Source organism: Penicillium psychrosexuale (genome assembly GCF_028828465.1).
Source record: "Penicillium psychrosexuale strain IBT 29551 chromosome Unknown utg000004l, whole genome shotgun sequence".
NCBI classification, from domain to species: domain Eukaryota; kingdom Fungi; phylum Ascomycota; class Eurotiomycetes; order Eurotiales; family Aspergillaceae; genus Penicillium; species Penicillium psychrosexuale.
In genome coordinates this window covers 407,309-666,480 of record NW_026643189.1, presented here as the reverse complement: position 1 = coordinate 666,480, position 259,172 = coordinate 407,309, and the positions used below count along the sequence as shown (strand labels likewise).

Sequence of the window (259,172 nt, the reverse complement as noted above, 5' to 3'; positions counted from 1 at the left end):
AAATATTCCTAGGAAAGCTAGGTATATTACTAGTTCTTTATAGATAATTCTAGATTATAGAGGTAATATTTATTAAGTAGATTAAGCTAATATCTCTAGTACTCTTTATATAAGTACTTATATTCTATCTTTAAGTAATTCTTCCTATAGAACTTCCTTATTAATATTATAGAATAGTTTAGTATCTTCTATATTTATAAAGTTTATTTTAGAGTTTTATTAATACTCTTTCCTTAGGCTAGTATACTCTATAATTATCTTAAGATAAAGATTTTAGAAATTTTTCGATAGTACTTCTATTACTACTCTTATATTTTTAAAGAGTAGTTCTCTAATTATAAACTATATTTTCTTTACTAAAGGGCTATCGATAATCTCTTTTCCTATTTTAATTTTATTAGTTCTATTATATATCCTAGGAATTCTTATTTCCTAAAAAACGATATCTCTATAAGTTAAAACTTTCTTTATTTTAGGATTATAGATATAGTAATAGTACTTATTATCTCTTTTATATCCTATAAGGTATCTAATCTATATTTTAGGATCTATCTTTATTCCTTATATTTAAGTTTCTTTTAGTTTATAGATATATACCTTAGAATACTATATTTAGAAAAATAATAGGTTTATTATCTCTTAGTCTCCTTATAGGTTTATTACTTTTCTTTAAGTAAGTATTAGGGCTTTATCTCCTAAGTAAGCTAATTAGTTAATAATATATACTACTATAATTACTACTTTAGTCTATAGTTCTATTAGAGTAATTCCTATATTAATATATATTATTCTTACTATCTATATAATATAGTAACTACTATATTTAGAAACTCTATTCTATTTATAGGTATATAGTATTAAGGTACTAATAGTTATTAATATAGTTTTTACCTAAGTAGTAAAATAAAAAAATTCCTTTCTATTATTATATCTCTATTCTATTAAGTAGTAACTAGTATATCGTTTAAACTATTTAGTCTATATCTTAAGGGTTAATAATATATTACTTTTCTTAGATATATAGAGTATAACTCGAAATCTAGATATATTATCTATAATAATTATTATATATTCTTTATCGATTTTATTATCTTTACTAATTCCTTTTAGTTTAATAGGGTATAGGTTAATATAAAGTAGTTACCTAACCTTTATTACTCTTACTTATTAGTCTTAGGAAATGATTTTCTTAGACTTCCCTTTTCTATATAATTTATAATTAAAATATTTAGTACTAATATTATATCCTAGCTTATCCTTATTAACTTATCCCTTATAGCTTCCTATATATCTAAGTCTCTAATATATAAGTTTAGCTAAGATTAGGATATATATTAGACCTTCTCCTTCTTTATAATAGATAGGATAAGGCTTATCTACTAGTTTAATAATAGGAATATTCTTTATAATAAATATATACCCTATTACTTATTAATTACTATCTTTAATTACTATATTATTAGGATTCTATCTTATCCCTTAATCTTAATATATTTTTAATAGACTAAGGAGATTAAACTTATTCCCTAGTTTATATATATAGTAGATATATAGTTTATATCTTATTTTATTTAGTTTCTAGATTAGTAATATAATATTACTATAACCTTCTATAACTATTTATTATCTAGTATTTAAATCCTAGCCGATTACTATTCCTAGTTTATATATTTTAAATATAATAAAAAGTTCTCTATTTAAGTAGATATACTAAGAAGATCCTAAATTAAATATCTAATTAATACTATTCTAAAGTAATTATATTAGTTCGTTTATTATTACTATTCTATTAAAGCCTTCTCTATCTTATACTATTACTATTCTTCTAAAATCATAGTTTCCTTTATTAGTAGTTACTAATATAGTAATAATATTAAAGTTTACCTATTATATCTAATTAGTAGGCTTCCTACTAATCTATTAACTCTTATTTTTATAAAATTAGCTTAATATCTTCTAATACTATAGGCTAGGCTTTAGCTTCTAGTTTTATAGTTATTTATTTACTACTAGATAGAAATAATCTTTTATATTATAACCCTATCCTTTATAGTAGGAATAGTTTCTATTAGTAATATATTATATCTTATAGTTTCTCTATTCTTCGATATACTTTCTTATATATTTTCTATATAATAGTATATTAGTTAGCTTAGTCTTTTTACTTAAGACTTAGCGGTTATTCTACTATCCCTTTAGTACTTTTATAGCCGATAGGCCTAATACTAATATACTTCTATTAATATTAAACTCTTTAACCTTATCCTATATCTCTAAATAGTATAGGAAGAATTGAAATCTATACTTGGTTTTCTAACTACCAAGGCTTAGGTTTCAATGACATTATTAGGTAGGCTATATCCTCAGCCGGAAAAGCATCTTTCTAGCCTATTCCCTAATACCAACCCTACCCTGATTAATTATTATTATACGTTTCTAATATTATTAGAACTATACCTAAGAGAAGCGAGATTATCCCCTTTTATATATAAAAGTCTATAATATATATAGCTTATAGACTTTAAGAGTAACTATTATTCTAATTATATACTTTATACTTTTAGATACCTTCCTTTAAATTATCTGGTTATATATAATATTCTAACTTATACTTATAATACTTTAATAGGTTATAAGCCTAGTATAGTTTAATTAGCTAGATTCTATATATTAATTTAGTTTATTATAATTAATTAATCCTACTACTTATCCCCTAAGTAACCAGAGAGATCTTATCTTAAATACCCTTTCTTTTTATCCTTACTTTAGATTTATAAAATAGTGAATATATAAAGTAGTTCTATACTACCTAGCTACTAGGTAGATATACCTCCCCTGCCCTAGGCTTAGGAGGATAATAAAGAATTAGATAGTAAAGTAACCACTAGATTTAAGGATACCGATTAAAGCTATAGCTATAGCTAAGATTAGTATAATCCTATAGTATAATTAAATATTAATCTAGAGTTAACCTAGATTAATAATAACCCTACTAATATATTTCTTTAATATATTATAGATTACCTAGATTATATTAAATATAGGACTACTGCCTATACTACTAGTAGAATCTCCTAGTCTATTAAGAGAGACCTAACTATTCTACTAAGAGTAGTATAAAGTATACCTCTTTTAGGGATATATACCCTAGTATCTTTAGCCTATAAAGCCCTAGGAAGAACCCTAGATCTAGTATAGACTATAGTACCTAACTAAGTACTAATATATTGAATAAAAGAGAGGCTGTTTTATATGGTATAAGCAGTAGGATACTGGACTAAAGGGTAAAATAAGTATAATTGTAAAAAGGAGGGTTCTCCTCTAAGATCTATCTTGGTATATATTTATATAATCGGTATACGTAGCTGCTAACTACTAATATACCACTAGATATAAGGAATATACAGAAGTATATTATTTCTAGTCGATATACCCCCCTAGAAGCTATATTATAGCTCCTAAATTTATCTTATCTATTATTAAACTATCTATCTATCTACTAGATCCTAGATATCTACTAATCCTAAGGACTAAACAAACTTTTTATAGGACTATATTAGTAGTAACTTAGTAAGCCTATCTACCTATATATTAGTAGTAGCTACCTACTAGATTAAGATATAGCTAGTATTAACCTCTTAGTATAGCTAATAGTTATAGATATCGATATAGTAAAGCTTAGTTTATAATTATAGTTATTTATAGGTAAGTAAATCAACTATCTATTAGTTATTATAATTAATAATAAGATTAGTCTAATAGTTAAGATTAACTATATAGAATAGCTATTCCTACTATATTACTAACTTTCTAGCCTTAGAGATAGTAAGAAGCTTAGCCTTAGTTATTAATATTATAACTATATATTACTTATTAGCCTTCTAATCTATTACTATACTAAATAGTTTATAAAGGAAGCCTTCTAAGCTTTTCTAGTTAGAATAGTCGCTAAATAATATATTACTAGAGAAGTAAAGTACTAGTTATTTATATAATAAGTAGTATTTAAGAGCTATATATTATATATTATATAGATATTAGATTAAGCGATTAACTACCTTATAATACTTAGGTCCTAGGTTAATTAGGAATTTAGTAAGATAATTTACTACCTTTACTATATTAGGATAAGTTATAACTATTAGATAAAAGGCTAAGCTAAGCTTTTATTAATACTTATAGATCTACTCTTTTATTATAATCCCTAAGAACTTAGTTATTTTATTTATAGGAAGTAGGGTTTTATACTTATAACTACTAGTAAGTCTATACTTAATTACTATTAATAAGATATAAGAATCCTAGTATAACTATAGTTTATAATTTATAGTATCTTAGAGAATATAGATTCTAAGAAACTAGCTTACTTTCCCTATCTTATAAAGCTTCTAGTATTATTTTAGTTCTTCTTTAAGTTAAAGTACTTCCTAGAGCTAAGATTAGTAATAAATAATAATAATATTATTAATATAGAAGAAGATAATTATTCTATTATAGGTAAAGAGATAAGGATCTTCTAAAATAAAGATAAATCCTAGCTTTTTAAGTACCTAGGTTACTTCCCTTTACTATAGTCTAAGTAACTTTCTAAGTCTATAGAGTACTTTATAAAGCCTCTATAATATACTACTACTTCAAAATCCTTCTAGTATTTAGGTATAGACTATATTATTAAGATTACTATTTAGGAATATATTTATAGTATCTATCTAGATTATACTAAGATTAAATACTATAATAAGTATAAAGACTACTTATACTATATAGGCTACTAATATAGCTATACACTTTTTATTAGAATTAATATTCTATAAGTTACTATAAATATAGATCCTTACTTTTAATTTTATAAGAAAGCTATTACTATTATATTTATATATAAAGACCTAGATTAAAACTTAATAGTAGTACCTAAATTACCTAGTCTCTAGGTTAAGGTTTAACTTTAAAGGTTCTATATTACTTAATTAATTAGACTTCTAGTCTTACTATAATAAGGAAGCCTTTATAAAATAGGTAGTTAAGTATATCCTTCTATATCTATAATTTAGGAGGGAGGTTATCTTAGTAGTATTATAGTTCTAAGTATCCTAAGGATAGTATAGTTATAAATATAGTAAGTACTACTATATAGTTATCTTTAGTATTATATATAAGATAACTTACTATATTATAATCTTTATATAGTTTCTACTTATATTTTCTATAAATAATATTTAATAGGATAATATCTCTATAAATAGTTCTTCTATACTATTATTATAGGAAGCTTCCTAGTATTTATAGAAGGGAAGATAATTATTATTAGGAGACTACTTACTATATAGCTACTTATTATATAACTATATACTAGTCTCAGCTATAGTAGACTAGTCTATATATTAGTTTTTTAATTATAAGTCTATATTAATATTTATATTCTCTTAGTACCTAAATTTAGACTTAGAATAGTTAGTTAAGAGTAACCGGTAAATATAGTACTACTATTAATAGTATAACTAGTAGATATAGTACTACTATTAAGGGTATAACTACTACTAGGGGTAGTATTCCCTATAATATTATTAATTCCTCTTAGATAGGATATAGTAATCCTAATAGTATTATTAAAGGGGAGACTTACTTACTTAGTAGGAGTAGAAGATTAGCTAGGCTTTATAGAAGTAGAGGAAGAGAGGATATACTTAGTATTAGTAATAGTATTATATACTTACTTTATAGGTCTCCCTAGGGATTTAGATTTCTATAGTTATTAGAGTTACCTATTTTTTAGATAAAAACTAGGCTACCTATTTTTTAGGTAAAAATATACTAGTCTTCTATTAGTTAGATAGACCCTATTTCTTATAATAAAGAAATTTCCTCTACTATTACTTCTTCTTCTTCTTTATTTTATATTTTATTCTAGATTATTAGTATTATACTAACCTAGTAAATTACTTACTCTAGTTCTATATCTAGTTTATCTTTATTAAGTACTTTAGTAAAGTCTATAATCTAGATTCTTAGTAGTTCTATAGGGTAGTTTATAAAGTTAAGATTCTTATTAAAGGTAGTATCCTGAATATACTTATAGCTATTTATATATAGGAACTAGACCTTCTAGATATTACTTATATAAAATCCTATAATATACCTAATCTCTACTTAGTTATATATTTTATCTAATAAAGGAATTCCTTAGATCCTAATATAGGTATAGTACCTATAAACCTTTAGATTTAATAGGTTAATTAGAATAAAGGTACCTATTCCTTATTAGTAGAATTCTTACTAAGGTATAATCTACTTTCCTAAGTTTAACTTCGTTAGTAATCTATTAATAATATAGATAGTAGCTTATACTATTTCTAGCTAAAGGTTCTTTAGAAGCTTTGATTCTTAAAGAAGTAACTATACTCTAGTAATAATTACCTCCTTAGATTACTTAGTAAAACTATTTTATTCTAGTATACTAACTATAGTCTATTAAGTAATAATCCTATTTTCTTTTATAAAGTCTATTATCTTTTAATTAATTAATCCTTTATTATTAGAATAGAAAATATAAATTAATAAATTAAACTATATTTATATTTATAAGATAAACTTAATAATTACCTATTAGTAACTACTCTTCTTCTTATATATTAAGGCCTAGTAGTATTAGATACTATTAATATAGAAGTAAGAGATCTACTTATTACTATTATATACTTTAGGGAGTATAATAAGATTGAAATATATCTAACTAAGTAGTCTAAAATTTATACCTTAAATATAATAAGAGACTTACTTAGGCATTCTACTAAGCTAATATATCTTATATAACTCTAGGTTATTTATAGTACTCTTAGTATTTATATATAAGGGTTTTATAATCTAAATACCCTTAACTATTTTAGTAAGCTATTCTATATACTTACTAAATATATAGCTAAGTTACTAATACTATCTCTCTACTATTACTTTTAAGACTAATAGCTATACTAAATATTAAGTTATATTAAAAGAGGTTATTATAAATACTACTAGAAATATAAAGTTAGTATATAGGAATATAAAGAAGTTCCTAATCTCTTCTATTTTTATAAAGGTCTAGCCTATATCTTTATATATAATAGTTAGATTATTAAAATCTACTTTATACCCCCTCTATTTAATTAGTATTACTAAGATAAGATTATAGTAGAAGCTAAGAAAGTACTTAATATTATTTAATATTAGATTAATAGGTTAGCTATAATAGCCGATAGTTTTAATCTAGACTTTACTAGTACTATAGACTTTAGTAAATATATTACTAACCTTTAGCTCTCCTATCTTTTTATAGAATTTAATAAAGAGGCCTTAGTTATTTATAATATATCGGCTAATTACTAAATTAATTAGCTAATAATCCTATAGGGTAGATTATAAGTTTATTAGGAAAGTAGTATCTTTAATAGCTATTAAGTAGTCTTTATTATTTAGATCTACTTCTATAAAGTATACTTAATCTATATCTTCCTCTTCTACTAGTTTAGCTAGAAGTTAGTTTATATAGTCCTTTACTTTTCTAGATAACTTATCGACCTTTCCTTATATATTCTTTTAAATATTAGGATTAGGTTTCTAACTAGGTAGGTATACTACCTTAACTAGGTATTGCAGTAGGGAAAGTCGGAATGCCTGGTTTAGCGGCCTTGTCCCTTAGGCAGAGAAAACGAAGGCCTGGTTATTAAGTAGAGTCTTAGGGAGCAGATAGTCTAGAAAGAGCATTACCCTAGAAATGAAAAAGGAGTTGCGAGATATTTATATACTAGGAGATTGTATGCTATGGTATAGTCTACGTGATCCCTATACTTACTAGCTGACCGTCCTAGATAGTTAGTATTATTATATTGTCCTTATCTTGCCTATATAGCCAGGCTGCCTATTGTGCATTTCCCTCTTTATAATGGCGTTCCTAGGAAGGCACTTTGATCATAAGACTAAGAGCGACAGCGAGAATAAGTAGGAATCGCATTTAACCCCTAAAAATATAACTATAAGAGATTTTCTACTACCGGAGTATACCTACTTTCTATAGGTAATAATATCTGATTGGTATACCGGCGAGGCTATATACCTAAGAGAGATACTATAGATAAGTAATAGCGAGCTAAATAAGCTAGCGGAATACAGTACTCTAGGTATCCGATAGCTATAGTATTTAATAGTATAGACAATTTTACTATTAATAATAATTAAGTATACAATTTTAAATAAAGAAGAGCGATTTAATAAAGAAAAGAGAGAAATAATAAAAGAAAGGGATTATACTAGTATTAGTTTACTAATACCGGTCCCTAAAGAAGAATAATACCCTATATAAATATATACCGATTACCTAGAAGTGAATTCAGTATACTATAGCTAATTATAATACCCTACTATTCCTAAGATAAGAAGGAGACCTATCTCCCTAGGTTTATTATTATTATCTATAATAAGCTTCTACCTTAATTTATTAGATATAGCTTTATTAAGAAGATCTAATTAGTCAGAGGTAATATCTATTATTTCTATAGAAAAGCTAACCCTATATAAAAAGACTAGGATATCTAAAAGACCACTAGATAAAGAAAGTAGGAATTATAATAAGGAGTTCTAGTAGTTTCGCGAGTTTAGGGATCCTATACTAGAAATACTGATCTCTAAGATTATAGAGGAAGAAATAAGGGAGAGAAGGGGAGAATAGGCCTAGTATACTATAGTATAAATACCGATAAATATACTAACAGCTACCCTAACCACTATTCCTTATATAATTTAGGGACCGCTATTCTTAGTACTCCCTATACTAGGTTCCCTAGGTATACCTTTCTTTAATAAAGTTAATATATCGGAATTCCTAAGGAAGCTTTAGGATACTTACTACTACTATAGTATTAAGAATAAAGGTAATATTCTTAATATCCTCCTATAGTACTATATAAAGGTACTAAGGTCCTAGGTTAAAAAGTAGATAATATAGAAAAGGAAAGACTAGGATAGCTTTATAGAGGATTTTCTTAAGTACTACTATAATAACAATAGGGAGTAGTAACGGTATATAAAGGAATACCTTAATCAGCTTATTTATATAAAACGCGCTATAATAGATAATATCTAAGTATACCTAAATAAATTTAATAAGATCTCTGATTATCTCTATAATAAAGGAGAGTTAGGAGATATAGAAAGGGTAGATCTTTTTATCTAGGGACTACCTATAGACCTCTAGACTAAGGTTATCTACTAGTATATATAAAGGGAACTACTAAGGTCATAGTAGATTAACTATATAAAGGCTCTTAAGAAAGTTAGAGGGATTATATAAGAATAGATAGAACTAAGATAGTACTTCTATAAATAGGATAACGTTACCTTAGACCTAGTACTAAATAGAGAACTAATATCTAAGAGTACCTACCCTATAAAAATTATATAGCCTAGCGAAAACTAGGACTATTAGTAAGATACCTAAGACTAGAGACTAGAAGAAATATAGGTATAAATAGAAGCCCTTAGCCTAAGAGTATAGGCTAGCTAGGATAGTAGGAATAATCCCTACTATAAGCCGAATAGGGCTAGGCCTATAAATAGATTAAGAGTTAATAGAGTATATAAGTACTTTACTTATAGAGGACCATATATATCCTACCCTATAGAATATAACGTTCTTAGGGGAATAATAGAGAGAGGAATAATCTACTATAACTAGGTAGATAGAATAATACTAGGTACCTTTAAGAACCCCGGCCTAATAGTACAGTTTATTCCTAGTATCCTAAATTAGTAAAGTATTAAGGCGTAATATAACTATTAGTAGGAGAGATAATAAAGATATAGTACCGGTATAGGAGGGTAGGTAAAGGTTAGCTAGATTTAGACTAGGGCTATAGAGGCTATAGGTACCTTAGTAGTAGACCTAAATAGAATCCCTAGCTATCCTATATACTATTCTATAATATCTTAATCTATAGGTATAGCCCTACTAGGATTACGACCTATATAAGAAAAGCTAGAGAATAATAATCTAGACCTTAATATACTAACTAGGGTAGTAAATACTATAGAAGGGAGGGCTATAAAAAGATAAAGAGATTAAGATATTACCTAGACTAGAAACCTATAAATAGGATAGTATTAACCCTAAGTTAAGGAGGTTATAGATAAGGAAGTAATATAGGATACTATACCAGAGGATACCTAGACCTAATAGCTACCTAAAGAGGTTAACGTTTCCTAGATTACCTAGAGACTATAAGGACTAATAGCGCCCGAGATTATATAGAAGAGGTCTTAGCTATCTAATATTATTATAAGAAAAGTATAGGATACAGAGATTATACTTACTATTAGTAAGCTCGCTAGCGCTATACCTAAGATCTAAGTAGGAATAGGGAAAGGGGTAAGTATAGATTTTATTAACTAGTAACTAACTAAGGTCCTATCCTATATATAAGTGAATATTAATATTATAAACCTTTCCTAGGTAATAGAAGAAGAGATTAATAATATAGTCTAGGATATTACCTAGTACTATACTATAATAGGAAGTCCGCTTAGGGAATAGGATTTTATTAGAAAAGTTAATTTCTAGAATACTAAGCTAGCTATTAAAAGGTAGAGACCTACTACTCCTAGAGAATACTCCTATAGCTTATTAATTATTAAGGTTATAATTAGAAAAATAGTCGTTACTACCTATATTAATATAGGATCGGCAGTCAATATAATCGATTAAGTCTACGCCTAGAAGATTTTAGTAGAAATAAGGCTAAACCTAAGATTAATATTATTACCTATTAATAATAGGGAGTTTACGGTTACAGTATATATAGAGGATCTACTAGTTACTATTAGTAATATAGTAACCAAAAGCTATACTATAGTTACTAATAGGAGTATAAATCAGCTTCTTCTTAGGAGACTCTAGGTAAAAGACACGCTATTATAGACCTTAGAATATAAAGGAGGTTAGGTTATTTACTAGATTTTCAATAGAGATAGAATAAAGAGTACTACTTTCTAGGCCTATTATCTAAGAGATAGGGGTTCGCTATATAAGGACTAGCTCTAGCCTAAGGATTTCCTAATAACTGTATCTTTAAAAGGTAGGATAGGCTTATAACTACCATAGCAGGTCCTATATCTATTATAATAATAGTAGCGAAGCTCAGCAGAGAAACAAAAAAGAACGAAAAGTAAAAAATAATTTAAAATAAAGAAAATTAATAAAAAATAGGTCTAGTTTATTTAGATAGCGTTTAAAGGGAGGGGGTTTAGATAACTATAGAAAAGATTCTACTAGGCTATAATAACTTACCGCTTTAGCGGCCTAAGAAAGTATACCGGTACATAGGGCAGTTATATAATAAGGTTAAGTATAGAATAACGTTTAGAATAAATAGTATATTCCCTTATAAGATAGGGTAGTACTATAGAATCTTTAGACCTAGATATAGAAAGTTCTAGTAGATATAGGTTAATACCTTATATAAGAGGAAGGTAGATAAAGTATAGCTAGTAAACTCCTCTAAATCTAATGGCTCGATTCCTATTAGCTATCTAAATTAGTAGGAAGTATATATATAGAAGTACTATATAAGATTTCGTACTATAGATATTCTATCTAAGTTCGATAATCTTCTGAAACCATAAATATCTATAATTATAAGAGGGGTATATTTAATACCTAAGAAAGAAGAGTCACTTTTAGTAGGGAAGGACCTACTACTAAAAGAGAAGGAGCTTCTATAAGAATTACTATTTAAAAGAGAAGGAATACTAGTATAGGAGTAGGAATATATTAGGTATATTAGAGATAAGGTAATACCGCTGTAATATATTAAAACGGTTCTATATAAGGTATAGTAATACCCTAGATTTAGAATACTAAGGGTATTAATACTAATTATCACTAAGATACTATAAGATCGCTTAAGGAAGGGAATCCTTAAACCTTATAATAGACCTTATTAAAACCTATAGTTCCTAGTTAGGAAGAAGTAGGTAGGGAAATATAGGCTAATTAATACTATAATACTAATTAATAAGGTAATAAAGAGGGATATAAACCTTCCTCTAGATATCGATAAATTTATAGAAGATTTTGTAGGAATATCTATATTATCCCTTATAGATCTCTTCTTAGGCTATAATTAGATCACACTATACCCTAAAGATAGAGACCTTACTATAATCCAGATACCTATAGGACTTCTAAGATAGACTACAATCCTATAGGGAGTAGTAAACTCAGTTCCCTAGTTTTAGTATATGATTTCGTGGATCCTATATAAGATCTTCGGTATAATTATATAGTCTTTCCTCGATAATATTACTATCTCTAGGGTATAAATAAAATATAATAGTGAATTTACTAGGCTAGGAATCAGGCGATATATATTAGAATACTTATAGAATTTAGATAGGATACTATACCTATTAGAACTTATAGGAGTGGTTATTTCTACCAAAAAATCACAGTTTACTATATTAAGGATTAAAGTAGTAGGGTAGGTTTATAATTTTAATAGATAGCGGCCTAATAAGGCTAAAGTTACTAAGCTAGCGGATTAGCTAGTATCCCTAAATAAGGATAAGCTATAATTATTTATAGGCCTTACTATCTACTTCTAAATTCTAGTTAAAGGATTCTAGCTTATTATAGCACTACTATACCATAATCTCTAAAAGGACATAGTATTCCTATAGCTAGATATCTATTAGTATACCTTTAATAAGATTAAGCGAATTTTATATACCTTTCCCTCTATAATACCTATTAACTATACCTTCTAGCTCCTACTTATTATAGTTACTATAGATACTTTAGGGAAAGGATAGGGAGTAGTTCTATTATAGATTAAGGATAGCGTTTATTATCTAGTATAGTATAAGTTAGGTATCTAGATAGAGATATAAGCTATATATAACTTAGGTAAATTAGAATACCGCGCTATACTAATAGCCCTAAAGAAGTTTCGCCACTAGCTATATAGAGTATACTTTATTCTAGAGACTAATATAAATACCCTAGTTACTTAGCTAAATCGTCCTATAGCAGACCTACCAGGAGTACTTATAACTAGGTAGATAGTATAGATCTAACTATTTAATTTTAATATTAAGCACATTCTAGGGATAAAGAATAGGGCTATAGATATATTATCTAGATAACCTATAATAACGAAAGAGATCGAAGAATAAGAAAGGGAGTAAGATATAGATAACTTTATAGATACTAAAATATCTTATATATATATAGCTTGCTTCCTAGTAGGGGTAGCTATATATAATAGTAATACTATAGATATACCCCTAGAGGATAGATATTTATCTAAATCTTAGGATATTACCAGATACCTAACTACACTATAGTATCCTAACGAAATATCGAAATCTCAGTTCTACTATTTTAAGAAGAAGTACCTATAGTTTATAGTATAAGAAAGACATTTATTCTAATAGTATAAAGGTAAGACTAAGATTTTGCAATATATTCTAGATAGAAAGGAGAAGTAGTACCGGGTACTCGATAGCATATATATAGAACTAGGTTATAAAGGATAGGAAGTAATATATAGTCTCTTAAAATACTAATACTACTAGCTAAGAATATATAAAGATACTATAGTATTTATCTATATATATTAGGAGTATTAAGTAAGAGACCTAGTTAGAATATATAAGCCTACTATTACCACTAAGTACCTATAGCTATTTAATAAGTAGTATATAGATATAATATATATACTAGATAAAGATAGAGTAAAGTATATAGTCTAGGCGAGGGAAGTAATTAGTAGGTAGATTAAGGCCTATATTCTAAATCGAGCTAATATTACTACTATTAAGTCTTTTATCTAAGAGGAAGTGATCTATAGATATAGCTACCCTAGGGAGATTATTCTTAATACTAGCCCTAAGAATCGTTAGGATATTAAGTAGTTTACTAAGAATCATAGGATAGTAAGAGTAAAGATATTAGTATATTATCCTAGATCTAATAGTACAGTAGAAAGGGTAATATAAATACTAAAGGATATACTTTCTAAGTTAACAAATGGCTATATAAGGAATAACGAAACCGGCTAGGTATAATAGAGATAGTATCCTTATTTCTATACTACTCTTATAGTAGACTGTATTATAGTTAATACTACTACTAGGATTAGCCTATACTTCTTTATTTTTAGAATAGATACCGTTATTCTAGTTAAACTTAAAGTTCTAATATAGAGTACACTACCTTAGTAGGAAGTTTAAGACTAATCGGATCTTATTATAATATAGGTTAGGTAGCTAGAGAGAAGAGAGAAAGATATAGAAGAAGCTATTTAGTATATAAATTATCTAAAAGAATAGAATACTACTTACTTTAATAATATATATTAGGTTAGATAAAGACTACTAATAGTAGATAATTTTATTTTACTATATAATACTCTTAAAGTAGGCGATATAATATTAACCTAGAAGCTTTAGTTTCGATAGCTAGGTCTATATTAGGTCTATAAAGTTAAAGGAAATAGATCTTATTCCTTAAAAGAATTAGATAGGATTATTATTAGGTATCTTACTAATATAAGTAGGTCTTTTAATAGGGACTGACTTAAACGTTTCTTTATTTATAATAATAATACGTCTATTAAGTAACTTCTAAGAAGATATACTATAGGGAGGCCGCAGAGAAATATAGACAGTATATAAGATAGAATGATATTTAAAAGGTACTATTTATTAATAATAAAACGCTGATTAAAAGAAGAAGGGGGAGAGAAGTTTTAGTTAATATTATTCCTTTAATATATTATACCGCTCCTTTATATATATTACATTTAGTTCTATTCTTAGGGTTTGTTTTTCTATAGAAAAATAAGCCTACTACTTTTATCTGATATTTTTCTTTATTTAATATTCCTTTTTACTATACTACTATCGACCATAGGATAGTCGATTTCTTTAAGGGGGAATAAGAGTACTTTTTTACCTTCTACTATCTATACTCTTTATTATTAATACTTTATTTTTATTTCTATTTTATAATATATTCTATTTCCTTAGGGGATTAAAGAGAATTAGAAGCATTATCTTAGGAGCTATACCTTTAATATTCTAGAGCCTATAGATAAGATATAGAGCGGAGTAATAATAGTTATACTATAGGGCCTCTCCTTTAAGGGTAAAACCATTACCTTAATAGAAGAAGTGGTTACTAAATTATAATATTAAGATAGGGGGGAAGTATACTAACTATTAGCTTAGTTACTAGGAATTTTATTAGAAAACCACAATTATATAGAACAGCTCCTCTATAAACTATTATAATTTATTAATAAAGAAAGGCTGTAGGAAGGATAGGAGAATTTTAACGAATTTTAGGACTAGTAGAGAAAGGCTATTAATATCCAAGAATATAAGTAGGCCTACTAGGCCTATATCGATAGGGTATAACAGAGGGCTATTACCTAATAGGGTAATCGAAACGTATAAGCTCTATTCGGATACCTTATAATAAAAACTATAGCTAAAGAAGTTAGTAAGTTTATTATAGTAAGGATTAGCTACTAAGATCTAAGGCTTACTATTAATAATAAGATTATATAGCGCTAGAGCTATTAGGAAAGGGATATCTACTCCTACCTAGTTATTACTTAGGGAGATCTTAGATAGGCATTTATTAGGAAGATAGTAACCCCTTTAAAATATAAGGAACTATAGGATCTAAATATATAGGTTAATAATAATAGGTTTTACTATAAGGCTAGAGCTAGAAGAGATCTTCTAGATATAGATAATAAAGTACCTAATAAATCAGAGAGTAAACTTAGTAAGCTTGATAGTTAACAGTTTTCTAATTATAAATATAAAGATAAAGATAAGGATACTAGGGATAATAAGGTTACCGAAAACGAAGATAGCGATATAGAGGACCCTTTACTTCTTTATTAGAATAATACTACTATCGCTATAACTAGAACCTAGATAAGAAGAGCCAGACTATATACCTACTATAAATAAGAGAACCCGAAGATAACTATTAATAGTATCCTAAATAAACTATAGGGAAAGTTAGAAAGAGAAGTATTAGTGGTACTAAGACTTATTAGTAGATATATATATAATGATTTTAGCCTAGATACTATTTATTAGAACTATACTATAAAGCTTATAGAAATACTATATATATATAGTAATACAAAAAGCTATAGGGGTCTTATAAGGCAACTTAGCTATACCTATAGTTACCTTAAAGATTAGGATAACCTCTAAAGGGACTATATAGAATAGTTCTATAAAGTAAAAGTAGATAAGACCCTAACTATCTACTAAAATAATATAGTACCTAATATTCCCCTTATTATATCTTTTAATAATATATCCTAGCTATTATTCGTAAGTCTTTATAAAAGGATTATACCTAGATATTAATTCGACCCCTATATCCTCTACTAGAATATAGTTAGAGATAGTAGTATAATACTACTACAGCTTTTCGGTTAGCTAAGAGAGAATTTTAATAGTATATACCCTAGCGGGATCCTACTACTAATTTATAACAAATTTAATATATATAAGCACTATTATACTACCTACTATGGTAGACCTTACCTTAGGTAGTTATAGAATATATAGTATAGCTTAATATAGTAAGTAGTTAGATAAGACCCTACCTACTATACCTATTACATATTTTTCTAACTAGATTATATATAGAAGCTAGTCTCGTTTCCCTACTATATTAAGAGTATAATACCTAGGGAAAGGATATACTTCTAATATATTAATATAAATATAAAGGACTAGATCGAAATAGAAAGAGCTAGGTCTATCCTCTAAAGATCAGTTTTACTAGATAATAAAGACCGCAGAAACTATACTATGATTTTACCTAGTATATAGCGCTATCTTACTACTTAGTAGACTAATCTTTAGCAGTAGGCTACTATAGACCCTATTAGCAAAAAGGTTACTAATAGATTTATTTATTAGATTAACCCCTTAATATAGATAGTAGTAGATATTAGGAAGTACTAGATAGATTAGGTTAATCAAGTCTACTAAGTAGGGGATATATAACTATCCTTACCTACTCTTCTATATAGATTAACGGGACTAGTAACCATATAGAGATAGACCGTTTTACCATAGTTTATATAAATCTAGGATGATTATTCGATATTAGATACTCCTAAATCTAGTTCCTAGGAAGACTTATCTATTACCTATAGGGAGCTAATAAATACTAAGAGGATACCCTCTAATCTTACTAGCTAGCAGTATGGCTATATTCCCTTCCCTTTCCTAGCTATTATTTACTTCTATACTCAGTCTACCATCTTATAAAGATTGATAGCGTAAGCTAAGTAGAGCACTCTAGTAGTGATCTTAGAACTTGATATACTATTTAGAGAAAACGAAGTAGCTGCTACAGTATATATCTAGGACTAGAGAGCAAGGGTACAGTAGGAATAAAATTCTTTCTTTCAGAGATATCGTCTAGGTCTTCTGCCCAAAGCAGGCAGCTATAACAATAATATAGATACTGAGTTTAAGATTGTTAATAAAGTAATATATTAACTAGGGGACAGTTAATTTCTTAGGGGGGTAGTATATAGTAGGGAAAGTCGGAATGCCTGGTTTAGCGGCCTTATCCTTTAGGCAGAGAAAACGAAGGCCTAGTTATTAAGTAGAGTCTTAGGGAGTAGATAGTCTAGAAAGAGTATTACCCTAGAAATAAAAAAGGAGTTACAAGATGTTTATATGCTAGGAGATTGTATGCTATAGTATGGTCTACGTGATCCCTATGCTTATTAGCTGACCATCCTGGATGGTTGGTATTATTATATCGTCCTCATCTTGCCTACATGGCTAGGCTGCCTATCGTGCATTTCCCTCTTTAGTATAGATATATACTAAAGTAGTGGTTTTCTCTATATATATAAGCTAGGAGAGCTATTAATATCTTCTTTCCCTTTATAGTTATAGTAGTTATTATAGTTATAGTTACTAGTTTTTTAGCTTCTCCCTAACTACTAAGAGTTATAAAAGCAGCCTATAGTACCTTTAGCTTTAATAACTTCTTCTAATTAAAGAACGACTATTCTAAATAGTATATATTCACTATACTAGTAAATATATATTTTCTATTTTATTTAAAGACCTTCTAATACTAATAGTAATAGAATTAAGGCTTAATAGAATCAAGTACTATTAAGAAATTATAGATTATATTTTAGTTATTAGTTATAAAGCTTATTTTTATAGTTATATATTCTATATAGAGATTCTCTAATTTTATTAACTAACTATTAATTACTATATCTTTAATTAGTATTATCACTATAACTATCTACTATCTCCTAATAATCTAGACCTACTTTATATCTATATAAAAGAAATATAATTATAAGGTAGTTAGTAGCTTACTAGTTTCCTATACTTTAACTATTAGATTCTAGATCTTAATAGTAAGTATATTCCTTATTCTCTTAGAGACCTTATTAAGTACTAGTTTAATTATCTTATACTTAGATAGATTATTATTATAGTCTTTCTAATTATTATTATAGTTAAGTTAGCTATTTATTATTAATCGACTTATTATATTATAATTATACTTTTTATTATTTTTATTTAGTTAAATTAGCTTTATAGGTAAGATAGGCCGCTTTTCTTTACTAATATTTAGGTTAATATAATCCTAAATATCGAGATTTTCAGTAATTATCTCTACCTATATAAACTAGGTTTACTATTAGGTTAAGTTCCTTAGAATAATATATACTCTAGGTATACTTAAGACCTATTCGGTAATCCTACTAGGATTATTATAAAGGAATAATATCTTATTTTCTATAGCTTTCTTATATAAGTTAGTAGAGGATAGATAGGAAGTACTAGGTAAGTAAAAGTACTTCTATACTTAGGGGTACGGTAGCTTATAGAGTAGACTATAGTAGTATTTAATTGCGATTGATATACTAGTAAACTGGGCTTATAACTATTGAATAAAAGAGAGGCTGTTTTATATGGTATAAGTAGTAGGATACTGGACCAAAGGGTAAAATAAGTATAATTATAAAAAGGAGGGTTCTCCTCTAAGATCTATCTTGGTATATGTTTATATAATCGGTATATGTGGCTGCTGACTACTAATATACCACCAGATGTAAGGAATGTACGGAAGTGTGTTATTTCTGGTCGATATAATATTCTATAATCTTCTAAATAAGCCTCCCTCTAACTAACTAAGAGGGTAAAGAGAGTAGAGTATATTAAATTTTATATACTAATAAACTATTCTATAAAGCGCTAAGTAAGTAATAGCGAGTATACTTAAATACCTTTCTTTCTATAATTAAATATTAAAAAGTAGATAAAAGAAGACCTTTAATAAACTAGCTATACTACTTATAGGTAAGTCTAATTTTAAGAACTAGGTAGTAAATATTACCTAGATATTAGACTAGAATCTCTTCCTCTAGATTATTAATAGCTCTATAGGCTCCCTACTAGCTAATTATAAATAATAGTATAACCTTAAAGTACTAAAAGTTAATATATAATTACTCCTAATATAGAATATAAGCCCTAAAATTAATAAGATAATACCCTAGTCTAAAGAACTAGAACTAGAGAAGATATAGACTTTATTAATAGAGTAATATAAAACTAATAAGCTATATATAGCTTAGGAAGCGGTATATACTATTAAGAAGATATCCTATACTAAGACTTAGTCTATAAGTACCCTAATTACTAATTTTAAAACTAATTAAGATAAGAAAATATTACTATAGAAAGATCCTAAGCTTACTATAGAGTATATAGCTAAGATTAAAAAGTATCTTAAGCTACTAAGTTATATTAAGGGTCCTAAATAGTACCCTTAGCTAGTAAGCTATAAAGCCTTATTAGTAAAAATAACTAATCCTATAAACTACTACTACTTTAATAATCTATATAGCTAGTTAGAGAGAGTAGAAGCTCTCTAACTAGCTAATCGATAGTTAATATTAATATATATAATTAGTTAGTTACTAGTACTAGCCCTAAGGGAATACTCTATAAGTAGGGAATATAGTAGAAAAGGTAAAACTAGCTAGTATAATATAAGTAATAAATTATATAGTTATTATAAATTAACTAATTACCTAGAAGTAGACTACTATAAGAAGGAAAGAGATAAACTAAAGAAAGCTTTATTATCTAATACTAGAGTAATAGAGGTATTTTCTACCTAGGTTTTATATATAGTTCTAGCTAATAGCCTAACTATATAGCTAGTAAGTAAGCGCTTAAAGAAGTATATTAGTATTAAGTATAGTAAGACTACTAAGATAGCTACTAAGCCGGCTGCCTATAAGGCCGCTAAGTAGGCTACCTAATACTAAGTATCTAACCTAGTAGTTAATATACTAATCTAAGCGTTCTATATATAGTCTTAACTACTAGATATAAAGATATAGATATATAATATAGGTTTAGATAACTATATAATATACTTAGATTAGCATTTTATTCCTAGTACTATAATAGAGTAAACCTTTACTATTAAGATAGCCTTATAAATAGAGTAGATTAATAGGCTAAAAGGTAGTATTAAACTATAAGTTAATAATAGAACTAAATAGGGTTAAAATCTAATCCTTAAGAATACTATATATCTTCCTAGTCTTAGTATTAATTTAATCTCTTAGTATAAGCTTACTAATAAAGGTATCTTAGTAATATATAATAAGAATAATTTACTACTAATAAAGCTAGATAGGATAATACTTACTAAAGGATATAGGGTAAGAATAGTATGGTTATTAAAGGTAAGAAAGATCTATATATACCCTAGGGGGAAGCTAGATATATATATAGCTAGTACCTACTATTATATATAAGATTATATACTAATAGTAAAGGTAAAGTAGGTATTTACTATATAATTAGTAGTAAAGTAAGATATTAGTAAGTAAATAGCTAGGTCTATAAAAATAACTACTTCCCCTAGCCCTTAGCTTCTTCTTCCTTCTATACCTCTTAATCCTAAACCTTATATTACTATTCTCCTACTAATCTTAGATTATACTTAGTTATTAATTCTAATACTAAATTTATTAATTTAACCTAATCTACTATTAATTAGACTAAAAGTAAGATTTACTATCAAAATTCTATTTAAAAAGATACTAGATTTAGATATAAATTCTACTATTTAATCTTCCTATAGAAAGGCTAGTATAGAATATACTAGAAGATTAATAGTAGTATTTATAAAATCTACTACTAAGACCTCCCTCTATATAGCCCCTATATAGTATACCTCTGAAACCCTTCCTTCCTCTAAGATCCTTCCTACTATAAATAATAAAGAAGCTAAGTTCTAACTTAGTAAGAAGATTAATATTAATATATAGTATTATCGGTTATACTATATAGGTATAGGGATAGTTATATAAATAGTAAGGGTAGTAGATAGTATAGATATAATAGGCCTTATAGTCCTAAAATAAGCCTATATAAACTATATAATTATAAAGGTAATAATAAAGCTATACTAGGATCTAATACTAAACCACTCTAATAAGGTAGGTAATCTAGTATATATAGATCTAGGTAGTAGTAGTAAACTACCCTATAGTAGGAATAGGGATAAATACTAGATACTAGATATCGATAATTAGAGTAAATAGGGTAATATATAGTTCCTATAATATAAAAGCTAAGTAGAATAATACCTTAGCTATATAGTTAACTAATACTAATAGGAATAGGAAGCTACTATATCTATAATTAGTACCCTACTACTAAGGAATAGGATAAATCTTACTATATTCTAATTAGACTATAGGGGTAAATTTCGAAGCTACTATCTTACCTACTAGGCCTAGGAAGCTAAGATTAAACTCTACTATTCTACTCTATATACCTATAAGTAGAATAGTAAGATTGAATAAATCATATACCTTCTCTAGGAATATACTTAAGTAATCCTTAATAATACTAAGCTTCCTACCTTACTATAGCTAGATATTATATAGATAATTATAATAGTAAGGAACCTTACTATCTATAATAGGTATAAATATATTAGTTTCCTAGTAATATTACTATATAAAATCTATTTTAGTAGGAAACTAGACCTCTTATTTCTCTAGATCCTAGGTTATAAAGTATATACTATAAGAATACTAGAAGAAATTAGATCTATCCCTATAAGTAAGTATTTATAACCTTATATAGTACTTAGTAGATTAATTAGGTATACTAGCTACTATAGTAGCTAATATAAGATCTAGCGCCTAGATAGAATAATTATTATTTACTAAGATATTATTTTTAATAAAAGGAACCCTTAGGATCTATATAATAATCTAGATCTACTAACCCCTATAACTAAACTACTAGTAATATAGGTATAGCCCTTCCTCTACTATATATTAGGTAAGGAAGCTTCTATTATAGATAAATTATCTAACTAATTATTCTTAGAAGGATCTATAAGTAAGTCTTCTAATAATAAAGATTATACTCCTAAAGATATAGGCTATAATCTAGATCCTATACCGGTACCTAATATTACTCTCTACTAGATTAGAACGATTATATCCTATTTAAGTATTTATGATATAAGAATAAGAGTCTAATAACTAATATACTATATAAATATACTATATATATTAGTACTAAGCTAATTTACTATTATACCGGTACCCCTAGGTATAGTACCTCTTCTACTACTTCTATTTATAGAATCGATTGATCCCTATTAGCTACTCGATTTAAAGAGCCTAAGTTAGGTAAAGGCCTTACTACTCTAGCTATTAGATATCGGCAAAGCCCAGCATAGGCCGAAGATTTCGGCCCACGGCCCAACCCCTATAGGCTATGGGCCCAGGGGAGCTAGGCCCAGCCCAGCCCATAGCCCAGTGGGCTAAGCCTATAAGCCTACTGGTAGCCCATTTGGGCCCATTTTTACATAAATAATAGGTCTTGGCATATATAAGGGGGATTATATAAGATTATTAAATTACAGTTTTTTATCGCTTGTTTTAGTCTGGTCATTCTAATAAAAAACATACTAATTCGTCCATAAATATTAATAAAGCTATTCCTAGATTACCTAACCAATTCATCTGGTCTTCCCGCAACACACCGATTTGTCCACAAACGTCAAAAATGAAGCTATTCCCAGATTACCTAACCAATTCGTCTGATCTGCGTATAAATGCAAATTCATCTGATCTTCCCGCAATACACCGATTTGTCCACAAACGTCAAAAATGAAGCTATTCCCAGATTACCTAACCAATTCGTCTGATCTGCGTATAAATGCAAATTCATCTGGTCTTCCCGCAACATGCCAATTTGTCCATAAATGTCAAAAATGAAGCTATTCCGAGATTACCTGACTAATTTATCTGATCTATATATAAATGCTAATATATCTAATTGATTTGTTTGCTCAATTGGTCTGATCAATTTGTTTGCTTAATTTGTTTGCTTAATTGGTCTGATCAATTGGTTTCATCTGAAATTCAACTATGGGTTTGTGCGGCATTTCGGTAAGCTGCAGAGTTTTCACCCCAACAATCTACAGGCTTTGGTCCCAACTCCTTTGTATAATTACACCACAACTAGCAATAAATTACGGTCGCATTTAATTAATTAGATACTCTCTACTATCTAGCATTTAAATACTGTTTTTAGAATTAAATTATCTCAATTATTGGTGGTGGTTGAATTGATCAGACGAATTTGCATTTGTATACAGATGGGATGAATTTGCATTTGTACATAGATGGGATGAATTTGCATTTGTACACAGATGGGACAAATTTGCATTTGTATATAGATGGGATGAATTTGCATTTATACACAGATGGGACGAATTTGCATTTGTACACAGATGGGACGAATTTGCATTTATACACAGATGGGACGAATTTGCATTTATATACAGATGGGACGAATTGGTAAGGTAATCTGGGAATAGCTTCATTTTTGACATTTGTAGACAAATCGGCATGTTGCGGGAAGATCAGATGAATTTGCATTTATACGCAGATCAGACGAATTGGTTAGGTAATCTGGGAATAGCTTCATTTTTGACGTTTGTGGACAAATCGGCATGTTGCGGGAAGACCAGATGAATTTGCATTTGTATACAGATGGGATGAATTGGTAAGGTAATCTGGGAATAGCTTCATTTTTGACGTTTGTGGATAAATCGGTGTGTTGCGGGAAGACCAGATGAATTGGTTAGGTAATCTGGGAATAGCTTCATTTTTGACGTTTGTGGATAAATCGGTGTGTTGCGGGAAGACCAGATGAATTGGTTAGGTAATCTAGGAATAGCTTCATTTTTGACATTTGTGGACAAATCGGCATGTTGCGGGAAGATCAGATGAATTTGCATTTATACGCAGATCAGACGAATTGGTTAGGTAATCTGGGAATAGCTTCATTTTTGACGTTTGTGGACAAATCGGCATGTTGCGGGAAGACCAGATGAATTTGCATTTGTACGTAGATGAGACGAATTGTCGAATGTTTGTAGATAGATCATTGGTATGGTAGAAATATATATATCAGAACATTGCAGAGATATATAATTGAATATACATTGGTATGCTAGGCATATGCTTGGCATATGTATGAATTATAATTGGACGAGAGCGCTGTAATGAGAATACAGGCCTAAAATTGCATTAATTATATAGGCAGATCACTGTATTATATAAGGCCCATATGGGCCCCCCATCGTGGGCTATGGGCCCAGGGTATCAGCCCATAATTTAGCGTGGGCCGAAGAAGTGAGCCCAAAGCCCAGCCCATTGGTAGGCTGGGCTAGGCTGGGCTATAGGCTGGGTAGGCTTTGCCGATGTCTACTAGCTATAGTAGTATAGAGCTATAAAAGCTAAGATAGATTAGCTTACTATAATAGGTATCTAGGAGTTAGTCCTAGCTTTATATATAATATATACCCTAACTAATAAATAGGTTTTTAAACTAAAGATTGATACTAATAGTAATCCTCTAAAGTTTAAAGCTTACTAGGTAGTATATAGCTTCTAGTAAGTTAAGAATCTTAACTATAATAAGATATTTACTAGTACTAGTAGCTATATTATACTCTATATCCTCCTTAGTATTATTGTAATTCGGTATTTATATACTACCTATATCGATATTAACCTAGTATATCTTAATATACTACTTATAGAGACTATTTATATAGAACTACTACCCGGTTTTAAAGATAAGATAAAGGGATAAGTATACTAGCTTAAGTATAGCCTATATAGTTTAAAATAGTCTACTAATAACTGGTTTAATATACTAGGTAATTTCTTACTTACCCTTAGATTTAAATAATCCCCTTCTAATCTATACCTTTATATCTTTTATAATTAGGGGATAAATGTTATCTATATCTTTATATATATCGATAATATACTAATCGCTATATCCCTATAAGATCTTATTAATTAAATAAAACGAGCTATTTCTATAAAATAGTCGATTATAGATTTTAGCCTACTTTACTACTATCTTTTAATAAAAGTAGTATACTACTAAGAAGCTAGTACCCTCTCTATTTCCTAGAAAACCTATATTAATAGGTTTTCGAAACTATTTATAGGTAAAAACGGTAGATATAAACTAATTATACTACTACTAAATTTAATAATCCTATAGAGACCTACTTTATAAGCTTTTATAAAGACTATTAAGTCCTACTAATTAACTATTAGTTCTAAGAACTATACTAATACTATAACTTAACTAGATATTACCTACTATTATTCTATCTTTATATAATTCCTTATAAACCCTAATCCTAGCTATAAAGCTCTTATAGCTAGGCTTATTATATATACTAGCGCTACCTTATAATATAAACTTATATATAGTACTATAGGGTAGGGAGGAATATATAATAGGATAGGACTTTAGGGATATATAGATACTTTATATAGGAGTAAAGATAGAAGTAAGAGCTATATAGGCTATATCTTCTTCTTTACTAGTATACTAGTTATATAGAAATTAACCTAGTAAACTAGTACTATAAAGTCTACTACTAAGGCTAAATATATAGTAATCTTATTTATAGCTATAGAAGCTCTATAGCTAAAGTACTTACTTAATAATCTAGGTATTAATTCTTCCTCTAGAGAAGCTCTCTCTACTTCCTCTATATCCTTAGTTCCTATACTATTATATAGTAATAGCTAATCTACTATCTTAATAGCTACTATACTAAAGGAAAATAGTAGGTCTAAATATATTAAGATATACTAGTATTAGGTAAGAGAATAGATAGTATATAGTAAGATCTATATCCCCTATATTAAAGGTATTAATAATATTACTAATAGCCTTACTAAACTACTAGTAGGACCATAATTTCGATAGTTTATTGAATAACTAGGTTTATACCCTCTATAAGATAGGGGTATAATACCTTCTACTTCTACTTCTACTTATTAGTAAGAAAGTAAATATCTTAGAATCTATATATATAACTTATATTTTCTAACCCTTATAATCCTATTATATTTATATATTTATATTTTTATATCTAGTTAATACTTCCTTTCGTTTATATATATCTAGATCCTAATATTCGACTTATTTAAAATAACCCTAATCTAATAGACTATAGGACCGCCGCTAATATAAAAATCAATAAGCATTAGACTACCTTTCTTTTCTTCTACTTTAATAATCCTCCTTCCCTTTAGTATTACTATACTTATACCGCGCGCTATGATATACTTAAATACCTAATAACTTTCATTAAGGGGGTATATTGAAATCTATACTTAGTTTTCTAACCGCTAAGGCTTAGGTTTCAATAATATTATTAGGTAGGCTGTGTCACAATTGGTACTAGAAGAACTCGTACCTTCCCGTTTGGGATTGTACCGTTGGTCGTTCCTTCTCGTTTGCAAAAGCAATCGTACCTTCCTTCTGGGATAAGCGAGGATAGGGTTATGCCCCCAAAGGGGTATAAAGACCTGTTTGTTGTTTTACATTTTGTTTTCTTTTCTTTTCCTCTTTATACTTGATATTTCGTTAGCAATGTACTTCTTCTGCTAAAGAGAACCTGGCATATAATATAATATCAAGTATCACCCCAAACCCAAACTTTCGAAGCCATACGACTGTATAGACAATCATTACGATTAGTCCTAGTCCAGTTTCACCCTACCTATCCTGAAACTAACCAGCATAGACAATCATTACAATTAGTCCCAGTCTGGTTTCACCCTACCCATCCTGAAACTAACTAGAATAGGACCAGCCATAGTTCTACCATAATAGATTACTGCGATTAGTAAGGGAAAATAACCTATAGTACTAGATTGCCTTATAGAAGAAGCTATAAACCTTAAAACCCCGACTCCTACTAGAATATAGGACCTAATTAAAAGTATTAAATATAATAGCCCTAAGGAGGGTCCTTTAACTCCTTCTATCTAAGAGATTATATATATAACTCCTAGTAAAGAATAATTTATTAAGCTAGTAAATTGGTTCCGAATAGTTAAAGATAATAACTAGATAATATAAGATAAAATCTAAATCTTGATTATAGAGAATAGAAAGTCTAAGGAAGCTATTAAACGAATTATAGAGGAATATAATCGATTCTATATAGAAAGGGATTGTCTTATAATAGAATATAACTAAGCTATAGAAGAATGCGATAAGGCTACTACTTATAGAGATATTACTATATATAAGTATAATAACCTTACCTATTACCTTATTCTTACTTAGAGTAAAACAAACTAGGTCTAAAGTAATATACTAATTATAAGAATTACTAGCTAGAAATCTATAAAGATACCTAATATACTAATACTAAAGGATAGAAAGGAAGTCTATTTCGAAATATAGGAAACAGTTATTAGATAGAAACTTAAAGTAAATACTAACTACTACCTACTACTAGTTTACTAGAAGCTATATATATAAAGCTAATATAAAGGTAAAGTATAGCTATATATTACCTTATAAATAAGTATAACCTTAAATAACCTATATATCGATATAGAAGATATTATTATCTACCTCTATACTATCTTTATAAACCTAAATTATTATATAGAAGTATATATAGCCTACTATAAACTTAAGATAAAACCTAAGGAAGATTTTACTAACTTTTTAGCTAAATTTATATAACTTATAGAGGAAGCTATAGTTATTAAAGAAAACTATAAGTATAACCTATATTTAAAACTTCTATATCTATTATAGAGCTAAGTTATATAGGCTATTAATTAGGAAATAGTTCCTTTTAATACCTTTACCTAGAGTTATTAGAGTATATCTTATAAGATTAATCTCTAATAGGAAGTAAAGGGTACTATATATACTTATATAATAACTATATTTAGAAGTAGAGCTAAGACTACTACTAACTAGTCTAGTTTTACCCTATATATAAAATAAGAAGGGACTATATTATCGTTTAGCCTATTAGCTATAGAGTAAGAGACTCTTATAAAGGAGGATTAATACTTCTATTATAAGGAAAAGAGGTATATAATATTTAAATACCTAAAGAAAAAGGTAAATATAGCTATAAATACTATTGCTATAACTAACTAGACCTATAGCTAATTATATATAACTAAACTTAAAGAATTAGAGGATAATATAAACCTAGGAAAAGTAATAGCTTAGGAGAAATCTTAATCCTAGGTAGGAAATAAGTATTATTATATATACTAGATCTATATAAGCTTTTAGGAGGTCTATAAGATAGTTTAGTATTTAATATAAAATTAACTTATAATAGATATTCCTTTATAATCTTAGTACTAGTAGATACTAGAGTAGATAGCTTAATATTTATTAATATAGAACTAGTTATACTACTTAGTAAGAAATTTAGATTATATACCTATAAGCTAGACTATAAGTATCTAATTAGAGGATTCGATAGTAAATTATCCTAACTAATTATATATACTATTATCCTTATACTAAGTATAAATAACTAGATCTAATAGTAGATTCCTATACTAATAGTAGATCTAGGTAGATATAATATAATTATTAGATATATATAGTTCGCTAAAAATAATATCCTCCTTAACTACTAATAGTATTATATAATCTAGTTAGATAAGAATACCCTTTTTAATAAGGTAGCTAACTAGTTAACTATACTAGTACCTATAATAATCCTTAAATAGCCTATATAAATTAAGCTAGATTACTAGAAGGATATAGAATAATATAATTATCTCTTTAAGAAATAAGCCTTAAGTAATCTATAATAGGACCTAAAGACTTAGAAGCTATACCCTATTATAAGGGAATATTAATATAGATACTAGTAAGTTAAAGAGTATTATAAGATAGTATAAAACCTAAATAATAAAATCAAACTAGTACCTCTCTAAATAGAGGTACTAGAGGAAGAAATAAAGGAAGTTCTCTTACTAATAGATATTAGTATTATTAGTTAGGTAGGATTTAATTATTTATAAATATAAATAGTTATTAATAAAAATATCGAAGTCTTCTAGACCTTACTCTATAAAATCGATCAGATTATTAATATTAAATCTATAATTATAAAGGATATAGAACTTAATAAGATTAAACGAACTCTTTTAAGAGAGTATTATAATCTTATAGAAGTATTCTTTAAGAAGAAGTCTAATAAACTATTACTATATTACTTAGGAGTAGACTATAAAATCATCCTTAAAGTAGAGGTATAGCTAAGATACTACCTACTCTATAAATTATTATTAGATAAACTAAAGGCTATAAAATAGTATATCCTTAATAACCTTAAAAAAGGATTTATTATACCTAATTTAGCCTTATATACCTTACCGATCTTAATAGCTAAGAAGCTAGGTAGTAGTCTATATTTCTATATAGACTTTTAAAGATTAAATATAATTATAAGGAAAGATTATTATCTATTACCCCTTATTAATAAAGTATTCTAATAAATAAGTAAAGTAAAGTTCTTTATAAAGCTTAATATCTATTAAGGTTTCTACTATATTAGATTAATACTAGCTATAGAAGATCTTATAATATTCTATACCTAATATAGATTATTTAAGTATAAAGTAACTCTATTTAGTCTTATAAATAGTCTAGTAATATTCTAGCGATTTATAAATATAGTACTTAGAGACTATATAGATAACTATATAGTTATATTTATAGATAATATTATAATCTATAGTAAGATACTCGAAGAATATAAGAAGTATATTAAGGAAGTCCTCGAATAGTTATAAAAGGTAGGATTATAGGTTATACTATCTAAGTATAAATTCTCTATATAGAAAACTAAGTTCTTAGGATTTATTATAAGTACTAAGGGTATTATAGTAGATCTAGAGAAGATTATAATTATTAAGAACTAGAAGATACTATTAATAATTAAGGGAATATAGTCCTTCTTAGGATTCTATAATTTCTATTAATAATTTATTAAGGATTATAGTTTCCTTTTAAAACTATTATACTATCTTATATAGTATAATATAGTATATAAATAGTTACTAGACTATAAGTAAGTATTTATATAACTAAAGTATAAGTTAATAACTATACCTATCCTATAGTATTATAATCTAGACCTCTAGACCTATATAGAAATAAATACCTTAAATAGAATTATTAGTACTATCCTCTTATAATAGTATAAGGTTAACGATTTTTAGTATCCTATTACCTTCTTCTTAAAGACTATATAACCTATAGAGCTTAATTATAAAATCAGGGATAAGGAATTCCTTATAATTATTTATATACTCTAGGAATAGTACCTAGAACTTAAAGGACTCTCTTATATAGAATATTTCGAGATCTTTATAGATTATTAATCTCTTAAATACTTTATAATAATATAATAGATAAATTAATAATAAGTATAGTAGAGTGAGTTCCTTTTATAGTTCTACTTTATAATTAAATACTATCCTAGGAAATAGAATATTATTATAGATATCCTTTTAAGAAAGGAAAGTCCCTATATAGATATTAGTCGATACCTTATATTATTCCTTAAGGAATATTTTAAAGAAGAAATAGAACTAATACTAGAAATTAAGGTATCTCTCTTATAGATAGAACCTATATAAGATATTAAGATTTCCTCTCTACTAGTTAAGATTATATAGGACCTAGATATAATTAAATAAGTCTAGTTAGTAAACTACTAGAACCTAGAGCTAAAAGTATTCTAATAGATTATAAGAGATTAAATAAATCCCTATTAGATAGTAAGAGATAAATTACTACTATTTAAAGATTATCTAGAAGTACCTAATAAAGGGAATCTTTAAGTATAATTACTTAATAAGATATACTAATAATTACTAACTATATACCCTAGTATTAAGAAACTTAAGAAGCTTATTATAACTAGATACTATTAGCTAGGATAGGTTATAGATATAAAGCGATATATAGATAACTATTTAGTATATAAATATATAAAGACCTAGAGAGATTATATACCTAGTCTCCTATACCTACTACCGATTCCTAAATAACTATAATAATACCTATTAATAGATTTCCGTTCCTTCCTAAAGGATAGATATAGCTATAATATAGTATTTATTATTATTAATTAACTAAGTAAAAGACTAATATTAATTCCCTATTATAAAGATACTAATATAAAGTAGATAGTATATCTATTTATAGATAATATTATATAGATTATAGGAATCCCTAAAACTATTATATTAGACTAAGGAGGATAGTTTATCTCTAAGTTCTAGATAGAGTTCTATAGAATCCTAGGGATTAAGTAAAAACTATCTACTATATACTACCTATAGATAGATAGTTAGAGTAAAATTATAAATTAGTTTATAGTATAGTAATTAAGACTATATATTAAATATAATTAGGATAATTAGTTAGAATACCTACTAATAGTAGATTTTATAGTATTAATTCTTCTATAGGATATAATAAAGAGGTCCCCTTTCTTTATTAAATAGGGTTATAAACTAGTAATATCTTTCGACTAGAATTATATAGGACTAATATATAATAAATAAGAAGTAGCTAATTAACTCTTAAAGTTATAATAAATCTAGGAAGATATATATAAATAAATTACGAAGTTATAGGAACTATAAATATAATAGGCTAACTATTATTATTATAAAGAGGACTTCGATATTAGTAACCTAGTCTTTATTACTATAAAGGATTAGTTATAAGACTATCTAAGTTAAAAACTCTCCTATATAACTAGTAGACCCTATAAGATTATCGAAAAGGTTAGGAATATATATAAGTTAGAACTACTATAGTTAATTAATATCTACCTAATATTTAACCTAAGTAAGCTATAGAAAGTAGTAAGTATAGAACTACTTATAGGATAATATATAGATCTACTACCTCTAATATAGGTAGGATAGACTAATAAGTAGGAAGTTAAAAAGATCCTAGATATAAGAAAGTATTATAGGAAGCTATAGTACTATATATAGTAGTTAGGATATAACCTAGATCCTATATAGTACCTAGCCGGTAACTTTAAGAATACTCTAGAAATAATTAAGGAATTCTATAATACCTATCTAGTAAAGCCTAGACTACCGATATATCTATAAGAATAGATTAAGGCCGCGTAGGATAATCGAATATTAGATAACCACATAGATAACGAAAAGCCAGTATTTAGGGACTAAATATATTCTCGCCTAGGGGTTATATCACAATTAGTACTAGAAGAACTCGTACCTTCCTATTTAGGATTATACTATTGGTTATTCCTTCTCATTTATAAAAGCAATTGTACCTTCCTTCTAGGATAAGTAAGGATAGGGTTATACCCCCGAAGGGATATAAAGACCTGTTTATTATTTTACGTTTTGTTTTCTTTTCTTTTCCTCTTCATACTTGATATTTCGTTAGCAATGCACTTCTTCTGCTAAAGAGAACCTGGCACGTAACAGGCTGTATCCTTAGCTAGAAAAGCATCTTTCTGGCCCATTCCCTAATACTAACCCTACCCTGATTGATTATTATTATACATTTCCAATATTATTAGAACCATACCTAAGAGAAGCGAGATTATCCCCTTTTATATATAAAAGTCTACAATATATATAGCTTATAGACTTTGAGAGTAACTATTATTCCAATTGTATACTTTACACTTTTAGATACCTTCCTTCAAATTATCTGGTTATATGCAGTATTCCAACTTATACTTATAATACTTTAATAGGAAGAAATCTTAGATTATTATTTCTACTATAGGGTCTTTAATTAATTTAAGTTTATTATTTTTAATTTTAATTAAGCTTCGAAGTTCTATAATCTCTTATAGTTAGTTTACTATAATAACAATTACTTAGTATAGTAGTATAGTAGCTTTTAGATTATTAGCTATCTTAAACTATTATTTTAGTATATCGATAAACTCTATTATTATTAAGAAATCTATTCTCTTTATTCTAATAAATTAAATAATTATAATACTTAGGGCTCTATATCCTTCTCTTTATATATATAGCTTATACTTATATATAAAGTTATTAGCCTATTTTATTCTTTTTCCGCTTAATATAATATATTTAGTGATATCTAGGTTAATATATAGTTATAGCTAGGTACTAACTTATATATTTAGTTTTATCTAAGTTTCGGTATTAGCGGTATCTTAGTCTAGTCTCTTAATATTTTTATTAATTAACTAGTATAAACTATAACTTTCGAGAATCTTAGTTACTATTCTAAGCTAATTATTAAAATCTTCTTTTTCCTTTAGGAGTAGTTCTATCTTATATAAGATAAAGCTACTAATAGCTAGGAGACCTTTACTCTAGTCTCTAGTTAAGTATAAGGTATTTTCTACCTTATCCTAATCCTTATTTTTCGGTATACTAATCCCTATAAGAGGTTGGTTAGCTATTTATACTAGTCCTATACTATTTCCTAGGTCTACTATTTTAGGCAACCTCTTATAGAGTTAGGATTATTATATTATTAAATATTAATCTTTTTCTCAATCGGGTAGTAGTATTATTAGATCGATCTATTTTTGTAGGGCCGGCGAATTTTTGATTTATCGCGTTATATATCCTATAGCGGTTCGTCCTACTAATTATATTATTTTATCTAGTCGCGACTCTCTCTACGCGAGTCAGACTTGGTTTAAATTAACGAATGAAGATACCTCTTTACTATAATGATTTTAGCTTGAAAAGCAGGGGTCTCATAACCTGATGTGACTATAGTATAGTGATACGATTGAAGAGGGAGAGAGTTGTCAATTCCTAAAGGGCAGAATGCCCAACTATCTAGTTATAGGGGTTGGTGCCTGCCGTACCGGGCTGATGGTCAGGTGACCACCATGTCCAACAATTAGGAAGTACAATTTGACCTTAAACATTCTGTTTTATTATACCTCCACCGGCGGGTCTAAACACTTTCAAGAAACGATCAGATTTTAGCAGAGAACATCAACATAATCATAGGTTTTAGGACATCCTGGCGTTCTCTTTTTCGAGTATAGTGATTATTTGGAGCCGTGAGACCGATGATACCAATGAACGTCCGATTTGAGACCCTCGTTTATGCACGTCTGCTTCATCTTAATCAGTTCGTTAGTATAGACTCTCGGGCCTCGTCGATATCTCAATACCTAGATCCACATGGGCCTTTTGGGAGAGTTGCATGGGCCATCAAAGTCTATGGGGATATCTATGTCTACGTAGTCACAATCTATCATGTACATACTAACCCTCAACGATCCCCATCTAACATAAAAGGCTCCATGTTACCTTCAATATGAGACATTCTCTCATACAGTCCCATTTTAACAACCAGAACAACCTAAACCTTTTTACACAAGATGCAAGTGGCATCTTCTTCTTCCGCTGTCCCAGCCATTCCTTCCGTATACGAGACCGTGCAAGGCTACAAGGTCCCCGTCTTCTTTTCGTGCTACCCCGCCGGAATCAGCATTGCCGCTCGCAAAGTCGAAGATGCCCTTAGAAAAATCGACGAGGAAGCATCCGAGGAAGGTACACGGGAAAGACGTCGAGCAGTAATCCGACACACCAACCCCTACGGTAACCCCTTTACTATTTGCCACTGCTCGGCCTTTCCAGATAGATTAGTTCTGTTGTCTACGCTGGTCGAAGTAATGTGGATCCATGATGGTGAGACCCTAATGTGCTCGGCATATATGTAGTAGTGTGCTCACGACGGAACTATCTACAGACGGGACAGAGGAGATGGATCATATCTCAGTAAGACCACTAGAAGTTTGTAAATGGATAACCCATTAACAGTTTACAGGCATGCCGAGAACACGACGAGCTGGCAAAAGTTCTTCAAATCGACATTGACCCATCGATCTTCGAGGCTGGAAATGTGCGCCAAAAGGCGCTGGCGGTCGTGCTCCGAAAGGCAATCGACATCGACCCTAAGCAAGCCCCCGATATGATCGAGATGCTCAGAAAATACCTGGCAACATTCGACAACATCGGTGGCGACTTCACGCGAATGGAGGAGTATATGCCCTACCGGATCTCCAACTGCGGCTACTGGTAAGATCTGTACCCTTCTAAGAAAATACATGGTAAATGTCTGTTTTATCATCAAGGATGTCCTCTTACTTCATCCGCTGGGGAATGGATATGACCCTCAGTGAGGAGGACTACGCCAGCATCGAGCAATTCGACATTGCAATGGGGAATGTCCTCGGTCTGACTAATGACTACTTCAGTTGGAATATCGAGAAAGACCAGGAGACAGATCGGGTGAGAAATGGAGTGGTGGTTCTGATGAAGGAATATCATACCACGGCGGATGCGGCAAAGATGATGCTTCTTGGTGTTATTGTCGAACAGGAGTCCCTGGCTGCAAAGCTCAAGGAGGAAAGATTGAAGAAGCCGGCTTCAAAGGAGATCTTGCAATATTTCGAGGCTATTGAACTTTATGTTGGTGGAAGCTGCTATTGGCATTCGACTGCGCCTCGGTATCAGGTCTTTGAATGAAGGTAGATAAAGACACTGGTGCAACTCTGAGGTACATTTTATAGAGGAATAGATTTGTCTAGTAAAGGTCACGGACTTTCATCGACTATCATCTACGTCGAATATAGATGCATTAAAACCAATCGATGGCTAAAAAATGAATCAGATTAATATACAATAAATGAAGAAGACACGCTGCATCGAAATAGACAACAAAAATCCTCCTCGTAGTAATTTCATAGATTTCAAATCCATATTCCCTCAAGAGGATTCGGGATAAAGAATTCGCAACCCAGATGAGCTGCTTCACCATGAGCCTGGAGCTCCCTCAGAATCTGTTCTCCGGGGTGAGGCCCATCGGTAAGATTCTCCTTGACATGAATTATGTAAATCTTCAATCCTTCCAGAGGAGGATCAGTATCAGCCCAAGTCCCAGAGTCCGGACTTCGCAGAACATCCCCAAGGTCCACTTTAGGTATCTGAGGAATTTCCACCGACTCTCTCGGAAGCGGACGAGACTCAACAAGTGACTCGGGCGTCCTGCCCTTATCGGCAAAGGAGCTTAGAGTCCGTTTCGAGCGCGGGCTCACTTGCTCGCTGCCGGTCTCGACCGGGTCTGCGGGTTCGCGCTTGCGCTTTTTATCACCCCTGTTGGAATCCCGCACTTCCATGACCCTTCTGGCTAGCGCGGTGAGCTCGGAGACTAGATGTCGTGGACACATGTGGCCGTACAGATATGAGTCGTCGGTGCTGTCATTGTAGGAGCATTCGATGAAGATCGCTCGTAGCTTGCCCGTGGCGATTTTCGGGGCGGCAGCTTCCCGTACTCGTTTGTTGTGCGTTCCCAGGGAAACTGCATCCGGCTCGACGTCGCCGAAGACGATGATCTCGGAGCCGGTGTAATGATCGCGCAGGAAGAAGGCAGAGCTTTCGACTGTTTCCATCACTGGCTCTTTGGATTTGGATGGGAGCAGATGTGGGGAGCGAGCGGGAGAATAGAAACTGGCAACGGTTAGGAAATTTTCGTGTACAAATTGCGAATTTCAGCTTACCTGCCATCGGTATGGTCCACTGAAATCGCCCTTGAGGGAAACATCAAGTGGTGATCAGAAAAGACGGTACTCCCGACGCGATGAGGCCCCCCGTTTTCTGGATGGTATCGCTGCTTGCACCGGCCGTGGCTCACGCTCAAGCATTTTGTCAATAGGCCATTACAAGCCCTGACATAGCCTCTACTATCGCCACGACCGAAACGAGGGTTTCCACCTTCCACCAAGCGCTGATATGTGAGTAGACCAGCGCCGCCATCCTCGTCAGACAAGTTAGGCCAGATGACATCGTTGAACATGTGGTTCTTGATAGCGGATAGCACGGATGGCAAAGCGGCCACAGGCTTTGGGCCATTACCCGCCTCCAGAATCGGGGTGTTAATCGCCAGTCCTGAGATATGATCTAGATGAGGGTGTGTGATGAGAACAGCACCGATGATTTCGCGAAATACATGCGCTGCATTTGCCTGTGCTGTTCTGCAGGGTAGCTCAAGCCCCTGAAAGGGCCCACTTGTCATCACCCCCCGATCATCCTTGCATTCGGGGAGAAACCGTTCCATCAATCGAATAATTCCTGCAAGAAGGGTACCCGCATCCACGGCTACCACTGAGTTAGGAGACCATTTCGTTGACGTTGACCGGACAAGAATGCCTGTGACGCAGTCTTCGCGAGGTCCACCTGTCGGGCCCTGAGGGGGTCAGCATCCAGAAAAGAAGCAGTTGCAGGGCTCCGTCTGCTAGAACCCGCCATCAGGCAAGCTGCGAAAAGAACATTCCATCGCCAAGATATCTACGAAAGCTCGACATCCGGCCCTGCACGTGACGGGTTCTGCAACGGAAGCGAAACAAATCAACGGGTCCTGACTTACCAAGACAATGACGTGGAATGCTGGGTTCTCAGCCATTGTTCCACTTGTCCCGCCCGTCATGGACATGTGAGACACGCGATAAGCTAGACTTGTCACAGCCCAAGAGCAAGTGAAGCTGCCCGAGCGCGTCTAATCCCCAATAGTAGACGGGTCCCGACAACAAAATGTTTCACAAAGGCTCAAATGAGTTGGTCGATGGTCGAATCAAGGATATGAGAGGCGGCTAATAAAGACTGAAAAAAAAAAAATGAAGAAGAGATTACGTCGCGATGCGATATCAGCGCCCACGGGTTGGGATTCGGACTGCTCAAATATGTATGTTCAAACTGACAGCGCTCTGCATATCATGTGTCATGCACAGAGCGGTCTATCTCCAGGAAGCAGAGTTGGTCCTAGTAGGGAGAGAGAGTGACAGGCGCGAAGCGACAGAAATCCGGAGGCTGGCTGAGTGCAGATAAGAGAACTCCGATTTCGCGGGGGTGGAGATTTCCCCTTGTACCACAATGGTATCACAATGTGGTGCGCAAGACACTAATGCACGTAAACTGCAGTGCCGATTGGAGGATATTTTAGAAAGCAAAGAGACGTTCGATCGACGATCGGAGACACCGGGAGTGGACCTGGTGGATTCTAGTGGGGTATGATCTCAACGGAGCCACGGATTCGGAATGAAGATCTGGGGTTTAGTGAGATATCAGATCAAGGGGAGACGTCTGAGGGCAGCATCAGAGGGAGTTGATTTTGGGCGATGATGTTCACACTACGATTCATACATTACACAACAGATTCAGATGGCTCGAGATATACATTGTTAGTGATCAGCGTATGACCTGTCAATAGATCTGCTGAATTTCAAGTAGATGTACAGAATTAACATAAAGAGGGTATGCGGTCAAGGACAAGGATAGCAAAACGACTGTGCCCTTATACATGAATTCATTGAATGACTCCCCAAAGGTAAGGGACGATATGGACACAGTCCATTCCAATCCAGACAGAAAGCATTTCACAAAAACCAAGGATCTGCCTTCGCCGACTGCTATAACGCCTTCCGTGAGCCCGCTAAATAAAACAACAAAGAAATGATCAGACAAAGCCCATCATGCGCCACAAGATATGTTCAAAAGCAAAGGGGGAATAGATGTTGCATCAGGACCGATCGTTGGCCTCTGAATTTTGTTCATTCAAGTCTCTCTCCACCACAGTCTGGTAGCTTGGTAGAAGTTGACCATCATTTGATGGACAGTTGGGGTCGTCAGAAGACCCAAAATTAGGGGGACATTCACGAGAGACATCACTGCCCCGGCGACTGCCGTCGGGACTAGAATATTCTGGGGGCGGGGCCTCTGGCTCTTGATTCTCGGGAGCTGCCGCACCTTGGCCCTCTGTCTCGGCCAAAGCAAACCGGCTGGAGCCCTCGCCAGCATCTTCATGGGAAGAAATGTGGGTCAGCTGGGCGAGGGAAATGTCAGTCGGTGATCGAGAAGGACCTGGGCTAGGCGCCAGGGGAATCCTAACACTTGAGCCTGAGGTCGCGTAGTTTGCATTCTGGTAAACGCGTTGGGAGATCTGAGCCGCACTCTCACGGCCGGACTCAAGTAGAATGCTGCCTTGTTCACTGCCATAGGGTGGGGGCGGTGCGAGGCTACCAGTCATGGGAGCCAAGCCCCATTTTTTGACATTGCCTTCGATGAATACAAATCCCATTTGGCCAAAGTTCACATGGATAGTGCAAGGCCCGTTGGCACCGATGGTGGGGAAGAGGTTTTGGGAGCGATAGTTGTGAGCCACATCTTCCAATTTCTTGCCGTTGCGTGTGAAGAAGACGGTGCCGGATCGAGGTCGGTAGCCTACACCAACAACATCGCCCTGAAGGAGTGGAGGCCCGTATGGAGTGGGGGTAAATGGTTGATTGAGTCGACGATGTCCCGTAGATTGGTAGGCAACAGAGGTTTTATGGAAGCCTAGCGGTTGTTAGCGGGAATTCCTCGGCAGAAACACTTCTGCAACACATACCAGGCATTCGGAATAGGGGATATGGTTTCGTAGTCACACCGATGCCGATCATAGTCGATTCAGGCTTGTCGTATATCTTTGCCTCCCAGTAGTAAACATCATTCTGCTTAGGGATTGGCAGGTTGGTCTGTACACTGCACTCCGAGTCGAAAAACTCAATTTCTGTTCGTCCTTCCACAAAGCAGTTTGCAATTTCCAGCTCTGGTTGGAATTCCCAGGCGGATACACCCTTTTCTTGGATTGCGAGGAACTGCGATAGGGAGATGTCGGTTTGCAAGGACTCGGGAGGGTTTCCTTGGACAAAGGCTGCAGACGATTAGCAAAATGATCAAGCGACTCGCACGAAAATTCATCTCCAGTCTTACCTTTTGCTCGCAAATACTCCGATCGCGCCAAGTCATCCATTGACTCTAGAGCCACCTCTTCCTCGCGCAAGAAGGCCTGCTCGTCATCGTATTCACCGGGCCTGCCAATGCGATCGAGCATAATCCGCCCCCGGCGGGTATATTTGAAAAAGAAAAAGATCGCTAGAACAACAAATGCGACGGCAGCTGAGCCAAATGCAGACAAGATCCCAATCAAGATGCCTTTGCCGGTTGACCCGCTCGAGTTGCCACTTGCCAGCATAGGCTCGGGACGAAACTCCATCGACAAAGAGGACAGCACATTTTGTAGATTCGCTTGGATTTGTTGCCGCGAGAGTGACAGATCGCTTTGAATGGGTGTCGGTGATGGTAGTGTCGAGGAGACAAAGCCAATCGGTGACGTCGTCGGGTTGCCTATTACCGTGCTCAGGGTTGATGGCAGGCCTGCGAGCGCATCGGGGCTCGAAGCCTCAAGACCCTGCATCGTTCATGTGTCAAGTGACAGCACAAAGAAGAAGAAAAAAAAATCACGAGAAGTCGGGAAGTAGTGAGTGAAGTGTGCAAAGAGGAGGCGAGAGAGAGAGAGAGAGAGATAAGTGGGCGGGATGAAATGGGCGGGTTCCAAGTTATCTAAGACGTTTTCGGCCGTGGACTAGAGCCATGCACTAACAATGCAAGGCAATGTATGTTGAGAGTTGGTTCCTGGACTGAAGATCCGGGATTCTAGAATGTTGAAAGAATCTATGTCTTTGTGTCTTTGTCTTAGAGAAACTAACTTTTCATTTAGAAATAGCTGTGATATTAGTACTCCGTATGTTGTAGTGTCACCGATATGTCTATCTATCCCTAGGATAAGCCCTTCTCTCCTCTTCCCCTCTCCTAGCTCCTTACTGGAATCCCTCTCTCCCCTCTCTCTTTATACCATTCCTTAGATTCGAAGATGCGTGCAAATAGAGGTGCCCAGGGGTCTACGGCTCAGGACGTCATGATCAGTTCCCTCGACTCCTATAATATCCGCGTAGTGACACCTACCTCCTGCGATAAATACCCAGGTCAGTACACTTCTCCCTAGAGCGAACATTGCAAGGTCGGAATGCCTTCATTTGCCTTCATTTGCCCTCCTTTACTTTCTCACATACCTGTTTGCTACTCCACCGAACCCCCGATCGGTGATCGTGAGACTCGAGCTGACTTGACCGCCCAGCCAAGCACCATGCACGTAACGTCGCCCGGAAGCTTGGAGCTTCGAGTGGCTTGATCTTTCTCTCCGGACAGCCCACAATTAATCTGCGCGACTCCGATCAATCGCGCCCATTCCGACAACGACGATACTTCTACTACCTGAGCGGAGTCGACGAGCCCGACTGCTTCCTGACGTACGATATCGAACAAGACCTGTTAACTCTTTATGTCCCGGATTTCGACCTCCGCCATGCTATTTGGATGGGACCGACCCTCTCACGGGAGGATGCGCAAGACCGATATGACGTGGACCATGTACGGTATCAGAGCTCGCTCAAATATGAGCTGCAGGCGTGGCTGGACAAGCGGAAGCAGGGCAGCGAGCTGTACCTAATCCATGACTCAGAAAAGCCCGAGCATCTACCAAAAGACCTGCCTCTGAATGTGGAACAGCTCGGGCCTGCTATGGACGCAGCCCGAGGCGTCAAGGACGAGTATGAAATCCGGATGATCCGCCAGGCCAACAAAGTCTCGGGACTTGCCCATCGGCGAATCCTGGAGAATATCCAGACTATGTCCAACGAGTCGCAGATTGAAGGGTCGTTCTTGAATACCTGTATCTCGCACGGCGCCCGGAACCAGGCATACCAGATTATCGCAGCATCGGGGCCCAACGCGGCTGTCCTGCACTACGACCGAAATAACGAACCTCTCAGCAAGAAACCCCTTGTCTGTCTCGACGCCGGCGCAGAGTGGAACTGCTATGCAAGTGATGTGACGCGGACCTTCCCGCTTACCGGCGAGTGGCCCAGCGACTACGTGCGGGATATCTATAAGCTGGTCGAGCGGATGCAAGAGGAGTGCATCCAGCTGATTCGAAAAGGGACGCGCTATCTATCTCTCCACGATCTTGCTCATGACATCGCGATCGAGGGTCTCCTGGCTCTGGGCGTGTTGAAGAACGGCACGAATCTCGAGATCCGCCAATCCGGCGCATCCAAAGTATTCTTCCCGCACGGTTTGGGTCATCATGTCGGCCTTGAAGTCCACGACGTGTCGGAGCGGTCGATCATGGCTCTTCACCAGGGGTTCGATCAGCTTCAGTATCGCCCGATCTTGGACTCTACCTGTCTTTCGCCGTGCACTCTTTCCGCCCCGCTGCTGGAAGAGGGAATGGTTGTGACCGTTGAGCCAGGGCTCTATTTCTCTTCTCTGGCTTTAGCCAACGCGCGCCACCAGCCGTCTGCCCGGTACATTGATTTCGACGTTGCGGAAAAATACGTTCATATTGGTGGAGTGCGCATTGAGGATGATATTCTCGTGACTGCGACTGGGTACGAGAACCTCACCACTGCGCCAAAGGGCGAGGAAATGCTTGCCATCATTAGAGGATCTGCATAGTGTAGTATTAAGTACGTTAAATAGCGGAGATATCCATTCGTATTAGGTTCAACAGGCTACAATCTATCCCGTTTCCGTTGGGCACTACATAGAATGTGAGCCCTATGTGGGAGTTACAAGACCTGGTCGGGCACAACTAAAGAAAATATCACACCGCCAGTTTTGTAGACTTGGCAGCAAGCTAACGGATGTCCAAAGTGTCACTATACAAGACCATAAACAAAGCCAGCTGAGACGGGCCGCATCGCAACCCGGGATTGCATCGGGACTCGGCAATCCTAGGGGTAGGATAGATAGTACAACATAGGATATGGCACGTAAAGCGTTACACGAGATCGGGAGATCGGCAGATCACATCCATGGATGAATTCAAAGTGGATAATAACATCTACGATAGACTGAACGAACCAGCGGAGTGCAATAGTGGCAATATTTCTCCCTTGATTGGAGGAGGACTATGGAGTTAATGTGCATACTCCGTACGTCAATCTTTTATTCACTCTATTTCTATTTCTGGGCAATTTATTATTATTACATTTCACAATGTTGGGTGGAGAAGGGTAACTATGTTCTATATGAGGCAAATATGCAAATATGCAAATATGCAGTTGAATGTCGACTAGCGCGTTTAGAACTAAATATCCATCATTTCTTTAGAGTTCGGAGACCGTAGCGGTACTTTGTACAATTCCATGCACTTCTCCGGGTATCGCTGCTCGCATCAACGCTAACGTCATTGCCTCTCCATAGTATAGCCGGATTTCCCGAGTTTATCGGGTTTCATATCCCGGCCATTTCTCGCACCCGAGAGCGGCTGTGACTCTTATTCCCTCATATCTTATGTATGTTGTACAATATTATCCTCTGTTATGCGGCGGTATTGACTCATTTATAATTGGTTTAAATAGTATAATTAAAGGCTGCAAGTGGAGGAAATACGACATGCAGCACAGAAAAGACGTAATAATGATATGTATTATTATAGCCGAAAGCTATAGTTAGACCGGTCCACACTCATTTACCAGAGGAACGTGCCCGTTGAGTAGAATTAGAAATCAGAAGTCAGGTGGGCTATTAGAAATGGATATGGATATCCTCTTTGATTGATATATTGTATGAATACAAATCGAGTCTGTGTATTTTAAGCAAAAGCAAAAGACGAGCCACTCCGAACTGGTCTATGAAAGCAAACGCTCATAAAAAAAGACTCCGTAATTCCATAACTGCAACCAAGGCCGCAAAACAAAAAGTGAATGAGTTTTGTCGCCTGCATCTTTGTACATCTCATCAGCATCAGAAAGGCCGTTCCCGGACGCATTTTATGGCACAGTAACTGGAGGTCTATCTCGAACTTGACCCGGAGAAACCTGCATGGGAGGGAGAAGAAGTGTTGTCATCGGGTCCGACGTGTGAAGGGCCACCGCTCGAGGATGGGTCAGACAGTGCAGGTGGTGGTTGACATGCAGGTGATTTTGTTCAGTGGCTCCAGGTCATCGGTTTCGATTCGCGCTTCATATTCATTGAGGCTTGGCCAGTTGTGGCAGTTTGTCGGCCTGGTGCAGCAGCTTGTGTTGTTCCAGTACGCGTCGGTGCTCATATTTCAAGAGCTTGAACTGGTCGTCTAGTTCATGGTGCCATGGGTATAGGACGAAGACTTGGAATGCCAGCGCTGACGAGGCGACTCCGAAATTGATGAGAGAGATTCCGCGCGTGACCCACATGGTGGAGGATAGTGCGACTACTTGATCAGTAACTAGCTTGCGAATGTGTGAATAAGAGACTCACTGTAAAGAAAGAAATGTAGTTATTAGACGTTGGGTAGAGCGCCGAGGATGAGTGATGAGATGTAGAGCAGATGAAGAGCAGAGACGGGTCTTGAAGGGATATAAGTAGGAACAAAAGGGGGCAAAGTCGAATTTTCTCGTTCCTTAAATTTGACTTGCAGCCTTTTCGGTATAAACACAATTCGATTTCGGCAGGAACCCCGATCAGTGGACCTGCGAATCAACGCCCAATCCGGTTAGAGTGGAGAAAAAGTGGAGCCGTATCGTGGCGGCAAAAGGTTTCCCCGACCCAAATTCTTATCTGTCGGAGATGGATCGTATCAGTCGGATCCGAAGAGATAAGAAAGAGCAGTTCAATTAAACTTACTACTCACTGTGTTTGTGTCTCTTGGAACCTCCTAAGAAGAAATTGATCATCGAGAGTAAGTGATTCCTAAGTGTCTTGGACTAAGAATACTACTAATAATTGCTTCAGCCTTCATCACCCTCTCCCAGCCTCTATACACTGTCCAAGCCGACCACTACATCCAAAATGGACAACCAACCGAGTGTAACGCAGCAGCTGTTTGGCTGGGTCAGGAAAAACAAATACTCGCTAGCTGGCGCCACCTTCGTCGCCAGCATGGTCGGTTCCTTTGTGATGGTCGGTCGCAACCCGCATCTGACGAGCAAACAAAAGATCGTGCAGGCTCGTGTGTATGCGCAGGGGCTAACGCTAGCTGTCATTGTTTCCTTGGCTGCCCTTGACATGTCAGACCGACGAAAGCCAGCACCGCGGAAGGAAGCGGTCAAGCTGGCTGATGCATAGAACTGAGATCGGGATTTCCAGCCATCATAGACGGGGATATAGACGGTCAGATATAGAGATGTCGATATGTATTTGTATATTACAGCCTACAACATAGAGGTCTAACAAACCAGACAAAATCAACTCTTAGATGCGATGTCTAATTGTTCGGTACTCAATTAGACTCTCAAATTATGCATACGTTGAATTCGTGCATCTTCAAGTCATTGAAAGCGGTTCGCTTTTGATACGCATTGCTTGATTACAGCCAAGACGAAGACATATGCCTAGTAGCATTGTCGTTATATTAATTCCTCGGACCGAGGTCCTTCTATGACTCAGACGAACAGCGGTATCATCATGGCTTCGGCCGAGGTTGCTAACTATAGAAGGACATGGAAATCCTGTCTTGTGTGACGGGAGAATTGTATTCATAAGAAAGGAGCTTATAATACTTTGGAAAGAAGGATGTTTTGGGATGCGAGAAGCGCAAAGAAACATGTGAGAAGTCAGCTCTATTTAAAGATTTGCACGTGTCAAGGATGCCTATGTTGTACAAAGATATTTCATCAAACGAAGTCATAGAAGACTAAAGAGCAACAAAACATAGTTAGTCCGAAATCTAAACAACATGAAACCCTTTGTTCTATTATTATAATTCAATAATATATCCGAGATATCCATCAGCCCCTCTCTTCCATTGCTACCCGCTTAGCCGGACGATCTCCCTTTCTACTGCTTATTCACAGTAGTACCTGATTGAAGGGGGAATACCTCTTCTAATAGTCGACAGTAAGTAGCTTAGACTCAAAGACCGGGACAATGATGTCTTCGTACTCATCTCCGGGTATCTAGGGCCTAACTATACAGTATATATAAACTAAGACCACTAACATCCCAAAGCCACATACTCTGTTATTCATTCCATCTCATTATCCACTTTCTGCATATTCCCAACAATCATCTGCTCCTGTTTACCGCCCCAAGTATACGAAGCAGCCCTGACTTTCGCTTTTTCAGTCCATTGATCACGAGGGATGAAGAATCTGTGTAATCAGAAAGGGTGATCACTACAAACTTCGACCGGACCTCTCACAGTTTGCCATTTTGTTGACTTGCAAGGTATACCTGATGTGGAAGTTGCAAAACATCCTCCTGTTTGAGTGGTTCAGTAACACCCAAATCAAGAATAAACCATCTTTTAAGAGGATCCGGTGAGTTGAAGTCAGCTGGGATGTGGATGTGGTCGTAGCCCGCCGGGTGAAGTGTAGGATTGAATGCTCGATTCAAGATATTTTCACAGAAATCTTCCCCGATTTTGATATGGCGCCGTTGGGGGCAACCATCTATATCGGTAACGCAAGCATAAATGACTATCCTGGTGGGATGGAAACCCATATCGACAGTGAAGAATAAGGCGAGAAAGCCGTTTTGTTTGGATGTTGGAGAGAGTGGTCAAGGACCTTAGCTGTTGTTCCACTTCAGAGTAAAGCTAGATAGAAGCTGACTAGTTAATGATGAGAGGTTAGAATCTAGATGTCTCGTGGCTAGTGGGTTGCTGTGGCTGGTCGAGTGTGGCTTCCAGAAGAGTGCTCATGCAACTAGATCCATGCCGCCTTATGACCCTGCAGTCAAAACTACACCATAAATGGGATACGAATAAGAGCAGCGATTCAATCGAAGGTAAAACAAAGCTGAAACAGGAGTATACCGCCATCATCGATGTAACCGAACCGTGAATAAGCGGCGCCGATGATTGGATTTATGTCATCGGCGCCGATGTCGGAGTTGGTGGGGTTAGATCTTGAAATTCACACCCACCTTTATATTCTGAAGCTCCCTACCTGTAATCGAGTCAATCATTTCTCTTGATACTATTGCATAATGACTTCTTACAATATTGTTGTTTTCGGTGGTGACCACTGTGGTCCTGAGGTATGTCATTGAAACATTGAACGCTCGTGGGGAATCGAATACAGGACTGACATAGAATAGGTGACCGCTGAGGGTGTCAAGGTAACATTGCAAGCTGGAATTGGGAAAGCGCGGAATAGATGTACTAATTGAATTCCAGATCCTCCGCGTCATTGAGAAGTCCCGTGGTCTTACTTTCAACCTGCAGGAGCACCTGCTCGGTGGTGTGAGTATACACCACCTACGCGACAAAAACCAATGACTAACAATTACAGGCCTCCATCGATGCCACCGGCTCACCCTTGACCGACGAGGCCTTGAACGCAGCTAAGAACGCTGATGCCGTTCTCCTCGGTGCCATTGGCGGTCCCGTACGTCTCCATTCCCCCCTCCCACCCCGCACAACCAAGAACAAGCCTACTCACGCACTGCATACAGAAATGGGGCACCGGCGCCGTGCGCCCAGAACAGGGTATCCTCAGACTGCGCAAGGAGATGGGCACATTCGGCAACCTGCGGCCCTGCAACTTCGCCGCGCCCTCGCTAGTCGACAGCTCCCCGCTCAAGGCCGACGTCTGCCGCGGAGTCGACTTCAACATCATCCGTGAGCTGACGGGTGGCATCTACTTCGGCGAGCGCACGGAGGACGACGGGTCCGGATACGCCATGGACACCGAGCCCTACTCGCGCCACGAGATCGAGCGCATCATCCGTCTCGCCGCCACCCTCGCTCTGCAGCACAACCCGCCCCTGCCTGTCTGGAGCTTGGACAAGGCTAACGTCCTCGCTACCAGTCGGCTGTGGCGAAAGGTCGTCACTGAGATCATGGAGAAGGAGTACCCCCAGCTCACTATTGGTCACCATCTCATTGACTCGGCTGCTATGCTGATGATCAAGGACCCCCGTAAGCTAAACGGTATTGTTGTTACCAGCAACTTGTTCGGTGATATCATTAGCGATGAGGCTAGTGTTATCCCCGGTTCGCTGGGTCTGCTTCCCAGTGCTAGTTTGAGCGGTATTCCCGATGGCAAGAGCCGTGTTAACGGTATCTACGAGCCTATTCACGGTACGTTCTGTCCTCTTTGTTGCTTTCTGCCATGGGTTCTGGTGGCTAATTGGTTCTACAGGCTCTGCCCCTGATATTGCCGGCAAGGGTATCGTTAACCCTATCGCTACTATCCTGTCCGTGGCCATGATGATGCAGTACTCCTTCAACATGATCGACGTGGCTCGCGTGATTGAGCAGGCTGTGAGCAACGTCATCGAGGCTGGTGTCCGCACCGGCGACATCGGCGGCACAGCCAAGACTACCGAGGTCGGTGATGCCGTCGCCGCCGAGCTGGAGAAGCTGCTCAAGTAGATACAAAGCAGCCTCTTCGATGTTTCTATATGAGATATGACTAGCGTAGAAAACTAAAAAATTCAATACCCGGTTTAAAATGCAACATGTATTTCAAGGGCGAAAATATGCCTAATGATGTTCATTCGCCGGCCCAAACCCATGCAATCCCTGCAAAATAATTGGTATCATGAAGACAATGAAACTCCGATAATAAAACCTCCGTTGGCATTTTACAAACCAAACAATGCCGGTACTTTTGTTCCTTTAAAAAAGCCCTTATCGAATCACTGGCTCACCCATCCAATCCGGCTCGTCTAGACCGGTAGTAGTGAATCCAGTATCAGCATCTTCACTTGCAGTACGTCCCCGAAGATCATGAGCTCCACGTAGGGACGGACGACGGCGCCGAGCATCAGCAGAAGCCGACGGCGCAGCAGCCATCTTCCGACGACTATCATCACAAGCAAACACCTGAAATCCACGAACATGAGTATCCTTTCCGTTCTGATGGTTCTCCATAATGCGCATCTGGATAACCATAGCCTTGAGCACATTCCCCGAATAGGGATCCTCCCCATCGTCCTGGCTATCGGGCTCATCAATCTCATAAAACGGATCACACTCATCATCATGCTCATGACCAGGATCATCACAGTTCCGGTACACGATTGTGCGCCGACGCATACTAGCCGTAGATCGGCGTTTCGACTTCCCAGGGTCGTTGCGCACCCACCCACCGTTTCGACCGCCGACGCCCTCCAGTGGCACATTGACCCAGCCACATGGACCGTCACCTTCCCAGGTTGCGAACTCGACGAGGTCGTTCCCGCCCATTCCCGCTGCGAAAATCATCTTGGTGGGCGTGTAGCTTTCGTCGAGCTCGAAATCCAGGTATACGCGGATGCGCACGACTGCTACCAGTTTGAAGAAGTGGAGGGTTAATGTGTGCGGTTGTGGTCCGTCGGATTGCCAGTATTGGGCCGAGGAAGGGTTGCGGAGGGCCGCGACGCCGCAGCCCGGCTTGGAGGTGGAGACGGTCCAGGAAGCGAGCGATGAGATCTCACGCAGGTTGGGTGGTAAGGGGGAGGGTGATTTTTCTGTAGCGCGAGAATATTAGCTTGCAATGAATCGTAGCTGGGAGGGAAGTATGGGAGCGGGAATCAGTACCTCGATCGTGCATCTCTTGGTCGGGGTCCTCTTCGTCGAATTGGTCCTCGGCTTCGTCCTCCAGTTCCTCGTCCTCAATATCGGAGTCATCAAATTGCCCTTCAATGGCCTGATCGAAGGAATCGTCGAAGTCGAGGGGCCCGTCGTTCCCAAGCTCTTGCATGCTGTGCCCGCGCGGGTCGAAATCATCGTCAAAGTCGTCGTCATCCATCATTTGTGGTGGGAGTTGCTCTACCCGCGCTCTTGGTCTTCCAAATATTGTAAAAGAGTTTATTGGTGCCGCTGGATGTCCCGCCACGGCGACTGGGTCGGGGGTGAGATCATTTAGACCAGTGGAGGGGGGTTGGTGTCGATGGGTTGGGTTTGTGGGAGTGTGACGCGTGGGCGGGGTCTGGAATTGGGCCCGGAGGTTTCCTGGGGCATTGTCTTGGTTGGGTCTTGTGTCGCGCGGATTTGGTTGTCGGCGCAAGTGAGGCATGGTTGTTCCATAAGTTTGGAGTTGATGTTTACGCGCAGATCGAGGGGAGCTCCATTTCCTTTTGCGGTTAGCGCCATTTGGAAGCTACGAGAGTAAACAACAGACTATTTGATTCATTCAAATATGAATCCCACTAAAAGAGGAAAGCATGCAGGATGCTTTTCTATGCCATCGTTAACCACTGGAATTATAACGTTTATTGTGTTAATGAATGCCTTTATTTCAAGTTTGCAGTTTGACCTGTGCTATCATGTCCATGCATTTTGCACTATATAACCACATACATGTATGCAGACTATCTAGATCACTCCCCCTTGGTTGATACCCTGGGATATCTAATGCCTTAACACTCAATCTCAAGGTATGTGCCTTTAGTTATATATTATTGTATGTTAGACGCGCTAGTAGGTTGAATTCAAACCCAAGACTATAAGCTCCCTAAAAGCTCGCCTAAGCCTCGAATATAGTATTCATATTCCCATGAATAGCATAAGACATTATAGAACAAGCTGTGAGCTGTTTCATTTGCTAGCAACGCGGCAACATGTTTATCTTTCTTCTAATCAAGGTTTGCAAGATCCTCTTCTATCAATTGATAGAGTTCTCGAGTGATTCGCTATCTATCTACGGAGTATTTAAAGACTGGAAAGCCTCCTAGTCTGCAAGGATGAGATACGTCCTCGTGGAAAGCCTGTCTAATCTCATCGCAAGGCCTCCAATAATGGCATCTCGGCTCCAGCACCATTCTACGGGGCTTTGTTCTTTCACTTCAGCAAACTTGGGTTCGAACCCAAAACATATATTATCACGATACTCCGGACCACGGAATTGCCGTATCCATTTATTTTCAACCCCAGGAGAAAGTGGACCAGCGACTTCCGCAAGAACTTTGTATACGCAGCGCCAGTCCGGCCCAAAGTTAAAGTGATCCGCGTTATCAGGGACAGCCCACCGGGATTCCGCTTCAAATGGGTCTATGTCGATCCATATATTCATCAGTTTGTGCTCAGGCCGATCGCCTGCTTCGGGGATAGTATGTGCGCAGTGAAACAGGGGATGTGTGGTATGGAACATATTATCTGCGCGCTATCAAAGGGCATCAACACGGTAAGGCCGAAGAACTTAGAATAGTGCCGATTTCCTCGGCCGTAGGCGTATGAGACGGATCGGCATGATTTTCCCAATCTCTCCATAGGAATAAAGTTCAGGTCGAGAAACCCGACTAGTTTGTTCGCTACTGATCGAGTGTTTCGGTCGAGAGTAATTCCATTTACGTCAAGTGCAGGACCAGTCATGTCCTCCATGCTGAATATCGGCCGAGAAGCCTGTAGACAAGGGGTGACGGGTTAGTGTTAACGGGGCAATGCTCATGTGGCTGATGTTATTGGGAGGCTGTGCTTTTACAGTGGCGATACCGAAGTAAATAGATCAGTGCCAGTAGTGATTTTCGACTATGCCAACAGTGTTTACTCCGTATCTGTACCTTTTATATGGTCTAGTAAAAGGTACTCTTTCATATGGGTAGCAGACCCTCATATCGCGAGGTCTGTAAAATTCGTAAAAATATGTAAAGACTGATTTAGTCTCAATACAATAATAGACCGCATACTCCGTAGTCCGGATGTCCTTGACAGCCAACTAGAGATTGACACGGATTATAAACCGAATAATGATTCAACGGTAGTATCCTAGTGCGACAACATGGTATCCATTATAGCTCGCGTCACATGTGCCAAGTTCCAATCCAACACGTTCATGACATCGGTGTGTAGCATTTCGTAGTAAACCGGGATATCTAGCAGCAGCACTCGCAGCACTCGAAACAGGCGAGACCAGCGCAGCTGTTGTGAGAATGTCAGTCTCATTTCTTATTCTGGTTGAGTACGGCTCTCTAATAAGCTTGGAAGACTTACATTCCACAGCAGACATCACCACCTTCACCGCCACCGCGGAGTTCCATCTTCATGGACTCGGGGTTCTAAGGGTTAATTAGTTGTGATCGCAGAGAATAATAACCGGAATGCATACAGGTTGCTGGGAGACGACGTTGGTAGGAGACATGGCCTGGGTGTTGGAGGGCTGTTCCATGGCCATAGAGGCCGCATTCCAGGTAGGCTCCTGCTCCTGGGTGGGTTTGGACTCGTTGGAAGACTTGAACCAGCCGAACATTTTGGATGATTTTGAGAAAAGGGGGAATATGGAGAGATTCAGGAGGGGAAGTGGAAGATAAAGGGGAAAGGTAAATAAGCCGGGGTCAGCCGTGTTTCTATTGAAATTAAAGTCCTCCGCGCTAAGAATAAACTGAAAACTCTTTTTCCAGGACAGGCAACCGGATTATGGGCCGGTGGGGTAGTCGGGCTGAGGTCGGCAGAAGAGGATTACCGGCTTATGCGCTGGCTTAGAGGCTATGCTTAGCATAGCTGAAATGGGAGAGGTGACTTGTTCATGTGTTGTTTTCTAATGTAAAATGCCGGTAAGAAACATAAAAACTATATAGGAAACACTGGAAGTCCGTGTGAAATCGGACCTCGAGGATGGAGATACACCAAGCTTTTGGTCAAGCTTTGCGACAGCTTGGCGCATTTCTTTTCAGCCCTATTGTTCTATGACGTCTTCGCGTTGGTATGGGGTATCTTTAATATCGAATTATAAACATGTTAATGACCTCATTTTTATAATTATAAGTCTACATGTCTACTAAAGCGAAATTACCAAATTCAAAAATGCAGCGGCGCAAGCACAACCCTAATAACCGAAACCAAACGAACAAGGAGACACGCTCTTTCGAAATCACATCAACTATCCATGCAAATATTCCGGTGCATCTTATTTTTCCATACGCAGTATACAAATCAATAGGATATCAAGCGGACAGATTCTTCTCATAAAGATCAGCCAGGCCAAATGATGGGTCCCCGAGCAGGATATTCAGCTCAGCCTAGTCCAAATAGCGTACACGCGGACAGTATTTGATCGGCCTGGGAACAGCCAGTAAAGATCATAGTCCCAAGGCTGGATAACGTTGCACTCCTCATCCGCTCCATGGATAAAGCGTTCCATCGTGTAGCCTCATTGCAGACAACGAACAGGGTGATGCCCAGTTTGCAGCGGACCATGGTGTTCACTTCTTGCGAGATTATCTGGGGGCTACCGTCACCTGTGAAACACATCCTTCGTCAGCGCTAAGCACCCTTGGACGGTGTCCCGTCTTCGCGTACGGTGAGGGCTGTTCTCACCGCCGCCGACAATAATGTGTGAAAGGTAAAAGTTCCAACACCTTCGGATATTATGTCATCTTCTTCAAGTTAGGAGGAAATTAACTAACTATCGCTGTCAAATCCAGTCATGGTTTAATGGTTGAGAAACTACTCCGTACGTACTCGGGTTGTAATAATAAATGTGGAATGTATTGATCTCCATAATAAATCTCTGAGTGAACGCATTAAACATAAGTTGGTCTTATGGTCTAGCGGTTATGACTGTGGATTTTGACATCTTGTTTGGAATCTTCCACCGACCCCGGTTCGAACCCGGGTAAGACCTTTCATTCTTTTTTCTTTTGTTTTTTGAAATATAAAAACGATTCATTACAGCGTCTATTTTCGCACTTGTCCTTTTCAAATTCAGTAACTTTGCTTCTTAACTATACAGAATAGACATTGTGAAACCTACAGCCACAATCCTTATAGAGTTGTTACTTTTTTCACTTGGGCGAACATTCCCCGCCTATCCTCCTGCACTCGCTCATATATTTCATACCTAAATTAGCTGTATGCATCTGTGGGTGCAGGGTTTTGTGTGTGCTTTCCGCAAACCCATGATCGCTTGTTTACTCTTCTACGGAATTGGAAAGAGCGAGCGACGGGTTGACAGAACAGGAAGGAACGACCATCCCACATTAATATTTTCTTTCCTCTGTTTCGTGGATATATTTCCTATTAAGTGGTCACCTGACAACCAATTGGTCTTATGGTCTAGTGGTTATGACTGTGGATTTTGATATCGAATTTCAAACTTTCCATCGACCCCGGTTCGAGCCCGGGTAAGACCTCTTCTATCTTTTCTTTTTTTTTTTTTTTTGATTTGATGCCTGAGGTGGAGGGCAAAATAAGGCGGGAATCTGATCCCCTATAGTGAAAGAGAACTGTAAATAATTCAACTCAGCGAAATTATCAACAGTTACATCATTTTCGGCGATTTGTGTAAAGCTTGGCATCTAGCGGGAAATGGGCAACAAAATTTCCTATGGAAGCATTGTTTTCCACTGTATGTTGTACGGAGTACTAATTTTTTGCCAAGGACGTTGACCTAGAATTCTTTAACATTGGTGGTGATCCAAGGAGACTGATGGCATATATTGTCCTATTCCTAGAAAAGGCCCCTCGAGAAGGAAGTGGTCGCGAGAAGAAAGAGAGTTACACGTGTAGTGTGGACTGCGGGGCTAAGTATGTATAGGGTTACATCTATATTTTAGTCTAAAATGCATTATCCAAAAGATGACTATTGGTCCCTTCAGCTATCGTCGCCCTACTCTATCTTTGACTCGTCAGGTGCAGAAAATGACCAGTATGATGGCGCGGCCACGAGTGTCTCTTGGGGTTTTGATTTAGGCCACCCAAGATTTCACGACACTCAAAATCCGGTTTGTTGGAGGCCGAGGTTCATAGAATACTTGGTTGGAGATGTTGATCCCCCACTGACGCCAAAGCGCGGTGTTAGTGTTACCTCACTTATGATTGGGGATTTACATAACTAAATATGTACTGGATATAGTGCCTAATAAATTGGAGCAGCCTAGGATAAACTCCATGACACAATGGAGTGCATCTAACCCACGAGACATTAAAGATCCCCGCACTATAGAATGCTCGGCCCTAGATCGTCTCGGCCAACACTGCACCGAAGACACCACATTGGATACTTTATAAAGAGGGGTTGTCCTTCGCTCTCGCAACCCCCAACCACTACACAAATATACAAATATACAAGATGTCTATGACCATTGAAGACTGCACCCAAAACCGGGAGGGCTTCCCTCGTCCATTTCCGGATACGCCTACCAATGTTTTGGAGCAGTTTAAAATGAACGGAAAGGTGGTGGTTGTCACGGGAGCTGCCGATGGACTTGGCCATGCGATAGCGCAGGCTATGGCCGAAGCTGGCGCCCATGTTGCCCTGTGGTATAATTCGTAGGTTTTCCTTTATCCAATGTATGTAATCGGTTAACCATATCAACAGAAATGACGTCGCTATCGAGAAAGCCCAGGTCCTAGAAAAGGAACATGGTATAAAGGCATCCGCCTACAAGGTCGATGGTAGGCGGGCAGTTGGAGCTTTATGTCCATAGAAGGTGATAAGTGCTAAGCTTTACCTGCAGTTTCGGAGTCCAATCAAGTATCCGAGACGATTACCAAGGTCGTGGCAGATTTGGGCAAGATTGATGTGTTCGTTGCCAATGCAGGTAAGTTTCCCGCGGGTTGATGTATCGCAGATAGCTGATTGGAAAAGGCATGGCGATCTCCAAGCCTATCTTGGAACAGACTCTAGATGAGTACCGAAAGCAGATGTCCGTGAATGGTATGAAATCGTTCATTCAGCGAGATAAGATTGTGGTATTAACCAGGATTAGTTGATGGCATTGTGTATTGTGCTAAATATGCTGGCGAGGTATTCGCGCGGCAAGGTCGTGGCAATCTCATCATTACCTCGAGTATGAGCGCACACATTGTCAACGTGCCTACTGATCAGCCTGTGTATAATGCGACCAAGGCGTACGTCACTCACTTTGGAAAATCACTTGCCCGCGAGTGGCGGGATTTTGCGCGGGTCAATATCGTCTCGCCAGGCTTCTTCGATACAAAGATGGGCGCCGGTCCGTTCGCCCTCAAGGAGGCATACCGTATGTCGTCACTAGGAAGGCAAGGCCACGTGAAAGAAATCAAGGCATTGTATCTGTACCTCGCCAGTGATGCATCTACCTTTATGACCGGAAGTGATGTGCTTATTGACGGGGGATATATCTTGCCATGAGATGTTTAAATCAAACGGATTTGCAACGACAGGATCAACTACAAGTTGGTGGCAACATGCAATTTAGATGACGGTACTACGTACTCCGTACTGTTCCAACAATAAAGAATTGGCAATGAACTATTCAACGTCGGGCACACTCCTTGTGCCCGAAGGCGTTTTGCCCCGCTGTGTATTTTCAGGTACCGTTTCGATACCTTTTGTTTGATCGCAAGAGCATACCGAGCGCAGCTATAGCAAGGTCAATCTAAATCGAACCTTATCTCATCCCGGGTCAGAGGAACGTGCTCCAGTTCAAGCTGATTCCCTAACTTGGAAACCAGGCCCGGAATTCTGTCGGGCCCCCGGGGGATGGGACCGTTTATCCGAGCCAACAGCCGGTCATGTCCGGGAGAACAGTGGAGTAGAAATGAGTCAACGACTCGCAATGAGGCGCCGGGGTGCAGGAGCAACGGCCGATCGTACCGGATTGGCGACAGGATCGTACTTTTTCCAATGCCGTTTCACAACTGGGGCTATCAGACCCGAGAAATGTCTTGGCGTGGTCATTGGAATAGGCGTCAAAACACAGGAGAGAACCGGCTAGTCGATGCCAGGGACGCAGGGTGTCGTCAGCTACACAGCAATGTCATATAAAATGATATAAGCCACCTTTTTGAACACGGCAGACGAAGCGGACAAGTCGGAGAAAACCTGCTTTTGGCTTATTGGCATCATGTGATTGGCTGGGTAGCGGCCCGGTTGGAGATCTCCTTGATACGCACAGAGAAAGCAAGTATAGAGAGAATATAAAGGGGTCGAAAGGAAAAGAATTAGCTGTAGCTGCGGCGTGTATAGGAAGATAATAGGGAAAAAGACCGAATACAGCAGAATACAGCAGAATACAGCAGGCTGTCTCCAGAACATACTAGAATATACTAGAAGTGACAAAACCGTATTGAAATCGGTTTCCCCACGTTCTATCACGGCCCGAAGTGACTTCACATTGCGATATCACCTGCGATTTTCTGCCCCTCCTTTCTTCCTCTGCCAGACCACCCGTTTTCTCTTTTGTATTTTCTCTTGTCATCTTTGTTTTTGCTTGTGTTTCTTTCATAGCGCTGCCATCCGGTGCAGCCAAGTCCAAAACGGCATAATTACAGCAATTACACCGGCCATTGGTGTCGGCTCGAATTCGTTCCCGATAGCCCATCTTCATCTCGCCATGACTGATGAACGGGATTTTTCCTCTGAGGATGTCGCGCCTAGAGCCGACACTCTTTCTCCCAGAGACCCTACGACCCCTGCGTTCCCCCGGCAGACCTCGAGCCCCGTTGTCCTCCCCTCCCGCGAATCTTTCGGAGCTGGCCTAAATTCCTCATCCACACACCTGGGGCAGGTCAATGCTGCGCGACGGGGTGTTGGGACACAACCTAAATCGTCGATGAGTTCACAAGGAACCGGTGGATTAAATCAAGATATTATGGCAAAAATGAAGGCATTTTCGTTATCCCGCCAAGGTGCTCCACAGCCACATACTGCTGCCTCAACGGGGCAGATCCCCATGGCTCAAGGAGGCGGTGCAGGCGGCGCATTTTCTGGCGGCATGTCCCCGATCGCTACTCGTCCAAATCCTCAAAATTGGTCCTCTTCCTCTGCCGCCTCCGCTCCTGGCTCTATGTCGCCTCGGCCCGGAGGGCTTGCGGCGAAGCGCATGAAGCCGGGTCTCAAGCTATCGGATGTCACCGGTCCATCTACTACTCCAGGTACAGATCAAAAGCAGGGGGAACAAAATGCCGAGTCTGCCTTTAGCAAATACTCCGAGTTCATCGATACGAAAGAGGGCACTCTCAATTTCAAAAACAAAGCTATTCTACACGGAGGTGGTGTCGAATTTTCGTCAGGCCACAGCTTTAAGATCTCATTGGATGAAGTAGATCGCTTGGAAGAGCTGGGCAAGGGTAATTACGGAACGGTCTACAAGGTTCGACACTCTCGCCCGCATCTACGAAAGCCAGGTCAGGGGTTGGGTGGCATTGTTAGCCGTCCTCCAGGCCACGACGAACCGACTCCAGATTCTGGATCAACTCAACTCTCCGGAGTGGTCATGGCCATGAAGGAGATTCGCTTGGAATTGGACGAAGCCAAGTTTGCACAAATCATTATGGAGTTGGACATTCTACACCGCTGTGTATCTCCATTCATCATCGATTTCTACGGAGCCTTTTTCCAGGAAGGTGCTGTCTATATGTGTGTTGAGTACATGGACGGCGGCTCGATCGACAAGCTTTACGAAGGCGGTGTTCCCGAGAACATTCTGCGGAAGATGGCTCTGTCGACCATCATGGGGTTGAAATCACTGAAAGAGGACCACAATATCATTCACCGCGATGTGAAGCCAACCAACGTCCTTGTCAACAGCAAGGGCCAAATCAAGATCTGCGACTTTGGTGTCAGCGGAAATCTAGTCTCTAGTATTGCGAAGACCAATATCGGCTGTCAGAGTTATATGGCACCTGAACGAATCTCGGGAGGCGGAATGCAACAGTCGGGAGCGCCGAGCGCCGGTACATACAGCGTGCAAAGCGATGTCTGGAGTTTAGGCTTGTCCGTCATCGAATGCGCTATGGGCCGATACCCATATCCACCGGAAACATTCAACAACATCTTCAGCCAGTTACACGTGAGTACCCCGAAACAGTTTTCCAAGTTCAATATTCTAACCTTGTCTTTTAGGCTATCGTCCACGGAGATCCCCCAACACTACCCGAGGGCTTCTCTGAACAAGCACACGCATTCGTCAAGGCCTGTCTCGACAAGAACCCCAAAAATCGACCAACTTACAACATGTTACTCCGACACCCTTGGCTGGCCTCTCTCATGGAGCCACCAACCGACGCCCCACCACCTGAGTCCGGCTCCGGTGATGTCTCTTCATCGGCCATGACAGAGGACGAAGAAGTGGCTGAGTGGGTGAAGAAGCAAATGAAACTCAAGGAAGATGGCCTGCTAAAAATTTCCGAGAAACCAGCACTTCATGCTGTCGCGCTGGATCAGGTCGGCACGGGCCCTTCCGTGGGTGTTCCTCTCGCTCCGTCGCAAGATGACTGAGCTTTCTGCTATTTCGAATATTGAATCCTCCTTTTCTCCGGGGGCACTTTCACGGCGCAGGCGCTGTTTACCACACTTGCATCTCTATTGATTTCACCAGGCCAATACGCCAATGCTCTGGCGTTTGGGATCCATTGGAGCGTGGGCAGACCCTCGGCATGGTCATTACCCGCGTGTGCTTTGAGACTATTTGGGGAAATCATATACCTGGATCTACGAGCATTTTCTGAACTGCAGTAGAGATAATTTGCTGCGCCCGCCCTTCATATGACCAGGCGCGAAGAAACACAATTTCATACATGTTACCTGTTCCGAATTTCCTTCTGTATCTACTGCCTTGTAAACATTCTGGATTTATGGTTTTCGTAGATGCAGCCACTGTAGTGTATCAGTCCTTCAATTGAAATTTCATTTTGATGATTCGCTAGTAATCAGTTCATAAGTACATATCGCTAAAAGCCGTGTTGAAAACAGATCATATATATACATCCCCCCGAGGTTCTTATTGCTGTTGAAATTGAACAGGAACTCTCTCAATCAGAATCCCCTCAAGCCTCTCCCCAAACCTCATCCGCAATCTCCCTCACCAGACTCAACTTCTTCTTCTGATCCTCAAGAAGAAGAGGATACCCACTCTCATGAGTACTGAACCCACACTGAGGACTGATGCAAACCCGCTTGAGCGCCTCCTCCCTAGTCTCCCCAGACCCTTCCGCAACAAAATCAGCAGCGGAGTAAACCCGCTCCTTCATAGCCTCCTTGTCCTCCAAATCGCGCAACTTGGTACTGATAATTCCGACGACAACATTCTTGTTCTTCGGCAAGAACTTCAGCGGCTCAAAGCCACCAGCCCGCTCCGTATCATACTCCAAGTAGAAAGTATCAACATCCAAGTCCTCAAACAACTTCTTCGCAATGATGTCATACGACCCCTCGGAGAAGTGCCGCCCACCAATAAAATTGCCGCGACAAAGATGAATCCCCGTATGCATATCAGCCGGCAGCCCAACAAGCGAATCATTGTACAGCTTAATATAAGCATCCAACAGATCCTCCACCGACCCCTCATTATCCGCATCCGCCGCCCACCCCTCCCGGAACGCAGTGGAGCAGAAATACGCCATCCCAGGATCATCGAACTGCACATTCCGCAGACCGGCCGCGTACAGCGACGCCAGCTCGGCGCGATACACCTTCGCGACGTCGGCGAAGTACTCGGCGTCGTTGGCGTAGGCGTCGGCCGCGTACGCGCGCCCTTGCTTGTAGCGCATGTGGAACCACGCCGGCGTGATCATCGTCAGCTTGATGTTGGGCCATTCGCTCTGTGGGAGCGACGCCTGCACGAGACGCAGCTCGTGGAGGTTGGACTGCGAGGCCGAGACACTGTGCGAGAGCTTGCTGCCTGCGATTACGGAGTCGCCCGGCATTACTTTGCGGTCTTTTTCGATCAGGCTGACTACGTCTGGGTGGTAGAGTCTGAACATTGAGGATTCGGCGTCTTGGAGTCGGATTGTTCCTGGTTTTTTTGTTAGTGTTTTTCTTTGCTTGCTTGGGGGAATATCGATAGATAGATAGATATATAGGATAGTTAGGTATAGCTCGGCTATTATTATACTACTTACCCTCGAACTCATCCCACATCAACCCCCAGAATCGGGTGCGGTTGTACTCGCCAGACGTCACGGCCTTGAACCCGAGCTCTTGCTGCATCTTGACGACATCGCGGACGGCTTCTTGCTCGATGGCGGGGAGTCCGGCGGCTTCGGCGGAGACTCCGGTGTTGGCGATCTTCTCGCGCGCCTCAAGTAGGTTAGCTGGGCGCAGGAGTGAGCCCATCTGCTCGGCCCGGAAGGGTGGGGCGCTTTTAAGCTCGTTCGCCATGTTTTTTGTAGGAAAAGCTATGCTTGCAAATCCAGGAGAGTTGTTTGGTATAGGATTATTCCAGGGAAATTTTAGTTTTAGTTTTCAGGGGACATCCCCATCTCTTCTCCATGTGGGGGATCTTTTTCTGCGGGGCTGCTACAATGTGGTGCTGAAATGTGGTGCTAATGGGGCTTTTCAGTAGGGAAAGGCAAGCGTCAGATAGCCGCTCTACTAGAAGCCCCACAGAATAAGAAAGATCCCCCACATGGGGAGGATAGGGATATCCCCCGAAAACAAAAACTAAAATTTCCCTAAGATAATTCTATACCAAACAGCTCTTCCCGGGTAGCTTAACGACCAGAAGGTCGCAGTTCCCCGAGGGAGATAGCTCTGAAGGCCATGATGTAAAGGATATATGCCGGGCGTACATTCTCCCGCTCGGCCAAAAGACCATTATCTCTCGCTCTGACATACCCAGGACCAATATATATAGTAGCGCACAAGCTATTCGTGACAGCAGTCTTTATATACCGTAGCGCTCTTCCCGAATAAGAGCAAAACTATAACTGATTCCTAGTCTTCGGCAAAGCCCGAGTCGGGCCCAGCCCGTGGCCCGACCCGTACGGGCTTCGGGTTGGGTCGGGCCTAGAGCCTCAAGACTTTGGGTTCGTGCCCTTAGCTACTCCCACTTCTGTATCCGTGGTCCTATCGACAATCTGTGGCTAGACTACTCACAAGTCACTAGTACGCTGAACCAAATGCTGGTCTCAGAACCTGGTGGTCCTGCAAACGTCCGCCTCCAGTGGGGAGTAATCCATGATGATATTCGGACAGAGAGCTGTATCTCATGGGGGGTTTCTGTGAAAGCCACTCAGCCCGTCATGCCGTTTGACCCTCTCGTTCGTATGACTGCTCAGCAAGAGCAATATGTGTAGCATTAATCTGCTGAGGATGCAAAGAGGGCTTTCTCGAACTTTGCGAAGCTGACTGACAAGACGTTGAACCATATCTGTTGCTAATTTATAATCGAACGCCAGCTATTCCCTACAGAAGTTAAGGAAGAGGCTTTCTGGCTAGCTCTTTAAGCCCCGACTGGGATATCGAAGAAGTGATCTCGCGGATATCTTGAGACACAAATTCTTCGACTTCGTCGTTCAACCGCCCCCAAAGATAGAACTTATTGCCAGACAGGATAATTGTGTGCCACCCGTAATCATCCTCCATAACCGGCTGTCCTGGTTGGAGACCATAGTCTCGAGCAATTATTTGGCCTTCGGAGTCGGCGCCTATCCACTCTTCCTGATAAAGAGGATTTGATGGGTTCGAGGTCCAGCCAGGGGGATCTGTAAACTGGCAATACTTAGCGACATGACCAAAAACAGGGAGTTGGCCTATACTTACTGGTGGCAGAGCGGAGGTTTTCGTGGGTGACTTGACAGGCGAGACCGCCATAGAAGGTGGAGTAGAGATTTTGGAGAGAGGCGTTATCGCAACAGTGGACAGAGTTTCAGGAGCCGGTTTGTCAGGATTGTCAGTTGGTGAAGGGATTAAGGGCAGGTCTGATGTAATTATTAGTAGTTTCTGCCAATCCGGACCGCGACCACATGCATGAATGCAAAAATAACAACCGCTGCATAGAGTCGATGCTGACCATTGGAATGGTAGATATTCGATTTCCTTCACCATGTGGTCGATAATGGACATCTATATGATATTCAAGATTGCCAATTGCCACCATCAAACGATCAAGCGGCGCTTGAACCCCGAATGGGACCCTCGCAATCAATCGAGGTCTTCTAAATTCCTGCTAGACCCCCTTTGGCACGATGCAGTCCCCTATTGGGGTCTCTTCGACATGCTCGGCCCTTTTGTCTCCATTGTTGGAGTTGCGCCGAACTTAGATACTCATAAAATACATGTTAATAGGAGACTATAGTGAAAACTTTGATACGATTAGCAATGTGGCTTAGTCGAAGGCTCTTTCCACTATTTCAAGACATCACCTTTATCAAGTGCATCATTCCACCTGAAAACTTCTACTCGCGCACGATCCACCTCCTCCTCGCATCATCCTAGCTCAATCATGGTTCTTCCTCTTTTCCTTCGCCGTTATATCTCTAAGCTACTTGAGTCTCGAGATCTGATGCTAGTCATTTCAGGTCATCAGCAGGCTCTTGAGTCTCCCTTTTACTTCTCTCTCACTTTTCTTTTACTTATTTTTTACTTCTCTTTCACAGTTACCTGGTCTCCCACTTTTCAAATCTTATAATAGTTTGCCTCGCTTCGCTCAGCAAAAATTACATTTTTTCTTGAGGCCTCTTTGAAAGGTTTCCGTTCCTCCCGCGGCATTACTAGACCGTGGAATGAGGTGATCTGGGAAGGGCGATTTTCCCTGATCAAAGATGCTGCCATGATGGAGAGCGGCAACACAATGAAGAACTGTCCTGAGCAAAGAGAGAATAATACACGCATTCGTTTCGGAACTTGTGCCGAGACATACCCATTCGTTCATCTATTCCAGTAAGTCACGTTTGGGATACACAAAGATCCCACTGTGATGATCTTCCGACTGCTACATACCGACTGCGCGCCTGCCAAACCTGGAACCTTAACCTCGTACCTGCAGACTGAGTCGTTCCTAAACTGAAAGCGAAGTTAAGGTTTGCATGGTTTATAGCGGGGTCGCCAGGAAGTGCATAAAACCTAGTCACGGCCGTAGATTGTTTTCTCTTTTCCTTTTTCCTTCCTTATACTCAGAATCCTCAATTAGCTATACAAACTGGCACGCAACACCCACTCCATAGACCCCGAAAATCCTTTTCATAAACCTAAACCGCCTATCGCACTCGGTACTATGAGTATAGGTGGTATGTCAAGTACCCATACTAATAGATAGGAGCTAGTTTGATTGCTAACGGGCTGTGGTCTATAGATAGAGATGGAAATGGTGGATACGACGGGAATTAGGGCCGTCCACGGATCCCCGATATTTCGGTCGGAGATAACGGCAGTCAGGATACGCCAGACGTATAAGCATATCATATTATGAGTTTCCCATGGACGACTCCTGCTGGTATAAATATCGCTAAGGGCGCGATAGTCCAGGTCTCTATCAACTAATACCGAAACGGGAGCCATATACACGGAAGATGGTCGAACGGACCTACACGTAAAGACGGGCAAAAGTACCGTCAACCTCAAAGCTGCGATGGCACATGTTGTCAGAGACGAGGCAGAAGACGAGTGCGACAAATGCAAGAAGTCGTACGGTCCGTTCACAAAGTGTGTGGTTGAGTTACGTGGCTCATGCGCCAATTGCCACTGGATGGGAGGCGGAGCCAAATGCAGTATTAGTACTATGATGGACGACCTTCGATCGGATTCGGGATATGGAAACTGACACTCGTTAGGGTCTATAACGATACTCTACGATGCGAAAATCGGATCTAATTACTAGATAGGCACAGTGGAAATTGCGCTTCAACGTCAAGGAATTCTTTGCAAATTACGAGGATAGCTTGTCCGGCAGTGTTTGGCAAAACCACTCTGTGCTAATTGTCGAGAGCTGACTGAGATGTGACAATATATATAGTAGCGCATAAGCTATCCGTGACAGCAATCTTTATATACCGTAGCGCTCTTCCGGAATAAGGGATAAAACTATAACTGATTCCTAGGTAGTCTTCGGCCAAGCCCGGGCCCAAGATCTCGGCCCGTGGCCCGACCCGCAACCCGAAGGGCCTCACGAACGGGCCCAAGACCCAACACCCGAAAGGGAGAACCGAGTATTATCAATTTTTATTTTCTTTTTATGTCCAGAAATTTCAGATCGGCAGGTTTGGTGACTCAGAGCCGAAGCTTATCATCGTGGTTGCCTATCATATTTTAGCCCCCAATCCTTTAGGTTCCTTTCGGTATGCCGTCATGATGCAAATTCCATTCACTGATGCTGTAGCTCTCTGGCTTTATAAATTCATATTTCTTTGTAATATCAAGGTGGTTTTCGACACCATTACATATTCAGTCTTGACTGTGGCAGTACTAGTAGAAAAGAAAAGAGTAATAGGAAAAGAAAGAACAATTGATAATAGCCCCATAACTAAGCATTAGATAAAGTGGGTGCCCTGCCCTAAAAAGATTCACCCACCTCCACTTAGATTTTCTAGCTCATACATAGCGTGGTATATAATTCAGTATCTTTACAGATTCAAAATGATTTATACCCAAGCAATGGCGCTCTCCACCCTCAATTTGATATATAGTAGGGCCCCCGAGCATCACTAACTGCATAGCATCTACCTGGCATAATATAAATTGACAAATGCAATGGTAGAATAGAAGAGAAGAATTAGAGGAACTCGACATATTACAAAATACAAGCTTAATACTAGGGACTAAGATTAATGGGAATATGGGCAGATCTCTGCGTCACTAGCAAAGAGTGTGGGTAAATCTTTCTAGGGTAGACTGTTGTAGCGGGAATCCTTGACTCCTTCCTGCCACCTCACAGCAACCATCTCGATCGAGATTAGCTGGACGGCTATAAGTTCAGGAAGTGATTCCCTCCGCTCTTCTTTTCTTTCCCACCTCTCAGCTTCTCTCCTTTCCTCTTTCCCACCGTTCAGCTTCTCTACTTTCGCGGAAACAAGGCAAAGAAAAACACCGAACCCAAACGACATCATGAGCGACTCCAATGTCTGTGACAAGTGTGGTGCGAGGCGCCGTGACGAAAGCAAAGATTTTCAATTCTTTGTCGCCAAATCAGTCATCGGGTTCATCACTATGACTGCATGCTTCGTGCTGCTGAGAATGTTCTTCCCGGGTGCCCTTGCGCAGCCTATGAGTAATCCGTCTGGTATTGTGTTACTCGCCATGGGTAGTCATACCGATCGGCTGAGCGGCGTTGATTTCACACTCTACACAGTCGATGCCTCGATGAACGAACAGGACGCTATACAGAGCTATTACAGTGCCTTCGTCAATGAAAACCCACCTGTCCGAAAGGAGCTGGTACGACTGTAACTACCCTGGTGGTGGCATCGGACTTGCTTGCTGCGGCACGGCGCATGGGATTGGCAACTTTGTCTCTTCAGTCGGCTCCGGCTCAGCTTCAGGATACATCGTTGCTCTACTCAAGGAAATCAATTCTGCCAGCAGGCTCGATGAGAAGCCGCGTTCTGCGTGCATCACGCGGGACAGCAGCAACCTATGTGTGTCGTGGGCGACCTATGCGACGAGCAAGATGACCAGCGCTGAAGAGACAAAATATCAACCTTCACTACGGAGTGCGGGTTAAAAGGCTACTTTTGATAGCCAATCCTCACTTTCGACAGATTTCTCTCTGCCTAGTTCCTCTTGTCCAAGTCAACACATGTCTAGTTTTAACCACAATGAAAATCGTCTCGACGACGATTTATCTGGAGCGCTTTGAAAAGAATGCGAAAATTCCACACCTCTCTACTTTTACAGATTTATCCCGTTGCTCGGCGAATACCAGAACACGGCGCCATCAAATGTGATGTGGCTAGGTTAAGGAACCAATAAATTTATTGGACTAGCAAACTGGAAACAAGAAAGCATTTCATTTCAAGACCCAATTGGCATTATACAAAATTCCTGCAATGAATAAACACATACCAATATGATGAGATGAATTGAAAAACTGAAGCACCACAGGCCAGCTCAATTCCAAGATGAAATTAGCCAACACAAGCTGTAGAATCAAAGATACTTGCCAATAAAAGAAAAAATCATTATCACAATCCCCTCATCTTACTTACTTTTTTTCCCCTAATCCTAGACTACCGAACAACTTGTCAAGTCCCAATCCACCAAGAAGGCCATTCAACAAACCACCCAGCCCGAGACCACCGAGCAGTTTTCCGACCAACCCCAGAACACCGCTCAGCAGCAAACCCACAGCGGCAATGATTTGGAAAAGTGGCTCGGAAAGGAGGGCCCAGAGCGGATTCAGCTTTTTCTTGGCGTGAGGCATGTCAGCTATGCGTTTGCGGCCGTTATCGATCGTCTTGGTGACTGTCTCGGCCAGCTCCTTGAGTAGGTCGGCGAGCTGGTACTCTTCCGGGGTAGCATCACGTGAGGCGGCGCGCGCCTTAGCGGTGGCCGCGATGCGGCCATCGGGGTCGAGGGCGCGGATAGAGCCATTACATTCTTGGAGGATACGGCCGCCTTCTTCCAGAAGAGGTTTAACGGCTTGGACGAGCTTCTCTTCGTCGAGCTCTTCCTTGGGTGTACGCTCGGCCTTTTCGGTTTGCTGTAGAATTGTTACTACTAAGAAAGAAATATAAGGGGGAACATGAACTCGCCTCAGTGATCTGTTGGCAAATAGGCTTAACTCGGTCGAGGGTCTGACTGAGGATATAGATCATCTTCTCAGCTATCTGGCGGTCTTGCTCGGCCTTAGCCTGAGCCTCTGCCTCTTCCGAGGTGAGATCCTCTTCTTCAGGCTTAGGTTCCGGAATATTCTCCAGTAAGGTACACTCGCCAATGTTGTTGCCATCGTTGTCAACGATATAGCCGTTATCGTTAACGGTTTTACCAACCAGCGTTGCCAGATTACCGGAAGTCAGTTTACCAATAAGGTTACCATCCGTATCACGTACCTCACCCTCCTTAGTGATCTTGCGGCCAGACATAGGGTTGATATCGCGCTGCTTCTCTTCCGGTTCCCAGCGTTCGGCCTTACCGATAGTATTTCCATTCTTATCAATAATATCGCCGTCCTCATCGACCTTACGGCCGAAAAGATACTTTGCATCGCCTTCGATAAGGCGGCCGATAATTCGGCCTTTGTCCACAACCATACCGTCCTTACCGACCTCAGCTTTATCGAAGCCGTAGAACTGCCCCTCCTTCTCTTCCTGCTCATCATCGGGTATCAGCCCTGCCCGGCCAACCACCTTACCGTTATCATTCCAGATTTGACCCTGGCCGTCGACCTTATAGCTAGCGAGACGTTCGCCTTCAATGACCCGCCCAAAGACAGCACCCGTAGCTGGGTCCACGATATTCCCCTGCTTATTCACTACTTTGTCCTCAAGAATAGACAGGTCCTCTTCAGCGGGGGGTTCTTCCTCAGGTGGCTCATAAGGCTCGCCACGGCCCCTGACATTGCCATATTTATCTGTAATCTCCCCATCTTCGTCGACCATTTGGCCACGCAATTTTTTGGCAACCCCCTCGGTAAGTCGGCCTACAATAGAGCCGTTCTCGTCCTCGATAAACCCGTCCTCAGTAACAACCAGGCTCTCGAAGCCGGCGAACGGGCCATCGGGAATATCTTCGCGCTCGTCGTCAGGAATAAGCTCGGCGCGACCGACAATATTTTTGCCTTCATAAATCTCGCCGTTCTCGAATATCCTTTTTCCCGCCAGCTCCTTAGGGTAGCCCTCAATAATACGACCGATCGGAAAGCCCTCCGGCCCGATCACATACCCGGCCTTATTGCAGCTCAGCCCTTCCATACTGGAAAGGTCAATAGGCTCTACCTGAGGCGATTCAGGTTCCTCCCACCGTTCTGCACGCGCGATGACGTTGCCATACTGGTCGAGTATTTCACCGTCCTCGTCCACTGCTCTGTTGACCAGCTTCTTCGCGTCGCCTTCAATGACTCGCCCGACCCTCGTCTGGTTCTCGTCTTCGACCCACCCGTCCTGGCCGACGACCAGGCCATCTAGGCCCGCAAATAGCCCTCCCTCTTCATCATCGTAGACGGGTATTGGCTGGGCCTTGCCGATCATATTGCCGCGGTTGTCCCAAAACTGGCCCAAGGCGTCAAGTTCGGCGCCAAGCTTCGAGAGCTTCTTAGGGTCACCTTCAATTATTTCGCCAACAGGCTTGCCGGTAGCTTCATCCATGATGTAGCCGCGCTTGTTGCACTTCAGACCCTCAAGAGACTCGATCGACGGTATTCTTTTGTTATTCTCCTCGGTGTCGTCGTGAGCGGTCTCTTCGGCGCTCTTCTGTTGCTGTTGCTGCTGCTCCTCCACGGGGAACAACTCCACTCGGCCTATGGCGTCGCCTTCATCATCGACGATCTCGCCCTCGCCATTGACGGTATATCCGACGAGATCCTCCGGATCTCCCTCGACAATCTTGCCCACCGCCAGGCCGGAAGAATTCTCAATCACGCCACCCTCGGAGACAGGCAGCCCATCGAGTTCGCCCAGGGTGGTTACCACGTCCTTGGCCTGGTCCAGCTTCGAGTTTTCCTCCCCAGAAAACTCCGTAGATTGATCAACCGTCTCATCCAATATATCAACACGGCCGATCAAATCGCCATCCTCGTTGAGAATGTCGCCATTGTCCCCGACAGTCTGGCCAACCAAGTCTTCCGAGTCTCCCTCCACCACTTTTCCCATTGGGTTGCCGTTCTGATCGCAGATTTGGCCACCCTTGGCGACCTGGAGACCCTTAAGCGTAGAAGAATCAGCCGACACGGTGCTCGAGTCAGTGTTCTCACCCTCTCGCGCTATATCCTTCACTTGACCCGATTGGCTCCGAACCTTCTCGGGCCGTTCGGACACGGCGCGCCCGAGTGGGGCCGCGGCGCCAGAAGCTTGAGAACCATCATCCTTGGGTGGGGAGATAGGACGGCGCTGCTCGGGTGCACCAGGAGACTCCTTTGTAGACTTTGAGAAAGGGGTTGCAGGCACGGCTGTTTCTTCCCTGTCATCCGAGATGGGCTCGGATTGTTTGGTTTGGAGCTTGCGCGGACCCGTTTTTTTCTTAGAATCGAGGCTCATTTTGACCCGACGTGAGGGAGGATCTGAAGACCGTTTGATTTTCGGTTGTACTCAGTATTTACTTTCCACAAAAATAGGCAGATGAGAATTGAGCTTTAGGAATATTTGATAGTAAAGAATTCCAAGTGATTGGCGTTGATCCTTTATGGTGAGGTTTTGCTGTGATAAACTAGTTTTTGCAATCGAAAGGCCCATTGTCTTGCATCATAGTGACACCAAACAGTTGTCACCAAACAGTTTTCACCTAAGCTGTCCATGTCATATAACAAGCGTTAACCGTCTGATGTAGCCAAAATCCACTTTATCACGGCCTGGTTTGGATCCAACACGCCGAACCAAGCAGGCTATCCGGCGCATTGAAGTCGAGACTTTGTATAACCAAGGCTCTATATTTCTTTTTGAATTGAACGTCTTGGAAGTAGTACAATGACGAAGTTGGTGAATATTCTAGCCAAACTCAAGAAAACTTAGCGGCATGTCATTGAACTGCAGAGCCCCAGTGACGTCGGCGGCAACGACAACTCATCTGACACTACCATCACTCCCCGGTGCAGCCATTCGTTGGGAGTTCGCTCTTCCTTGACCTAAATCCTCAAGTGAAATTTGGATGGGCAGCAAAATCTTAATGTAGCGTGACCGGGTCGTTTCGATTACAGAATCTATGGTCATGGTCGCCAACTTTCCGTAGCCTTCGGCCTACAGAATGGCTCCCTGGTGATGGGCAGACATATTTCAATACTGTGCTGCTTCCGGAGCAAAGAATATCTCAATATTCTGGTCTCTTTTTCCACCTCTTACCCCCGACCAGTCAGCAGCACCGAGGGATATCCAATCCCCTGGCTTCTACTTTAGAGCAATACATTACGATTTATTTGACGACTGGTTAAAGGTGCGCTTGTTGACGCTGAATATTGAAGATTGGCGTGTTGGCCACGAACCGCTTTCATCGGTTCGATGAGCTCTGATTATTTCCGGTTATTACTTGTTCCAAGACTGCTCATTGGCAGTCTAAAGACTATCTATACCATCGCCGTCTACTTATTCACGGGCCTAACCAAATGCGTTTTATTGGATACTGACTGCTTGGTCACATTCTAAAATACAAACTGCAATCAACCAGGGATCGATATATTACACCTTCCAGCGCCAAAACCACGGCTCAATTCACATTGCCTAACAAAAGATACTGGCACATAAAAGGCGATGATCAGGAAGAAAGCTGCGCTGCCTGCTTACTGTTTGGCTGACGTAGTTGGGCCGACAGATTGGATCAAGGTTTCTGCCCCAAAGCCAAGTATGATAGAGCCCATTGAATGACAATGAGACAAAGGCTTTATGGCCGTAAGGCCTACCACACAGTTGTCACAATACATAATGCTCGATGCTGTGAGAGCCTTGTGCTTATATGTTCTCCTCGCAACACTCATGTGAATTTCAAGGCAAATTAGAGCGAGGAACGAATTTGACAAGATATGATGCAAAAGTCCACAGCCGTCTCAGCTGTAGCCCGGAGCCTAGTTACTAGTGCCAGTCAGTAAAAATGTCACAAAACATTGAATTGTCAAAATGATTCTCTGGGTTCCCAAATGCGGGTAGAAGAGAAGAGAAGGGCTCACTGACAGTAAACCTATAGTCAAATCACCTTTAATCTTCGCCTTTAGTTGAATCTCAATATCCAAATTGATATCCAAACGAAGACGCAACTGCTCGTCACGCCCGCCGTCATCTTTTTCCTCTCTTTGCTCTTCCTTCTGTACACCACCCAAGGCTCCGCTGACTGCCTTACCTGTGTTGTCAGTCACGCCGGTCATGGCCTTATCAGCCGTGTTTTGCACCAACTCGCCCGCTTGGTCCACACCACCCAGGCCCGAAAGTGCGTTGCTGCCACTGCGCTTCTGCAGTTCTTGCTGTGGCTGGCGGTGACGCCGGGTGCGTTGGCGCTGCTGACGCTGAGCCTGGGGTTGGCCATCTATGTCGCTGCGGTGGATTGACTCGACATCAGATTCCGGACGGTATGAGCGAGTGGGATGGGATCCTCGTCTGCGGCTACGTGTCTGTTCAAGTTCGGGTTCAAGCTCGGGCTCGGCCCTTTCTTCTTGCTGTTCCTCTTGTCTATTTGGTTCTTGTTCTGGCTCTTGATACGAGTCGGAGTCTTGCTTGGACGTGGACGGCTTCGTTTCCTGCTTGGTGGGAGCTTTTTCGCCTAGCTTGCGCGGCGCACGCTTAGGCTTGTTAGGAGAGGTCTTGGATTCCGAGCTAAGGGTTTGAGGTTGGGTTTGTTCCTGGTCAGTCATTGTGGAGGGAAGGGAGGAAGAAGAAAATAAAAAAGAGGTTGAACTATGAGCTGGTCGGATGGATACGATTTGCGTTAATAGTACAAACGTTAGTGGGAGTAGGTTTAGACGAAGTATGATGCACATTTGTAAAATATGTGCTACTCATTTGCATTGACATTACTCCAACCGTTCTATATTATCGAACAGACCACGGGCGAGATGGGACAATTGGGCTGTCCGACGTCAGGGGTGGTGGCGCCGTATTTATCGGGAGAGGAGTTGGTACCAGACAGGTTTAGCCAAGAAAAGCATTGAGAAATCAGCTGCCGACATTACGACCGGAAAGCAAAAAAAAAAAGCCTGCGAAGGTGTATAGCGGCCAGTGGCCGAATGCCTAATGTTGCAGAGTTGATGCCTTAAATGCCTGATTTATGCCCGATTCTAGACCGCCTTTGATACCGCCTATACTGTGTTTTGTAAACGGAAGGCACTATTGTCATAGGGGCTAATCCCGATAAGGCAGTGTACCTCTTGGCACTCTATTTTCAGTACGCATAGCATTCATTATAGTCTCGCTACCTCTTATAGCAGTCGTATCGCCCCCTCCCGTAGTAGTTGAATCGGTAGAAAGGGCACGGAAGCGACCGCGAGCTTATTCTTGGGATACTTCGCTACGCTAGAGCTAGAGCTAGCGGGGGAAGATAGAGGATAAGGTTAGAGGAAGAGTAATAATACTCGAATTGGAGGGAGATAGAGGTTTGTATAGTAAGAACAACTTTCAGATCAGGAAATAAATAAATAAACAAATATATACGGTCGGAATATCTTCAAACCACCAAGACTTAGGCGAACAGAGATTTACATGGTAGGAATAGCTTTATTTTAGATGCTCTCTGTCATTGTAATTCAGGTATTTGCCAGTATAAAATCAGGCAAAATCAGGCATTCGACCACTGGCCGCTATACACCTTCGCAGCTCCTCTTGTAACGAACCAAAGTACATGGCCATCCCATACAGCATGCCATCATTGCCACTTTTCACTCAGTCTTTTCACGTCTTTGACCATTCGGAACCTTCTCATTACTCTGCCTGCCTTCAACCAATTTTCTTAAGCTCAGGTAGCCTTTTCTCCCGATATTCCTAACTTCTTTGCAAACTCCGAAACAGATTTTACCCATTCCGAATCCCAAAAGATGGGGTCGCTTCCTCAACTTTTCTTGGCACGGGATGGGAATCAAAGCGAGATCCCTATGCCAATCTCGGGAAAATGACCACTAGCGGAATTTCAGATCTCGTCCCAATGGTCTGCCTAGTAGTGCTAGTGCCAGAGCCAGAAAAGCCTGCTAGCCGATTATCGAGCAGCCGATTTTGATATTGATGATAAAATATGCGCCAAATCAGGAAGCCAACAAAGTAGTCAGACATGTCAACTCAAATAGTTGGGAGAAATGAGGATACATGGGTTTACAAGGCCCTAGTTAATACTAGCCTGATTAACGGGAGACGCAAATCCAGAAGTGATTATATCAATTTTAGAATCCAAAAAACCAAATCCACAAAGTTGTAAGCCGTCCACTAATAGCATCAAAAATCACAGTCTCCTTCACTAGGCGTTGTTGAGACCAAGTGGGTTGTCCTCAGCCTGCTTCTGTCCCCCAACACCCTGGACGGTGCCCTGCACAGCCTGTCCAGCGTCCTCGGTTGTATGACCGATGCCACCTGTCGCACCGGAGGCAGTATGCCCGAGGCCTTCAGTGGCTCCGCCGGCGGTCTTTCCCAGGTCGTCGACCGTGCTGCCCAGGGTGTCGGTCACGCCGCCAACTGTCTTGCCGACGGTATCAGTCACACCGCTGAGGGGGCCTTCTAACCAACCATAGAGTCAGCGAATACTGATATTAGCTATATGGTGTTAAATTTGGACATACTGCTCTCGTCAGACATATCGGCGATTGGTAGGTTTCGTATAGATTCAAGAAATATGAGTTTGAAATGTACAGGTTGGAAGGCTATTGAGACTAGGCTCTCCGCCTTTATATATCGGTTCCATCCACAACAAGTAGATAAAAACCGGGTTTATGACACATGGTATGATTGAGTGCAACCCCAAGCAGCCTGAAAATTACCAAGGCATATAGTGCCCACACCAATAACAAGCTAACAAGTGGTTATAGGGAGTCCCATTTGTCGTTTAGTACATGATAGCCATTCGATGTAGACCGGTTATTGAACCGTGTTTTACCCGGGGTCTCTACCAGCCATCGACCTCATTGCTGGTGGCGCTGAACAAACGATTATTGAAACTCTCTGGTTGCCCTTGTAATTGTTTCTTCGTCTTGCACGCCGATCAGATCAAAAACAGGAAAATCTTCGCCACAAAAGATTTCCGGTTTGTGATATTCATAAATAGATAGGGATATTGATAAATAATCAAGTATGGCTCTATGAAAAGACGAAAGCAGCATTGGACGAAGGGATTGCTTGTGACGACGTCAAATTTTCGTTGTGCAGGAATTGGCAATGGAGCTAGGATGGTTGTTCATGCCCTGTTGTCAATAAAACAAGATCAACTCCCATTCGATTTTGAGCAGACATATTTGACGGGTAAGAGGGGAGGGAGGAGGTGAGGTGCTTTAAGAGCAGGAAACTTACAAGAGAGCCAGGGTTATGTCACCGTGAATACTGGCCTTCAGTTCTATCTCAATATCCAGGTCCAATTCCAGCTTCAGCTTCAAACCCTTCTCATCTAGAATCGATTTCTCCCCCTCATGGGAAATCTCCATGCCACCGCCAGGTTTCTCTTTTGAGACTTGGTTGACAAAGGGCTGCATGGCTTGGTCATCGTCATCAGAATAGTCGTCATCGTACTCATCGTACTCTCCTGGGCTGTTTTCATCCTCATCCATGTATTCGTCGTCTTTCTGTTGTTGAAGAGGACGCCTCCGTTGCTGCAGCACTTGCATATTCTTAGTCTGGGGCGCTTCATCCTCATATTCATCATTGGTGTAGCTGTCGGAGCTGTAGTAGTCTTCATCATCAGCGTAGTCGTCCTGTACGGGGAGCTTCTTTTGCTGCTCTTTGGGCTTTTCACTGGTGGCCATAATGGATGCGATGGTTTTGCATTCGATTATAGAGGGAGGAAACGTGTATATGCGAAAGCAGATAGGAAATCAAATCTTGTACCTGAAAAAGAAAATCAAGATGTGATATGCAATAATCGCACGTAGGGAAGACAGGAGGACATATCATCGATATCAAGTCTATGCGGTGTGCAATGACGTTGCCGGCTGTCTCCTACTTTGCTCCACGTCCAAATTACTCTAATGAGGACTTTGGATGTGCCAGCTGCGCTGTTTATCATTACATTCGTGGCATTGCGTGTTGAGTATCCCTGGATCTACTGAACCCAGGCAATTGTCAGTTAGAATACCCCTTTCGTTTGGTCAACCGGGACAGGACTAAATTGTACTGTGTGATAGGTCAACTCCATGCAATTCCTCCGTGCGTTTCCGCCTATACCTTTTTGGTCGGGCTGGTCGCTTTGTATGTTTGGTACTGACTCAACCGAAGAAACACGGCAATACCGCCCTCTACGTCGGGGACGGCCAAAAATGTCCATCTCGCCTGGCTATGACGGCGTCCGACGGCGTCCTGCTTGGACCATGCGATAGAAAAAGCCTAAAGCTGCGGATGACATTGCTAATCGGTTTGTTATTGGTTCCCGCAGACGTCATATTATGGCTCTTGATAATGACATGCTGCCAATTAGCTAACTTTAGTTGACATGTTAAATTATGTAGAGTTGGTCATTGTTTCTATTCCATGATTTCAACTCAAATTTGTGATTCAATGAGCGTCGGTATTGCAGCCAAACGCTAGTCGAACCTCTGATTTCGATCACCCTGCTCGAAATAACTCCCATAAACCTTCCTAACTACATGCTCATATTCTTCTTTCGGTATATCAGCCGGATTGTCCCAAGTTTCCCCTTCTTATCCCAGGCCCGGCCTGTCTCCTACAAATTATATTTTCACCATGTATTCCCATCCACCTTATACAATGTCGTCGATTGATGATCGTATTCGGGAGGATCTCCTGAACAAGGAACGCGATCTCTGCGGTGCCCTTACTCCCGCTGACCTAGCGCCGGCTGCCCAGAATATATGCAACCCCAAAATCAACATGATATTCCCGTAAATGCCTATCCTTACCTTAGAGGATGAGTCTACCTTCAAGGACGTCTTGATAATTTATCAGCCAAGGATCGTACGGAATATCTCTCTATATTCATCATGAACTTTATTAAAGTATTACAAGTATGAAGTATAAGACTGCATATAGCCAGAATATAAGAAGGGAACTGTTTAAAGTATATGTATTTCAATGGAGCCCGGCAGTAAGGTTTCCGCAGGTCTCAAGCTTGATTTTCCTTGTATGGGCGCGTGTGACGTGCCAGGTCTTGCAGATGAAGAGAGCATTGAATCAATGTATGATCTATACAACTCTATGTCTCATACTGCCAAACAAGAAAATAATAAATAAAAAAGGATCACAGGTAAACCCCCCATATATATTCTGCATTCGCGCGCAGTGCAGATTGAACACCGACCGCCACAAACAGCACGTGATGTCCTAAAAGCGTAGTATCAAAAGCGTCCCTTGTAGCGACAGCCAAAAAGCCTGCATCCTATCTCCATAACGAAGGACAGGTAAAAGGAAAAAAAAATAGGTAGCTTCTCTTTGATTGAGCGTGTCATCCTTAGTGCAGGGGCCATGCTAATCTTCTCTGTATATTTTCATTTGACCATATGCCCCGAAGGGCGAAAAGATGTCCTTAAAGTTCAATATAACCCGCGTTTGGTGGCAGAATTGTACCGCTTACCGGTTTGGTAAGGCACGTGGGCGGTCATATACATTGTTATACATGCCTTTGCTGTCGGCAGGTTGTTTGGACGTTGTTTGTTGTTTGCTGTTTGCTGTTCATTGCTATGCCGAGAGAAGACCAGAGGAATACCAGCACCAAGATGACGATCGAGCGTATTGTCGGCATGACATCGATCCGGGAACTCTGTGCGAAACAAGTCTTCGAATTTCTTGATGACGTGTTTGATCTCGGCATCTTGTATTGGAAAGACACTAGTCTCTCTCGGCATAGTAATTGAGCAGTGATTCACTTCAGATGAAAGAGAGTGCCCAGGGAATCAGATGAAAAGGATATCATCTTGTAGCGGGGCAGTTTTGTGTGGGATTACTCAGCACTGCGCTATGCCTGTAGGTGCGGGGTCATCCAATGTCGAACTTAGGGCTTGGGAAGTATAGAAGTCACAATATCTAACACGGTCCCTGTTCAGGTCAAGTCCTTGAGGATTGGAGAGATCAAGATGATCACAACACTACGACTGAACTTCTAGTTACCAAGAATTAAGATATACTTCACTGCTTTACAGCCTAGCCCAAGAACAAGATTAATCATATAATTGCTTCGCTTCGCTCCGCAATAAATATCGGAATCTTCTAGTATTATTCACATATATATCTTCTTTTTCTCTTCTTGAAAAGCATTACCGCATAGTCACAAGCTCCTCGGCGCTAGTAGGGTGGATAGCAACACAGCTATCGAAGTCCTGCTTAGTAGCACCCATCTTGATAGCAACACCGAAGCCCTGCAGCATCTCACCGACGCCAAGACCAAGGATGTGCAGACCGACAACCTTTTCCTGGGGACCGGCGCAGATGATCTTCATCTCGGTGGGGTTCTTGGCCTTCTCCTCTGGGGACAAGCCGACATCGTAGAACATGGCAGTGAACTTGGTGTGGTAAACCTTGATCTTGTCGTCGCCGTAGCGAATGCGGGCCTCGGGCTCGGTGAGACCGACGCAGCCGACCTCGGGGTGCGAGAAAACGACCGTAGGAATGTTCTCGTAGGAGATCTTGGAGTGCTTCAGCTCGACAGGGCCGAAGAGACGGCTGCCGAGTTGGCGACCGGCAGCAATGGCAACTACAGAACACAGTCAGTGTATTTATTCAGACGAAAAGTGGGGATAACGACTTACCAGGGGTCAACTCAGCTTGACCGGTCACGTCACCGAGAGCGTAGATACCCTCAACGGAAGTGTTCTGGTACTCGTCAACCAAGACATGATTGCCAAGATTCAGCTTAACACCAGGGATATCCAAGTTCAGGTCTTCGATCTCGGGGGCACGGCCCACAGCCCAGAGGAGCTCGTTGACCTCGATCTCAGAGCCATCGTGGCTAATGAGCTTGAGCAGGCGATCCTTGCCCTTGCCATCGCGAATGAGTTGCACCTCCTTGAAACCACCGTGGCTGCGGTGAAGCTTGACGCCGGCGGCCTCGTAGCGATCAGTCATAGTCTTCTGGATCATAGGGTCAAACTTGCGCAAGAAGGTCTCGCCGCGGATGAACATGTGGGTCTCAACATCAACAGCGTTCAGGACACCAGCAAGCTCAACGGCGATGTAGCCAGCACCGACAACGGCGATCTTAGGGGGAAGCTCTTCCAACTCGAAGAATCCGTCGCTTGTGATACCGTGCTCGGCGCCGGGCACGGCGGGGACGCTAGGCCGGCCACCGGTAGCCAACAAGATGTGGGGTGCGGTGTAACGGGCAGTACCGGAGCCGTCGGCCAGCTTGACCTCGATAGTGTGAGGCTCGACGAAACCAGCTCGGCCTTGGACCAGGTCGATTCCTTCGCGACCCCAGTTGCCCTCGTAGGCGCCGTTCAACCGTTTGATGACGGCATCGCGGGTGTTCTTAAAGTGGGTGTAGTTCATAGAAACATTATCGGGGATGTCGTAGCCATAGTTCTTTGCGATGTGCAACGTCTCATTGATGGTCGCAAAGTTCCATGTCATCTTCTTAGGGACACATCTGAATGTAGTCAGAAAAAACCGTCAATCGAGTATATAACGGCATTACACCTTGTACTCACCCCACGTTGACACAGGTACCGCCAGACCGTCCGCTTTCCACGATGAGGGTCTTCTTGCCATACCAACCAGCTGCGCGGCGGGCGCTTCCACTGCCACCACTACCACCGCCGAGGACGATGTAGTCATACTGATGTGTTTCGACGGGAGCCATATTGGATGGTTGTTGGTTCTTAGGGGCGGATGACGAAGAAAAGTGTCGAGAGATTGTAGAGAGACGAGAGTTCGTAGCAATTGGGTTCGCAGGAGTGAAGCGAGGAGAGTTGATGGTCGCCAGAGTTCGATTGGTCAAACGACCAGAACGGATTTGCCCGACAGAAGATCGGGTCAGAGATGAAGAGGCTCGAAAGCTAATTCGGGAGGATTGGATGGAGCGGGAGAGCATGGAGAGAGGGAAGGAGGGGAAGAGGGAACAATTATATACAGGCTTAGGTGAGAGGGGTCGGAAAAGACGTGGTGACGATATCGGGGTTCGTTAATGCGCATTGGTTCTTCCGTCACCGCGGTCGATTTCTCAGCATTGATTACGTGATCAGATCTAGATCCGGGACCTTGGGATATAAAGTTGATACTCTTGGGATCTACACTTTGTTTACACGGTTAATATGTAATATTATTGAATTTGTGGATTGTAGGTATGGGTATAGGAAATTCAGCAAAGAGCGACAGGGAGTGACCAGCACTCCACAATTAAAGTCGATGCAGCACACAAGGAAATAATATCGATCAGACAATTTATAACTCAGAGCCAGGGTTGAAGCACTGGAGTAAGTCAAGACTTGATTGAAACCAATAAAGGCCAATGAATGTTGAAAGATTTTTCAGATAGAAAAGGGCCCCAGCCCTATCAATCCGAAGAGAGTAACAGTAACAGGGAAGAGGGTATCAAAACGCGATGAATGTAAAAAAAAGCCATCGAGCCCATGCTTATATCTAGACTCCATGTCACAACATGCTAGAGTGACATGGCCAGTCTCTGGGGCGAGGGATAGACGGTAGTTGGGGCGTGGCAGGTGGAAGGGTGTTTTCGAATATTTGCGTGGACAGAGATCGAGAAGGTATCTTCTGATAACTTGCAGATCACGCAATCCACAAAATGTCATGACATGCTACCCTGCTGGTCACATTTTGCATGCGACAGAGGGGCAGTCTTCAGTGTTGCAGGCAGTGTGAGGATCGGAGGAGTTTGCCTCGTATGTTGTATTGCGAGACGAGGAAACAAAGTAAGAGTGTTTCGGTAGGAGGAGAGGCATCCCTGACTCAAAATCCAGGACCACGGGGATCCTTTCATCTTCGTCTGGGCGCTGTTGAAGCAGAACGCTATCGCAAGAGGACGGCTAGTGGGTATAGGCGATAACGGCAAAAGAGATGAGGCAGAAGCAGAGAGGTATGTAGACAGAGCGTTCCATATCGGCTGGAGTTGAGGGGTTGCGCTTCATGGTTTTCAGTATATAATAGCACAGTGATGTGGTAGTGAATTTGGAGATCTGAAAAGGAGGGGGTCCGGGAGTATGAAGAGTCCGGGGAGGGGGTGGTGTTAGTTATCTTCTTATCTGCTTATGTAACCGCGTTGGGCCCTCAACAAAACGTCACCTGACTCAACATTGGATGACATTTGGCCGGTCAACAAATAGAAAGGGGGTGTCCTGATGCCCACAGTCCACTATTGATCTGCTGGACACGCAACCATATTTGATGATGAAGCCCCGTGGGCTGTTACTACTTAGTTGGCTGACAAGTGAGAACAGCCAAGTATTCCACGTGGTACTAAGCCTCGGCAGGTCCTCGATTATAAAGTGGACTGGAAAGTTCCAAGTCTGCCCTTTCCAAGGTTGTGCGATAATGCATCTGAATCGTCTATATATAGACGGTTTTCGGTCTCCTGAGCATTATATAAAACAACCTCCTCTCGTTTTAGTGTGTCCTCATACTCCGTACACCCCTTGACGGTACCCATTTGCCAAGGGTCGGTCGCATGAGCTCATAAAGGGCACCTAGCCAACCTCAACAGCAACGATCTACATTACTACTTTGCCCCTAGCCATACTTTCACACTTACCAAAGAGCAGCCCCTGTCCAGCGTAATCCATAACACTCCGAAACCTCCACATTCACGGAGAATGAAGAATGCAAGGGGATACTAAACCACACCTCTTATCCACCAATGAAAGCAGCCATGAGCGGCCTTCATACCTGGCCAAACAAAACACAAACCAAGAGCGCGCCTTGCCGGCCAATGGAGCAAGGCATCTGGCCGCTCGAGTTCTCCTTCGTAGTCCTGATTAATTAGACAGAATTTTGCCCTAGAATAGTCCGGGTATACATGAGCCGATCTTCCCAAACACGTTCTCATCACCTCAATATCACGCCCACGATCTTCTACCAGCTACCATATCATCACCGCCATAATGCGTGTTTCAGCCCTCGCCTTCGCTGCCATTCTGTCCCTGGTCTCGGCCAAACAGATCAATATGCACTGTAACTTCGCCGAGGACCACACCGGCATGGTTCAGCAGCCCTACTGCTGCCGTGATTTGGTACCTGCACGGGGAAACTCGAAGGCAAATGAGGCATTGGACTGTATGTATAACAATCTCGGGATATTTAGTCACTGGGTTTGTCTAACGGTCTACTTTTCTAGGTGATCAACTGGACCAACCTCAACTGTGTGAAGATCAGTCTCGGCCGGCTTGCTGTTATACTATTGTGAGTTTTGTTCCAGTCAAGTTGGCTTTCGGATTTTGCTAATCTGGTTTCTTCTACTTTTCTCAGGGCCCGAAGAAGATCTGTACCGGCCATGTTATCTTCCAGGATGCAGAGGATGTTTAGAGTGAGAAGGGTACGAAGGCACTGCTGAATACAATCGCGTTATGACTTGGCATTTGACGTTTTGACGTCAATAATTTCTAGTGAATAGACATCGAGCATATATCACAATTCGCTTCTGGTGCTTGGATGAAATGACGGTGTACAATAATGTGGCAGTCTGGTATGATGTTTGAGAAGACTTTGCCTAAAAGACTGGACCTAGGAGACAACAGCATAGGTAAAACGGTCAAGCCGCATAATTAATTGCATGAATCAAGTAATGCTAGAAGAACAGGCGCCAAACTCCACATCCCCCACGCCTAAGGTGCTATACATAGTCAACCTTTCATATATGCAGCCACATCAATCGGAAACTACCCCAAGCATCTCCTCGGTGTTCCTGCGAAACAGACGCTCCGCTAACCCCGGCTTGGTCGCACATAACTGCAAGCAACATTCGGTGAATGGACCGATATCGACACGAGAAAATCGAGTGTGTGGCCAATCAGTGGCATAGATGACCCGATTAGGTGCAACAGATAAGAACTCGCGTGCCATAGCATGAAGGTCACGCATTTGATGGTCTTTGCTGAGTCGATACGGTGCAGACACCTTAACATACGTGTTCCCAGCGCGAAGCAGAGAGATCAAGGACGAGAACCCTTGAAGGTTATAGGGATTGAAAGCCGGACCATCATCGTCCCTGGACGCGAGCTCGGGGCTGCCAAAATGGTCGATGCAGATGCGCACGCCTAGTCGTGGAATGATCGCCTCAACCATCGAGATCATCTTGAGAGGAAGATATATCTCGATAATCCAGTCGTGGAGCCGGGCAAGCTTAGCATGCTGGAGTAAGGTCTCTTCCAGCTCGGTCTTATCCATCACTTTCCCTACAGACTGAAGGTTGATTCTCAGTCCACGGACTCCAAGAGTATGCCATTCGTTTAAAGTCTCCAGTTTAACGGTGGCAGGGTCAACCACGACAACTCCTCGGCCGCGCGAGGGCCCAAGTCTTCGCAATGCATCTAATAAACATGAATTGTCCGTGCCATAAACTGACGGTTGCACAAAGACGAGATTCTCAACACCTAGTCCGGACTCGAAGGCAAGAGCTTCGGGTAACGTATGCGCGGTGGGTTTATATACCGCCGTTGAAGAAATAGGAAAACGCTCAGGTTCCACAACATGCATATGACTATCCCAGGACTTTGGAGGCAGTCTCTGCTTCAGCGATATACTTGCGGACGAGACATGTGTTGAACGCCGTTGCTCTAACCGGGTGGAAAGGACATCAATCAATATCGATGGAGGCCCATGGAGTATATTGGGTTTGGCCTGAGCAGTGGTCAGCATCCTGAATAGATCCCAAGCAAATAGAGAGGGCAGATTATAGAAAAAAGTCCAAAATGAAGCCCTGGGGAAATACTCACAGAAGAGCAACTCCAGCAAGGCGATATCACCCTAAGAAAAGACCTAGGAAGAACCATGCTAGTTTCACCGCTCAACGTTTGTGGACGTTGATCTAAGTGCCTGCACTGTAGGGGTGCTGAAATAAAAAGCACCCATCGGATAATATGTATGGATTACGACGTGTAGGCCTCGTACGACCCACCCCCCCTAGCACCCACGCTTGTGGCCAGTTGCAGGGGAAAATCGAGCTCGGAAGTTGTCCGTCAAGGAGACGCTTTCAATCCGTAAGCAGCCATCTGGGCCTGTTAAATGAGCTGAGCCGTCAAGCGGAGCCAAGAAAGTGGATAGGGTGCGGCATGATCCGACATTGAAAAATGGGGTCACTTGGAAGTAATTGTAATGCGAAAAAGCAATACTCACGGAGTAGAGCAACATGTAGTTAGACAATATGCAGAATATCAATTATCAGGCAATTAGTGTCCTAATCCTTGTAAAAGAGGGGTAAAGGACAAAGTACGGGCGTTGGCCGAAGTTCTATTTAGCTCGGATTCCGAGCTCCCGGTCTTCCTCTCATGTCCACTCCCAGATAACACTTCATTTGCTCCCCGGATTTATCGAATACGCCCCCACAGCTCGCTTATACAATTTAAGGGCAATGCGATGGACGTTAAAATGGTCGACCAATCCCTATTACGCCCTGGTGATTGCTGTCATTGCCTGCGGCGGGATCCCGAAAGGTATGAGCACCCTTCCCTGCCCCCACCAGTAGACTGGCTTATCGGACAATGATTTGCGATAATATACTGGTAGACATTTGCTGATCGCGCATTATCCCCGACAGGCTATGACGAAGGTGGTTATAGCGCCAGTGTCTCCCTCCCCTCCTTCAAGTCCGACTACGACCTCACTAAACACCCGGGGTTCGATGATACCGAGCTAGCAAACCGAAAAGCGAACATCTCCTCCTTCAACGTGCTAGGTGCAGCACTTGGTGCGCTGTTAGTCCTCGATCTCAATGATCGACTTGGGCGCTTGGTGGCGTGGCGCTTAGCATGCGTCGTGTGGGCAACGGGAACATTGATCCAGGTATTCGCATCCGGTATATATGGACTGCTCTTGTTTAGTCGCATATGGGGCGGATTGGGCGCGGGCGCTCTAACGGTAACTGCACCACTATATTTAACCGAAATAGCCCCTGCTAAGACGAGAGGTCTGGTGGTGGGGTTATACATGGTATTCCTACTGGCCTTTCTGGCTATGGGTAAGCTTTGACCCTCTATACATCCTACATTGTATGCATATCCGGCTCCCAATCTGATTCGCTTCGCTTTATTGCAGGGTTCTTTATCAACTATGGTGCCAGGGCCCATATGGCCACCACGCGAACTCAATACCGCCTAGTTCAGGCTGTGCCTTTAATCCCTGTCGGTATCGCATATGGTCTGTCGTACCTTTGCCCTGAGACTCCTCGGTATCTTGTCTCAAAACAGCTTCATCAGAAAGGGCTGGAGGTTCTGGCACGGCTACGGGGTAGGGATATCGATGATCCCGAAATCACAAAGGAGTTCGCAACTATCGATGCACGGGAGCGAGAGCGACAGACAGACTTAGCATATGTCTCCCATTGGGCTATCTTCAAAGAGACACAGATGAATCCGAATTACAGACAGCGCTTCTGGCTGCTAATGACCATGCAAACTATTGCTCAGTGGACCGGCGGGAACGGCATCACATACTACGTAACGAGCATATTCCAGGTACGTCAATTTCAACAAGCAATCATCAGCTACGCCAGGCAACAAACCGCTAATATATACGAAACAGTACGCCGGCCTAGCAGGCGACTCAACGTCCCTTGTCTCCTCCGGCGCATACGGGATAGTCAAACTAATCTTCACAATGGCCTTCACATGGGGTCTAATCGACCTCCTCGGTCGACGCCGCTGCACTCTCGCCGGACTAAGCCTGCAGCTGTGCGCGCACATCTACATGGGTATATACATGGGCCTGCGCCCAGGCTCGGAAGACAACAAAGCCGCCTCCAACGCAGCCGTCGCCTCGGTCTTCGTCTACGCCGTCGGCTGGTCTATCGGCCTATGCACGGTGCCTTACCTGTACGGTACGGAGATCTTCCCAACGCGCATCCGCAACGTCAGTTACGCGATTAGCATGGCGCTGCACTGGTTCTTCCAGTTTGCCGTTGTGCGAGTTACTCCGAATATGTTCGTCTCGCTGCACGTCTGGGGTGCTTATCTCTTCTGGGCGCTTATTTGCTTTTCTGGGCTCATCATTCTTGGTGTTTGGATGCCTGAGACGAAGGGTGTGCCGATTGAGCGGATGGGGGATTTGTTTGATGGGCCGTGGTATCTGCGCTGGCGGGCTAGGCCGAGGGAGTGGGATCTTGCTTCGCCGACTGATACGCTGGAGAATGTTTCACCGAAGGACGGTTGTGTCGTTAAGTCTGCTGATTCGGCCTTGTGAGGGTCTTTTTCGTTATTTCCCTGGCATCCCATTGACATACATATGCTCTGTTTTACATATCAAGAAAAAGTTGCAAGACTTATAATGCAGTGCAATATTGCCTACACCGATTTACACTTAGGAATACATTCAATTATCGTCATTGACTGCTGACGTGATATATCTATCTCGGATTGATCTTTTGGCAGGGTACTATATTGTGTATGTATTTGGGAATCACGAGAAGAAAAGTCGAGTAATGCTATACAAGATCATAGAAGGTCAACCCCAGCCCTGATCAAAGGCAGGTGTCATATTCGTCGTGATCGGCTGCGCATACGAGAATGCCTCATATACCTCAGGCGTGATTTCGTAGGATCCGGGGTCATTCATCGTCATTCCGGCATTTGGTATCCCGCCCAGCAAGTGCATAGGCGGCAGCTGGGGCATTTCGCCCATGTTCGGGATGTCGAAACCTGATCCTGGGTGCTGGAAGGTATTGTAGGTTCCCATCACGGGCGGGTTTTCAGGGTCGGTGGTTTGGACTTGCGCGGCTATCGATGCTTGCGACTGGTGGTGACGATGACCCGGAGAGACATGGCGGGATTGGTTGCTGCCTGCTGAGGGGGATTGACTGTGCTGAGGGTGGTGGGGATGTTGATGTGGGGATTGGTGATGTTGGGGGTGTTCCTGTTTGGTCTCAGGAATGGGAGTGGGGATTAGTCCGTGGATGTTGATTTGGAGTTTTTGGAGCTCCAGGGAGATGAGGCTGAGCGCTGTTGTGATAACGGGGTTGGCGACTTTGACTCTCTCAAGGGCGAAAATGCAGAACTTGAGTTTGTCTAGGGTTCCCGGTGCGGCGTACTTCAGGGCTTGGATCTCGAGCAGGAAAATCGATGCGGCTGTGTAGATGCTGTATGCGAGAGAGAGAACGACGTGGCTGTCGCCGAATGTGCGGCGGTATAGATCGAAGAGAGATAGGATTGATGTTGCTGATGCCATGCACTGTACAAGATGGTTCGAGTCGTACGCCTCGGGGCGGGCTTTAACCAGCTCCCGAGAGCAGAGGATTGGGCGGTGGAGAAGGATGTTAATAGTATGATATAGACAGCTAGAAGGGCTGAGTTAGCACTGTATTCCAATCCACGCAGGATTGGGTACATACTTCAAAATCACGATATGGCTCGGTGGTGAGTATGGAGGAAGGTCTACCACTGCCAATTTCAAGTAGTCCGGAAGCTCATCCCACCAGTCACTCAGATTCTTGGCTTGCTCCTGAACACAGTCAAAGAACTCCGAGTCCGTACTTTGGCGGATTGGGTCGTATATGTGGATTAGAATCTGGTTCAAGATTTCCGCCAGACCGCACATCTTCATGAAACATGACGTTGAATGCGCCTGTGTCGGCGGATAGTGAGCACCGTCAGTGAAGCTCACTCCATGAGGTGTCCATATTTCGATCTCAGCGGTGTCATCGAGAATCATGCGTGGCGGACTAACGCGAGAGTGCTGCATCGTCGGCGCCCGGCCGAAGTACAATGACACCACCTTATCCCAGAAATAACAACTCCAAAATAGACGGTTCCGTATTTCAATATCCTCGTCACTCAAATGAGCAGATCCTGAATATTTCCGGCTGTCGATGGAGATACCCAAGTCGTCCAGCAGCCGGAAGGCCATGCCACTGTATAGCCAAGCTTGAGTCCGATTTCCACGGCCGCATTCCTGGGCACTGAGAAGGAGTAATGTCTGAATGCTAGGGATGCCCGCATAACCAACTTTGAGGGAGCCGAACACCCCAGTCAATGCGCGATGGGAGAATTGTGCACCGCCGTCATAGGAGTCCAGCAGCGGACCGACCTGAGGCTCCGCTTTGCACCAGCGTACCGAGTGAGAAAGAATGGCATTCAATAAAACGTCCGAGTAATAAGCTCCATTGATTTTCATATCACCTATTGGGGGAGGTTAGTGTCATATGTTGTCTGAAATGACAAGGTCGAACAGACGTGTAAATGCAGGACGGTAGACAAAATTCCACAGCGGCTGGATCCAGCACCAATGCGAGTCGAGAAGATACTGGTAAGGCTCCTGCAGGAGTGTATCAGCATATGCATCCCTTGAACAATATAATCCACCAGGACCCATACCGGCATAGCAGCCATTTGCTCGAATGCTCTCTCTCGCCATGCGCTATTAACAAGCCGCTCTTTGCGCCCCTCCAGTTCCTCCGTGTAATGTGAAGTCGGCGTCGTTCCACTCACCAGCCCACTGGGTAGCTGGAACAAACTAGTCGGCCCGTGAAATGAGACGCGACCGTCATTTTCCACATTGAGACCCTCAAATGCCCGGGTGAGATCTTCAGCATCGGGATCGATCTTTATCCTCGGTCCGCTCGAGCTGGACTCAGCCGACGACGGCGATCTGGTCTTCCGCACCTCTTCTCCCTCACGGCTCTTCGATAAAGCATCCTCCAACTGCGCAACCCTAGCCTCAAGCTGTTTCGTGTACGATAAAGTCGGGGCTCTTTGAGAGAGACAAAAGTGTCAGCGACTGCGACGCGACAAGGGAATAGAATAAAGAGGAAGGGATCGACTCACAAGCTATACACACACTGCTCGCTACGCGCGGCGCATCGCGAACACGACGGACTAGCGCCGTTACATTTAACCTGGCGAGTAGTTAGCTCGGAAATCTCGGGTTTCGTCCGAGGGGATCCGCACGTACCTTGCGTTTGCGACAGGCCTCGCATGAGAAGGCGCTCTTCCGGGGGAGACGGGGTTTGGAAGGCTCTGCCATTCCCTATTTGGCGTTTTAAACTCCCAACTCGTGGATAGATACCCCTCAAAAGGTCAAAATGAAAACAGGAGAGAAGACTTTGGGCCCCTACGTGGGGCGCGGGGATAGCCTTTTTAGAAAATGAGATTTGACATAAATTGGGGTAGAAGACTTTGATTGGTGGAGGATTTGGAGATGAGGAGCTCCACGAGAGGTTATTTTTATATACCATAGCCCTAGGTAGTATGTTGTAGTTATGTTGTACTTGTACACTTAATAGCCAAGGCAATTATATATCAAGTGCTATTTGCATGGTATTCAATTGTACACACGATTCATACATCCCTTATTTCTTCCCTTTCTTGAAACCCGGCTTGCCCTTACCCTTGCCCTTCTTGGGATCCTTAGCAGACTCAGCATCACCCTTGCCCTTTTTCCACCCGATATTACCATCGTGTCTCATCTGCGCATCGTCAAGACGCTTCTTGTCCTTATTGCTAAGCTTGACATTGCTTCTCTTGGTATTGGGACCGTTCAATTCGACGGCACCCAGCTTGCGAGAAACCTTCTTGTCCTTCTCGGTCTCGAACCATGTCCGCTTCGGCCGCGACATGATCTCGTTTCCGTGCTTCATGAGGTTCTCGCCCTTGGTGAATTGCATCTCCGCTTGAGAGAACTGCTTCTCGGTCTTCTCCTCTTGCAAGATCTCGGCAACCTCGTCGGCCATATCCTCGGCCTTTTGCGCCCAGCTGTCGGCAACGGCTTGCTCGACCACACGACTGACGATCTTGGCGCCTTGGGCCTTGCCTGCGCGGACGGCAAGCTTGACGACCTTGCGGTCGGGCTCGGCGGCAATCGTGCACGCACGACCGGAGCGGCCGGCACGGGCTGTACGTCCAACACGATGCAGGTAGATCTCGTGGCTCTGGGGAGCCTCGTAGTTAATGACGGTCTCGACACCCTTGATATCGAGACCTCGAGATGCAACGTCGGTGGCGAGAAGGAAGGCAACCTTGCCATCTCGGAAGTTTTCGACGGATTTGATACGCTGCATGGGAGGTTAGAGGTAGGGTAGATATAGGACAAGAGTTGTTGTTACATACCTGTTCTTGGCTCAGACTACCGTGTAGTTCTGCTGCCTTCAAGCCCAATAGGCCGAAAATGATACGGACGCGGTGAGCTTCCTTCTTCTGTCGGAAGAAGATAATAACGCGCTTTGAGTAAGCTTCTTTGCACAGGTACAGAAGGTAACCGAGACGCTTGTCCTCCCGTCCGGGACGGAGACGCACGAACTCTTGAATAAGGGTGGATACAGTGTGCTTCTTGGCATCAACCATCAAGCGCATTGGGCGGTTCATACCAACACGAATAAGTTTGTCAATTGAGTCTGTCATCGTCGCGGAGAAGAGCATAGTCTGGCGAGATTTGGGAATCGTGGTGAGAATCTCGTTCAACTCATCGGCGAAACCATCCTCAAGCATACGATCGGCCTCATCAAGAACCAAAATCTCCAGGGTATCGACTGTGAAACTGGGCGAGTTGCGCATGTGATCAATGAAACGACCGGGAGTGGCAATGATGACATCGGGGCGCTTTTTGAGCACATTCTCCTGCTCGCGAAGACTGAAACCACCAACCAATTGACAGAATGTGACGTCTGTGAAAGTGGCCAGTTTGACGGAAACATTGTAACATTGAACAGCCAACTCACGAGTGGGCATCAGAATCACAACACGACTTGTAGGGACCTTTCGGGGACGGAAGAGGAGACGTTCGAGGATGGGAACAATGAAGGCAGCGGTCTTTCCTGAACCAGTCACCGCACTACCGACGATATCCTTGCCCAGCAGAGCAACGGGAATCGCCTTGCGTTGGATAGGAGTCGGGTCTGTAAATCCAACTGCGGCAAGACCTCGAAGGATGGGACGGGAAAGATTGAATTCTTGGAAAGTCATCTTGGCCATGTTGGCCTTGGTGTCGACCTTTTCTTCGGGGGCAAAGAACGCTTTGCGCTTCTCTGCTTCCTCCTCGTCCACCTCGCTCTCTACATCGGACTCTCGGTCTGAGCCCATGTCGTCGGGGTGACCGACGGGTGTGGCGACAGAGTCGTTATCAGATGCAGCATCGTCATCGGAATCCTCATTATCATCCTTGTCCTCATCGTCCTCCTCGTCTTCGTCCCCAGAGCCAGGCTCAGGGCCCTCGGCATCACTCTCATCCTCGCCATCCGCGCCCATGCCGAAGGCATCGTCAGCCATGAGCTCATCGTCGTTGAAGTCAACAGGCATTTCGTCGCCCGATGCAGCATCGTCTTCAGATGCGCTGGCGCTCCCTTCCTTCTCGACAGCGTTCTTTTTCTGTTTCTTAGCAGCAGCCTCATCCTTCTTGGCCTGCCTCCGCTCAATGATATCGTCAATATCGACAGCTTTCTTGTCGCCGGAACGCTTCTTCTCGTTGTCATCAATACCCCAACCATCGAAGCCTTCAGTGACACCCTGGTTCGCGACACCGCCGACATCGAACTCGAACTCGGGGTTTAAGACGCCGTCATCTTCTGTTGCATCCGCTGCCGCATCATCGTCTTCCCCTTCGGACTCGGGTTCAGCTGCGGGCTCGGCATTCTTCTTATTCTTCTTGGAGTTTTTCAATTGCAGCTTTTCCTGCTGCTTCTGCTTCTTGTTCTTTGGCTTGACTGCTTCGACCTCGCGCTTGCGCTTTTTGTTATCTGTTGCCGGCGCATTATCGTCCTGCATCTCGTTGTCGTCATCTTCTTCTTCGACAGGGGGTTCGTTCTCGTCGTCGGAAAGCGTGAATACGAAATCATCGTCTTTGGCGGAACTCCGCTTCGCCGATTGAGGAGCCATTTTGGGGGCTGGCGCGAATTCCAGTGAAGTTTTGGTAGCTGGATGCCTTCCACACTCTCTCAAACAGTCTTAATAGAAAATTCTAGACCCCCAAACACTGTGCAAGCAACTCAATCTCGCCGAGAAGAAATGGATCAACATGCAAAAAAAAAGTTCCCCGGGCGGTGACAAGAAAATTTCAGATGACATAATCAACCGCTTTGAGATGATTGTCACCGGCACTACTCCACGGCTGCCTAGTTGATGTTCTATCCCATTACTACAAGCCTATTAAGAAAGAAAGAATCAATAAAGGCATACTGTTTCAATCAACTGCTACCTAAGTAGGCATTCCTCCTTGCTCATTATTCCCCCCGTATGCCCTTTCCACATCGATCTTGTTTTTTTGGTGAGACATCCCAAAGATTCTGGACACAGATTCATCTGTCTCTCATTTATCTCATTTTCTTCTCCGATTTTTCTGTTTCTGTTTCTGTTTCTGTTTCTCTTTTCCTTCCAGACTGTCGTTCTCTCCCTGTCGCCAAATCTCCCGAAGATGATCTCCGTCCATATTCTCGTTCATTCGCAGGCTCATCAGAGGTAGTTGAGTATCGCATGGGTAGCACTATCCTGGGGCTGGACTTGAGCCTGGGGTCGGTTATTGGTCACATGTGTGGCCTTGAGGCGACGGGCCATGTAAGTAAGGTCGAAACTAAGAATAGGCGTCAGTAAATGCACCAAGCTGAAAGTGAAAACACAAGATAAGACCCACCCATTGCCACTCTCCACCCTCGCATTCTCGAGTGCGCCCTTGTCCTTAAAGCCAAAGTCCCTCTCCAACCACTTCTTGATCCAGGCATTCTCCTCAGCTTCCGCAGACGTTGCAATGGCGCAAACCATTGATGTGAGGGGGTGGCCATAACCCTCACCATACTGCACTGTGCCGGTTTGGTCAAACTCATAATCGGTGCTTTGCTTATAGGTCCCATCAAAGCAAGAGAGGACCATATCGACCAGTGCCCGTCCGATGTGCTGATTCTTGTTGCCCTTTTGGACGAAGACATGCAGTTCACCCATGTGCTTGTCAGCACTATTGCCGTGCTGATGGAATTCGACATAGGCGTAGCCAACCACAGGGTCAATCTGGTTGCGGCACAAGCGTACCGGCGGACGTCGGGCAGCCACAACGAAGGGGAGATTGTTATCCCGGCAAAATTGAAGGAGCTCCTCAAACTCATTCGCCTCCATAGACTGGAGTTTGCTACCCAAAGCTGAGTTTTGTGCATACCACTTCATGATTTCAAGGATAGAAGAAGTATCATACTGTTCTGCAGGGCGCAGATAGATGCCGGGTGGAACGACCTTTGAATCTGGTGGTAGTGCTAGCCAGGCGCGGTGAGCCGCAGTGCGACGCAGGTGCTCTTGTTGTTCCTGCTCTTTCTTTATTCGTCTTTGGTTGACCTTTCCCAGGTTGTAGACATAGCCTTCCGATGTCTCGTGCCAATGAAGGCGTGTCTGCTCGTCTTTCATGTTCCTGGGGGTGGGGATATGCTTGATGTCAGGCAGAATCATAGAATGCTGCCCATCGGGCATCGCGGTTCCGTCAAAGAAGGCAACATGAAAGATATCAACCCGGCTTCCTGCCGGAAGCTGATTCCACCAGCTGCGAAACTGCTCTCTGACGCTCGCGTTAGGAAGATCAAACGATGAAATCCTGTGTTTGAGTTCTCGCCACTGATTATCTGCTTCTTGGATGTCCCAAGTGCAATCATCAGGAAGAGTTCGATCAGGCTCATAAACAGCTTCGTTGCATTCTGATGTGAGCGTGAGGATTCCACCCTGGACAATTGGGAAGATACGGCGGGATTTTGCGTATGCCTTGGCTTGAATTTTCTGTCGGACATTACGCTGGGTCCGAATGTCCACATTGTTGGACGATTTGGCCTTCTTTTCGATTTCTCCAAGTTCATCATTAGGAATGAACTCGGGTGGGTCAGCTGCCCATGGCTCAGGTTCCTCAACACCTTCGGCATTCCTGGGCTTTGCGAGCGACTTATAGACACTGCTGCTCAGATCGGCCCCAGGTCCATCCCTCGCTGCGGGAAGCATCTCAGGGCAAGAGTGACTGTCGTTGTCCATGCCGAAGAGAGGCTGCTGCACAGGCATCCTCTTTCTCCTGCGTTTGTCAAACTGTTTGGACAAATCCCAAGTCTGTGCCCAGCTCAGATTGTCTAAGCTCTGTATCAGCTTGTTTCTCCCCGTCTCATCCATGGACTCAAAAGCCTCAAGCATGGCTGAACTAGAGGTATTTGAGAGCACTGTCGATTTTGGCTTGTTGGGTTTCTCAGGCGACTTCCGAGAGGCAGCATTCCTATCCCGGAATGGCATAGATATTTCAACCTCCTCTGCCATATCGATTTGAATAAGAGTTTCTGGTAGATTTTGAGTCAGCCGGGATTCTAGAACATCACTCATACCGCTTCTTTGGTTTGTTCGGCACGTGTGTCACCTGGGGGTGGCATTGTGTTTGTTACTCAAAGAGTGCGGCATAAAATGTTCGGTAGCAAGCGTACCTGAATAATGTGATGTACTGTAGTCACGAGACTGACTGCAGAGCACGTTCTGTGTTGCGAATATGCTGACTGAGAAGAATAAATGATTGAAGTGATGAAAGGCGGAGAGGCAGGCGGAGAGGCAGGCGGAGAGATGAAGATGGGAGGATGAGAGTGGAATAGGCGAAGAAGGAGAGTGAGGGAGAGGGAGGAGGGAGGGGGTGGTTATTGCGGCAGCTCGTCCATGAAATGCCAGACACTTTGGGCAATATCAAGCATGTCGCTGTGTGACATGACGAAATCTGTTTCGCTGTTCCTCTTCGCGCGGAGGTAACATTCCTGGAATGGAATCTGGATCGATCCCGAAATTTGATGGTTTTGAGAATCGTGATTTCGGTTTCGAACGATCCACATCTTTTGAACGGGCTTGACGGAATTCCTGTCCACTGCCCATTTTTCAATGGTGATAGTCCCCCTCTCAGTGGTTCTTATAGTCAACATGACTTGGACTTGCTGGTTTGACTCATGGAGCCAGAACGAAGCATCTTCCTTCAATTTCTTGAGTGTTTCAGACCACCCTGCCTCCACAACCACCGTTGGCCATTTTACATCTCTGTTAGGTTGGTAACCTGCAGGCTTCCAGCTACAATCTGGTTTCTTCACCCTTGTGGTCCCCTGGACGTCACCCCCGCTTTGTACCAGACGATTCTCCTGGGCCCTATGCCAAGAAGCAAATATTTCAGAGAAAGTACCCCATGAGGTCTGGTGTATAGAAGAAACCGTCACCCTGAGGATCAGAGTTTGGGAGGAGAAGTAATAAGTCAAGAATGCTTTTTGAAGTAGCCTGTCTGCAAACTCATTGAAATCTTCCCGGAAGGCACGCCTATCTAAGTGATCAAATATAATATATGATGACTGGCCTTCCCTATAACGCTTTGATTCAAGTTCAAGGCATCTAAGACATTGTTCAACATCTTGATACCTGTATCTTGGGGTTGTAGCAGGAAGGCCTTCTTTTCTTAAGATATCTTCAGCCATGATGGTTGCGGAGCGAAGCGAAGCTATAAATCCGTAGTTAGTTGTTGAAATTGATGGGAGCGATGGAATATATGGCAATCGTGGAAGCATGACGGTCAATGACGTGATTAGGAAACGTAGCCCTAGAGGTAGATTGCCAGGTAGTATACAAGACCTCTACAATTGTATCAACTTGCCTACCATATAAAGATCCTTGAAAAACTAGTACAAAAGACACCAAAAAAGACATACAATGGTTATGAACCATGTGATATACAACTTAGGGATACCATACCAATTACGGTAGACCTAAAGTAGTCGCTTGTGATATGTGGCGGTCTCGCATCAAGATCTGACATCCCTTCAAAGTGGTCTTTACCAATGGCTACCGAAAATACCTGTTCAGGGTGTAGCTGGTCCCCAACACGTCAAGACGCAGGTCCGATACAGTGCCTACTGAGAATCAAAACCATCAAATATAGGGGGAAATACACCAGCATGATATTCAGATAAATATATTTAAATATAAAGTCACGTTGTAGTAACGGGAAGGAATATAATATCGGCCGATCCATAGACACGTCAAACCCCATCTTGAGCCTGGCAAGATTTTTCCCTTTCCAACACTCCCAAAAAAACACTCTGCGGGATATTTTCGCAGCCATGTTGTCCATACTTCGAAAAGCCCGCCTAAAGGATAAAGAAATGCGGATATTGATGCTGTATGAACTCTGATCGGGTCGTTCAGGCCGAGATGCTAATGATTGCAGGGGTCTTGATAATGCCGGCAAGACAACCATCGTCAAGCGAATTATGAAAGAGGATGTTACGACGGTTAGCCCGACTCTAGGATTTATCATCAAGACAATTGACTTTATGGGGTAATTTCAATCTTGTTAATATCGCGAGCTATGCTAACTCGGCGCAGATACAAACTCAACATATGTGAGCTTACCCAGTCTCTGGTGGGGACTGCGTACTGACAACACTAGGGGATGTTGGAGGACAAAAAACCCTCCGATCATACTGGAAAAACTATTTTGAAAAGACAGACACGCTAGTATGGGTTGTCGATGCCACAGATCGACTCCGGGTTGACGATTGTCGACAGGAGCTCTCGGGTCTGCTTCTTGAAGAGGTACGGATGACGTTTCCACCCCCAACCCGCAAATCTTAAGAGTGTCAACTGAACCCATTCTACCAGCGCCTTACGGGAGCTAGTCTATTGGTATTCTTGAATAAGACAGATGTGGAACATTGCATGGGCGAGCAGGAGGTTCGAGAAGTAGGTCTAAGTTCCTCCTTTGAATTTCATGCCGTTTGCCGGAGGCTAATGTCTCTGCAGCGTCTCAAATTGGATTCAATCAAAACACACAAGTGGACTATCTTGCCATGCAGTGCAATGACGGGCATGAATTTGAATGAAGGTCTAGAATGGGTGGTACAAGATGCCAAGGACCGACTGTTCCTTTACTAGTGAGCAGGGGAAATCGGCGTGTTTTCTCTTGATATCCACGCTTATAAGATATCTAATAGTTATTTTAAGTGATCTTGTTAAGTTTTTAGATTGATCTATTCATATATCTGGCCAACCCGTGTTGTTTCCCCTGTTATATCTGAACTAACGTTCGGTCGTATTCTAAAAATCTCCAATGCGGTGCATTTTATGTTCTAAAGGAATAGCCTAGTACATGTTAAGTTGTAAAAGAACCAGGCTGCCTATATCCGATAGACTAGAGTTAAAGAATAGAAAGACAGAGTTGAACAGTAACAAGTGTCTCCTTTCATGGACTCTGTACGGAGCGCGGAGTACAACCTAACGTTATGCAAGGCACAAACTGATATATATAACCATACCAAAATAGCCACATATGACCCAACTGTGACCCAACCATGACCCAACTTATCCCTTTAACCCCTGAAAAGAAGAAAACCAAAAAGAACCAGGGAAAAACGAGGGAAAAGCCATGGAAAGAGAAAACTGCGGGGCCCAATCGCTCCACATAAATAATGAGAGTAAACAAACTCCTATGTGTGACGGATTCAGGTTTGGTCGGTATAGACGCATCTATCCATGTCTATAGTCTAGAAAAAATAATAGGATTATAGCAAAACAACAGGATAAATAGATTGAAAAGATCCATGAAAAAGTGATGTGTGAGCCAATGAATTGGTTGATCATCGCCAGTCCCGATTTAATTTAAACAGGGCGGAGAACACAGCCTTTCTTCCACTCTACAACTCTTCCCCCCTCATTTGTTTCGTTTGAGGAGGCGTGCATGAACGCCGAGAGTCTTACATCATGGCTGCTCCCACCGAGAGTTCCGAGGATGTCAATGATTTCCTTGAGCGCATCCGGGAACTAGGCGACCGCCGTGACAAGGAAGACGACGAGCGGACCAAGAAACTAGAGGAGGAGATCCTGCAGGGCCGGAAGGAAAGGCAAGCCCGGAGAGCTGGTATATACTCCTTCCCTTGATGCAGGCAATTTCTGCACTGTCACGGCATCTGCTGCAGGTCAACAATGTGCTGATATCTGGATGACTCAAAAAAACAGAGCGTGCACGATCACTCGCCCTCACCGACGATTCATCCACCCTCAATATCGCACGAATGAGCACTTCATCTATCAGCACCCGGTCGATCGACCCTCCGGAACTCCTTGAGCCAACGCTGAAAACACCGCAAACCCCAGGACCCGAGCCACCAATCCCGAGCGTGGATTCGAGTCAAGACATGGAGCCCTCCGATGCCGACAAGCGGCGGGGATCAATCCCGGATCTCGGATTGGATCTCGGATTAGATTCTCCCTCGCGGACACGACTACCCATGTCTCGCAACCGCGCAGGGACTTTGTCATGGCAGCAACGCCCCTCCTCACGGGACTTCGGCATGTCACCCGCTTCAACATCCCCAACTCGCTCCCCAACTCGTGCAAGCCACCTGAGAAATTTGTCTACGGCATCGGATGAGAATACACTGTCTAAACTCCAATTCGGATTCCCGCAGCCCAGGAAGGATGCCCCTGTGCTCCCTCCATCACCGGACCGCGGGGCTGAGTCGACAGTACACAGTGAGAAAGAGGAACAGATGGATAGCCAAACAGACGTGATTGTGGAGCATCAAGAGCCCGAGGTGGTCGAAGACCCAAATACCGAACTAGATCAACAGGAAGCAGTAGAAGAGACATCATCGTCGCCCCCGAGGACTGGTTCTCGCGATAGCAACATGAGCCATCGCTTCTCTGTATCGTCGGTTTCGGCCACTGGACTGGGGTCGCCAGTGCACCTGTCAGAGACTCCGAAGCTCGAGCCTCGACAGAATGATTCCTCGTTGGAGGAGTCCATGTCGCCGTCTCCTACCCAGCGGCGGATGTCACCAGAGCGAACACGGTCGACCTCACCCACCAAGGGCCTGGGAGGCTTTGTTCAGAGTGCTATGATGAGAAGATCAGATAGTGTGTCAAAAAGGTGGAGTGCACAAACTCCACAGGGGCTTGGGCGGTCAAATTCCATTGTGTCAAACCGCAGCAGTGTGGCTGGTCCAAGTTTGAGTGAAATGACCCCTCCAACTCTTGGACGAATCAATCGTGACCCTTCAACTCTCCTACAACGACCAGGCTCCAGCCACAGCGAGGCAGCCACCGAGACACCCGAACGACCAACCACAGCGGATAAAGACAGTGTGAATTTTGACAGCCCAGGAAAATCATTCCGACCTGGTCACTCTCGCTCTGCTAGCTCTGCCACCGCAGAAGGCAGTGAATCTCAAGGTCCGTTTGTCTCGAAAACAATGGACCCCAGGCGCTGGAGCCCCAACAAGGCTTCTTGGTTGGAGAGTGCCCTCAACCGACCCGAGCTACCACGACAAACCAGCAGACCCCCCTCGCAGCCCAACTGGGCCAAAGACCGACAGTCGAAAGGTAGCGTGGATTTGGGACGAGTCAACAATTTCAAGGAAGTTACCCCTCTCGGTTTGATGCGAACACCCCCGCCAGGAACTCATACAAAACTACCTGGTCTCTCTGTTCCATCGCTTCCTACAAGCCCTATCAAAGATGGTGTTCCAGAGTCTCCAATAGGATTCCCTCTGAAGAAGATTGGTATCCCTGGTCCATCGGTTCCTACGACCCCTATCAAGGATCCTGAGTCTCCTATAGGATTCCCTCTGAAGAAAGTTGGTGTCTCAGGCTCGTCTCTTCACAGGAACTCCGTCTCAGATCCTCCCTCGGAATTCCCTTTCAAGAAATCCGGCACCCCTGGAGGGTCAGTCAGTGGAAGCCCCGAAGGCAAGCTCAGAGATGCAGTACCCGAGTCTCCCTTGGGATTCCCTCTCAAGAAGCCCCTCAGTGCGGGTTCGTCACTCCACAGGGACTCTGTCTCAGAGACCCCGGTGGATTTCCCACTCAAGAGACCTGGGACCGCTGGAGGGTCAGTTAGTGGAAGTCCTGAAGGCAAGCTCAAAGACACCGCACCCGAGTCTCCCTTGGGATTCCCTCTCAAGAAGCCCCTCAGTGCGGGTTCATCACTTCATAGGAACTCCATCTCAGATCCTCCCTCGGAATTCCCACTCAAGAGGCCCAGTGTCTCTGGTCACTCAGTTTCTGGAAGCATTGCTACCGTTCCTGAATCTCCGTCGGAGTTTTCATCCAAGAAACCCAGTATTTCTGGTTCCACAATCCCCGGAACCCCCGATGGCAAATCGAAGGAGATAGTTCCACAATCTCCGTCAGTTCTCGGTGGCCCTGACGCTGGACAAACAGAAGAGGAAACCCCAGCTTCTCCATCGCCTGTCGAGGAATCTCTCAATGCCCTATCAAGCGACGCACCAGCGGAGGAACCCAAGTCTACTTCTCCCGTTGAAACGGAGAATGATTCGCAAGAACTACCTGCATCTGAAGAGTCCGAGCCTCAATCTACTCCCACTCGCAGGGACCCTCCCGACTCTTTGAGCCCCAAACCAAACTTTTCCATCTCTACTTCTTCGCGGGTGCCCATTTCACCCATGGTGAAGCCACAGTCTCCCGTGCTGGACTTCCGAGCAAACCTGCGAAAACGAGAAGTCGTCAAAGACAACGGAGAGGACAAAGAACCAGAATTTAAAAATGTATTTGGACGCCTCAAAAAGATTGAACCTCGCAGCTACGTTCCTCCTGATGCGCTCAAGGGCAATATCCTACTAGGCAAAGCTGCGCTGAATAACACCGGCGGACCAAAGAAGACCGAGCGAGTTGATGAATTTAGGAAGAGCCTTGTGGTACGCAAAGATGAAATGAAAGCCGGCGGGGGCTCCATCAGACGGAATACTGCTGGAGAGCAGGATGCGCCACCAAGACAAACTGAGTTCGTACCAGAAGCAATTACTATGCGACAAAATATGACCCGGGCAAACAGCATCAAGCAGCCACTTGTGGGTGAGCCGGTATCGCCTACTAAAAGCTTTGCTTCTCGAATTTCGCAGGACAGACCATTGTCGTCCCCGAAGTCATCTATCAAAGGCATCGGTTCATCGCGAGCTTCCCAGGAACAACAACCATTGTCGCCATATGCTGCCGATGATGAGCCGACATCGCCTGCTAAAAGCTTTGCTTCTCGTGCTTCGGACAAAGCATTGTCCTCCCCGAATTCATCTTTCAAAGGAATCGTTTCATCGAGAGCTTCTCAGGATCAACAACCATTGTCGCCATATGCTGCCAATGACGAGCCGACATCGCCTGCTAAAAGCTTTGCTTCTCGTGCTTCGGACAAACCATTGTCGTCCCCTAATTCATCTTTCAAGGGAATCGTTTCATCGAGAGCTTCTCGGGAACAACAACCATTGTCGCCATTCCCTGCTAATGATGAGCCGGGCTGGCCCTTGAAAGACACCAGTTCCTCGCGTACATCTCAACAATCACAGCCGTTCTCACCGTTCCCTGCCGATGATCCCAGCGATGAGCCAGAGGAGACAATCCCCGCGGCGAGCGACTACAAGCAAACCCCCGAGGTGGTATCTTCAGTGAAACAGGAGGAAACCCCCAAAGCCGTTACACCAATTGAGCATAGCATGGTGAAGATGCAGGAACCCTCAGTCAGGACACTCCGCCCAGTTCGTCAATGGCCACCGGCACCTGTTGCAGAGGCTACTGTGACTCCAACTCTAGCACCTAAAAGCAAATTGGCGGGCCGAATCAACCCTGCGCTAGCTGGCCTACTTTCTCGTGGCGCGCCTGCCGGTGACGGACCGAAGAAGCAACTGGCAACCCCTGTCTCAGCGCCGAGTAACCCTGCCTCGCCATCTGCGCCTCTCACGCACGTCACAAAGGGTCGTGCCAGAGGCCCGAAGAGACGACTTCCCCAGACAATTGATGTCTCGACCCCGCCCGCTCGGAATGCTATTAAGGAGGTTGGTGCTATTTCCTCTGAAGCCACCCCGCCAGAGACTCCTACAATCCCTGTTGAGTCCTTGGACATCGATTCGGAGTACCTGTCGCAGTCTGATGAAGACCCAGTTCCTGACATCAAAACCCCCCGTGCAGACAGCGCAGTCACCGAGCAATTTCCGGAGGTAAACACTCCTCCCCAGGATACCCTCAAACGTGATACGCCCACACCCGAAAGTAATTTCCAGCGCGCTCTTCAGACCCCTTCCCTAACAACGAATTTCGACATGTTTCCCTCCGCCAATCTTGAGGCGACACCCAGGGACCCCGAAAGCCCTGGAGAGGTGAGTCCATCTAGCGGACCACCCGTCCCGCCGAAGTTTGATTCTCCCGTCTCCCCCTTGCCTGTAACGACAAAGACACAATGGGGCCAGCAAAACCGGTTTACGTCCTCATCACCGTACGCTCTCCTAACAAGCCAGAAAGTGAACCAAATAGAATCACCTATGAGTCAGGAGAAGAGCATCCCCGATGTTACCGTCGAGTCATCACGCAGTTCCGTCTCACGGCCCATGAGCCATCCCTCCCCGCCAGTACCTCCTAAAGACGATGATGTTATGCTCCATAAGCCACCCAATCCGCGCAGACTTTCAAGAAAGATGTCCGCTCCATCACTAGTGGCGCAAGCTAGTGAGGCACGTGAGGTAATTGCGGGCTTCTTCAAGACAATCCCTAACGCTCGAAACCGCATGGACATTGATCCCCAGCTGATGGTAATGCGTAAGCCGGATGATGTTAAGATCAGGACCGTGAAGCTACATATCTGGGAGCTCACAGGTGATGGGAGGCGTCAGGAACTTCCTTCCCACCTGGAGTACATCCTATACCAAGGCAGCATGTATCTCTGCGTGCATATATTCGAGACCGAACGAGGCAACGTTTCGGAAGTATACCTTTGGCGTGGAGACGATGTCCCCGACGCCTCGGTGGATAATGAACAGCCGTTCGCACGCAAAGTCGCTCGTGAAAATAGCTCCAAGTTGCAAATCATTCGACAAGGCAATGAGCCCAGGCGGTTCATCCAAGCGCTTGGTGGCATTATGATCACGCGTCGGGGATCCAGCTCCCGCCACAATTCATCGGCTCTCTACATGCTTTGTGGCCGGAAACACTTGGGCGAGATGACCTTCGATGAAGTAGATTACTCGCTGCGCAATCTCTGCTCTGGTTTCCCTTACGTTGTCTCTGCTCCGTTTGGCAAGCTCTACCTATGGAAGGGCAAAGGCAGTGGCCCTGAAGAGACCGGTGCAGCCCGACTTATCGGCATGGACCTAGGTCTGACTGGAGAGTTCGAAGAAGTCACCGAGGGTGAAGAGCCCGACGATTTCTTCGATGTCTTCGCAGGGCCCAGAGAGGCCGCACCGCACATGTGCCAGGATTACTGGAAGCTCAAGCCGAAGTACAACCACTTCGGCATGCGACTCCTCCGCGTCGACCACGAAGTGAACCCGCCAACTCGTTTCTGGAATATCCGCCGTCCGGGCGCGGGTGCACCAGTGGTCAATGCCAACGATTGCGTTCAAGAAATCGAGCCATTCTGCTACCGAGACATCGTCGAGAAAGATGTTTACGTTCTGGACACCTTCTTTGAGATCTACGTGTAAGTACTACCGTACGACAATGCCCTCCACTTGACTGATGCTAATTCCCTCACAGTATTGTCGGTGAGCAAGCCTCACAGAAGTCTGCCGATTTCGCCTCGGCAGTGGTCTTCGCGCATGAATATGGTATTCTTGCCACATCCCTCCAGGACCGACCATTCATCCCCAAGAGTTACGTGGCCCTCGGCGGCATCCCCGACCGCTGCCAAAGCGCATTCCGCAAATGGAACCCACGTGCCCAGCATGCGCCTTTCGTGTTCTCTCTGGACGTTGTTATCGAGGCGATTCGATCACCAGAGGAGAATTGAGTGATATCTTGCGTTTTTTATCTGATTTTTGGGGGGGCTTCTGCTTTGAATTTGTGCATATTTCGGTTTTGTACAGACTTTACAGAGCATTTCGGAGTCCTGTGTACTTGTGCCATATTTGCGCCATGGAGGGAACTGGAGCATCTGGGGACTGTTGGGATGTAGATAGGGGGATTTCGCATTTGATGGTGTGTTTAGGCATTTTTAGCAATTCAAGTTTCATACCGAGGCTGCCTATTACCTAGGCTTTTCTTATTTTTGAAATTACATATACAACATAGAAATCAACACGTAAACATCTGATTAGTCGGATAATTTAGGATATTCAAGGTACAATCCCATGGATGAGATGGTTATGGACGGGAACGGAAAACCGATCGGAGATAAAAGAAAAATCATCCGATCTGGAATGTCGCCATCCTCGATCTTTCGATCGTTCGATCGGACTTGTGAATAATTCCTCCATTCTTACATTCGTCTCTTCCTCATGGCAATGTAAATATTCGAGTCATGGACCCCTCCATCCTTCGCGAGCTCTCGAAGCTCGACCCCGCGCTACCCTTCCGCGCATCGACCGATCATTTGCATCACACATGGGCCAAGACATTCTTTTCGCGCCCGGAGTTGTACATTCGCCCACAAACCATTCCCGAGATCCAACAGCTAGTGACTCTCGCCCGTCGCTGTCGTCGCCGCATCGTAACAGTCGGCAGCGGCCACTCGCCCTCCGATTTGACCTGCACCTCGTCCTGGCTCGTCAACCTCGACGACTTCAATCGCATCCTCCACGTTGACCCGTCAACCGGCTCGGTAACCGTCGAAGCGGGGATACGATTGCACGTGCTGGGAAGAGAACTGGACAAACATGGCTTGACACTCGAGAACCTCGGCAGCATCGACAGCCAGTCCATAGCAGGCGTCATCGCCACTGGCACCCACGGCAGTTCCCTTCGCCACGGCCTGGTGTCAGAATGCATCGACTCGCTCGGCCTGGTACTCGCCAATGGCCAGCACGTCCGCTGCAGCCCGACAAACAACCCAGACCTGTTCCGCGCGGGGCTGGTATCGCTCGGAGCGCTTGGGATCGTCGTCGAGGTCACCTTCAAGGCGGCGCCCACGTTCAAGATCGCTTGGCGCCAGGAGCGGTATTCGCTCGCTCGCGTGCTGGATGAATGGTCGACGGGTCTGTGGACATCGCGTGAGTTTGTGCGCGTGTGGTGGATGCCTTATGCGAAAGGCGCTGTTGTCTGGCGTGCTGATAAAACCGACCTCCCGCTGCGCGCTCCGCCGAAAACCTTCTACGGCGACTCGGTCGGCTACCACATCTACCATAACCTCCTCGCGCTGTCCTTGTACGTCCCGCGCATCCTGCCGTGGGTCGAATGGTTCGTCTTTGGTATGCAGTACGGCTTCCGGGCCGGGTCGGTCGTCACCGAGGCCGTTGAGCCCGCGCGCGAGGGATTGTTAATGAACTGTCTGTATTCGCAGTTCGTTAACGAATGGGCTCTCCCGCTGGAAAAGGGCCCCGAGGCCATCGGTAGGCTTTCCGCCTGGCTGCACGGCGACATGGAGACCGCGCGCATCCCCTTCTCATCCAAGGGACTGTACGTGCACTGTCCGATCGAAGTGCGAGTGTCTGACACCTCGCTGAACACCAAGCCCCGTCCATTCCTGGACCCGACGTGTCGCGACGGCCCGACGCTCTACCTCAACGCAACGCTTTATCGTCCCTACCTCCGCGACCCGCCGTGTAAAGAACGCTACTACGAAGCCTTCGAATGGCTGATGCGGGATATGGGTGGGAAGCCACACTGGGCGAAGAACTTCCACACAAACTCACACGAGCTGGTCGCCTCGTACGGGTCAGATATGGAGTCGTGGATTAAAGTGCGTTCGGAGGTCGATGCTGACGGGATGTTCGTGGGCGAATGGCATCGGCGTCACCTGCCCCTGGAACTCGGGCAGGGAAGCGCAGCACCTGCAGGCGAGCGGCTGCCCCTCCTCGAGCGCGAGCACGAACGTCGCAGGGTAGACATTAGTGGCGTCGGCGATGGCGTCGAATGGGTAGGGGATCGCCAATGGCAGGCTCAGGCTCAGCGACACCCTTTTGATGCGCTGGATATGGAGAAGAGCCTGTATCCATTACCGCCAGATCACTCTCCTAGTCCACCTGGGACGGCGAGCAGCGAGGAGAGCTTTGATTTGCTTGCCAGGGGTGAAGCGAGCATATTGCTCCCCGACGGACCGGGGGTGTGAGAGGAGAGAAATCAGGCTCCGGTCGAAAGCAAACAATCTCTTGTTTCCGGGTGTGCGAGTCCTGATTATTCCGTTGCTTTTGCATCTGCTGATCTATCGGTGATTGTTCTGACTGGTCCATTCCCGGGCTGTGTTGTGGCTTATTGGGGTGCTTATTGGCTCTACGGGCTAATTTGGTGATTATCCCCGTCACTTTCGTTTTTTTTCCTCTTTTTTCTTTTTCTTCTCCCCCTTTGTTCGAAGCAATTTGGGGATGATAAATTACAATTGGTTGGCAAATCTGACATTTGAGGATGTTCAGGCTTCGAATCCTCCAACTGTTTCCCCAAAAATGAGGGCTTTTTTTAGATCTCCTTCCTATATGGAACATATAGAGGGATATTACATATTGCATATTGCATATTCCCCTGCTTTTACCCTTGTTTTGCTTTTTTTCACCCCACCATTTTCCATTTGCCAAGGCTAAACCAGAGAAATTTTATGGCCTCGTGGTCTTTAACTTGAAATTGGAATCTGTCGGTGAACGAGTCTGCATGTTTGATGCAGGTGCCCATAAGCCTTTCGATAGGGCGAGGTTTGTCTGCTTTTTTGCTTTTGAAAATATGCATACAACATACAGCAGTCAATAGTTGTTCCATTCTTGTACACACCGTGGCCAATTTACGCAGAATAGATTATCTTGTTTCTATGGATCGGGGAGGAAAGAATCACACTGTGCTGTGTGTCCGTGTCTTGTCCTTGTCCCTTGTCCCCTGTTCCCTGTTCCCTGTCTTGTCACAGCTGAGAGACCTTGAGATAGTCCATGTATAGAAAACCCAACAAACCTATCTTACACATTGCACAGGTCTATACAGGTCCATTGATTTCATTGCATTCCACGGTCTAGACAACCGGCAAACCGGGGATTCAGGATTGATATTCTTCTGCTCGATATGAGGGGTGGGGGAAAGGAAGAGAGAGTACAGATGTACTTTATAGATCAGTGACACCCTGTATGGTATTGCAGCTCGAGCTGAGCACTGTGCTGCCTGGTATGTATACTTAGTATACCTCACACATTACACTGCCACCGTACAAACGAGAGATCAATGCAAAGATCTAGCCTAGACAACTGTTCAGATTAGGGCTGGATCTGATCATTGCACACTTGATTCTGTGCGAGAATGCAGGCAGTACCAGGGTAATATTGTACGAAGATAGAGGCATCAAGACAGAACAGCCCTAATCGGATACATAATCAGGGGAATATCACCCCGCTTTGTATCAGAAATACTCTTCTCTTGTCCATCAGCCTCTTTAACTCTTTTTCTTTCGGAGGCTGAGAGCCTAACAGTTGATTGTCGCTATCATGTTCGCATATTGGCATATTCTGGCATATCATGTTGTACCACGTTTCGGTGCAGCTGGCAAGGATGTCGATATGTCCGTTTCTTTTTTCACCGACTTCTTTTTATCTCGCATTGACCCCTCCATAGCTGCAGATTGACTAGGTAATTGATTGGATGTTTCTTCTCATCGCAAATGACTCGGAGTTGGCCTTTCTCATTCTCCAGGCACGTGTATTGGGGATCTCTCTCTGACGTGCAGTGTCAGCCTTCGAGGGGAAAATATCGTGTGACAAGGAACGTTACCTCTCTCTGTCGTTTCCTGCCCAATGACTAGGATCAAATCTCACGGACTCACGGCTGGGACTGTGTCATTGTACTGGTCTCTGGGTATCCTAAACAGTCGCCTAAATGTCTACGGTCTACCTGCTTGCCCTGGGATTCAAACCACATGTCACCACCCTCGTCACCCTCGAACGCTTTGAACAGCCTCTCCACGTCACGGCTTAGCTGCTGATGCGGGGGACGACGTCTCTGCACCTTTGATAATCATGATATCAACGTTTGGCGCTGGCGGCTGAATGCCGGTTTCATTATCATCCACCCCACCTGCTCGATTCTTTTCTTTTTCCTCTATTTTTCTTTTTTACTTGGGTCAAAGCTCTCTCTCCCTCTCTTCTCAATCTTGAGATCTTGCTCTTTCTTCTTCTTTCTTTCTCCACCCTTCCTCTTGCATTGCAATATCTACCTCCCTTGCTTGGTTTCCGGTGGAGTTTCCAATATGATACAATCCATGTCGTGGCAGCCAAAGCTTCGCCCCAAGGGTTTCCCGCATAGCATTGATGGCTTTGCTGCGGTGGCTTCGTTGTCGGAGCTGGAGCATCGGGCCCGGACTGAGGACAAGCGGGACCAACGCGTCTTCCGGGTCAAGCGTAAGCATGTTTTGAAAGCCTGTGATCGCTGTCGCGTGAAGAAGACCAAGGTATGTCGATATACTAGGAGACTGATATTTGACTAACCTTGTTAGTGTGATGGGAAGCAGCCTTGCAATCGCTGCTCGGTATACAACCACCCTTGTCTATTCCGTGAAAGAAAAGCCACTCAGACCAAAGTATACTCTCGAGGGTGAGTACATGCAGAGAATCTCAAGCCAGACATTTCCTCAAGCTCATAGACATACCACGCACAGATTCGTCGAAATGCTCGAATCCCACCATTCCCTAGTGGTAAAGGCCCTTCAGAAGCTCTATAAATTCTGCGTCAACAACGAAGGCTTCCCAGGCGATCCCCTCGCCGAAGCCCCAGACGGACACCCCCTAACACATGCAATCCTCGACCGTCTAGGGCTAATCAAACAAGCCGAAGAAAACGCCGACGAGCCAGACGAGGACTCTGAGGATCTGCGCTACCTACGACTGCTATCAACATCCACCGAATGCAGCGTCACAGCAGAGCCCTCGCCAGAGCCAGCAACACCCCCAGAGCCCTCGCCCATCTCTCGCCCTACCGCAATCCCAACACCAATATCCATGCCTAACCGCATTCCCACCACCACAAGCTGGCAGTGGGATCCCCAGCCCGTCCATCAGACGAGCTACAGCTACCCTGACGCAGGGTACCACGACCTGATGGTGATGCAGCAACGGTCGTCCATGAGTGCACCGGACATGGGCGCTGATATCGCGCATGTTGATATGTCCTCTGGGCCGTCAGGGCTACCACATATCCCGCAACATGCGCACCTCGAGCCGCCGTTCCCGTACGTCCTGGACGGATGCTGCGATCCCGGCACCCCCCAGCATGATGTCAAGCCCGTGCTGTCGAGGCTACCGTCCGGTCTCATGGCTGAGTCTCATTCGCATCCGCACCATCTTGGGAATCTCTCGGTGGAGATGATGGGGGACTACAATTTCCAGCATGACCCGACGTATTATCCTGGGTTTACGCCCGGCTGGAATTTTCCTTCTGGTTAAATCTGTTTTGGTATTTGCTGCACTGTTTCTCTTGTCTTTTGGAGATACATGGCCTTTGTTTTTGATTTGGGTTTTTGGTACAAGCTGTTGAGCAGCTGGTTTCATTTCACTTCTTATCTATATTTCGCATTCTCTTTTCTATTTCTCGTCATTATGATTTGCATTCTTCTTTGGCTCTTTTCTTTCTCTTTTTCTCACTCTATACCCCCCACATCTGAATTTGAACACCACCGGAGCATGGAGCACGATATGTCTGGCACATTGAGCCCTAATCCTTTTTGACCAGTCCTTTTTTTTCCTTCTCGGGTTCAGCCAGGTCTTTCTTTGGATCGTCATTATTGGTCTTGATTTGGATTTCCTTGGTTCTGGTATCTAGTTTGAAAGAGTATCACTATCAATTTAGGTCCTTTATGCCTTTGGTCTTTTCATTTTCTTCTTGCCGCTAGCGCTAGCGTTAGTCCTTGGGTAGACCCTGTCTTTGTATAGAATGGGTTGGGGTGGTTAATTACAATGATATATGGATTAGCATAGTACCATGCCTTTGAGAGATAGACATTCTCTGACTTGAAGGGTCATACTTCCCAGTCACGGCCATACTCAAACAATACCAACGACGACGCGGACAAGTTCCAATGAAATTCAAAAGTACTCCCGCACATAATACATGATACATCCCACCCAACCAGCCCAACATCCCCAACAGAAGATAACACAAGAATAGAAAATCGGCTCACACCAGATCTAGATCTCGAACCAGCTCATACGGCCGTACAATGCACGACCTGACACAGATACATCCAGCATCAACTTGGAAAAGAAAGACAGCCGCAGAGGTCGGAAGAGAGTTAGGAGCATATCAGATCAGATCGTATTCGCGGCAAGTGCGTCTGTCGTCTTTCCTTCCCTGTTTGGGGCTGGAGCTGGAGGGCTGGGGAGGGAGGGTTGTTTGTGGAACTTGAGAACATGCTTTGTCGGGGGTTGCTGCTTGCTGGGGTTGTTTGTGTGCCCTGATTTTATATGCCAAGCTTGTTTGCCATCGCTGAATTACTGATGAGGTTAAGAGGGAACCAACTAAAGTTTACTGTGCTGCTTTTATATCCAGTGGATTTACAGTGAGACTCTGAAAGTCTCCGACTCGGATGAATTAATGTCGACTTTTCAGCTCTGTACATCCAGTGGAAGTCCACGGATGGACTCAGCAGTTGATTAGTCAACATATACTTCCCTAGGTATCCATGGATATTGGGAACCTTGGAACTCTCTGCATGATATCATCAAGATCTCATCTCTGTCACTGTGCAGACTAATCAAATTTAGAAAGTCTTCAGGCGTGATTAGGTGTGACATACGGAGTAGATGTATATGTAGATGATCTACCAATATATACATCTAGGAAATGGAGATGCCGTGTGATATAGGACAGGGAATGACATTAGACATTGCAATATAAAATACATATCGCATCATGCTCTCGCCCTATCATGCCTAGTGGAAATATATTATTTTCTTGTAATCCATTTGGTTAGCTTCGCCTCTACCTCCTCTCTCGCACTCTCTCCGTATTTCTATAATGAAGACCGACATATTCACTCTTGTCACTTCTACATGTGTTTTGTAAGACAAACTGCGACTGCGGCGCTTCCGGGGATGTGCCCGAAATTCAACATCTCGGCCAAGGGTTTGCCGACTTGATTCGTAGGGAATCGCCGAAGACTTGTCAACCCCTCGCTTTCATCATAATCACGAGATAAATGGCTTGCAAATCTCCAGATCGCCATCGTGGTTCTATCTCTTCTGACCCATGTCTCCTTCCGCTAGTGGACCCATCTGGGATCTTTCAACCAGGATGAATGTGATTACTGCCTCTTCAGTACCCTTTGCAGTACCCTTTGCTAATCCTGGAGCCGTATATGCACATATAGACAGGATAGTATCTGCCGGGGTCCAATCGGCTGCCGCTTTACTTAACTAGTGAGGCTCAGGAGGGCTTAGTGACCAGATTAGGGATGTGGGTCAGTAGGTAATCGATCAGGCACTCTGTGCTGCTTCGTAGTCATTTCGTGTTTATTTTCGAGGATGATCAGTCACGTGGCCCTGGTCAAGGTACCATATATAAGCCCCAGCAGCAGCTTGGAAGTTTACACCTCCTATGAAGTCCATACTCTTCTTTCAACGATATCCTTCACACTGTCTACAACTCCCCCAACTCGGAATACAAGTGAAATACTTCGTGGATATAGGTGCGAAACACATTCAAATGAACGACTCGGAAACATCCAATTAGTTAACACACCAGTGCTTGATTCAGCACATCAATCGTGTTGCATTATGATATCTAGCAATATGAAGACCGAAGACAGCGGTAGCTCTGTCCCTCCAACTCCAACTCCAACTCCTGCTCCTGCTCCTGCTCCCAGGCCCCGGGCTCTATCATGGAGAGGTTTTGCAGAGACATTTGTGATTAACTTTGTGACTTCCATGGCTGCCACCAATACTAGAAACGTCGTCTTCAAGTCCGACAATCTTTACCTTCTGATTGGGATTTATGCATGTTTTCTTACATTGTTTACTTTTCTGTATCGGAAGTTCCAGGCTCTTTACTTGCGGATGGATAAGTGAACCTGGAATCAAGGATGAGAGCTTACTCATAGCATAAGCTAGCTACGTATTATTTCGACTGTCTGGCTCCATGTTGCATCAGGATTGGCCTCTAATCGACTCAGAATATAGTCGAAGGAAAATAGCTGGATCAGGAGCAGGATGCGCGAGCAAAAGCCCGTAAAGCGACATGTCGACCCACAAGGATGATCGGGATCAGGGGGATCTTCATTCTCCGAGAAAACTTGTCAGTATCCCTGTCTAATTTGAGGCGAAGTGATAAAAGCCATAACTAGTTAGCCATTCAAGACACATACAACATAGACGAGTGGATCTTGGTATCCAATGGCCATCGACTTGAGTGTTGGTTCAAGGCATGAGCTAGGTACAACGCGAACTACTTAGCAATCCCACACCCATCCATCTCGCTAACTAAGCTTTCTTGCCAATCCGATTCAACCGAAGCAGCCTAGGCTTCCTCAGCCTTATCTGACGTGACGTGAAATTGGCGACAGATCTACAACATACTCTGGATCGTTTGTTCGCACGTCTCTAACAGCCAATCGTCTTTGGTATCGGCTTTTCCCGCATCCATATTCACTCAAGTGATGTGTTGTTTCTACATCCACTTCTTGGTGGTGTAGACCAATGGCAAAAGCACCGCGTGCGAGGTCAGGTATTTCTCTCTGGCTTCCTCTCTCTAAACTAGACAGCTTCTTGAAGATGGGGTTATTTGGACCGGATGAAGAGTTTATCGAGGTTATGCTTTTAAAGTTGTGTCTGATGACATTCGGAGTTTCCTATAGGATCAAGGATTAGAATTCAAGCGAACGCTTTGGTTTGACCTGGTAGGTTTTATCGGAGATAGACATGGACTAGTCGGCCAGTGTATTTTCAAAAAAAAAATTAATACATTTATTCAATCCAGACTCTATTTTAAATCTGAAAGTAACCCTGTTGAATCACTGTACCGCGATGATCAGGAGGACCCGGACTGACACCAACCATTACCCAGAGGAGTAACGAGTTCGTAGACAGCGAGGTTGAATGACATCGCCATACCCAAGGGCCTCCGTAGTAACCCGATGAATAAGAAAATTCGAATTCGACACCCAGAAAACGCCTTGGTGGCAACAGGCCTAAGCCCAGGGCTAGGGCAACGCAACGCCGAGGTCCAGGGTTCAGATCAAAGGCCAGTGTTACACATACACATCACACAAGCTACGCTGTGAGTACAATCGATCAATCAATGCATGGGAAAGGAATCAATCCTCGTCTTCCGTCTCTGTGTTGGTGTCGCTGGTATCGCCTGCGTCGCCGTCGGTATCACTCTCGCTGGAGTCGTCGGAATCTTTGGTCTTCTTCTTAGGCGCTTGGCCGGTCTTGATCGCTTGCATTTGGCCGGCGATGGAGTCTAGGGAGGGTTAGTATAAGCGAAACAGGTAGTTTAGTGGGTTGAGAAAGACTTACCCTCGTCTGGCTCGCTGATGTCGTCTTCCTCTTGCACGGCGGCTGCCTTGGCAGGATCGTCAATGTGCAGGATGATTTGAGCCGTGTTGTCAAGACCCAGATAGCTGTCACAGATCATGTGGAGGAGGAAGGAGAAGTCGCCGACCTGCGGGGGAGCCTGGAACTGCATCTTGAGAGTCTGGACGTTGAAGGTGGGCTTGCCGGCCTCGTCGAAGATCGGCTTGTCGAATGTCGTAAATGTAAACGGCGGCACAGCCATCTTGCCCTGCTTTCCGTCTGCTAGGAAGATGTTCCAGCGAGGGGAGTGATCGCGCGCCAAGTATGGTGCGTTGGCCAGAGGCGGCTGGATGCTTTCAATCTTTGCCTCAACCTTCTTGCCGTCCTCCATCTTGGTGGCGCTGTTCTTGGCTGGCTTGCGACCCATCAGGGCTTCCAGGTCGTCCTCGTCGGGGTCAATGTCCTCCAGATCGAGCGGGTTCACTGGCGGCACGGATGTGCTGCCTGGCGGGATGAAGCGGGCTTTGACTACCAGCTGTACCAGACTGCTGGGTGTGATCACCTTTTCTCCCATAACCTTAAAGAAGATCCGCTCAGGTTGAAGCAAGGGAAGTTGCTTGGCAACTGATACGGCGTCGGTGTATTGTTTATCGGATAGAAGGCCAGCACCGACAGTAAGACTGCGTCGCTGAGCCTCTGGTAGTTCCATGTACCTTTGGACAGTGAGATGTTCCTTGGCGTCTTCGCCCTCTACAGACTTGACAATGGCCTCGGTGAAGTTGGGAAGTTGCAGCAGTGGTGATGAGCCCGGGGACACAGCCTGGATGAGGTTCTGAGACGTTTTGAAGGCACCGACGATGGGTCCAAGGTTACCAAATGCGAGTGAAATAGCAGTGAAAGCTTCAGTGAGAGCAAGAGCGACAGGAGCCGCTTCATATTTTTCTGCAGGCCGGTCAGTGGTATTTCAGAATATCATCGGGGCTTTTCTTACCAGCATCCAGAGAAGCATCACCAAGATCAATTCGCCCAAGATAAGCCCATAACAAAGCCAAGGCCTTCCGACGAGAGGAGCTATCCAACTGCTTCAGCGTATCACGGTCCTTGGCCGTAAGGAACGAGTTATCATCTGCCAGCACCCGCTTCTCGAGCTTGGTCAGGCCAGACTCGGCCCGGGCACCCTTGAGCATATCGTTGAATTCCTCGCCAGACGACAAAGCGCTAATAATCCCACCTTCGGTAATATCGTCCTTGTACTCACGGAAAATGTTTCCGGCACTGGCGACAAGAACGCGCTCCTTTGTGTATCGCTGAGATCCATACCACCACTTGCCGACGATATATGGTAGAAGAACACCCAAAAGGGCACCATAGACCATCAGAACATATTTGCCATTGCCATCCATGATAATGAACTTGGGAAGGGCAATACCGATGCTAAAGCTCTGCTTGCCGTCGGGGTGGCCAAATTGGAGGTAGTTGTTTCGCACCTCCTCATCGGTGAGAGCTTTATATGCCTTGGTGAGCTCCACGAAACGTTCGTTGAGCATCTCGATGGTCTCATTCTTAGAGGGGTCAGGACGAATTTTATCGGGGTGAAAGATCAAAGACATGCGCTTGTAATGTCTGGAGATAGCTTTTTCATCGGCGTTCTGTTTCCAAGAATTTAGTCAGTGAAATCCCCTGAATGTAGGCACGCGCCGAGCTGAATAACTCACCCTCGAGACACCCAAAATATCATAAGGGTCGTATGCCTTCACCACTGTCCTAGCGGTGACGACAATTAAGTAGACCATCCATGCCATTACGGCATAGCCGACAACGACAGTAATAATGCGCTTGATTCGGCGCTCTTTTCGCAGACGCTTGCGCTTCTGCGCGTCAATGAGGTCCGCATCTTTAGGTTTGAAATCGGATTTGATGCGGGGAGCGGTATTCTCAAGCTCTGTAGACCACATCAAGCGGTTAGCCGGGGAACCACATCTGCATAGTACCAAATCTCACCTTTGCTAGGTCGTAGGAGGTTATAGGTGAGAGGGAGAGTGACCAGGCCGGTCAAGGTGAGGATGAAGAAGGGGAAGAATTGTCCCTGAAAGTTTAAGTTAGCGTTACCACGTCTTTATCGGATCAAGTCCCGTCCTTACCTGCTCATCATAGGTGTAGTCTGACGACATCCTGCGGCGAGTTCAGGGTATAGACAGCGGAGGCCGCTGGCCGCGGAATTTAAAGATTGTGTTGCGCAGGGCTGTTGATAGTAGCCACTTTGGATGGTCAAGAGAACGCTTTTGGGCTAGAAGAATGACACAGGAGCCTACTTAGAGCCCAAAATGCTGGCTCACAAGAAACAAAGGAGTGATGCAGGTTGGGTCTATCGCACTTCCTGATCTGGTGATGACCGTGTCCTCTAGCAGGGTCCACTCACCGCCTGCCTTAAGTGGGAGTGAATACGTGGCAGTTTTTTGAGCGGTGCAGGCGGTGAAGACGACATCTGATGTTTACTATGGAGTACATCGGTTGAACAACTACCGACTGTTGTCGTTCTATCTTATGGTTTATGAGGCTTTCTACGGCTTTGGATTGTCAAATATTGTCAAATATGTTCATAATTTTTGGTGAATGAGCTCAAGGCTGCATATACTAATTAAATACTCTAATAGAGCTGATCGATATCCAATCGATCCAATCGATCCATGCAGCAGCCTTCACCACTTCCTTTCAGTTAGGAGTCTTGACAGAACAGATCCATCGCACACAATTCTCCCCTCGTAATAAAGATAACCAAGACTTCTCCAGTCCGCCCAGAAAAGGAATTCAAGCGTCAACAACTCGAGGTCGGACGCAAACTCAACCAATCCAGACAAAGCTTCGGAAGCATCAGCCAGAAAATGTCTGATTCATTTTCTCATGTGTGTGATACAATCAGTGGACCATGATCCACACGGCCGGGCCAAAGGGGACCAATCCGATACCTGCGGTATCTTCATTGCTACAAGTCGGGGACCCGGGAAACCCGTGTGATCTGGCGTTCTCGCCGTTATATAGTGTGGTGTGGGCGCATTTGCAGTGGCCGACCGCAGACGCAGGGCGTCGCGTTGTCGGTTCATTTTCGATGGCAGTTTTTGTTTTGTTTTTGTCGAATGCGGATTCATAGGCGTCGCATATTCGTAAAATCGTTTTGGTGTTTTGTTCTTTTTTGTTGACTGAAAAAAAAAAAGTTGGGGAAACAATCCGTCCGGGAGGTCTCCAGACAGAGAGTTCAGACATTCAATCTCCAAGGGCACGGCCACTCGTTCTGGAAGAAATGTCAGGAATTGCTTTCCAAATGTATCAGAACCGACTGGTACTCACGAGTTGATGTAGTCGAGTCCACCGAAGTACTCAAGCATCCGGTAACAGAGGCTCACATCGTCGCCCGGCTCTCCACCGAACAAACGACACTGTGCTTCTTCCAGCCCAGCTGATTCCAGCCGCGAGGGACGCTCACGGGTCTGCCACGCTGTATACCCATATTGCCATGGCTGGGCGAGGGTGGGAGATCCCCGTGGAATGCATGTGTCGGGGGAATTGCCAGCAGACACAAGCGCGCCAAAGCTGTTCTGGGGTGTCCGAATGGTTGATTTGATTGGCAAGGTCGGATGCTGAGCGAGCAGGGTATTAGGTATGCGGTTGGAACGACGATTGCGGCGTCTGTTATGCCTCTGGCCCATTCTCGGCAGTTGAAGAATCGAGGATCAAAGAAATGGAGAAAGCACTTTTAACACCGAGGGGGAGCGACCATCACCTCCTGGAAAGGATGAGATGAGGTACTGAGAGAAAAAAAGGCATGCAAGATTGCAGGGGGTGACTCTTTATAGACTGAACTCGCCAAGTGAGTCACTTAAAGGAGAAAAATGGGCGACCCGCTTTTCTAAGTGGGACCCGAAGGAGGAGATCACCTTGTGCGATCACCTTATGGCTTTAAGAATGGCGCCAGCTCCCACAAGGTCCTGCGCTACTTCCAATTGGTCCAAGGGCGAGTTTTTTATCGCGTCATTCGAGGACCTCCAGTGAGTAATTACTAGATTTAACGGCTTCTTAAAATGAGGTGATTCGCCTTAGAGATGAGCCTAGAGATGAGCCTACAAAGACATTGAGTCATCCGGCTATGAAATTGCAAAAAAATGAAACAAAAAAAATGAAACACAAAATGACGCCGTCCTCCGCTGGCTGTGGCATGAGGTGATTGGGACTGATCTAGGCCGATGCCGGATTGCCTAAAGAGTGCCGTGCGGACCGAGCGATGATCACATCAGACGATAGCTTGCCCGGCTTTACCCTCATCTACCCTGACGTACCCTAAACAACCCTATGGAGATGCACAAGTACCCAATTTGCCTAAACAGCCCGGAGACTGACGAGGTCTCCGCATCGAATAATACTTAGCAAGGGATGTTTTGAATTTTTACACCTTGCGTCGAACAAACGCACGTGTGCAACGTGTTCAACGTTCAACGTGGAGAACCTTGGAGATTCTCAGATGCCTTCCAAGTTCCAAGCCACAAGGCAATAAAGAACGGAGTCATGTTTTATTTTTCTTGGGAGATCTCGGCAAGCTAAACGAAAACTTGGAGTGGTTGTACTATTGACTCAGATTTAATAATGGAGTGCCTGATCTGTGAGGATAAATATAGCCCGGAAGAGGAAATTTCTTCTTTGATGCAAATAGAACAAACAGGACAAACAGACAAACAAATGCAAACATCCTGATTCTAGACCTCCTTACTCCCTACAGCAGATCGCTGTGCCAACAGTGTTTATCGATCACTATGTTCCGGCTCAATGCAATGCGCGGTACTGTAAATCCTTCCTCGTCTGCTTCGAGCGTCCACTTCAATCATCCACTTCAGAGCTATCAACCTACGTAAAAAAAAATGAGACGTTCATTCATTGTTGACCGCTGTCTTCAAGTTGTGGAGTGTACTCCGTAGTTAGTTACCCCCTACTGACATTTCCAAACTAACGATTGCGTCTTAGGGATGATCATATTCACCATGATCTCCGTCTAGGATTGTACGAGCTCGGGCATTTCATGCAAAAGGTAGTTATATAACTTAAACTTATTATACGACTCCCTTGTCAATTGTGTATATAAGACGGTTCCTGCGCCGGATATCCCGCACATACACTTCCTGCATCTCGGCCATACTTTTCCTGAGTTTACCCGGTTTACCCTTAGTAAGGTCGATCAAAGACTGTTGTGGAGTTTACTCCATCGCTCCGCTGGATGTAGAATGGGAAAGAACAAAAAAGAACCAAAAAAGAAGCTGTTTCACGTATTCGACGGTCGTTTCCAGTTCTTTCATCTCCACACTGGGGCTTCGTTTTAATGGGGAACTGCCCAAAGAGAGACAAGGGGCTGGTTGCGATTCCACATGAAAAGGAGGTCGGTCAAGCTGGTGTCTGTAGGTTGAAGTAGAAGGACTACGATACTACGGAGTAGACTGTAAGCTCTTAAGGGATAAGCGCTGGAAGTCTTGTCGATATATTCTGCGAATCTGCGTTCAGGGGCGTAACCGCTATCTACCAAGAATCTGAGATCTTTTTCGCTAGCGTGGCCGTGAGGGATCGACCGGGGAACCTGAACAATAGTTATCCATTGCTGCCTTATTCTGGAAAACAGCCTTTGCCTATTTACGTGCGATGCGAGGTTCTACCCAAAACAAAGACTTGAAAAAGCGTAATATTTGAGATTAAAGGGACCATCTATGTTGGTCGAGGTCAAGAAATCGGCAATATCAAGTATCGGCAATTCCATAGCGATCATTGACCAGGTCTTGTCCAGTCATAACTAGAGTCAGATACAAGAGCAATGCATTAAATGTATAACGGCGTTAACAATAATCAAAGACCGACAGAGGTAATGAATAGAAAGAAGACGAATCGAACCAGGCTGTGGACACAAAGCCCGAAAAGCGAAGAAGAAGGTAAACATAAAGGAAGAAAGCGAAGTGAAGTGTAAGAGGGCAAAAAAGAAGAAACACAACCCGCGTGTGTACTGTACAGGGTCCCAGAATCCGGACCATGCCTGGCCACCAAAAGCCATCATTCCTGTCCAAGACGTTATGAATAGGATCCAACTCTAGACGAACCATTCCCTAGGTAGGAAGGGCAGCGTGCGCATCCCCGAAATCATAGACCGTAGCTCCAAAGAAATGCATGACAAGTAGGAAGGAATCGGAAATTCCGACTAGCTACCGTGTAGCTACCGTGTAGCTTCGGCCTTACTTCTTGCGGTTAGCTCGGCGGGCAGCGAGATCGCCCTCAGCGAGCCACTTGCTAGCGTTCACCATCTGGACGACGTTGACGAACTGCTTGAACGCCATGATGGGGAACGAGATGCCGGTGATGATCCACGGCCAGGTGCTCTCGAGCTTGTTCGCACGCGCCATCTCGAGGGCACCGGCGCTCCAGGGGCTAGCGAAGAGGCTAGCTGGTTCGGGGTGGGCGGGGCTTCCAGGCTGGGCGGAGGACAGCTGGGAATCGGAGATGGGCTGCAGGAGCGAAGGGGACAGGGTTGGCGAGGAGAAAGATAGGAGGTACAGGCCGATGAAGAAGGCTTCGTTGGCGGTACAGCAGATGAACAGAACGAGCTAATAAAACATTGCGAATAAGCTTGGGGACGGAATATCAGTTCACTGCGGGGGTCTTACCTTGCTGGTGTAGTACTGGTACATAATCCAGCTACGACTAGGATCGACCTTCTTGTGGCTTTGGCTGGCTCCGCCCATGCTGAGAGTAGCGTACATGTGCATGTAGTGACTGGCCATGTCCAGACTGATGAGACCCTGGAAAACGATGGCCCATCGGGGCCAGGCGGAGCTCAGGAAGACTAGGAGACACGCGGTAGTGCAGCGGTCGGTCACCATGTCCAGCACCGCACCGAAAGTGGTGGATTGGTTGAAGTATCGTGCTGCATAACCGTCCAGGCCGTCCAGCAGACAGGACACCGTGTAGAGGAAGGAGCAGGTCCGGGGGTGGAGGGGCATGTAGTATAGCGAGGCGAAGGTCAAAAAAACCCGGGAATATCCTGGGAACGTGTTAAACCAGATGCCAACGTCAGGCTTAAAGCCACATCAGCGGGGCATTCTACCGATAAGATTCGGAGTGAAGAGGAAGATATTTTCCTTGCGTTCCTTGGTTTCTTCCCGTGTGGATGCGCCCTCTGAAGGTGACACGGAGCTATTGCCTGAATCTTCGCTCTCCTCGGCGAGGGAGGCCTTTTGTCGTCGTGTTGCGCTCATTGTGATGTGAAAGGGATGTGACTGGCGAACGGTTTCTCGTATAGGTCGGGGGACGTATGGATGGATACCGGACAGTTGGTCTAGGCGCTGTCAGCGTCGGGTAATCAAGAAGCAGAGACAGAAACGCACCGAGATAAGAATACAGCGAATTCCGTCGGGATAAGGATAGGAGGTGATCCAGGTGGGAAGGAGAATTTCAACGATAAGGGAAGATAAGCGCGCTTTGTTAACACGCACTCGAAACTTCCAAGGGTCGATGAAAGAGGGGAAAGATGAAAAGGTAGGGGATGAAAGAGGAAGCTGGAAAGATGGAGGAAAGGAAATTGTGGAATGTCTGCGGGTTACTCGGAACCGTGGACTTGAGCTTTCCCCACGCGGTCCACTTGGAGGTGATCGTGATCTTGAGAGATAAAAACCGGACTGGACTTGCAACATCCCATATGTGGGTGCAACATGTCAAGTCTCGAAAAATGAAGATGTTTGTGATACTTAGGTATAGACCCTGGGAGACAGCCTGTTTCATATATTGTGCGACCTATTATAATCTTGTAAAACATGCTTTTATAGACATCATTGATTATATATGACCAGCCTACAGGCCTGAAAGAATATGTACAGAACAGAACCCAAAATATACAAGAAACTCATTCACGTCCGTGACCTGCGCGGATCAGTGGCATCCTGTCTGCGCCACTCGCGAGACTCCTTAGTACCCATGCTGCCAACGCCGCCCTCGAGACGACGCTCCCAACCACCAAGGCGAACAACAAGACAAGTAGCATTGTCACCTTCCTTGGAGACCTCGGTCGAAAAATTGACCACATCACGCGCGCCCTGCTCCGGCGTGTTGGATTCCTTGACGATATCAACGATCTCCTGGTCAAGCAGTGTCCCGCTGATGCCATCGGATACCAAAACTAAGAACGAGAACTCGGCGGGGCCAAGCTCTATGCGCGTGAGTTCAGGCTCAGCAGAGACTCCGATGCGCTTGGAGTGGACATCGCCGAAAGCGCGCGTGTTGGCTAGCCCGCTCATGCGTTCTTCGCCGAAAGAGTCCGTTACAAAGCTTGTGGCATACCGTCTGAGTCGGGTTGCCTCGACTGGGGAGGAGGGGTGGTGGTTTGATGTGACGGGGATGGCTATACCGGTTTCTGTTGAGCAGAGGAGTATACGGGTGTCGCCAACATGAGCAACTAGAAGGCTTGATGGGGCGATGGGGTGCCAGAATGGGGTTGGGGTCGGGGTCGAGATCATGGCGATGCTTCCGGTACTGCCACCCTTGAACCGAGCGCTTCCGCCGATCTGCGGAGATCGGGTCATGCTAGGCCTGTGGAAGATTTCATCTTCGTTCAGAGGTCTCTCGGCTCGAACGGGATCGTCTTCTCGCTTAGCTGCTTGAGCGTTGACAAAGTCTAGATCCGCTCGCAGGAAGGCGTACTCCACAACTTCCTCGATGGAGATGTGGTTCTTAATAATCGGGTCGTCGGACTCGGTGCCATTGTAGGCGAAATGCGGCGGCTGGAACCTCTTGAAGTAGCCACCAACTACCCGTCTCCAGGTATGCACAAGGTGTTTCTCTAGGGCTCCAATTCTGCGGCGGTCACCCTCTTGCATCACAGGTAGTTCGCTAGTGGTGGGTGGCACTTCGGCACCAGGTCGTAGACTGGACCGAAGGTCGATATCAAATGCCGCGTTCTGGATATACTCGTGCAGGTAATCCCTCAAGAACGAACTGCATTCGGATCCGCCATGGCCATCAAAGATACCGAAATAGAAGACCTGTGGGTCTCCACTCGCGGTTTCCGCACCGCGCGACTCCCGGGGTTCGGCCAAAGGGTCATTTTTGTTAGGTCGCCTAATCGATAGCGAAGTTGGAGGTCGCTTCGCAAAGGCGGGGATGTCAATGACTCCAGCTTGGTACGTGTCTTCATTCGAAGGGCGGGTTCCGCGGGAGGTGACGGCGCCGAAATGGTGCTTCGCGTTGCGGAGTGGAATGCGGACGACTGTTGTCTCCCGGTCTATTAAAGCTTGGAAGGCAGCTGGCGATCGTGGAGTGTCTCCGGTGTGAGGTATAGAGGCGGAGCGAGGAAGTTTGTGGAATGGTGAGGCCGGACCACGGGGGTCCGGATGAAGCGAAGACGACGGCAGATGGGTGACAAAGTAATCACGAAACTGTGGTTGTCGTCTAACTGCCGACTGACCAGGCGGCACAGACTCGGTACTGTAGCATCGCGCTCGACGAAGGAGAGCGAAGCCTGGGTTGTGTTAGCTAGGTGCTTCCAAGATCTAAGGATCCTCGGAGTTAAGCAGTGTAGCTCTGGTCGCACATACTGTAACAGTCGGCCGAGGTCCAGACCCGGCCTGTTACTCGCCTCGCTGAAAGGAGAATCATTGGCCCATCGAAGTATAAAAAATAGCAGTGAGGAAAAGAGGGTTGAAAAGGAATGGTGCGTGGGGAGAACACATATGGCCCGAGCGTCGGCAGATAAGAAGGATTCGGACCGGCACATTCTTTCCGTGGGATTAGCTTCAGTGCTCCACTCGCTATATATACATCATTTACCTAGAAGGGAGCATATACAATCCACCGATCTAATTTAAGGTGTTTACACAGGGGACAATAGGCCACTAATCAAACCAGTACATGATTCCTACGAAGACCTTCTAAAATGCGAAACAGTGCATGAAAACATGAAGTACCAAGAAGTGGATATCGTTCTTCATGGGCTCCACTTATACTACGTGGACTACCAGCAGGGCAAAGTATTGAATATTTCACGCAAATCGATTTGAAAACTGAAAAACAGGGTCACCAGGCGCTAATACACAGCTAAAACCGACCATGTCGGTATGTAGCAGGTCATCCAAGATCCACGGAAGTGGATCAGAAAGAAGCACGGGTGGCCAAACAAGAAAAACGAAAAACAACGCTGAGAGATGGGCACCTACCGGGTAGCAGGGCCGTCCATTAAGTCCACGGAAGACAGGGGGATCTGCCTTCAGAAATTCCGGGTTAGATTTCGAAAAAAAAAACACGGGATGTACTCGGGAGAGTATTAGATCGCCCTAGTTCGGGAGAAAAGACTGCTGTAAACTGCATCCACGACGGGTTGGGCGGTGCACATCTTTCCACCGAAGTATCGGCCATTGAGGCCCTTGATGGCGTTCTCGCCACCTTGGACGCGGTCGAACTTCAGATAGATATCTCCGACGGAATTGGGATCTAGTGAAATGTGAACAACGTGGCCGTATTTCTTCTCACACTCCGTTCGGACGTCCTCTTCGAGGTCCTTGACCCAGGTTGGACTGTGCTCTCTGTAAAGAAGTTAGCGTTCATTCTCTCATGATGGCGTCAAGGAAACTTACAGCGCGGGGTCAAACATGTTGCGCAGCAAAACACAGCGACTAGCCATGTTGACATTGATGGGAAGCGGCTTAGTTTCGGTCTTGGGTCGGAGGAATTTCTGACGGTCGTCAACAGAAGACTGGGGTTCGTCGGTTCGTGCAAGCTTTCTCATCAAAGCATCCCTAGAGTAGTTGTTGAAGTTTACGCCAGCAACATCCGTGTCGTCAAGTGCACTAGCACCGGCACCCTTTTCAGTTTCTCTGCCGCCAGCACGGTCAAAGTTGTTGGAGCCTCCGGCTTGAACGCCACGACCTCCCTGGCCGGAAAACGAAGAACCCTGGAAGTTTGTAGAAGCACCTGAGGCGCGATTGGCGTGCGAGTCGGGGGTGAACTTATCATTGCCGAGGCCAACCCGAATATTTCGTCCAGCAAGGTCAAAGCCGTTCATCTTTTCCAAAGCGTTCCGAGCTTGATCGGGGTGGGCAAATCTAGTCAAGTCAGTTAGTGGAAGTGTCAATAACATGGACGGACAACGTACTGAACGAATGCATATCCCTTGCTTCTACCACTCTCGTCCGTTTGCAGCTGAACGAACTCGAGGTCGCCAAATGGTTCGAAGACATTGGTGATATCCTTCTCGGTAATGCTGAAGTGAACATTACCAACATAAAGTCTGTGGAATGGGGCGGTGTGGTGGTTTCCTGCTGGAGCCTCCGGGTTTCGGGCTGCCTGGCGGTTCTTTTCCGCTTCAGTCAGTTGGGCAATGACGGGAATTCCTGCGAGCATCTGGCCGGTGAGTCGGATGGCGGCGGAGACAGACTCCTCGTTTTTGAACTCGACGTAGCCGACACTATACGAAATATTAGAAAGTGATTTGACGAAGTAATCATGTGAAAACATACCCTTTGGAGCGGCCGTTAACACGATCCCGGACGATTTGAGCATCCTTAACCGGGCCGGCCTTTTCAAAGAAGGCAATCAAATCCTTGATTCTCAGACGAGCAGCAAGTTGCTGCACAAAGACAGTGCGACTGTCACGTTCATCCTCGTTCAATTCTGGAGACTTGCGGCTGGCGGCAGATCCACGGCGAACATCAGCATCACGGCGGGGGCGTCGTTCTTCCTCACGCTGGCGGCGATTGGGCCGGTAGTGGCGATCGTCATAGGGAGAACGGGAGCGGGAACGAACGCGACCTCCACCACGGTAGAAGTCACCGTTGGAGCGGTAGCCGTCACGGTCACGGCGAGAACGGCGTCTCTCAGATTCGCGACTCTTGCTCCTCTTTCGGCTTCTAAGGCTTCCATTAGCACTAACAGTGTCGCTCTTGACGACTTCGTCTCCCTGAAGGTCACGGTCAGGGCGGCGGTCACGGCTGTGGTCGCGGCGACGACGTCTGTCGCGGGAACGATCACGGCGCTCGGTGGGGTCCGCGCGGGAATCCGAAGTGGCGGGGGCCTCGACGGGGGCCTCGATGGGGGCGGCCGCAGTAGACTCAAGGAGAGCCTCTACGTCAAGTCCAGACATCTTGGGAGGTAGCCTGTTGTTGATCAGGGTAGAAATGATCGGGGTGGGGATATCACTTTGTAGGGGTCAGATCGCGTACGGGGACGCAGAGTTGGTATTCGAACCCTGATTATGGGATCAGGGTGAGGTCTCCTTGGGTTTGCACCCTTTTTACACGCTTTAGGACTCTTGTTCTTGATGAAAGTCACGCCAGAAACGCGACAAAAGATGATGGGAGCTTGAAGCACTGGGGGTGATGGTATAGTATAAATAAATTTGGTTGGCCGGGACCTCGGGAGGCACAAAGAGGGTCGAGGCGGTGAAAAGAAGAGAAGAGTCACGTGGGATCTGAGATTTCTCGCCGCCTTATATATCAAGGCGGTCAGGTTTCTGCCTGAGGCAGACTTACGCGTTGAACTTGGAACCTTAAAATGTCAGTATACTTCTATGGATACAAGCAGTACATTTGACAGCGCGGAAGAATCTGCCTTTTATTTCCTTTGCCCCTTGATATCTGTCAGACCCACGCTCTGAAGGGTCACTTTTCTTTCATCTACATCCCTATGATTGTGACAATTGCCCACTTGTTTTGCCTGAGCAGGCAAAAGTTCACCTAAGTAACTATGCAAACGACTTCATATAGCACGTAGTAGATACTATAGAGATATAGATATTATTTTCTTGCATTATGATTAACGGTCATATACACTGATAAGTGATGCTTGTTTTAAAAAGTAATCGACTCCGCCTTGCAACTAGCATCATCACAAGATATGACATGACAAAGTCTCCCCCCGAGACCAACCGGAAACTCCACACCAGCCAATATACTTGAGGAGTATTGAGGAGTACCGAAGAGTAGTGACTCGATCGTACTCGGCGTTAAATCGTGACTTGAGGACTAGTGACAGCCCCATATTAATGCTGTGATTTCTTGGGCTCACTGAGCCTTGACGCCCTTTGGCGCGGGAGACACCAACTCGGTGCCAAAGACTCGATCCCAGAATCGGCTGGTCACGCCAAAGCCATTCTCGTAATCGGCAAAATGGTGCTGAAGGTGGTACTTCTTGAGCTCCTTGTAGTATGAAGGAAGACTATATCGATGTTAGCGTGAATTCATTGTATCAAAGATGGAATGCAACTTACCTGCGGTGGTGCAGGAAGTAATGGGTGAGATCATAGCAGATATACCCGAAGATTCCGCCGGAGAATACCGACGTAGCCGCATACCAGTTGTAATAGAATACTGCGTGTGCCAGCTTCCAGAAAGGAGCAGCTAGTACCACGAATAGTGTCGGTGGCATAACGAGACGATACTTGTCCATCGGGAGGTAGTGGTGGATACCGTGGAGCAGGAAGTGCAGGGTAATACCGACACGGTTATCCGGAAGATAGTGGTCAATGTGGAAGAGGAATCGGTGCAACAGATACTCGATCAGAGTCCAGAGACACACACCAACGGTGAAGTAGGAGGCAGCAACGACGGAGTTACCCAGCCCGACAGCCCCCACCGTTATTCCGTAGGCAACACATGGCAACCAAATAGTTGGCACGATGTACCATGCGGTTTTGCTGAGAGGCTCCAGGAAGTTGCCGAACAAAGGAGCGGACTCCCCTCCCCGGTAGTGACGAGGCCGATGAATCTGCTCCAAGTAGAACTCCTTGGAGAAGTTGCTGTACCACAGCTGCAGCAGAAGCGGCTTGTTTAAGTCCAGGAACTTATGGGTTTTGTAGTCCTGGCTATAGTCGGTGTCTATCGACAGGTCCTCCTCCCGAGACATTCCAGTAGTTGTGTAAATGGGTCCGGACTCGGTTTCGGTCACCGTTTCGATGACAGTTGTCGTCGTTGTCGTAGTTTTGCCAGGTGTCGAGACATCGGAGACAAAGCCAATGTGGCACTCCTCCAAAATTTCATAGGCAGCGTCGCTGTGCTCGTGGGAGACCTCATCTTTCAGGATATCCGTCACATCCTGCCCGGCATACTCCAGGATCAGATCGCCACCACCGGGATGCGCGTCGAGGAAATCGGTGACATCGTAAACGTTACGCCCCACGGTGATGTAGCATGACTTGTCGGTGTTGTGGGATTGGACGTCGGCGGAGGTCAACGTTGGCAGAACTCTCCCAGGCATGTTGGCGGAAATGCAAGAGAAACAAAATAGGGGAAATAGGGGAAAGGAAATAACCTTGGAATAGTAGGTAAAATGGGAGATGAAAATCCGAAAGGCGGCGAATAATAAGAATTAATCAGGGGAGGCGTGGCGTGACACCAGAAGCCGAGAACCAGGGATCCGCCTCCTCCCGGAGCCTTGGAAATTTTCGAATGCTCAACTTGCCATTGGATCAGGCAACAAGGTTGGGCAGGGTCCACATCGGACTTTGATCAATAGCCTATTAGAGAGTAACTCCTTATTTAATTCGACAAAAAAAATATGCAAGGTACGATTACGGATGTAGTTTTGTACATCTCCCCATCTCATGTCGGTGGGGCTGTTATATCTTAGCCGCATTGGAAAGGCGCTGAGGGACCTCGGGAGGAATTGCGGTCTAGGCTTAGCTCAGCTGTTAAGCTTCTACTCTCTAGCTTGCTTTTCGGGCAGTTTATGATCAAGGCGGCCGAGTGCACTAGGCAGTAGATCGGCAAGATGGTTATAAAAGACAGGAGTTGCTGGGACATGCCAAGAAAGATGAGACACGAAGCCGGAATCATCAAAATATATCGCCTTTTTCTGAAGCCGAAGCATTCTGATCTATCATATCTGTGGAGAAGACAATGGCAAAAGCAAGCCAAATCGGTTGGATAGCAAGTGAGTGTAAGGATCGTGTCTTAGATGCTGATATTCTTAAAGACAAAGGACTGTAGAATATGTACCTAGTCAAGGATGACAGTTTGTGCTGAGGTAGAAGCTTGACAACCGTCGAGATTTATACTACCTCTGCCTTTTCCTAACAGCCTGATGTTACCAGATCAAGTATTTTCGACAGAACTGGGAGTGCCTACACGCGTGGTCTATTTTAATTAGGTTTTTAAATATGGTTGGTTGCCAGGCATCTTAAGATTTGGATAAACCTAGAATCATTTATATATACTTTGTACCAACGAGGCAGGAAGAGACTAAGAAGATGTATCTTTGGATTAATAGGAAGGCCAAGCTGGTGGATCAGCAAGGAGAAAAAGGAAGTCGAGTTAGGAATGGATTCTAAAAGGAGAGATTAACGTACTAGTCACCATGGACGTAGCATGTTCTATTTATGTACTTGATGGTCTTCCAGCTGTACTCCGTACATGGACAACGATGACTTCTGACTAACCAGATATAGTTAGTAGGTCACCACATCCACCACTATCCCCAAACAGGCTAGAGTTATCAGGTTAAACTGCGAAACCGCTCAGGCTAAGCTGCTAGCTCCTTCGACGAGATTCTCAGCAATCCTCCCTAACTCCGAGGCTTGGGGACTCAGACTGGATTTTCGTTTGCCACCCGGTCGATCGGTCTAATATAAACACGAAAATCCGCAGCCAGACCCCATATTGACCCCATTAATGGAGACGATCCCCATAAGCACATCGGTCTGACAGGAACAGAAAGTCTGACCTCTCGGGATCCTCCAGAGGGAAAGGATCTGTCGAGTTGACCAAAGGCCTATACGAAGTACAGCATACTAGTACACATCGAGTACATGCTCCGTACTTTATTCAGTGGGCAGTCTCTGTACGCGCCCGGCTCTCGGCCGGGCTAAGTCTCCACTGAGAGTCTAGCGTTATCCCGCGGGGCTATGGCCGGAACGATAACTTACAACGCTATTATGGGCTATTTATCGGCCTCTGCATGGTCAATTCCAATTTTGAATCAGGGATTATACCTCGCACTAATTAGTAGTGGAGATTTCAGCCCCTCTTCCTTCCCACATTCTCTAACTTCTTTTTTCTTGTCTCTCTTGTACTTGTAATCTTCCCTGTCCTCATACGATATACCCTTCTACGCTCCCTCTCCCTCCACCGCCCACAATGTCGGCCGCAGAGAACTGGTCCCCCGAGAACCCAATTCTGGCCTACCTGCAGACATTAGTGGCTACCAAAAAGACTCTTCCTTATGGGCAGCCCGTCGTCGTCCACGCCTCTGTCAGTCACATCAACTCCGCTTCATTGCTGCGGCTGGCCGCAGAGATCGGCCCGCACATCGCCATACTACAAATTCCAGCCGATGTCATCGACGACTGGTCCAGCGACACCATTGAACAACTTCAGTACCTGTCCAAGAAACATAGATTTCTACTGTGGGAAGGAAGCAAGATTCTGAACCCGTTGGTAAATTTTATGGGCAGAGCGGACGCGCCGTTGGAAACGAGGCAGGCTTTGGCCGACTTTATCAAGAAGTCATACACCAGTGGCCCATTGAGAACGGCGACATGGTCCAATCTGGCCACCTCGTGGGCCCCCGCAGCTCCAATGGACCAACAGGAAAATGATGTACTGATCCCTACCTTGCGATTGGCGGCTCGCGAGGCCGTTGCGACAACCGCGAAGATAATCCAAACCGAGATCTCTGCCGAGATGAATAACTACTCGTCGGGCGAGGAGGTGGAGATCATCATCCCCTCCACGGAAACAAGCAACGGTTGGAAAGAATTCAGTCCGAATAATACGGGATCGTCCTTACGGAAATCGTCAACCATCTCGGTCACCACCGAGTCTGTGACTCTGCACGCGCAGTTCCACGCAGATGACGGTGTCCCAATTCCCCCGCAACTGGCCCGCAGCGTTGCACTGTGTCTACCCGGTACCATTGACACCGCATTTACCCCCGATTTCCGCCAAAGTACGATAATCGCCGCATGTGCCAACTCCGACTTTGTCATCGGATTCGCGACGAACGAGCCCTTTTTCGTCAATCACCGAGGAAACGATATTTTTGAATTGGCCTTATTCGATGGCAACGGAAATCCCCAAGCAGGTATCGACGCTGCCAAACTCTCCACCTTACCTTATCTCAACGAAAATGGGAAATCGCTCGGTGTATTCTCTCTTGTATCACCCACTCTTAGCCTCGGCTTTGAGTTTGATCCTGCTTTCAAGCCTAATGGAAGTGAATCACCTGCCCCTGGCATTGAAACTCCATACACGGTGCAATACCTATACCATGCAATCGGGCAAGCGGTAGCCCTCCGGGGAAAGAACAAACAAGAACAAGAAGCCTCCGGTCTTCCAGAGAGAACACCGGTGGGCCCCAAAATCATGCAAATTCCAGTGGTTATTATTGTATAATGGCAGACAGATAGCGCTTGTTGTTCTGCATACTCGCTGGCCGTTGGCGAGTTTTAATGGCCTCATTCAAGGTTGGCACCTTTGGACTTGAGTATGTATGCTATACGCCCATCTTGTTTTACTTTTTGCGACCTGCCAATATTTTCAAGCCTCACTCGTGTCGGTACCTACACCAAAAGTGTCTTATACATATACCAATGAATTTGATGAACAGATAAATGGCTGGCCTAACTTGTGCTCGAATGATATGTAAAATCCCGAGGTCCATTGTGAAGATGAATATAGGCCTTAATTATCAGGCAACATACACGTGCCCATTCTTAGTCATATTGTGGGAATCGCCTCCAGGGCTCCACCCTGGCCAAGGTGGGCATGGAGATCAACAGTGAAAGTGCTTTCAGCTCTATAGACATTCTGCTCTATCTTCTGTGGGGTCCTCTATGCATTAATACTCGTCTTTTTCTTATAAAACTGATCATGGAATCAAATTAGTATTTGATTGCCAAACAGTTGACCTAATTGACATCGAACACCAACCGCCATCTTCATGAACACATTCTGAAACTCGAAAATACTTTGCTATGACAGTACATAACACAACTCGCTGGACAGAATCCCCTTGATTATTTACATCCAATGTTTGCCTCCACAGCCACAGTTTCTCGCCATATCATACCCACGGAGACCTTCGGGAAACTCGACAGCCATGAACCCAGCCAAAACTCCAGGCCATCAAAGTGGGCTTTCTGGTCAAAATGACCTCCAACAGAATGACGAGGAGCCACCAATTACAGTTATTACCGCGAATGGGGACCTAATTCTCGAGTACATCGCTCCCGGCGACTCTTCGTCGTCACCCACCAAGCGCAAATGGCAGGTGGCAAGCGAGCGTCTTACCTCCCACAGTCCATATTTCCAAGCACTACTGGATCCCACCAAGTTCTCCGAGGGAAGACAGTTCAATGCCCAAAAGCAAGCCTGGAATGAATCCCAGACACCAGACCCAGCCTTACAGCATGCGCTACCAAAAGTCAGGCTTCCTAACGTCCGCTCTACCAGCATGTGCGGAGAAGATGCCATTGAGTTATTTTTAAAGATTCTATGTCTTGATTCTTTGGATGAAAATGAAAGAGCTGTGTTTGAGAATGAGTTGAAGACCCAGTCTACATCGCTTGTTGCGAGAATGATCGACCTTGCCGATTCATTGAATTCTCCTCGTGTTGTCCAGGATGTTCTGCAGAGGATTGGATATTTATATGGAAAGTCGAAGACTGCGCTCCTTGCCAGGTTTAATTCAGCTTTGTTATCAATGAAGGAAGATCGAATTCGACAGATCATCTTCATATCCGCCTTCCTCGATGATTCACGTCTCACTAGAATCATGACCCACGCCTTGCTGGTTGTGGGCTCCAGATTCTGGATAAATGGGCTAGATGCCCCTGAAGAAGAATCTTTGCGCTGGAGATATTTACCACATGGGTTAGAAGGTGGATTTCCATTAATCCCAACTAGTTCCCGTTAGCTAAATCATCTTTCTGCAGAGGAAATCTATTGCCGACGTCAATATGTTTTGAACACCATCACCGACCTACAGGCTCATTTCCTTCGAGTCTATGGGGGTCTGGAGGAAACCGACAGTGCAAGGTCCGCAGCAAACAACAGAACATTGGGCAGGGCATTCATCGCGTCTGCAAATACGCTTTTTCAATCTCGTCAATTCCAATGCCGAGGCGGATTCAACAACGCCAGCCAGTGCGACCTCTTCCAACTCGGCCAGATGATCCGATTTTTCTCAATGCGCGCCAGAACGATCTTCCTAGGATCGACATTGATAGACCCGGATTTCGACTCAGCTCCGCACGATGATGGTCACACAGCCGGCGAATCCAGGAACGACCAACCTCCAGGCCCACCATCTGATATCACAGCCATCATCGCCTCTATCAAACAATATCCTGATTATACAATCGACGAAGCGCATACCGGCTGCGGTGTCCGTCGTCGAATTATGCCTGCTTTAGAGTGCATCGAGAAATTCGTATTGGATGACCGCGGTCTCCTTGGAATCACCCCCGCAGTCTCGGATACTGCTGTTTCAGACCCATCTCGACCCTCGAAATGGACTCTCTGGTCAGACTCGACGCGCAAGAAACACACAGTCGATATTTCTTTTGCGAGAGTCACGGCTGTATACTACCCTTCGGCGCCGTCGAAAAACCAAGCCACCCGCTCCACTCAAGAAGAACTCGGACGGCTGTTGTTCACTGCTGCTCGGAGGGATTGGAGTGCAGCAGGCTCAGCCTGATGTTTCGTATATGAATAATTAGACTATTTATACCATAATTCAGAAACCACCGGGTGATCCCTGCGTATCGTCCGAGGCCGATTTAAAACTTCATGGTATAGCCTACTATATTATGACTTCGACATTTTAGAGAAACAATGGAGCTTGTCATTGCCAAACTCTAGAAGTTCACTGACAATAAATGGTCGGTGTTAGATTATGTCCTGATCATAAGCGAGTCAATTCCCAACTAGTTATCGTTTCGTACGCTGGAACCGGTCATCGAGTGGAGGTAGCATGTACCCGAGTCTGCTCTTTAATTGAGGAAAAACTGCTAGAGATAGCTCTATATATGATTGTATGATCAGTGTATAGCGCCTAGAGGGAAGTCCACTCTTTAGCGCAGATTATTTCCTATGTCAACACACAGTAGACATAAACAAGAAAGAGCACATGCCCAGTTGCCCAGTTGGGAATTCCAGGTACCACGTCACAATGACTGAAAACCCACCATGACGAAATCCGTCGCCTCCCTAACGGCGCGTCCGGAAATACGACAGAATGATCCAAGAGAATAAGAAGAAAAGAAACAGTTTCGGCCGGTCTAGACTTCGCGTTTTCGATCCAGGGGTGCATTCCGGCTGGCTCCAGCATATATGTCCAGACCTTGGGAGTACATGGGACTCGATGATCTGGTTCTGGGAGGAGCTTAACATTGGAGGTTCTGTGGACGCGAGGAGTATATGTGGACTATGGACTTGGATTGTAGTGATCGATGTATATTAGTGTACATAACAGAATATCGTATATGTTTCTTTAGATGCCAATAGACATGGAATGAAGCGTTTAAGTATCAATCAAGACAATGTATACCAGCTTCCACAAGACAATGAACTCGTGTATCGAATTGTGACTTGTAGATGGTCTGGGAGAAGTTCAGAGAAACAAGAATCACTTTTCTCTATAGTGTCTATATGAAGACAGGTGTGGAATTTTCTTTCTTTTGATGGCATGCAAATGAAGCGACAGAAGAAAAGAACCCGGATCCAGATAACTGCAGAGATATTTTTCCAATTTGATTCTGCGTCCATTTTGATTTTGATTTTTCTTTTTTTTTGTATGTCCATTCATCACATGGATATCAACCGTTCAACATACCGGATCACCCCAGAAGTACCCCATGTCAAGATCCATGTTCGGACCAGAGGGGAAGAAAGAGCCTGTGATCTGGCCGGTGGCTGGGTCGTAGGGGAAACATTCGTCATACGAGCTCCGGCCCGAGAGATCCTTCTCTTGTTTGATGAACTGATCGAGTAGATCCGGCGCCTCAAGACTATAGGATTCAGACAAGCCGAGAGGAGTGTTGGATTGATCCATAGCGGAGCAGGTGATTGAGTCCAGCTCGGCGGAGATAGCATCCACCGCCACTGCTGCGGGCATAGTCGCAGATGGATCAAATGCCACATCCTCGGCTGCTGGCTCTTCTGCCACGGCGGAGTTTGCGATTTCAGGGATATCGAAGAGGGAGTCTGAGTCTTCGGTGCTAGGGAAATCATTCACGTTGATTCCAATATGTGGTGCCAGGCGGCGGAGGAATCCGTCGCAAAGCTTCCAGGCTCTTTCAGACGCCATGTTGGTTTTTGATAGTGTCGACAGCCAGTCCAGGGCTTTCTTTGCGGCTTTGGAGACCATCGTGGCTTTCTCGGGGACATGCTGTGCCCGGAATGCCAGCTCGAGTAGGAGAACAGTGACCGCCTGCATCAGATAATGTAATGTGCACCACCATGGCGACATGCGGTATAGCAGAACTGCATCGGGGGTGTCCGGGAATAGTGTAAGCATGTGGCATGCAGCCTCGACACATTCCGCCGCGGTCTTGTTGCAGAACTCGTAAGTTTTGTCCTCCTCGGAGGGGGGTTGATCCAAGCGACAGAGGCACGGCCGAGTGATTCCGATTTTGGTGCTGTAAAAGAGAAAGGTGAGGCCCATTCGCTGGCTGATAGGGCATTGGGATGTCTGTGTCGAGGTAAAGTCGTATGCAGCAGGAAGATTCAAGAACCATGAATCAATCTCAAGCATCAGGCTCTTGATGGTAAACTCAGTGCTTGCCCATGGAGACTGCAGCGCTTCTGGGCTGTAGAGTTTCACTGCCATTCGCTTGGAAATGCTCGTCAAGGAGGCCAACTGCAAGAAGTAAAGTGAAGCGCAAGGCGGAAGACTCTTGAGATACTCTGCTCGGCTCAATTTTTTCTCGCCCTCAGCAGGAAAATCGTTTGAATCAGAATCAGCCGCAGATTCTAGGTCCTCTGCGCTGTTGTTGGTGGGCATGCGCTCGGAACCACTGGATGTACGGAATACAGCTGTGCCTATCAGCCGAGCCACTTCGTCTTTTTGGAAATCACTCTCATCAAAAGGAACAGGCATTGGTGTGGTGCAGGAGCTGTCAATGATACACGAGGGACGCCCAGTCATGATAGTAAGTAGATGATCCAGCGTATACAATGACCACCATACCCTGTAGCGTATCTCTTTGGAAGTGTCTGATATGCTCGTACCAACGTTGCGCAAGTGCAATCCAAGAGCCAGCGCTCCTCGAACTGCACTTCCAGAGAGTTTCCAGGCCCTGCAGGAGCCGATATTATGAGTATATAATTGGGATTTGCAGGCTTGGCAACTTACCGATTGATATGTCCCGAGGCCACCAGATAGAATGAAGCAAGCCCCTCGACTTGCAATTGCTGTAGGTCAGGATGATGGAGAACTTGATCTTCCAAGCTCAAGGCCCGCGCCCTTGAAAAGTACATTTGGTGGTCATCATCCTCTTCCTTCGCGTCCGAGTTCGTCAACTGCTTATATTTAGCCGCAATGGCAAAAATCAGGTTGAGTATAGCGAGCCACTTGTTTCCTGGCTTGAGAGAAGGTTGACTGAAAAAGACCTGGAATTGGGGGACAAAGGTTGAAACCCCAATGATTGGGAAGGATGGATGCACTGAAGTTAGATAGGCATTGAGCATTTTGCCTGCCATCTCCCGGGATGGGACTCCATACATATCACTTTGATCTGCAGTCGGAATGTCCAGATCATCAAGATAATAGTTGGAAGCTACCACCCATGGCTCGCTTGGATTCTCCGGTCGAGGAGTCAGAGTTGGAGAGGGCAGACCGTTGTCGTCATCTGTGTTGGGAAGAGTTGACGGCCAGGCCTCACATTCACTGTTGACTTCTTTGCTAAGCCTTTGGAGCCAAGTGATCTCGGAGCTTTTTCCAATGAAACCCGTTGCTCGTGCAGTTTCATCCCTGTTGAAGTCCTCCTCTGTTTGGTCGCCACATTCAAGAGGACTAACGGATGATGCGCGGGAGGATGGTGGCTCAGAACCCGCATGCCATGAGATCCTTCGTTCTCCAGCTGCTGCAAGGCATGTTTCTGGGTTGAATGCCAACTCAGGGGCCGATTCCTGGGTTGGTATTAGACACAGTCATCGGATGTGGATTAAACTTCATACCGCTGCCAGGGCAATGTTCACGAGTTGCTCATCAGACACGCCAAAACGATTGCTCAGCTTGCTAATGACATCTTCATATGCCTGCACCTTTGCGGATAAGCTTGCCAACTGTCTTTTTTTTTAGTCAATCATAGACGTCAGCTCTTGTAATGACGGTGCGCTATATATTGGCCCATACCGCTTGGACTTTTCCCGCTTGCCATCGGTATAGCAGCAGATGATTCCAGCCTCTCGACAGTTGCGGCATCCGGACTTGTCTCCGGTGCACTTTGTCTTCCGTTGTCTGCAAGACTCGCATGCTCGACGAACGTGTCGACGGTGAAACCTGCCAGGAGAGGTGAAGGCAGATTCGGCTCCTTCCGCTAGTCGCGGGATAGCCATTTTCTTGCCAACTTCAGATTCACCTTGGAGATGAGAGACTGGGTTATCCTATAGATGCTTTATCAGATCATACTCCTTAGCTTAGATCATGATTTCACACTTACCACACTGGACAACTGATTACACGTGTCTGCATCAGTGCATGATAATTTGAAGAGGCTCTGTTGCTCATTCCATGAGGGAAATAGAATATTACTCATGGTGAACCATACAAAGATTGAAGCTGATCGCTTAGTGTCAGTAGAATTCGCAACTATATCTTCATTCTTTACTTACTTGGATGAGTAAAGGACAATGTCTAGGTCCCAAAAGATTTTGATATATATTGAAATGACAATATCAGAAATTGACCAATTGGATGCAGTGACATCTGTGAAATCAAATAGTCACAATGTGAAGACGAGAAGGAAGGTTGGATTTTATAAAACACCCCAGGATCTGACCTATGAGAAACATAGATCGGGGAAGGACGAAGGAGAAGAAAGGTTCGGGTTTTCGGGCACCGTTGGGAATCTTAAGCTGGTCAAGCTCGATAGATACTCTGTGATGACATGCCATGCTCGTTTAGGGTAAGTCAACGGCGCATTATTGGCTACCAGTCCACATATTAGGGATGGTCGATTTGCCTCAAGTGTCCTTGTAGGGCATGGGGAGAATAGGTCAACGTTTTCATGAGCAAAATATCTTCTTTTGGTTATTGACCACTATTTGCCATCAACCAAACATGCTTACTCCAGAGAGAGCCTGAGGTATTGGCTTAACCATCAGACTACCTCCCCCGGTGATCCATTGTTGAGGGTCAGCTTTCGGTTGTTAGTACCGACTAGCTCTGGACTCCGATGTAGTGACCAAGGATCGGATGAAAGAGGATGTAAGCTACTTATACAGAGTCAACAACGCCTTCAACCTCAGGCTGTTCTGCAATTGAAGTTGTATGTAGCAAATTCCACGTAAAACATTGAACATACAGCATTGCAGCTTCAGAAAGGTTATATAGACCAGTAGTAAATAGTAAACACCTACTAAATAACATCCAGGCCCAGACCTCTTCGAAGTCAATCTGACGTCTGGTGGCGCCACATTTGACGTTGGTTCGTCCCTGGTTGGCATTCAGGCCAGGACACATTCGGAAAGGGAAGAGAAAGCTTGACGGCAATTCTCACCATGTCTCGTGTGTGTACGTACCCCGTCTTTTTGCTCTGCGAGATAATCCTGACGTCCCATTACGTGATGATTATAGCCTTCAAATAGGGCCTGGTTTGTCAGGCAACCCTAACAATTTAGAAAATGAACTACAGTTATGGATGTTTCGAACTTATATTAATAAAAGTTAAAAAGGAATTGGCTTAACACGATCTTGGAAGTAAAGAACACGATCCGAACATCATTAGGAACTCTATACAGTAGTCCATGCCCATTTTTACTCAATGAGGAAGTTGTCTGCAACACTGCGAACTTCCTTCGAGAATGCAACACCTTCACCCTCCATATCCAGTAGGGAAACATTGTTGATGTCGACATCCACGAAAGGCTTGGTCTTCGTGAAGTGGACACTCATCGGGAAGAATTCATTCTCGTCAGCATCAATTGCCTCGAACTCAAAGCTGCCAGAGGCATTCGACTGATCAACAGTGCCTAGGTTCCAGTCCAGACTGTCACCGGAGACCTCGTAGACCGCATCAAAGCTAGATACAGCAGGCTCGGTCGTGCCATATGGAATGGTGACGACCACATCGCGGAGACTATCGTCGCCCGTGAGCTCATACTCCACAGTCACAGTGGTGGAGTCAGAGCCCTTGTTTACCCAAACGGTGAATGTGATTGGAAGAATATCGGCATTATCAGCCGAACTGGCAACACGCCACCGGAGAACTCCGATAGAGTTGTTGGCAGGGAAGCGCTTGGTAGTGTCCTTCAGTTGGATGACCGAAGAGTTGTTGAAGAGAGCTTTGTCGACATTAGGGTGAGTGCGGAACTGTGCGCCATGTGTGGGAATAGCCTGGCAGTCGAGTCGGATTTTGGTGAGTGAGGGATCACTGATACGGAGTTGCATGTCACCCTTGACCTCGAAAGATTTCAAGGCTCCCTCCCGAGTAAGTGTGGCTGAGATGGTCTCGGCGATTGTGAGTTGGATGGGCTCCCGATCCGCCTGGAGAGACTCGCGGGCCGAGGGAATGTCATGCACTGGAGCCGAAGTTCGTGCAGCCACCAATGGGCTCTCCTCTTCAATTTCGGGCCCCATATCACCCCGGACCTTCTCGTAGATATCCGTTGCCTTTGATTTCTTGCCCAGTTGCATGCCCTTGCCGCGGGTGGGAATGGGCCTAGTTATCACGCAGTCAGCAGTAGTTTCTCAACGTGAAATTAGAAAACCAAACGTACTTGGAAAAGGACTGTTTCTTCTCGGCCTCGTATGAATCATAGCTGTCAGGCACGGAGGGGCGCGCTGGGGGCGTGTAGACGGGGTAGGTTGGGGTTCTTGGGGCGGCGGCGCGACCTGTGCGAGCAGCCTCTTTGCGTTGCATTTCCAGCTGCTTCGCCTTTCTCTTGCGCTCCTCGCTAGCCTCCAGCTCTTTGTTCTATCAATGTATGTCAGCCATGAACTAACTTCACTGGTGATTCCACATACCCGCTCAATGATTTCCTGGATTCTCTCCTCATGACTCTCCATTTCCAGGAAGGTCTTGATCTGAGTGAGAGAAAGGTTCTCCCGGTATCCCATAGTTACCAATTCATCAAACGCACTCAGGAGCTCAAAGGCATTGCGAAGAATCTCCCGCTCGTCTAGGCTCTTGCAGATGCTGGTGGTGACTTGCGCAAAGAGATGGAGACTGTCGATGTCTTGGAGAATGTTTGATTGACGGTTGGTGATCAGCACGATATACAACTCGTCCAATGGTTGGTACACGAAGCGCACGTTGTCTTGCTCGACAGTGGTATGCTGGGTTCCGGAGTCTGCCAGCTTAGGGAAGGAGGCGAGAAGGGCTTCAATTCGGGAGCGAGAGATCTCTCGGAACTGGCGCGAGAGAACCGCTTTACCTCCACGGGTGCATATCGACGCTGCGAGAACAACCTGTTGTGTGTTGATTAGTCCAATTCCCCGCGGATTAGATTAAAACAAGGGCTTACCATGGTGAAAAACAGCACAGAGGGGGCACACAAATGACAATAAAAGAGTGATCAAAGAAAAGAGTACAGAAAGTGATAGAGAAGCGTAGGGTTGACTGGAAGCGTAGGCCCTGATGTTGGTTGGCGGCGGTAGGGAGCTACTCTGTTCACTTCGGCGATGGTTGGCCCGTGCATTCACTTCGCTTAGTCGTCGACCAGATACTTTCTTTCTCTTCACTTCATCTTTTCCCGCGCGTTGAAATCCCCACCAACACTCAGTTCATCATCTCTCTTGCTATTACTCGTAATATTTCACTCTGCGTATCGCCGAGGAAACTTTTCTCTTTCACTCTCAAACCCCACTTCAACCGCGTTCATGGAACGTCATTGCTGAAGTTTCCAATACGACCCAAGATCTCATTTTCACGCGTTTACTTGCTATGACAACAGCTCCCTTGATCGCCTACCCCACAATGGAAGCCCCCGCTACGGGTGATTCTATGGAGATGGCCTCGCCCTACCAAGGGCCGGCTGATGATTTCGATATCGACATCGACCTCATGGAGGACCATGTCTCGAACATGGATAGCGATATGATGGGCGCAGAGGAATTTACAAATACTTCTCAGCCTAATGAACTCAACAATGACGCGATCTACGATGCCGACATGGCCGATGAACCCTCCGAAGGGTCGATGATCGACGCTGACAACTACGCCGATGAAGACAACGATATTGACGTGCAATTTGAGGAAGAGCCATATGAGGAAGAAATGATTGAAGCCGATCAGGTGGAAGATGTTAATATTGCCACCCCTATCATTCATCTTGAACCTGCCGGCAGCAGTGAAGATGCTGCCAGCCCCATTAAGGAGGATATCACAGTCACATCCGTGGAACTTCTCGAAGCAGCACCTCAAGGCTTAAGCGACTCTGCGGGACTTGCCCCAGTTTCAGACAAAGCCCAGGTTTCTGAAATTGAAGGCCAAGACACCCAGACCCACCTGAGCACGGCTGCTGATGACCTTACCGAGGAACCATCCGGAAATGCCATCAGTACCGAAACCGGCAGCCATAATGAAAAGGCAGAGCTTGGTGAAGAGGCTAACGAGACATCAAAGTCTCCTTTGACAGAGGCTGAGGTAACGCAAGTTCCCAACGAAGACCCGGAGACCAGTCAAATCAAACATTCCGCCGAAGATTCCCACGATGACGCAGCGCACCCAGAGGCGCAGCCTGTGTCTGAGGAAAATCACCAGGTTGCAGATGAAGAGCACTCGCCCCAACAGGTCACATACATGGATGAACCTCTTCATCCCGTCAAAATTCTCTACCAGGATTGCGAGATCGCCCTGTTCCCTCCCCTCGAGGGAGACTTGTCGGATACATTCTTCATTGAAGATGAAGCTTTGGCTTACGACAACGTTGGTCAAATCTTCAAGGCTCTACGCCAGGTGCTTCAAAAAACCATGGCAGGCAATGAGGTTTTGGTCATCGATATTGACACTCTCGGTATCCAAATAACAGAGGTAAGTACTCTCTTAATTATCCCCCTACTGGCAAACGTACTGACTCATCCTATCAGGACTCGATCCATACATCCCAGGTAACCTTGCATCAGATCCTAGATCTGTACCTCAGACTTTGTCGTAACGATGGCACTACCGACCCCGAAGCCCTCTACCTTACACTGAGCACCAAGCGTGCGTTCCCGGCCGAGATCGCAGATCTCAATGACGCTGCAATGGAAGGCAAGAAACTTTCTGAACTTCATTCCGAACTTCAATCTTGGGATGAATATGATGAAGGCGAGCCAGGTTCCGAGGGGGATCTTGTTACCCATGGGGCTGAGGAGCATGAAGATGAACTCTACTACACAAATGAGGCCCAAAAAGAGCTATCAACTACGGAAGTGCAAACGGCTCCAGCACCTGGAGAAGATCAGGCGCTGGATGGCGAACATCCTCAGGCCCAGCCCGAAGCTGTCTCTGGTGCTCAATCAGAGATTGTGCATGCGCAGGACGAGGATAGATCTACCTCCAGGGAGCGGAGTGCCGAGGCCGCACGTGAGTCTGAATCTCATCCAGCCCAGCCCGAGAACACAGAGTCAGATCACTTTGATGTGTCTCGCCATCTCGAAACAGACCAATATCAGGAATACGATCATGGCGATGGCGATATCAACGAAGAGAACTATGATTCCGAGGGCCGGCAGAGTGATTCTACTGCCACGTTAGCTGCACTGCCTGGCGCAAGCGAGATTCAAGAGCATACCGAGCATGCCCCTTTGGAAGTATCTGCGAACGCCGTTACAGATGAAAACGACAATGGTCACTATTACGGAGAGAACGCCGAGAACGATGATCTGGGGGACGACGAATATTATGAGGATGACCCGGTCGAAGATTTAGAGGCTTTCCAAAATGATATCACTGGCAGTGAAAATGCTGATGATGCTCAAGAACCAGCCGATCAGGCGCCTGTCTTTGATGAGGAGGACACAGATGAGTTAGATGCCCCGCCGACAGACGAAGTTGTCTCGGAAACTACCCTGCGTGATGAAACAAAGCACTTTTCCCATGACCAGCCGGCACCGCCCCTTGACAGCGGCTTGCATGACACCTCTGACAAGAAGGAGAAAACACCAGAGCCTGCAGATGATTTACTTGGAATCGCTGTAGACCTGATGCAGACTCCCCCGAGAGATACAGAGAACGATACCCTTGATCACTTTGAGGGCATAGACTACGACGAGCCAGAGGATGAACTGGATGCCCCTGTTGCAGCTGATAATGGGGGTGTCGATCACGAGTTTGACGAGAACCATTTTGGCGACTATGACACCAATTTTGAAGAGTCGGAGGCTGTAGAGTTGGTTGGAACAGATCCTTCCTCGACAGACGCCGAAACCCACCCGAACTCGTCTTCTAAACGGCCCCGTGAAGATGAAGATGACTGGGACTTGGTGGAAAGCACCGTTGACACCAAACGTCGCCGCTCTTCGTAAACTATGCTCCCATTTTTTTCTTTCCTCCTGGAGAATTTCTCCAATCTTTTCTCATTCGTCATGTCTGGTGTCCAGCGAGTCTGACCTTTGATGACTTGTCCCACGAGACCCATTACCCTCCGCCATACTGTTAACCATACTTGCCAGCAACGACCTCGATCGATGGACGCAGTGTCTCGTTTCACTACTAACCGAAACAGGTATGTCGACCCCTTTCCCCAGTACGCGCAGCGCACGCCTTCAACTTTCTCGGGGTATGCGCTTTCTCTTTTTCCATCCCGCATCTGGATCAAACCCCGGTGCTCTCAACTCTGGAGACATCATTCAATTGCCCGTGATCAATTCCTGCGTTTCTTTCTTTTTTGTCCTTTGACTCTTTCCCCATTGCGATTCAAGATACCACTGCCGGTCTTCGGCCAAAATCTTTGTTTTCGGTGTTCATGGGTGCCCGTTTGGGCTGCGTGCTTTTCGATGCATTTCCTTAGGGTCTGGCGTATCGGCGCGATGGGCTAGTCCACGTGGTTGTAGTATTCTACCAATGAATTTTACCCACATCTTTTAGTTCTCAGACGTCTCAACTTGTAAATCTCAAGTATAAATTAAGAGGAATCGAAATGTCGGATCTCTTACCCCCAGATTTGAATTAGCTAATTTCGCTTATTTAGTTATGGGGCCCAAATGAGAAACATTCCGGGGAGAGCGGGTCGGCATAGTGTAGAATAGATGTACATGTACTCCGTATGTTTTGCAGGTATATGGAACTATAGTCTATATGTACGATGTAGATTGTACGCTATTGTATGTTAATACTCCATGCGGATGGTTTATTTTTACATTCAATTCTATATTAATTCAGCCACGCAAGACGATGTCATGCTATGGGTCTAAACTGGAGTTCTCTAGGGATTCCAGGCTAAGTATAGAAACCTACGCCGCATTCGGCGGGCTGAAACGCCGGTCTTGGCCTCATTTCAGGGTCCATATTTAATAAATACAAAGATACAAAGATACGCTGTTGACTAGTTACTGGACTACTGCTTTTACCTCTAGGTAGAACCTGGGGACAGAAGGTGACACATGGTAGTGTTGTGTCGATAGTAATGCACTAAATAGAGGATAAATAGAGTCATATGTACAACATAGTTAAATAGTACGGAGTTGGGGCCACCTATTTCAATCTACCTCGATCTCTGCATATTTTATATAAAACTCCAGAATGCAAAGGGAAATTAAGATTAAAAATTACCTAAAGCACTGCAACACGGCACTTGAACCTTGGAAAGCCTCCCTACGCCTCCCCAAGCCCTCTAGCCCTGTTGTTCTCTTACGCGTCCCCCGATCGGGCTTGAAACGGAACCCCACCGCACGCAGGCACATCTCTGGCTTCTGGCTTGCTTGGCCATCACCTAACTACCTTCTTCACATCCTCCTTACTCATCAGAAATCTCGGGCTGGCTCGTTTTTCTGTTTTGTCCTTATTCGCTCCCTTTGCCTCCCCCTAGTCCCGAGCCTTTAGCCTATTACCACGACCCCTTCCTTCGCTCACCCGAGTCTCTCGCTCATTCCCCGACGCATTGCCGGCACTGGAGGTCTTTCGACAGTAGGAGCTCCCGGCTCCTAAGATAGGAATCACTCAAGATGCTTCCAGATAAGTGCGTCGCTCCCACCCGCCGAATTGGCCCACGACGGCAAGCTTGTCAGTTCTAACATGGTTGCGCGCTGCGCCATTATAGATATGTCGGGCTTATTTTAGCCATTGTATCGACCATGGCCATCGGTACCAGTTTTGTGATCACCAAAAAGGTTGGTGTGCCCATCCTCCAGAAACGGACGCTTCGATTCCGAGTGTGCGAGACAAACACCGCGGCGATTCGGTCCAAAGCGATCATCGTCGGAGCAGAGTCGCTAATGCGTCTGAATACAGGGCTTGATGCACGCCTCCGAACGACATGGATTTGAGGGCGAAGGTTTCTCATATTTGAAGAGTCCTGTGTGGTGGGGTGGTATAGTGACACGTACGGAAACCAATCGTCAGATTCGACATTTCGCCAGATGCTAACGGGTTCATAGTCGCTCTTGGCGAAGTCGCAAATTTCGCTGCCTACGCTTTTGCGCCTGCCATCCTGGTGACGCCCTTGGGTGCGCTGAGTGTTCTCATCGGGTAGGGGTCTCTTCAATACCGTGCATTCGCCTCATAGCTGACACGACACAACACAGTGCGGTCTTGAGTTCGTACTTCCTCAACGAGATACTTGGTGTATTAGGAAAATTAGGCTGTGCGCTGTGCTTGCTGGGATCGGTCGTCATCGTTCTCCATGCGCCTCCAGACAAGCAGGTGGAGACCGTCGATGAGATTCTTGGATATGCGGTCCAGCCAGGTACGAAGACTTGATCGGTGTCGCCCGAAAACTACCGCTGACTTTGCGACCAGGGTTCCTTCTCTACTGTGTCGCAGTTGCGATCTTCTCGACTCTGATGATCTACCGGGTTGCGCCGGTCTATGGCAAGAAGAATCCGCTCGTCTACATCTCGATTTGCTCCACTGTTGGATCGGTTTCGGTCATGTCAGTCAAGGCCTTTGGAATTGCAGTGAAATTGACCATTGGCGGCAACAACCAATTTGTCCACGCGTCCACCTACGTCTTTGCCATTGTGACCGGATTCTGTATTCTGACGCAGATGAACTACTTCAACAAGGCATTGAACTCTTTCTCGACTTCGATGTGAGTGCAGACATCAAGGAATATGGAGATGTGAGTTAACATGATTCTTCAAACAGCGTGAACCCACTTTACTATGTCACCTTCACAACCGCGACTCTCTGTGCCTCATTTATTCTCTTCAAGGGATTCAACACCACCGACGCCGTCAACACCATATCTTTACTCTGTGGATTCCTCATCATCTTCACCGGCGTGTACCTCCTGAATCTCTCGCGACATGACCCGGATGGACACAGCATGGTGAATTCAAAACTTGACGAGGACGGAGTGCCAACAGACGGTATGACGAGTTTCCAGACCCGTCGCTCAATGCAGTCCCGCCGAAGCGACTCGAGTGCATATTTCAATGGCACCAGCGACCGCGAAGGCCTCATACACGCATACGATGTGGAGAACGGGATCGGCATGAACAACTTGACCTCAGAAAGTAATGGGGAGCCAGGCCCGACTTTCCCGCGGACGGAAACGCAGACTGCACTGCACACGAAGCGGAACAGTCAGCTCTGATCGCGGATGTCTCAAGGTCTTCCAATCCTCGCCTTATATCGAGGTCTTTGAAATGATTCTCCTTCGTCTTTACACAATCGACTGCTAGCAAGCTTCCCTTCCACGGGCTTGATCTCCACTTGTATTTTTACTGTTCCCCGAATATGCCCGAGTTGCATTGAAACTCGGGCGAACTCAGGCACTGGACATGTCTGTATGAACGACTGGATATGACTCTGGGTTTCTCTGGATGGTTGGGATTTGATGTCTTTCTTCTTCTACTTCCTTTTTTTTTTTTTTTTTTTCTACCGGTGATCTGGCGTGCCGAGAGGCTTGTATATAGTTCAAGTTGGATTTCTGCAGAATAGACTGGCGACGTATCTGGGTGGGGCTGGGCCGATGATGTATTTACAGGTCAGCTGTTTATGGAACATGCCCATCCGAGATTCTTGCTTTTGCAATTTCAAGTCCAACATCTTTAAACTATTGCCTGTTCTTGGCTACCTCTGCGAGGGGTCTATAGACGTCAACCTTGGAAGGGCAGAGTGATACCCCTCGAACGCGGGGAACTTGCGCGATGCCCACTTTATTGCGCAAAGTGGCCATCGTCGCCGCAGTCGACGGCCTGGTCCTACATCCTCACGCCAGCGGGTCGCGGCATACCGGTAGTAACAATGAAGCGTCATCCATCCGCATCGACTATAAGACAAACACAATCACAGCGTTGCCCGCTTCCGGCTCGGAGCCCCTCAACGGAAAGGACGCCCTAGAGCTAGAGGCCTACGGTCTCGTAGGTATGTTGACGAGCTGAGTGAAAACCAAAATAGAAACTAACCGCAATGCGCTACTGCTACAGGTCTCTTATCTGTCGCTTCAAGTTCATTTCTCGTTTCCATCACACAGCGCCAGCAAGTAGCGCAGATCCGAGGCCGCCCGATCTACACCGTAACCAACGTCGCGATCATTCCAATCTCATCGCAAGCCGATGCTTCCCGCGCAATCACACAGGCCAGGAAAGAATCCTCGCAACAGGAAGCCACCATCGAATCCTCCGATGAAGAGGACCTGACCGATACGGAATCCGACAGAGCCGATGCGGAAGCAGAGATCGGCAGCGCGCCCGCATCGCCCACTCGCGATGCATCTCGTGTCCGCGGCACCAGCGTCGGCAGTATCGCAGAAGACGTGATAGCGAAAAAGTTCCGCTTTGGCAGATTCGCGGCCGATTGGCTATCGCGCAAAGACCTGGGATTGCCCAGGCCCGGAACTCAAGAGCAGGATGCGTCGGAGTCTCCCTTTGACGAAGCCTCCACCCCTCCTCCTTCGGGTAATGGTAGTGAGGTGAATCTCGACGCTGTGGATGAATCTCTGTCTGAAGAGGCTGGGGCTCAGAGCGAACCTGATCGGCCTAAATCTGACCAGGCTTCGGAATTGCTGCCGAAACTGCTTCGCTATACGAAACTTTTGTTTGCATCGCATAATTTTTTCTTTGCTTATGATTATGACCTTACGCGCTGTTTACATGTGCAGGAAGCTCGGAAAGATCAGCTTCCACTTTATAAAGCTGTGGATCCATTGGTATGTGCGAACTGAGGACTCGTAGTATGTTTGTGAAGATTGGCGTGCTGACTCGTTGGCAGTATTTTTGGAATAGACATTTGATGACCAAATTCATTGACCATGGGGCTCATGGATTTGTTCTCCCGTTGGTTCAAGGCTTTGTTGGCCAACGAGAATTCACAATCGCTGGTGCTGAAAAAAAACAACCTTCGAAGGACTCAGCAGAACTCGCGAAAGGCCGAATTCTCGGTGAAAAACACGAGGCTGAAGCTGTTGAGACTGGTGCTAGCAAACGTGATTATCTTTTGACTATCGTTTCTCGACGGTCTGTCAAGCGACCGGGTCTTCGTTACCTGCGCCGCGGTGTCGATGATGAGGGCAACACAGCCAACACAGTCGAAACCGAGCAGATTCTCTCGGTTCCGGAGTGGACCCCGTCTCACCCTGCCTACTCATATTTGCAAGTCCGGGGTTCCGTTCCTCTTTATTTCTCTCAGTCGCCATATGCCTTGAAGCCAGTTCCAGTGCTCCATCACTCTGCGGAAACGAATCTCCTCGCTTTCACTAGACACTTCCGAGAGTTCAGTCGACGATATGGAAATATCCAGGCTGTTTCTCTTATTGACAAGCTAGCCGGTGAACTGAAGCTAGGAGAGCAATACGAGCGATATACCGAAGCCTTCAATGCCGCCGGTGGGATCGATGGTAAGCCATTGAAACTTGAATGGTTTGACTTCCATAACGAGTGCCGGGGCATGAAGTTCGAAAATGTATCACGCCTGGTCGACCGACTGAAAGACACGTTGAATGAGTTCAGCTATACCATCATCGCAGACAACGATATCCTGCAGACCCAAAAGGGCATCATCAGAACCAATTGCATGGACTGTCTAGACCGCACTGGTGTTGCCCAGTGTGCATTCGGCCAATGGGCCCTCGAGCGTCAACTGGAAAATGAAGGCATTGACATTGATATTGGTGGTGACTCTTCCACCCAATGGTTCAATACGGTCTGGGCCGACAACGGAGATGCCATCTCCAAGCAGTATTCATCAACCGCGGCCCTGAAGGGCGATTATACCCGTACACGCAAGCGAGACTACAGAGGTGCCCTCAACGACTTGGGACTGACACTCTCCCGCTACTACAATAACATCGTAAACGACTTCTTCTCTCAAGCTTGTATCGACTACCTCCTAGGCAACGTCTCAACCCAAGTCTTTGACGAGTTCGCCATCCAGCTCCAGACCACCGATCCAGGAATCTCAGTCCAAAAGCTCCGCCAGAACGCCATTGACACAAGCTGCAAGATCGTTATCAGTAGTCCCTCCGAAGAATTCCTAGGTGGCTGGACCATGCTGACACCCCGCCAACCCAACACCCTTCGCACCCTACCATTCGAAGAATCAGTCCTTCTCCTAACCGATGCCGCAGTCTACAGCTGCCGCTTCGACTGGGAGACCGACAAAGTGTTGTCCTTTGAGCGCATCGCCCTCTGCTCCATCGAGCGCATCCACTACGGCACATACGTTACATCCATATTGACAGATAGCCAAGCCGACGAGGCGACCAACGTCGGTCTCGTCATAGTCTACCGCGACGGCGACACAAACACCCTCCGCGTGAACACCCGGTCCCTGCAGAGCGATGTCGATCTCAGCACGCTGGAGACTACCGCCAGCGCCAACAGTGAATGGGACCTCGTTTCCTGGCTGCGGGGTAGCAAGCGTGCGACGACGCGGTTCGTCGCTTTCAAGGGCTTGCCGCTGTCGAATCCGGTCGCTAGTCCGCGGCTTGGGCCTACTACTGGGACTGTTCGCGAGATTGATCGTATTCGCTCGGTCTGTTTGGATATCGAGCGGGCGATGTTTGCGGGTCAGGGTGATAAAGCTGAGGCGGTCTCTGTGGTTGAACAGTCTGATATTATCTCTTTGGCGGATGCGAGAAAGAGGACTGGGTGGTTGGAATATCTGGTTTATGACCTTAAAAAGATGGTTTGGGCGTGATTGCATTTGTGATATGGAGATGAGTTACGAGATTTCTCTTCCGCCTCTTCTGTTACATGGCTTTCACTCCCAGGTTATTGGATCTTAGGTCATTGCTATTTCTTTAGGTCTTTTTGCATATATTCCTTAGCATTATGTTGATAGTATTAGATGTGTCGTAACTGTCACCGATCTCGAAAACATATGATCAATAGAACAGACAACATGGAACCATTTGCTTGGGGATTCGAGAGTAAGAGCATGATAGTATAGTATCTTAGAGAGAGACACTGAAATTATTACTATCCTGTACTGCTGGTCAACATGTCACATTTTTGGCGGTGTCAGCTTCAGCTTCAACCTCAACTTCATCCAACACTCTAACCGTCCACTCCCATTCCCAGGCTGATATTGTGCACACAAATATCATGTGAAATGCACACTATCCTTTCTTCGCATCTCCTTCTTGGACTTGAAGTCTACACCTAAACGGACTGACCGCCTACCGTCTTCAGCAATCCCTTTTTTCTGCCCGCAGCACATACACCCCTCAGTCTGAGGTCGTCCCCGACAACTGATCTGATTCCGACCTTATTGCGAAATCTCTTTGGCCAATTACTTCCCGTCTTATTTCTGGATCTGCCTTAGCGGATCGCAGATTTCAGTCTTGTTTCTTTGATCTGGGGCAACGAAGGGGCCCGTTCCCACATTTTCGGCGGGGCTCCTGTGCTACTCGCACTTTTGACCTACCTCTGTCGCATCGAGTCTTCACCTAAGACAAGATGAATTGGCAACCTCAGCAAGAGCCATTGAGGCAGTTGGCTCGCTACCTTCGCGATTCGCTCAATGGGACTAACCTTCCAGCCCGAGCAGAAGCAGAACAGGTACCGGTGTTCCCTTTTTTTTTTTTGGTCCTATTGAGCTTCCTCTCAACTGCGATCGCCAATATACTACCCCAAGATGGAAACTAACGTTGGACTTTTTTGTTAATAGATGCTTGCACAAGCGACCTCTTCTCCTGATTACGTCAATTACATCACCTATATCTTTTCCAGTCCACAAGCTGCTCCCCTAGCGGGAATTAACGAGAATGAATGGCCTACCGTTCGATTTTCCGCCGCCGTAAACGTCAAGACAAAGATTGCTCTTGCTTACAGCACGATATCCCCTCAAAGCTTGGCCTTTATCAAATCCGCGGCTCTGGTTACACTACGCGACACCGACCACAATGTCTCAAAAGCTGCCGGTAACATTATCACCGCAATGGTGCTTCACGGAGGCCTTTTGGCCTGGCCTGAGATTGTCAATGAGCTGTTGACGACTGTCGCTAATTCCAACGGGGATGTGCCCATGTCGGCTAGAGAAGCTGCAATGGATGCGTTGTACAAGGTCTGTGAGGACAACCGCAAGGTCCTGGACCGGGACTACCAGGGCCAACGTCCTCTAGATATCATCATTCCCAGCTTGCTACAATTCATTTCGGTCGACAGTTCGCGCATTCAGATTGCTGCTCTCAACGCCATCCACGTTTTCTTGCCATTCAAACCCCAGGCATTGATGGACTCGCTCGACCAGTTCCTTTCGCAATTGTTCAGGATTGCCGGTGATGAAAATACCAGAGTCCGGCAAATGGTGTGCCAGTCGTTCTCGCAACTTGTGGAGACTGCCCCGGAAAAGTTGGCCCCGCATATGGAAGGACTGGTCAACTACATCATCATGCAGCAGCAATCCCAGGATGACCCAGAGCTTGCACTTGACGCCGCCGAATTTTGGATTGGTGCTGGAGAGCAAGAGCAATTGCAGGCCGAATTGGCGCCATACATGCACAAGATCATCCCGGTTCTTCTTCAAAACATGATCTACGATGAGGAGGAGGTGGCTCGGTTGATGGACGAGCAAGACGATGCCGACGCCGAGGACCGCGCCGAGGATCTCAAGCCACAGTTTGCTAAATCGAAGGGTGATCGTCTAAACATGTCCAAGCCAGGTGAACAACCGGAAGGCTCTCGCATCATCGAGCAACAGACAGACGATGAGGACGACTTAAGTGAAGGTGAAATCGAGGACTCGGAATTCGGAGATGACCCCTCGGGTAACTGGACTTTGCGCAAGTGCTCTGCTGCTGCGCTCGATGTTTTCTCCACCGTTTACCACGGTCCTGTCTTTGAAATCCTTTTGCCGTATTTGATGGAAACCCTGCGCCATGAGCAGTGGCCGAATCGAGAAGCCGCTGTTCTTACACTAGGCGCAGTCGCAGATGGCTGTATGGACGCTATCACTCCCCATCTCCCAGAATTGGTCCCTTACCTCATCTCACTCCTCAACGATGAACAGCCTGTTGTGCGACAAATCACTTGCTGGTGCTTGGCCCGTTATTCCGGTTGGGCAGCCCATCTCCGCGACCCAGCTCAGAAAGCCCAATTCTTTGAGCCCATGATGGAAGGTATACTTCATCGCATGTTGGACAACAACAAGAAGGTCCAAGAAGCTGCTGCATCGGCATTTGCTAGCCTGGAGGAGAAGTCAGAGGATAACCTAGCGCCCTACTGCGAGCCTATCTTGCGCCAGTTCGTGGCGTGCTTCAATAAGTACAAGGACCGAAACATGTATATCCTTTATGATTGCGTGCAGACGCTCGCCGAGTGTGTTATGAACGAGCTGGCGAGGCCGCATCTAATTGAGATCTTGATGCCTGCCCTCATCGGTCGCTATAACTACATTTCTGATGATTCCCGAGAGCTCTTCCCGTTGCTTGAATGCCTCGGATATATCTCTGCAGCCTATGGCGATGCATTTGCCCAATTCGCGCCGCCTCTCTTCGGTCGCTGCATGAAGATTATTTACGGAAATTTGCAAGCTTCTATTCAACCGACACATGCCGCGGCCGACGAGCCTGACAAGGACTTCCTTGTTACTAGCATTGATCTTCTTAGTGCAATCATTCAGGCCATCGACCCACAAAAGAGCGGCGAGCTTGTGAGTACTTCACAGCCGTCTTTCTTCGAGCTCCTTCGCTACTGCATGGAGGATCCAAACTATGAAGTCCGTCAATCAACATATGCTTTACTGGGAGACTGCGCCATCAGCATTTTCCCTCAGTTGGAGCCCTTCCTTCCCACCCTTACCCCAGTTTTGATCAAGCAGCTTGACTTGGATCTGATTCGCGATGATGATCGTCACACGGGCTTCAGTGTTCTGAACAACGCGTGTTGGTCGTGCGGCGAGATCGCCGTCCACGAGAATGCCGCGCTTGCGCCCTACACCGAGCAACTATACCAAGGGCTCTTTGCAATTATCATTAACGAGGAAATCATCGATTCGGTGAACGAAAACGCCGCGATGGCGCTGGGACGATTGGGATTCTGCTGCGCGGACCAGATTGCGCCCCATTTGAGCGAGTGCTCTGGACCTTTCCTGAAGTCAATGGACAAGATTGATTTCACGCGTGAAAAGGCTTCCGCCTTCCTCGGATTCAACCAGGTGGTGATGAAGAACCCGCAGGCCATGGAGTCGAGCCTCCTCGACTATTTCCAGGCCATTGCCTCGTTCCCCGCCCGCTCACTCGCACAGGAAGAGTACCGGGACATCCAGGTGTCTTTCCAGCAGGTAAGAATATTTTCCCTAGTTGAGTCACATGCCACTAACCAAGATGTACAAATAGGTTCTTCAGGGATATAAGACCTTGATCCCTGACTTCAGCAACTTCCTTGGCCAGCTCCCCCCGGCCGTGGCCCAGACACTACGCACCGTATACCAAGTCTAAGTCGAACTTGGTGATTCTACTTAGATCTCGACCGGGATGTCGGGTTATGTCCACTTCCGTCTCGAATCGGGCGGGGTCAGGTTAGGGAAGAGAGACGAGGGATACCCGGGGGATTAGTAAATAGGGGGTCAGCGGCCGGAATTTCACGTTAATAGAAAGAGGAGGGAGAAAGGGGGGGGGGGCAAAACCATGGGAAGGAGCATCTGCGATTTAGCTGTTTTTTTACGTTACATCTCATGATTGCAACAGGGGCACGCATGACCCTTTATGATTTCTATTTCGTTGACTTTGCTTTCTTCTTGATTCTTATTTTGCATTCTTTGTGCATAGGCATCATCAAGTCAGGGCTGGCTCATAGGTTGCTTCATTTTTTTTTGGTTTTTTTGTTTTCTCAGCGCTGGTTTGGGGGTTTTTTGCGTGGCATATTCATATCCCCCCCTTTAGATAGATACCTAGATAGATAGGTCTTCGTCGTTAATGAAGATCTCAAACAATATTCTGAGAGTCTGGCATGTAGAGTTTAGCATGTTGCAGTAGCCTATAGTTTCAAGCATCTTATTGAGGCGTTTGGCGCTCTCCTAGGTATCTTTTCCAGCTATATTTAACATGCGGTCTCACTAACTAGAATAAATATCTTTCGGGTAGTAAGATCGTAAAATTGCTAGCAAGTATCATTGTGATTATCAGGGTTGTCCTTGACGGTGCTAGGTTCGCCATGTATAGACAAACCAAACATTGCAACCCCAGCTAACTAAATTAAAGCCAGTTACCTAGAATTCTACGTTAGCACTCCTATCTGCCTCTAGGAAAACAAAGCTGAACAGTGCCAGCGAATATCACACCTATTCCGTCCACATATCCCCGGCCCCAGGAAATCAAGAGCACATACCAAGATCGACTCGCTAACCTTGAACCGGGAGTGGATGGAGAAAAAGCAAGGCAAAATAAAGATCAGCAGGACCCTGGCAATCTCCGACCAGCTGCAGGTTTATTTTTGGATGCAGACAGCATGCACGGTAAGTTCAGAGTAGTTAGTTAAGTACTTTGTTGTTAGTTACTTGCTATTAATAACCTAGTAGATGTATACCACATCCAACATATACATCACCAATCTGTAAGAATAGATCAAGAATCAAGAACAAGAATCCAATAGACCTCTGCTACCAATACGATATAATATACCATCAAGCCCTAAGTCCCAACCAAACCAGCCCAAACCCACCACGAATCCTTCATTCCTTCATAGTAAGCAGCAAGATAACCGTAACTAGCGAAAAGATAAATAAAAAGATAACCAGTAATATCCAATTCCCGGCTCTCGCCTAACTGGCGCGTTATAATTAACTCGGCAGTCGAAACCAACAAACACCCTCCCCCCGATTGGCCGCTCAGACAAAAACCGCCCGAAATACCAAGACGCGAGCCTTTCCCTTAACTACTCTTTTTCACGAACTCGGAAACCGACCCCACCTTATCTCACCCTGGGATTTAAATAGGTGTCGATGACAGACCGTTGATGCAGGGTGCGATGTATGTACCTATGTATGTACCTACAGGTACTCCGTAGCGTACCGGGCGTCTGGTTCTTAGTGTTGCGTAGTGTGCCGTTGCCCTGGGCCGTGTGTTGGTTTTGTTGGTCTGGGCTAACTTACTGACTATGCCTTTTGCGGCTTGGGATGGTGTGATGGAGGTTATTGTGGACTGGATTTGGGACTGCTTATAGGTCCAGGTGTTGTGTTGTGTTGGTGCGAACCGGGCTTTCTTTGGATTATACTTTGGACATATTGAATAGGATTACAGTTATAGGTTTTGACTTTGTCGGGTATTATTTTCAGCCTCAGTCGTAATATTCTCTTGGTATCTTGTACACGTCCGGGGTACGCTTGCCTCAACTCAGACCTGAGACCTACCTGCATTATGCATATTAGGAAGGTTAACTTCCAAATGACGGGAAGCTAAGAGTTAAACCAGATTTATTCCCTTCTCTAAATCACACTTTGAGAGAGGCGAAACAAGAAACAGGAAACAGGAAACAAACACCGCCGAACCTGCCACTAGAAACATTCCATATAATTCAGCCGACCATCTATATTCTTGATACAGTCTGCCAGATTCACCTCACTTTCTTGCACGTTTCCTTGGCCATCATCGAATTTCGCGTGCAGAATAGGATTGTTTTCGGGGCCTTCTAGCTTGAGTTCAACGTCGCGTGCACATTTTGAGAAGTCGTGAGCGCCCCAGGCCAATCGTCCTATTGATTATATGTTAGTATTGGAATTAGATATAGATAACAGTATGGTATGGTCTGTTTCGGGCATAAGGGAAACACCATGAACAGAACAAACAGAGTTTGGATGATCCTTACCCTTATTTACCCCAATGAATCCATCCAGATCTAGCTCTGAATATGTAGTTTCCCCGCCCGGTTTCTGGCAGTAAGCAGTGAGGATGTGCTTATCCTTGACATTGATGCCATTTGATGATTTGTGGAAGCCCATGCTGGAATGGAATAGAGTAATATCAGACACAGGATGATAAATGCGACAGGATGTGATATAGTTTGAAAGTGAGGCTCATTATATGCAGGAATGGCAGGTATCGGATTATTGCCTCTAATGACATCGATATGGTGTAAATTCTACTGTGGCCATTTAGAATGGCGAATGCGGGTGGCTCTGCCATCATGGTTTTCTCATTATGATAGGTACCCGGGGTAAGGGGTTGATGGTATAACAGCGTACCCCATGTCAGAGATGCCGAGGAACGATTCCTTGCTGGGCTACTGTTGTGTCTAAAATAGAGTGTAGTCTTTACCCAAGTGGAAGGTCATAATGATCTCATGCACAACTGCTGTCAACCTCGCGTTCACTTGTAGCTGTCGGGCATTAGTTTCTGTCCGGCAAGAAGAAGCACAGGGATGGTACGATGGTGGCTTGGGAACAAAGTTGACGCTAAGGACTCTATTTGGTTGGGATTTTATATCTCCAGGATTTGTTACTTCAAGGTTACTAGGACTGGGAATCAAGATTGTCGATCTTCACGTGGTATGTCTCCTAAGGACGGAGTTTAAGTTTATATTTTTATATTTTATCTCGACTTTTACACTGCAATTTATAGAAATATATTTCGTAAATGCATCTATAAATATGTACAAGTAAGCGTATCCTATGATTTATGGCCATTCCTCCATTAGATCAGTATTGTATATTGATCTATGATCTACAAGAAAGCAAAGTCCCACCAGTCCAGGATAGCCCAAGTCTTGGCAGAATAGAGTTGGTCAGCGTGCTGCACTCCCACGGGCTGTGTTTCTGGGTTAGGCGGAACTGGGGACTTCATGATTCAGGTGATTTCGTTTTTCTGGTTGGGGCACTTGGATTCCAAGGATCGCTCTCTTCTGATATCACGGGGATCGCAATGTTGGCAATTCCACAAGAGGGAGAGGGTAAGCGAAGGGGAAAAAAAAGATTTAAATATCCCCTCCCGTCAATTCCGAAATCTGACGCAAAACGGTTAGCCTAAAAAAAAAGAACAAATCAATAAATCAATAAAGCTGATCAAATCAAAGCAAACCCACTCGGGACTTTTGGCCCCCAAGCTATACCAAGGTTGGCCTGATGTTGCGACAAGCGAGACTGATCGCTGCTGATTGGATCCATCGCATTTTGTGTTCCTTCACATCTGCGGAGAAATTAGCGTCGCCCGAACATTTCCGGTGGCCCGTCCAGCGATCGCCATTGGATCTTCCGAAAGCCTTGAAAGGAAGGCAGCGTATTCGGCTCTGCACTGTCAAACCAGTCAAACAGGGGAGATTGAGGATGATGATCTAATCTCTGTACGACTATGGTGCCACGTGTGAGCTAAATAATCCTTTGGAGTAATCATCGGCATGGCTGCAGTACATCGTGAAATATAGGGACCGGGCCCTTCCAGATCGGAAGGGGCACACACCGACTTTAGACACATGTCTTTTACGTCTAATCCCCAGAAAACGTGGTCTCTGCGGTGTTCTAAATACAACATATGCATTCATTGAACCTCTAGATCGGTATTTCGTAGATATACTTAGATTTCTTAGATGCTGACTCGGCTAGAATGATGCTATTCCAAGCGACATTCCTACCGTTTTGGACTCAGCCCAAGCCCTGGAATGAATACATTCCATTCCATATATGTACCGGGTTCTCTTTTTATGATCATCCTGAATACTCCTGCGGAACCATCTCATAAAGTCTCTCTCCTCCCTGCACGCCAGGGACTAGACCATCGGGCTCCCAAGACCTATTGCCCACTTCGGGCTTATTGACGTATGCTGTACACTTTCAGGCTCGCCAGACATGGTTCCCCTACGTTCCAGCCCAGTGGTAACTTCACCGGAGACGGAGGTAGGGTGGTTCCGGCCTGGGGCAACGATCGCAATAGGTCAATCAGTCTAGGGTGTCAGGATAAGGGATGCGCAAAAGGAAATAAAAAAAGAAAAATTGAGATGTGCGGTGATCCCGAGAGACTGGTCTTACACCCCCTGGTCGGGGACTAAACGTACACATGTTGGTTCCAATCCCCAGGTTCCAAGTGGTGTAGAGTTTGTTTCTTTTTTCTTTTCATTTAATTTTCACACAAATACCTATATATATATTGTATAACTGTTGTACAGAATTTCCTTCCTGGTCCACTTTCGGTTGTGATATCACCGAGGTCGGCGTTTAATCCCCCATCTGACTCATAGACTCCGACGGAGTACGGAGTAGAAACGGCCGACTTCCGCCTGTCAGCTAAGCTTGACCCTTTAGCGAGACTCGCACTGCATGGGGAATGGCGTCTACGATAGCGCAAGGATTGACTCCTCTTCTTTCCTAACGGGGTTAACGGTGTCCCTTGACAGCGACCCACAATCCAGGGTCCGCCAGATCCAAAGCCTTGCGAGGCAAAGGGTCGATCGGTAGTACGGAGTATATTTCCCTGCATTGTATATTCTATCATTTGAAATCTGGGGTCTGGTGTCACAGGCCCCTGCGTATATCCTCTTGGCTTTGACTCTGTTCTCTGGAACGCGGGATAGGATTTAAAAAAAGAAAAGTCAAAAACAGACGGATAGATGCATCAGCTTGAAGTCACCCGTGGACCTTCTTATTTGTAATCATCTATAACCTCCAGGGCTGCAATGTTGGATATGGTATCTGTAATCTGTAGAACTGGAACCTTAGTAACTATCCAAGGCTAGACGGTTCTTACCAACAGCTAGTCTAGTTCGGCTAAAGAAATTAAAAAATGAAATAAAATAGAAATAAATAAAATAATATCCACATGGATTGTGCAATGTAGAACCTATCCCTGCTCTCCCATGCGCCTAGTGGATAGCCTAGCCTATAGGGCCGCTATATAAGCTACCCATGTGGCCCACCCGACATGACTGAGTGCTATATGAGACGGTCTTTTTTGGGGTTTTCTCCTATTTTATTTTAATTTATTTTATTTTCCTTATGTATTTTCGATTTTATTTTCTATTTTCACTTACGTAGACATTTTTGATTATTCTATTTATTCCTTCTGGGCTTACTGCCCCTCCCCCCTGTACCCAGAGGCTCAAAATCTCGATCATCAGAAATGAAAAAGAACTAGAAATAATTAGGAAAATAATTCGAGAATCCGAAATTTAAATCCGTCAGATCATATCTCTTGCGTACCCTGGACTAATACGATTTCCTCCCTTCTCCTCTACTTCCCCCATCTCCCTTCTTAATCTTCACTTTAAGATCTCCAGGGCTCGTATTCTCCACGTGCTTAATTCAACTTATCCCCCAAACCTCAACCGCCCCCAAGTTATTTTTGGAGACCCTGTTGGACTCTTCCCTTCCTCTATAACTACAGGGCAGACGTGCCCATCAACTCGTTCGCTACAACACCACCTGTGGAGTCCTTGACTCCAGTCCCGGTTCTCCCTCAAGCAAAAAGGCCAAAATGGTCGGTCCAGGTGGCGGTCCACCGCGCAAGAGCCACACCAAGTCCCGTAACGGCTGCAAAACGTGCAAGAGAAGACACATCCGATGCGACGAGACCTTTCCGCAATGGTATGTTCCGCAATCCCCACCAGAATCTCCCTACTAATCTCATCTAGCCGCAATTGCACAAAGCACAACTGCCGCTGCGACTACCAGGATACGGTTGCCTCGCAAGCTGGTAGTCCCCCCGCCCCGGGTCGGGGTCCTGACCTCCTCATGTCGCCAGAGATCGAAACGCAAATAGACAATTGGCATCGCACTGGCGTGCCTCCGTATCCGGAGCTCTTGCAGTGTCCACGAGCTGGGTGGTCGGGCTTGTCACGCACTGATTTGCGCTTGATTCACTATATAATTGGGGCTTCTATTGATTTGCATCGTCGAGGGCTAAGTGGGTGCACGGTGTGGGCGCAGAAGATGCCGAAGTGAGTGCTCTCTAGCTTGGTTGGTGGTCTTTGCTGACGGGTGCATTCTATAGTTTCCTCGCTATTGCGCTTGGCAGCGAGTTCGTCATGAGCTCGATATTGAGCTTCTCGGCGTTTAATCTTGCTTTTCTTACGCGAGACCAGGAGACTAGGCAGCTGGCTTTCAGTCGTAGACTCACGGCTCTTCAAGGATTGCAGACTGCTCTAGGGTCTTTCTCGAAGGAGAACTGTGATGCAATTCTCGCGGCTTCGGTTCTTTTATCCTGGCAGGCGACAGACCAGTGAGTGTTATATGTAATCTCCCTTGAATCCCGACTAACACCAGGTCAGTCAAAATTGGGCATCTTTGCAACACGGCATCTCCAGCGTCCTGGAATCCATGCATCCATATTGGAAGCAAGAGTCAGATATTGCACAGTCGATAGAAACCCAACGAAGAATGAGCACAGATTTTTCAATGCCCGGGGTCTACAAAGCCCCCGACGAAGACATGATACATTTGGACCAAACTATCCAGGCCCTACGAATGACACAGAAACGCGTTTCCCACAACCCCGAGCACTTTGAACGCCTAGGAGACCTCATCAAATTCACCCAGAAATTCCGCACTGACTTCCCTAACCAAACAACCGCACAAGCATTCGAAAGCGTCCAACCCATCCGCCGCTGGTTCTTCTGGCTCCCAGCATCCATGCTCGGACGCGGCGAATCAGACATCAGCGCCCTCCCAATCCTCGCCCAATTCTTCGCCGTCGGCATCTCTCTCGACGGCCTCTTCCCAGAGATGGGCGGCGCATACCTAGGCGCCTTACTCATCGGTCCCATAGAAGAGATCTACCGCATAATAGCCACCCACCACGCCGCAGACCCCTTCAACCCCGATTTGCGTCTACCCCTAGAACTCATGGATCTGCCCCGCGGAATCGTCGCCCGCCATCGCAGCCGCTGCAACCTCCCCTGGTCCCCCCGCTCATCCGTCGACCATTACTCTCCGGGCCCACCCAGCCCTTTTCACCATAATCTGCACGAGTACTCGCTCGTCGCCTCCTCCTCACCTGCTTCCGCCTCGACTTCTTACGCCGCGTATACCCCACCTTTGCATTCCCCTCCTGCCGTCACTATTGCCAATTCTTCCTTTCCCGTCCAAGACGCCTATGCCTCTGCAACCCCACATTCTCTCTACCCGCCCTCCCCACAGCTCATCGATAGCCAGGACCCCAACCTCGGTGTCTCGGATATGGGTCATAGCCACGCCCATCATCCTTCCATCCCTCATCCAGCGGCTTACACCCCGCCGTATGGCGACGGGCTGTGCGCCAGCTTGCCGCGCACAGATAGCACACTCGGTCTCAATATGGAGGTCTATCCACAGCCACACCCGTTTGAAATGCCGGGCTTGGCTGCGCCCACTTCACTTTGGACCTGATTGTCTGCTGTGCTGAGTTATTTATACGAAAGGAAAAGAAAAAAAATGGAAATTTCGACTACCACCCTGAGCAGGATTGGTCAGTCGGATTCTGGCTATTGAATACCAGGGAATTCGAAGATATAATGTCTCTCATTTTTGAAAATATGAAGTCTACGGAATTATGTTCTACATGGAATTGGACCTGCAGAACATGTGATTTACCTTGGATCATTATACGAGTGTTTCGTTTCACGACCTGACTACCTATATTCGGACCTTGTTTTGTTGAGCATGAGCGTTAATGTGTGATCTTGTCTCTGATTTTATCGGTTTGGTTTTTATACCCGGTCACAATTGCAAGCTGAGGGAATTGTCCCAACCTGGTATTTTCATTGATATATATATGTAGGGTATTGATATATGTACTCCACTATGGGTATTGGGCCTGGGCCTGGGACTGTCGTTGGCTGTTGAAAGACGCGGACTAATCTCACCCGGAGTTCCCAATCTGGATATCACCGCATGAAGGAGCGATTGAAGTACCCATTCTTGCAAATCTGGGATTTTCGAGCCGACAGCTCCCAACAGCTGCCTTGCCCCTCTATGTGGAAGTCGTCTATTATATTTGGAGTATTCTAGTACAATCATCATTCTCACTCAGTTTCTTTGGTATTCGCCATGTCATCGCAAGAACCTTTGCAGGCTCTGGACTTACCACAAAGCTTCTCATTCTCTTAGTACAGCGATCTCCCAGCGCGGGAAAAAAAGAAAATGACAATATCTGACGCCGAATAGATCCTCTACTGGACCTCAATTGCATTTTACAATGAATATTTCCACCCACTAGCCAAGATTCCCGGTCCATTACTCGGACGCGCATCTCTAGTATGTCTCACCTAGTTTATCCTGCCCGAATTAAACAATAACTGATCCCAAAACCAGCTATGGCGAGTAAGACACTCAATGGGAGGAAGATTCCATGTCGCCATCGACAAAGCACACAAAAAGTATGGTAACTACACACCCTAACCCAAACCCTCACACACACAAAAAAAAAACAGCACTAACAAATCCCATCATCAGGCGACATAGTCCGCGTCTCACCGAACGAACTCTCCTTCGCCTCAGCCGAATCCTGGAAATCCATCTACGGACACCCGGTCGGGGGAACAACCACAATGGTGAAAAGCGAGTTCTACGAGATGTTCGGATCAGGCTTCGACTCGCTGTGTATTGCCTCGGAACGGAATCCGCACGTTCATTCCCGTATGCGGAAATCTCTGACGCCGGCTTTCTCGACGAAGGCTCTTGTGGAGCAGGAGTCTATTGTGCAGAGTTGTATAGATGAGTTTATTGAGAAGGTAGGGGAACGGGGGACGCGGGAGGAGGGGCTGAATTTGAGCAAGTGGTTTGAGATGTTGGCTTTTGATATCGTGGGTGAGATGGCTTTCGGGGAGACTTTCCATTGCATTGAGAACGGTGCGTCTTGGGTGGTTACTGTACGAGATGGGACATCAATGGCTAACGAATCCAAGGCAAACCTCATCATTGGAGTGAGATGGTGACATCTCATGTCTTTATCGTCACCCTGGTCGATAATCTCCGCCGTTATCCGCTCTTTTACTATATCGGGGTTTTCATTCTCCCTAAACTGACGTTCTCGGTACGGAATCGGCATTCGCAGTTCAGTCGTGACAAAGTCGCGCGGTGAGTCCACGTTTTCTGTTATGTGCTCAAGGACATAAGCTTATTTGAATACAGGAGACTTGAGAGTCAGTCGTCTCGAAAAGACCTCCTCACCAATCTCGTCGAGAAGGTGGAGAACGGCGAGGTTGGGAAGGAAGAAATGACTGCACATGCCTCTACTCTAATGTCAGCAGAGTTCTTTCCCTTACTTACCGTCTATAAACCTAATCCGATTACAGCATCGCCGGTGGAGAGTCAGTCGCAACTTTCCTAGCCGCTACTACCTAGTACATCCTTAAAAATCCCTCCGTCCATGCGGAGCTGTGCAAGGAAATCCGCGCCTGCTTCAACAATATATCGGATATCAACGCCACGGCTGCGCAGCAGCTACCTTACCTCCAGGCTGTCATCTCAGAAAGTCTACGCATCTACCCGCCTGCATCCCAGGGCTTCTTGGTGGCGTGTATATTCCCCGTGGAGTAAGCTGAGTTTATTCTGTCACTGCTAGCTCAAGGCTAGGAGTTATATGTATGCTGATATTCAAACTTTCCACAGACGGAAGTTTACACGAGCGCTTGGACAGTCACCCACGATCCACGATACTTCCACGACCCTTACGTTTTCAAACCCTCTCGCTGGCTCGATCCCGCTAACACTGATCTTAAAGAAGCTAGTCAGCCGTTTTCCCTTGGTCCGCGTGGTTGTCTGGGCCGGAAGTAAGTTTCTACTTTATTGGATACCTTTCTTCACTTGAGTATTTGGTGGTAAATGTTTACTGATCGACATTACAGTTTCGCATACGTGGAAATGTGTAGTATTCTTGCTAAATTGTTCTATGCCTTTGATCTGGAATTGCTGGACTCGGCGCTGGATTGGGAAAAGGAGAGTAGGATGCATGTTATGTGGTGGAAGCCATCGCTTCCTGTGAGGTTCAGAGCTAGGGAAAAGGTTCCAACTAGGGAAATGTGACCGGAAAGATAGTTCTAGTGATATTCATATTTGCGAACGATGGCTAATGCTGCAAATTATTCGGTTACTCCTAAAAGGGGTATAGCGCTGCATTCGCATTCTCCAAGAGAGGCACAGCAACTGTCTCACACTATATATATGTCTGTGACATTGAATACAAGGAACTAAAATTGATGTAACTACTGCTATATGATCCAGCATAACTATCCCACAACCTTAAATAGTAGGCCAGAGCATCGTCTTGGCGCATCCTTTCAAACTCACCCTAGTCCTAATATGGACCGGGGATCTGCTGCAGATCATAAGTTTACCCCTGAATCCCGATCTGAGATTGTGCGACTCTATTTCGTACGCTGTTACACCCGCCGATGCACATTAAGCATGTGACCGGTTACAAGATCCCGAGTGGGCTCTATTAGGGTTCGGGAAGCGGGAAGCACGGTTAGTAGATTTGGGTTTGATACTACTCCACCGGGAGATTTGTAGCACAGGACAGAGGTAGCTGTGTTACAATTCCTCCCATCCTTGCAAGCTTCTGAGATATGATATGACGGAATAAACTAGTTAGTTAGCTAATGAACTAGTTCGTTATGATGTGATATGAGTCATTATGAGTGGCCAGTGAAGGTCGTCTGTGATTGGTCGGACAAGTATAGTAGGAGAGTATACATCATGTTCACTATCCTCTTGGAGTAACTTCTGAAGCACTAAGTCGTGTCACTGTCGACAAGCCTGTGTTCTCGAGGGCCATACCATCGGAATGTCAAACCAAGGCGCATACGCGAGCGCGGGCTCTTCCTCCCCTGTGACGCCTAGTCTGCAGTTAAAAGAACACGAGAAAGAGATTCTCAAGCGCCAAATACACACTCCAGAGCCCCAGATGAGTCGCCTGGGCCTTTTATATACATGTGCAACAACCTATGAGCTACTTGTCCTGGCCATCAGCTCAATTGCAGCGATAATTGGAGGGGCACTCCAACCCATATCTTTTGTGAGCTCTCCGCAAACATTCAATCTTCCAAGCTAATTCCCGTCATCTAGCTCTTTATAGGGGGCCTGGCCCAAGCATTCAAGGAGTTCTTCCTGGGGACGTCTTCGGGCTCTCACCTCTCATCCCTGGTCGCAAGATTCGCCCTGTATTATGTATACATCGCCATCGGACGGTTTGTCGCGGTGTACATCTCCACAGCCGGATTCATGATAGGAGGAGAAAATATGACGCAACGACTGCGAGAGAAATATCTCGCCGCTATCCTCCGCCAAAACATAGCTTTTTTTGATGTCCTGGGAGCCGGAGAAATAACAACCAGAATCACTGCTGATATGAATCTGATCCAAGATTCGTTGACGGGCAAGCTTTCTCTGACTCCTGTGCCAATTTTTGCACGGCTTTCATCATCAGCTTCGTTAAAAGCTGGCGCATGGCTCTTATCTTGATATCTGCTATAGTGGCAGAAACAGGATCGATGAGTATATGCTCTTCGTTTATGGTTAAGTGTACCAACATGTCTTTATCGGCATATGCAGACGGGTCGACAGCTGCCGAGGAGGCAATCAGTTCAACCAGACACGTTACTGCATTTGGGATCAAAGACAAGCTGGCCGATCGGTATCGGAAATTTCTCACCGAGGTAGAGGATTATGGTCTAAGAAGTCGCATTGCTCTTGCAGCTATGATGGCCATCATGAATGGGGTTATATTTTGGACCTACGGACTGACATTTTGGCAAGGGTCTCGTTATCTTGTTGTTGGCGATATCGAATTAGGAGCTCTGATAACCATTATCCTTGCTACGCTAACTGGAGCGTTCACGTTTGGTAATATAGCACCCAACTTCCAAGCGTTTGCGACCGGTGTGGCAGCAACAAGAAAAATCCTTGCAACCGTGTCCAGGAAGTCACCACTAGATCCATCATCCTCCACAGGAAGCAAGCTACAAGCTGTGTCTGGGACAATAGAGCTCAGGAACATTCGCCATGTTTACCCTTCTAGACCGGACGTACTGACTTTAGTTGAGATAAATCTTCTATTTGCAGCTGGAAAGACGACCGCCATCGTTGGTGCTTCTGGCTGTGGGAAAAGTACATTGGCGGGTCTGATTGAGAGGTTTTATGAACCAATAAGTGGCGAAATATGTGAGGCTTTTTCTTGTGAAGAATGGACCGTGCTAATGATACCACCATAGTGCTCGATGGCCACGATATCCCGTCTCTAAATTTACAATGGTTACGCCAACAAGTCGCGATCGTCACGCAACAGCCCACTCTCTTCGCCACGACAGTATTCGAAAATATCAGGTTTGGTCTGATAGGTACTGGACACGAAAACTCCCCTCATACTGTAATAGAAAAGCTTGTGTTTGACGCCGCAAAGAAAGCGAACTGTTTTGAATTTATCTCCGCCTTGCCGGACGGATTCGATACTGATGTTGGCGAAAGAGGTTCATTACTTTCGGGTGGACAAAAACAGCGAGTTGCCATTGCACGGGCTATTATCAGCAATCCGAAGGTCTTACTGCTGGATGAGGCTACTTCAGCTCTAGACGCCCAGGCCGAGCGGCTGGTACAGGCGGCGCTTGATGTTGCTGCGGAAGGTCGGACAACGATCACAATCAGTCACCAGTATGTATTAAACTAGTGTTAGAGACACAAACTGACTATGATTCAGATTATCCACTATTACAGCGGCCGAAAATATTGTTGTTATGTGCCACGGACGTGTTGTCGAGCAAGGAACCCACAACGACCTACTTGAGAAACGATCGATGTATTACGAGTTAGTGGAGAAGCAGCGCATGTCGACTGAAAAGAGTATCGTCATCAGCGAAGGAAATTCTGCCCTCGACACAGACCCTGAGCTTCCCGACTTAAAAGACGAGGGCAAAGAGTCTAACATATATACGTACGAGATATAGCAGCACCGGGGAGCCGAAGACCGGGAGGGAGATTCCGAGCAAGAGACCGACTACAAATACTCCTTATGGGAGCTAATCAAGTTCGTCGCCAACTTTAACAAGGAAGAAACGCTTACCATGCTCTGGGGTCTGTTCTTTTCAATTATCACAGGCGCTGGAAATCCCACGTAAGACTCTATTCCCACGCTGTGCAGAATATCGATACTGACCATTCCCTAGACAGGCCGTGTTCTACGGCAAGACAATCGCGGCAATGTCGTTGCCGCCTGATATGTATGAAACGCTACGTCATGATGTCAACTTCTGGAGTGTGATGTATCTGATGCTGGGCTGTACTGCATCCTTGGGCTGGGGAGCATCGGGTCTCTGTTTCGCCTACTGCTCCGAGCGCCTGATTCACCGTGCCAGAGACCGTTCTTTCCGCGCAATGCTCTATCAGGATATTTCCATGTTCGATAAAGCCAAGTTCTCAGCCGGTTCACTTACATCCTCGTTGTCCACGGATGCTACCAACCTTGCGGGAATGAGTGGTGTGACTCTAGGCTCCATCTTCGTTGTCTCAACGACTTTAATTGCTGGCGTGGCTGTATCGATTGCGATAGGTTGGAAGCTGGGACTGGTTTGTACCGCAACCATTCAATTGTTCTTACTTGTGGTCTCGTCCGACTCAAGATCCTCGGGGAAATGGCTCGACAGTCGAAGGCGGCGTATACAGCTTCAGCAACTTACGCGTGTGAGGCAAGTTCTGCCATCAAGACGGTTGCATCGCTAAATCTCGAAAACCATGTACAGCAAGAGTATCACAACATATTGGAAGCCCAGCGACAGAAATCGGTGGTTTCAACACTCAAGTCATCAGCGCTCTATGCAGCCTCACAGTCGGCTAACTTTCTCTGCATCGCGTTAGCTTTCTGGTATGGAGGAAGTCTCATCATCCATGAAGGCTATTCTATGGTGCAGTTCTTCATCGCTTATGCGGCTATTGTCGTAGGCGCATTCAGCGCCGGGGCTATTTTCTCCTTCGCGCCTGATATGAGCAAGTCTCGCCAGGCGGCCCAGGATATTAAAACGTTATTGGACCGGCCTGTCAAGATTGACGCCCGCCAAGAAACCGGCGAGCTGTTAACGAAAATGGACGGCAGCTTAGAGTTGCGAAATATTTATTTCCGATACCCCAACAGACCGGAGAGGGTGGTTGTTAGCGGCTTGAGCTTGAGCATTCAACCGGGCCAATACATAGGTCTGGTGGGAGCGAGTGGATGTGGCAAGAGCACCATCATTGCTTTGCTGGAGCGGTTCTTTGATCCTGAAGCGGGGCAGATATTGGTTGATGGGAAAGACATTTCCAGATTGAATGTCAAGAGCTACAGGAGCCACCTTGCTCTGGTTAGTCAAGAGCCGACGCTATATCAAGGAACCATCAGGGAGAATATCACCCTGGGAACCAACGACGAGGATGTTTCCGAGGAGAAAATCATCAAAGCGTGCAAGGATGCCAATATCTACGACTTCATCTTATCTCTGCCGTAAGCCACCCCTTTCCCTTGCACCCTCCGGCTCTGCTTTTCTATTTCTGACCTGAAATGAATACCTACTAACGCCCAGCTCAGTGACGGCTTCTCGACAGTGGTAGGAGCGAGGGGCGGCATGCTCTCTGGCGGACAGCAACAACGAATAGCCATTGCGCGAGCGCTTCTTCGCGATCCACGTATCCTCCTCCTAGACGAAGCGACTTCCGCGCTCGATTCGGAGTCTGAAAAGGTCGTCCAGGATGCACTGAATGCGGCGGCTCAAGGCCGAACGACGGTCGCCGTTGCGCATCGGATAAGCACGGTGCAGAAGGCCGATTGTATTTACGGTAAGAAACAAATATCGATTCTGTTTACAATGCAGAGACTAACTTACGCTTATAGTGTTGCATAAAGGTAATATTGTGGAACAGGGGACGCACCAAGAGTTGATGGAGCTAAGGGGGAGATATTTTGAGTTGGTGAAGTTGCAGAGCTTGGAGAGGTCGGACTAGAGAACGAGAATGTTACGTGCCAGATCAATTCAGAGAATGAGTGCATTTTCGACCAAATGCTAAGTACAAGGAGAGAAAGCAAAACCATCTGCCCTTCCTGCAAACTATGCAAATGATACTTCTCAATGCGTACAAAGGAATAAGGAGAATAATTTATCTCCCATATGCCATTGACCTGGCGCTGTGGGATAAAAATGGTCGTGTATAGCTCCAGGGTCAATTATATCTGTGTCTTTTGTTGTGGGCCATTCTTGTTGGAGATATTTGGTGATCAAAGAAAAGATCTCCAGAGAAATAACACAATGGGATGGGTAGAATTTGCAACTCGGAGAACCAGAGACTCCTTAATAACCTGGCTCGATGTCTTTTGTGTGATTCGTTTCTTGCGGTCTGCTTCTTCTTCCTCGCTGGACCTAAAGATGATAGCTGTCCGTTTTCGTACTTTTCGTACAGGGATTGCTGGACTCTATCACTCTCCGGCGTCTACCACACCCGATGAGACGGTCCTGTTGTTTGAATAGAGTTCGCAGTAGCGGACCCTCGGCAACCTAGGGTTGTCAGGGACGGCTACCACGGCTTGCGCGATGAGGCGTCTGAGGATCGCGTCAATCGGATAGACGAGGGAGTGGTATCAGCAGTCACCACAGGAATGTATGAAACATGACCACTAGATGACTAGCTCGGAGCTGCCAGATTGTGATCATATGCGTTTGCTCCTTATCCCATTCCATGTGACCGACAGAGAAAAGCACCACAATTTCATAGATAATATGCCATCGTTGGCACAGACGCCCATTTTTTAACGTTGATGGGCATTTTTCTTCGGGACCTTGACCTTCTTGGCCTTATCAAGTGTAATCCAGACACGTTCTGCCAGATCATGCAATAGCATCTGGGATGTCAACACGGAATCCCTTCGCCTTGTCCTGGTGTGTCCAGTAAGATGTCGTAGAATTAATGGTAGGGTTATACCGTTCCTTTCGACCGTAGGACTAGCGCCATATTTCCCTCTCTTGAGAAAATTCTCTGGGCCACTCGAGGTAGAGATTGAGTTGACTGGCCAATGTAAACCCCAACCATTTTTGAGGCAATCTTTCTCTGGACACACAAGAGAAAAAGAGAGAGTGAGAGAAGAATGACAACATAAAATCGACCCAAAAAAAGAATCCACTCTCACTTCACTCTCACTCTCACTTCATTTTCTCTTTCACTTGATTCCCGGGTGTATTTGTCGCTCCTAGCTCGGGACGAGAGTTGACGTAGATAGAGCATATTTGCTTCATTATTTCGATTCTTTTCTTCGGCGTCTGATCTGCGTCACCTGAGCCACCTTTAGACTCTAGTTCATCTCCATATCATGCCTAGGCACTGTTCCACGTCCTCCAAGCTCATTTCTGAAATCCGGACGCTCTTGTCTTGTTTGCTCTTGTCCTCTAGTTTGTCGGTTGTTTTCTCGAGCGCACGTCGGTCGATTCGGTTTCCCACGAACATCCTCACTGAGGCTTTGAGCTGGAAGAAGAGCTCATGATGCTCTTTAGCCACAATCTCTATGGCAATGATATTTTCGCTGGCGGCACCCTCCGCACTCTCCGCACCCTCGGTACTCCGGCTCATCCTGGCGATAATGTAGTTGATCGAGCGCGGCAGAAGAGCTGGTAGTAGTGTGGCGAGAGTGTGATTGATATAGCGTGGGCGGGTATGAAGCAGTGAAGAGGCTGAGGATGATTCAAGAGACGGTACTGTCGTTGCTCAATAGGACTAGGAATCTAGAATGTAGCAGTGGCGTAGCTGGGATTGATTTTAAAGGCGGTCGCGGTAGCGCTAGTCAAACAGTGTAGTGCCGGTGTGGTCGTGGATCATAGCAGAGAGGGTATTGCTGTGACCAGCCAAGTGATGATGCTGTGAGATGTAAGAGAGGAGAGTGTGATCTAGTTGAATGAAGCCTATCAAACAGGACAAACATTGCCAGGTCATTCAACATTACTTAATGAAATTGTGATGCTCTTTGCTCTTCCCTTCAAGCTCTGGTATAAATCTCAAAGCAGAGTCAATGCGTTCATCCTCAGGTGTCCTTGTTCAAATCAATTTGGGCTCCAATTTTATTACTGTTACTGCTCATAGGTTCCCTGCCTGGCAGGGTAATCGGCAAACTTATCATGGAATTCACACACACGGACGTTGCCTTGGTTAAGCTTGAAGATGGAGGCTCGGCAGCATGATCGGGTCATCTTTACTGTTATGATTCTGTTCCTCTAAAATGGCGACTGACATCCAGTTCTAGTCATCTCTTCGGAGTAGGAAGTCATCCGTGAAAGTAACTCACCCTTACTTGTACTACCAAAGAATCTTTTCCCGCTAGGTAAGCATATATCACAACGGACCCGAATGATGAGGGTCCAATGCCATTGATGAAACGTATGAGCAAATCGCGTCTTTTTGTAGACGCTGAAATCGACGTCACCCACCTTCTACCATCTCAAGTTGATAGTGTATTTAAGCTCATCTTCGATTTCTTTACGAAAACTCAAATCTCTATGAACTTGGTCATTATATTCTTCGGATGACTAGCTTACAGCCGCTGTCACTTCCTCGTACATCGATCTTCCAAGAAACTCCACTCCCCAGACGGCAATATGTGTTTCGCCTGGCGGCTTATATTTCGGTCCAGCAAGCACGACGATCTGTCTCCTTCCAATATCCGACATAGTTCAATACGCACAGTCTTGCAAGTTCCATCATCCATCTTAGCATAAAAGAGGAGGAAGGTTTGAGCCACGGGGTAACACTCTAACATCCCTCTGTATTCCATTAGGATTATGATGCGGGGCGGATTCGTAGGTCTTGTATCTGGGTTGGTGGTATCCATCAATCTGTCCACTTAGCCATAAGCATTGACAGTGAGTCGTGACCAAAGGTGGAAACATACCCTTGTAAAGAAAGGGAAGCCATGATGCCCAGGTATATTCGGCTGGCGGTTCCTCCGGGAAAAAAGATATTAAGTTGTAGAACCACGAGGTGAAGGATAAGATAGGCCACTTAGAACGGGTGGGATCTTAATTTGAAGGTGTGTTGTATTCCAGTGATCGAGGGTATATGGATCGTTCGAAAGTGACTATCTCTTGCCCCGGCGTGACGTTCTCACTCCCTAAGAAAGACTCGATGGAGGTATTGCGATGGCAGGTCGAGAATATAGACTTGGTAAAAAGGGGACACTCAAAGAATTTAACGAGAAAGCTCATGGACTCTGAGCCTAATGTGAACTGCCTTGTTGATGGCGATAGGCAACTCTGGATTTTGTAGAACTCGCAGACGCAGCACAACACGGTAATGGAATGTCCGCGGCAAAGAGGCTGCTATTAGTACGCACGATCAATATCCCTGGATTTTACTAATGTCCTGCATGTTACCGCAGCTATCGTAATTAGCTATGATTCTCCAGACTCAGGGCTTGCCGCTGCGTGGTTGTTATCTGTGAGGCCGGCCAGATGGATTTGCTTTTTTATGACGGTCAAAGCGGGATTTTGATACAGACTTTGGGCGATGTATCCAGAGTCTAGATTCCGGAGGCTAAATCTCCATCTGGTGATCCAAAGATCTGACAGGCCACACGGCTTACCACATACGCTATTGAATTCGTGGCGGACACAGTAGAATTCCAACACAGTCTACAGTCTACACCTTAAGCAGACACACTTTGTTTCTCGGCCTGCCTAATAGGGACTTGGTACTGTTTAGGTACTGTTTACTCCGTACCCCTATCAACGCATTGTCTCCCATCAACTCGTGCATTTACTTGTGTATATGTTTGAGGGAGGGCTGCTTGTTGACTACGGTATCACGACGGTAATACATACTACAAAATCAATCAAGACCAGAGACCCGAGAGCCATCATTCCAGGTCGGAAAGGTAATAGAGTCGACAGCCGTTATGAGAGTTTTCATGTCTATGTTGTAGGGTTTCTCGTTGGGCAGCCATGCCTACGGATAAAGGATCATCCGTTCCTGCCAATTTCCCAGCACGTGTAAGTCATGTGATCTCATTCCGCAACCAATACTCACCATGGGGTGTCTAAACACCGAGTAGTTAACTAGTTACTCCGTATATAGTTAACTACTGCCATAATCACATGTCTAATGCCAAAATCCTCACTTATGAAAACATCCAGCTCCAGTTGTCGCCTTAGGAACCACTTTAGCTGTCTCAGCAAATCCCGAGGACTGCAAGGGTCACATCTCAACAGAACAAAGGCAGACCCACGTCGAACATGACATACCAAGTAGGCTTATTTATCGTGGGTGATATGCCGATTCTAACGGGCCTAGAAAGCAATCAGATTGCTTCAACAGTGCCGGCGGCCATTCCCCGATTCGTCGGCGACGCTGTCGTCGTCGCCAAGCGTCCCAAGGGCCCCAAATGCTTCTACCTTAAAAGGGACAGAACCTCTCCTTGGTATGAGAGACTGGCTACTAACCCTTGGGCATGATGTATGCGCGATATTTCCATCACTTGAAATTTACTAACGGATACTAGTCCGAAAACATTAATCGCTTGAATGTCATTCATGTCGCCGGAACAAAAGGCAAGGGTAGCACATGCGCCTATGTCGACTGCTTCTTGCGTGAGCATGCGAAAAGAAATGGACTTACGCGGAAGATCGGTCTGTACACATCGCCTAGTCTGTGGCCTCGGAATAGAATCCGAATTGATTCGAATCCATTGCCAGAGGATCTCTTCGCCAGGCGTTTCTTTGAAGTATACAGTGGCCTGTCTCTCGACTCTAACACGCTCCCGACCGATACCAAGACCCCTGGGTTTCTCCAGATGTTGGCCATCTTGGCGTTCCACACGTTCATTGAAGAAGGCGTCGACGTTGTTATCTGCGAGACCCACCATGGTGGTCAGTTCGACGCAACCAATTTCGTTGACCGTCCTGCCATCACTGCCATAACGAAGATTGGCATGGACCACGTCGAAAACCTAGGAAGAGCCTTGAAGCATATTGCATGGCATAAAAGTGGAATCTTTAAAAAGGGGGTTCTTGCACTCTCAGTTTCGCAGGATCAAGAGGTAGAAAGCGAGATTGAGCGCCGGGCTTTAGAAATGGGGGCGTCACTCCAATTCATCAGAGATGTTAAGGGGACGTTGCTTGAATTCGTTAAAGACGTTCACATTAAAGACCTGCCACTTGAACAGCTAGAAAACTGCGCGCTGGCTATGCAAATTGCGCGTAGGTTTCTCTACCTACGTGATCACTCGCTCGACGGACAGGACGTCTTAGCTGGTATTGAGAAGTGCTGCTGGCCTGGACGCTTCGACATTATCGATTACGGTGGCTGCAGGTGGTATTTGGACGGAGCACACAACGAGACAAGTATGGAAGTAGTCGCAAAATGGTATAACCGGGTGGCCAGCACAAGGTAGGTTCCCTTTGGCATCACCAGTGAGTAATCTAACAATGGCCTGGACTAGCAGCTCTGTCCGGGTTCTTATCTTTGGTCATTTTTCACCGAAGCGAACGCGTGACTGGAAAGATATACTAAAAACGTTAGGGAACTCTCTACAACTGCAAATCCAGCATGTCATATTCGTCGAAAAGATTGAATATGACAATCATTTTGCCACTCCGAACGGATGGTCGGAAGAATATGCCCAGTTCTGGAGGGAGCATTGGCCTACAACCACCATTTATATGGCACATAGTGTCAGAAATGGCATTGATCATGCCAAGAGGATTGGTATGGGAGGACAGATCTTGGTGACAGGAAGCCTATACTTGGTAGAAGCCGCCCTGGAGATAGTCAAGAATGAGCCTTTCTAGAATCAGCTTGTGCCCTGTCATCGAGGACTCCCGAATGATAGATGATTACCTTTATCATTCTTATAATAGCGCTATTCAAAGTCACCCTCTAGATCTTGAGAGAAAGATCAAAAGCGTCATAGTCCATTTCAGTATCTTGCCGCAATAGCAGGCCTCTCACTTCTGAGATCAATACTTGCAAACATGAGGGAACTTTTCTCCGCGACCCATCGCAGCTGGGGGAACAGAATGCAGGGACATGGGGGATTTCCACGTTGCGATCATCCTATTGCTTCTCAGTGTATACGGTTTCATTAATAGAGTGACTACCCATCCACCATTTGACCAAGCACAATCTAATTTTGCTTTAGGTCAAGTTCTCTCCGTAGCATTTCCAAGCTGAAATCATCATTCTCGAATTCCGCAGTGCTGGTACCTCCGGCAGTAGGCCCTGTTTGTTTGTGAGCGGATCTCCCTTGAAAGCACAGGAATCAAAGTCGATTATCACTGCCATATGCCCCTCTCGATCTGTAAACATAACGTTGTCTTGGTGGATATCGTTATGGACAATATGAAGATGATCGATGCCCGCCTTGACCTGCCAGGAGCTCTAAGAACTGTTATGATGTAGGGATGTTGCAGACCAAGAACAAAGCGATACCATTAGAATCAACTCTGAAGCGCCTACACGAAGAATTGTGTTCATTGGTAATCAAATTGATCTCGTCGTGTATTTTCAAATTGAAAGGTAAACAGCTCTATGATAGTGGGACGCACGTGACTGGAAGCTATCACAATTATTCTTCACGTGACAATGACATAACCGCATTCCCATTTAGGGAAGAAAGCAACTTCAAGCGCTCATATCGACAACACAACACCTTCCATTCAATCGTCCTTCGCATCCATCACAGACAGTCAAAATGGCTGATGTAGGTGGCTGGAGCACCATCGAGTCAGACGAGGTACCATCAACCCTACTATCCATCCAAAGCAGCATAGTAACCCAAGCTAGGGTCTCTTCACCTCTCTGATCGAAACACTTGGAGTAAAAGACACGCAATTCGAAGAGCTCATCTCCCTAGATGCAGACACGATACGGGCACTAGGGTAAGCAACACAAACCTCCCAAACCCCGCAATTCCAATAAAATACCCCACAACCAAAACCAGTCCACAAAACTAACCCCAAACAGCACAGTCTACGGCGTAATCTTCCTCTTCAAATGGACCCGCGAAGCTTCCGGCGCACGCGCCGAAGCCCCCTAGACGGAACCTACGACCCCGCCGCAACAGACAAGCTCTTCTTCGCGGCGCAGACGATCCAAAACGCCTGCGGCACGCAAGCGATCCTCTCCGTAATCCTCAACCACGACGACCCAGCATCGCCACAGCCAGCAATCGAGCTCGGTGACGAGCTGCGCTCCTTCAAAGACTTCACAACGGGGTTCCCGCCCGAGCTGCGCGGCGAGGCGCTGTCGAACTCGGAAGCGATCCGCAGCGCGCACAATAGCTTCGCGCGCGCGAGCCCGTTCGCCGACGAGACGGCGCGTCCGCAGGACGACGAGAAGGGTGCGGACGTTTATCACTTCATTGCTTATACACCGGTCAATGGGACGTTGTATGAGTTGGATGGGCTGCAGCCGCATCCTATTAGCCATGGTCCGTGCGGCGCGGCTGAGTTTCCCGAGAGGGTTATTGAGGTTCTGCAGAGGCGGATTGCGCGCTACCCGCCTGAGGAAACGCATTTTAATCTTATGGCTGTTGTGAGGGATCCGCGTGGGAGGGCGAGGGAGATTGGGGATGTGGAGACGCTGGAGAGGGAGGAGAGGAAGAGGGCGGCGTGGCAGTGGGAGAATACGCTCAGACGGTGTAATTTTGTTGGGTTTATTGGGGGAGGTTTTGAAGGGGGTTGTCGGGGTTAAGGAGAAGGATCCGGAGGGGAAGGCTTATGGGGAGTGGGTTGAGGGTGCGAAGAAGGAGACGAGGAAGAAGCTTGAGATGCGGAGGTAGGGTTGGATGTTGGCTGCTTATCTACAATGGCATTTCAGATACCCTAGAGATGATTGGAAATGATGTAAGACAAGATATGGTATTCGATGATGATGTTGAAACCCCAACGCTATTGTGTAGTAGATACATGTAGGTGTGATAAGTCACCGATTGACGCAGTGCTATGTACTGGCGTCCACTCTGTAATTCATGATATGTATGAACAAGTCTCCGTCAAGATTATCGTAAGTTCTCCTCCTAGTATGTGACAAGCCGCGACTTTATGTGCTCCAGTAAAGGCGCGGGCAGTTCCTCTGGTTTGATCAGATTCAGTGACAGCAGATCACCCCAGAAGAACATGACTCGGTCCTGTGCGTAAGCCAGGTAGTCAAAGTCCCCGTCATCTTCTTCTTCGATATCGACCACAGCCGGCGTCTTAGTGTCATCGTCATTGCCGTCGCTTGGCCCGTTACGAGCAGCGAGCATCTCAGCAATACCTTCTTCCATGCCAGGCACCTTGGCCTGGACGATACCCCAAGCTACCCACTGCGCGGAGTTCATCGCCCGCCACATCCGGGTCTGCTTCATGAGGAATCGTACCTCGGCGTCGAGTTCAGCCTCTTTAGACTGCTCATTTTGGGAAAGCCGAGAGCTGGGTCTATCCGAACCCTCGTCCAAGTCCAATGGTGCGAGCGCAACAGGAGGGCGAGCGCGAATGGTCGGCGAGGATAGAGGTGAGATAAGTCCGCCTGCGCTGGAAGGTCGGTGGGTGAGGTAGGTCGACACGAAATGGTACTGCTCCTCTGATGTTGGGTAGTTGCGGTTGTTGCAAGCCCATGAGCGCTCTTCGTCGTGGTAGTTGTAACACCACTCGGTCTGTTGTGGTTAGCATCCATTTAAATTAGTAGTTGGGTTAGACTTACAAAGTGGTTGGCGAACTCGAGTCCAGGTGTATTGGCCGAAGAGTACTCAAAGTCGATGACGATCAGCTGTTTATGTTCATTTGCAGGCAAAAGCAGCGGTGACTCTGTGGCCGGCTCCATGCGAAGTAGATTGCCATATTGAGTCTAAACAAGTCAGTAAAATTCCCAGGAAGGTGCACTTGGAAGAGATGAACTTACATCATTATGCGCAAACACTAGCTGTCGCTTGATCTCGGCCATTCCACCAGAGCTGTTAACCAGCCAAAGTCGGTAGTTATCCACGGCTTTGCGGAACACGTCCCACATTACGCCGCAGACATAGCCGCGGCGACGCCATGGTTCCGATGCGGCTTTGGCCTCGTTTTGAGGGGATTCGATTTCTTTATCCAGCCAGTTCATCACTTGCTCGCAACGGTCCACCCATTTATCCCAGTTCTTGAAGATCATAGGTCCGCCTTCGCGTTCTTCTTCAAGAAGTTCAACGCCATCATGCAATTCTCTCATCCGCTTGGCAACCTGCCTCGCCGTTTCAGGCATCCGCAGCTCCTTGGGAGTGAGTGGGCGAGCCTCAAAGTACTCTTCGAACCGGCCATTAGTGAAGGTTCCGAGAATGCGTGGGCCAATATTCTTCTTTCCGAGACGACGAAGAATTTGCAGCTCATTCTCTCGGTCGATTAGATGATCGACTTGAGGACCGTAGATACGCAAGAGAAGCTTCCTGTAATCCAATTAGATGTGTCTCCAAGCGAGGGGGGAAATTCGTTGCTTACGGTGGGCGCTTCCTTGAAACCAGACTGTTGCTATCGGTCTTTGAAGGAGGCAGATTCTTGGGCGGCGCAACTACATACACGGCGTTCGTGAGGGCACCGCTGAGCCTGACCACTTCAATCTCTGACGCCAAATCCGCGGGAACCCTGCGCCAGCCCTTCAGCTGCAGAGTGTGTACAAGACGTACGATCTCGGACTTGAAAACCACCCAAGCCTCGGCATCCTTTCCTTGTTTCACACTCGCGCTGGAGTCAGTGTTCTCTTCTACTGCAGCGCCACCGGTGTACGCAAGCGTCTTTGTATTATCCAGGGAAGCTTCCACGCTTGGCGGGGCCCCGTCGGCATCTGTGAGTTCAGACTCGGAGGCCGAGCCTCTTCTCAAGCCTCTAAGACGATGCCGAGACTGCCGTTTGACAGGTTGTCTGTGGGAGCCCAGTGCACTTCTAGGTCGGGCAGTCGCATATTGGAGGAGGATTCTTTCCAGTTTATCCAGGGAAAAGGTGTTCTCCGAGGTGTTCGAGGTGTTCGAGCTAGGTCTTTCTAAAACGGCGTTCTCTTCGGTTGACTCGTTCTCGTTTGTCGCATGGGAGGTTGCTTCGGCTTTGCGTACTTTACGATTCTGTCGTCTGGCTTTCTCATGGTGTAGCCATTCGTATACTTGCTGGAATAGACCTTGGGAATCTTCCTCGGATCTGGGGTGTTCTTGGTCCTCGCGAAGTATGAGAGTCGAAAGATCATCCAGAGAAGGCATGATGAATAGTTGCGTAATGGGCTTTGGGGCAATTCTGTCTGGCGGGGAGCCGACAACGGTTCCACTTGCGTGCAAGCCTTGGTCAAATTGATATCCGAGCCGTAGATGAATCTGTTGGGAATTAGTATGGTTAGGATTAAAGAAGGCCAATGGTTCGAGTGCTGCTGGAGCGAGAGTCGAGTCGAATTACAAGAAAGGGGGCAAGGTGTACTTGAAAGAACACAGAGCGATACGGTGGGATTCCTTATCTACACGAGAGTCGCACACGGAACGTGCGAGAAAGGGGACGGGAGCCCTACCTGTGAGTTGAGAATGGTATGTGCACGTGTAAGCCAAGACACGGAGGCTCAATGGCTTATCTTTGGCGCACGCGACCAGTTGCGAAATCGGATTCTAGCCGACAAGTGTCCAGTCGAAATGATTCAGGGGAGAGGTGGAAATTAATTGGACCCCTTAAAACCACGGGTGGACAAGCGAACGGAGACGTCAAGTCAATCGGATGCGGTCCCTGGAATGCTACCACAGATCCAAAGTGACGAAACCTGGGGAATTCAATGTTAAAAAGTACAGCGTCAACGGAGACCAGAACGAAAGAAAATGCCGTGTCTAGTCCCTGATGGTGGGGGAATATGTACAACATAAAAAAAAAAGCGGCGAAAAAAAACTGGATGCTTATTGCTCAGGTGACTGTTTGGTGCCTGGATAATCAGGCAGATAACCTGTTTCCATCTGTCTCGGGATATCCGGACTGAAGGGAACCAGTTGGAAACATCAATGATTGATGTCGATGACAATGAAGGTACGTTGATCCCATACGTCAATAGCAAGAAATAGAATCCGCGGATCATTTTCCTAATCAGGGAACACCTTACAAAGCCATCCTTATTCAAAGTCGTCCTCTGCCGTCGACCTTCTGGACCTCTATCTGTGTCTGTGGGAGTGCTACACGATCAAGTCGGCCAGCAAAATACGCTTGGAAGAGGAGCATCGCTTCCTACAAGACTCGAACGGATGGTTGGTGAGAGAAAATGAAAAGTTTCAATAGTGCTGCAATCATTAAGAACTGCTGCTGTGGGGTCATCGTCAGGCTTTTGTGTCTATACACCAGGGTGTTCTCGGAACACTACAGAATAGTGACAGACCCTCGTATCAGATAAGTGAGCTACAATGATACCTTGCAGGAGTAAATTAAACAAGCTATCTTCATCTGGCCAAATTCTTGGCTATCGTATAATAGTAAAAGAACATGGTCTGACCGGTCTTCAACGGGTAGAGTAGGTGCGGGCATTCCCTACACCTTACCAATGTACATTTTTAGGGAATAAGATCATTCCCCGTTTGCTTTTACGTAGATCAGGAGCTACCATCACTGGGTAACATAGCCTTACGGTCGTGGTCAAGACCCTTCTTGGACTTTGTTTTTCTTTTATTTTTTTCCGATAAGCTTTCTATAACCTAGGAGCTAGGTATACTGACCTCTATATATAGACTCTATGAAACCACTCAATCTTCCTGGATTCTTACCTTCAGAAACTGTCTTTTATCGTAGCTGTACTTCCTGTATATGAATAATGAGACAAATTGATCGAATTGGTTAGTTGGATTATCTTTGATACTTAGTACTGGCGCTGATATCGGCATTTTTCCTTTCTAAGCGGGTGGCTTGGATAGAACTCCGGCTCAGTAAGCTCAGTACAGAAACCAGAGAGGTTCTCAAAGAGTATCCGTTCTTTCTTCTGCGAGTTGAGTCAATATTGGGCAAATTACGAAGGATACATTATCAGATAAGTGACATCCTCTTGCAGCATTCCAAGGTTCTACAGTAGTTAGTTACAGTGACTGTTCATAAGTTTTAACACCCCCTAGCCCCACACCCTTAGATTATGTAATATTCTGCCAGTCTAAAACTCCATAAATTGAAACTAGTATCTACTAATATGGTATATACCACCCCTGACTGTCAATGATAGCCTGTACTCGGTGAAGTATTGTCTCAGAGATGCTTTAGATGCTTTAAACCAATCATTTCCCATGCTTGCTGCGCATTTTGTACGGCGGTGTAGACTGTATAGGAAGGCGGTATATGGGTGGGGCTTTATGGGGGTGTTAAAACTTATGAACAGTCACTGTAACTACATGTAGTTATCTGTCGACGTCAACATTGTCCTTACATCAGCGCTGCTCGGAGGTTGACTTCTAAGGTCAACGATCTGAATATCTTCGCGACACCATATCCAATACAACTCAAAGCTCGACAGGCTAGCCCATATATCAACTTCATAATGGATAAACCACAGGATACGGAAGGCACGATGGGAGGGACACGAACGTCGACTCTCGCCCAGGTTCGTCCATAATCCTCTGGCCCTTTTCCCCTACAGACACATGATCTAACATGATTCGATTCGATCGATTCTAGGCAAACCTGTCAAGCGGTTCTAACCTCAGCGATTCGACCTCTGCTTCTGGCGGCTCAAAGACCACTGTAAACACGTCCCCACCCCAATCATCTTGCCGGCCATTTCTAGGAGAATCGCACGATCTTTTCGTACCCCCAGACGCAAGAATACTTCGCCCGCGCTCTCTGGAGGATATCTACGACGAAATTAAAGAGTTGAAGGCCGAATTTGACAAGAACACCCTCGACGCGCCTAACCCCCGACCATCACAATACATCTGGGTCCACAAAATCCCGCAACACCTCTTCGCCGAGATCGAAAGAGACACTGAACTCTTCCCAGGTGTTCGAACTACAGTCGCTCACGCCGAGTCCGCTGTGTTATTGAAAATAATGCCGGGCAGACAGCACGAACGTATAATCTGCAATTTCAGCACTATCGTTCTTGGCCATCTCAATTCTATGGGCTTGTGGTTGCAAAATGGAGATTTCACCGGCCAAGGCTCAGAACGAACGCCCGGAGTTGCATGCAGCAAGGAGCCAGATTGGGCACTCGGTCCGTACGACGCCCGTGTCGATTCGGCCGCCGACGAGTATCCATCCCTCGTGCTTGAGGTTGGGGCTTCTGAGCCCTCGGACGCACTCCGCCGGGATGCCCATTGGTGGTATGCAAATACCCACCAAGAAACCAAACTCGTCGTATTGATCGACGTGACAATCGACGATCCGTACCGCGTCGATTTTGAGGTTTGGACTGAGGTTATTAACCAGTCCCTTGTCCATTCAACCCGAAATGGTCCGGCAAGAGTCCTTCGATGCACCCAGAGAGCGTCGTTTGAGAACGGGGTGGTGACAGGCGCCCCTTTGATCCTTGATTTCCCCACTCTCATGCACCGAGCGCCGGCGGTCGGCGAGCACGACATTGTTTTAGGGGCTGCGGATTTAGCGATTATCGGTGCACGACGGCGGCCCGCTCCCCGGTGACCACCCAGTGGACTCCAGTTAAACAAACAAACTTCATACCTGGCTCCCCTCGCCTCTCACTTCATGAGGGAGCCAGCATACTAGAAGTGAGAGCAAACACTGACTTCTCACCCTCACTTTGACCCCTCCCTATTTGTTACTCCTCTTTCATCCCTTCTGCCTTTCCTTCTTTCATCAATACTCCTCCGTCCTCAACTTCGTCACTTCATCAACTCTCATCCGCCGCATGGTGCCCCAGTCGTGCGTGCATCGCTTCACCAGTTTCTGCACTGTCACTACTGCACAACATCTCAGGTGCAAATCGTCGACCGCTGGTATCGTATATCTCAAGCATATGATACTGTTGAGTCCGGGTGGGCAGCCTCTCGATCTGGCACTTAGGGAAATGAGGTAAGACTCCTTAATAGCCAAGATGAAAGAGTCGCTCTCACAGATATACCGCCTTAGTATTGTCCATAAGGACCCGGCGCCGCGGAATTGGTTCTACAATCCAGAAAGCAAAAAGGTTGTCTTTTTTGACTTCGAAAGGGCTGAAATCCTTAGTTTGCGGCCGATTCTGGGAGCAATCTCACCAAATCGCAAACGAAAATGGATATCCCGTGATGGGCTTGATAAAGCGCTGTTCGAGACAAGGTTTGCGAGAGAAATAAATAGGGCGGTGCAGGATCGCTGAAAAGTCCCTTAGCTGAGACGCGATAATCTTCAGAATCCAGATTTTGGGTCCTCAATCTGATCACAATTCGTCTTGTAATGTCATTTTCGAAGATCTCTTTCCGTATATCGGAAATGCTACCTATGAACACCATATGGCCACGGGTTTGGTGTTTGCACTGAGGATATTCGGATGTGTTCAAAATAGAAATCTTTGGTAGAGAACTCGAGATGGATAAAAGGCTGTGGGTGAATGATGGATGCAGGTCGCAAGCCCATCCCTTGTTATATATGGCTCTGTTACACTAATTCCAAAACGGCAAGAGAGCTGCCTAAAATGCCCAAAGTCGACAGTATCAGGCATTACTTCGAAGAATTCAAATAACTCATATCCTGCATTGCTCAAGGCTTCTTTGCCATCGTCTTAGCAGCTCTTCAATGGCAGTATCATCATCGCTGATATAGAAGCGTTGGAGACGATCTCCACTGAAGGATCCGTACTATGGCCCTAGTCTGAGTCGATGTTATATCTTCCGCTTTCAGGGAATCGAAACCGGGCAGCTACATGATGTTGGGATTCTCTCATTACACTACATAATTTGGTATATCAAGACAACAATGATATGGAAAGAAATAGACATTGACTCCCATTATCTTCAAGGTATTTCCAGCGGGCGTTTTCAGATGAAACAGAACTCGTCATCCTTCTCCAAGATTTGGCCTCCAAGCAATTCAGTAGAGCAGTGGGCATGTGAACTCAGAGAACTCGGTAGCCCTTCACTTCATTCATAACGGTTGCTCATCAAGGTTGCGGGGATTGGCATGCACGATAATTGAGTGGTGGTCTTCTAGGAGAGGCGTTTTGGCATCCCAACCATGGACGTTGTACCGATACATGACTTTGTCACCAAGGGGCTCATCCTCTCGAGGCCATCTGATAAGAATCCAACCACGCTTTTTCCCATGACGGAGTATGTAGACTGGGAAGACCTTTTTGATTTTGTGGGCCGTGTTGAAGTCGTAGTCAAGATGGTTAATGTCGACGACAATGTAGGTGCGGCTATGCCATACATCAACAGCGACAGGCAGAACCCGCGGGTCATCTTCCCAGCCAGGAAAAACCGCGCTGATAACTCCGTTGGCTGAGGCGCGATAGTCTTGAGAATCCAGATGCTTAGTTCTCACTTTGAGCACGATTCGTTTCGCAGTGTCACTCCCCAAGATCTCATTTCGTATGTCAGAAAGGCTGCCTATGGTCGCCATGCTCCAGACTTTGGTATTTGCACTGAGGGATGATAAATTTCGATGTGTTCGAATGTCGGGATCTGGAGATGGAGATGAGAACTCGAGTTAGATAAAAGAGAATCATTGATGGGAAATGAAACCATGCCTAGATGGGTTGTATTGTGTGCTTGCTGTGTATAAAGGAAGATCAAACAAGGTAGGGAGTAGGTCCTAATAGTTTGTTGAGCGAAGCTCAGCAAAATCAACTGAGGCAAAAACGGTCTCAACAATTATATGTCGCAAAAGCATCAACAATACTAATCCTAATACGGCAGGATAGATGCCTAAAATGCCCCTTACTTTGTTCTGTGCATGTGCAAGGGTATAGTAATTGATTGTATCGCGAGCAAATAGGAACTAAGGGAATGAATCTATGAGTGCTTCGCACATTTGCCTGCTTATACAAGTCGTGGGGCTTACACTTTTTCCCATTTTCAATGATACCATAACATAGGGGAAAATATATAACATCTGTGATATCATCTGGAAGCAGATAAATCCTATATCGTCAAGGACAGAGGCCGACTACTCTTGTAGTAAGTTGAGTTAGTTAGTCTTCATAATCTTTGTCATCCAACTGCATAACTATTTAGCACAATAATAATGCAAGCGAGTGGATCTTGCCTTCCCGGGCTTCCATCACGATTATTCGGTCATGTCAACAATGGCCTGGACTCTAGTCGCTACGATCCTTCCACTTCTTCTTTTCTATCTCTGGAGAAAAATTACATATTGCCGAACGGAACAGTATGCCTGGTTGCCCCAGCTTCCACCATCGCTACTATGGGGGCATTTGTCCACGCTCGACAAACTCATGAAGACAAATCGACCAAACATCCACATCGGTCGGTTAAAGCGTATTTACCAAGGAATATAAAACTGACTGTAATTGATAGACGAAACTCTCAAAGCTATGCATGATTCTCTCGGCAAGCCGGCGCTATTTGTTGTCGATTTGCGACCAGTGAGCCATCCTATGTGCGTGATCTGCGATCATGATGTTGCAGAGCAAGTAGCGAAAAGCTCCAAGCTGTTTCCGTACAGTCCGCCAAAATCACCCACGTCTCGCTGGTATAGTGACATGATGGGCCCACTCTCGATTGTTCTTGCAGAGGTAGGTTGAAGGTCGAGGTACATCTAGACTACACTAACTGGAGTCAGAACGAAGAGTGGAAAAGCCTTCGCAAACAGTTCAACCCGGGATTTGCCCATAAGCACCTCATCAGTCTGCTGCCATGTATTCTGGACAAGACGCAGCTTTTCTTGACGAAGCTCGACCATTATGCGAGCACTAATGAGGAGTTCCTACTGGATGAACTATGTACGAATTTGACATTTGACATTATCGGCGCCGTCACCATGGACATTGATCTGGATGCTCAACTCGGAGAAGAGAACCAAAGTGCAATCGTTCGACTCTTCCGCAAACTAGGCTCAACCTATCGTTCCGGCCACAGCGGATGGAAATTATTACTTCCTCTCCAGAGAAAGTTGCTTTCTCGCCAACTTGGTGCGCAGATCAAAGAGCGTATCAAGGAAAAGTTTGAGGAGCAGTCAACTTCACAAAATCTGTCTCGCAGTGTCCTTGCTCTAAGTCTAGTCGAAACGCAAGAGTTAACGCCCGAAGTTTTAGACCGGACTTGCGATCAACTCAAGACTTTTCTATTTGCCGGTCATGATACAACAAGCATTTTGTTACAATGGACATTCTACGAGCTAGCTCGAACCCCGCATGCCTTGCGCCGTGTTTGCATGGAACTGGACGAGATATTCGGTCCTGATACGCACCCGACTCACATTCGAAATCAAATCTTAGAACACGGAGAGAATGTTCTCCAAAGAATGACCTACACCTCTGCCGTTATCAAGGAAATTCTTCGGCTGTACCCACCAGCTGCGACAGCGCGATTTTCCACCCCAAACACTGGGCTGAGCGTTCGATTACCGAATGGTGAAGATAAGTGTCTAGATGGTTTGATGCTATACAACTGCCAGAAGCTTATACAGCGTGACCAAGCTGTGTACGGTGACAAAAGCGATGAGTTTATTCCCCAACGCTGGTTGGAAACAGGCTCTATACCGGCCAGTGCTTGGCGGCCTTTTGAGCGTGGTCCCCGCAACTGTATTGGACAAGAGCTGGCGAACATCGAAGCACTTGTGATTCTCGCATGTGCCGCACGGCGATATAATTGGGAGAAAGTAGGACTTGGGTCAACCAAGAGGGATGAGTCAGGTGCGCCAATTAAAAAAGAAAACGGACAATACGAAGTCGAGTCCGAGCTGTATAATGTAAGTACTCAGCGGACCTGCAGGTCTAGGCCTTGAGAAGTGATATGCGTTACTAACAAGTTCAGACACTGGAGATCACCTCCAAGCCAGTGGATGGAATGAGGATGCGGGTGAAAATAGCAACATAGAATCCAATAGAACAGCGTTCTATATTGGTCAGAATGCAGACTTCTAAATTTATGAAGCCTCATATGTAATACATATGTTCAGAAGACCGGTGTGGAAAATCTACAGCGTATTTTCCCACTAGGCTACATCTGTCCTACCTCATATTTGGCAGAACGCGCTCTTTGGCAATATCCAGAATTCTTATGAAGAGCGACAGCTGGGCATCTTCTGAGACATTTACTGCAGCCAAGGGCTACTGCCCAGATGTCAGATGTCAGTCAAGCGGAGAAACAGACCCGTTGGGCTGAAAAGACAAACCAATAGTCAAGGCTGTCAGGCGACTATCGTCATTATAGGGGTTTTTTCCCTGAGACAGCCAAAGAGCTACTCCGTATAGACGGTGTGGATTAAACACTCAATAGTAAAGTATTCTGAAAATCTATAGATAGATGTTGTCTCGTGACCACAAAGCAAGGGACAATTGCAGAGGACGAACATCGCTTAGGCAAATAAACCAAGATGCTATTCACGAAGAGAGGCTCAGCACAGAAATACACGCCACTATACTCGGTACCATATACGAGACTTTTGCACCTCTCCTCCCCGGACGGAGATCGGCTACGCCGATCACTCCTCACGCCAAGCAGTCGGGATTCTAATTCGAGTCGATGGAGTGAAACATGATCACTCAGACCTCGCAGACAGGGCTTTCCGAACCCGAATCCATAATTAGGGGGTGTTGATGTCGTCGGTGGCACGATATTGCAGGCAAAATATTTATTCCCTATAAAAGTGCCGATTCTCACGACTCACCTTGAATATATTTTCATACAATTCTCCCTCTTCCACCATCAATCACCAAATCACCAACTCAAATCCCAAGATGAAGTTCACTGCCGCAATCGTCGCTGCCCTGGCGGGAACCAGCACCGCCTTGTTTACCAAGGACCAGCGTATGCACCTCCAATCCCAATTCCGACTCTATACTCAACGTTGAAACTAACAATTTTCCCAACAATAGCCTGGGGTAAACGCGACTACGCCTGCGTAAACGTCTACCAAGGCATCCCCGACAATTCAACCGTCACCGCCGGCCAAACCGTGCGCGTCCGCTTCAACCGCAAGCCCACCGGCCGCTGCCCGGACCCGTTGACCCAGTACCCCGGCGACGCCTACAACGTCTGGCTGTACAATAACCCCGTGCGCCACCTGGACACCATCTCCTTCAACCAGTCTATCCGGATCGCGAGTGGTATTAATGAGACTGCCGGTGCTGTGGATGTTACTATTCCCAAGAACTTGCCCGCCGTCGAGGATGCCTCGCTTTGGTACTTGAGAATCGGCACTTCGCTTCCGACTGCGCCGCAGGTATGTTTTTTTCTTTTTTTTTTTTGCTTTGTTTTGTTTATCTTCAGGGGCTAATTGGTTATGCAGATGCCTACCTTGTTCAACGCTGCTGGGCCTTTCACGGTTATTTCTGCATAGATTATGGAGTACTTCGGCTCGGTTTAGAACTTGATTGGAGAGGCGGTATGGACAGGACAGGAGATCATTGGAAAATATGTATATTTAGTTGGGTTTCAGGCTTTTGCCTGATGAGAAGACACTATAAATAATTTCGTTCCCGGCTCGGGATGCACATGCAAGATTCCGTATCGTCATCACATCACAATCATCTAATTACGGAAAGAGACACTGAAGACCTGGTAGCCACTGGTAGGTCTAGCTTTGCGGCTTTCAGCATCCAAGTGCCCGTGTTTGTCAATATCAATGTATTGCCCCTTCTCCACAAACTGCATGGTATAGCCAAGGCCACCACCTAAGAAGGTAAAGTGCACTTGGGCGGCCTTGGCACCGTGGCTTTTGGGAAGCAGAACACCACCGGGACCCACCCATCGACCATCCAGTGCGCTGGAGATGGTAAATGTATGGCTTTCCTCGTCATTGTTGTAATGGATCACCCAGCGCTGCGCTTTATTGTTGTGCTGGGGACTTGCGGGGCTGGACACAAGGCTGTTGCCTCTGGCCGGATTCGTGAGGGCAGCTCCATTCTTCTCAAAGGTTAAGTATCGGCCCTCAGTGAGGTAGCCAACTACCTCTTTGAAACCTTCTTCAAACCACAGGGTATTGACATCCGTTGCGTTGCTCTGTTCTCCATAGGGAACATCCGGACGCGTCTGCTTGTAGCGAGCCTGGCAGTTAGATGTACCGGTGTACTCGCCCTTGGCGTTGGTATCCACGGTCCCGGCATCAGGGAGACTGGGGAGAGAGTAGTCTGGATTGTGCAAATCAAGCGCGTTGACTAGATTAGACATGTGCGTGCGTCTCCATACAACCATTTGATCAGTTGTGATATTTTCGTATCCCCGTGCAGTCAACCATTCCTCAACGAAGAGAATCTGAGAGTTGTGGTCTGCCCGCTCGGTGAACACACGGTTTCCGCGGGTCCAGGGGGAGATCATATAGAATGGTACTCGGAAGCCAGGTCCCGTAAAGATATCCGAGAACATACCCAAGGGGTCCTGCATCCACTCTCCCGGGGTGTCCTTAGGGGAATGGAAGGGGGTGACATGGTCGCCAAAGCCACCAGTCTCATCATAGCTGATCATCAGAAGGGTCGAGCTGTACTTCGGGCTACTGGTGACGGCGTCGACGACCTTCTTCTGAAGCCAGCCTCCATCTTTCGGCATGTACGGCGGGTGCTCCGACAGCTCCGCCGGCCCAACAATGAAACTGACCTCGGGCAATGTGCCGTTGGCGGCAGCCTGGTAGAAGGAATCAAGGCCAACAAACGACATACCCTTTTTAGCCAGAGGACTATTTTGCGGGGCAGTTTGAAATTGGTCGAACCAAGCCAGAGGGTTGTCGTCAAAGTTGTTTGTGTCTTGGTAGAGTTGCCAAGAGACTCCTGCCTCTTCATAAAAGTCATAGACGGTCTTCCACTTGAGTGGGTAGCAGTTGATGCCGTTGTCATCACAGCCTATAATTTGGTCAGATCAAAACTAAATCATATTAATAGAAGAGAGCCGACGATACATACCTGGTACCTCATTGTTGTCAATATACACACCTCCCTGGTCCTTGCTCTGGGGACTACCAGGAACGTTGATGGAGCCGCTGACCAAAGTAACCCGATTAGGATTCGTGGCAGTGATTTGACTTTCCTGTTTGTAGATTAGTCTCCAATTTTTGGAATCAAGTCTGGCCACGCACCTGATACATATCTCCCGATGTCCAACCTTCAGCAATAGCAAATTGAACTGGAATATCCTGCCGCTTCAAATACCCCCAGCTCCAGGGTGTGTTGTTTGTCACCCAGTGATTGTTCAACCCATAGTTGAGAGATTGCTGGTTCTCCTCGTAGCTGTTGCTACCCGCAGTCATGCACTGAATCGCATCATTCCAGTCGCCGCCTTGATATCCAAGATACCAGGGTAGTAAGGTCTTGGTCTTGTTTGATTGGGCCGGCTCGACTAATCTGACCAGGAATGTTAGAACTAGCTTCTCCCTTAGAGGCGGCACTTACTGATTCCAGACCGAGTTTCCGTCTGGGTTGACCTGGACATTGGGATCATTGAATCCCCGGACTCCAGGCATAGTGCCGAAGTACTGTGATTTAGTGAGCACGGTGTCAATGTTCCATAGTGCAGACAAAACGTACCGTGTCCCACGAGCGATTCTCCTGCATGAAGATGACGACATGTTCGATGTCTTTTAGAGATCCACCAGACACGAGTCCTGTTCCCAGGGCTATCGCGACCGCGATAGACGCTGGCAATTTGAAAGCCATGATGCTGTAATTGCAGAAGAAAATGAAGGGGAAGAATTAAGCTGAGAGAAGACTCGGCTACTTATGTGCCCCCCCCCGAGTCGACGCTGCAGAGAGGGGAGAAATTCGAGAAGTACAGTTTCATGTGTATAGTGTATGTACATATTGATGCCCCCACACGCTTTGGTTACATCGTGGTTTCTTCATGGCAGACCGTTCAAAGGAAAGAACGAATCGGAATTGAGGAATTTGAATACAGGGATGGGCTGGCATTTGAGTGAAGCATGCCGATCATGCATAAACAATAATATACTAATATGCGTATACAACATGTTGTTAGTCGAGTGATGGACGAAAAGGTACATGTGCCTTGCTGATCCAATCTGATATGCAGCTGTCTCCACGTGAATGCTGTTCCATGGTTCGACCCAACGCTAACCCCAAACACACTTTCGGCAGGAACGATCTTGTACCCTTTGGGCCTAGTCCAGGGTGCCACCCACCCTTTAGTACATGTCTTATTCCCTTATTTATGGCGTCGATGCCCTGGGAAATTACTTTTCAATTAATTATTTTCCCTTCGCTGTGATTGATCCAGCCGGGCACGTGTCTTGCAGGTCTCGCTGTAAGGTCGCATCACGTTGATCCCCGGCAGTAAGGGTGGCCTGAGGTCCTAGCGGGATGTTCTTTCCCCTCCGTACTTGACCTTCTTTCTATATAACGGTAATTTGGGCGATACTCCCAGTTCTTTACAAACAATGCAGAAACAGTACAGTCCGGCTGGGAAAACAGTCCCTAGTCCAGAGAAATTGGCCCAACCAATGCCGGAGCCATCGCAGCGGCCATGGCCGATCGCAGGCTGCTCATTGGTTGCGTGTTTCTTGATCGGCTTGGTATACTTTTTGCAATCGCCCATCTTTCTTGTGCCTTTGATTTTACCCGGCCACCTTCAAAACATTCAAGATGAGGCTTTCACTGCTCGACCGCGCATAGAGCTTCACCCGGAGGATCATGCGTATCGGGCGCCGGAGACTCAATACTTGGATTGGCATGTGACCTCGGGCTTGCGCCGACCAGACGGTGTATTGAAGCGGGTCTATTTAATCAACGGTCAGTAGCAGAACCTGGTATCACCGTGGTGGATCTGACCGGAGGATATCAAACTAGACCTATTCCCTGGACCGACGATAGAGGCCCGCTCTGGTGACACATTGATCATCACTGTTACCAATGCCTTGCCGGATGAGCTGATTGCGATCCATTGGCATGGCCTTCATGTGGCTAGTAAGCTTTTTCTTTCGCGATTTAAACCTTGGAAGCATCGGCGCTAACTCACATAGATGCCATGGATGGTGCAGCCGGGGTTACCCAATGTCCCGTGACTTCTGGAAGTAGCTTTGTGTATAATTTGACAATTCCATCCGATCAGAGTGGTACTTTCTGGTATCATGCCCATTCAGGGGTCTCGCGGACGGATGGCCTTTATGGTGGGCTGGTCGTGCATGCACCAGCTTCCAAATCGACCGTTCGGGGCTTAGCATCCCGTGGGCGCAATGGTCTGCACCGTTACAACTATGATAGAGAACTTTTGCTTCTCATCGGGGACTGGTACCATCGCCCTGCGCGTGATGTTCTAGAATGGTATATGGACCCTGGGAATTTTGGAAGCGAGGTAAGTTCCGAAGTGGTCCCAAACGGTGGAAAATTCTATCTGACAATGGTATTAGCCTGTTCCTGATTCCATGCTCATCAATGGGGCAGGGTATTTTAACTGCATGATGGCGGTGCCTGCTAGACCGGTGGACTGTATGGATCAGCAGATGAATAACGCATTTATCGACCTCGATCCTCATGCGACATATCGAATTCGTGTGGTCAACACTGGGTATGTCACAGGATATCAAAGCCAAATTAGACATTCGCTGACCAGTTGACAGATCTCTAGCCGGGCTGAATCTCATTTTCGACAACCATCTCCTGGACCTGCTTCAGGTGGATAGCATCGATGTGGCCCGCTCCAAACAGAAGCATATAAATTCCATCGGTACACTCTTTCCCGGGCAACGCATAGACTTTGTCCTTCGGCCATTATCACAGACATCTGAAAAGCAGTCACACATGACAGTTCAGTTAGATGAAGAGTATGACAAACTCGCCGAGCATAGCAGTTACTAGTTGCTAATGTTTCACCAGTTCCTTCAAGTACGCCAACCCAGCATTGACGCCAGATCAAACTTTCCCCATCAACTACCGTCCCGATGCCGTCCAGGGGCCTCCAATCAAGGCCCACCGTCTCGACATTGCAGAAGTACCTTCTGCGCCCTCCGTTCTCCATTCCATCCCGCCTGCCGCTCAACAAACGCACGTGGTGTACACCAAGATCCAGAAAATGGCCCGATATTCCAACAAGCCATTTGGTTACTTCAATCAAACCACCTGGAAGCCCCAGCAAGATCCACCCATTCCACTGGCGTCTATGCCACGAGCCAAATGGGACGCAAATCAATTCTCAATAACCACGGGGCCGGAACCTGTATGGGTAGACCTGGTAATCAACAATTTAGATGAAGGATCCCACCCCTTCCACATGGTACGAACCCTTCCCCTCCCTTACCTAGTGACGACAATTCACTAATTTCCACTAAGCACGGGCACCACTTCTACGTACTCGCAGTCTATCAATCCGAATTTGGCTGGGGCTCCTACAATCCCTTCGTTGACAAAATCCCACCACACCAAGAACCCGACTCGGATGCGTTGAAAAATGACACAGATGACGCCCAGGACCCTAACATTAATTATGATTCCGGTCTATACGACACATCGCGGGCTGCTTTGCGTGACACAGTCGTGATCCCTAGTCGAGGCTATGCTGTTCTCCGTTTCCGGGCAGATAACCCCGGCGTTTGGCTTTTGCATTGCCATATGCTTTGGCATTCGATGACGGGTATGGCCATGTTCATTGATGTGCAGGGCGACCCAGCGGGATTGGCTGCGCACGCTAGCAGCGGAGAATCATGTCCTGTTTGAGATTGACTCGTTAGCTTTGGCTTGGGATTAGCCTTGTTAGCACTTGCACTCCAGACCCTAGCTGCCCATCTGTTTCGGGTGTTCTATGGGATTTTATACATTCATGCGCAGCAAGAGTCTTGCATTCAAATTAACCTTTCACTCAAGAGTGGCATGAGGACGTCTCGGTCCCATGGTTCAGGACGTGCCGATTGACAAAGACGGAAATAAATTCCTGAGTTGACATGGTCCTCGAGGGAGATTCTGCGGGTCAGCAGATTGCTCGATTCATCGGTGAAGAGGGCCAATCTCGGGCGGCCAGGACGATCGGAAATGATGATATAGACGTTTACATTTTTCGCGGAGTAAGTTTGAGAGAGCATCTGCTCATGTTGACTCTGCTGACGTGGATTTGCAGATATGCCCGTATGGAATTTATGACCAGAGAGAGAACCCGGGGAAGCCCCATGGAAGATCAACAACACCCCTACGAAGTTGGTGATCGGTATTCGAACCAATCCGAGTCCTAGGCGCAAAAGTGCCACTACATATAAACCCCAAGATTAATGAAGTGACCATCGACATAGACACTTCTATACGACATACCCGCATTCCCGTTGTCTGCAATATGGACGTTTCTTCATGAAGTTCGTTTCATGTCCACGGGTTCCGTCTCTGCACCGAAAGCTGCAGCATGGTCTACGGTACATTAAATGACCCGGTTCGACACTTTGCAGGATACGGTGTGCTCTAGGACTCTAGGTCAACCTAAACTAGCCTTTAGTAATTATTTTGGATTCAATCAACCTAGAACTATTGCGAAAGGAACCGCTGCTCTTCCGTCAATCGCATTTCCTTCTAGCCAAGCGTTGCTACGACTTCCATACGTATCAGCCTTCACCGTGATCGTTATTAGAAACATGTTCTAGCAGTGCTGCATGTAATCACGAAGCAACATTATCAATTACAATTGACTTAAACTATACCAAAATAGCAAAAGTATTGAATTTGTTGACGGGTTCGTATTCACAGTTGCTCTGCCGGGCTTTGGATTGGTAGAATGATATCTCTATGGCTTGTCAGGCAAGGACTCAACCTCCCGCGATACGGCGAGGGGAGGGAACAGACATTGGCGTTCGGTAGCTAGCAGCTACTTGATATACATGGGCTATATCCATAACCCTGGACTCAGGATCGTCATGGCATATTTGCACCAACAGCGCTTTCCGCCGCAAATTCCTCTAGTCAAGTATTCCGGGAGGCCAATCCTGGATGCAGATAGGAAGACATGTAAATCCTTGATCAATCTCTCCAATGCGCGCATCAGGGAAGTCTTGGGGCATGATCAAGCGCTTGCCAATAAGCAGTAGCCGAGGGAGGACGCTAAGTCCGTGCCTGACAAGGAGGATGTTGAGTCCGTGCCTGACGAGCAGCACCTTGTAATGGCGATCGATCTACGTTGTGCCTGCTATGAGGAAAACAACCAGTATCGATTCGACTAAGATGAAGTGGACAAGAGGAGAAAAGAGAGAAGAGGAGGGGAGCGGAACTATCTACTGATCTGGACCCACATCGGTGTCCGCCTTCCGGGCACCCAACACCTTGAGTCTGTACCTGACGAGCAACACGTTGAGCCTATGCCTGACCAGCAAAAGGTCAAGCCCACGCCCAACCAGTATAGCCCGCGTATCCTATCCTCCAGTATGCGAAGTCGACGTGTTGGTTCGTTTGAGGGAGTCGCTAATCCAGCAAATCTTCTTTCCTCATCGCTGTCATCGTTTGCGATTGTCATTCCGCTAGATTCGTACACTCTCTCGTCCGTTGCGGTTGCTGAGGAAGCGACAGCATCGAAATTGGCTTGTCTAGTTCTCTCGGTCGGTTCTCTGCTCAGTTGTTGGTTCTTGTTCTCATGGAATTGCTGAGACCACCATATCCAATATAGGAAGATGGATGAAGGAAATCTCCAGTGGAGATGGATGAATGGGGAGAGGAAAGTATTGAGAGGGTCTTTGGTTTATATGGTCAACGGCGTCTGGAGTCGAAGGTGGGGTATTCGTAAGTCAGAGTAATGTAAGAGAAGTCGAGGGATGGTTCGATATGCTATATGCAGTTGTAGCCATAGCATCATGAAAGCCTTTAGAAACTGAGATGACCTCTCGTCAAGCAAAATATAAATATAACCATCTCGGTCTGGGATGCCCAGACCGGCGCGGAGCTGCGGGCATTTAAGGGCCATTCCAAAGGCCCAGTTTTTGGATCGGTTTTTTGGAGCAGTTATTGATGATGAAGTACAACATAGTCTTTTATACTGATAAGTAGAAACTCCTAGGATCTAATGGAATCATTGACCGCCAAGCGTATTAGAAAACTAGACTGTAAAACAGTATAGATTACCTGATCTGTTACTATAAAGAGCGGATCTTTGTTCAGCACTTGACGTCACTCTCACATTACCCCATTGAGAACGGAAGGTTACTCTTTATCTCTCACCATTGCAGATTTCATCTGTCGTTGTGCTGGGTCTGCCGGAGCGCCAGACTAGGACGACCCATGAGAAAAGATAAACGATCGGAGCCAAGTTGACCAACAGTTGGGACAATACTAGACCTAATGACCCGAACGCACGAGTCAACCTGGTTATCGACGAGGAGCTGGGCTTTGTCGTGACCAACGGCATCTCTCACACATCAATCACCTCATCTTCAGTTGTGATCCTATTCCTCTAAAATGACGACCGAAATCCCAGCGAAGCTGATTCAGCCGTCTCGACATGTGGTTCTACCCTTCAACCTGCGTGAAAAACGAACTTTCCACCGCGATTCTGCTCAGCTTATGCAACTATTTCCTGACACGAAGAGGATTCTATTTGATAGCTATTTCTTGGTGTTTTTGCTGGGCTCCCTGCCCCCAAAGCCGTGGCCGCTGACCATTGCCGGAGTGCAACCATATTTCACAACGGACCCGAATGATGAGGGTCCAATGCCATCCATGAAACGTATAAGCAAATCGCGTCTTTTTGTAGACGCTGAAATCAACGTTACCGACCTTCCACCCTCTCAAGTTGACAATGCATTTAAGCTCGTCTTCGATTTCTTTACGAAAGCTCAAATCTCTATTACCCAAGTCCAGTACTGGGGCAATTTTTTTATGATTGTACTGGAAATTGAGGATACTGATTTTACTGAAGTACCCCGTTCGATAGGCTGCTGTACCTGTTTTTATCTGTTTGATAAGGAGGTACGATGACCGACACAAGGCAGGCTCACAGAACCGACTGCCGATGTTGTTGATAGTAGCAAGTATGATATACTGCATCCCGGCGTTATGTTGAGCTCTGGTATATGTTCTCCCACCGAACCTGGGTATCTTACTACTTCTGATGTACTTGTTGAGGACTCTAACTCCGGCGAACGGTATATCGCTGTTGCTTCCCATGGGTTTCCACATGGCGGCAAAGTTTTTCATCCATGTGCTAGCGGTAAAGAGATCGGTCAAATCATTATGGAGATTACACACACAGGCATCGCGATAGCAAAATTGCATGATGATGTCCCGTATGTCAATGACACTTTCGAGAGCCCTTTTAACGGAATACAACCTACCCAGTTACGAGATTTCGTCAGTGCTGACAGCTTGAAGCCTGGTGATACGGTCTATATGAATAGCCCTTTTGTTGGTTATTCTGAAGGTATCTGTGGACCTCACACCCGTGAGCGAATTCCCTGTACTGACCCTAGCCAACCTATATTCGAATGGATCAAGACTCGCTGGTGCTATATGGGTCAAGGGTCCACTGATAGTCTCCAAGATGGTGCTTGCGGATCTGCAATCTGGAATAAGGATGGAAATGTGAATGGGTTCTTCCGTTTTGCACCAGCATCCGGTCACTTTTTAGACTGGTCTTTCTGTGTCGGAGCTGACCATATCATTGAACGTGGTTCTAAGATTGTGCACTAGTCCGGTCACTGACTTTCTTGCTGTTGCCTTTGTATCGCCTTGCTATTGAAACTACACTTCTAGAGCAGAGAGATATGATATGAAACCAACTAGAACTGATTTATCAAACGTTATACCTACAGGTGTATATCTCCCTCTTTCCGCATTAGTGCTCAGGCCTTGCCGCTTTTTGCTTGAGTACAACTGAGCACGCCGAGGATTGACACCTACACTCTTGCCCTGGAGATAAACTGAAGGAATTTATATTCACTAAACTAAGATTGATGAGTTCGTTCCTTCTTCTTTCTGATAAGCACACATATCGAAGGCCTTCCTAAGCGTATACCGTCAACCTTGGAAGTCCTTGACTACGGAGTAAACGGGGTGGCATTAGACAAAGTCATTGCGATACACCTAGTTAAGGCTTAGTTACACGCTTTTTCTTACCAATCATTTATTTTGACGCGTACGGCGAACCTCCAGGAACCCCTACCTTTCTCACATTCTCGGGCTGTGCCATCAGTTTACCACAAAGAGGCTCGAGAGTCACTTGTTCTCCTTGATTTGCCCAATTCTTCTACAGCGGCTTTCGGATCTGTCGACAGCATTTCTGTCTCCTTCTTCCATAAACTATCCTCTTCTCCATCAATTCCTACGCACCAATGGCAGAAGGAATCTCATCAACCCAGCTCCCGACCGTTCCGCCGACCATGCGTGCCTGGGTACGCCGGCGACGCGGTCCTGCTAGTGACACGCTCGAGCTGGTCACCGACTATCCAACCCCCGACGTGCCCACAGGCTCGTCACTCGACGTGCTAATTCGCGTGTCAAACGTGTCCCTACAGTCCAGCAGTGAGGCGATAATGAAGATACTGCCTATACTGCCTTTCACCAGCCCGTGGATCCCGGAGATTGAGCTTTCCGGCGTGGTAGTAGCCGCTGGCGGGGGTGCACCGGCAGAGATGCGCGATCCGGGCTCACACGTCATTGCCTTTCAGAACATTCCTAGCGCCGTGATCATGGGCCACGGCGTGCTGGCAGAGTATGTGCGACTGCCTGGCAGCCAGGTCTCACGGATCGATGACGGTATTGATATGGCGTCGGCCTCGGGCATTATCGGGGCTGGTAGCACCGCGCTCAAGATGATTCGCACAGCGGGTGTCCGCGAGGGTCACACGGTACTTGTGAACGGAGCTAGCGGGTCAGTCGGTTCGGTGCTTGTGCAGCTGTGCAAGGTGCGTGGTGCGAAGGTGGTCGGCGTGGCTAGCGGAGGTAACGAGCCCATGGTTCGTGGTCTGGGTGCAGATGAGGTAGGCACAGTTGTCCAACGTTGCATAAGAAAATGAGTCGTGACTAATATACAAATAGTTCGTCGACTACCGTGAACATGAATCGCTGCCAGCCTACCTAGCGCAGCAATATGGCGACAAGCCGTTTGACTTTCTGCTTGATTGCGTTGGCACGCAGGCACTTTTTGTCGGCTCCCCGGCTTATCTTAAGCCCGAGGGGGCTGTTGTAAATATCGGCGCGTTCGAGGGCATGTATGCGATGGCGCGCAATGCCTTACTTAACACCTGGCTGCCCACCTGGCTGGGCGGCGTGCCGCGTCGCTATATAACGTTCAGCACGCCTCCGACATGTGACGACGCAGTCTACTTAGCACGTCTGATCGAGGAGGGCCGCTTGCGTATCCCTGTGGACTCTGTCTTCGATATGAAGGATGCCATAGGTGCCTACGAGCGCATCGCTACAAAGCGTGCGCGTGGCAAGGTCGTGGTCAAGGTACATGACAACTAGGGTGCGACTTGCAATCATTAGGGTATAGCACACCCATAGGGCCAATTAGTGCAAAGTGGGGTTGGGCCGTGAAGAAAGTAGCCAAATAAGGTCGAAGACAAACGCGCGAACGAAGCCTTGATCAGAGAAAGAATAAAAGGGGATTTCCTACGACTATGGACTTTCTATTCTGCTTTGGTGACACGCATGAACATTTCGGTGTCTTTGATAGGAACCCAGCTAGTGAGAACTTTCATGATATTCTCAATTAGACTTGAGAATGAGCTCACGCATGCTATCAATAAGGGCAGACTTGGGCGTGTAGACTGTTCGGTAGATGATATATCCCCAAGGAAAATGGCATAGGGATCGTTGAGTTAGGAATCGATGGGAGCAATGGGCATTTTAGTTGAGATCAATGTATTTGAAATTAATGGGTTGGGTTGGGTGGCCGACGCGCTTACGCCTCGCTTACCGATTACATTAGTTATAGGAAGGTCAAAGTACTGGAATTCATAAGTACAGTTTGTGTGCCAGGAATAATGCCTTAGGTAACGCCAATTCCCCAAAAGAGAAAAAGGAATGGGGTTATAAGAATGTCCACAGAGAATGAATATAAACCCCGAAAAAAGGACTAGAGAAGGAAAGACCAGCTTCACCGTTCCGGTTCAGACGTCAAGCAAGAGTCTATGAAGCGGCGGCCCACTCGACGACCTCCAGAGCGCACATGACAAGTACGAGGGTCGAGGGGAGGATCCTGGAAAGAAGAAAAAGCCATGTTAGCAATGATCAATTGAGATTGACAGCCAGACAGTGTCTGTCTATAAATAGCAGGGATGAGGACATACCAGACAACATAGCTCTGGAACAAGAGTTTAGACATGGCGCCAACATAAACATTATTGATCTGACAGATCTGCGCCAACTGCAATGCTGACGGCGCACCCGTAAGTAGGAAGCAGACGATGATGAAAATCGGATCGTCGAGGATACTAATCGGCACAAACTTAGCCATGAGCGCCAAAATTGGAGCCATGATCAGAGTCGGAAGAAGCATGCGCGCAACAAGTGAAGCGATGATAAGCTTGCGTTCATCGCGGGGATGTTCCACGTCCGCCAGCGCTTCTTCGGGGATTGTATTGCGCGCAAGGTTCGCGCCAAGCACGACCAGGATCAGCGGCACGGCGACCTGTCCATTCTGCTCAATTGCCCGGGTGACTGAGTTACGAAGGAAGGTGCCGTCGTCAAAGAAGAGGCGCTGAAGCGTTGGGACGGAGGCAATGATGATTGATACTAGCATTGCCCACAGCGGCGGGTTCATGAAATCCCATAACCCATTGAGGAAGCGGCGCGCTCCGCGAGTGGTTGCTGCGATGCCCTTTTGGACGTTTGGTGGGAGGCTTGCGTGGAGGGCAGTAGCTTTCTTTTCTCGCCACTGGCTCAAGCGTTGTCCCGATTTACGCAGAGATGCTTTGCAGCGCTGGAAAAACGTTTTCTCGGCTTCTTGAACTTCGCGCGCGGTGACTTCGACATCCGGGAAGTGGAGAATGTCACCTTGAGAGCTTTGGCGGGGGAGGAAGGGGCCGGTGGGTGGTGGTCCAATTACTGACGGTGTGTCGTCTGAATCTAGGTCGTCTGAGTGGGCGGGGGACATCTTCGAGTAGGAATAAGTTCGCGTTGACACGGGTGTTTGGTCGCCGGATGGGAACGGACGGTCGGTGTTTGTCGCGTCGTGGACATGGTGTAGATCCTCCGAGCTGCGTGTTCTGACTAGCGGTTCGTCCGGATCTGTTTGGTCCGGGTTGTCGCTATACAGCGCCTGACCCTGCTCGACGATTGACTGACCAGTCTCGTCGCGCTCCACCTCCTCGAGGTATCGGTGCTTAGGCGCTAAGAGAATGTGGTATCCCCAGCTCCAGCGTACGAGTTGACCAAGCTGCTGGAAGATAAGCAGGTATAGAATGCCGCGTGCGGCGACTTCGTCATCGTTGTCGTTTGGGAGCTGGTCCCAGTGGAGGCCTTTGAGGGTCTGCGAGAGCGATATGACGAGCGAGATGGGAAGAGAGTTTGAATTGCCAAATACCTGTAAAGAAGGTATCGTTAGAATTAGATATTCGACTGTCTCAATGGAAGGGCTCATTAGGTACCGCCATGGCAGCCACGAAATTTGACTGCCGCTTCTTGAAGCGGCAACATTTTGCGACAATGAAGGAACAGAAGTATGAGACGAAAGTCTGGACAATAAAAATGACCGGGATGATAGCCAAGTCCGTAAGCTTTTCAGCGGTTAATTGTGAGCCCAATTTGGTAAAAACTGTTGACCACAATCAGCTATGTCATAGAAATATGTGGCGAGAGCAGGAATCCATACTAAGGCAGGGGGTGAACAGAACGACATTGAGGTTTGCCACCAGCTTCTGAGCTTCGGCATCAAACATGCCCTGACGGGCGGCAATATAACCAGGGAAGCTGACACAGACGACTTCCAGTACTGCTGAAAAGACGAGTAGCACTAGGTGAAAGAATGGGGGATGGCTTTCATGAGCGCCTATGAAGAAGCGGTCCATGCCCATTGGGGCCTGGGCAATAGCATTGACATTCTGAAATGATCGAGGCGAGTTAAAGATGGCCATCAGTCAAGAAAAGATTGTGGATGGGAAACAGGAACAAGTGAAGAAGTTAGAAGGAGAGAAGGTTGGAATTGTTGATTTAGATATGGAAGCTTGGCGGTCCTACGTTGATAGTTCTGGTCTTATCTCTTCCCAGTGTTCATTGGATTAAGCGACGTATGAGATATTAATGGCAAAAATACTTGCAGCTGAAACTCAGCTATTCCAAGGTTCTTGGTTTCTATTACTTGACTACGCCACAACACTGATTGACAGTCAATCAGCCGAAAATGGACGATCCAAGCTCCGGGCCTTTTTGCCAAAGCTGAGTCATTGCATTATCACGTGCGCGTAGCGTACGTCACCAAGGGAGGAAACCTTGAAATAAACTTCGGCTTAGTCAACTAGTCCTTTTTGGGCTACTTCCTTCCATACTTCCAAGCACCGGACACAGCAGAGCCACTCTCTCCTTTGAGACAGCAGAATCACTCTCTGTCCTCCATAAGCAACCCGTTTTGAACAGAGTTGATCTTCGAAACTCCTGTCATATGGTCCATATTCGTTATCCAACGCCCGAAATTATACTCAACACCCTCCTTCTCCAGGGGGAACATATGGAGGCAAAGATGCCAAAAAGCAGAAATGAGGTTCTTGTTGAGCCCATGGCATGTGAGCCCATGGCATGCCATATCACTGACGGTGTTGAAGATCATTTCAAAAGGCCCGTGGCCAGTCAAACTGGTCCGTTTGGGATTCCTCATCGGAGTTCGCTTTTATTCCCTTGACTTTGAGGGAAATCGGTCCTTGAAAATGCTACGGCTAAACAGCAGAGAGACAAGAAGTCCCTGGAGCAGGGCTTTAATGCCTCCAATTTCAAGAGAGATGTGGCCAAGTATTATTCTCTTGAGTTGCGTTCAAATGGAGGGTGGTCTTATCTCGTGGACATCAAAAAAGCAACCCTGTGTAGCGTTGTCTACTACAGAAAGTGAATATATCGCAGAAGCGCTGGCAGTTCAGGAAGCAATCTGGCTATCACAGCTACTTTCTGAAATTGGTATTGACGGCTTCCTGGTGAAGCCAATTCCAATTTACGCCGACAACAATAGAGCAATTGCGCTTGCTTCAAACCCTGAGTTCCATGCAAATACGAAACACATTGCAATCCGTTTTCACAGGCTTAGAGAGGATGTTGCTAATGGCTCGGTAAAGTTCGTGAAGACCCCTACTGCCGAAATGGCGGCAGATAGACTGACGAAGCCACTCGGAAGAGTCATGTTCAAGCGCTAGATTTCACAGATCGGCCTTTCCGTTTATAACATGGGTTAGTTTCATGCATATATTAGCAGGCATCTGGTTTTGTCATGGTGGAATGGCGTTTAAACTATGCTGGAACTCGACTAATTGTTAGTCGTGGGGCCCATCTCGTGCCACCAAGCTTAAGCCGCGATGAAAGATGAGATTGCCCCAGATGTGTTCGGCTGGCAAGAAATTGCAAACATGCTGGCACATGATAATCCAAGCTCAGGTAGTGGTGAATTTCCCCCTTCGCCCAAGCTTAGGAGAACCTCCGACCAAAAGGCAGCACACTTAAATCGGAGGCTTTGATCTCCCAGAAGCACCGCTCTGCGACTTCGGGTCAGAGCCCTCGCCCTGATTGAGGGGGCGACCACCGAAGCCAGTGCTCGATGGATGGACAACTCAACGCACACGGGATAGCTGGATCCATATTCCCATGCACAACCAATCAACGTCAACCTCCGGAAACCAGACAATAAAAAAGCAAAGCGACGTGAATTCTCTCACCTCAAGTGAAAGTGAGAATGAAGTGAGAGTGAAATGAGAGCATATCTCTTCTTTTTTATCGATTTTCTGTTGTCATTCTTCTCTCATGCTCTCTTTTCTCTTATATCTCTAATAGAGTATTCGCTAGTCAACCCAATCTCCACCTCGAGTGGCTTAAAGATTTTTTTTTTAAAGTGAGGGAGAGATGGCGCTAGCATTCCGTGAATATCCTATTGGATAGACCAGGATAAGGCGACGGATTTCATATTGACATCCCCGATGCTAGTATTGCAAGATTTGGCAGAACGTGTCTAGGTGCGATCGACAAGGCCGAGAAGGTCAAGGCCATGAATAAAAAAGCCCATCACCACGTTAAGAAAGGGCGTGGGTGCAAAGATTGCTTCTAGAGCCTAGGGTATAATGGGCCACTATGCCAGCAAGCGGCCGCCGTGTTGTCGACAGAAGCACCAATGATCCTCCTCTAACCCAACCACGCTCAATGCACGTTCTTCTAACTTAACTAGTACTAGTAATAACCTTACAGTAACTATATGGTAGTCGGAAGTTATACATAGAGAAGTCGTCTGCACAAGTTAAGCCTTTTTCCGCCGTCTACTTAGAAACATAAGAAGACTATCAAAATGGCATGACATACTATTTAAGAAACTTAGCATAAGTTTCAATCGAGTCGAATGCTCCAGAAGCCGATCGCATCCCGAGCTTTACCGTAAACATTACTGCATAGCCTACTCCGTAGTATCTTACTTGTACAACACGCTAGAGCCTGGGATCGGCAATGACGCATTTGGGACCATCACGCCACGACCTGGCCTGTGCTGGTAGCCAGATTAGGAAATATGCACGCTGATACAGTTTAGTTGACATAGATCGAAGCGAAAAAAAGGTGATTAAACTAAATGATCAAGACCCTAACATAGAGAGAAGGACTGGTATAATACAAGACAGACAAACATGTAGGTCAAAAGGCAATAACCTACTGCTGTCGGCTGTGCACCGGGCTGTGCAACATCATGTACGTTACGCCTCACCGACAAAGCCCAATTTCTCGCCTATCTTGATGCGTTGGCCCTTCTCAATACTCCAGGTCCACCCATCACTGGGGGCACCTTCCGGCCGGCCGGCATCAGTGGACTTGTGATTTCCAAGCGGAGCTTCAAACACAAGTACAATAGAACTGCCGAGTTGGAACCCGCCCATCTCCTCTCCACGTTGCAGTGGATGTCCGTTAAGTGTGCGGCTGGCGTGGCGATAAGTCGCCTCCACGAAGCCGGGATATTGCTCACCGCGCTTGGCAGCCAGGGCTGCTGCCAAGTCTGCAGCGGTATCAGTCAACAGGCTGTTTGTGCGCAGCTCCGAGTCAAAGTTGATTTTAATGGAGCCTACATTAGTAGCTCCGACCGGAGTGTAACTGAAGAATCCCCAGCGCCATCGGCCGAGGAGTGCAACTCGCTCGTTGAGAGTGAATAGACCGGGTAGATGCTTCTGCAGATAGGGCGAAACCGAGTACAACTCGCCAGCAAAGTGGCGGCGGCTCTCGACCACCCAGGGAGCGGGGGAGTGGAAACGGTGGTAGTCACCGGGTGCTAGGTAGATCACAACGTAGAACAAGGCATGGTTGGCTGCTGCTTTGGGCGCGTACCATGGTATTCCATCGCCGAGGGCCAGGTCCTCTTGCACCAGCATTTCCGAGGTTGCTTTGGATGCGGTTGAAGCATCCAATGAAGCACGTCCTTTGGGAGCATCAGAGTCTCCCGAAAGGAAACTCGGCAGAGTGTAGGAAATCCCATTCATGCGCGCAAACTCCTCATGCGCATCCATGTTCTCAACATCCTTTTGGTCTTCGTTCAGGTCCTGGTCCGTGAGTCGGTTGCTGTGGTCGGCGTTCGCAGGCGTGGCTGCTCCTAGAAGGGCATCCAAGCTGTATGTCATTCCCTTGACTTGCTCAACCTCGCCCCGTTCGATCATTCCAAATTGTAAGATTCGGCCGTCGGAGGGCGCCAGCAGAGCACGAGGGTCGGGGTCCAATGGTCGAACGCCAGGCTTCAGCTTACGGTAGAAGAATGCCGCCAGATTCGGGTAGGTGTGCAGGTCGGGTTCGGCGACCTCATCAAGGTTGACGCCAAAGGCCCAGGAGTAGAGCTTGAATCCAGGAACGCGGAGGTAGTAAGGAAGTTCGATTTCGTTGAACCGACCCCATAGACGCGACATGGCCTTCAGGGGCAGAGTGGACATGATCTGAATATGCCATGGCCCTGACAGACTGATCCTCGGACGACGAGGTGGCCGTTTTCCTTCTTCCCATTCATCGCCGGCTGCATCACGAGCCAACCGATCCCGCTCCGCACGTTGTGACTTGTAGAACGACAGCAACCCTAGTAAACCGATTCCGAGTCCGACTGGGATGGGATACCATTCGACCTTGGTATTGCGCAGAGCAAACCCTAGCCTTGAACCAAATCCTCCTCTATTGTTTTCGGAGTTATTATCCTTCTGGTATTGTCTCCATGATTTAGACGAAAAATGTCGGAGGCTGGCTTTATGGCGGGCCGTGGCCCGAAATGAAAGAACCTCCATCGACGCAGCCCCGATCCTAGGGCCAACGGAAGGGCAATGAAGGAGAGGTGAAGAAGTAAAAAGGCGCTTGGCCATAACTTTTAATCCATCGGCCTGGAGCGCTAAAATCGACCCCTAAGCCCAGAGCGTGCTTTTTTCCGAAATGGGGAAAACAAATTGTTACCGGTTGACCGCCCGGCAGAATCGCACGTGGAAATGCAACAGACTGTCTTTCTCTCTGCTTTGTATATCCAAATACATTTCAGTATAAATCAGCGTTCCTGCAACTTGATCTTTGCATCTTTATCATCTTGCATAGTTCTTCCCACGTCCTTCCTATCTGCTATAGAGTCTCGCAGAAAACACCCGTGGACTATCAATTGATGCCAGATATCAGCAACTAGATCCGCTTTATATTGGCTTTTTAGCTTGCGAACAACCACAGATCTGAAGCAATGGCGACAGGACTACCATCCCAGCCTATAGTAGAGGGAGAAACACCCAGAACAATCACGCTTCACATACTCTGCCAGTCTCTACCCCCTCCAAGCCGGTTTACACTCGAGAACGTTCCACTCTCCTCCACAGTCGGACAGCTCAAGAGCCGGATCGAACAGTCTTTTCCGAACAACCCTCAAGTATCACACCAGAGGCTCATCTACCGAGGGAAGCCTCTAACCGTCGATGACGCAACACTCGGGGTAGTGGTCTCATCTATCGAGGTAAGTAACTTGTTTCTAACCCGCGCCATATGACCTATCCTAACTGAACGGTATTTATTTTGCAGGAAGGCACTGATAGTATGCACCTTGTGCTACCGCCTGAGCCAGCACACACAGAAGTACCTATTGTCTCTGAGATGCCGCAAGATTCGCCTTTCGGAAATTCTGCCCAAGCTTCCGGTTCCTCCTCCACATGGTTGGATCACTCCAATCCCGATACGTCGGTGCCTGCGGCCAGTGTGTCCTCATACTCTAGCATTCCTAGAACAATCGGTGCCACTTCAGCTTCTCCGCACATGATAATCAATCAATACGTCAACACCTCTTTGCCTAACCGACACTCAGCAACTACAAATGCACCAGAAGCTGATAGTACAGAATCATCTCAGCGTATTCTCACTTTACGACGTTACATCGAGGAGATTGAGGGACAATTGGACCGACGTCTCATGCCATCCATGGAGAGTATCATTCATATACGGAACCAGATTCTTGGAATCCAAGATGCACGGCCTGCGACACAGCTTCCTCTGCCCGGTGTTGCAGAACTGCTTGCCCGTATTCTTGATGTTCAACAACGCGCCCGTCTAATGGAATATATGCAGCAACAGCATTCGCAGGCAAGCATTCTAGCCCAGGCCCCTATTGCTACCCAAACAAATGTCTCGAACACGCTCGCGCCAAACTCCACTCAGCTCTTCATGCTGACCTCGCCAACGGGAGAAAACCTTCTCGTGAGACCAACCTGCGTAGCCCGCCCCAGAACGCAGCAGGCGGGCTCGCCCAATACAGCCCCTGATAACCAAACCGGCGCGCCTCAAGTACCCCACGCACCTCAAGCACCTCAAGCACCCAACCAAAACGCAGCGGTAGTCCAGAATGCCATCCGCCAAGCAATGCTCAACCAGCAGCGCCGAGGCAACAACGTCGAGCATGCCGGTCTGGCGCGACATATCCGCCGCATCTGGCTGTTCACCCGTTTGTGGCTCTTCTGCTACCTCACCAGCGCCCCTGGCACCTGGAGACGTTACATCTTCGTCAGCATTGCCTTGTTGGTAACATTCTTTTCCGAGACCAGTATCCCGCGGCAGTTTGCGACTACGATTATTGGTCCCATCCAACGACATCTCGAGGGCCTCACCCATGCAGGTGGCCCGGCAGATCGAGCCACCCAGAATGGAGCCAATAATGCTGCTGCGGAGTTCAGCATTTGGGACCAAATATGCCGCGCGGAGCGAGCTCTTGTTTTTCTTTTTGCGAGTCTAGTTCCCGGTCTTGGTGAGCGGCATGTCCAGGCTCGCACTGCGGCGGACCAAGCTTTCTTGGCTGAACAGGAGCGTCAGGCGCGGGAACGTCAGGAGCAGGAGCAGGAGCAGGTACCGGAACGGGAGCGCCAGGAACTGGAACAGACTCAAACTGGTGTGGCGGAGGGTGCGGAGAGTGCAGGTACTGAACAGGAGGGGATCTCAGATACGCATGCACAGTCTGGACAAGGAAACTGATCTATACCTGGAGGTACTTCTCATATTCTCGTTTATTAGCGATAGCGTCTTCAATGTAGTTTCTGCGATTGAACTCAATGAGGGCCAAATTGATACCCACAACAATGCCATCCACGAAATCAAGTGCGTAAGGTAATCAGAATGATGGTCTTTTTTTCAAGTCAGTTGTCCATGTCGTTTTGAGCTAGATGCTCCTATATCGTACATCATATAGTTCGAAGCAGCTAGCAAGAAGTCTTGGTTTCATCTCTAAGTTTGATATGTGTTTCTCTTACACTAGTAATAGATCATGACGGCTCAAGTTGCCGGTTTGCAGTCATTGTTCGGAGTCATATATATAATATAGTACTTGATGATCCAAGATGCAATGACCTCCTCGTTATATTCGCCACAGCCACGGACACAGCATAGTTGCGCAAATTCTTCACTCACAGTTTCGTGGCACCTACATTCACAGGTAGATCGGAAGGCAGAGCCATAGGACCCGTATTAAATGATTCTTCGCCATCAAAGTGCCTGCCGGAGTCTATATCAATATCTTCACTCGACATCAAAGGAAAGGAGAAGGAAGGAATCAACTCACCACCCACGCTCAGCACCATTACTCAAAAAGCTACAATCCCCATTAGCAACACAATCCCATCCTCCACCAACACCACGCCCGTTCCTCCACTGCGGCGGGGATCCCGACCCACGAATAAGCGTCGTGCCCTCGGCAAGCGGCTTATCACTCGAACTTTCTTCCTTATCACCGCTGTGTCCAGCACTAGCAGTAGAAGAAGTCCCTCTCCTTTTAAAGGTACTCAAACCAGCTGTGAAGACATTAAAGTCCTCTTCAGAGCTATCATCCGGCATGCGGCCCGTAAGAACCCGGCCCATGGCAATGAGCGGTGCAGCATGCGCGCAGATCAGGACGGCCTTGCTGGTTCTTTGGTCTGGTGGTAGCTCTGCTTCTACGGCGGAGACTTCTGCGTCGATGTCGGCGATTATACCTTCCAGGGCTGTTGCTAGGCGATTGTGGAGCTGTTTGATTGTCTCGCCGCGTCTTGAGGGGATGAGTAGGGGAATGTAGGTTTGACTGGTTTCTGGAATGAGGGTTGGGAAGTGGGTGGACATTATCTCGGAGGTTGGGTGGGACGGGTGGTCGAAGAAGTCTGTTGCGCCGAACCATTCTCTAGATTCTAATTAGCTTCCTGATAATGAGGTGCTTGTAAAGTGCTTCTTTTGTTCGGACGAGAGGGAAATGGTTGAGTGATTGGGTAGGACGGAAGTATAAGTATAAAGAAGGCATATTACTTACCCTAACCCATTCTCAATTCGTACGTCAAGCTCCGCATGCCGATCAATTGACCCAATCTCGCCATCTTGCTGGCTCCTTCCAGACTCGGCTGATATTCTCTTCAGCTCTTCAACGGACGGCTGGATTGTTTGAAGGCAGCGGTAGAAGGGACTCGAGTAGATACGGAATGGTTTCGGGTGGAATTGGGGTGCAGCAATATGTTCCGCCAGCTCGTGTGACTGGCGCACGCCATGTGAGGTCAATGCAGGGTCTGCTGGGTTTCCTGTCGGCGTGGGGAATTGGGCCCTGTATGTGCCTGTGCGGAAGTCAATGGTCCAGCTGAGGCGGTGCTGCCATAGTTAGGTCTATAAGCCCGCAGTGATGAGTGTATGCAGACATACCCCATGACGGGTCAGATATATCGTGTCCAAAGGCATGGCGAAAGAATTCTTGGGTTGTTCAACTATGTACAGTACTGATATTGTTGTTGCGGGGGAAAGGCAGAATACACTTACACGAGGGCGGTGAAAGTACACCTCGGTCCGAGCCAGGCTACGATGAAATCAGGAAAAAGTACAAAATTGCAGACCAGATCATCTAGCATTGATACGAGCGAACCGTGTACTATGCAAACCATCGAAAGTGCGGAACATGGGGTATTTTGTTCACAGCTACAAATTCCAGATTACATTCCAGGGTCCAGCCCAATAAAACCAACGCCATGCGAAACAAGTCAAAGCAAGAACTTTTTCTCAATTCTTTTTTAGAACGACTCCATCTAGTAGAAGAAGCCGAGGAGCTTGCCAGCAACGTGCTTGCGGCGAGCCTCCTCGTGGTCCATGATACCGGCGGAGGTGGTCAGGACAACATAACCGAACTGACGGGAAGGAAGAAGCTGGGTAGCCCACTTCTCGAGGTCACGGAGCTGAACGGGGTAGCGGGGGTTGATAACACCACACTTGTTGAGACTGGAGATATAACATTAGCTTGATGTTCCATGGAGACTGGTGAATGTAATCGTGAAACGTACCGGCCGTTGAGCTGGATGACAATCTTGCCGGAGCGGTGGTCATCGACCTCCTCGAACTCGCCAATGTAACCTGAGAAAGAAAGAATCAGTATGTTGTGAAGATTTAAAAGTCGTCAAATACAGAAAAAGCCATAACAGCGCTTTGGAAACGTGTAAGATCTTCGCAAATTAATATATCGGACACTTAAAAGGCAGACGTCGTAGGTTGATTGAGACCGGCCGCCTAGTTATCAGCCCGAATTTGGGGGGGACAAATATTTTCAAGATAGGTCATAGAAAAAAAAACGCAACAAGAAATGAAGACGAAGAGAAAATCTCAAAATTCACGTACCGTGCTTCTGCATGACAGCAAGGAACTTGACGATGACCTTGGAGGAAGGACGGATGAGGACCTGGCGCTTGCCAGCCTTCTCGGCGTTGTTCATGGCGTTAAGCGCATCGTTGAGGACGGAGGTCTTGACCATTTTGACGGTTTAGTAGAATCGAGATTCTCAAATCGTAACGTTTAAAAGTAAGGATTATGAGGTATCTGTTCGACGAAGGCGATTTAAGTCAGCCACCACTAGTCTTCGAGCGCAAAGAGTGCCCCTTTTTTGCATTGCAAGGAGTTCTTCAGCCCGTGCCGAGTTGGGAGATGCGTATCATCTTGGCTTCCTGGATCGCGATTCCTGAGAATTGTCTATAATTCAAAAGGAAGCAATCTAGACAAGATGATTGCATCCCCAGACTAGCTGGAAGGCTGTTGTTGGGGGAGGATATAGCACATACCTCGAGAGATGGTCGTCGATGGATGAAGCGGAAGAAACTGACGATCGGTGAAAGTTTGGTTTTCGGGTGGTGCGCGGGTAGGGTTTGTGTGTGAGGTAGCCCTTATCAGAGAATGGTCACGTGGCGATAAGCTACTACATGTTGGTGCCTGAACCTTCCAAGGTTAGAAGGCATCACTATTCCCCATAGTGAACTGTACCAAATAACTACAATGAATAATATAGCTGGAACTCCAGATTGTACCTACATAATACAAAGTATAGAAGCAAAATAAAAAAGCTCGGAAAAAAAAAAAAAAATCACCATTAGAAGATCAAAACAGATAGTGATACAAACATCTTTACTCCTACTACTACTAACTCATCAGCAGCATAATTCACTTATTCCGTCCGCGGGCAAAGTTCAGATGGGCGGTTCTATACATGGGTTTCCTGCTTGATAGCATGGTTGTGGGCAAATATCGGTGTATACGAGGAAGGGAGACGAAATCAGGGACAGCTTTTTCATGACAATGACTCTTTTCTGGAGGGGGTGACATGAGGGGAAGGGATACATGAATGGGGAGCACAGTAGAGGGGGAGGGGATACATGAATTCTTGGGCTACATGATTCGCAATGCTATAATATGCGAGGGACGGGGTCTTGTCTAATTAAAAACAACATAGAAGGGGATTGGGAAAGATGAAAAGGTGAAAGGGTTGTATCAAGAAGAAAAAGGAAAATCAGACAGGGCCGTACAGGAATTGGGAAAGGTTACTCATTCGAACGTGTGTCATAAGGGAATTGAGCAGCAGCAAAGGTATGGGAGAACGGAGTTCGCGACCAAAGGGAGTTATGGGAGGGGAATCCTGTGCTGGGAAATAAAGGGGAGAGGGATTTGAGGCTACCGCCCAAGCGTTCAGTACGACAACGTCGAGAATAGAACAGCTATCCTGCACACATCAGGAGCACCGATTGGGTGTGGGCTCAAGCGACCCTAGGACCTGTGGCATTGAGGCCAACAGGCCCGATGTGGGTGGCAGATGCTTTGGCAAACGGAATCGGACCAGAATCACTGGCAATCAACCAGGTAAGACATAATCACGGCTTTACGACATACCAGCGCCCATGTTGATCTGACGCTTGACTTGCTCACGAGTCCAGCGGGCAGTCTCAATTGTGCGCTCGCTGTACTGTCTGGTTGTGCGAGTCTCTCTCACGAGGGAAGTGACCCAGTCGTTGCGGAAGTAGACAGCGAGCTCTCCGTTGGGGAAAGCATCAGCAAGATCACTATTGAATAGTTAGTATATTTAATCGAGAATAGAAGCGGGCAAGACATACCCAATAACACCCATGGCAGATCGCATCAGACCTTCGCTGCGGTTGCTCTCCTGGGAGATAATGTGAAGAAGCTGGAAGATAGACTCGATGAAAGGCTGGAGTTGGGTGACTGTGAGCTAATTAGCATTCTGAAATCGTATGTGTGGAGAGTGGAGAGTAACGTACTGGAAGGAGTGCCCTTGTAGGACAGAAGAATACCACCCCAAGCATCCATGATGCCCTCACGGAGAGAAACAATGTAATCCACCATGTCGTATGGGAGGTCGGAGCTGGTGGTGACGTTGGAGGCTTGCTGGAGGACCTGGCCAACGACCGCCAAGTACGTATCAAAGTTGGTTCCGATGGCCTGAGCGATATCGCCGAAGGTCTCCAGAATCGCAGGCTTGAGCTGGTTGGTGGAAGTCTGTTTGAGAAATTAGCATTAGACGTCAACCTCTATATATGAAGGAATAATCTTACCTGAAGAGTCTTGAGCAGGAGGTTCATGAAGGTGTCGCAGTAAGGCTGGACCTTCTCGTTCAAAGCACGAGCAATGTCACTGACCAAGCCGATGGCCATAGCGCAGAGGCCGGGCTCTTCCTGGTTGCCCAAGGCGTTGTACAGGAATGGGCTGAATGAATCCATGTACTTGATGAAATCATCCTCAAGAGCACTTGCAATAGCACCAACGGTGGCGAAGATGACATCCGGCACGCTCGACTTTGCGCCAAGGGTAGTCAGTACTTGAAGCAGCACGCTCATAATACGGTCAGCCTGAGGCTTGATCTCGGCCTCGAAGCGCTGAACGATGGCCAGAATGACACTGATCAAGCTGGTCTGCATCTCCTCGAGGAGAATACGGTCCTCAGCGCTAACGACCTGCTGCTGCATGGGAACAGTGTGCTCAAGACGCTGGATGATAACATCTGAGAGTTTAGCAACCATGGGCAGGCTATCGTTAGCAGAGTTCATAACAAAGGAGTTGAGAACTTCATATCCAGCAGTACGGAGCTGGTTATCGGCGTCTTGTCTGTACGGGCGTTAGATCAAAGGAACCAAAGGGATATCGCTCAGGGAACATACCGCTCGGTCACGGTCAGTAGGGACTTCACACTGTCTTCAAAGTGCTTTGAGAGGGGGTTGGTCTGTGAGCCATCGTCACCAGCGAATCGGTCTGCGACGTTCATAAGAGCCCAGCAGCAGGAGCTAGCGATCTTGGGGGAGTTGGCGAGGCCGTTGAAAAGACAGGAGATAAGCGGCTGGAGGTGGACCTCGGGGTCGAGGACCTCGGGGCAGCAGTCGCACACGCGACCCAGGGCGTAGGCGGTGGAGTCCCGGACGGAGATAGAGCTATCCTCCATCATGCCAAGCAAAACAGACAAGGCCTGTTTGATCAGAGGCTCTAGAACACTGGGCTCGGGGCCTTCCATGATAGCGCCGAAAGCAGCGACAGCAGCATCACGGCGGTGCCAGTCCTCATTACGGATGTTCTCCTCGACGAACGTCACGACGGGCTGAATAACATCACCCTGCACACACTGGGCGTAAAGCTGCATAGCCTGGTAGGCAGCACGGGAGACATTGTACTCATCATCACCAGCGTCCTCGTCCTGTCGGCACATAGATTGCAGCAGAACGGGAACAACTTCGCGGGTAGCAACGCGAGCAAATCCGAAGAAAGGACGAGCCTCAACACCCTCTTGCTGAGCCTAAAGTAACATAATATCAGTACATGGTCAAGGTCACTCAGCCTTATGCGCTTGATTACCTCAGCGTTGTCATCCTCGATAGCGATCTCCTCCTCGCAGACTGTGCACCAGAACTCAATAGCCAGCTTGGCGACTTCCTCTTCCTCGCTCTTCATGCCCATGATGCTCAGGCCAAACAGAGCCTTCTCCATGTAGAAGCGCATCTTCTCGTAGTAGGATCCCATGATGCGGTTCAAGCAGCCGAATGCAGCAGCCTGCACACGGACCTCATCGGCCTGGGTGGCCTCGCAGACGACCTGCATAATATAGTTACGCTCTCCCTCGTTATCCATGTTGGTTCGCACGAAATCGACAGCATCACTAAGCGCGGCGATAGCAGCATAACGAACATCCATGTTCTGCTCCTCGCGCCGAGCACCCTGGACGACCGCGGTAAGGATAGCATTGGAGTGTTGTGTCAGGCTGGCGCGGAGATCAGGATCTTGCGACTCGCAAATGTAACCGATGGCAGTGAGAGATGACTGCTTCAGTGCGTCGTCTCCAGTAGCGACATTTTGGACAAGAATGCCCATCAATTCGGGCCACTCACCACGCGGCAACTCGATGGCGGCGATGGAAACAATCAGTGTAGCGGCGGCATTTCCGGCGCGAGCATCGGGTGACTGCAGGGTCTTGAGCGCAAGCTCTTTAACCTGTGACTTGGTCTCGGCGTTGATGCTCTGGGCCCATCGAAGCTGCACCTCGCGCAACTTGGCTTGGTCCCGGAAAGTGAAAGCGTTCTTCAAAGCGATACCAGCAGCCACACGGATGTGAGCGGGGCTGCTTTCGTTGGCGAGTTCTTGACCGAGGGTGATGAGGTAGGCAGCCTATCAGGCGACAAAAGTATCAGTATTCGGAATCCTGGGGAAATCTTTCATGGCTCGTGACAGGACGAAGGGGGGTAAGAGGAGACACATACGAAGTCAACCTCCGCAGCGTGGGCGAGTTGCTGTTCGGCATTGCTACGCTCTGCCGCATCTGGCGCGAGGGTACTCTGCAACACCTGACGGGCGTCCATGATGTGCAAAGAAATGAGGGATGTGGGGGGGGAGAAAAAAGACGGAAAAAAGAGGTGGAGAAGAGATTAGAAAAAAGACTTTAAAACCCCTCTGGACCCGGATCAATCAAGGGTTCGACACTCGCTGATCACCACGATAGAAGCAGTGGTGGAAAGAGGATTTCCTGTGGAAGAGTGGGAAGAAGGGACGGGTGTTTTTGTGGATATGACGAGGCGGCATGCACTAGGTCTTTCCGCGACGAGAAGCACAGAGAGGAAAAGGTGCCTTGAGTGCACGCCCAGATTTCAACACGCAATAATTGGGTGGAAAGGTCTAGGGGAGATGGGGATAGCTGTAGAAGTGCAAGATATGTGAAGAGACTAAAACAAAGATTCGAAGCACGAAAGACCACAATGGGTGAGGTTCTACGGGGGGCAATCTCTGATTGGCCCTGTGGAGGGGTTAGTCATATGCACGTGATCTTCTGCCTCAGGCTGGATCCCTCCCTTGCAGCCAAGAACTTTTTATCAAAAAGTGATGCATCTGAGAAGATCAATATTTGCTGTTCACCTTGTGTTCGTTGCATTTTTGTAGCTTGGTGACCATAAAAGTTGTGCCCGTTGGATCTTAACTAGAGACTTAACGACATAAGCAAAGGATTATAGGTAACTAGCTTATCCCTAGATATAGAGAAAGTCCTCTATACGGAGTACGGTTTATGACTTTTACCACCATTTTATATCGTATCTATTCCGTGCTACTCATTATTCTTTTATAGTACCGAGAGAGGGATATATCTAAAAAGATATTGCCAGAACATTGAAGTATTGCTATCTTAAGTTAACCAACTGAACACTCTCTTAACTATTCTCACTCGAGATGCCAAAAATAAAGTTCACCATTCTCTTACATCACTTAGCTATCAACTTGCTCCCTCTTCGCCATGCCATCATTTTGTTTCCGTACCCTGCTCCTTCAATCTTATCAATCGAAATGACTTCGCAGCATTCCTGGTTCCGGGGCCCCGAGCTCCGTAGTATTGTCTTCGATACCCCGCCCTCTACCTGGATTGTCCTCAAGCGCGTTAACGAACACGAGCACCGAAAGGATCCCGACCACTCCGCTGTCTCCTATGCTTCCGTTAAGTACCAGTGCAAAAAAAGGGAGATGCTAGCAAAATCGCGTTCGTTAGGATATATAAGCAACTGCCCCACCTCGGCACAGAGTTTGACGACTATGCTACCCGCGCTAGGCAAGCTAGGGCGTGGACTCCGCCCGAGCTAGTTGCATACAAGACTCTTACCGATAAGCAGTCGGAAGTCACCCCCCGCCTCCTAGGATATAGGGAAGAGGAGCAAGAGAGCTCTGCTCTTGTACCCGCTGGCTTCCTGGTCTCGTTTGCGTGGGAGCAAGTGCCTGGTATTCAGCTAGGGGATAGTCTTGGCGCAAAGGTCTTCTGGGATATGACTGTTGATCAACGCCACAATATTCGGGAAGCCTTTAAGAACAAGACAATCCGGTAAGTTAACGCCTCTATTCTACGTTATCTATAATAGATATATACTAACATCGGCCCCTTTTAGTGAGACCGAAATTATTGGCATTCGCCCTTTGTTCTCTGGTCCCTCGCATTTAGTTTGGGATTCCGCCTCCGGTAATCTGTACGACCCTCCTTATCAGTTGCGCTGTGCTTGCTCTAAAGGGATTTACTAACGTAATTCACAAGCGAGCCGCCACCACAAGCGACCCGCCATTTTTAAAACACATAGTAAAAGCGATAAATTACAACATGACATTTCAATAACAAACGCTCTTATTTAATTTCATCCCTCGCTGATAGCAATTGATAAGCATTTGCAGTATCATATATCAATTTTGAATAAATCGAGAACATGCATTGTTATGGTATCGAAAAATACATCGCTGAACCCTAGAAGTATATATATCTCAATCACTGATTTATTAAATCCCCCCATACTCTAATGAGTGGCTAGATATCACGAAAAAAAGCATTATGCTAGAAGGAAAAACTCTTATAGACAACCGTTGTTGAAATATCATGTTGTAATTTATCTCTTTTACTATGTGTTTTAGAGATGGCGGGTCGCTTGTGGTGGCGGCTCGCTTGTGAATTACGTTAATTTATAGCCTATAGTTAGTTTTATGGTCGGCTTCCGTCAGTGGTTTGAGGTTAAGCCAACTCCCTGGAATGAGGCAAAGTCCTACTGGTTCGACCTAGCTAAGCCACCCCAAAGGGTCAACTGGTCTGAATGGATCAACAACCCTGATACTTCTAATTGGAAGTTTTAGATAGCCTATTTTCTTTGTTTATGAGGCTTTGCTGCTTTGGAGACAATCCAATAAATTCAAATCCTGAATTTGTGACCATCTGGACTTATGTCTGGACTTATAAGGTGTCGAAATATGACAGAATTCAGGGTGTAAAGCAAGGTATGGTAAGATCAATGAATATGCATAACTAACTGACAGAAATCTGACTGTACGACAATGTACGGTATAAATGAGGGCAGCAGCAATACTATCAACGAACTAACTATCAAAGTATAGGTGCACATATATCTTGGAAGAAGGGACGCTAGAAAAGCGCAGATGAGTCTCACTGCCAGCAACTATAACATAAAGCTCCCTCTTCCCCCAACTGATTTAGGATTACTTGAAGTTCTTATCCGAAGTTATGCAGGTCTAGACCGGGAAGTGATGCAATGTTGATCTACCATATCCCGTGAATGACGCAGATTCCCATATAACAATGTAATCCTAGTTCTCATTATTTTCTTCATCACTATCGAAGACTTCCTCGTCGTCGTCATCTTCCTCCTCATTCCCCTCTTGGTAATCCTCATCGTCTTCCTCGTCCTCGTCCTCTCCCATCGCAGCATCCAGGTCCAAAACCTCGTACCGCATAGCATCCCCATACAAAACACAAATAGCGCGCCGTCCCCTCCGTCCATTGACATCAACATGGATAGGCCGTGCCTTAGGGCCATGTAGAGCAAAGATATGTATAAGGACACTCGCGTGGGGGGATTCAGGCGAGAGATCTAGTGTCGTGGGCGGGGTAGTAGGTTTTGGAGCGGATGGCGTGCTGTCACATTCAATGTAGTCAAGGACTACAGGTAATGGGTGGCTTGCTTCGCTTTGGGGTTGTGCTGAGGCGGGTTGGAAGGGGAAGTTGAGGAGATGGGAGGATCCTTCTGTTCGATAGATTGTTAGATTGCATACAGAATTTAGAGGAGGAATATGAAGTCGATGTGTGAGTGACTTACTGCTATCGCGCCAGAGAATCATGAGTGTGTCGTCGTTGACGAATTGGAGTTGGCGGACTTCGCCGTTTTGGAGGTCGAGGGTTGCGAGGGAGGTACTTCTTGTTGAGCTGACGCCACCGACTGAGTCAAGGACGATGCGGTAGATATAGACTATTTGCGTGGGTATAAGAAACTGGATTTGATGAGTGATTGTATGACGAACCTTGATATTTTGATGTGACTGATCGGGTAGCGACATATACTGAGCAAGGCTGGCCTTCTATAGCATCCTGTAGCGAAAGTTAGCTTTAGAACGATACAAAAGTCATCAGTCTTAAACTACCTCGTAACAGAAAGTTAGATCGGTAACCTCTTGGTCGCAATCAGAGTGAAGCGTCAAAGGCGAGCGATGGAGAATTCCTCTGCGCTGAGTTAAGGCAATCTCTTCAAAGACCTTCTCAAACTGGATCCCCAGACGCTTCGTCAAGTCATTGAGCTTAGGCGTCTCTATCGATGTACCATCGCCACCCCTGTCCCGGGACTCGCGTTGCTGTTGAAGAAGTGACTTGAAAGTGTCGAAGAACGAGCGGTCGTGGCCATCTGGAAGCCACTTATCAGCGGGAGGTGCAGGAGGCTGAACAACTCCGATCATAGGAAGTTGGCGGATGAAGTTCCGCAGCGCACTCTTGGTCAATGCGCCTTTGATATACTTCACAGTTGGAGGGACATCGAACAAGTCTCTCTTCTCCTGCAGCTCCTCCCGTGTCTGGGACAAGGGCTCGCTATTAAGAACCTGAATCTCGTAACGAAGCCACCTAGAGAAAGCGGTGAATTGTCCCATTTCCTCGTTGGCATGCGTGAGAACAGAGTGCGCAAGAAGATGGAGACAATCAAGTGTCTCCACGATGGCATGAAGCTTGGTCGTGTCCAGCCCAAGGACATCACTTAGCTTGTGGAATTTAGACAATCCAACCAATCGACTAAGAAGTACCTGACTGCGTTCCAAGGCTGGAAGGAGACATTCGTGTGTCAGTCGCCGGATATTCTCGTAGCCGCCCAAGACAGCTTTATCCCATCTCTTGTGGCCCTTTGTCGTTCATTAGCACACCATCTCCCAAATGGGAAGGCTCACTTACTCTTTCTCCAACAATATCCGTGAGGAATTCTTTCATGGGCTCGAAGCAATGACCAGTGACCACCAGGTGATAGATAGCAGTGATAAAATCACACTGGCATTTTTCCTTCAAGTCCTCATTGACACTACGCAAGAAGCGCGCAGGAAGCTCCTGGGCATTCTTCCACTCAAGCTCAATCTGCCGCTGTACCTGACCAATATATCGGAGCAAATTCTGAAGCTGAGTAGTCTTCGACGCAAGAAGAGACAGATATCTCCCAGACTTCGTAATAAAGCGAAGGTCCATCGTGACAAGCTCAAGCGGACCACGAGTATCTCCCTTCACCGGCGAGGTCAGTAGAGCATGCGTAGAGCTCAACGGGTGCGAAGCATGCCGCAAGATACGGCACGAGTCAGGGATACCGGGAGAGCTTCCCACAGGGAAAGAGCCAATCTCAAAGCAATCAAAAATACGCAGGTGGACAGTGCCATCGCTGAACCCGACGGAAAGCACATCGACCGAGTCATTGGTATCCTTCGAGGAATGGAAGATGGCGTCGAGGGACGCGCGCGAGCTGAAAACGTCGTCCTCGCCTCCTGTTGCAGGCAGGGTGCTCAGCTTCGGCAGCGAGCTCTCAATGTCCAGCAAGGCAAGCTCCCTTGGCAAGTCTGCTTTGAGCATGATAGCTGCCTTGGAGGGATACACTCCCGGAGCTAAAAGGTCGTCGATGGAGACCTGGCCCGCGGATTCATGCAAGTGCCGCTGTGCGGCTTTGCTATCGGTGAAATTGACACCCCACCCAACGCAGGTCGTCTTGGGTGACGGGTTCTCAGTGGGATTGGGTTGTTCCTCTTTCTGCTGATAGGTCTGATAGTTGTGCACCGTCTTCCCGGTGTACGAACTGATGATGCGGAGCGAGCCATCTCCACACGCGACAGCGAGAAGGCGACCTGGTGTAGCATTAGTAAATGAGCGCGCGTGAAATCAAAAGCAAGGCGGGTAAGATCCGATTATAGGAAACGAAATATAGCAAAGCCCAGCGACAAGGAAATTCAAACTTACCATTCCCCTTCCACGCCATCCCTCTAATCTCGCCATCCTCTTCATCCTCGCCTAGGTACGGATCTCCACCGAAAGAACCCCCGAACACTCGCTGGCCATTAAGTCGGAATACGCGCAGTTCCTCGTCCTCGGTCGCCAGCGCTATCAGGTCCATCGTGGGACAGTACGCCATGGCCTGCGCCTTGCATTTTGCTGGTAGGGACTTCTCCCCGACGGGGGTCAGTTGGGGGCCATCGGCTGTCATTCTGAGTGTTTCTTTAAGATAAATTGCCCATTCAGCCCATTATTATTCTTGAGAACATCAAAGGTTCAAGAATTGAGGTGGCGCTGTTCTTTTTGGCTGAAGCTGTTGATCGCGGGTGGATGGATACAGAGGGATTCTTGGCGCGTGTGTTTGGTGTTTCGTCCGATCTGTTGATATGGATTCACCAACGTCACTATGGAGTTTACATCAATTTGATTCTACTATTTACTAGATCGGTTAAATTTACACATTGGAAACTTGCTTTTCTTTCTGGTGTATTTCTTTTGATATAATGTCTCCTCTATTGAGAGCTAAATGATACATGTACGAAGTACATAAACTCCATACCGACGACCAGCGCCAGTAATATAATATAAGAACATGAGAAAATCCTTGAGAGGAAGTCTCATCAAAACGGAACCCCATCCATGTCAGTCTGGATCAGATTCTTCAGGTAACTGAGCTCATCCATCAACTCCTGCATAGTAGCATTCCCCTGGAACGAGGCATTGCTACGACGGGAGCGAATCCGCTCAAGGGAAGTTTCGCTCATTTTCAACTCTGTTTTCGGCTCTGCGGCAGAGCGATATTGCTCCAGGTCAGAGTCTCTGGAAGCTTGGGAGAGTAGGATCGGGGAGCTGTCGGGGCTGCGCGACATCGCGAAGGCCTCCATTGATTCAAGGGCGCTAAATAGGGCAGCGTGGCGCTTGGGATTGCTCTCCACTTCATCCATGTTCTCAATTCCCAACCCGGAAAAGTCGAGGCCGGGTGAGGACAGAGACACGGTGAGTTGAGGGAGATCGACGCTCCAGGGTGAATTCGGAGATGAGGGTTTGGAGTAGACAGTGAGGTGGGGGGTATTAGGGTCGGTATTGGTTGCGCCATCGCCAGACTGCGAGAGGTCTGGTGTTGTCCATCTTTCGGCCGAAGACTCGTCCTGGTGATGGTTGGATGAGGCCGATACCATCGATTCGCGTGGGTTGTAGTCGGTTTCAGTGTCGGTACTCCACCCAGAGAACCGACTGTACTCAGGTACAAAGCTAGAGTGGGCAGACTCGATTGTCGGTGCTGTCATGCTGGAGAAGTAACTGCGCGGGATCTCGTCATCCATCTCTCTGTCTCTCTCGTCGATGGCGCGAACTGCTTCATCCATGACCGAAGATGGCGTATTTGGAAGTGTAGGGAGCCTCTTATCTTTGGTATACACGGCAGTTGGAGTAGGCAAGTCACCAGAGCAAGTGATATCCTTCAGGGCTTCCCTGATCGCATGAGTTTCATCGGATTCGACGGTGTTTCCGTTTGTTGCGCTGCGAGAATGACTGGTTTTGGGGGGATCCGGACGCGTCTGCACTGTGAGAAGACGGCCCGGTGCCGGTTCCCCAGCGGGTGCTTTCATCGCGCGACGACTTTGGATGGTGGACAGACCAAATTTGTCAGGAGGGCTTGAAGATGGAATCGCAACTCCCGTGTTGACCTTGATTCCAGGGACATTGCGGTGATTCTCAACAGCCTCTTTCTGCTGCTGTGCTAGCTTAGAAGCATTCGCATGTTGCACTGATTCGAACCTTCTATCCGCCTCAGCGGGTTGCCTTAAAGCAGCTAGAATGGCTCGTGCTCTCGGAGGAGACATAGAACGTGAATCTTTCTTATGGCCCTTCCGAGGAGCACCGTGCGGCTGAGATGCACTACGGTGGATTCCAGCCATCGGAGATCTACTCGCAGACCGTGCTGGGCTCGGTTCGCGGCAGACTGGTGCAGATGTCTGAAGACGCACAGACTGAGGCTGGGGCGGTGGCTTCCGCGGATTCATAAACTTGTCTTCGGGGTTCATGGTCCGGAGATGTTCGGATTTTTGCGAGCTGCCACTCACCGAGCGTCCATGTGAGCGGCTGTCAGGTAGAATGATAGGGACATTTAGCACATTCATTGGTTGCCCTGGAAGAAGCGGGCACATTGTGGTCATAGGCTCTGACTCGTTGTAATACTCTATGTCATTATCGAGTAGATACTGTTTTCCTCGTTAGCTCTTTCATCTCATATGCTTGAATTAAGCCTCACATAATACCAGTAAGTACCACCCATCTTCAGACCCCCTGTTCGCCATTGGGTCTTGTCTGGTCCATCACCTATCATATCCGTAAAGGTATGGCATCCTCTCCAGTTTCCGGGACCGACGCGCAAATCTCTTTCCATCGCATATTGCTTAGAGAAATTATCCCATGATCCGAGCAGCTTGACCGACCGGACCTCTGGTCTGGTAATACTGAATTGCGGTCAGCGCATGGAGGTATCAATTGCACTGGGCGCACTCACAGTAAAAAAGTCATGAGGGTAGTCGAGATCATCGCAAGGTAAGACAGTAAGAAAAAGAGTAAAAGAGAGATCGCTGAGCAAGGCAGGTAATAGCACAGATAAACTGAATCAATCAGAGAAAGAAAATGCACCACAATGCAAAATAAGAAACCAAAATGCTAAAAGACAGAATACCAGAATACAAATGCAAAGCAACAAGAAGGACGGTCTATAGACCCTTGGACCTCAGCTGAAAGCCCGAGCTTATAAACAAAACAAGCCCCGGAGCTCACAGACACAAAGCGAACTCCACAAAGGCGGTTCTATAATTACAGCCGGTGGAAACACGCTGTGCCTGTTTCAAGTTCAAGTGACAGGTCTAAGAATAAACGGTTTGTTTCAGGTATGTTCGGGGCAACGCCGCAGAACAACATGCCATGGCCTGGACACACAGGGCCCAAACCAAACAATCAAATAGGCTGGTTTGCTTCAGGAACCGCGAGGGCGCAATTTCCCCGACGCTGTGCAGGGCGACAAGGTTGACCAATGGGGGAGCAGAAGGAGGATGCGCCGACCACTCGGGTTGGTGATGTTCCTGCGTAAGGAGTCCGGCGCTAAGAGGCCTCTTAGCGCTGCAGGGATGTTGAAACAAGGGAGGAAAATGAGGTTGAAACAGTCGAAATAATTGGAATGTAGAAATGATAGAACAAAGTCCTGGAGGCTGAAAATGAGAAAAATAGAGAGAAGGGGGTTAGGAGACGAATTCGAGGTTTTTAGGAGATCGGCGCGCGGAGAGACTTGACGATCATAAAATTTGGCCGTGATGGGGAGTGGATCTGGAGGTGTTCAATGATGCGTGCTGATCTGAGAAATTATAAGATTGTTATAAGAAGAAGAAGAAGAAATAAATGTGATCTCAGATTCTCGGACTCTCGGATTCTCAGACGGTGTGGCTTGCGATCTTTCCGATCCAGCCCCGTCATTGTAGTTCGTCGATCTTTATGCAAGGTACCACTTTGCACAATTAGATTAAATAGAGCAATAGAGCAATTATATTGGTTGGATCAATTAGGCTGACTCGATTGACTAGATTAACAGATTAGTTGCTACCGAGTGCATGAAATGTACAAGATCGCAAAGCTGCAAGCTCAGCTCTAATATACCGAAGTAAAGCCTTCAATATCTCTCATTGGTCGTGGAGATTAAATTAAATTCAGCTAACAAACTTATATCCGAGAATTCTCCACCCCCAGCGCTTCCTCCTGCAGATGATATGTCACTTTTGCACTTGCAGTCAAAATATGCGATTGGATGGGAAATATATAACTAAGAAACCAACCACCTAACACTCCAAATCTCGATCCAACTTCTTATGAACAGCCCCGAGCACAGCCTTCAAAATCCCATAACCTTCCAACCGCTCCCCAGCCCGATTTCGCCAAGAAACAGTATCGACAATATCTCTGAGATGCAAATCATGACACCGGCTCCCAAGGTCCTTATCCAAAACCTCCAAATACTGCCGAGCCATCTCGTCATTCCCAATCTGGAAGAATTGAATCCCAACCTGCCACGGAATAGCACGACAAGCAGGGCCATCCAGAGTCTGAGCCGTCTTGATAATGATACTCTCGGCATCATCCGTAAACACCCCGTCGGTGATCGTGATGATATTAATCGGCTTGACCGACTCGACCGGCTCCAGCTCGATTGTCCTAGTCAGAATTCCCGATACGTGCTTCTGCGCTTGTCTCTCTGTCTCCTTTGCTTCCAGCAGCTTCGTGTATGGGTCCAGGATATCAAATAGTCGAGCCCCGACTCCGGTTCCGCCAGAGGGTATGACGGAGGCGAAGATCTCGCTTACTAGTTCCGCGGTTTTGATGTTGTGGTATCCGCTGGCATCGAGTGTTGGACGTCTGGAGCCCGGGCTGTAGTTGTAGTTGGAACTGGCACCGGGAATATATCCGCTGGGGCTGGGCCTGTAGCTCGAGCGGACGTTGTAGGGGTAACCGTAGGAGGCGTAGTTGGACCTGTTGGGGTTGGGCTTTGGTCGGTGGTTGATGAAGTAGATGTCGATTCCCTCGCTGTCATATTTCGTGCAGATTGGCGCGATCGCGGCGATGGCTTCTTTGGCTTCGTTCCAAAGCTCACCTCTCATGCTTGAGCTGTCGTCTACCAGGAAAATAGTATGGAATTGGCCGAGGAAGGCGTACTGGGAATCAGAGTCTGGTTCGGAGGGGGCGCTGATTCTGATTGTTGGAATTTCTTCTTGGTACGGTGGTGGACGGTCTGACGATTGGGCATTTGATGTATTAGGGCTACGGCCTCGGGACCATGATGGATGATGCGTCGGTGTGGTCACTGTGGTCCCTGTAATGGCTGTCCCTGCCTTGCGCTCTTTCCGATACCTTGAGAACGGGTTCCATACACCCATGGCTGAAGATTGTATGTTGAAAATGAAGTGCAGGTGAGGAATATATGTCAAATAGACTTGTCTTAGAGACTGCTCAGATATCCTGAAATGGTATGCCCCAGAAGGATCTGACCCGGGAAACAACTTCTTTATATCTACTGTCTGCCATCAGGGGCTTAGCTGTGAAACTCAATACACAAAGAGTAGTATAGGGTAGAGACATGGACCAAGGCACACTTCTGACCAACCACGGATTTACGCCCGACGCATGATCAACACACGGACATTAACACATGGGATTCAATCTAATAGTCCACCCTAAGTGTATCAAAGATCGAAAAGGCCATCGCCATCATTAATTGCAAGGCAGATTTGGCTCACTGCAGCCCTATTTGTAATTAACAGGGATATTGAGAGATGCTCATTCGTAGGGCCGGGCAACCGCAGGGTAAGGTAGAATTATCGGGCTCCAGCGTCACTTTTTAACCAATCATATAGAGTGTTTGAAGAGTTTTATAGTGCACAGACAGTCCGGGGGCGTGCTTTGTGACAGATGGCGGAGCGAACACAGCCCCGCATACGGCGATTCTCTGGAAGAGGCGCAGCGTAGGATGAACGGGAGACCAATTGTTCTACCTTTTCTAGGATCTTATTGGACGCTATGATGGATTATAACAGAGGATCTAATATTTCCTTTGACTGTTTGTTTGATTGTTTGTTGGAGACACTCGTGAGTCATAATGATAACCGAAACATGAGGCGCTAATCCCAAACCCTAGGCTGTAACACAAAAGAAACTGACAAATTGTCGGCATAATAAACAAATATGAAAAAGAAAGACAACTATATCAGTTGTTGCTATATACCCCGAGGCAAGTATTTCCACTATGCGTAACTAGATCTCGCCTCGTCAGATCCTGATCTGAAGAGTGAGAGTCTTCTTCCTCGGTCACGGAACGTAAAGCTCCAGGATAATCAGCGACAATATCTGCCACTGCCAGCGCCTGGTCGATACCCATCGTGTTTCCAATCATTTGGAGACACTTGACTACCCAACGGCGCAGCCGGTGTTGGGGGTTCTCAACAACCCCAGCCACAAATAGATGCCAGAGGAGCATAAGGCCCGCAACGTAGTGTTCAGGCGGCGGGAGACTAGACACCCTATCTACCTGGTAACCGATGAAGTGAAAAGGAACACTGCGACAGATATCCACGGCTAACCGCCGGATCGTCGATCGAAGTGTCCTGCATTGGATACGCAACTCTTCGGACAACGAAGTCATAGAGGAACTGTCGGATAATCGCCGGACACGGGAGAGAATAATTTCGCTGACGATGATTCGGGCGCTGCGGTATTGGTTCCACGAATGGCAGACCCAGGCGGAGGAGTACATGTGGTATTGATCGTCGTATGGCGTTATGCCTCGGAGTCGCTTTTGGATGGAAAAGTCGAGGGGGGAATTACATGGGTGGTATAGTTGAATTCGGGGGGAAGAGCTGCCAGCCAGGCAATTAAACTGGCTTCGATAGCCGACGCTGCTGATATGATCTCCTGCTCGTTGTACATATTGGCGCAGATGTCTGCGCGAAGGTTCGATAGTTTTCCAATTATCGTGAGTAGACGATTGCCGTGAACTTGTTCTGGCTGAAGAATCATCGCGATTTCCGTTTGTTCTATTAGTGACTCAGGCACGCGCACGTCTCTTTGTAGGCAACTGATGGTCTGTTGAGGGGTTAGCTTGAGATCGAAGGAGTGATCGATAGCACTCACAATCTGATACCGAAGGTATAAGAACAAGCGGAGATCGGTGTCAGTCTTAAGCTTATCAGCGCCGCGTAGATCTAGCAGGGCCATTGCTCCACTGATATGGTTGGTCCAACTCTCAATCTCTTTCGGGGCTCTTGACGAAATCACCTAGAAACAGGGAGTCAACAAAAACCACCCGAGGGGGTGAAAAATCCCGTACTTCATATTTGGCAAGCAGCATGACAGCGCCTAATGTTTGATTTGATTTCGCCTCCTCCATGTCGGTTAGAGCGGCATTAAGCAATCTCAAAGCGGATCCATACTCCCGGTAGGCTACATCTCTAAGCGATGGTAGCCCTCTTACCCGGGAGAGCATAGCCATGGCAGTAGCAACTACGCTTGCCTTCATAGCTCTGTGACTCGGAGTGCCTCCGCTCTGTACCAAAGAGTCGGAGATCATCTCAGTAGTCAAGAAACTGCCGGGGATAGCAGTTGATCGCAGGAAAAAGCAGATTGCTTCATTTTTGGTGGTTTCGAACTCCTGTGACGGCTGGACCTCCACTGGGCGATTCCCGAGCTGGCGCATAAGATTGATATGCTGTGGATCAGAGTGGAAGTCCAAAACCTGCCCCACCGGCGCGGTACTAAGCCCAGACCGTACAGGATTCCTTTCTGGGATTGCACTGCGACGCGATCGTTCCACTCGTTTCCTATGTGTCGAGGCCGCAACCGCTTTTCGGATTACTGATTTGCTCTCGTCGCGGAACATTAGGGCCTGTTGGTCCCGATATCCGGAGCAGCCCCGCTTGGCCCTGGTGCATTGCGAACAGGCCGGTTGGGCTTGGTCGCACCGAATCTTCCTGGACCTGCACTCGCCGCATCCTTTGCTTGGTTTACCACAGTATACCATGATCTGCACTTGACAAAGGGTTGTGCATTGTCACTGGTAAAAGAAGAGCCTAGGAAGTCATTAAAAGACGTTGGTCAGGCCCCTGTAGGCTGTGTCTGGACCGCGCTTGACCGGTTCGGGTATGCTTTGCGACAAAATTTCTGCCTTGCGTTTATTACATAAATTACGGTTCGCCACCCATACGTGAGCGATCACCTAATTGTAAGGTGTTTTATCGGTCCTTACATTTTTGTTACAAAAATTACAGACTCTCGCAAGCGAGTCCGCTACAACGGATGTACATTTTACTAGGCAGGCCATACAAAAGGTACATGCATAGATTCTAGTTTTTAGTACTACATTTTCCATCTAAGCCTTAGTATAACGGATAATATATATTATATAGCTCTTACTGTATGGCGGAATATCTTATAGAAACTGTGTCTTTCATTCCATTCTATAGGTTGTGACTGTTGTCAAGGTAGGAGCGGTACCCAATTAGGAAGGCGCACCTAAATTTTCAGGTGTGGCGGGGTACAAGCATCGATTGCCAAACTATATTGTAGTGGAGTAAGAGCGATGGATATAGCATATGTACTCATTTGATCTAGATGGTTCTATCAAGATCTCTAGCGAATAGTATTGATTGTCTTTCTGTTACTCTCCGTCCTCTGATTTTCATCCAAGTCCGAAAAATAAAACAAAAGGCTTTAGCGTCAATTTATCTTTTATTACATTAAACATCAAAAGCTCAAGACGCGTCAATGGGGGCTTGGGACTTGCAGATATTACCCTGCTCGCTTCGTTGGAGACTCAATTCCAGTATCTGCCTGATTCACCCGCTTGCGATTTCCCCTGAAGAGTACGCTCGAGTCCGGATCCTGCTGCAGGAATCCAGCTGCACCGGTTCCATCATCATGCCATTCGCTGAATTCCCACTGGATCGAAGTTGATTGATCATCACTGACTCCCATACCACGCCGAGTACGCATCAAACGGCCCAGGCGGCTCCCTTCTACCATCTCTTCGAACCAAGGAATTCCTCCAGTTATACCGTGCTGTAGACTAGTTGAGATGTCCGAAGAATCAGTAGTCGATGGAACAATGACCGAGGATGAAGCGGTCTCCGAGGTTGGTGCCAGATCAGATGAGGTCGAAATACCGGCACGGGGAGCTTCCTCGTAAAAGTCCCGAGGAAGCAATCTTAGATCATCCAGTGCGTGCTGGTCATCCACTAGCAGACTGCCGATCGCGACAGACATGAAGTTGGCTTCTTCAATGGGCTCCTCCGTCCAGAATGTCAGGGGTGTACCGCAGTAGCCACAGAAGACACGCTGAGTCCGGGGCGCATGGCGGGGCGAATGGATGCGGCGAATGGAAGAGTGCGATTCATCGGGGAAGAAGGACTGAGTGTGGGATTGGTACCAGCTGAGAGGTACTCGAAGCCACGCCGAAAGAGGTGTACCGTGAAATCGACCTAGGATTCGATATTAGCCGGGAGATCGGCAAGCTTGGCTTGGTTTACCCACGATTGTCTCGGCTGCTGTCAAAATACACTTCGGCATGGTTTGTCACGTCGTCCGGAATATTGATTTGGTATTCATTTCGACCGCAAGAGCATGAGCCGCGGAGCGGTTCCAAGGCCATGGTGGTACAAGGACTTCCGCGGCGTTGATAATTTCGCAAGGTGGGCTAGGTAGATGATTTAAGATTGGAGATGAGCGGCGGCAGTAGTCTCGCTAAGTAGAAATCCCGATGAGGGAATGATGATCTTTGGTAGTAAATTGGACCGGAAAGTTAAGGTGGTGTGAGGACAAAATTGACATGGGCGGGAGAAAAAGCAAGATGTGTTCAGTGGACCCATCTATGACGTTTAGAAGTTGCCAAGGCCCGTTCCCGGCCCTCCAGTTTACTCCGCATTGGCCCATGGCCTTATCGCTTCCTATCGCTTTCCCGTGTCTCTCATACTCCTTCACATTCTTCCACCGGGTGTTGTTTACCGATTACAATCAACTCCCTCATCGATGCCTTGACTAGACGGGGCCTCAGAACTGTAACGACATCTATACAGCCCGTCCAATTGAAACTAAGAGCCCCGGGCCCTGTATACAACCGGCGCATCTACCATACGCCCTCAGTTGCTCTCAAATCCTCCAGTCATCAAACACACGATGAATCCAGACGATGACCATGATCGGTCGTCCTCAACGCCTAATGGGACATCCAAGCAAGGGTCTGCCCAGGACAAGGACAAGCCTCGCCTTACCGATCAAGAAAAAAAGAGCAATCACATTGCCTCGGAGCAAAAACGACGCGCAGCTATTCGCGAAGGCTTCGATCGCCTCACAGAGCTGGTGCCTGGTCTGGAGGGCCAGGGCCGGAGTGAGAGCATCGTTTTGCAGAAGACCGTGGACTTCATCCACGTGAAGCTGCAAGAACGCCACGATCTCATCGCAGAGATCGAGAGCAAAGGCGGCCGCGTGGACGACTCTTTCCGCCCAACGTGATCCTGTTTCACTCGACATTTCATTGCGCTTTGGTTCGGTATCCTGCGGCCCCTCTTCCCCTCCGCTGGTCGATGGGGATCCGGGGCTGCAGGCATGTGCCGAGGTCCGAGCTGTTTTTCTCAAATTTTGGACCATATGAACTTATACCCACGCTACGAATTTCATTTTCTTGTCTATCTACTCAACCCCTGTATTACGAATGAGATCTTGGAAATGATCAGCGAGGCTTCCTCGTTGCCCGGCAGATTTGATCTTCCCATATGATTTGATGTCAATCACGCATCCTCCACCGCATTCAATGCATTGAACGATTATCAACGCAGTGCCGCAGCTTTTTACTTCTTTTCTTCCTACTGCCTTTGATCATTGTACATGAAAGCTTGTTTTCTGGTTTGTTTCTGCTCCTGGGTACCAGAATGTATATGGATGGTCATGGCTGTTGCTGCGAAGCAACTGGGGCGTTTTTCTTTCCCAACGGTTAACTGAAATCGAGTTCTTTTCAGCTCTGACCGAGCACCCACAGCGACATCCTTACTTTCAATCAAAGTCGGAATTATTTGACCGAGTCGTACTTCGGTCGCATCACGTGAACAGGGTTACGGAGAATAATTGCAGTCATGCACTTCCTAGGTAGCCAACTAGATTATACAAAGGAGTATATCCTCGGAAAGTTAGACGAAATAATGAATTAATGCAGTGGTGATCAAGGTGATATCCCGATATAGACTCTGCACAAAATTCGATAGTGAAGAACTTCGGCTTACCGCCTGATATCTGCCGAGCCCCTGCAGGGTGAAGCAAACGCAGCCTCTACACTCCACGCAAACCTGTAACATACAGGACCTCGTGGACAGCCTGGATCCCCAATTGAATATCCCTGCATATCCTTGCAAGGTCAATCAGCCGCATACAAAGACCATTTGCCTCGACAAAGCGAACGGAGAAAGCACCTGATTCCCCGCATCGCATCGCCCGCAACACCAACGTCCAAAACACCAACCACCCAAAATGACAGACTCCAAAGAAGCCCTCCTATCCCACATGGAAAACATCGACGCCCCCGAATCCGACCCACCACCCGCCTACGAAAAACCTATCTCCAAAGCCAACCGAGCATCACTCCTCCCACGCCCACCACCGCTCAACCTCCCCATCCTCAACAGCCTCCGCAGCAGGCGCGTAATCCTCGCCTCACAATCCCCTCGCCGCAAGCACATAATGTCCTTCCTGGGCCTCCCGAACATAGAAATCATCCCCTCGAACGCAGTGGAAGACCTACCCAAAAGCCTAGGCCCGCTCGAGTACGTGCTAGCAACAGCGACGAAAAAAGCCGAAGCAGTCTACGCACAAGAAATCAACAACGAGGCCAAGGGCGAGCCGGCCCTGATCTTGGCCGCTGACACAGTCGTCGTCGACCCGTCTACAGGCACGATCCTTGAAAAGCCCCGCTCCGAAGCAGACCACGTGGCCATGCTGCGCTCGCTGCGTGACGTCGGAAACCATAAGGTCTACACGGCGCTTGTGGCGATGGCGCCGTTGGCTAGTGCGCGGGACCCGGGGTATGCGGTTGAGAGTATGGTTGAGGAGACGTTGGTGCGGTTTGATGGGGATGTTACGGATGAGTTGATTCTGGCTTATGTGCGCACGCGCGAGGGCGCGGATAAGGCTGGTGGTTATGGATTGCAGGGGCTTGGGTCTATTCTTATTGAGAAGATTGAGGGCAGTGCTGATAATGTTATTGGGTTGCCGCTCAAGGCGACGCTCAAGATTATTGAGACTGTTATGGAGAAGGCGGATGATGAGGATGCCTTTTCTGGGGATGATGGGGAGATTGAGGATGAATGAGGGTTTATTTGTATGAGTTTAGAACCTCTTGTTTGCTGTTAGCCTTGTCTACTTGTGTCTTTACATTATCATTCGGATAGAATTTAAAAGGATTAGAACTTATTTAGAAAGCAATCCAAACGTTGGTAGAAGCACTGTACTTTATTAAATACTAATGACCGTTTACTGCATATGTACCATGCACAAAGTGTACAAAGAACCCGGTTACATATCTACACTACGTAGTATACGGAAAGAAACAAAAAGCACCACGAATGTCTTGTACAAGGGTTATATTCCATTTGATTTTCTATAGCTCACAACCCTGAGCAGCAGGAATCCGGCACTGATCATTAGATTCGGGCTCAGAGACAAAAGAAAAACAATCAACAACATACACAGAGGCGGGACGGAACGCCTGGATGGACCAGAACCAAATTGGTAAGCAGGAAATAAAAAGGAAATAAAAAGACAATATTTCTGAAACAAGGAACCGTAACAGCACTCTATGCCGTCCAGATGCGACGCAGAGCCTCGGTCACACCAACGTCGTTTGTCTCGAACTCGTACAGACCAACGGCGGTAGTGAGAGTGAACGCGCGCAGGAGCCAGTTGCAAGTGGTACGGGTCTTGGGCACACGGGAAGGAGGGAAGTAATCGACGATGGCAGCCCTGGTAGAGTTATGTTAGATTGTGATTTGCGGTTGCAGATGTGAGGTAGACCGAGGGGAATAGCGGAATAGCGCGGGGAGGTTCTTACTGGAATCCGATGTGCGAGTGTGCGACAAGCAGAGTGCACAGGACGGCATCCATGACCGGGTTGAGGGAGCCAGCGGCGAAGGGAGCGAAGGTGAGAGGGACCAGGCCGACACAGACCAATCTGGTATAGATGTTAGCCGGTTTTTTTCTCCGAGCTTGCCGGGGTTACCGGAAGGGGTTGCATAGGTTGGCATTATAGTGCGCAAAAGGAAGCACAAACCTCTCAAAATCCCAGTGGTAGCTGCCCTCGGAAGGGTGGGGTGTGGGAATGGGAGCGGCGTCATTCACTATTGGAATAGGTTAATATCGAAGACTTCGGGAAAGACGGTATTGCGATTTGATGGGCATTTCTTGAGCGCTGAGAGCAATGAAGTCTGTATATCTCCACGTATTGCAGGCATTTTTACTCAATGCCATAGAAAAGAGAGGGAAGACTCGGTAGGAAAGGCGCGGAAATCACATACCAGTTCCGTCAATGGTCTCTGTGTCGCAAAAATCAAGTTAGCAACTGCTCATAAACGACATCCAATAGATCTCTCCATTGGCAGTGCCTCAATAAGCCTTATGGCAGGGCCTCTACTTACGAGGCAACGGGGGCAGGATCTGCTTCTTAGCGGAGGCATGGAAAGCGACGACCTGCGAAACGCCGACATTCTTCTGAAGGAAGGGTGCCCGAGGGGCAAGAGTCTGTCGCAGCAGAGTTGAGCGCGCAAATGAAGCCATTGTGAGTGGAGAGTATGATGTGAAGAAGCAGAAACGCTGTTCGAACACAAGCGGATGAAGTTGGAGGTCTCGGGAATCCGAGTCAATATGTCATCCTTTTACGGGTCATTTGATTGGTCGATGGCTATCCGCCCAGCCGAAATTGGCCGAGACTCTATGAGAAACCTCCATTTAGCCCTGCGGGTATCTTTTTCGTGTCTCCGGAGTATATCTGTAGTCTTTATGAAGTTGTTCGTTGCAAACTGGTATTTATCTTACGGTATGTTCATGTTCTTTTTGTGTAACGTTTGTTCGATTTGACTATTTTCAGAGGTATCTATATTGTCCCTACTGAACAGTCCTAACCGAGGTATTCAATACCTCCTAGCTAATGTTTCAACAAAAATCAATGCACCAGGCATCTCGCTATTTCATCAATCTCATAAAGCACTTAAAACTTCAGGACAGCCTTGCCCAAGTTCTTGCCGTAGAAGATGCCAATCAGGCCCTCGGCAGCGTTGTCAATGCCTACGGTCTCATGGATGAGCACCTTCAACGAGCCATCCTTGATCCACTTCTGCACATTCTCCTGGTGCTCCTTGGTGTAAGCATCACCCATGCCCTTATCACCGACGATGAAGCCGCGCATAGTAATACGCTTGACGAGGACATTGTGGATGTTCTTGATGGGGTACGGGGCAGAGTTGTACTGGGAGATCAGACCGCAAACGACGATACGGCCGAAGTTGTTCATAGCATCGAGGGCAGCCTCGAGGTGCTCTCCACCGACGTTCTCGTAGTAGATGTCGATGCCCTCGGGAGCGAGACGAGCAAGGGCATCAGCGGGCTTCTCAGTCTTGTAGTTGAAGCCACCATCGAAGCCAAGAGTCTTGGTGATGTACTCGAGCTTCTCGTCCGAGCCGACGGATCCAATGACGCGGAGCCCCTCGCGCTTGGCGAGCTGGCCGACCAACTGGCCGACGGCTCCGCTGGCAGCAGAGACGAAGATGGTCTCGCCCTTCTTGGGCTTGCCAATCTCGTATAGAGACGAGTATGCGGTCAGACCGGGCATACCAAGGGCACCAAGGAAGACACGGATGTCCTCGATGCCGAGAGGGTTGTCCAGCTTTTGGATGCGGACGAGCTCCGGCTCGCTGAGGGCAACGTACTCCTGGATAGGAACGTGGCCAATGACCACATCACCTTCCTTGTAGCTGGCGTTGTTGGAGCGCACGATCTTGCCGATGCTGCGGCTATCAATGGGCTTGTCGAGGGTAAAGGCGGGGGCGTACGACTTGGCCTCAGCGGCGCGCATGCGGCCACGCATGTAGGGGTCGAAGCTGGTGTAGAGAGACTGCACGACGACACCGTTGTCGGGAGCGGCAACGCTGGCATCATAGTCGGCGCTCTCGATTACTAGGTCCTGCCCAGCAACGGGATATCCCTGAGGAATCTTCTTGAACACGAGAGCTTTGTTGGTAGACATGGTGTATATGTGTAGTAGGAAAGATAAATATGGGAAGTAGAAATTCCCCGAAGTATGGAGGGAGCTCTTTATATGATGAGTGAGCTGTTCAACAAAGCGGGGCTGTACCGATCAGATTTGAAATACCAATCCGTTTTGCTTTTCAGATTATAAACCAGATGGATCACGGAGAAGCTTCTCGAGATGGTGATGCTCCAGGGAATATACTCCACTTTCTACAGATTATGGTTTGATGTGCATAATTCCCCTACCCATGCCCTTAACGTACGTCCAACGAGTGTACGATGAGCACATAACTGTGGCAACGGAACCAGTTTTTTCTTAAAACAGTGGGGAACGGATGAATCTAAGACACCTCAGGCCGACGGAGACAGCCATTTTAGGTAGGAAAACCGTGACCCTCGGCATCTCAACCAAATGAGCTAATTGTTGATTAATACACAAGCCGAATACACGATTGTTAAGCAACGGACCAGTTGGCCATTTTGGGATAAAGCGGATTATGGAGGACGTATGTTGTACGTTGCACGGAGTGTATTTCGGACCTATATATGAAGTACTATATGAAGTACTATGCGAAGTATACATCAATCCTTCTTGTTCTGCTATAAAAACATTCACATTCACATTCGCATTCTTGGATTGGAAAATTATGCATTAATTACATCAGTATGTAGTCATTGCCGGAAATATGCGCCAGCATTATAAACTGAAAATTCGCATCATTGAATACGCCTAATCATGGGGATAACCTAAGCCTTGCCAGTGAGTGCGCTGTCGGCCTTCTCAATAAAGTAGTGCTTGCCCTTGATCATCTTGACCATGAAGCCGAAAGGTACAAATCCGAAAATTTGTCCCGTACCACTAGTTTCACCAATAGGCACGACCATCATAATGCTATCGCCCTGGTCGAAGGTCTTGATGGCCGTACCACCTACAATGGCCGCTTTGAGGTTGGCCGCCGCCACATGCGCTTGCTCGATAGCTTTGAAACTGAGGCGCATCGAGAAGTTGGTGATATCACCAGCAGCAAAGATAGGCAGGGTTGACCCGTCAGTCGACTGAACACGCATCTCGTTGTTCACTTTCACCCAACCGTCCTTGTCTAAGAACTGAGCGGGAATAAAACTGTTGTTCGGGGTCGCACCGGTAGTGGGGATATAGAGGTCAGCCGAAAGCTTGTCTCCACCTTCCAGTGAGACAGTCCAGTTGGAACTATCGTCGGCCGGAGTCTCGACCCCAATGACTCGCTTCGAGGTCACGACCTTGACCTTCTTGTGCTCTAGCTGCTTCCGTGCAGCCGAGCTAGCGGATGACTTGAGCATTGGGAGCACGCGATCTGTCGCGGAGACAATCGTGATGGAAACCTTGTTGGTATTGCCGCTTTGTTCCACTGCTTCGGCAAGCTCACCAGCCAGCTCAACACCGATAGGACCCGCACCTCCAATCACGATCTCCTTCGCCCCTGCAATGATTTCCTGTGCCGACTCGATCAGCTGCTCCATATCATCGCGATTCGACTGCTTGAATGGAATGGATGTGCCGGTGAGTGAGCCGGTAGTGGCAGATGTAGTGCTGCCCGACGCGATCACGAGATAATCATATGGTAGGGTCTTGGGCTCGCCCTCGTTCGGGGTTACGGAGACTGACTTGGCGGCGGTGTCGATAGCCGTCGCAACTCCTGGAAGAAAGTCGAACGCGTCGAGCCGGTAACTTGCAAAAGCTGTCGTGATTGGCAGCAAGTACTGTTCGGGGCGGAAGGCCTTGGGTTTGGCGACGATGCGTGGGGCAGCAATATTCCAGAAGAAGCTGGTTGAGGGGTTGATCAGCACAACCTTTGCATCAGGTACATCGCGAAGCACAGAATGAGCAATATGAAGGCCTGCGAACGAGCCTCCAACAATAACTACATCAATAGGGGCCATGATATAGAGTCAGTGAAGTGGAGAAGAGTGATTTTCCTGTTTTGTTTCGGGAGAAGGGAGGGTCTTATATGTGACAGATTAGATCTGCTCTCCGCGCGTATGCAAGGTTAGCAAGTAAGCCTGAGATACGTATATTCTTCGTTGTCATCCCTCTAGCGCTAGATTCAGAGAGAAAAGTATTGGTCAGCGAATTTTGCATTTCTAAATTCTACCTAATGCTGACCACCCCATTGTCGGCTATCGAAGATAATTTGCGCTTTCCAAGGTTTAGGCTGAACCTTAGATTTGATGTGTTTGCCTGATTTGCTGTGTTTGACATGTTTGTTTGTTTGACTATCAAAGCACATGACCCGACATATAACATTAAGGAAGAAGATGAGAAGAGATGCATAGCGCTGTACGATGCACATAGTAACTGAATTGACCGGCAATTCCTATAAATATGACGGCCTAAACAAAATAGCTAGATCTTCAGAGATGTTGATCTGCCAAGTTCCAAGTATTTACTGCTATATGCACTCCTACCCAGGCACAACAACCAACATCAGCTCCAGAAAATGGGCACCAGATTCTATCCAATTTGGTCAAGTTGGGCTTCATTTTCTTCAATGTAAATTCAGTTTACCTTTGAAGAAGAAACGTAACAGGCTATATTAGATAGATTGTTTGCTAGACAGCTAAGCGAGATGTTCGAGGTTTGCAACGTTTGCACAGTGGTCAGCTATATTGACTGGCCGCTTCCCAATTTACAACTTGCTTCTTCTTTCTCTCCATCTCAGTTATTCTGAATTGGATGCGCTCTTCCGTTACAAGACCTGGCACGTTACATATAGCATCGTTTGCTTTTTACCCACAGATATTATTTGTCGAGGCTCCCATTGCCTATATATTCCTAGGCTGCCTATTTTCCAACAGAACAACCATTTCAACTTCCTTCCTCGCAACTCTCACAACATATATGATATAATATATCTATGCTTGATCTATCTCTTGCCCTATGGCATTCAAATTGCTATATAAGTGGCCAGTCTCGCAGGTAATTACTATCCATTTGCACTTTTCGCATATGCTCTTAGCTGACACAAGGAAGAATCCAAGACATCTAGGTATACAGCAATGGCATCAAGCTTCGGGTCATTTACTTCACAACCGCCCAACAAAACTACTTCCATTCAAGAACGGGTCCAATAATTTCCCTCAATGAGCAGAAACAATGGGTGTTCTTGCTATCAAGTGGAAGGAGAGAGGCGTTCTCAACCCGGAGTGCGCTCCAAATGCGACATTCCGAATGTTCAATGAACAAATCCGCTCGATTGAGTCGCTTCTTATCGTTCCGAATGTAAGTTCAATTTGGCTTTTTCCCCCATCAAATATCTCGACGAGCATACATACTAACTTCGCCTTTTTCCAGGATCCTACAACACAGCTTCCAAATTTTGAGAATGCTCTGAAAGCGATTCAGAGAATCCCGCCTTTCGTGAACTTCTTTCAATAGAATTTGGCAGGTTCGATGGTACCAACCTGATCTCGGAGAATCGGCTTTCTGGTCTGTATTTCCACGAAGAAATTGGAACACGATGAGCTGGGATTCTGTACCAACCCGGAACTCGAGCGTGATCTCCCACGGTTCGGTATTGGCCTATTCAAGGTCAAATCGACAAAAGGAATCACGAAAAAGAAAACATGGCGGTCAAACTGCGAAAGCGTGGGCTGTACGTGATTTTTTCTACAATGAAGATCAGTTCTACTTCGTCACGAAGGGATCCAATATACTACTTTGTCGATGACTTCAGACTTTCTATGGACAGTACCCCCCAGTTTCCATTCGCTGGGATTTTCACTCCTGAGTGGCAACCAATATCTGTTACCAGGGCCTGGATGGAGTGTATAAAGAAGAGGAGGGTGATCTTCATGCACGAAACACCAAAACACCAGAACACCAATACCACTATGACCCGCACCAAAATGTGGGGTTTGGGAGAAGGTGTATCCCCATTACTCCGACGAACGGATTGTTAAGTTCATCATCTTCTGGCAACTGGTGGACTTTTTCTCCAAAACAATGCAGGCCGCAGAATTGAATTACGAAGTCCGTGACAAAGAACTACTGGCGATCATCAGTGCGCTACATGAATGGCGACCTAAATTAGAAGGACTCTCTCGCTCTCTCGCAAAGACCGTTTCGAGATGCCCCCACCAGTCTCTTGAATACGACTACAACGCTTCAGATCCAGCGTAAACCTGACACAATTCATCCAAAAGAAAATTCCCAAGACTCGGATGAACAGTATGAAGATACAACTTGAGCTATACATCTACCAACTTTACTTTTTTGAATCGAGTAGTGACTCTGTATATTTACTGCAAGTAGAACTGTAAACCTAGGAACTATTCACAACCCTCAATTAATAGTGGCGGGCATTTTTCTCTAAATCATTGCATGTTATAAACAACATAACTATGGAAAATGTTCTTAGTGCATCAGTCGTTGGGTTGGCAGATTTAGCATGTTTGCCATGTTTGCCGTGTTTGCCGCGTTTGCCACGTTTGTTTATTTTCTCCTATCTCGGATGTTATCTTTCGATAAGGATCATGTGACCCCGTAATTATTTTTGCGCCTCTCCTTGGAACGCCCCAGTGCAATTTGCAACTTCATCATCCTCCCATCCAATTTTTTCCATTAGCATTCTATCATGATGCTTGGAACAGTTCGCCGATTCGGCGTTTCACACGCGTTGCGCGCTACTACACCTCGCTCAATCTCAGCGCGGTTGACTAGCCAGCTGCCGAAATGGCAAGCTCCTTCGTCTCTTGCATCTCTTGATGCAACCAGATCGCTCCATTCCTCTTTCCCGAGGATGTCTGCGGCTACTGCAGAGGCTACTGCAGAGGAAATTGTGGAAGAGATCAAGACCTCCAAGCCTGCGTTAATCACAGAGTTTGCCGATTTGGCGGCGGAGAATTTCATTCACAGCAAGATTATCAAGAACATCGTTCAACCTGACCGGATGAACCTCAAGACTATGACTGAGGTGCAGACTCTTACTATCAACGAGATTGTCAAGGGCGATGATATGTAAGTTTGATTGACAGAATTACCTTGACATTGATTGGTCCGCTAACCTGCAAAACTTTTCAGCCTTGCTCAGGCCAAAACAGGAACCGGCAAGACGCTTGCTTTCCTTCTACCCACCCTTCAGAACATTTTGAATGACCCCAGTGTCGATCTCTCCAAGGTTGGCCGCCGCTCAGCCAGAACTGCTCCTTCAGAAATCCGTGCTCTTATCATCTCCCCTACCCGCGAACTCGCGGAACAGATCGCAGTTGAAGCCAGGAAGGTTGCGTTTGGCACTGGTCTTATTGTTCAGACCGCTGTTGGCGGCACGCAAAAGCGTGCCGGTCTTGCCAAGATCCAACAGGAGGGATGCCACCTGCTCATCGGCACCCCGGGACGTCTCAAGGACATCCTCTCGGACCCTTGGACTGGTGTCTCTGCTCCCAAGCTGAACACTCTGATCCTCGATGAGGCAGATCGCCTTCTGGACCAGGGTTTCGCTCCTGACGTTGAAGAGATCCAGACACTGCTTCCCGACCCCACAAAGGTGGACCGTCAGACACTCATGTTCTCGGCCACCGTTCCCAGAGAAGTTATGCAGATGGTTCGTCAGACCCTGAAGCCAGGCTTCAAGCACGTCAACACCGTTAGTGAAGATGAAGTTCCCACCCACGTGAGGGTGCCCCAGAAGCTTGTATACACCCGCGGTCTCGAGAACAACCTGCCCGCCCTTCTCGAGCTCGCTCAGAACTGGCAAACGCGTCGGGATAACGGCGAGGACCTGCGACCTTTCAAGGCCATTGCCTACTTTAACTCCACTGCTGAGACCAAGGTCTCCGCTGATGCTTTTAACGCCATTGCTCGCTCTTCAGAGTTCCGCCAGTCTTCCATGGGCAACATGAGAATGCTGGAGATCAACTCGCGTCTCACGCAGGCGCTCCGAACCCGCAGCGCTGACAACTTCCGCAGGGCTCGCGAGGGTATCTTGTTCTCGTCGGACGTGACTGCCCGTGGTATGGATTTCCCGGATGTCACCCACGTCGTCCAGATTGGTGTTCCTCGCGACCGTGAGACCTACATTCACCGTCTCGGCCGCACAGCCCGTGCTGGCAAGGAAGGTGAAGGCTGGCTGTTCATGCACCGCGGCGAACAAGACGCTTACCGGAAGCGCCTGGGCCGTCTCCCATTGAAGGTGGACGACGCTTTGGAATCTGCCGATGCAGATCTCTCCCAGACCTTCTCTAACGAGACACCAGTTGGCCAGATCGTCAACAAGATTACCGAGGGTCTGGCCCAGTGTGACGGTGCTACCAAGGTCAAGTCTTACATGGGTCAACTTGGCACCACCACTGCGAACTTCACCAGCAAACAAGATGCCATTCAGGCACTCAACCAGATGTTCACCGTGGGGTACAACATGCAAACCCTCCCTGAGCTCAGCCCTAGATTGATGCAGCAAATGGGTCTCAACCGAAAGGACGGTGTCAGCGCGGGTGACGGCACCCGCCAGCGACGCGAGGGCGGATTCTCCCGCGGTGGTGACCGTGGTGGCCGTGGTGGCTTCTCCCGTGGTGGCGATCGTGGTGGTTTCTCTCGCGGCGGTGACCGCGGTGGTGACCGTGGCGGTTTCTCCCGTGGTGGTGATCGTGGCGACCGTGGTGACCGTGGCGAGCGCAGCAGCTTCTCCCGTGGTGGTGACCGCGGTGGTTTCTCTCGCGGCGGCGACCGCGGCGGTGACCGTGGCGGCTTCTCTCGTGGAGGTGACCGTGGTGACCGCTCGTCGCGTCCTCCTCGCCGCTCGTTCAACGACGACGAGTTCCGGTTCTAAGTTTGAGTTGAATCAGAGATCAACTCTTGCCAGCAACGCTAGCAATTATAATTTTTCTGGGAATCTCATGGATAGCAAGGTTGCTGTCCGGTGAGACCAGATCAGCCAAAAGTGAAAAGATGAAGGATCCATTCTGGCATTGGGCGGCGTTCTCCAATCTCTTTTTTCGGACTGTCTTGTGTACTATACACCCTTGGGTGCTTTGTGTTTCTAATTTAGACTTCTCTCCTCTTTGTCTTATACTCTACTTGGTTGTTCTGCGGGATTATTTTCTGGATACGAAGATCTGACCATCACTTTTGATTTCATGTACAATATCTTCTAGTTCTTTGCCATTATTCTATCCAGGACTCAATTTTCATCTTGACAGAACATCTTTCTACCGAAACAATGATAATAAACAGGAAAAGACTTTGGCCGCCTCTAACCAGATCCATTTTCGAGAATCTAAACCGTTGAATATGGGACAAGAAGGAACCCTTATATCACACATCCCAAGTGTATCGCAATATGCACGAAGAAACAGTCACTCGTGAGAACAAATAAAACCAAACAGAAGGAAATAAGAGATGCATTTAATCACGGGTGATCATGTGGCTTCTGGCAGGACCGGTACCAATCCACTTGACAGGAACACCACCAATCTCACGCTCAATGAACTCAATGTAAGCACGAGCATTAGGAGGCAAATCCTCGTAACGCTGAACACCCATAGTGTTCGACTTCCATCCAGGCAGAGTAACATACTCGACCTGAATCTTCTCGACGACATTAGGATCCGCAGGGAAAGTACCAGTAGTGCGCTTTCCATCGGGCAAGATGTAAGCAACACCAACCTTGATCTCATCAAAGTCATCAAGGATATCAAGCTTAGTCAAGTTCAGCGCGGTGTAGTGGTTGATAGCGTGAGAGTAGCGGCACAGGACAAGATCCAACCAGCCACAGCGACGACGACGGCCGGTAGTCACGCCGAACTCACGTCCAACCTTCTGCAGCTTGTCGCCGTCTTCGTTGAGCTGCTCGCTAGGGAAAGGTCCGGAGCCAACACGCGTCGTGTAGGCCTTCACCACGCCGATTACGGACTTGATGCTGGCGGGGTTCAGGGCGAGCGCTTGCACGGCTCCGCCCAGACCGGTTGATGACGAGGTCACGTACGGGTATGTGCCGTGGTCGAGGTCGAGCATGAGGGCGTTAGCGCCTTCAACCAGTGTGTTAGTCGAGTCCTTGTGCGCCTGCAGGAACTCGAGCTGGTCGACGATGTAGGGCTTGAGGAGTGTGCGGTATTCCTAGAGATTGTCAGCGGTCTGTTGTGACGTGGATGCAGAAAATCAGGATTTTCCATTTCTGCTGTCGCGCCATAGTCATTCGTCGGTGGAACGGAGAAATGGCCGTATTTTCATGCGTACCCTGAATCGTGCAATCTCCTCCTCAACATCGTATGCCAGGTCTCCGAACCGTGTGCGGTATGACATGTCCAAAGTGCGCAGTTTGCGCTCGAAGGTGGCCTCGTCTAGGATCTCGCCGACGCGGACACCGCGGCGTGCGGCCTTGTCGCTGTAGCAGGGCCCGATGCCCTTGCCGGTGGTGCCGACCTTGCGGCCACCGAGACCCTTCTCCTCGAGACCGTCAACGACCGAGTGCAGGTCGAAGCAGACGTGTGCGCGGTCAGAGACGAAGATGCGCTGGGCAGCGCCCTTCAGGCCCTTGGCCTCGATAGCGGCCAGTTCCTTGAAGAAGCTGGGGACGTGGAAGACGGTGCCGGCGCCGATCAGGTTGATACATTTTGGCGAGACGAGACCGGAGGGAAGGATGTGGAAGTCGTAGGTGACGTCCTCGTGGACAATGGTGTGGCCGGCATCTGTATCCAATTGAAAAAAGCCGGTTGGTCAGTCACTGTTGGTTTTGGGGACGGCCCGTTTGAAAACTTCAACACTCCGGGGTAGAGAATTGCAAAGCGAGTTGAACGTACTGTGTCCGCCGGCTGCACGGCAACAAAGTGTCGCCGTCTGCGACAGCATGTCTGTGATCTTCCCCTTTCCTGTTCGTTCATTAGCATGTCGAATGTTTCTGTCTGGTCTTGGTCCCGTTACCTTCATCTCCCCATTGACTTCCTAGAACGATTGAAACCATGATTGCACGCTTGAAAAAGTCACAAAGTCCGACTTATGCACGATCAATTGCTTTGGATGGTGGGGTAGGTTCGAAGGCGAAAGAGAATGTCTGGAGCCGATAGCGGGGCCAGGGTCGAGTTTGCCGGTGTGAGTTTTCAGGGCAAATTCGGCCAGGAACAATTCGATGCGAGGGATTTATACGTCGGCTATACGAAATTGACCTCTTTTTCACAAATTTGATCTTCTTTTCAGTGAGTCAGACCAATTTTCCGTGAACTCCCGCTGTCACAGATCCGGCGGGATGGCGGGGCCTGGTGCCTGGTGCCTTGATGCCTTGGTGCCGTGATGCCTCAACTTAGAGCCTCAGGCAGGGAGGGTTAGGGCAAGGGTCCCAACATATCCCAGGCTTTTCGCATTGCAATAGATGCAACGTTGTATGTACTAGATAATACTCGACTTGAAATTATTGAAGCTCTGAAATCAAGCTAATTTCAGATACTGGCCTAACTGCTTGTGGTATAGCTGACCAGTAATCCCCAACTTTGCTAAATAGGTCGACTTAGTTACCTTCAGAACATTGAGAGAGGACGAAAGCCTTGGGATAATGATGGATTGGTTAAGCTTGAACGACATACAAACAACCCTCCTGGTACCTGGTACAAATCCCGCTTCAACAAATCCATGAGAGAAACACCGATAATAATAGAACCTGATGAAAGAGTCAGGCATATCTATGCAGATGTGATAAAATCCCGGGTATTCACAATAACACCAAGTCATTATGCATCGCAAAAGAGAGAGAGTTCAAAAAGGCATGTTAAAGACATCAATAGAAGGGAAAAAAGAAAGAAGAACGGAGACGCCAAACTGCAGGAAACAGGTCAGATCAAATCGGAGAAGAGCCTCCCAATATTTAAGCTGAAGATGCAACTTAGATGCAGCTTCAGCAATGGCTTTCCATTTACCAGGAACACCCAGTAATAAAACTCAAACCACCTTGCCGCCATCCCGGATCCACTCCCTCAATCGTCCAAGATCAAGGATACATTCCCGATGCAGCTCACAGGCAACTTCCCAATGCTTGCGCACCTGGATATCCTCCTCAATGCCACGGAGATAAGCACTAAAGCCGCCCTTACTGGTACCAGGGATGAGGAATTCGTCAACGTGATAATCATCAAGATCTTTACGGGTCTTTGTCGTGCCCTCGTTGCTGTCGTCGTCTGTGCCGTTTATTTTGAGACGGGTAGAGTCTCCGAAGGCACTGATCCAGCCCGGCGAGAGACCGGTTTCGTTCGCGTCTTGGCGCGCATTGAAATGCGTGAGCATGCGGCCGTTGAATGCGTTCCATTCGTGCATGTACGCCCCCATTGCTGAGACATACCAGTTCCATTTATCCCGCGGGAGTACGAGTTGCTTGGAGGTCGGGGCCAGGAGGACTGGTTTCGGGGCCCAGGGTCGCTTGGGTGGGTTTGGGAGTTGGAGTGTGCGAGGGCGGATGTCATCTCTTGTGGTCCTTTGCTGCTTGGCTTGGGATTCGAAGGGGAGAGTAGTGTGGATGTCTTCTAGGTTCTCGATGCCTCCACCGGTCGTATTGGTGAATGGTACGGTATTGCGGAGATTATCGAGGTTAAATAGAGGGGTGCGGGCTTCTGTGCCCGAGGGAAGCTTGGACTTCTTGACTGGTGGCGCATCTGGTGCAGCCTGAGAAGCCACATCAGGATAACTACCACTGCTTGGTTTTCCAACTGGGGCCCTCGGCGGAATATTCTGAGTAGGAAGGTCCTCGTCGATATCCATCTCCTCAACGTCCGGTGCTGCTGTCTCGGCTGGCCCAGAAGTCTGGCCATTCAGGGTTTCTTTAGCTTCATCTGCTTCAGTAGCAACACTTGCCTGCTGCGGAGCGGTCCGCAATTTGATGCCCGTTCTAGGTTGTTTGTTTGGACTACGAGACGGCGCAGCGTTTGCCGTTTGTTTGGCTTTCTCGACCTCTGGTACATTCCACGAGAGATTCCGAAGCTGTTCAGCCCATGAATCTGCAGAAAACTTTGCCTGTGCAAAGGGCGTTGGTGGTTGCTCTTGCTGTGATGACTGTGAAGTTTGATATAGAGGAGTAGGGCCGAAAGGATTTGGAATCGGCGATCCAGTTGCTGATGTCTGAGCCGTTCCGTTCCGGAGGGTCGTACGGCCCCGATTCTGCGAGGCAGGCGATCTGGGCAATGAATCCTTGTTTGGCGAGGCAGAGCCCAAGAAATCGAACTGACCCAAATGATCCCGCCAATCATCAGCAGAGAACTTCTTGTGCAGGTCACTTGTGCTGCTGCGTCCATACGCGGCGGGCTGGGGCCTCTTGGGATTGTTTGCCGGGTCAGTGCTAATTCCGGTGTCCGTCAGATAACGCGAAATAACTTGATAATAGGTGTATCTAACGTACTTGACAGAAGAGGAAGAACCAGACGGAGTAGATTGCTGGTCCGGCCGATACGAGCTTTTTGGGAAAGCAGCGCTATCCGAGGTGTGTCCTTTGGGTCCGTTGTTGTCAGCAAGGGTACGTTGATTAAAGAGGGGATTCCGAGGCATCGAATGGAGTTCGTAGCTACCATCTGGTAGCTGGACGGCTCGAAGCCCATTTGCGCTAAGGAAGGAGTTGAAGTCCATACCATTTCTGGGACTTGCTGTTCCTGGGTTGTAGAAGTCGGTAAACTTCTGATGCGGCCCGAGTCGACTCTTTGGCACAGCCTTGGGTTTGGGCCTAGGCTGTTCCCCTTCACTCGAGCTGGTAGAGTCATAGTTATTGGCATTCCGCCTGGGCGAGGGGCTAGCACTACGGTATCTCCCAGATCGGCCAGAGGGAGGGCTGGCTTTACCTGTATGGGTGTTTTGATGGGAAGAACCTGAAGGGGTACGCGTGGTCGCGGAACGTCCTAATCCATTGCTTGAAAAGAAAGTCCTCTCACCCTTGCCTGCCTGAGCATAGCTTCTACTGGGTCGTTCGAACTCCGGGGTGTATGAATGGCGTGATTTGGGTTGAGGCGGCTCAGGTGATGCTGGTTTCTTCGCAGTTGGGGGCACAGCAGACTTGAAGTATTGGCTGCTCATCCGTTCAGCCCTGTTGCTGCTATAGGCGGAGGTGTTGCGGGCCATCGGCTCGTCCCCTCCAGCGGCCCCTGGTGCAAAGCCCTGCTTCTTCTTGAACGACTGTGCGTTGGAATGAGAGTTGTGAGCCTCGAAGGCAGACTTGGGCCGGGTAGACTGCGCGGAAGTTCCAAAGGGATGACGCTGTGCCCCAGGACCTGGGACACCACCAGTGGCACGCCCGGTGGAAGGATCGAAGCCCTGCCATCCAGCTGCCTGACCTCCTCTCATATTATTAAAGCCATGGAAGGCATCAGCCCTTGTTTGCGCATTGTCCTGTTGTTTGAATTGTTGCGGGCCGGCGCGCGCATGAGATGCGTATCGTCGAGCGCCAGCCGACGGGGTAGTCGGGGCCGGCTTTGTGTACGAGTTTGCAGACGCCGGGGCTGGCGTAGGGCGAGGAGGATAGGTGGGGGTTTGTGTTTTGCGCTGGGTATTAGCCTTGGGCGGTCCGTAGCACTTGCCATATCCTGCGCGTAAACGATCGGTGTCATATTTCAGTCGTTGCGAGGGGTCACTGAGGATCTCATTGGCGGCCTGGATGGCCTGGAATTTGGCGTTGAACTCGACTTCTCGTCCTGGGTTCCTGTCTGGGTGGTACTTGAGTGCTTTCCCTCTCAATTAGCAATAGCCCCAATTATCACTTCAAGACATAGCTTCGCGAAACCCACCTAATTTCCTGAATTGCCTCTTGATGTCTTCAGCCTCCGCGCTGGGCTGGAGCCCAAGGTCCGCATAGTAATCCTTGTGCACGTCTGATTTCGCCATATTGTTCGTGTATTTCCGGCGAACTTATGCAGTTATAACAGGCTCGAATTGCATAGTCGGTGTTCAAGTAAATAATCGGCGGTCCCACGCATGTCCAATCATAGAAGGTCAGCCCAAGAATAAGGTAAACCGTAAAAAGCACGTTGTACGCAAGCAGGGCCTTTTGAACAGGACCAAGCAGAACAAAAACGAATGCAATGTCTTGTAACCTCAGCAAAATCAAAGCCTCAGTCGTCAAATGTTGCCAAATGCTGCAAGATTCAGTTCAGTGGGGGAAAAAAAGAAAGGGCAGAGCCTCCTTATATGCTCCGCGGTCTCGGTTTGCCGCAGGGTCCACTTCAAAAACGCTAGTCAGAGCTCGGCTTGGGAGAAACAGTTCAGAGTTTGCTCTTCGGGTTTGTGGCGATTGGAGGTCTTTTTCAGCGAGACCGGGGGAGTGAAGCGGGGGTAGGTGATTTGAATAGAAAATCGAAGATCGGAGTGGGCACCTGATGTCGAGGTCAGGCAGTCGGGTCCAAGCGCAAATCGAAGTGAAGCAGCCAACAGGGCTACAGAGTTCTTTTGTGCGGTGAGTGCCACGATGACTGAGTGGAGAGCATTGCAGGAATTGTGTTGTTGGGAGAAAAAAAAGAAAGGCGGGAGTGTTTGTTTTGACGCCGTTGCTGCCCGAGGCAAGCAACATAGCAATGCAAGGCAACTAGAACATACTATATAATTCTCGATGCTATTGTTAACCCTGGAATTAATTATTTCCTGTCCTTGCAGATGTTCGTAAATCGGTATATATGTGTCTAGATGGTATCCAAAAACAGGCAAAAAGAATAATCACAGGCCGAATTATACAACCCTTGCTAAGCCCAGGTCTTTGGAAAAAAGGATGAAAGGAATGCAAAAGAAGACACCAAACAAAAGAAATAAACCGGAACGACAGACATCCTAGACATCCCCTCCAGATGCGCCAGCCCCAGAGCCACCAAAGAAATAGCCCTCCAAAAGATCGTAATTGGGATTCTCACTCCAGTCATGCTGGAAATCCATAGCCATACCAAAGCCAAGATCGATTCCAACATTCTGGCCCAGATTGTGACCCAAAGATGGTGCAGCCATAGTATTGTAATCAGGATTGGCTTCGCCTTCCATATTACCGTGGCCTTCGGCATCGCCCGACGCAAAATCCAAGAAATCAAGACTCATCCCTTGTGTAGCCTCAGTCTCGGCAGGCGGCAAAGCATAAGTGTGGGTATTGCTACCGGGGGAGGCACTTTGTTGCGGCGAGTTCGCGTAGTAAAACTGCGGGTGGGGTTGTGGGGAGCTTGGATTCTCGTACTTGGGATAGTAATCCATCGACTGATTGCGCTGTCCGTAAGACCGGGAAGACTGGTCTGCTGTGAAGTTGGGGGCTACCGATTCTTGTGGAGGGTAGGATGGCCCTGCGGGTCTGTTTTCAGATCGGGTGTGGTCGGTTAAGGGGGTATTATCGGTGAATAGATCTGCCAAGTTCATGTCGAACTTGGGGACGGGACGGGACGGGCGTGCCGGCGTCGCTCGTCGGACTTGCCCTTGGCCTGCGCGGTGTCGTTGGTCCATATGCTGTCGCGGCCGGCCGGGATGCAGTGAGCTGCTGCTGTTTGATGTGGCGTGGACACGGCTGATGTCTACTTGTGATCCAAATCCGGTTGTCGATAAGCACATTTGAACGGTTGCTTTGCTCATGCGCTCGAACGCGTCTCGGCATGCTTCAGCCGGGGGGCATTTGTGCATCAGATCCCCAAGAACAGAAGTTGCCGCGAGAACAGTGAAGTCGACTTCATCAAGGGTCTAAGAAAGGCAACGTTAGAATAAGCATAAACCGAAATCCCAGGGTTGGACCTACTAAACGGCTTCGAACCAAAGGCGAATGCCAAATGGCATATAAAAAGGAGATTCCTGATAGTGTCAGTAATAATGCAGAAAAAAAATGCAAAGGAAACAGCATACCAGCCATGAAAATATGATGCGTAGCAAGATAGGTGTAATTCACCAAGCGTACTCTGTGCAATTGGCGATAGATACGAATGACTTTTTGACCAGCCTCGGCAACATTAAGATAGACTTGATCCTCATCTTCACCTTCATCGAGATTAGAAAAGGACGGACTAGAAACGTCGTCCGCAGGAGTCAACTCTCCCACCAATTCAGCCGGAACCGTCAAGCTCTGCTGGTACAGCAAAATGATAGCTTGCCAGTAATTCAACTCAAGCAGCTCAATGGAGAATCTCACGCCTGTTTCCGGCCGTGTCGGGGCACTATCTTGCCACTCAACCAATCTGCGATGCACATCATAGCGCCACGAGCGGAACGAGTCAAAGCCCTGAAGGAAAGGGGAGGAAAGCTCAGCGTGCGGGAGAATAACTGCACCGGCGCCTCTCCTCCGCACAGCGCGCGCCTGTTGGTATTGGAGGACATCGTGGATCTCGGATTGAAGCAGACGTAGTTTGAAATAGTGGAATGCGACATGCTTATATGTCGAGGCTCCGTCCGGCGGTGTTAAAAGACCGGACTTGGTAATGTATTTGTCGTCCATCATAGACGGGAACTCTGTGCTGATGGCCTGATCGCTGATGCCGAATGGCCGTCCCACACACGTAGCCACCAGACGATCAAAGCTGTAGACGCACCACCACAACCGACGACGGATATCGCGCACCCATTCACGTCGTCCGCGTTCACGAGCATCGATCCGTGACTGCGCTTGGTTGCCGTCTTTCGTTGCAGAGTCAATGCCCGCTCCATCCTCGTAATGAAGCCCAAGGTCGACGGCTAAGCGCATGGCCACACCGACGATGTACCAGAGACCCGGCGCAACAGGTCGTAATAGGGCAAAGCTGGCTAGAAGGAGCACTGCCTGCAGCTCTTCCAATCCACCAAAGCCCTCACTGGAGGACGAACCAAGGAATGATTCCAAATGAATGATTGCCGAGGCATGGTATTCCTCCGGCTGGTACTGATGGCTCGAGAGTCTCGGTCTCTTCGTCCCAGACGAGGGCCGTTCACGACTACTGCGACTCTCATCATCCGAGCTTTGAGGCTTATCCTCAAAGATGATGCCAGCACCGATAGCAAACACGATATTAAGCACATAAAGCGCGCGTGGAGAACGCTTTTTCTCCTCTAACAAATAAGTCTTATTCAACAACTCCATGAAATCTCCCCGGTGGAGAATCGGCATCTGAGGATTCGCGTGTTCAAAGTAAAGATCGACCAGCCGTTCAGCCAGCTCCCGGTCAGGGAAAGTCGCGCATTTCATCATCGGCCTTGTCTGCAGTCCGAAGAAGGAATCGCGCATACTACCCCCTCCCCCAGCAGTGCCCGCAGCACTCTGGGGCAATCGATCGCTCGTTCGAATCGCACGGTCCGGTATATTACCGGGTAGTGAGCTCCTTACCGCAGCGAAGACAACACGGGCAAACGAGATTCCCGATGTTGACCCCAGATAACGCGGGTCGGAAGTACCCTGTACAGAGACCATACCGATATTCGAAACCAAATTATGCAGGCGCCAATTATCCTCGTTCGCGGGATCATCGTCCGCATCACGATTACCCCCCTCTCCTCTCCGCTCTAGTCGACCGGCATGTTCTTTCGATGTATTCCTCCATTGTGCTTTCTCCGCTGCAGACCCCTCCCCGGCCTGGCCGTCCGAGCCGGAACGAGCTTGCGCGGCGTCGCCATCAGCCTCGAGCTTGATAGCCTCTTCCTCGTCGAAAGCGACGACCTTCTTAATTTCAATGTTGTTATCCGCTAATTGTTTTTCGAGATGTGCTACGCGTGCCTCCAGGAAATAGACATAGCTGCGGGGAATCTCCCGCTTTGTGATTGGGTCGTATCCGACGCAGCGCACGCCGGCCTTCTCACATGACTGGCAGCGCGGGAGGCGCTGGTCGCAGCGGTTCTTGCGCAGTCGGCAACGATTACAGGCGGAGACATTGCGGAATGAGGAAGCGGACGAGGCGGGGATGATGGAATGGGCGGGCGAGGTGGAGGGCACCGCTGTCGGGGCGGAGGGGTTGGGTGCAGAATTCGTCGCGGGGTCGGTTTGTGCTGGGGGGGTATTGGAGGGATGTGGTCTCTTCTTGCCTGAAGAGACTGGTGATAGCGGCGAGGGAGGGTTAGGCATTGTGAGAACCGAGAGACGAGAGCCGCAGAGTCGCGATCATCTCTTGGTGGAGTTTTGCGGGGACAATGGTCGGGAACTGTGATTTAACTCCCCCAGAGCAGATCAACATGATAAGACCACGAAATACCTTTAGTGTTCGTCTATGTTTCGTTCGGTGATTGGAGATTTATCGTGCCAATCGCGCCAATCGTGTCAAATCGAATGGAAAAGAGATTGGCCCCAAAACGGAAACCTCGGAATTAGATTATCCTCCGAGCAAATAATTGCAACACGCGACCATAGACGAGACCTGTGAGAATATGAGGAAGAGAAGAAACCATAGTCAGAGTGTATTGGCGGAGTTGGGAAATTGAGTTACCCCGGGAAGAGATCTCGGGTTTGCCAGGCTCTGACATGCCGAGATCTAATCGGACTTCAATCGGACTTTGATGGACTTGATGGACTTTATGGGACTTTGATGGGAGTTCGATGAGACTTTGACGGGACCTTTGTTTGAAGAATGAAGATTGAATCTGATATAGCTTCATCTAGGGAGATTTGGTGGACCTCCCCCACTCCCCGCTGTCAGGTTTACGACAAGGCATTGGACATGAGGGGGATGATAGCGGGGGGAGAACAGCGGGGGGGATTTATAAAACATGCTGGCCGTATGATCTTGCCAATATTAAGGAGTAATTGCTTAATTGACCGGACACCGTCGGAAAACATATGCTAGCCTGTAGTGAAACCATTGTCTGAGTCTAGCGCGAGAAGGAGTGAAACAGTCTAGGGGCATGAACCATGAGACTACATGACTAGGGAATGATCAAAGTTGATAGAGAAGATGACGGCCGTTAATATTGAGCAGTCTGTAGCAAGATACTCTAACTGACAAGACATGATATTCGAGAGAACACAGATCGAAGAACAAAATAACAAAATAACAAAATAACCTCCCAGATGCACATGAATAGTCATAATATAACCTGTTGATGCTCCAAGATAACATGAAAGAAAAGAAGAGACCCAAAATTTTATGCTTCAGCATACGCAATGCAACCATCTATAATTGCGCCGTTTCCCGGTCTCAAAGTCATGAGAATGAAATAGCAGAGTGAGGTATCGTGATGACGGGGAAAGAAAAAAAGAAACAAAAAGAAAACCGCGTTGCGCCTGAGCGCTGAAATGAATATGCCTTCCAGAAGCATGGAAGAAAGTAAAAGGTGGTGCTGCAAAATATGCAAGCTTCGCAGTTTTAAACGTTGGTATCGTGGGTGAGATCGCCTTGAGGATTGGGGAAGTTGTCGACGGTGTTCAAGTTGAGTTCCGTAATGTCAAAGTCATGGTCAACACTAGAGCGCAAGGAAAGCAACCGCTGCTCTTCCTCTGGCAACTCATCAGAGTCCTCAGCCTGGTTGCCGAAGTCCGGGATGGCTTCACGCTTCATCTCAGATTCGCTGACCTCAGGCTGACGAGTCTTGAAGCGCTCAGGCTCCGGGGATTCCTCCATCCAGAAACTTTGGATGGCGCCGATTAGGCAGACAAGACCACAGGCCCACCAGGCCAGCACGGAGTATCCACTACCGAGGCCCTTGGAATGGAGAAGACCAGTGATGGTGGGACCAAACGCCCGGCTGAGACTGGCAGTGGAAGCGGCAACGCCGTTGATAGATCCCAGCACTTTGGAAGACGGGGCAGCATTGGCCAGGAGAATGGCGGTGGCAGGGAAGGCGATCACATGGAATGTGATCTTGCTGATCAAGGAGACATAGACGGCAAGCACTTGGAACTTGGCCGGGAGGAGGACCAGGTAGGGTACAGCCAGGTAGAGAGGGGGCCATACAAGCAAAACGAAGCGGAAGGTGCGCAAAGTACCGAAGTGCTTGACGACGAATGGAAACAGCCACAGTTGGGCGATCATCGAGTACACGCCTTGCACAGCGAGCATAAACCCAATGGTCTTCGTGGCCATTCCCAGGCCTCCGGTAAACTTGAGGGGTAGGACTACCTCGTCATCGGATCGTGGTGTGCTCAATAAGACCGGCATCAGCTGATCAAAGGAGACACTGTGGCTGAAATAGGGCAATGCAGGTCAGTAAATGATTCAAACGTATTGGGCAGAAGGGTGTAGCTTAGAGCGGGGAAGGGGGCCAACTCACTATGCAAGAATGCCGTAAGCAACGATAGCAAGGACGACTTGTCGGGTAAATGCCTTGGGCGCGGGGCTCTTCTGTCCCTCCAAGTCACAATCAGCCGATGCGCCGTCATCGACGGGACGCAGGCAAGGCGATGATTCGGCGGTTTCGTATCCAGGAGGTGCATCGTCGAAGTACTTCTCCTTGACGTCCACATCGGAATTATCGGGAAGCTGCACGCGCGAGCCCCAGCACAGGTTGACCAACCAGTGGCCGAGCTCAAGACCGGGATCACGACGGTGCTTCTTCTCCGGGTGCGTCTCCTCCAAAAACAAGAAACCGACCACGATGCCGCAAATCAGCACGGTGATGCAGACGAGGTTGGGCAGCAGGAACGGGAATTTATCCCACAGCGTGCTGCGAGCGAAGAGGGCCGGGTAGTTGTCGCAGGGCTGGGCCAAAGCGCCGCCCATAGCCGGTCCAATGATCGACCCCAGACACCACACGAAAGGCATAATCGAATAAGCTCGTGGCTGATGCTCTTTCTTGGTCACAATCTCCGCAACCGTCGTCTGGAGAACTCCGATGTTGCCGTTCAACATGCCGCCCAGTGCTCGCGCAATCATCGCCGTGGCCAGGTTGGGCGCAAATCCGAATACCACCATGCTGATGGCCGTGCCCACGAGGCCCATGATGAGGACTGGCTTACGACCAATCCGGTCACTCATGCGGCCCCAGAACATGCCCGCCGAAAATTCAGCAAAAGTGAATGAGGAGGTGATCATGCCGGCGTACAGGGCGATTTGGCGGTCGTTATCCGTCACATGGAATGATTCGACCATGTGATACACGTATGGGAAAATTGACATGAAAGCAATTGGTTCACAGATCCGGACGAGTGCTGTTGCCTTTGTCAGAAATTGAACTCATCGTGTATAGATGTGGTTTGCGGCGAATTTGCGGCTACCATATCTTTTTTTCATAGTTCAGAACAAAAGTACCAAACTTACCTAAGATGAATAGTTGCCGAATTGGGAATGTAGAGAAGTTATCGCCCGAGCCATTGCGAGAGCGTCGGCCCTGTAAACAGGCTGGTAGTTGAAACATTGTGAAGTCGAGAGAGAAGAGGTGAGAAGGTCGAAATGAGCTGGAAGCAGACCAAAGGATTTCAGAGGCTTAAAGACACCCCACTTCCCTTTAAGAGTGTATAGCTCAGAAAAAAAAGACGAAAAGCAGGAACAAAGTACCAGATAAAAGGTGCTTTTGTTTGCTTAATTTCCCCAGAGTCGCCAAGGGAGAGAATGTGCTAGTGTAGTTGGAGCAAGGAGCAGCGTCTTTTCGGTTTAGGGCTTCAGCATTGCTCCCCCTGCGGTAAATTCTATCAAGATCCGATAAGGCAGGGACGATGTGCGTATGAGACAGCTGCAAGGGAGTCCGGGGAGTTTATAGAGAAGAGTGACAAGAGGAGGCTGAAGGAGAGGATCTATAAACCCAATGGAGTAAGAAGGAAAGATGTCAAGAGTAGTTAGAAGAGAGTAGGAGAAGAAAAGACCGGGAAAGGGGAGGCTATTATAATAAGAAGTCTTGACAGTGGATAGGTCTATAGAAGTGATCAGGCGCCAAAGAACTAAAACGTCAACCGTTCAGCATCACAACTAGAGATTTCGGTTACAGCTGTACAGGATGCAGTTGGCAAACATTCAGGATAAAGACGAACGAAGTGGGTCAGATTTCTTTATTATTGTAATTAATGTGTTTTTGTTTTATTTTCGATTTGATTTCCGTTTAATAAAAAAGAAAACCCTTTATCCTATTTAGTGGATCTGAAGTCGAAACCTGACATTTCCGTTAAGCAGAGCAGGGGGAAGCGGAAGAATCCCCCCGGAGGTAAGGAAAGGGGTTAGGGCCAATAGGAAGATATCGGTCCAGCGTCATTCTTTTAGGGATTGGACTTATTTTATTTACATTTTGGCCATCGGGGGGAAAGGTAGTGTTCTTCCGGGCGAATTCTAAAGGGAAAAGAAATTAAAAATGGGATTCTGATAGGGATTAATCAGATCGGAGGTAATATAAACGAATTAAAAAGGAAAAAGAGAGTTTCCACACCTTTGATTCGACAGATCCATTCCCCCAGATCCAACGAGCAAGACTGATACATACCAAAATGATGTCGAGACCCACGGTCCTGAGCGCCGGGCTCCCGGGGAACGGCATTAGGCCTATTAGTCGAGGGGCGCTAAACGATACTTCACCCGTATGGCGTAAGGTAAGGAAGATCGACTTGGTTGTACCCAGAGCTGTGGTTTAGTGTCAAAATAGTGAGATGATAGATCTCGCCCTATAGCTCCGCGGTGTCTCTCCCCGAGAACCTATACTTGAACTAGTTCCGGACTTGCCAGGTAGACTTGAAAATGGTTCGTTAATTTAATAATTTAATTTCAGTATTTTTATCCTCTCTATAATTGTAATGTGCTTCGTACTCCGAAACTGAGACCAAACATCACATCGTCATACTCTCCACTCAACGGAAACCTAACATGTTATCCACTCTTCCCAGATGGCCGGGATGATCAGGAGAAGCGTACTTTTCTAATAAGGTCGGAACCAGCTGATTGGGTCGAAACATACATGTAGGTCAACCATGTTTAGGATATACTAGGAATAAAATGCGGTGTACGAATGTACCAGCTGAAAGGGAAACTCTAGCCCATCTCGAGCGCCGTGCCGTCTATTGTCGCATTGTTGCATGTCCGCAGTAAAAGCCGTTTTCAACTCCCCAGAGCGTTTCTCGCGAATCCCGCCATCCCGGTACAGATGGAGCCTATGGAGTTGGAAGCAGTATAGAAAGAGAAGCTATTGAAACCCTCGGAGATCCGATGATCATCTTGGCGTCGAATTACAATATAGTATATACACACCGTACTAGTAGAAATAATCTCGTCCGTAGCCACTGTAATGTGGATTACGGCTTCTGAGACCTTCGAGAAGCCTCCGGAGAATCAGCTGAGCTTGTCAGAAATTCACCGACACTCCCGAGCCCCATCTATTGGCCGTTAGGCGTCGATCGGCAACAGGGGAAAACAATGCCGCCCCTTTCTCCCCCTTATAACTATATCAGCCATTGTGGCGAAGTGGAGCGGATTACTGAACCGTAATTCCGCTGGTACATTCTGGCTATCTATTACTCCGGTCCTTTTGACTTTCGATCTGTTGACACAAATGGGATCTATCCAAAGTCGGTACAGTGCCGACCCAACAAGAAGGGCCTGCATAAGACCCAAGGGGTTGGGAATAAGTGGGACCATTTGTATTCGAATATATGTTGTCTGTTGGAGGTGCATATGTACTTGATATATGGAGTATAATATAGTGGGAGAAACGAGATGCGCTAGTTCGATTCTTGCTGTACGACAGAAATTATCTGGGGCCACGCGAGGGAGTGGATAAAAAGCCGGTGAGAAATCATCTAACTCGAAAAGGAAAAAAAAATAAATAAACTACAACGTCATACTCAAGTATTAGCGGCTAGAGCCTCTCAGGGGTGCGCCTTGTAGGAGATGCCAAAGGAGGAAAGTCAAGGAACGGTGTGAGCAAGACATTGTAAACCCGACTGGGGCGGCTCCTGCAACATGCAACACTTCCCTTGACTTTTTTTCAACAACCAGTCATACAGAATGCCGGTGATATTGCTCAATAAAAAGAGTCATTCGATTAGAAAGCAGAGGTGACCGTGCCCAGCTGACAATGGGCTAATACAAGCTCCTAGTGAGGTCTGACAGGGTGTTTGACCAATCCGTCTATGCATGAAATACCCAGATATGTCGATCCCAATGCATGCATTCCTATCCAGAGAGGTCATTGGCTACAAGGTGGGAGCGCTTGCAACTAAATCGTTGAAATGTCCAGTCCGCGAGTCGCAACCCAACCCTAACAGAGCCCGACCTATTTCAACGCGGATATAGCGGTGACTGCTATTCAGGAAACAAAGCCCGTCATCTTTCCATGCCATGCATCACGCGACTGTGCCTGCCGTAGCTCCGTCAGCGACAGTCGTGTCTACCTCGAAATCCATTCGGACTGTTCGGAAGAAGAATTGCGACCCAACGGTCGGAAATTAGTGCTTGCTGTTTCTCTTTGTTTCATACATATTGCGATTCAAATCGGGATGGAGATCATGTGAGTCTTTGATTTTCCTACCCTGCAGCCAACCGAATCATCCATGTAAGGTGGGGGAAAAGGAACCCCTGCAAGGTTATTCTTCCGATTCTCGCCA

The 259,172-nt window shown here is 46.5% G+C and overlaps 84 protein-coding genes across 84 annotated transcripts; 36 read left to right on the top strand and 48 right to left on the bottom strand.

Moving 5' to 3' along the window:
• Positions 1-34,873: 34,873 nt before the first annotated feature.
• N7518_006044 (terpene synthase family protein) lies at positions 34,874-36,023 on the top strand (the record flags this gene model as incomplete). The annotated part of the gene is made up of 4 exons (XM_057186971.1): positions 34,874-35,183; positions 35,245-35,273; positions 35,323-35,573; positions 35,630-36,023. The coding sequence occupies 4 exons, from the start codon at positions 34,874-34,876 to the stop codon at positions 36,021-36,023; spliced, it is 984 nt and encodes a 327-aa protein (XP_057038674.1).
• Positions 36,024-36,247: 224 nt separating this feature from the next.
• pdeA (3',5'-cyclic-nucleotide phosphodiesterase PDE1) lies at positions 36,248-37,986 on the bottom strand (the record flags this gene model as incomplete). The annotated part of the gene is made up of 3 exons (XM_057186970.1): positions 36,248-37,004; positions 37,055-37,740; positions 37,921-37,986. The coding sequence occupies 3 exons, from the start codon at positions 37,984-37,986 to the stop codon at positions 36,248-36,250; spliced, it is 1,509 nt and encodes a 502-aa protein (XP_057038673.1).
• A 1,083-nt stretch (positions 37,987-39,069) lies between these two features.
• Positions 39,070-40,785, bottom strand: N7518_006042 (SSH4 family protein; the record flags this gene model as incomplete). Its single annotated transcript, XM_057186969.1, has 3 exons — positions 39,070-39,884; positions 39,937-40,242; positions 40,302-40,785. 3 exons carry the CDS (start codon positions 40,783-40,785, stop codon positions 39,070-39,072), a joined length of 1,605 nt encoding a protein of 534 aa, XP_057038672.1.
• A 456-nt stretch (positions 40,786-41,241) lies between these two features.
• On the top strand, positions 41,242-42,884 carry N7518_006041 (aminopeptidase P family protein; the record flags this gene model as incomplete). The annotated part of the gene is made up of 2 exons (XM_057186968.1): positions 41,242-41,353; positions 41,506-42,884. The coding sequence occupies 2 exons, from the start codon at positions 41,242-41,244 to the stop codon at positions 42,882-42,884; spliced, it is 1,491 nt and encodes a 496-aa protein (XP_057038671.1).
• A 1,517-nt stretch (positions 42,885-44,401) lies between these two features.
• On the bottom strand, positions 44,402-44,605 carry N7518_006040 (uncharacterized protein; the record flags this gene model as incomplete). Its single annotated transcript, XM_057186967.1, has 1 exon — positions 44,402-44,605. One exon carries the CDS (start codon positions 44,603-44,605, stop codon positions 44,402-44,404), a length of 204 nt encoding a protein of 67 aa, XP_057038670.1.
• Positions 44,606-45,200: 595 nt separating this feature from the next.
• N7518_006039 (HIG1 domain-containing protein) lies at positions 45,201-45,476 on the top strand (the record flags this gene model as incomplete). Its single annotated transcript, XM_057186966.1, has 1 exon — positions 45,201-45,476. One exon carries the CDS (start codon positions 45,201-45,203, stop codon positions 45,474-45,476), a length of 276 nt encoding a protein of 91 aa, XP_057038669.1.
• Positions 45,477-47,339: 1,863 nt separating this feature from the next.
• On the top strand, positions 47,340-48,729 carry leu2A (3-isopropylmalate dehydrogenase LEU2; the record flags this gene model as incomplete). Its single annotated transcript, XM_057186965.1, has 6 exons — positions 47,340-47,390; positions 47,451-47,471; positions 47,530-47,595; positions 47,645-47,740; positions 47,808-48,435; positions 48,497-48,729. The coding sequence occupies 6 exons, from the start codon at positions 47,340-47,342 to the stop codon at positions 48,727-48,729; spliced, it is 1,095 nt and encodes a 364-aa protein (XP_057038668.1).
• A 258-nt stretch (positions 48,730-48,987) lies between these two features.
• Positions 48,988-50,356, bottom strand: N7518_006037 (anaphase promoting complex subunit DOC1; the record flags this gene model as incomplete). The annotated part of the gene is made up of 2 exons (XM_057186964.1): positions 48,988-49,808; positions 49,879-50,356. 2 exons carry the CDS (start codon positions 50,354-50,356, stop codon positions 48,988-48,990), a joined length of 1,299 nt encoding a protein of 432 aa, XP_057038667.1.
• A 654-nt stretch (positions 50,357-51,010) lies between these two features.
• On the bottom strand, positions 51,011-51,660 carry N7518_006036 (uncharacterized protein; the record flags this gene model as incomplete). The annotated part of the gene is made up of 2 exons (XM_057186963.1): positions 51,011-51,442; positions 51,463-51,660. The coding sequence occupies 2 exons, from the start codon at positions 51,658-51,660 to the stop codon at positions 51,011-51,013; spliced, it is 630 nt and encodes a 209-aa protein (XP_057038666.1).
• A 491-nt stretch (positions 51,661-52,151) lies between these two features.
• N7518_006035 (uncharacterized protein) lies at positions 52,152-52,525 on the bottom strand (the record flags this gene model as incomplete). Its single annotated transcript, XM_057186962.1, has 3 exons — positions 52,152-52,197; positions 52,270-52,334; positions 52,385-52,525. 3 exons carry the CDS (start codon positions 52,523-52,525, stop codon positions 52,152-52,154), a joined length of 252 nt encoding a protein of 83 aa, XP_057038665.1.
• Positions 52,526-55,345: 2,820 nt separating this feature from the next.
• Positions 55,346-56,386, top strand: N7518_006034 (uncharacterized protein; the record flags this gene model as incomplete). The annotated part of the gene is made up of 5 exons (XM_057186961.1): positions 55,346-55,545; positions 55,595-55,671; positions 55,734-55,817; positions 55,865-55,933; positions 55,986-56,386. 5 exons carry the CDS (start codon positions 55,346-55,348, stop codon positions 56,384-56,386), a joined length of 831 nt encoding a protein of 276 aa, XP_057038664.1.
• A 1,204-nt stretch (positions 56,387-57,590) lies between these two features.
• Positions 57,591-59,476, top strand: pbs2 (mitogen-activated protein kinase kinase PBS2; the record flags this gene model as incomplete). Its single annotated transcript, XM_057186960.1, has 2 exons — positions 57,591-59,048; positions 59,102-59,476. 2 exons carry the CDS (start codon positions 57,591-57,593, stop codon positions 59,474-59,476), a joined length of 1,833 nt encoding a protein of 610 aa, XP_057038663.1.
• A 548-nt stretch (positions 59,477-60,024) lies between these two features.
• On the bottom strand, positions 60,025-61,357 carry N7518_006032 (cobalamin-independent methionine synthase II family protein; the record flags this gene model as incomplete). Its single annotated transcript, XM_057186959.1, has 2 exons — positions 60,025-60,992; positions 61,099-61,357. The coding sequence occupies 2 exons, from the start codon at positions 61,355-61,357 to the stop codon at positions 60,025-60,027; spliced, it is 1,227 nt and encodes a 408-aa protein (XP_057038662.1).
• Positions 61,358-62,392: 1,035 nt separating this feature from the next.
• On the bottom strand, positions 62,393-62,791 carry N7518_006031 (uncharacterized protein; the record flags this gene model as incomplete). Its single annotated transcript, XM_057186958.1, has 2 exons — positions 62,393-62,689; positions 62,741-62,791. The coding sequence occupies 2 exons, from the start codon at positions 62,789-62,791 to the stop codon at positions 62,393-62,395; spliced, it is 348 nt and encodes a 115-aa protein (XP_057038661.1).
• Positions 62,792-66,019: 3,228 nt separating this feature from the next.
• On the top strand, positions 66,020-66,361 carry N7518_006030 (uncharacterized protein; the record flags this gene model as incomplete). The annotated part of the gene is made up of 1 exon (XM_057186957.1): positions 66,020-66,361. The coding sequence occupies one exon, from the start codon at positions 66,020-66,022 to the stop codon at positions 66,359-66,361; it is 342 nt and encodes a 113-aa protein (XP_057038660.1).
• Positions 66,362-67,115: 754 nt separating this feature from the next.
• On the bottom strand, positions 67,116-70,104 carry N7518_006029 (DUF3659 domain-containing protein; the record flags this gene model as incomplete). The annotated part of the gene is made up of 2 exons (XM_057186956.1): positions 67,116-67,613; positions 67,696-70,104. 2 exons carry the CDS (start codon positions 70,102-70,104, stop codon positions 67,116-67,118), a joined length of 2,907 nt encoding a protein of 968 aa, XP_057038659.1.
• A 1,514-nt stretch (positions 70,105-71,618) lies between these two features.
• N7518_006028 (uncharacterized protein) lies at positions 71,619-72,398 on the bottom strand (the record flags this gene model as incomplete). The annotated part of the gene is made up of 1 exon (XM_057186955.1): positions 71,619-72,398. The coding sequence occupies one exon, from the start codon at positions 72,396-72,398 to the stop codon at positions 71,619-71,621; it is 780 nt and encodes a 259-aa protein (XP_057038658.1).
• Positions 72,399-73,987: 1,589 nt separating this feature from the next.
• N7518_006027 (uncharacterized protein) lies at positions 73,988-74,322 on the bottom strand (the record flags this gene model as incomplete). Its single annotated transcript, XM_057186954.1, has 2 exons — positions 73,988-74,244; positions 74,307-74,322. 2 exons carry the CDS (start codon positions 74,320-74,322, stop codon positions 73,988-73,990), a joined length of 273 nt encoding a protein of 90 aa, XP_057038657.1.
• A 704-nt stretch (positions 74,323-75,026) lies between these two features.
• N7518_006026 (uncharacterized protein) lies at positions 75,027-75,479 on the bottom strand (the record flags this gene model as incomplete). The annotated part of the gene is made up of 1 exon (XM_057186953.1): positions 75,027-75,479. One exon carries the CDS (start codon positions 75,477-75,479, stop codon positions 75,027-75,029), a length of 453 nt encoding a protein of 150 aa, XP_057038656.1.
• A 2,460-nt stretch (positions 75,480-77,939) lies between these two features.
• On the bottom strand, positions 77,940-79,711 carry glr1 (glutathione-disulfide reductase GLR1; the record flags this gene model as incomplete). Its single annotated transcript, XM_057186952.1, has 3 exons — positions 77,940-78,376; positions 78,432-79,267; positions 79,329-79,711. The coding sequence occupies 3 exons, from the start codon at positions 79,709-79,711 to the stop codon at positions 77,940-77,942; spliced, it is 1,656 nt and encodes a 551-aa protein (XP_057038655.1).
• A 2,023-nt stretch (positions 79,712-81,734) lies between these two features.
• Positions 81,735-82,155, top strand: N7518_006024 (uncharacterized protein; the record flags this gene model as incomplete). Its single annotated transcript, XM_057186951.1, has 3 exons — positions 81,735-81,906; positions 81,968-82,032; positions 82,099-82,155. 3 exons carry the CDS (start codon positions 81,735-81,737, stop codon positions 82,153-82,155), a joined length of 294 nt encoding a protein of 97 aa, XP_057038654.1.
• A 342-nt stretch (positions 82,156-82,497) lies between these two features.
• On the bottom strand, positions 82,498-83,487 carry N7518_006023 (putative TIM barrel metal-dependent hydrolase; the record flags this gene model as incomplete). Its single annotated transcript, XM_057186950.1, has 1 exon — positions 82,498-83,487. One exon carries the CDS (start codon positions 83,485-83,487, stop codon positions 82,498-82,500), a length of 990 nt encoding a protein of 329 aa, XP_057038653.1.
• Positions 83,488-84,199: 712 nt separating this feature from the next.
• On the top strand, positions 84,200-86,025 carry N7518_006022 (uncharacterized protein; the record flags this gene model as incomplete). Its single annotated transcript, XM_057186949.1, has 4 exons — positions 84,200-84,281; positions 84,386-84,805; positions 84,883-85,301; positions 85,369-86,025. The coding sequence occupies 4 exons, from the start codon at positions 84,200-84,202 to the stop codon at positions 86,023-86,025; spliced, it is 1,578 nt and encodes a 525-aa protein (XP_057038652.1).
• Positions 86,026-86,286: 261 nt separating this feature from the next.
• On the bottom strand, positions 86,287-88,800 carry N7518_006021 (putative C6 transcription factor; the record flags this gene model as incomplete). Its single annotated transcript, XM_057186948.1, has 6 exons — positions 86,287-87,115; positions 87,170-87,956; positions 88,011-88,092; positions 88,152-88,488; positions 88,602-88,672; positions 88,729-88,800. 6 exons carry the CDS (start codon positions 88,798-88,800, stop codon positions 86,287-86,289), a joined length of 2,178 nt encoding a protein of 725 aa, XP_057038651.1.
• Positions 88,801-89,125: 325 nt separating this feature from the next.
• drs1 (putative ATP-dependent RNA helicase DRS1) lies at positions 89,126-91,643 on the bottom strand (the record flags this gene model as incomplete). Its single annotated transcript, XM_057186947.1, has 2 exons — positions 89,126-89,827; positions 89,883-91,643. The coding sequence occupies 2 exons, from the start codon at positions 91,641-91,643 to the stop codon at positions 89,126-89,128; spliced, it is 2,463 nt and encodes an 820-aa protein (XP_057038650.1).
• A 573-nt stretch (positions 91,644-92,216) lies between these two features.
• N7518_006019 (GNAT family N-acetyltransferase) lies at positions 92,217-94,034 on the bottom strand (the record flags this gene model as incomplete). The annotated part of the gene is made up of 1 exon (XM_057186946.1): positions 92,217-94,034. The coding sequence occupies one exon, from the start codon at positions 94,032-94,034 to the stop codon at positions 92,217-92,219; it is 1,818 nt and encodes a 605-aa protein (XP_057038649.1).
• A 365-nt stretch (positions 94,035-94,399) lies between these two features.
• On the bottom strand, positions 94,400-95,212 carry N7518_006018 (uncharacterized protein; the record flags this gene model as incomplete). The annotated part of the gene is made up of 2 exons (XM_057186945.1): positions 94,400-95,057; positions 95,157-95,212. The coding sequence occupies 2 exons, from the start codon at positions 95,210-95,212 to the stop codon at positions 94,400-94,402; spliced, it is 714 nt and encodes a 237-aa protein (XP_057038648.1).
• Positions 95,213-95,854: 642 nt separating this feature from the next.
• On the top strand, positions 95,855-96,668 carry N7518_006017 (uncharacterized protein; the record flags this gene model as incomplete). Its single annotated transcript, XM_057186944.1, has 6 exons — positions 95,855-95,913; positions 95,962-96,072; positions 96,120-96,136; positions 96,184-96,329; positions 96,396-96,476; positions 96,537-96,668. The coding sequence occupies 6 exons, from the start codon at positions 95,855-95,857 to the stop codon at positions 96,666-96,668; spliced, it is 546 nt and encodes a 181-aa protein (XP_057038647.1).
• Positions 96,669-97,493: 825 nt separating this feature from the next.
• Positions 97,494-103,521, top strand: N7518_006016 (putative gelsolin repeat protein; the record flags this gene model as incomplete). The annotated part of the gene is made up of 3 exons (XM_057186943.1): positions 97,494-97,650; positions 97,749-103,212; positions 103,269-103,521. 3 exons carry the CDS (start codon positions 97,494-97,496, stop codon positions 103,519-103,521), a joined length of 5,874 nt encoding a protein of 1,957 aa, XP_057038646.1.
• Positions 103,522-104,031: 510 nt separating this feature from the next.
• Positions 104,032-105,777, top strand: N7518_006015 (D-arabinono-1,4-lactone oxidase; the record flags this gene model as incomplete). Its single annotated transcript, XM_057186942.1, has 1 exon — positions 104,032-105,777. One exon carries the CDS (start codon positions 104,032-104,034, stop codon positions 105,775-105,777), a length of 1,746 nt encoding a protein of 581 aa, XP_057038645.1.
• A 2,106-nt stretch (positions 105,778-107,883) lies between these two features.
• On the top strand, positions 107,884-109,075 carry N7518_006014 (Zn(II)2Cys6 transcription factor domain-containing protein; the record flags this gene model as incomplete). The annotated part of the gene is made up of 3 exons (XM_057186941.1): positions 107,884-108,084; positions 108,130-108,227; positions 108,277-109,075. The coding sequence occupies 3 exons, from the start codon at positions 107,884-107,886 to the stop codon at positions 109,073-109,075; spliced, it is 1,098 nt and encodes a 365-aa protein (XP_057038644.1).
• Positions 109,076-112,938: 3,863 nt separating this feature from the next.
• Positions 112,939-115,366, bottom strand: N7518_006013 (J domain-containing protein; the record flags this gene model as incomplete). The annotated part of the gene is made up of 6 exons (XM_057186940.1): positions 115,282-115,366; positions 115,142-115,226; positions 114,856-115,082; positions 114,132-114,789; positions 113,144-114,082; positions 112,939-113,087 (listed from the first exon to the last, which is right to left on the bottom strand). The coding sequence occupies exons 1-6, from the start codon at positions 115,309-115,311 to the stop codon at positions 112,939-112,941; spliced, it is 2,088 nt and encodes a 695-aa protein (XP_057038643.1). The 5' UTR covers positions 115,312-115,366.
• Positions 115,367-116,401: 1,035 nt separating this feature from the next.
• Positions 116,402-116,844, bottom strand: N7518_006012 (uncharacterized protein; the record flags this gene model as incomplete). Its single annotated transcript, XM_057186939.1, has 2 exons — positions 116,402-116,429; positions 116,486-116,844. The coding sequence occupies 2 exons, from the start codon at positions 116,842-116,844 to the stop codon at positions 116,402-116,404; spliced, it is 387 nt and encodes a 128-aa protein (XP_057038642.1).
• Positions 116,845-119,397: 2,553 nt separating this feature from the next.
• N7518_006011 (CDP-diacylglycerol--inositol 3-phosphatidyltransferase) lies at positions 119,398-120,417 on the bottom strand (the record flags this gene model as incomplete). Its single annotated transcript, XM_057186938.1, has 3 exons — positions 119,398-119,766; positions 119,827-120,203; positions 120,267-120,417. 3 exons carry the CDS (start codon positions 120,415-120,417, stop codon positions 119,398-119,400), a joined length of 897 nt encoding a protein of 298 aa, XP_057038641.1.
• Positions 120,418-121,065: 648 nt separating this feature from the next.
• Positions 121,066-122,809, bottom strand: ptcA (type 2C protein phosphatase PTC6; the record flags this gene model as incomplete). Its single annotated transcript, XM_057186937.1, has 2 exons — positions 121,066-122,672; positions 122,749-122,809. 2 exons carry the CDS (start codon positions 122,807-122,809, stop codon positions 121,066-121,068), a joined length of 1,668 nt encoding a protein of 555 aa, XP_057038640.1.
• Positions 122,810-123,473: 664 nt separating this feature from the next.
• Positions 123,474-125,288, bottom strand: N7518_006009 (putative RNA splicing factor (Pad-1); the record flags this gene model as incomplete). The annotated part of the gene is made up of 4 exons (XM_057186936.1): positions 123,474-123,732; positions 123,784-124,251; positions 124,302-124,613; positions 124,666-125,288. 4 exons carry the CDS (start codon positions 125,286-125,288, stop codon positions 123,474-123,476), a joined length of 1,662 nt encoding a protein of 553 aa, XP_057038639.1.
• A 919-nt stretch (positions 125,289-126,207) lies between these two features.
• On the bottom strand, positions 126,208-127,399 carry N7518_006008 (fatty acid alpha-hydroxylase; the record flags this gene model as incomplete). The annotated part of the gene is made up of 2 exons (XM_057186935.1): positions 126,208-126,361; positions 126,414-127,399. 2 exons carry the CDS (start codon positions 127,397-127,399, stop codon positions 126,208-126,210), a joined length of 1,140 nt encoding a protein of 379 aa, XP_057038638.1.
• Positions 127,400-129,276: 1,877 nt separating this feature from the next.
• On the top strand, positions 129,277-130,533 carry N7518_006007 (uncharacterized protein; the record flags this gene model as incomplete). The annotated part of the gene is made up of 1 exon (XM_057186934.1): positions 129,277-130,533. The coding sequence occupies one exon, from the start codon at positions 129,277-129,279 to the stop codon at positions 130,531-130,533; it is 1,257 nt and encodes a 418-aa protein (XP_057038637.1).
• A 706-nt stretch (positions 130,534-131,239) lies between these two features.
• On the top strand, positions 131,240-132,838 carry N7518_006006 (uncharacterized protein; the record flags this gene model as incomplete). Its single annotated transcript, XM_057186933.1, has 2 exons — positions 131,240-132,020; positions 132,075-132,838. 2 exons carry the CDS (start codon positions 131,240-131,242, stop codon positions 132,836-132,838), a joined length of 1,545 nt encoding a protein of 514 aa, XP_057038636.1.
• Positions 132,839-133,966: 1,128 nt separating this feature from the next.
• On the bottom strand, positions 133,967-136,901 carry N7518_006005 (CeGAL family transcription factor; the record flags this gene model as incomplete). Its single annotated transcript, XM_057186932.1, has 5 exons — positions 133,967-135,440; positions 135,497-136,272; positions 136,321-136,432; positions 136,499-136,749; positions 136,806-136,901. The coding sequence occupies 5 exons, from the start codon at positions 136,899-136,901 to the stop codon at positions 133,967-133,969; spliced, it is 2,709 nt and encodes a 902-aa protein (XP_057038635.1).
• A 1,220-nt stretch (positions 136,902-138,121) lies between these two features.
• N7518_006004 (coatomer subunit delta) lies at positions 138,122-139,833 on the bottom strand (the record flags this gene model as incomplete). Its single annotated transcript, XM_057186931.1, has 4 exons — positions 138,122-139,025; positions 139,084-139,280; positions 139,331-139,774; positions 139,831-139,833. The coding sequence occupies 4 exons, from the start codon at positions 139,831-139,833 to the stop codon at positions 138,122-138,124; spliced, it is 1,548 nt and encodes a 515-aa protein (XP_057038634.1).
• A 449-nt stretch (positions 139,834-140,282) lies between these two features.
• On the top strand, positions 140,283-142,816 carry N7518_006003 (uncharacterized protein; the record flags this gene model as incomplete). The annotated part of the gene is made up of 2 exons (XM_057186930.1): positions 140,283-141,338; positions 141,395-142,816. The coding sequence occupies 2 exons, from the start codon at positions 140,283-140,285 to the stop codon at positions 142,814-142,816; spliced, it is 2,478 nt and encodes an 825-aa protein (XP_057038633.1).
• Positions 142,817-144,583: 1,767 nt separating this feature from the next.
• N7518_006002 (DUF803 domain membrane protein) lies at positions 144,584-146,046 on the top strand (the record flags this gene model as incomplete). The annotated part of the gene is made up of 6 exons (XM_057186929.1): positions 144,584-144,661; positions 144,741-144,831; positions 144,887-144,977; positions 145,034-145,194; positions 145,248-145,539; positions 145,596-146,046. The coding sequence occupies 6 exons, from the start codon at positions 144,584-144,586 to the stop codon at positions 146,044-146,046; spliced, it is 1,164 nt and encodes a 387-aa protein (XP_057038632.1).
• Positions 146,047-146,602: 556 nt separating this feature from the next.
• N7518_006001 (uncharacterized protein) lies at positions 146,603-149,591 on the top strand (the record flags this gene model as incomplete). The annotated part of the gene is made up of 3 exons (XM_057186928.1): positions 146,603-146,819; positions 146,882-147,603; positions 147,666-149,591. The coding sequence occupies 3 exons, from the start codon at positions 146,603-146,605 to the stop codon at positions 149,589-149,591; spliced, it is 2,865 nt and encodes a 954-aa protein (XP_057038631.1).
• A 761-nt stretch (positions 149,592-150,352) lies between these two features.
• On the top strand, positions 150,353-153,333 carry N7518_006000 (putative importin beta-2 subunit; the record flags this gene model as incomplete). Its single annotated transcript, XM_057186927.1, has 3 exons — positions 150,353-150,454; positions 150,564-153,176; positions 153,232-153,333. 3 exons carry the CDS (start codon positions 150,353-150,355, stop codon positions 153,331-153,333), a joined length of 2,817 nt encoding a protein of 938 aa, XP_057038630.1.
• A 2,054-nt stretch (positions 153,334-155,387) lies between these two features.
• N7518_005999 (CVNH domain-containing protein) lies at positions 155,388-155,831 on the bottom strand (the record flags this gene model as incomplete). The annotated part of the gene is made up of 2 exons (XM_057186926.1): positions 155,388-155,584; positions 155,699-155,831. 2 exons carry the CDS (start codon positions 155,829-155,831, stop codon positions 155,388-155,390), a joined length of 330 nt encoding a protein of 109 aa, XP_057038629.1.
• Positions 155,832-159,291: 3,460 nt separating this feature from the next.
• Positions 159,292-161,180, top strand: N7518_005998 (putative C6 transcription factor RosA-like; the record flags this gene model as incomplete). The annotated part of the gene is made up of 4 exons (XM_057186925.1): positions 159,292-159,401; positions 159,449-159,754; positions 159,808-160,035; positions 160,085-161,180. 4 exons carry the CDS (start codon positions 159,292-159,294, stop codon positions 161,178-161,180), a joined length of 1,740 nt encoding a protein of 579 aa, XP_057038628.1.
• A 926-nt stretch (positions 161,181-162,106) lies between these two features.
• On the top strand, positions 162,107-163,817 carry N7518_005997 (cytochrome P450; the record flags this gene model as incomplete). Its single annotated transcript, XM_057186924.1, has 7 exons — positions 162,107-162,113; positions 162,246-162,641; positions 162,698-162,869; positions 162,924-163,062; positions 163,137-163,304; positions 163,404-163,564; positions 163,640-163,817. 7 exons carry the CDS (start codon positions 162,107-162,109, stop codon positions 163,815-163,817), a joined length of 1,221 nt encoding a protein of 406 aa, XP_057038627.1.
• Positions 163,818-164,577: 760 nt separating this feature from the next.
• N7518_005996 (ABC transporter B family protein) lies at positions 164,578-168,656 on the top strand (the record flags this gene model as incomplete). The annotated part of the gene is made up of 9 exons (XM_057186923.1): positions 164,578-164,808; positions 164,859-164,980; positions 165,157-165,953; positions 166,004-166,439; positions 166,486-166,719; positions 166,952-167,351; positions 167,405-168,258; positions 168,343-168,590; positions 168,646-168,656. Coding segments are annotated over 9 exons (3,333 nt in total), but the record flags the coding sequence as incomplete, so codon positions are not given.
• A 1,443-nt stretch (positions 168,657-170,099) lies between these two features.
• On the bottom strand, positions 170,100-170,369 carry N7518_005995 (uncharacterized protein; the record flags this gene model as incomplete). The annotated part of the gene is made up of 1 exon (XM_057186922.1): positions 170,100-170,369. The coding sequence occupies one exon, from the start codon at positions 170,367-170,369 to the stop codon at positions 170,100-170,102; it is 270 nt and encodes an 89-aa protein (XP_057038625.1).
• Positions 170,370-173,020: 2,651 nt separating this feature from the next.
• N7518_005994 (bifunctional folylpolyglutamate synthase/dihydrofolate synthase) lies at positions 173,021-174,574 on the top strand (the record flags this gene model as incomplete). Its single annotated transcript, XM_057186921.1, has 4 exons — positions 173,021-173,032; positions 173,079-173,240; positions 173,287-174,173; positions 174,226-174,574. The coding sequence occupies 4 exons, from the start codon at positions 173,021-173,023 to the stop codon at positions 174,572-174,574; spliced, it is 1,410 nt and encodes a 469-aa protein (XP_057038624.1).
• Positions 174,575-175,476: 902 nt separating this feature from the next.
• N7518_005993 (putative 26S proteasome-associated ubiquitin C-terminal hydrolase) lies at positions 175,477-176,565 on the top strand (the record flags this gene model as incomplete). The annotated part of the gene is made up of 4 exons (XM_057186920.1): positions 175,477-175,518; positions 175,569-175,663; positions 175,754-176,432; positions 176,461-176,565. 4 exons carry the CDS (start codon positions 175,477-175,479, stop codon positions 176,563-176,565), a joined length of 921 nt encoding a protein of 306 aa, XP_057038623.1.
• Positions 176,566-176,802: 237 nt separating this feature from the next.
• On the bottom strand, positions 176,803-178,986 carry N7518_005992 (uncharacterized protein; the record flags this gene model as incomplete). The annotated part of the gene is made up of 4 exons (XM_057186919.1): positions 176,803-177,420; positions 177,468-177,611; positions 177,666-178,185; positions 178,238-178,986. 4 exons carry the CDS (start codon positions 178,984-178,986, stop codon positions 176,803-176,805), a joined length of 2,031 nt encoding a protein of 676 aa, XP_057038622.1.
• Positions 178,987-181,268: 2,282 nt separating this feature from the next.
• Positions 181,269-182,368, top strand: N7518_005991 (uncharacterized protein; the record flags this gene model as incomplete). The annotated part of the gene is made up of 2 exons (XM_057186918.1): positions 181,269-181,331; positions 181,406-182,368. The coding sequence occupies 2 exons, from the start codon at positions 181,269-181,271 to the stop codon at positions 182,366-182,368; spliced, it is 1,026 nt and encodes a 341-aa protein (XP_057038621.1).
• A 1,437-nt stretch (positions 182,369-183,805) lies between these two features.
• Positions 183,806-184,282, bottom strand: N7518_005990 (uncharacterized protein; the record flags this gene model as incomplete). Its single annotated transcript, XM_057186917.1, has 1 exon — positions 183,806-184,282. The coding sequence occupies one exon, from the start codon at positions 184,280-184,282 to the stop codon at positions 183,806-183,808; it is 477 nt and encodes a 158-aa protein (XP_057038620.1).
• Positions 184,283-184,967: 685 nt separating this feature from the next.
• On the top strand, positions 184,968-186,720 carry N7518_005989 (cytochrome P450; the record flags this gene model as incomplete). The annotated part of the gene is made up of 4 exons (XM_057186916.1): positions 184,968-185,148; positions 185,200-185,417; positions 185,465-186,592; positions 186,658-186,720. The coding sequence occupies 4 exons, from the start codon at positions 184,968-184,970 to the stop codon at positions 186,718-186,720; spliced, it is 1,590 nt and encodes a 529-aa protein (XP_057038619.1).
• Positions 186,721-187,583: 863 nt separating this feature from the next.
• N7518_005988 (uncharacterized protein) lies at positions 187,584-188,185 on the top strand (the record flags this gene model as incomplete). Its single annotated transcript, XM_057186915.1, has 3 exons — positions 187,584-187,653; positions 187,722-188,068; positions 188,135-188,185. The coding sequence occupies 3 exons, from the start codon at positions 187,584-187,586 to the stop codon at positions 188,183-188,185; spliced, it is 468 nt and encodes a 155-aa protein (XP_057038618.1).
• A 191-nt stretch (positions 188,186-188,376) lies between these two features.
• Positions 188,377-190,490, bottom strand: N7518_005987 (nonhemolytic phospholipases C family protein; the record flags this gene model as incomplete). Its single annotated transcript, XM_057186914.1, has 5 exons — positions 188,377-189,680; positions 189,741-189,864; positions 189,914-190,178; positions 190,227-190,309; positions 190,362-190,490. 5 exons carry the CDS (start codon positions 190,488-190,490, stop codon positions 188,377-188,379), a joined length of 1,905 nt encoding a protein of 634 aa, XP_057038617.1.
• Positions 190,491-191,227: 737 nt separating this feature from the next.
• On the top strand, positions 191,228-193,499 carry N7518_005986 (CAZyme family AA1; the record flags this gene model as incomplete). Its single annotated transcript, XM_057186913.1, has 7 exons — positions 191,228-191,579; positions 191,637-191,753; positions 191,810-192,141; positions 192,197-192,354; positions 192,407-192,610; positions 192,663-193,059; positions 193,116-193,499. 7 exons carry the CDS (start codon positions 191,228-191,230, stop codon positions 193,497-193,499), a joined length of 1,944 nt encoding a protein of 647 aa, XP_057038616.1.
• A 2,706-nt stretch (positions 193,500-196,205) lies between these two features.
• N7518_005985 (uncharacterized protein) lies at positions 196,206-197,435 on the top strand (the record flags this gene model as incomplete). Its single annotated transcript, XM_057186912.1, has 2 exons — positions 196,206-196,606; positions 196,739-197,435. The coding sequence occupies 2 exons, from the start codon at positions 196,206-196,208 to the stop codon at positions 197,433-197,435; spliced, it is 1,098 nt and encodes a 365-aa protein (XP_057038615.1).
• Positions 197,436-198,076: 641 nt separating this feature from the next.
• On the top strand, positions 198,077-199,211 carry N7518_005984 (NAD(P)-dependent alcohol dehydrogenase; the record flags this gene model as incomplete). Its single annotated transcript, XM_057186911.1, has 2 exons — positions 198,077-198,724; positions 198,783-199,211. The coding sequence occupies 2 exons, from the start codon at positions 198,077-198,079 to the stop codon at positions 199,209-199,211; spliced, it is 1,077 nt and encodes a 358-aa protein (XP_057038614.1).
• A 666-nt stretch (positions 199,212-199,877) lies between these two features.
• Positions 199,878-201,823, bottom strand: N7518_005983 (Auxin Efflux Carrier superfamily; the record flags this gene model as incomplete). Its single annotated transcript, XM_057186910.1, has 4 exons — positions 199,878-199,947; positions 200,039-201,273; positions 201,338-201,504; positions 201,562-201,823. 4 exons carry the CDS (start codon positions 201,821-201,823, stop codon positions 199,878-199,880), a joined length of 1,734 nt encoding a protein of 577 aa, XP_057038613.1.
• A 2,796-nt stretch (positions 201,824-204,619) lies between these two features.
• N7518_005982 (phosphatidylserine decarboxylase 1) lies at positions 204,620-206,251 on the bottom strand (the record flags this gene model as incomplete). Its single annotated transcript, XM_057186909.1, has 1 exon — positions 204,620-206,251. The coding sequence occupies one exon, from the start codon at positions 206,249-206,251 to the stop codon at positions 204,620-204,622; it is 1,632 nt and encodes a 543-aa protein (XP_057038612.1).
• Positions 206,252-206,610: 359 nt separating this feature from the next.
• Positions 206,611-208,379, top strand: N7518_005981 (uncharacterized protein; the record flags this gene model as incomplete). Its single annotated transcript, XM_057186908.1, has 2 exons — positions 206,611-206,877; positions 206,943-208,379. The coding sequence occupies 2 exons, from the start codon at positions 206,611-206,613 to the stop codon at positions 208,377-208,379; spliced, it is 1,704 nt and encodes a 567-aa protein (XP_057038611.1).
• A 428-nt stretch (positions 208,380-208,807) lies between these two features.
• Positions 208,808-210,311, bottom strand: N7518_005980 (uncharacterized protein; the record flags this gene model as incomplete). The annotated part of the gene is made up of 5 exons (XM_057186907.1): positions 208,808-208,895; positions 208,963-209,553; positions 209,680-210,008; positions 210,060-210,210; positions 210,277-210,311. 5 exons carry the CDS (start codon positions 210,309-210,311, stop codon positions 208,808-208,810), a joined length of 1,194 nt encoding a protein of 397 aa, XP_057038610.1.
• Positions 210,312-210,436: 125 nt separating this feature from the next.
• Positions 210,437-211,152, bottom strand: N7518_005979 (40S ribosomal protein uS8; the record flags this gene model as incomplete). The annotated part of the gene is made up of 3 exons (XM_057186906.1): positions 210,437-210,626; positions 210,689-210,758; positions 211,020-211,152. The coding sequence occupies 3 exons, from the start codon at positions 211,150-211,152 to the stop codon at positions 210,437-210,439; spliced, it is 393 nt and encodes a 130-aa protein (XP_057038609.1).
• Positions 211,153-212,544: 1,392 nt separating this feature from the next.
• Positions 212,545-215,521, bottom strand: N7518_005978 (karyopherin beta; the record flags this gene model as incomplete). Its single annotated transcript, XM_057186905.1, has 7 exons — positions 212,545-212,725; positions 212,777-212,885; positions 212,942-213,179; positions 213,236-213,785; positions 213,839-214,464; positions 214,524-215,330; positions 215,423-215,521. The coding sequence occupies 7 exons, from the start codon at positions 215,519-215,521 to the stop codon at positions 212,545-212,547; spliced, it is 2,610 nt and encodes an 869-aa protein (XP_057038608.1).
• A 973-nt stretch (positions 215,522-216,494) lies between these two features.
• Positions 216,495-217,024, top strand: N7518_005977 (uncharacterized protein; the record flags this gene model as incomplete). The annotated part of the gene is made up of 2 exons (XM_057186904.1): positions 216,495-216,646; positions 216,694-217,024. The coding sequence occupies 2 exons, from the start codon at positions 216,495-216,497 to the stop codon at positions 217,022-217,024; spliced, it is 483 nt and encodes a 160-aa protein (XP_057038607.1).
• A 1,255-nt stretch (positions 217,025-218,279) lies between these two features.
• N7518_005976 (uncharacterized protein) lies at positions 218,280-221,188 on the bottom strand (the record flags this gene model as incomplete). The annotated part of the gene is made up of 6 exons (XM_057186903.1): positions 218,280-218,716; positions 218,789-218,938; positions 218,991-219,057; positions 219,111-219,854; positions 219,904-220,832; positions 220,945-221,188. 6 exons carry the CDS (start codon positions 221,186-221,188, stop codon positions 218,280-218,282), a joined length of 2,571 nt encoding a protein of 856 aa, XP_057038606.1.
• A 409-nt stretch (positions 221,189-221,597) lies between these two features.
• On the bottom strand, positions 221,598-223,533 carry N7518_005975 (uncharacterized protein; the record flags this gene model as incomplete). The annotated part of the gene is made up of 3 exons (XM_057186902.1): positions 221,598-223,196; positions 223,247-223,451; positions 223,502-223,533. 3 exons carry the CDS (start codon positions 223,531-223,533, stop codon positions 221,598-221,600), a joined length of 1,836 nt encoding a protein of 611 aa, XP_057038605.1.
• Positions 223,534-224,822: 1,289 nt separating this feature from the next.
• On the bottom strand, positions 224,823-225,914 carry N7518_005974 (uncharacterized protein; the record flags this gene model as incomplete). The annotated part of the gene is made up of 1 exon (XM_057186901.1): positions 224,823-225,914. The coding sequence occupies one exon, from the start codon at positions 225,912-225,914 to the stop codon at positions 224,823-224,825; it is 1,092 nt and encodes a 363-aa protein (XP_057038604.1).
• An 827-nt stretch (positions 225,915-226,741) lies between these two features.
• N7518_005973 (transcriptional regulator family TF) lies at positions 226,742-228,409 on the bottom strand (the record flags this gene model as incomplete). Its single annotated transcript, XM_057186900.1, has 4 exons — positions 226,742-227,326; positions 227,359-227,616; positions 227,665-227,808; positions 227,861-228,409. The coding sequence occupies 4 exons, from the start codon at positions 228,407-228,409 to the stop codon at positions 226,742-226,744; spliced, it is 1,536 nt and encodes a 511-aa protein (XP_057038603.1).
• Positions 228,410-229,317: 908 nt separating this feature from the next.
• Positions 229,318-230,176, bottom strand: N7518_005972 (uncharacterized protein; the record flags this gene model as incomplete). The annotated part of the gene is made up of 2 exons (XM_057186899.1): positions 229,318-230,006; positions 230,059-230,176. The coding sequence occupies 2 exons, from the start codon at positions 230,174-230,176 to the stop codon at positions 229,318-229,320; spliced, it is 807 nt and encodes a 268-aa protein (XP_057038602.1).
• A 524-nt stretch (positions 230,177-230,700) lies between these two features.
• Positions 230,701-231,036, top strand: N7518_005971 (transcriptional regulator family: Helix-loop-helix; the record flags this gene model as incomplete). Its single annotated transcript, XM_057186898.1, has 1 exon — positions 230,701-231,036. The coding sequence occupies one exon, from the start codon at positions 230,701-230,703 to the stop codon at positions 231,034-231,036; it is 336 nt and encodes a 111-aa protein (XP_057038601.1).
• Positions 231,037-232,044: 1,008 nt separating this feature from the next.
• On the top strand, positions 232,045-232,881 carry N7518_005970 (nucleotide diphosphatase; the record flags this gene model as incomplete). The annotated part of the gene is made up of 1 exon (XM_057186897.1): positions 232,045-232,881. One exon carries the CDS (start codon positions 232,045-232,047, stop codon positions 232,879-232,881), a length of 837 nt encoding a protein of 278 aa, XP_057038600.1.
• Positions 232,882-233,366: 485 nt separating this feature from the next.
• N7518_005969 (CybS family protein) lies at positions 233,367-234,342 on the bottom strand (the record flags this gene model as incomplete). Its single annotated transcript, XM_057186896.1, has 5 exons — positions 233,367-233,532; positions 233,621-233,740; positions 233,840-233,906; positions 234,084-234,101; positions 234,204-234,342. 5 exons carry the CDS (start codon positions 234,340-234,342, stop codon positions 233,367-233,369), a joined length of 510 nt encoding a protein of 169 aa, XP_057038599.1.
• Positions 234,343-234,772: 430 nt separating this feature from the next.
• Positions 234,773-235,807, bottom strand: N7518_005968 (MDR family NADP-dependent oxidoreductase; the record flags this gene model as incomplete). Its single annotated transcript, XM_057186895.1, has 1 exon — positions 234,773-235,807. The coding sequence occupies one exon, from the start codon at positions 235,805-235,807 to the stop codon at positions 234,773-234,775; it is 1,035 nt and encodes a 344-aa protein (XP_057038598.1).
• Positions 235,808-236,559: 752 nt separating this feature from the next.
• Positions 236,560-237,732, bottom strand: N7518_005967 (NAD(P)/FAD-dependent oxidoreductase; the record flags this gene model as incomplete). The annotated part of the gene is made up of 1 exon (XM_057186894.1): positions 236,560-237,732. The coding sequence occupies one exon, from the start codon at positions 237,730-237,732 to the stop codon at positions 236,560-236,562; it is 1,173 nt and encodes a 390-aa protein (XP_057038597.1).
• Positions 237,733-238,945: 1,213 nt separating this feature from the next.
• On the top strand, positions 238,946-239,227 carry N7518_005966 (uncharacterized protein; the record flags this gene model as incomplete). Its single annotated transcript, XM_057186893.1, has 2 exons — positions 238,946-239,071; positions 239,144-239,227. 2 exons carry the CDS (start codon positions 238,946-238,948, stop codon positions 239,225-239,227), a joined length of 210 nt encoding a protein of 69 aa, XP_057038596.1.
• A 1,198-nt stretch (positions 239,228-240,425) lies between these two features.
• helA (putative DEAD box RNA helicase HelA) lies at positions 240,426-242,615 on the top strand (the record flags this gene model as incomplete). The annotated part of the gene is made up of 2 exons (XM_057186892.1): positions 240,426-240,808; positions 240,872-242,615. 2 exons carry the CDS (start codon positions 240,426-240,428, stop codon positions 242,613-242,615), a joined length of 2,127 nt encoding a protein of 708 aa, XP_057038595.1.
• A 575-nt stretch (positions 242,616-243,190) lies between these two features.
• adB (adenylosuccinate synthase ADE12) lies at positions 243,191-244,771 on the bottom strand (the record flags this gene model as incomplete). The annotated part of the gene is made up of 4 exons (XM_057186891.1): positions 244,706-244,771; positions 244,585-244,653; positions 244,022-244,473; positions 243,191-243,901 (listed from the first exon to the last, which is right to left on the bottom strand). Exons 1-4 carry the CDS (start codon positions 244,743-244,745, stop codon positions 243,191-243,193), a joined length of 1,272 nt encoding a protein of 423 aa, XP_057038594.1. The 5' UTR covers positions 244,746-244,771.
• A 942-nt stretch (positions 244,772-245,713) lies between these two features.
• N7518_005963 (uncharacterized protein) lies at positions 245,714-248,629 on the bottom strand (the record flags this gene model as incomplete). Its single annotated transcript, XM_057186890.1, has 2 exons — positions 245,714-248,469; positions 248,533-248,629. The coding sequence occupies 2 exons, from the start codon at positions 248,627-248,629 to the stop codon at positions 245,714-245,716; spliced, it is 2,853 nt and encodes a 950-aa protein (XP_057038593.1).
• A 936-nt stretch (positions 248,630-249,565) lies between these two features.
• N7518_005962 (Zn(II)2Cys6 transcription factor) lies at positions 249,566-252,785 on the bottom strand (the record flags this gene model as incomplete). Its single annotated transcript, XM_057186889.1, has 3 exons — positions 249,566-250,447; positions 250,503-250,555; positions 250,607-252,785. 3 exons carry the CDS (start codon positions 252,783-252,785, stop codon positions 249,566-249,568), a joined length of 3,114 nt encoding a protein of 1,037 aa, XP_057038592.1.
• A 1,234-nt stretch (positions 252,786-254,019) lies between these two features.
• Positions 254,020-256,006, bottom strand: N7518_005961 (MFS transporter; the record flags this gene model as incomplete). The annotated part of the gene is made up of 3 exons (XM_057186888.1): positions 254,020-254,836; positions 254,924-255,800; positions 255,910-256,006. The coding sequence occupies 3 exons, from the start codon at positions 256,004-256,006 to the stop codon at positions 254,020-254,022; spliced, it is 1,791 nt and encodes a 596-aa protein (XP_057038591.1).
• Positions 256,007-259,172: the final 3,166 nt, after the last annotated feature.